The sequence below is a fragment of the Aotus nancymaae genome, unplaced genomic scaffold (assembly GCF_030222135.1).
Source record: "Aotus nancymaae isolate 86718 unplaced genomic scaffold, 86718_ANA_hifiasm-v0.15.2.pri h1tg000057l, whole genome shotgun sequence".
NCBI classification, from domain to species: domain Eukaryota; kingdom Metazoa; phylum Chordata; class Mammalia; order Primates; family Aotidae; genus Aotus; species Aotus nancymaae.
In genome coordinates this window covers 68604613-68892970 of record NW_026988471.1, presented here as the reverse complement: position 1 = coordinate 68892970, position 288358 = coordinate 68604613, and the positions used below count along the sequence as shown (strand labels likewise).

The 288358-nt window shown below is 42.4% G+C and overlaps 5 protein-coding genes, 2 non-coding genes and 1 pseudogene across 13 annotated transcripts; 1 reads left to right on the top strand and 7 right to left on the bottom strand.

The window, feature by feature from the left end:
- Nucleotides 1–65430: 65430 nt before the first annotated feature.
- ASPRV1 (aspartic peptidase retroviral like 1) lies at nt 65431–66967 on the top strand. Its single transcript, XM_012433922.3, has one exon. It carries the CDS (start codon nt 65677–65679, stop codon nt 66436–66438), a length of 762 nt encoding a protein of 253 aa, XP_012289345.2. The 5' UTR covers nt 65431–65676; the 3' UTR covers nt 66439–66967.
- Nucleotides 66968–71209: 4242 nt separating this feature from the next.
- Nucleotides 71210–71308, bottom strand: LOC135269845 (small nucleolar RNA U13). The gene has a single exon (XR_010338095.1). It is a non-coding gene; the product is annotated as a small nucleolar RNA U13 (small nucleolar RNA).
- A 14589-nt stretch (nt 71309–85897) lies between these two features.
- Nucleotides 85898–112128, bottom strand: MXD1 (MAX dimerization protein 1). Its single transcript, XM_012433949.2, has 6 exons — nt 111825–112128; nt 111005–111104; nt 105506–105535; nt 91100–91214; nt 89198–89357; nt 85898–88450 (listed from the first exon to the last, which is right to left on the bottom strand). The coding sequence occupies exons 1-6, from the start codon at nt 111895–111897 to the stop codon at nt 88263–88265; spliced, it is 666 nt and encodes a 221-aa protein (XP_012289372.1). The 5' UTR covers nt 111898–112128; the 3' UTR covers nt 85898–88262.
- Nucleotides 112129–113993: 1865 nt separating this feature from the next.
- Nucleotides 113994–114102, bottom strand: LOC135269852 (small nucleolar RNA U13). The gene has a single exon (XR_010338099.1). It is a non-coding gene; the product is annotated as a small nucleolar RNA U13 (small nucleolar RNA).
- A 9577-nt stretch (nt 114103–123679) lies between these two features.
- Nucleotides 123680–134460, bottom strand: SNRNP27 (small nuclear ribonucleoprotein U4/U6.U5 subunit 27). Of its 4 annotated transcripts, XR_001104492.2 has the most exons (7): nt 134393–134460; nt 133017–133137; nt 132083–132195; nt 130906–130985; nt 126028–126092; nt 124478–124649; nt 123680–124392 (listed from the first exon to the last, which is right to left on the bottom strand). XR_001104492.2 is itself a non-coding variant. In XM_012433951.2 (6 exons), exons 1-6 carry the CDS (start codon nt 134424–134426, stop codon nt 124595–124597), a joined length of 468 nt encoding a protein of 155 aa, XP_012289374.1. In that variant the 5' UTR covers nt 134427–134460; the 3' UTR covers nt 123680–124594. The 4 variants fall into 4 exon arrangements, 3 of the variants coding, with proteins under 3 accessions (XP_012289374.1, XP_012289373.1, XP_064220277.1); XM_012433951.2 differs by having other exon boundaries at nt 123680–124649; XM_012433950.1 differs by lacking the exon at nt 126028–126092.
- Nucleotides 134461–146061: 11601 nt separating this feature from the next.
- GMCL1 (germ cell-less 1, spermatogenesis associated) lies at nt 146062–197365 on the bottom strand. Of its 2 annotated transcripts, XM_012433961.3 has the most exons (14): nt 196861–197365; nt 189409–189532; nt 187915–188011; nt 186392–186489; nt 184174–184286; nt 183233–183298; nt 179475–179559; nt 176992–177082; nt 171035–171172; nt 164984–165053; nt 161685–161760; nt 157805–157950; nt 155291–155378; nt 146062–148543 (listed from the first exon to the last, which is right to left on the bottom strand). In XM_012433961.3, exons 1-14 carry the CDS (start codon nt 197118–197120, stop codon nt 148415–148417), a joined length of 1581 nt encoding a protein of 526 aa, XP_012289384.1. In that variant the 5' UTR covers nt 197121–197365; the 3' UTR covers nt 146062–148414. The 2 variants fall into 2 exon arrangements, with proteins under 2 accessions (XP_012289384.1, XP_012289385.1); XM_012433962.3 differs by lacking the exon at nt 183233–183298 and having other exon boundaries at nt 196861–197320.
- Nucleotides 197366–200919: 3554 nt separating this feature from the next.
- On the bottom strand, nt 200920–279914 carry ANXA4 (annexin A4). Of its 3 annotated transcripts, XM_064364206.1 has the most exons (14): nt 279591–279694; nt 243571–243688; nt 239919–239973; nt 233323–233410; nt 223201–223295; nt 221344–221457; nt 219863–219953; nt 216752–216831; nt 214499–214555; nt 211040–211133; nt 208227–208322; nt 207263–207321; nt 205799–205921; nt 200920–201250 (listed from the first exon to the last, which is right to left on the bottom strand). In XM_064364206.1, exons 3-14 carry the CDS (start codon nt 239925–239927, stop codon nt 201191–201193), a joined length of 966 nt encoding a protein of 321 aa, XP_064220276.1. In that variant the 5' UTR covers nt 239928–239973; nt 243571–243688; nt 279591–279694; the 3' UTR covers nt 200920–201190. The 3 variants fall into 3 exon arrangements, with proteins under 3 accessions (XP_064220276.1, XP_021526740.1, XP_012289375.1); XM_021671065.2 differs by lacking the exons at nt 243571–243688; nt 279591–279694 and adding an exon at nt 279891–279914; XM_012433952.3 differs by lacking the exon at nt 243571–243688.
- LOC105704612 (cyclin-K-like) lies at nt 241135–243514 on the bottom strand (annotated as a pseudogene).
- Nucleotides 279915–288358: the final 8444 nt, after the last annotated feature.

Below are 288358 nucleotides of genomic sequence, written 5' to 3'. Positions count from 1 at the left end.
TCTGACTCCATGGGGCAGTACCAGCCCCTCTCTGTTCTCTCAGCATCTTCTTTCCTTCCAAACCAGACTGACAGGCCCAGGCTCCAAAGACTCATCTCTTTTGTCACAGAAGACTGCAACTGATGAATGACTTACCAGTACTGACTACCTTGACGGGTTTGGACTTTATGAGGAGATCCTAGTATATAACTTCTGCTGCTACTATTAAGTATTGCCCAAACTATTACTTCTCTTCCAGTCAATTTTGGTAATTTTAATTTTTTTCTCAAAGTTTTAAAATTATTGAAATAAATTTTTCATAGTCTTACTCTATTTTAAAGCTTGATTTTATCTTCCATTTTTTTTATCCCAATATTACTTATTTAGTGCTTCAGCCTTATTTTTTTTTAAATAGAGACAGGGTTTTGCTATGTTGGCCAAGTTGGTGTTGAACTCTGGGTCTCAAGCAGTCCTCCTGTCTTCGCCTCCCAAAGTGCTAGGATTACAGCGTGAGTTACTGTGCCTGGCTCAGCCTTTTTTTTTTTTTTAATCATCTGTTTTATTAGTGGTCTGTCTTGTCTTTTAGAACTCACTTTGTCATCTCTATTGTTTGTCTTCTATTTTTTTTTTTTTTTCCCAGACAGAGTCTTGCTTCATTTCCAGGCTGGAGTGCAGTGGCACGATCCTGGCTCACTGCAACTTCCGTTTTCCGGTTTCAAGCAATTCTCCTGCCTCAGCCTCCCGAGTAGCTGGGACTACAGGCACACATCACCATGCCCGACTAATATTTTGTACTTTTAGTAGAGATGAGGTTTCACCATATTGGCCAGGATGGTCTCGATCTCTTGACCTCGTAATCTGCCCACCTCGGCCTTCCAAAGTGCTGGGATTACAGGTGTGAGCCACTGCTCCCGGCCTGTCTTCTACTTCATTAACTTTTTCTTTCTAATTATTAAAAAACCCATTTTGCAATTGAAAAGTAATACAGTGAGTCACTTTCTCTTACAAACTATTATAAAAAGACCAACAACCCAAAAGAATAGAAAAAAGGATTAAAAAAAAATTACTTTATTTATTAGCAAGTAAAACACTGCGTCTTTTTTTTTTTTTTTTTTTTTTGAGACAGAGTCTTGCTCTATTGCCCAGGCTCTGGAGTGCAGTGATGCATTCTTGGCTCACTGTATCCTCTGCCTCCTGGGTTCAAGTGATTCTTGTGTCTCAGCCTCCCAAGTAGCTGGGATTGCAGGTGTGCACCACTGTACCTGGCCAACAATGCATCTTTTAATGGTGTACTTCTGGGCTTGAGTGGAGAAGAGAGGCAGCTTAGAGAGGTGTCTACTGCACTGCAAGGGTGCCCAATGGAGGGAACCCTGGACTGCAGCCACGAGGTTGTCCTGCTCTCAGCCCTGTCTTTTATTTACTAGTATTAAGCAAGGCACAGACCTCTCTTCCCTCCCCTGCAAATCGTGACTAATAAAAAATATCCCCACCTGCTTTGCCTAATTGGCTGTTGTATCACATCAGATTCAGAATGTGAAGACAAGACACCTGAACTCCTACTCAGGCCCTTGCCCCCATCGTTCTTCTCCACAGGTGGCAGCAGGGAGGGGTTGTGGATGAAACCAGCCTATCCTGGTGGGACTACTTATCAGGCCCTGCCCTTAAAGGAAAATTATTTTGAAAATAAAGAGGGGATCTTATTTTCTCTCTAGCTTGGTGTGCTTGCTGTCTTATCTCTTTTTCAGTTAAGTTTTGATTTTGATTTTGTTTTTAGGATTTTATGATTTTGTATTCTGTGGAGAAGCATGGGAGGGGAAGGTGTGCTGGAAAATGGGCCTAAAAACCAGGAGGCAGAAATGGATATTCTGTATCAGCTGTTCTCAAGTGCTTTGATCTCAGGACCCTTTTACACCCTTTTTCCTTTTTTTTTTTTTAGCTAATTTATACACAAAAAATAGCACACATTTGATTTATATGTCTTGATGAGTATACATCTTGGCAAGTTTGGACATGTGCATATACTCATGAGACCATCTCCCCAACCAAGATGATAAACTTGTCCATTATCTCCAAAGACCATCTCCCCAACCAAGATGATAAACTTGTCCATTATCTCCAAAAATTTGCTTTTTTTTTTTTTTAATGGTCTTACTCTGTTACCCAGGCTGGAGTGCAGTGGTGTGATCTCAGCTCACTGCAGCCTTGACCTCCCAGGCTCAAATGATGCACCCACTTCAGCTTCCTGAGTAGCTGGGACTACAGGCATGTGCCACCATGCCCCGCTAATTCTTTTGTTTTGTTTTGTTTTGTTTTGTTTTGTTTTGTTTTGAGACAGAGTTTCACTCTTGTTGCCCAGGCTGGAGTACAACAGCAAAATCTCAGCTCACTGCAACTTCCACCTCCCTGGTTCAAGCGATTCTCCTGCCTCAGCCTCCCGAGTAGCTGAGATTATAGGCACCCGGCCTACACCCCGGTAATTCTTTTGTGTTTTTTGTAGAGTTGAGGTCTCACTATGCTGCTCAGGCTGGTCTTGATATCCTAGACTCAAGTGATCCTCCTACCTTGGGCTCCCAAAGTGCTGTGATTACAGGTGTGAGCCACTGCGCCTGGTCTGCTTGTATTCAATACACTTAAGATAACATGTATTGACTGGGCGCTGTGGTTCATGCTAGTAATCCCAGCACTTTGAGAGGCCAAGATGGGCAGATCACGAGGTCAAGAGATCGAGACCATCTTGGCCAACATGGTGAAACCCCGTCTCTATTAAAAATACAAAAAAATTAGCTGGGTGTGGTGACATGCACCTGTAATCCCAGCTACTTGGGAGGTGGAGGCAGGAGAATCGCTTGAAACCAGGAGGCACAGGTTACAATGAGCCGAGATCATGCCATTGCACTCCAGCCTGGTGACAGAGCAAGACTCTGTCTTAAAAAAAAAAAAAGATAACATGTACTCTCTTAACATATTTTAAAGTACACAATACCTTATTGTTAACTATAGGATATTGCACAGCAGATATCTGGAATTTATTCATCTTGCATACAGAAAAATGGATGAAGAAAATGGTATGTACACATGATAGAATACTATACAACTTTAAAAAAGAAGGAAATCCTGCCATCTGTGACAATATGGATACACCTAGGGAATACTGTGCCAAGTGAAACAAGTCAATTACAGGAAGAAAAACACCATGGGATTCCACCTATATGATGCATATTTCATATACATAAAATGGAGGCTGGGTGCAGTGGCTCGCATCTTTAATCCCAGCACTTTGGGAGGCCGAGGTGGGAGAATCATGAGGTCAGGAGATCAAGACCATCCTGGCCAACATGGTGAAACCCCATCTCTACTAAAAAAATACAAAAAATTAGCTGGGCATGGTGGAGTGTGCCTGTAGTCCCAGCTACTTGTGAGGCTGAGGCAGGGGAATAGCTTGAACCTGGGAGGCGGAGGTTGCAGTGAGCCGAGATCGTGCCACTACACTCCAGCCTGGCAATAGAGCAAGATTTTGTCTCAAAAAAAAAAGAATGGGGAACATTTTTCAATGATCATACAGTTTCCATTATATAATTAAAAATTTTAAAAAGCTGTGGTAAAATACACATAAAATTTATCATCTTAACCATTTTAAGTGTACAGTTCAGTTGTATTGAGTACATTTATATTGTGCAACTATCACTACTCTTCATCTCTAGAAGTCTTTTCATCTGGAAAATTGAAACTCTATCCCAATTAAATGAAGACTCCCTATTCTTCCCTCCCTCAGCCTCTGATCACCACCAGTACCCTCTGTTCTTCATGAATCTGACTACTGTAGGCATCCCAAGTAAGTGGTATCATATAGCACATCTCCCTGTGTGGCTTACATCACCCTGCACAATGTCTTTTTTTGTGTGCGTGTGAGACACAGTTTCACTTTTGTTGCCCAAGCTGGAGTGCAATGGTGCGATCTTGGCTCACTACCATCTCTGCCTCCCAGGTTCAAGCAATTCTCCTGCATTGACCTCCCAAAGTGCTGGGATCACAGGCACGAGCCACTGCGCCAGACCCACAATGTCTTAAATGTTTATACTGTAGCATGTTTCAGAACTTCCTTCTTATGGCTGAACAACATTCCATTGTGTGTATACAACACATTTTGTCCATCCATTCATCACTAGACATTTGGGTTGCTTGTACCTTGCTTGCTATTGTGATAATACTGCTACAAACATGAGTGAATAAATACCTCTTCAGGACTTTGCTTTCAATTCAATTGGGTGTATAACCAGAAATGGAATTGCTAGATCATGTGGTAATTCTATTTTTAATTATTTAAGGAACTGCCGTATTGTTTTCTCCAGCGGCTGCACCATTTTGCATTCTCAGTAATCCTACATGAGGGTTCTATTTCTCCGTATTGTTGCCAACACTTATTATTTTTTGATTTTTTTAAAAATGTGTTTTAATTGATAAGTAAAAATTGTATATATTTATGGTATACAACATGATGTTTTGATATATATATACACATTGTGGAATGGCTAAATTAACCTATTGAACATATGCATTGCCTCATATACCTCCCTTTTTTGTGATAAGACCACTTAATCTATTCTTTAAGCAGTTTTCAAATATACAATATATTGTTACTAACTGTAGTTAGTATGATGTACAATAGATCTCTTGAATTGTTTCTCCTATCTAATAAATTTTGTGTCCTTTGACCAACATCTTTCCAATCTCCTCACCCCCCAGCCTCTGGTAACCATCATTTTATTCTCTATTTCTATGAGTTCAACTATTTACTCCGTATATAAGTGAGATCATGTGGTATTTGTCTTTCTGTACCTGGCTTATTTCACTTGATGTAATATCCTCCAGGTTTGTTAATGTTGTCACAAATGACAGGATTCCCTTCTTTTTAAAGGATGAATGGTACTCCATTATGTATATGTACCATATTTTCTTTATCCATTCATCTGCTGATGGACACTTAACATTGATTTTATATATTGCCTATTGTGAATAATGCTATAATGAACATGGGAGTGTGAATATCTCTTCAACATACTGATTTCATTTCCCTTGGATATATACCCAGTAGTGGTATTGCTGGATCATATGGTAGTTCTACTTTTAAATTTTTGAGGAATCACCGTAATGTTTTCCATAGTGGCTGTACTAATTTACATTTCCATCAGTAATGTGCAAGTGTTTCCTTTTCACAACATCTTTTCCAATACTTGTCATCTTTCTTCTTTTTTGTAATAGCCATTCTAACAAGAGTGAGGTGATATCTCATTGTTTTGAATTGCATTTCTCTGGTGATTAGTGCAGTTGAGCACTTTTTCATATTCCTGTTGGCCATTTGTATGTCTTTTGGGAAATGTCTATTCAGGTCCTTTGATCATTTTGAAACTTTAATTATTTGTTTTTTTCCAACTGAGTTGTTTGAGTTTCTTATATACATTTGAGATTATAACCCCTTCTCAGATACATGGTTTGCAAATGTATTTTCTCACTCTGTAAGTTGTGTCTTCACTGTACTGATTGTTTCCTTTGTTGTGTAGAAGAGTTTCAGTTTGATGTAATCCTAATTTGTCAATTTTTGCTTTTGTCACCTGAGATTTTGGGGTCATATCCAAAAAATTTTTGCCCAGACCAATATCATGAAGCTTTTCCCCTATGCTTTCTTCTAGTAGTTTTACAGTTTCAGGTCTTATATTTATCTTTAATCCACTTCTATTTGATTTTTTTATGTGGTGTTAAATGAAGGTCTAATTTCATTCTTCTGTATGTGAATATCCAGTTTTTCCAGCACTATTTATTGAATAGGCTGTCCTTTCCCCAGTGTATGTTTTTAGGATCTTTGTTGAAAATTAGGGGACTCTAAATACATGGATTTGTTTCTGGGTTCTTTATTTTGTTTCGTTAGTCTGTGTGTCTGTTTTTTGGCAGTACCATGCTGTTTTGGCTAATACAGCCTTGTATTATATTTTGGAGACTGAGCATGGTACCTCTAGTCTTGTTCTTTTTGCTCCAGATTGCTTTGGCTATTTGGGGTCTTTTGTGGTTCCCTAGGAATTTCAGAGTTGTTTTTTCTTTTTTTGTGAAGAATGTCATTAGTGTTTTGATAGAGATTGCAGTGAATCTGTAGATCATTTTGGGTAGTATGGACATTTTAATATTCTTCCAATCCATGGACACAGTATATCTTTTCATGTTTTGTGTGTATCCTCTTCAGTTTCTTTCATCAATGTTTTATAGTTCTCAGTGTACAGATCTTTCATTTTCTTGATTATATTAATTCCTATTTTTTTTTTTTTAGATGGAGTCTCACTCTGTAGCCCAAGCTGGAGTGGCACGATCTTGGCTTACTGCAACCTCCACCTCCTGGGCTCAAGCGATTCTTGTGCCTCAGCCTCCCAAGTAGCTGGGACTACAGGTGCGCACCACCACACCTGGCTAATTTTTTGTATTTTAGTAGAGACAGGGTTTCGGGGCAGTCTCGAACTCCTGAGCTCAGGCAGTCCACCCACCTCAGCCTCCCAAAGTGCTGGGATTATAGGCATGAACCACCACACCCAGCCTATTCCTAAGTATTTTAAAATAGCTATTGTAAATGAGATGGTTTTCTTCGTTTTTTTGATAGTTTATTGTTAATGTATACAAACACTACTGATTTTTGCATGTTGATTTTTTTTTTTAAATACTAACAGACAAGCAAACGCATGTTGATTTTGTATCTGGCAACTCTACTGAATATGTTTATCAGTTCTAACAGTTTTTTGGTGAGTCTTTACTATAGTCTTTCTAAAGATCATGTTATCAACAAACAGACAATTTAACTTATTCCTTTCCGATTTGGACAACTTTTATTTCTTTCTCTTGCCTAATTGCTGTGGCTAGGACTTCCAATACTCTGTTGAATAGAAGCGTCCAGAATAAGCATCCTTGTCTTATTCCTTATCTTAGGAAAAAAGCTTTCAACTTTCAGTATTCAATATGATGTTAGCTGTGGACTTGTCTTATATGACCCTTACTGTGTTGAGTTCATTCCTTCTATGACTAGTTTATTGAGAGTTTTTAATCATGAAAGGATGTTGAATTTTAAAAAGTAAACAAACAAACAAAAAAGGATTTTGAATTTTGTTGAATACCTTTCTTCATCAATTGAGATGATCATATGGCTTTTGTCTTTCCTTCTGTTAATGTGGTGTATCACATTTATTGACTGGTGTATCACATTTATTGACTTGTGTATCTTGAACCATCCTTGCATCCCAGGGATAAATTCCACTTGATCATAATGGATGATCCTTTTTTTTTTTTCTTGGTGGAGACAGAGTTTTACTGTTTCCCTGTTGTCCCAGCTGGAGGGCAGTGGTGTGGTCTTAGCTCACTGCAACCTCTGCCTCCTACGTTCAAGCAATTCTCGTGCCTCAGCCTCTTGAGTAGCTGGGATTACAGGTGCGCACCACCATACCTGGCTAAGTTTTGTATTTTTAGTAAAGATGTGGTTTTGCTATGTTGGCCAGGCTGGTCTTGAACCCCTGACCTCCAGTGATCTGCCTGCCTCAGCCTTCAAAAGTGCTGGGATTGCAGGCATGAGCCACCACACCAGGCCTAAAGTCTCCTATTATTGTATTGTAATCTCTCTCTCTCTTCAGATGTGTTGATATTTGCCTTATATATCTAGGTGCTTTGATGTTGGGTGTATTTACGGTTGTCCTTTGGTGTGGGATTGCTTCCAGGACCTCTATGTATAACACTGTGTAAAAGCTGCACCATTCAAGTCCCACAGTTGCCCTGCACAACCTATGTATATGAAAAGTTGGCCCTTCATATACATGTATTTCCCATCCTGTGAATACTGTATTTTCAGTCCTCATGTGGTTAGAAAAAAATCTGCATATAAATAGACCCTTGCAGTTCAAACTCGTGTTGTTCAAGGGTCAACTGTGTATTTACAGTTGTTATATTGTCTTGATAAATTGATTCTCTATCATTATATAATGATGTTCTTTGTCTTGTTTTACAGTTTTTTACTTAGTCTGTTTTATCTAAGTATAGGTACCCTTGCTCTCTTTGGTTTCCATTTGCATGAAATATGTTCTTGTAGCCTTTCACTTTCATTCTATATGTGTCCTTAAATGTGAAGTTAGTCTTTAGACTAACAGACCCAACTATAGGCCATCTCTGGTTGGGTCTGTTTTTAAATTGTTGATAGTATCCAACCTAATGGGTGTGAGATGATAACTCTTTGTGGTTTTGATTTGCATTTCTCTAATGATTAGTGATGTTATGCATCTTTACATATGCTTGTTGGCCATTTGTATCTCTTCTTGGAAAAATGTCTATTCAACTCCTTTACTCATTTTAAAAATGAAGGTATTTGCTCTTTGCTGTTGAATTGTAGGAATTTAAAAAATATATTCTGGGTAGTAAGTCCTTTTCCTATTTTTTCCTATTCTGCAGGTTGCCTTTTCACTCTTTTTCTTTTTTTAGACAGAGTCTTGCTCTATTACCCCTGGAGTACAATGGCACAAACGTGGCTCACTGCAGCCTCAACCTCCCTGGCTCAAGGGATTCTCCCACCTTAGCCTCCCAAATAGCTGGAACCATAGACACATGCCACCACATCTGGCTAATTTTTATATTTTTCTGTAGAGATGAGGTTTCACCATGTTACCCAAGCTGGTCTTGAACTCCTAGGCGCAAGTGATCTGTCTGCCTTGGCCTCCCAAAGTGTTAGGATTACAGGTGTGAGCCACTGCATCTGGTTGCCTTTTCACTCGTAATTGTATCCTCTGTTGCACAGAAATTTTTAAGTTTGATGTAGTCCCATTTGTCTCCTTTTTTTTTTTTGGCCATGGTTTTCATGATTTTGAGCATCTTTTTGTGGGCTCATTGTGCTTGTATGTCTTCTTTGGAGAAATGTCTGTTCAAGTCCTTTGCCCTTTTTTGAATGGGGTTGTTAATTGTTTTGTTGTTGTTGTGAAATATTTAGGTTTCTCTATGAATCCTGAATGTTAAACCATACCAGATATGTGCTTTTCAAATATTTTCCCCCCATTCTGTGCATAAACTTTTTTACTCTGCCAAAAGTGTCATTTGATGCAAAAAATGTGTTTAATTTTCATGAGGTCCAATATATCTATTTTTTCTTTTGTTGCCTGTGGCTTGGGTGTTATATTGAAGAAATCATTGACAAATCCAATGATATGCTCCTTTATACTCTTAAAAATTATAGACAAACCCAAATAACTTTATTTAGTGGTTTTAACAATATTTACCATATCGAAAATATGATAAACATTAAAATTAGTATTTTGGAAAAATGCCATATTATAAACTGATGATTTAAAACTAACAACAATGAATCCATTACATGTGAACATACTATTTTTTTTGTTTTGAGACGGAGTTTCACTCTGTTGCCCAGGCTGAAGTGCAGTGGTGCAATTGCAGCTCACTGCAGCCTTAGCCTCCTGGGCTCAAGTGATTCTCATGCCTCGGCCTCCTGGGTAGCTGGGATTATAGGCACCTACCACCATACCTGGCTAGTTTTTGGATTTTTAGTAGAGACAGGGTTTTACCATGTTGGCCAGGCTGGTCTTGAATTCCAGACCTAAAGTGATCCACCCACCTCAGCCTCCCAAAGTGCTGAGATTACAGGCATGAGCCACTGCACCCGGCCAACATACATTTTATAAAAACAACTGTCTTCTCTAAAACAATAACAAAACAATGTAGTTAATAGTAGTATCATTTTATAACTTTGCAACTCTCTTTAATGTCTGGCTTAATAGAAGACAGCTGGATTCTCATCTGCTTCTGTATTCAGTCTGTTGTGTATGTTGTTTTGATTGAAGTAGATGAAGGAAATCCAGCTACATACAGATTTGTAGTTGGAAAAAATAGTATTTTAATAACCTTTTTAGATCATGGTGGATACTCTTCTTTGATATGTCATCAAAATTAGACAAATGGCAGTTTCTGAAAAATTAGTTGTAATGTATGTAAAAAATTAGTTGAGTCCATATCAATGAACTCATACTTTTCTGTATTAAACGTCATTGTTCTATCTTGCACTTTGAATGGGTCTTTCTTGCCTGATTTTGTAACATCATGCATTTGTCATTTTGAAAATGATGGTTCAGTGAGTTATGCACATTCTAGTCTATAATATAAAAAACTCATATTTGTCAGTGTTACCACTGATTTCATCAGAAAAGTCTTGAGGTATTGAGAAATCTTTAAGTATTTACCAGCGTGGATACACATTTTCCAAAATTTTAAATATTCACTTGACAGCTCAAATTTTACAGTTGGCAACAAATACTGTCAGTTGTTTTCTATGAGGTGACAGGTTCACTTCATTTATTTTTGAGAAAATGTTGCCAAATACCCAAGTCTGAATAATCATAGTTTGTTAGTCATTTTTTCCTAATAAAAATGATGTTCTATGAAAAAAGCAGGTAGGTCAGCTTGCAATCAAATCAGGTAAGTTCTTTCGGTCCTTCGGTATTCAGCAGAAGTGCTTTATGCATGGAATATTAACAGGACATGTATTCAAGGGACAAGTTTTAATAAAATTAATAATTATTAGTCTATCATGGACATTCTTACATGAAGTTTGCCTTTCTGTTGAACCGCAAGTACATAGGGATGAAGACTATGACTCCTGGTGCAGTTTGGTGCCACTTCATTGATTTAAGGCTCCAGAAGTTTCACCAAATACTGTTGCTTTTGCATCATCAGTGCAAATGTCCGCAAAGGGAATGCTACAAAGAACTCTCGGTATTATTATAAAAATGATGTTGACCTCTTGGATCCCCTGGGAAGGGTCTTGGGGACCCATGAGACCAGGGATCATAACTTGAGAGCCGTGGCCTATATGACCATGGGTACTAATGGCGCATGCCTCCAGCACCCTCGATCAGCCTCCCTTGCCCTCACTTTCCTCAGTTGTAAAGGGAGGCCTGGGTAGGCTCTGTTTCTCCACACTGTTGGACCCTGTTTGCTAGCTCCCAAAGCTGCTCCTCGTTTAGTGGTGATGCTGCTCTCAGCTCCTGCTTTTCCTCCCTCTCTCATGCCTCCCTTTCTCTCCGTGACTCCTCCTCAGCTCACTCCTTACAAGTTGGCATTCTTTTTGTTGTTTTGCCTCCTCCTCTCCCTGGGTGATCTTATTTCCTCCCTGGTCTTTAACCATCACCTGCAGGCTGATAGATCCCAAATCTGTATCTTCAATCCAGATGTCTGTCCCTGGCTCCAGTTTTGTGGTTTCACCTGAGACCTTTCCACCTGTATGCCCTACAGGCAAGTCAAAGTCAGCCTGTCTAAACTGGTTTCTTCCAACACATTGCATCCTCTTCCAGAATAGCCAGACTTGCTTGGTTAATCCATTATCTACTCAACTGCTTAAGCAAGAAACCCAGGAGTCTTCCTCCCCTTATCTGGCTCCCTCCCTTCCCTCATCTGCTCACCTGGCTTATCAGATCTGCTGCCTAAACATTTTCCCAATCTCTCCCTGCTCTCTAGCCCTACCACCACTGCCTCAGCTCAGGCTCTCATCCCTTCTTACCTAAACGATTGCAAGGGTCTTCTCCCTGGCCCCCTGCCATCTATTTTCAACCTGTACTCCACAGTTCTGGTTGGAAACCACTAGAGTTATCTTCTCATACTTTATTTTTACTTTTAATTTAGGTTCAGGGGTACATGTGCAAGTTTGTCATATAGTTTAACTCGTGTAACAGGGGTTTGTTGTACAGATTATGTCACCCAGGTACTAAGTCTAGTACCCAAGCGTAGTTTTTTCTGCTCCTCTCCCTATTCCCACCCCCCACCCTCCACCCTCAAGGAGGCCTCAGTGTGTGTTGTTCCGCTCTTTGTGTTCATGAGTTCTCATTGTTTAGCTCCCACTTGTAAGTGAGAACATGTGGTGTTTAGTTTTCTGTTCCTGTGTTGGTTTGCTAAGGATAATGTGTTTTTCATTAAATAAATACATATCGAGTACTTATGTCAGGCACTGTGCAGGGTGTGGGGATACAACATAGAACACAACAGATACTGTCCTGACCTCCAGCACTCACAGCGTGTGAAGGAAGAGAGAAAAGGACAGGGCACAGGTTATCAGGATGCAGTGCAATGGGGGAAAGATGGCAGAGGTGCTTGGGAACCCATAGACGTTTTGGCTGAGGGCTGAGTCCGAGGGTGTTCAGGGAATACTTCCTGGAGGAAGCAGCTCTCACGCTCAAACTGCAGCCTGGGTGGGAGTTAACTAAGAGAGATGGGAGTGTGGTGGTGAAAAACTTTACTGGAAAATTTGACCATCTAATTTCCCTGTTAAATACTTCTGAGCTTTGCCACCGCCTGCAGGATCAAGTCCAAATTCCTTATCATGAAACACAACCTTTGTGGCCTCGTTGTGTACCACTCCTGCGTATTCACTGTCATCAGCCCGAACTGCTTTCAGTTCCCCCAGACACTGCTTGCTCGCTCTCTCAGCTCCAGGCCTTTGCACATGCAGTTCCTTGTGCCCTCCACCCTCGCCACACAAATCCTTACTGCCTGTCTATCCGACTGTGAATCACCGACGTCAGCTGTTCAGGAGACCTTCCCAGCCCCTCCCCTAGACTTTGTGGCTCCCTCTCTTGTGCTTCCCACCTGTACACACACCTGGACTCTTGTGCCCTTATCACGTCTTTAAAGTTTGTTCACATGTGTGTCTCTCTTGTCTTTACGTGCCAATGTGGGAACTAGACCCCTGTCTAGTTCACACCCCCTCATCCCATGAGCATTTTGGGCATCCCCAGGGTGTGTGACTCTCCTGTACTAGTGGACAAGTTTAGATGATTACCATTACCTTCCCATCTTTTCCCTTCCTCCAGCTCTGTGACTTCCCTTTGCCCCGCCACACCCTATGTAGCTATCAGTTTTGCTGGGCATGGCCACACCCATCAGGCACCCCATGCCTACTGGGAGTCACGGACACTCCTATAGGAGCAGTGCTGTAGGGCTGCTGGTCCCTACATTGCCTTATAGAGCCATGGGGCTTGGCTCCACAGATACATCTAAATTAAAAATACCAGTTCAGTCCAGAATCAGTTCTTTCTGTTGAACAGAACTTTGTTTCTGTGTCAGCTCGTTGTACCTGTTTTCCTTCTTCCCTTAGAAAAAGTTATTTCCTTCAGAACCTTTCTACCCCTCATGAAAATAGGCTTCTCAGGTCTGCGCACCAGCTTACTAGAGAGATGCGGCCTGCATTGTCCCCCTGGAGGCAAAAGATGTGTGGGTATTTATTTAAATAAATAAATAAGTTTTGGGCACTTTGGGAGGCCTGAGGTGGTGGATCACCTGAGGTCAGGAGTTTGAGACCAGCCTGGCCAACATTGTAAACCCCACCTCCACTAAAAAATGCAAAAATTAGCCAGACGTGGTGGCGCATGCCTGTAATCCCAGCCACTTGGGAGCCTGAGGCAGGAGAATCGCTTGAACCCAGGAAGCAGAGGTTATGCAGTGAGCCAAGAGCATGCCACTGCACTCCAGCCTGGGCGACACAATACTCCATCTCAATCAATCAATCAATCAATCAATAAGTTACATAAACAGTGCTGAATACAGCTTCATCATTTAAAAATCCAAACAGTTCGGAAATATATCTACTAATATATAAATGCTCTCCTTGCATCCCTTCCCCCATCCTAAAGCCTATCATACAGGTAGGCACTGTTAATTATTTGGTGGAAATGTTCAGACTTTTTGTTTTGCATTTACCATCTGAGTGGCTGGGATAGTATCTGAGAAATTAATTTTTTTCTCCCCTGAATTTTCCCTTTTTCTGTCCTCACATTTATGGAGCTCATTACCTTCAGAGCAGCTTTTCAGGTTAGAAAACTGAATCAGTCACCAGGCATCTCTGGCTTTTACGTGCTGAAAGCTTAAGCATTTAGTGCAACTCCAGGATTTCCTGAGGAGCTCATCAAAAGATGAGGATTCTCTTGCATAGACTGAATGCGGTGACTGGAAATGAGGGAAGAAGGATTTCCTTGGGAGTAGAAAGGACCCCAACCCTTTTAGCCCTGTCCTCCCCAGTCTGGCTGGGGGCAGGAGTACAATCCCAGAGAGAGGGCTAGCCAGGGGTATGCAATCTTTTGGCTTCCCTGGGCCACATTGGAAGAATCAGCATTGTCTTGGGCCACACAACATAAAATACACTCACATGATAGCTGATGGGCAAAAAAAAAAATCACACAAATCTCACAATGTTTTAAGAAAGTTTACAGATTTGCATTGGGCCACATTCAAAGCTGTCCCGGGCTGCATGCAGTCCACAGGCTGTGGGTTGGACAAGTGGGCTAGGTTGTGAAGACACAGGCAACCTGATTCAAGGTTCCTGGCTGCCCCAAGAGGCACAGAGCAGCAGAGGCTGCCAGACCTGGCCTCTGCTGACCATGCCTGGCACTTCTCAGTGTTCTGGAGAATTCAGACATATGCTTACCATAATCATTGAGTTGAGTTATAGCCTAAAATTTTATTTCTTGCACACCTGGATTTGTGATTGTAGATTCATTTCTCTGGCTTGTATTATATTATTCATATTCTGCCACTTAATAAGAAATCTTACAAATTTTTCCACAGCAGTGGAAATGAATGAATGTTATCTCAGCCTTTTCAAAAAGATGACTATTATTATTTTTTTAGAAAATAGGCCAGGTGCAGTGGCTCACACTGTAATCCTGGCACTTTGGGAGGCTGAGATGGGCAGATCACTTGAGGTCAGGAGTTTGAGACCAGCTTGGCCAACATAGTGAAACCCCATCTCTACTAAAAATATGAAAGTCAGCCGGGTGTGATGACGTGTACTTGTAGTCCTAGCTACTCAGGAGGCTGAGGCACGAGAATTGCTTGAACCCAGGAGGCAGAGGTTGCAGTGAGCAAAGATTGCACCACTGCACTTCATCCTGGGTACAGAGTGAGACTGTCTCAAAACAATATAAAAATAAAAATAATTCTTCCCCATAAATTGACATAAAATAACAAGAAAAAAGTTAAAGAAAAATTTTTGAAGAAAATTTAAAAACAATAAATAAATAAAAATAAAAATACATGCTCATGGTAGGAGACTCAAACAGTACCAAAGAACAAAGCAGAAGTTCCCTGGTCTTCCATTTCCACTCCCTAGATATAATGAGCTTCTTGAGGGTTCTAGAAATTTTCTATGCAGGTAAAGTCACATAGCTATTTCTACATACCTCTTTTTAAATGCAAATAAGCTCAAATGATATATACTCTTCTGCATGTAATTTATCTATATCATAAAAATTAGTACAATTTTATTATATATGTTAGTATTTATTACTTACTGTTAAATAAGTTCTATTTATTAAAGTAGATATGTTCTACTTCATTTCTTTCAATGGCTACCCAGTATTTCACAGAATGGATATGTCACATGTATTTAACCAATGAGTGGCATTTAAATTACCAGTTTTTAAACTTGCATTTATTGACCACAGACATTCTTGTTGGAATATGGTAAGTTACATGATCTGTTTAACAGCCCAAGAGTTAGGTCCTTTTACTGCCTGTACTTCACGATGGAGGAACTATGTTGCAAAGAGGTCAATAACTTTCCTAAGATCACAATCTGATAGGTGGTAGATCTGGAACCTGAACCCAGGCAGCCAGGTCCCAAGGCTGCACTCTGGATTACTATACCACAGCCCCTCTGTAGACCCCAAGCACTTGTGCTGGTATATCCGTAAAATACACTCACAGTAGTGTATCTGCTAGGTCAAGTTATGTGCATTTTACACATTAATAGTGCTAAATGGTCAGGATGTTATTTTATATAAAGAGTAATGGGCTTCTTTTTATGACCAAGTACAGATCCCACTTGCTTCCTGAGAACAGAGGGGCTGCCAATGCTCTTGTACTCAGAGGCTTTACGAAGTAATGGTGTTCTCTCTGCTTTGGCCAGGGCTTCAGTTTTGAACCCTATCTCTCCCCTCTAGGCTGGACTGGGCTCCCACGAGTCTTGGTGTCCTCTCATGCCCTCTAACTGAGGCCAAGGCCACTGGGTGCTGGAGAAGTCTGCCCTGTACCCTCTTGGTCTCCTAAGCTTGAAGGTACCTCCCAGCTAGAAGCCACCTATGTCCCATTTTCTTATTCCATCTGCAAGAGGGAAAAATGGCAGCCATCTAGAGAAATAGAATTGGCCCCCTTCACCTCCTCATCTGCAGCTCCTACACCTAACTACAGGGGGCCCCACTGTGGGACCTCCAGGCTTCTGACTTCTCCATGGCTGTGGGTTTTATAGAACTATATCAGTGGTTCCCAAACAGTTTTACCCCCCAGCCCCAACACAGGACATCTGGCAATATCTGGAGATATTTTTAGTTGTGACAACTTGCAGTGTGTATGTGTGTGCACACATGAGCATGTGCACGTGCCCATATTCTACTGGCATCTAGTGGGTAGAAAGAGGCCAGGTATACTGCTAAACATCCTACAATGCACAGGACAGCCTGGCCACGAAGAGTTATCCAGCTCAAAGTGTCAGTAGTTCTGACATTGAGGAACTCTGGGCTATGGAAGGGCAGACAGTGCTCAGCACATGGCTCTTCCCCATGGCCCTTGAGTCTCTGTATAACAGGAGCTGAGGGGTGGGTGGTATCTGGGATGAAAGGAAGTGGCTTGAATCATACAAAAAGGTTTTTTTCTTTTTTTGAGACGGAATCTTGCTCTGTCACCCAGGCTGAAGTGTAGTGGTGCAGTCTCAGCTCACTGTAATCTCTCTCTCCCGGGTTCAAGTGATCCTCCTGCCTCAGCCTCTTGAGTAGCTGGGATTACAGACATGTGCCACCATGCCCAGCTAATTTTGTATTTTCAGTAGAGACGGGGTTTTACCATGTTGGCCAAGCTGGTCTTGAACTCTGACCTTGTGATCCGCCGGCCTCAGCCTCCCAAAGTGCTGGGATTACAGGCGTGAGCCACCACGCTTGGTCACAAAAAGCTTTCTATAAACAATGAGTAGATGCAACAAGATCATCTTGATAAAAGAAAATTTAAAAAATAAATAAATAAATAAACAATGAGTAGATATCACTTTCCATCTCAAAGAACAGGAGAATGGCTGGTGAAGTTGGGGCGGGTAGTTGGATAGATTGTCATTGTCTACATGCAGTCACAAGCTATGGTGAAATTAATGTTGTTGAAGATACTAAAAAATGTACTAAATATGACTTTAGCTATTCTCAAAGAAAATTACTTGGAATTAAATGCTTTATCATTAAACCAGATAGAGAGAATTTAACTCAGCAAGCTGGACACTCAAGAAGCAAGACAACAAAAAATGACCTGACAAGAAGGAACTGGAACAAATTAAGATACAAGCAGAAGTTAATTAATTAGAAAACAAGAAAATCTGTAACTTTAATAAATACATTTGGACAGGTTCGGTGGCTCACGCCTATAATCCCAACACTTTGGGTGACCAAGGCAGGTGGATCACCTGAGGTTGGGAGTTTGAGACCAGCCTGATCAGCATGAAGAAACCCCGTCTCTACTAAAAATACAAAATTAGCTGGTATGGTGGTGCATGCCTGTAATCCCAGCTACTCAGGAGGCTGAGGCAGAAAAATCACTTGAACCCAGGAGGTGGAGGTAGTGGTGAGCTGAGATCACGCCATTGCACTCCAGCCTGGTCAACAAGAGAGAAACTCTGTCTCAAAATAAATATATACATACATACATACATACATGCATATATTTAAGACAAATAAAATTAAAAATTTGGCATGCTTGTCAAGAAGACAACAAAATTAGATAAAAATGGATGTAGAAGTGGAACAAAAACCTTGATAAAAGAAACCACAGGCTGGGTGCACCTGGTGGCTCACGCCGGTAATCCCAGCACTTTGGGAAGATTGCTTGAGTCCAGGAGTTCAAGACCAGCTTGAGCAACATAGGGAAACCCCATCTCTACAAAAAGTTTAAAAATTAGCTGAGTATAGTGGTGCGTGCCTGTAGTCCCAGCTACTCGGGAGGCTAAGGTGGGAGGATTGCTTGAGCCTAGGAAGTCCAGGCTGCAATGGGCTGTGATTGAACTGCACTCCAACTTGGGAGACAGATTGAGACCCTGACTCAAAATAATAATAATAAAAAGAGACCATAGTGGAACCTCTCTGTGTGAGGGTGGCATGGGCTTGAGGGAGGGTGATGGACTCTGCAGCATCTTCATTCATTCATTTAACAACTATTTGCTGAGCACATACTGTGTGCCAGGCACTAAACACTGGGGGTGCAGCATTTAACAAATAGACAAAAAGCAGTGCTATTCTGAGCCCTGGTGAGAGATAACAACAGATGGGGACCAGTGACATCAATTCACCTAAGGCCCAAGGCTGGCTCAAGTGCCTGGAACCAAGATGTCTGTTGATTGAGCAAGAAAATGCTGAGGCTTAGGTGAGGAGGTGGAGCAGGAGACGGGAAGAGATTTAACTTCTTTTCAGAAAGTCTGGATTCAGAGGGAAGAACAGATTCTAGCATATAGAAAAACTAATATTTCTTAATGACTCATGTAGTCTATCTTCTTACCAAAAACTGATGTGTCTGAAGTGGTGTCCTTCCATGAGACCAACTGACCAGCCCTCGATTACCCCATCTCCTAAAAACAAGGACTCCATCTGGAGTTGGTCCCTGTTCCTCCTCTGCCTTTCTATCTCAGACTTTCAGGCTACAGAAAAGAAACCTTTCCTCCAAGAATTGCCAGCCCTCACCCTTAGAAGACTCCGTTTGTGGCAGATGGCCCTCCTTGTAGGCCAGTGTGGGATTCCTCTCAAACACCCTATGTTAGTCCATTTTGTGCTGCTATCACAGAATACCACAGACTGGGCAATCTATAATGAGCAGAGATTTACTTCCTACAGTACTGGAGACTAGGAAGTCCAAGATCGAGGGGCTTTGCTGCATCTTCCCATGGTGGAAGGTGGAAAGGCAAAGAGAGTGGAAAAGAGGCCAGGCTCAGTGGCTCACACCTGTAATCCCAGCACTTTGGGAGGCCAAGGTGGGCGGATCACCTGAGGTCAACATGGTGAAACCCCATCTCTCTAAAAAAAAAAAAAAAAAAGATAATGACATTCACGCATTCACTCTGCCCTGTGGCTTGATCACCTCTCAGGCCACACATCCCAGCACTTGCATTGGGAATTAAGTTTTCAACACATGCTTTCTGGGAGAAACATTCAAACCACAGCACACCCCTTGTTTTAGGCCTGTGGCAGCCATCATGCCTGGCTGGGCTCTCTCAACACCCAAGGCCCTTGGTGGGCTGCTTGGAGAAGAGTTTCCAAAGGAATGTTCTGTGGCCAGTAGCTGTCTTCCTACTTAGCTATGGCCACTTCTTTGGCTTCTAAAGCACCTGGGAAGAGAGCTTGCTCTCATGCCAAGCTATGTATGATCTTTCTTCACAGAGAGGAGCAAGAGAGTTCTCAGGGAATTCACAAGATGGCATTTTCAAAAAGCCCCCTCTGCTTTTGTTACCAGTGGCACATACTTGTGTCCTGTTCATCCTGGGCTGGGCACTGTTTTAAGTGCTTAACATCCATTAACAACCACTCTGTGAGGCAGGCGCACTATGATCATCCCATTTTACAGATGAGGAAGCTAAGCCACAGAGCTATGAAGTGCCTTGGCCAAAGTCCCCATGATAAAAGTCTGGGCTTGGCCTCCATATAGCCTCTCACATGTGCTCATGGCAAAGGCTTCAGGACTTCTCTCTTCCGTCCACTCCTTCAAGAACCTTTTGAGCGCCAGACATGTTCACACATACACAAGGAGAAAAAGAGGCAGGTGTCTGGCCTTCTCTTCCTGATTCTGACTCCCTCTCCAAAGGATTTAACTCATTTTTCTACAGAAGATTTAACTGAATTGAGTGCTGATTGCAGAGATTATGGACAACTATGAACATTTACTTGTTGAATTTGAATGAATGAACCTCTGTCACCCCTGCCGTGGTCTCTAGGGTTCTTTTGGCCTCTGGGCCTATAAACTGAGCTGCTTGGGTATAAACCTACTTGCTTGGACTTAAGAGCATACTCTATCACTCAGGAGGATGAGGGGGAGCTGGTGAAGCTGACTTGGCACACCAGGGACATAGGGCTCTTTTGACCAGGCCCCCAGTTTAGGAAAGGAAGTACTTTCTCAGAAGAGGTCTCACAACAGCCAAGATGTGAAGTTGTAGATGGAGGGGAAGCGCTGCCTTGGATCAAAGCCAACTTTGCACTAGAGGCAGGAGGAAATGCTATGGGCTCATTAATTACAGGATGCCACAGGATTGGCTTTGCCTCTGGGTGTGGGGACAATAATCTATGCTTTAAACAAGCAGCCCCATCACTCTACAGTAATTAGTAGCACAATAGGCATCTTCATAGAACTAGATCGACAGGTAGCCCACAATACACAGCCTCAAGCTGGCCTAAAACTGGGTTCAGATGCCACACCTGTGAGGCCAGCCAGCCCATGGGATCATGGGCATGGAAGTGACACATTCTTTCTTAGGCTATTTGCTGTGAACTTGCTATGTAGTAGGCAGTGAGAGGAACATAAAAGAAGTGTGAGACACAAACCTTACCCACAGTCTAGCAAATTGAGGAGGCAAGATTAAGCTTGAAAAGTTAAACAGCAGCACAAGAAATAGCATTTATGTCTGATACAAATGGTATGAATGCTCAGAGCCACAGGGGAGCTCTGGACAGGGACCCCCACCGGGTGGATAGAAAGGTGGGGGTGTGGTGGGGTCTGCATTACCTTCGGGGTTTATGCCAGTGCACACTGCCGTGTTTCTTACAAGATAAGTAGGAAACAGAAAATTAAAAATTATGCTAATATTTGTCAGAGATACTTATTGCTACGGTTTTGGTTCTATCCTTTAAGATATTTTTTCTGTGCATATGTATTTTATTACATAAATGGGTTCATACTGTACGTCTGTTCTATGACTTGCTTTTTATACTTAGCAGTACATTGTGAACACTGTTTTGTCAATGAAATTTTTATGGATCACTTATATTTCACTTTGAATTTACCATGATTTAATGAATCCCTTCTTATTGCCACTTTAGGTTATTAACAGTTGTGGCTATTACATATGATTCTGACTCTGTGCATATCTTTATTATTTTTATTATTATTTTTGAGACGGAGTTTTGCTCTTGTTGCTCAGGCTGGAGTGCAATGGGGAGATCTTATCTCACCACAACCTCGGCCTCCCAAGCTCAAGCAATTTTCCTGCCTCAGCCTCCCAAGTAGCTGGGGTTACAGGCATGCACCACCAGGCCTGCCTAATTTTTTTTTATGTTTAGTAGAGACAGGGTGTCACCATGTTGGTCATGCTGGTCTTGAACTCTTGACCTCAGGTGATCCACCCACCTTGGCCTCCCAAAGTACTAGGATTACAGGTATGAGCCACCACGCCCAGCCATATCCTTATTTTTGATCCCCTTAAGTAGAATTGTTGGATCAAGGAGTATGCACACTTTCAAAGATTTGGTATATAATTAGACTGGGATACTTTAACACAAACTTGTTAAAAAAAAAAAAAGATTTGGTACATATTGTCAAATTGCCTTCCAGGAAGGAGGTATCACTTAGGCTCTGGTTACCAATCCTATGAGATGCCTCCTTCACAACATCCTTCCCAACACTGGGGATTAGCATTTTGAAAATTTCGCAAATTTGTTAAGCAAAAACAATAGTATTTCATTGTTGCTTTAGTTTGCTTTCCTTTTTCTTTTTATTACTTGGATTCTTTTACAAGCCAGCCATTGGTAATTCTTTCTGATAAATTATCTGCTTATGTGCTTTATCTAGTTTTCTTTTTTTTCTTTTTGAGATGGAGTTTTGCTCTTTTTGCCCAGGCTGGATTGCAATGGCATGATCTCAGCTCACCGCAACCTCCGCCTCCCAGGTTCAAGCAATTCTCCTGCCTCAGCCTCCGGAGTAGCTGGGATTACAAGCACTACCACACCAGCTAATTTTGTATTTTTAGTAGAGATAGGGTTTTTCCATGTTGGTCAGGCTGGTCTTGAACTCCCAACCTCAGAGTTTTGGCCTGTTTTGGCTTCCCAAAGTTCTAAGATTACAAGCATGAGCCACTGCATCTGGCCACACACTTTTTTTTTTTTTTTTTTTTTTTTTTTGAGACGGAGTTTTGCTCTTGTCGCCCAGGCTGGAGTGCAATGGCGGGATCTCAGCTCACCACAACCTCCGCCTCCTGGGTTCAAGGGATTCTCCTGCCTCACCTTCCTGAGTAGCTGGGATTACAGGCACGCGCCATACACCCAGCTAATTTTGCAGTTTTAGTAGAGACAGGGTTTCTCCATGTTGGTCAGGCTGTCTTGAACTCTCGACCTCAGGTGATCCACCCACCTCAGCCTCCCGAAGTGCTGGGATTACAGGCGTGAGCCACCTCGCCCAACCTTAGTTTTGTTTTGATTTTTTTCTTTTCTTTTTTCTTTTTTGAGGCAGGGTCTTGCTCTGTTGGCCAGGCTAGAGTGCAGTGGTGGCGTGATCACAGCTCACTGCAGCCTTAACCTGCTGGGCTCAGGTGATCCCCCACCTCAGCCTCCTGAGTAACTGGGACTATAGGTGCACACCACCACACCCAGCTAGTTTTTGTTATTTTAAGTAGAGACAGGGTTTCACCATGTTGCCCAGGCTGGTCTCAAGTTCCTGAGCCCAAGAAATCTGCCCACCTCAGCCCCACAAGGTGTTGGGATTATAGGCATGAGCTACTGTACCGTCAGTTTTCTCTTTTTTATCGATATATTTCTCCATTTATACCACTTCATTTGTGCAGTTTATTATTATTATTTAGTGAGGTTTATTTTTTTTCTTATAGATGTATTCAGGCTACTACTTGTCAGTCATTTATTACATATGTGTGTATGTGTGGCTTTTTTTTTTGGAGATGAAGGTTTTGCTGTGTTGCCAAGGCTGATCTTAAACACCTGGCCTCAAGTTATGCTCCTGCCTTAGCCTCCCCAGCCGCTGGGATTACAGGTGTGAGCCACCTTGCCCAGTTCTCATATTACAAATACTTTATCCTAGATTGTCATTTGCATTTAGTCTTGTTCATTTTTAAAGCATTCATTAATCTAAAATGTCCATGTAATCAAGGTAGCCTATATAGACTTTCCAAACCATGGGGCTGGAGGTGACCATGACTGGAAGCAGGGAGGCCGGTAGGGAGGTGGCCCCCGCCAGAGTGCAGGTGTGGCAGGATGAGGCCGAAGGTGGGGCAGGGCTAGAGAGGAGGCGAGGCCAACTGGAGGCAGACAAGAGAGGTGACCAAGATGTGATGACCTTGGGTGGGGGAGGGAGGAAGGAGGAGGAACTCCAGGTGACTCACAGTTGCTGACCTGGAGGAGGGCAGGGTGTGAGCAGGTGGAGGATGAGCCAGGATTGGGAGTACAGGAAGGGGTGTGGTGGGGGTGGGGTGCCGAGATCTTGACAATTCCCTTTGGGATTGTTGCGTGGAGGCTCCTGGCCATATAAATCACTGGCATTTGGATCACTAGGACTGGGCTGGTTTCTGGTTTTTTTTTTTTTTTTGAGATGGAATCTTGCTCTGCCACCCACGCTGGAGTGCAATGGTGCGATTTCAGCTTACTGAAACCTCTGCCTCATGAGTTCAATCGATTCTCCTGCCTTAGCCTCCTGAATAGCTGAGATTATAGGCATACACCACCACACTGGCTCATTTTTGTATTTTTTAGTAGAGATGGCGTTTCATCATGTTGGCCAGGCTTGTCTCAAACTCCTGACCTCAAGTGATCCGCCCTCCTCGGCCTCCCAAAGTGCTGGGATTATAGGCATGGTTTCTGTCTTTTTGTCAGTTTCAGAAAGACTTCTTCTGCTACAGAATTTATATTAATATAGTCACACAAACTATCTCAAGTGTTTTTTTTTTTAATTTAAATCTTAATCTAGCTGGGCACAGTGATGTGCATCTGGAATCCCAGCTACCTGGGAGGTTGAGGCAGGAGGAACGCTTGAGCCTAGGAGCTGAAAGCTGTAACGCGCAGTGATTGCAACTCTGACTAGCCGCTGCACTCCAGCCTGAGCTACATAGTGAAACCCTGTTTCCAAAAAATAAAATAAAATAAAATAAATCTTAATCTCGATGGAATCTGTAGTATTTTTGTGAATTGTGAAAGTTAAGGAGTTAACTCACTGTTATTGACGTCCACCTGGGGCAGCCCCCAGCCCCGGGCCCAAAGACAGTCCTGTGGGCCCTCAGAGCTCCTGTGTCACTGCTTCTGTTGCTGCTGCAGCTCTGGGCCTGTGCGACTGACAGGAAGCCCACTGTGTTGGGGTTTCCTGTCAGTCGTACCCGGGGCCCTGCCTCCAGCCAGTGCCCTCTCCCAGGCTGGTTTCTTTCAAGCATTTCCTGTGGGTTAGCTCTGGGGGTCTTTTCCTAGCCTGTTCTGACCTGTGTTACTGCCAGAAAGAATTCTTCATAGTTTTTGGCCTTTCTCCCTTCCCCAGTTTCTTTCTTTTTTTCTGAAACAGTTTTTTTCTTGTTGCCCAGGCTGGAGAGCAATGGTAGATCTTGGCTCACTGCAACCTCTGCCTCCCGGGTTCAAGCAATTTTCCTGCCTCAGCCTCCTGAGTAGCTGGGATTACAGTTGCCACCACCACACCTGGCTAATTTTGTATTTTTAATAGAGACAGAGTTTCTTCATGTTGGTCAGGCTGGTCTTGAACTCCCAACCTCAGATGATCTGCCTGCCTCAGCCTCCCAAAGTGCTGGGATTACAGGTGTGAGCCACCGTGCCTGGCCGCCTTTCCCCAGTTTCTTTAGTGGATGTATATTTTTCCCTGTTTCAGATTTGCTATGTTCTCTTTTTTTTAAGGGACTTTTTAAAGGCTCTTTTCTTATTGGGCAATAACAAACATGAAGTCACAAATCCTGAGCATACATCTCAGTGAATTTTTATGTAGGTATTTATTATGTCCCCACTACCCTGATAAGAGACTTCTTTTAGCGTTAAGAAGCTATTGGTGGGAGGTTGGGTGGAGAGGGAAATCATAAATGTGCCCTCACACTGCTGTTTTTTTTTCTAGAACTATCAGGAAATGGTGTGAGGAGGGGGGCCACATGTGACATTCAGCTTTATAAAGGGGTATGGAGTGCACAACAGTTAGGAGTCATGTGAGTCATGAGCTGGTTCTGCCCCTCACTAGCCATGGGACTTTCTATGCCTCAGTTTCAACAACTGTAAAATGAGTGTAGAAGACAGCTCCTGCCTCATAGGGTTGTCATGAAGATTACATGAGGCAGTGCACGTAAGCGCACAAAAAAATGTCAATTGTTGTTTCTGTTGTTATTAATAATGATGAGCTTAGCTAGGAGTATGTGTCAGAATCACCTGGGGCACTTTTGCAAAATACACATGCTTGACCTGGCCAGATCAACTGAGTCAGTATCTGGATTTTAAACGCCTCCCCAGGTTATTCTGTTGCTCATCTGTGGTTCAGTGCCACCAGGCTGGAGGTAGCCATGACTGGAAGCAGGGAAGTCAGTGGGCGGCCTCTGCAAGAGAGCAGGTGTGGCAGGAGGAGGCTGCAGGTGGGGCAGGACTGGTGAGGAGGCAAGTGGGGCCGACTTGAGGCAGACAGGAGAGGTGGCCAAGACATGGTGACTTTGCACAGGGGTGGGAGGAAGGAGGAGGAGCCCGGGGTGACTCACAGGTGCTGACTTGGATGAGGGTGGTGGAGGATGAACCAGGGTAGGGACTACAGGAAGAGGAGTGGTGGGGGAAGGGCACAGAGACAGTGACAATTCCCTTTGGGCTCCTGGTGAGGATAAGTTAGTACTTAGATCTCTAGGCCTAGGTCAGTACTATGGTTTTGGGAGGTGTTGGTGTGGAGGAGATGGATAAAGCCATGGGCCTGGTCATTGAGTAAATGTAGAGGTCAGAGGAGGGCCAAGTTCACAAGCATCCTCCTCTGCAAAGGCCTGCGCCCACTTTTTTTTTTTTTTTTTGAGACTGGGTCTTGCTCTGTCACCCAGGCTAGAGTGCAGTGGTGCGATCATAGCTCACGTAGTTTCCAACTTCTGGGCTTAAGCGATCCTCCTGCCTTAACTTCCCAAAGTGTTGGAACTACAGGCGTGAGCCCAACACCCAGCCTCTTTGTGTGTCCACTTCTTATTCTGCTTTACCTAGAAATACAGAAGAGCTTGTTTCTTATGTAATAACCCCCTGCTGAGGACTGTTGGACAATAAACTGTCCCCTCATCTGAAGATGAAGAATAACTTTGGGTCATTTTCTTTCCTCACAGGTCACAAAGTTTTCCATACTCCTTGATGGAGGTGCTTAGACCTTATCCATCAGCATTCTCAGACAGCACCTCTGGTTAGGGACAGTGTCTGACCATCCGACATCCCTGCACCCCCCGTGCTGTCACACGGACTCAGCCTCAGGTGGATGGTTTCTTTAGATGCTGGCTTTCTTTGGACCCTTGACATCAACCAGTTACTCTTTGGTAAGAACTTAAGTCATTCTAGTACCTCTCTCAGAGACATTTGCATTTAAAATTTCAGATGTCATAGAAATAATGAACGATAGTGCATTCCTGAGGGAATGAATGAATTTTTCACTTGCTTGTTCTAGAACATCTCTGTCCACTAGAATTTTCCGTGATGACAGTAATGTTCTCTGTGCTGTTCTGTGCAGTAGCTACTGGCCACATGTGGCTATTGAACATTTGAGATGTGGCCAGTGTGACTTAGGAACTGGATTTTTTCATTTTAATGAATTAAAATAGAAAACTGTTTTTTGAGACAAGGTCTTATTCTGTCATCCATGCTGGAGTGCAGTAGTGTGATCATGGCTCATTGCGGCTTTGACTTCCTGGGCTCACGTAATCCTCTCACCTCAGCCTCCCGAGTAGCTGGGACCACTGGTACGTGCCACCACATGGGCTAATATTTTTTTTTTTTTGGAGAGACGGGGGTCTCCCTCTATTGCCCAGGCTGGTCTCAAACTCCTGGGCTCAAGTGATCCTCCCTTGGCGTCCCAAAGTGCTGAGATTACAGGGGTGAACCTCCATACCCCGCCTTGAATTGTAATTTAAACTGAAAAAAGGAAAGCAGGCACTATGAAGTTGTATCCTCTGGGTTGGTGAGAGCTAGGGACATTAGGCCTGGCACTCCACCTGACTGCTCCACTACCAAGTGCTCCCCAAAGGGGTTGGAAAAACGGAGGAGGCCTTGGCTCTTAACTAGGATGATTCCACACTATCTGGGAAAGCAAGCTTCAAGGAGAAAATTACTTGGCTGTTTCCATGTTGAAACCAAATGGGCTTTCTTTCTCCCTCTCCACCCTGGCCTCAGCCCACATTCTGCCTGCATGAGAAGGCAGTGTCCAGCACTGCCCCTCCCAGGCCTCTCCAGGCTTCCTTCTTCCCACTCTTCCCACCCTGGGAGCATTGCCCCTGCCCTCCCTTCTGCCCTGCATCCCTCTCCCTGCTCCTGCCACAGCAAGCCCCACCTCCTCCAAGAAGACTTCCCAGACTCCTCTGTCCCTTTCAGGTGAGGCTAGTTTTAGGGCCCTGAACTAAAACTTATTAGGGCCAAATTCCATTTGGCTTCCCAGCTGGGAGTGAGGTGGCAGGGATGGGTCTCAGAAAGATTAACTGCAGGACAGGTGTGTGTGCGACCACTGTATTTTCGACTTCTCTCACCACCACTCATGGTGAGAAAGGTGTCTCCTGCCCCAACCAGGACACACTTCAATGTATGGATACATAACACTGAAGCGAAAGTTCTGTCAAAATAATATTAACTCTGACTACATGTGATGCACTTGGATATTTTCTGTACTGTTCTGTTTATTTTTTAAAGAGAAAGGCTGGTTGTGACCCACTAAATTGATTTCACGACCCAGTAGCGGGTCACGACCCACTGGGTGAGCAGCACAGAGTGAGATCCTGGCTGCATCTTGGCCCAGCCGTGACAGCCAGCCCTGCCCAACTCGGAGCAGCCCCAAACACAGCCCGGGCTGCCTGACACCGCACCGCCCACACGCTGCACCCTGGATTCCTTGAAGAGCTCCCACATGATGGGCTTATCCAGGTTGTCCCCCTGGGGGGCTCTGCTCTTTCCACAGACTCTCACTGCTCCGTTGGTCATGCCGTAAAATGGCCACGGCCACAGATGCTGTCTCAGGAGATTGAAGTCTAGAGAACACACTAGACACCTAAGAGAAGGACGCCAGGTCAGGGTCAGGACACAGGCTGCACGTCTCACCCCTCTTGATCTCATCCCTCTTAATGAGACCTCTCAGGTCTAGGGGCCTCACCAGCTCTGCTCACCTGGCAGGGCCACACATAACAAATAGAAGCCGAGCAAGCCCTGGAGCTCCTGACGACAGAAACATCTTGCCAGTGAGAGGACCACAAGAAATAGATTCAAGGAGCATTCCACGTGCAAGTGAGTCTTGGCCCCATCTGCCTTTGGATTTTGGCTGTGAACTGGAAGGTACTGGAAACAAGACTCTTATAAATGACTAAATCAAAATCCCCGCATTTGAACCAAGTGCTTTATTTCTCTGTGGGCCTCGAACTCTGCTGACATCTGTGGAGCACACTGTCCTAACAGGAGTGGCTGTCTGATTTCCCAACACTCTGCAAAGGAAAAGAAACAGGCTGGAAGAGTGGCTGGTGGAAGGTGATTTTTAGAGAGAGACTCGTAGATAACAGGAAAGTGAAGCCTATAAGGAAGGCTGTAATTAAACAGCACATGGAAACACAGTCACATTATTTTCCCATTCCATGGGATAATGATGACCACTTCGGTGGAAAAAGGAGAGGTTTTAAGGCATTAGGGACTATGGGCCACCTTTTAGCAAGATTTCTCTTCAAAGTGGTTAAAACAGTGTTTTGGCAATTCAAGTTTCATTTTCAGAAAAGGTAATTCATGGGATCCTCAGTGACTTTGGATGAGTAAGATGCTGTTGAACGGCTCTGACTCGGGCCGGCCATGCTTCTCTAGGGACCTTGGAGACTGAGGCCACTGTGATCTCAGGTTCAGGGGGCAAGTCCTCTCCACACAGCCCTAGCTGGCCTCACAGCTGAACATGTCTCCCTTACTGTTGGATTCCTTTGTTCACCCATGTGAGTTTGTGAATAAATCCTTTCCAGTCTGAAAGCTTGCTGACACTTGGAAACAGGTATGGAGAGAGAACTCTGAGCTGAACACTCCCTGGGGTTGGCAGGCCTGGTGGGATGGCCTAAATCGCCAGAGGACAGGGCACAGCAACTCAGATTTGGGCTAGGAGTGCAGTTTGGGGAGCAGTAGTGGGCGGGTAGGTGGGTGTGGGCTTGAGGACAAATTCTGCCCTCTTCACTGCGTGGCCCGAGCCAGGGCAGCCCACTTGCTGAGGCAGGGCCGGCCCTCTGTTTCTTTATTAGCCTGACTCCTCCCTGCTCCCTAGTCCCCAGATCTGCTTCTGTGAATCACCCTGGGTGGCTACAGGGGTGCTTCAATCAGTAAGGCATCTCAAAGAAAAGCCAGGTATTTCTTAGACAAGGATTCTTAGACAAAGGTGACTTATTCCTCACCATCTGAGAAAGCAAGGGTCTAGTAGAAGGCAGTGGGGCCTGGGGCTCTGTCATTTCACCAGGAGGTCTCTGTCTTGACAATTGCTTACTACATTGTGCACGTGTAATGCACTGCACATCCTATTGTTGACATTTGCGAATGGAATTTAATTACAAATTGATGAAACCATTTCTCCCAAAGTGGGGAGGATAACTCGAAATCACAATAACAACCTAAAATCACAATATCAAAGTTCTAGGAAAAGATTTTAGACAAGCCACTCTGTGACATGTACCAAGGCCAGAATGGAGTGGGGCTTGATCACAGTGATGGTCTCAACAAGCTGCCTAAAGAAATTCTTATTTCAGTGGAATTAGAATAATGTGAGGGGTAAAGGAAGACCTACCGGGCATAAGCATTCCACCTAGTGGAAATTAGAGTCTGATGATGAAATCACAAATGATTTTAACAGGGAGGAAGAGGGCGGGCAGCAGCCAAGGAGGACAGATGAGTGTAGGTTTTCAGTGAACCTGCCGGGTTTTCACACTGCCTAATGCCTTGGCTGTGATGCACCACGAGTATGTCAGAATGCCCAGAAGCACCAAAGTCTAGAATTAGCAGCTATTGTAAAGGAGTCCTGGTCAGCACCAAAGTTGTTTGCCTGCTTCCTTATTGGTCTGTTTGGAGCAAGAGGATGGACAAGGCGGCAACCCCCTTGGCTAGGGGAAGACGCAGAGTGGAATGAAAAAGTGCCCAATTCCCATTTTGTTTCCAACTCTACCTCCCTTGAGAATAGTTTTCAAACTGGAAGGAAAAAAAAAGTGGAACAAAGATCATTGAGAGTAAAATGAAGCCTCCAACAATAGAGGAAATGTAAAATAGAGCTCCTTCAACTCCATCCTAGAAAATAACCCATTTGTCACAATCCCCACAGGTGGTCACGTTCCCCACAGCTGGTCACGTTCCCCACAGCTGGTCATCCAGGTTGGCCAGAGCCCCCAAAGCAGCGCTTCTGGGGAAAGGTGGCCTGACCAGAGACAAATCCATTTATTATTAGTCCTAGATTTCAACACAGAGAAGAGAAACTGAAGCCTACCTTGTTCAGCAATGTATTTGGTTTTTGTTGTTGTTGTTGTTGTTGTTTTTGAGACAGGGTCTCACTGCGTCGCCAGGCTGGAGTGCAGTGGCGCGATCTCGGCTCACTGCAACCTCCGCCTCCTGGGTTCAAGCAATTCTCCTGCCTCAGCCTCCTGAGTAGCTGGGACTACAGGCTTGCACCACCATGCCCAGCTAATTTATGTATTTTTAGTAGAGACAGGGTTTCACCATGTTGGCCAGGATGGTCTCGATCTCTTGACCTCATGATCCGCCCGCCTCGGCCTCCCAAAGTGCTGGGATTACAGGCATGAGCTACTGCGCCTGGCCTGTTTTTTAAATAAAGTACCTGAAAAGAGGATTCTCTGGGCTGCAGGTGACCCAGACCCTAAAGGGACAATAAATGACTTTGAGGTAACAAAGTCATGACTCAAAATAGTCTTGTCAGGGTAGAAAAAAGAAGACATTTTACAAGGGAAAATGTAACATTTTATGTTTGGATTTACTAAAATGATTCATTCAAATACATAGTGGAGGAGCCTGGGGACCCAAGGGGACTGGTTTCCCATGGGCTCCTTGTGAAACAAGAGTGTGAGGTTTGGGAGAGCCCCCCACACATGGGAGGCAAGGACCTAGCACAGGGAGGGGCCACAGCCCTTCTCCATTCCCGCTCCTCGGGCCACGTGCCCTTGTGTAGGGTGCAGTTCCTGGATCCCAACCAAGTAGGAACCGCCCAGGCAGGTCACCAGCACAGAGGGGGCCTGAGGGCAGAGCAGTGGTGATGAGACGGGCTGTCAGCCAGAGGAGAGGTGAATTTAGGTAGCCGAAGAGCCACCAAGGGTGAGAGTGGGACCATTCTTTACGTCCGGCGGGCCACGTTAGAGGAGGCTGGCTGGGGTCCTGTCAGATGGATGCCAGTGTGGTGGGGAGTTCCCCACCAATGGAAGGTCCGCACAGTCTCAGGACGGCCTCTCTGCCAGGGTACACCTCAGAAGGGATCTTTGAGGCTTCGTAGGAAGGTGGCCTGAGGAATTCTAAAGTCTCTTCCCAAGACGTTGATGGTTGCCATGGATGAGGAGTCAGTAGGAGAGGAAGTGCCCTTGTCCAGGCAGCTTGGAGGAGTGGTTAAAAGGGAGGCCAGGTGCAGTGGCTCACACTTGTAATCCCTGCACTTTGGAAGGCCAAGGTAGGGAGATGGCTTGAGTCCGGGAGTTTGAGACAAGCCTGGGCAACATAGTAAGACCTCATCTTTACAAAACATTTTTTTAAAAAATTAGCCAAGTGTGGCAAGAGGCTCAGGTGGGAGGATCAGATGAGCCCTGGAGGTAGAGGCTGCAGTGAGCTGATCTCGCACCACTGCACTCCAGCCTGGGCCACAGAGTGAGACCCTGTCTCTAAATAAATAAACAGGCCGGGTGTGGTGGCTCCACACTTTCAGAGGCTGAGGTGGGCGGGTCGTTTGAGGTCAGGCATTTGAGACCAGCCTGGCCAACATGGTAAAACCCTTTCTCTAATAAAAATATAAAAATTAGCCAGGCTAATTTTTTAAATAAGGTGGCGGGGGCCTGTAATCCCGGCTACTCGAGAGGGTGAGGCATGAGAATCTCTGGAACCCAGGAGGCAGAGGTTGCAGTGAGCAGCGATTGTGCCATTGCACTCCAGCCTGGGCAATAGAGCAAGCCTTTGTTTCAAAAAATAAAATAAAATAAAAATAAATAAAAATAAATAAACAAAAATAAAAAGGGCAAACCAAGGCACTGGGGTTCAAGTCCTGCCTCTGTCACTTCGTGTGACCTTTGGCAAGGTACTTAAGCTCTCTGTGCCTCAGTGCCTTAATTAAAAATGAGGATCATGGCAACTGGACACACCTGTGAGGATTTCCATGAGGGTTATCAGAGTTAAATGAAGGCTCTTAGCACTGTGGCCACACCCATGGCAAAGGCCACGTGCTGGATAGCTGCTGCAACAGTCATTGTCACCATCATCATCATCACCACTGATTCAACACGTAGTTACTGAACCTGTCTATGTGCCAGGGGAGTAGAGACCAGTAGGGTGGGTCACCGCCTTCAAGAAGTCACAGCCCAGTGTAGAAGGCACAGGATTATCACATGAAGAGATGGGTGAGGGGCAGCGCAGGGTGTGGTCACATCACCTGGGTGGGGCCCAGAAAGGCTCTTGGGGGTGGCGGGCCAGGGCTTCTGAAACCATGACGTGGCTCAGAAGCATTTCAGTGTCTTGTTGTCCCGTGCTCATCAGGCTGTTTATTCTGGGGGCGGCTGTGCATGCGGTGCCCCCTCCACGCCCCAAGTGAGCGTCAGGACTGGCAGGGCTGGCTAGGCAGGTCCAAAGGCTCAGGGACCCACCCCGGGGCCTCCTGGGCACAGCTGGGGCCCACAATCCTTCATTCCTGGGCCTTAGGGCCTGAACACTGAGGCCCTTCGTGTGCGTGTACTCCCTCTGTGCCCAGCACCATGCTGTGCTGCGCTGTGGTGTTGTGTCTGATCCTGGGAGATGGGAGGTGTCAGGGTCATTCTCATTTTACAGCTAAGAAAATAGGCTGGGACATTAAGTATCTTATAAAAGGCCCAGCCAGGACTTGGAACCAAAGTTTCTAATGCCAAAATCAGGTATACCCCACCCTGGGCAACACCAGAGGTGACTCAGCCAAGAACCCTGCCCTCTGGGAGGAGATGGAATCAGAATGTGATAACTGACCCTCCAGCCCAGAGGAAGGGTGGAGGGGCTGTGAGAGCCCTGCCCTCTGGGTCCTATCCCCTGCCCATGCAGCATCTTGCAAAGTGGCCCCTGCCTGTTCACTCTTCACGGAAGCATCTCCCAGTCCGTGGTCAGTTTAGAGACAGAAGGCAGTGGTTTAGAAAAAAAATGTTCTTTAGTAGTGGCAGCCTTTTTTTCAAATAAAATTTCATCAGAACACACTGAAAGTTCATAACAGGAGAGCCATTCTGGGTACAGAGAGTGCGGGGAACGTGTGTGGCCTCCTGCTTCCTGACCTTTCTCACCCTGCCTTAGACTCTTCTGCAGAACCCCATGTTGTCTGTGACCCCGGCTTTGAGGTGGCAGAGTTAACACCACTCTTCGTTAGTAAACTCTTGTCTGGGGCAACCCCAGAAGAACGTAAGTTCCACGGAGAAGGTTTTCGTTTGTTTGTTTCTAATAGTGGTAAAATATATATAACATAAAATTGACCATTTTTACTACTTTTGAGTGTACAATTCAGTGGTGTTAAGTACATTTACAATATCAACACCATTCATCTTCAGAACTTCTTCATCTTCAGAACCTCTTCATCTTCCCAAACTGAAACTCTATACCCACTAAGCACTAACTCCCACTACCCACTAAATGTTTCCATCCCTGCAGATCCTGCAGCCACCACACTACTTTCTGTCTCTATGAGCTTGGCTACTCTAGACACCTCATGTAAATAGAATCATAGAATATTTGTCCTCTTTTGTCTGGCTTCTTTCACTTAGCAGAATTTTTTCAAAATTATAGCATGTGTCAGAACTTCATTCCTTTTTTCAGCTGAATAGTATTCCATTGCGTGACTGTACCACATGTCCATCTGTTCAGCCGTGCGTGGGTGCCTGGGTTGTTTCTTCTTTTCAGCTATTGCAATGAATAATGCTGCTGTGAATACGGGTGTGCAAATATCTGTTTGAACCCCTGCTTTCAGTTCTTTTGGGTCTATACCTAAAGAAGTGGAATTCCTGCATCATGTGGTAATTCTGTTACACTTCTTGGGGAACCACCATACCATTTTCCACAGTGGCTGTACACCACTTTACATACCCACTGGCAGTGCACACAGCTTTCTCCACATTCTCCCCAGCATGGCAGTGGTTTTAAACCTCTTGGTCATGGTTGTATCCTCAGAGACTAGGGCAGTGCCTGGCACATTGTAGGTACTTGATACGTATTTGTTGGATGAATGAATGGGAGGCCTTGGTTTCAGAGCAGCTGTACCTGGGAATTCTCCTACCTGAATCTGGCACCCAGTCAGTAAGTGCCCTGCCCACAAAAGGTCCCAAGACCTTCCCATTCCAGTCCCTGTTCAGCTCTAAGACAACCATCCTTTATTTGTTTTTATTTTAGTTTATTATTTATTTATTTATAGAAATAGGATTTCGCTTTGATGCAGGCTGGAGTGTAATGGCAAGATCATAGCTCACTACAGCCTCAAACTCCTGGGCTCAAGTGATCCTCCCACCTCAGCCTTCCTAGTAGCTGGGACTATAGGTATGTGCTGCCCGGAAAAGTTTTCTTTTTTTTTGGTAGAGATGAGGTCTCGCTTTTTTGCTCACTCTGGTCTAGAGCTCCTGGCCTCAAGTGATCCTCCTGCCTTGGCCTCCCAAAGCCCTGGGATTACAGATGTGAGCCACCACTCCTGACCCAATTTTTTTTCTTTTTTGAGATGGAGTCTTGCTCTGTTGCCAAGCTGGAGTGCAATGGCATGATTTCGGCTTAATGCAACCTCTGCCTCCTGGGTTCAAGCGATTCTCCTGCTTCAGCCTCCTATGTAGCTGGGACTACAGGTGTGCACCACTGCTCCCAGCTAATTTTGTATTTTTGGTAGAGATGGGGTTTCACCATGTTGGCCAGGATGGTCTCGATCTCTTGTCCTTGTGATCCACCCGCCTCGGCCTCCCAAAGTGCTGAGATTACAGGCATAAGCCACCATGCCCAGCCTTTTTTTTCAGCACGAATGAAAAAGTCCATCCAGGGCAAAAATGAGAGTCAAGAGGCCCAGAGGAATGGGACTGAAGGGAGGGGACTGAAGTGTCAGGGGCCAAGGAAAGCCCACCATGGGTTTTCTGTGATCCTGGGGCTTGGCTATTTGGACCAGGGGTGAGAGATAGGAGAAGGGAGACAGTAGATGCCCAGAAGGACATATCCTTGGGGAACATTGCAGCTTCTGCACCTGGTGCTGCAGTGAAGTAACCGGGAGGGGCTGGCAATTGGCTTCGGGGTCTGCTATGTTTCAGAACTCCTCCTCCCAGTGCCTTCCCTTCACTCGGGCCAGACTTCTCACCCATTTCCACCCCTGCACCTTCGTTCCAGCTGTTCCCTGTTCCTTCTCCCGGAAGCAGCATTCCTACTTTTTCTCCTTTCTTCCTCACCCAAAGTGGCTCATCTCTGAAAGCCCAGAGGAAGGTACACATCCTCTGCAGGGCATTCTCCATGGTTCTAATCCCCCTCTCTGCCAGGCCCCAGACCCCACAAGGCAAGGGTGGGTTAGACAGTATTGCACAGTATGTGTTGTGCACTATGCGACAGGATGCCTTTTCAGCTCCAGCACAGCGGGTTGAGAGTCTGTCCACCAAGTGACCTCCAATTCTCTCCCACTCTTCTGGCTCACAGTGAGAGGTATGCACAGCTGGAACCCCAAATGGTGTCCCAGTGGGTGTGATTAAAGCAGACACAGCAAGGTGATGCATGGCCCAGCAGAGACCAGCAGTGAGAGCCCCCCAGAAAGGGGTCTCATGGTTCTCTTGTCCTCCACCATCTGGGTTAAAGGCTCCCCAGGTCCTGAGGAGGGGCTGAGACTGCTATTGGAACCCAGGGCAGCGCCTGTGGTGTGTGCATGGACGAGGGTCTGGGAAGTTGTCATCCCACTTCCAGTGTGGGCTCCCTCCTGCTCAGCACTGCTGGGCTGGGGACACAGACCTGAGTTATAGAGCTTTTCTAGGTGTCCCACTTGGATGTGCTGGTCTGGGAGGCTTTGACCTACCCGAGAGGGCAGCCCCTCATGAGCAGATTCCATGCTGGGCACACTTGTGTCTCTCTAGGCAAGGGTAGTGTTCACTGCTGCTTTCTCAGCTGCTAAGCAGTGGGGCTGCTGGGGAGGACCATTCCCCCGTTAGCTAAACTACCCACTGCCACGTGTCCTGGGCCTCATGTAGAGTTGCCCTTGCAGGAAGCAGGCTCAGCTATGAATCTGCCTGAAGGCAGAGCTTTCTGCCCTTGTGTCTTCTGATGGGGATTCATCTTAGATGCCTTGCTTGCTCCTGGGCAGGCATCTATGGATGGGGACATCTGTGTTCCACTCAATGGTCTGACATCCCACAGGTCAAGGATGACGGCTTCCTTCTCTGAGGTATTCCCTGTGTCCTCACAGTGAGTTTTTATTACTGCTTGCCACATAGTCTGTGTTTTAAGTCTGGCCATTCCAAACTTCCCCTCCAAATTCGATGAGCAATCTGCCCACTGAGATTGCACAATGCTGAGACGGGTGAGCGGAAGCAGTTGTGCTTACGTAGATGTGTGGTTCTTCGTGACTTCTGTGGCTAACGCTGTGATCTGCTCCACACTCTGCCACCTTCTCTATAGCAGTCTGTGACCCGAGGTAGTAATTGCTTAATTGTCTGCTAGGCTCATGGCTCTCAGAGGCCAATGACTCTTGTATTCATCTTTCTATCCCAGACTTGCACAGGAAGTCAGTTCCCCATATGCATTTGTTGAATGGAAGGAATTTTAAACTTCCTGAAGGTGGGGACTGGGCCTTTCCCTTTCTTACCAGTTCTATATCTCAGCCCAGCCTGGAGCTGAGCCCATAACGGGGCTGATGGGTTGGCCAATAGAGGGTACTGCTGAAAAGTTTCCCAAGTCAAACTGGATTTTGATCCCCAAGGAAACAAAGAAACTCAAAGGCTTGACTCAACTAAGTATCTGGAGTGCCTGTCGGTGAAAGGCCAGGCCCCATCACATGTGAGCCGTGATCATGGGGCCATGAGAAGGGATTTGGTGAGATGGGAAGAATGTGCGTCATAAAACAAGAGAAGGACTTTGCATGAGCCAATGGTGATCAGGTGCCAGGAAATGAGGAGTGGCTAACTCAGCAATCTGTCCTTGAGGTCTGATTCCAAAAGAAAGAGAAGAAATGGAAGGAAGGGAAGGAGAGGAGGAAGGAAGAGAAGGAAGAGCAAAGAAAAGAAGGAGAGAAAGCATAGGTTTGGAAGCGAGATAAAGCTGGACCTGACAGGAGTTTGAGACCAGCCTGGCCAATACGGTGAAACCCTGTCTCTACTAAAGATACGAAAAATTAGCTGGGCATGGTGGCATGCACCTGTAATCCCAGCTACTTGGGAGGCTGAGACAGGAGAATTGCTTGAACCCAGGAGGTGGAGGTTGGAGTGAGCCAAGATTGCGCCACTGCACTCCAGCCTGGGTGACAGGGCGAGACTGTCTAAAAAAGAAAAGAAAAGAAAAAAAAAGCTGGACCTGAATCCCCTTTCTATCTCTTCTAAGTGTGGATCTCTAGACACAGGCTCCATCTCTGTGTCCTAGTTTCTGCAACTGTAAAACGAGAATTAGAGTAATGTTTGTGATGTGTCCCACTCTGTTCTTGGCACATGGTAGAACTCAGTGTATTCACACAGTAAATAATGGGGATTATTATTACCATGGCTCAGGTTTTGCATGAGGTATCAGTTTGGATTTAATGAACTTAAGCCAAAAAGAGCATTTATTTTAAAACTTCTGGCCGAGTGCAGTGGCTCACACCTGTAATCCCAGCACTTTAGGAGGCTGAGGCGTGAGGATCACCTGAGGTCAGGAGTTTGAGACCAGCCTGGCCAACATTGTGAAACCTTGTCTCTACTAAAAATACAAAAATTAGCCAGGTGTGTTGGCATGCATCTGTAATTCCAGCTACTTAGGAGGCTGAGGCAGGAGGATCGCTTGAACCTGGGAGGCGGAGGTTGCAGTGAGCTGAGATCGCACCACTGTAGTCCAGCCTGGGCAACAGACTCCCTCTCAAAGAAAAAAATAAAATAAAACCTCTAACTCGGCCGGGCGCGGTGGCTCACGGCTGTAATCCCAGCACTTTGGGAGGCCGAGGCGGGTGGATCACGAGGTCAAGAGATCGAGACCATCCTGGTCAACAAGGTGAAACCCCGTCTCTACTAAAAAATACAAAAATTAGCTGGGCATGGTGGTGCATGCCTGTAGTCCCAGCTACTTGGGAGGCTGAGGCAGGAGAATTGCTTGAACCCAGGAGGCGGGGGTTGCGGTGAGCCGAGATCGCGCCATTGCACTCCAGCCTGGGTAACAAGAGTGAAACTCCATCTCGAAAAAATAAAAAAATAAAACAAAAACTAAAACAAAAACAAAAACAAAAAAAACCTCTAACTCATCAAACTGAAGAAAGAGTTGAACCCCAAGACTTCAGGAAGGCTGGGAAAGGAGGGCCTGGGGTTTCAGGAACAGGAAGACTGCCTTTGGGCAGAGGTAGTACCAGCCTCCTTGTGTGACTTCCAGGTTCAAATGTCAGACAGTCTTACTGGCTGGCTTGGATCCTGTGCTGACAGCCCCATGAGAAACATGATAGAACTGGGGGAGAAGGAGTTCCCCCTCAGAAAAGTGAGGTGCAGTCCAGAAGAAGGGAAGTAGAAGTTGCAGGACAAGCAGAACCGTTGACCACCGCACATGAGAATCCCCCACCCTCCCACCTCCACACCAGTGCCTGCTTAGGCCCTCCAGATCAGCCCTCGTGCACAGAACTGTGTAATTACTGCTCCCCCACCCTCCCCCCTTCTTCAAATTCCTTCACCAATTTTAATTTCAAAACACTATCTCCCTGCCCACCCCACCCAGCCCAGCCTAGCAGGGGCTGGGCAGGAGGTGGCAGCTTTGCTCAAAGGGCTGCCCTGCTCCAGGGTCTCCGCCTTCAGGTCCCTCCCTGAGAGTCCCAGACCAAATGCTCACCTGCTCTTCACAGAATTTCCTATACTCTAGGGAACAGAACTCAGGCCGGTGTTGAAATCCCTACTTGCTTCTTCCTGCTTCTACCTTTTCAAACCAGCTCTTCTTTTTACTTTGCTCTTGGCCAGATCCTACAGAAATGTGTTCACAGGGAGGCCAGTAGGAGACCTTGAGCCTCCAGTGCAACAAGAGGCTCCACTGAGAAGAACTGAAGACAGAAACACTCAGGGTTCCAGCCAGGTGCGGTGGCTCACGCCTGTAATCTCAGCACTTTGGGAGGCCAAGGCAGTCGGATCACGAGGTCAAGAGATCGAGACCATCCTGGCCAACATGGTGAAACCCCGTCCCTACCAAAAATACAAAAATTAGCTGGGCGTGGTGGCATGCACCTGTAGTCACAGCTACTTGGGAGTCTGAAGCAGGAGAATTGCTTGAACTTGGGAGGCAGAGGTTACAGTGAGCCGAGGTCGCGCCACTGCACTCTAGCCTGGCGAGACAGCAAGCCTCTGTCTCAAAAAAAAGAAGTAGGAGTAACTCTGGAGGGGGGGAGTGAAGAGAAGGAGGTGACAAAGGGCCAGTGGGGCCTGTTGGTGTCACCCTGAGTTGTATCATTCCAAGCTGTCTGACCTGTCCTCTAGGTCATAAGCCCCAGAAGTGGGTCCCTGCCCTTGGGACACTAAATTCAAACTCAGACATCCCCTATCCTGCCTGAACCTATAAAGGAAGCAGGCTGGGGCCCTATGGACTTCCTTTGCACAGCTGCAACTGGCCATGTTTCTGGCTATAGCCCTCTGCAGGGCTGGCGTGCTAGCAGAGTCTTGGGCCTTAAGGCCAGGCAGTAATCCCAGCACTCTGAGAAATGCTTGCTCCAACCCCCAGAGAAGCCTCTTCCCCAGGGGGCTCTGTGCTCTACCAACACTCTCTCCACCCCTCCAGGCCTCTGGGGGAGTCTCCTCGGGAGGATCATGAGGTCAAGAGATTGAGACCATCCTGGCCAACATGGTGAAACCCCCATCTTTACTAAAAATACAAAAATTAGTTGGTGTGGTGGCACACACCCATAGTCCCAGCTACTCAGGAGGCTGAAGCAGAATTGCTTGAACCCGGGAGATGGTCGCAGGAAGCTTGGGCAACAGGGCAAGACTCCATCTCAAAATAAAATAAAATAAAATAAAATAACAAAATAAAATAAAGAACTACTCAAGGTTCTGGAGGCCCTCACAGGGCGAGGGGAGGGGTCCACCTGCCAGCCTTGCCAGCCCTTTCTGCTCCAGGGTTCTGATGCAGCGATGCCATCTACTCAGGGCATCTTAAAGGGCCTCCAGGTCTGAGGGTCCACACTTCAGAGGCCTAAGGTTTCGTAGTGATCAGCTGCAGGCCTGAGAAGAGGGGAAGCAGCCTCCCAGAACTGCCCAGCCTGCATGACTCTGTCTTCCCTGCTCTGCTCGAAGACTCGTAGTGCCCAGTGTCCTCCTGTCCCCACCCAGATGCATCTGTTCCATGAGGCGCCGCTTGCTGCCAACCTTTCCCTTTGTTTTTTCCTTAGTAAAGCTGGTACCTCCTGTGCCTCCTCCTTTTTCAGCTATCCATATGGTTAGAAAGTTCTGATCAATTAATTCCCACATAGATGGTCAATTTAAAAATCTTAGAAAACTTATTTTTTGAGACAGGGTCTTGCTTTGTCACCCAGGCTGGAATGCAGTGGTGTGATCACAACTCACTACAGCCTTGAACTCCTGGGCCCAAGTGATCCTCCCACCTCAGCCTCCCAAGTAGCTGGGTCTACAGGTATGTGCCAAGAGGCCCGGCTAATTAAAAAAATTTTTTTTTAATTTTTAGTAGGGATGAGGTCTCTCTGTATTGCCTAGGCTGATCTCGAACTCCTAGGCTCAAAGGAGCCTCCTTTACAGGTGTGAGCCACCAGGCTCAGCCTTAATAAAAGAGATTTGATCACAGAGTGTCTACTTCAAAGGATAACTCTGAAGGGTAGATCCTTGTTGTAAGGCCTCCTGAGCATTGTAGCTCTTGTGCTTCAGGGATGGATGAATGGATGGGTGGATGGATGGCTGGATGGCTGGATGGATGAGAGGGAGGGAGGGAGGGAGGAAGCAACTCGTAGGGAGAGATTTGCAGTTATAATCACCTCCTCAGGGCTCCTTCCATCACGCAGATGGCCACCTGCTCTGCCTAAATAGACCTGGCTCTGGAGGTACAGGCAACTGGACTTTACCAGCCTGTGCATCATTTAAAAATAAAGAAAATAATCTTTTTATAAAGAAAATTATAGAAAACATTGAAATGTGGCTTTTGGGTAGTAAATTTTTTTCTTTGTTTTCCTCCCTCCCTTTTTCTTTCTCTTTTTTTCTCTCTCTGTCTTTCCGTCCTTCCTCCCTCCCTTTCCCTTCCCCTCCCTGTTTCTTTCTCACTCTGTCACCCAGGCTAGAGTGCAGTGGCGCCACCTCATCTCTGCCTCCTGGGTTCAAGAGATTCTCCTGCCTCAGCCTCTTGAGTAGCTGGGATTACAGCTATGTGCCACCACGCCTGGCTAATTTTTGTATTTTTAGTAGACACACGGTTTTACCATGTTGACCAGGCTGGTCTCGGACTCCGGACCTCAAGTGATCCACCCACCTTGGCCTCCCAAAGTGCTGGGATTTGAGCCACTGCACCTGGCCCCTTCCTTTCCTTTCCTTTATCTCTCTCTTTTTGATATAGTAATCAACAAACCACAAAATTCACCCCTCCTTTAAAATTTTTTTTTTTTTTTTTTTTTTTGAGACGGAGTTTCGCTCTTGTTACCCAGGCTGGAGCACAATGGCACAATCTCGGCTCACCGCAACCTCCGCCTCCTGGGTTCAGGCAATTCTCCTGCCTCAGCCTCCTGAGTAGCTGGGATTACAGGCACAAGCCACCGTGCCCAGCTAATTTTTTTGTATTTTTAGTAGAGACGGGGTTTCACCATGTTGACCAGGATGGTCTCGATCTCTTGACCTCGTGATCCACCCGCCTCGGCCTCCCAAAGTGCTGGGATTACAGGCTTGAGCCACCGTGCCCGGCCTAAAATTTTTTTTTATTTTAGAGATGGGCTCTTGCTCTGTTATTCAAGCTGGAGTGTAGTGGAGAAATCACAGCTTACTGCAGCCTCAACTTTCTGGGCTTAAGAGGTCCTCCTGTCTCAACCTCCTGAGTAGCTGAGACTGCAGGTGTGTACTACCACACCTGGATAATTTTTAAAAAATTTTATAGAGATTAGGTCTCCCTATGTTTGGCCAGGCTAGCCTCAAACTTTTGGGCTCAAGCCATCTTCCTGCCTCAGCCTCCTAAAATGCTGGGGTTACAGGCATGAGCCACTAAGCCTGGCCCAACTCACCCTTTAAGGCAAGAGTGCCCAATCTTTTGGCTTCCCTGGGCCACATTGGAAGAAGAATTGTCTTGGGCCACACATAAAATACATGAACACTAATGATAGCTGGTAAGCTTAAATATATATATATATATCCCCCCAAAAAATCTCATAATGTTTTGAGAAAGTTTATAAAATTGTGTTGGGCTGCATTCAAAGCCATCCTGGGCTACACGCAGCCTGTAGGTCATGGGTCGGACAAGCTTGTTGTAAAATGTACAATTCAGTGATTTTTTTTGGTATGTTCACAAGTTTGTGCAGCCATCTCTACTGTCTTATTCTGGAATATTTTCATCACCCCAAAAAGAAACCCCAGACCTACTGGCAGTCATTCCCCACCCCTCAGTTCCACCAACTCTGTCTGTGTGGATTTGCATGTTCGGACATTTCATATAAATAGAATCAGAAAATATGTGGCCCCTGTGTCTGGCTTCTTTCACTTAATATAAAATCTTCAAGGTTCATTCATATTGTAGCATGTATCAGTACTTTATTTTCTTTCTTTCTTTCTTTCTTTTTTGAGACAGAGTCTCACTCTGTTGCCCAGGCTGGAGTACAGTGGCACAATCTTGGCTCACTGCAACCTCTGCCTCCTGGGTTCAAGCGATTCTCCTGCCTCAGCCTCCTGAGTAGCTGGGACTATAGGTGCACGCCACGATGCCCATCTAATTTTTGTATTTTTAATAGAGACAGAGTTTTACCATATTGGCCAGGATGGTCTCTTGACCTTGTGATCTGCCCACCTCGGCCTCCCAAAGTGCTGGGATTACAGGCATGAGCCACCACGCACGGCCAGTACTTCATTTTTATAGCTGAATAATAATCCATTGTATGGATAGGCCACTTTTTTATTATCCTGATGGACATTTGGGTTGTTTTCACTTTTTGGCTACTATGAATAATATTGCTATGAACATTCACGTACAAGTTTTTTGTGGGCATACATTTTCAATTCTATTGGATATATACCTAGCATGCAATTGCTGGGTCATATGGCAATTCTTTTTTGTTTGTTTTTATAGAGACAGGGTCTTTCTTTGTTGCCCTAGCTGTAGTGCAGCTATTCACAGACACAGTCATGGTGCACTATAGCCTTGAACTTCTGGGCTGAAGCGATATTTCTGCCTTGCCTCTTGAGTAACTGGGACTACAAGTGTGTGCCACTGCACTTGACTCTCATGTGGTAATTCTATGTTTAACTTTTTGAGAAACTGCCATGAGTAGCAGATTTTTTTAAAAATTAATTTTAATTTTAAGTTCTGGGGTGCGTGTGCAGGATGTGCAGGTTTGTTACATAGGTAAACATGTGCCATGGTGGTTTGCTGCATCTATCAACGCATCGCCTAGGTATTAAGGCCAGCATGTATTCCCTATTTTTCCTAATACTAGGAGATTTTTAATCCCTTTTTTCGGCCAGGCACAGTAGCTCATGCCTGCAATCCCAGCATTTTCGATGTCCGAGGCTGGTGCATCACTTGAGGTGAGACTAGCCTGGCCAATATGGTGAAACCCTGCCTCTACTAAAAATACAAAAATTAGCTGGGCATGGTGGTGCGCCCCTATATTCCCAGCTACTAGGGAGGCTGAAGTGGGAGGATCACTTCAGTCCAGGAGGCAGAGGTTGCAGTGAGCTGAGATTGTGCCATTGCACTCCAGCCTAGGTGATAGAGTGAGACCCTGTCTCAACAAAAACAAAAACAACTTTTTTTCCTGATGATAAGCATAATTGTTCCTTGTAAAAATTTATGAATGCATTTAGAAGAAAATATGATTCACTCCAGTTGTATGCTCCATTTGTAACTACTCTTAGTATATAGTACATAGCTTAAACATTTTGACCTTAAACTATATCTAGTTTTGTGTCCTAATTATTTCACTTTACCTTCTATTGAAAGCATTTTTCACATCAATAAATATTATAATATAATACTTTCTGGCCACATTCTATTGGATGCAGCATAATTTATTTAACCTACCTGCTATTCTTAGACATGTAGATAATTTTCATACTTCTTGTGATTATCAGACGTGGTGCAATATCCTTTTAAGTAAAGGATGTCCATCTATGTCTTTGATAAGTTTTAGATAAAATCTTAGAAGTGAAATTCTGTGTAAAAGAATGTGAACTTTAAAAAAATACCTTTTATTTTAAAATAATTTTAGGCTAGGCACAGTGGCTCGCACCTGTAATCCCAGCACTCTGGTAGGCCAAGGTGGGCAGATCATCTGAGGTCAGGAGTTTGAGACCAGCCTGGCCAATGTAGAGAAACCCCGTCTCTAATAAAAATACAAAAATTAGCTGGGCCTGGTGGCAGGCGCCTGTAATCCCAGCTACTCGGAAGGCTGGAGAATTGCTTGAACCCAGGGCGGGGAGACTGCAGTGAGCCGAGTTCATGCCATTGCACTCCAGCCTGGGCGACAAGAGTGAAAATCCATCTCTACATAAATAAATAAAATAATTTTAGATTTATAGAAAGTTGCAAAGATAGTAGAGAGAGTTCCCATATGCCCTTTATCCAGCTTCCTCTAACGTTCGTATCTTACCTAACCAGGATACATTTGCCAAAACTAATAAACTAACATTGGTATGATACTGTTAAGTAAACTCTAGATTTTTTTTGGATTTCACTCGTTTTTTTCCATGAATGTCCTTTACTGTTCTGGGATACATTCCAAGATAGCATGTTGTATTCAGGATGTGAATATTTGTGAGACTTTTTAGATAAATATACACATATACACATGCTCACATACATATGTATGTATGTGTGTGCATGTATATGTGAAAATTATTTAAATGTATATTTCCACAAATAGCATTGCAGGGGACGAGAAAAAGACTTTGCCAACTTAAAAGACGAACAGCAACAATAACAATGTGTCTTTAGTGGGCATTTATTCGTTGCTAATGAGTATACAGACGTTTTTCATCTGTTTGATGGTCAGTTGCTTTCCTTTGTTATTGATTTCCCAATCACCTGCAAGAATTTTTGTCAGTGTTGAGATCTTTAGTTTCCACTCAAGGTGACACGCAGCCAGAGTCAGGTGAGCTTCTAGAAGCTGTGACTGGTGCTGCATCCTACTAAGTCACTGAAGGGGCCATAGGGGAGGGCAGGTTGCTCACATGCTCCCTGCAGACTTGGTTCCCCCCTCGGAGGCCTGCCCAGGGCGATGGAACCCGGCTACAGTGAGGCTCCCTGCTTGCTCAGGCAGGCCAGTGGCAGGGAGAAAATTCATTCTATTTTCTGAACTCTAATATTTTTATCCATTAAATGGGCATCCATTTAGGCCTGTTCAGGTACTGGGTGGATGATCATGAAGGCACCGTGTAAAGCATCCTACAAGTGGGTGATGGCATTGTAGGGAGCAGTGTGGTGAAGGGGACCAAGCAGTGCCTCATGTGGAGAGCATGAAGCTCAGTCCACCAACCCAGGTGGCAGGAAACACTCCTGAAATCAACTCAGCTCCAACTCTGAGCTCCCATGGTCCCTGAGGAGGAGAAACTCCATCTTGGTCATTATTACACCCCGTCCAGTAAGGGGTCACCCCAGAATCCAGGAAGTTGCCCAGAAATGTGGGCAGGCAAGGGGCCTGTCACTCTCAAGGGCCTCATGAGGCTGAGACTCTGTCCCCAGGCCATTTTGGGGGACTTCGTGCCTAGTTTGGGGGGTCCCATGTGCAGGGCTGGCCTCCCCACCTCTGTGCCCTGCCGCTCCCAGAGGGACAGAGTATAGACCTCTGCCCTCTTCCCACTTCCCGGTTCCTCCTCCCTTGTCCCTTCTCATTTTCTCCCAAGACTCTTCCCTCAGAGTCCTCAAGGAGCCCAGACACTGGAACAAAGAGGCAAAGGAGACAAGGGCCTGGGGTGGCATCTGCCTGGTCCTGAAACTCAAATGTCCCTAGCCGTAGGAACACTCAAAAGAGGACAGGTCCAAGACCTTCTTGGAATGGGAGGGGAGGAAAATGCAATCATTGAAGCACACATGAGTATCTGAGGAAATAATTTGGCCACACGGAGAAGAAATATGAAGAAGATGTGGCCTCTCGTCCACATGGCACAAACCTGCTGTGTGGCCTCCGGCAAGCCACGCATCGTCTGGGAGTTTCCTAGTTGTGCAATGAAGGGGAGGGTTCCATGAACCCTGAAGCAGCTGTGCTCTCCCGTCCGCGGTCCGCTACCACCTTGGAGGGCGCAAGGTTTGCTTCCTGTGTTTGGGGCCTTTCCCAGTCACTGCCTCACCTGGATACCCTCACCTTTGCCAGGCTGGGAAAGGGCTTTCTTAACCTTGTCATGCCTTGCTGTGGCCTGTCATTGGTGTAATCTGTGAGGGCTTTTGTAGCTCCAAGCAATTATCAGGGTGAATGGGAGCTAACTCTGGGTTTGGCCTAAGGCTCTGATGCCTTATCTCCTTTAATCTGCATAACTGCTTGATGGGCTGTCTGTCCTCTTCATTTTATGAAGGAGAATATGGGGCCCAGAGTTGTTTTCCCACGGTGGCCTGGTGGGTGAGGCGGCGCTGGTCCGATTCTCAGACTGAGCTTTCTGGCCCTCTGGGTTGTGTCCCCTCTGTGGGACAACTGTCCAGAGATGAGTGTGTGGCCACGCTCAGAACCAGCCTGGGAAAACTTTCCCCTGAGGATACACCCCCAGAGGCTGGACGGGTGGAGAGAGTGTTGGGAGAGCACAGAGCCCCCTGGGGAAGAGGCTTCTCTGGGGGTTGGAGCAAGCATTTCTCAAGAGTGCTGGGGTTACTGCCTGGCCTTAAGGCCCAAGATGGCCCTGCACAGGGCTGTAGCCAGAAACAGGCACCTGGCTGGTTGCATCTGTGCAAAGGAAGTCCATAGGGCCCCAGCCTGCTTCCTTTATGGGCTTGGGCAGGATAGGGGATGTCTGAGTTTGAATTTAGTGTCTGGGGGATCCATACCCACACCTGTCATTCACCACCCAAGGGCAGGGACCCACTTCTGGGGCTTATGACCTAGAAGACAAGCCAGATAGCTTGGAATGATACAATTCAGGGTGACACCAACAGGCCCACTGGCCCCTTGTCACTTCCTTCTCTTCACTCCCCTCTCCAGAGTTACTCCTACTTTTTTTTTTTTTTTGAGACAGAGTCTTGCTCTGTCACCCAAGCTAGAGTGCAGTGGCACGATCTCAACTCACTGCAACCTCTGCCTCCTGGGTTCAAGCAATTCTCCTGCCTCAGCCTCCCGAGTAGCTGGGATCACAGGTGCCCAACACCATGCCTGGCTAAGTTTTGTATTTTTAGTAGAGACGGGTTTTACCGTTTTAGCCAGGCTGGTCTTGAACTCCTGACCTCGTAATCTTCTGGCCTCGGACTCCCAAAGTGCTGTGATTTCAGGCGTGAGCCACCATGCCTGGCAAGTTACTCCTACTTCTAATTTCCACCTGTGATCCTCCAAAGATGCATTCCACCTAACTTTTCCATTGAACTAGTGGGGAAATGGTACCTTCTGTATCCAGATCTTAGCTGAAACCAGATTTGGGGTTATATTTACAAAAAAATTATTTGGGGCTACTTCTTTTCATTTGTATAGATTAGGCCCCTCCTAGGTGGTAATGGGCCAGGTACAGTGAGAGTATAATGGAAACCTAAGACACGAAATTGTACAGGAAGATCAACCTTCATTTTACAGATAGAGACACGATAGCACAGAGATGCAGAGGACCTCGCCCAAGGTCACATAGCTATTGGGCCCGTCTTGGGTTTGGAACATGAGGTTCCTGCCTTTCAGCCCTGTGCTCTTTCGACAGCTTGTTACACAACTTACAGAATGGTGGGGGAAGCAGGAATCACACCTGCAAAACAATGACAGAACCCTGAGGGGGCAGGGCTCCCCTTGCCGGTGACTTCCCGCCCACAGTGGCTGCCTTTATGTTGTTTACTTAAATGTGCTTGTCTCGGGGTTGTCATTTTCTTTTGAGACACTGGGAATTCCCATAATGAAAAAAAAAGTTCAGTAAAATTGAATTTCTACATTTTTGCCCAATTTGTATGTTTTTCCTTTTTTTTTTCTGAGATGGAGTTTTGCTCTTGTTGTCCAGGCTGGAGTGCAATGGAGCAATCTTGGCTCACTGCAACCTCTGCCTCCCAGGTTCAAGCGAGTCTTCTGCCTTGGCCTCCCAAGAAGCTGAGACTACAGGCATGCACTACCATGCCCAGCTAAATTTTGTATTTTTAATAGAGACGGGGTTTCACCATGTTGACCAGGCTGGTCTCAGACTCCTGACCTCGTGATCTGCCCGCCTCGACTTCCCAAAGTCCTGGGATTACAGGCGTGAGCCACAGTGCCCAGCTGTTTTTTGTTTTTGAGACAAAGTCTTGCTCTGTAGCCCAGGCTGGAGTGCAGTGTGGCATAATCTCTGCTTACTGCAACCTCCTCTTCCCAGGTTCAAGTGATTGTCCTTCCTCAGCCTCCAGAGTAGTCAGGACTACAGGCTCGCGCCACCACGCCTGGCTATGTTTTATATTTTTAGTAGAGATGGGCTTTCACCATGTTGGCCAGGCTTGTCTCAAACTCCTGACCTCGTGATCCAACTGCCTCGGCCTCCTAAAGTGCTGGGATTACAGGCGTGAGTCACCTTGCCCATCCCATTTTTGCCCAATTTGTGTCTCCTCAGTGTGTGTGTGTGTTTTGTGGTGGGCACTCTGTTCCTATAGGTTGGTCTGATTTGCGACTCTATGTGTGCTTTGATGAGGCACGGTGATGGGAGATGGTGGGAATAAGGCGTGGAGAGGCCGCATTGTGCCATCATACCTTACCAGGACACTCTGTGTCTGGAGGGGGAGGGGGCCGGCCATGCCAGGCTGGGAAAGGGCTTTCTTAACTCACGAGTATACAGACTTTGAAGGCTCATGACTTAGGGTCATTGTCATCGATTAATTCATTCACTCAAATAATTCTGAAAAGCATTCAAAAAATAATTTTAAAAAATCACCTCTGGGCAAAAGTCCAGTGTCGGGTTCAGAAAAGATTTGTTTTGTACCCAGGGCCTGGTCTGGGTTGTATTCTCCCCTATCCAGGAGTCCCAGCCTCAAGGGCTGCGGAGGTGATTCCTGGTAGGTGGCTTCAGCGCTGGCTCTGGGTCCTTGGGTTCTGGGTTGCAGTGAAGGCTGAGGTCCCCATTGTTGTCTGCCTGAGATTGAATTGGAGGGAACCAGGTGAGCGTGGGGAGGAGGTGCTGTGGGGCTGGGCCCGGCTTCCTGGAGAACCACAGGAAGACCAAAATCAGATTGGGATCTCATGGGTGGGCAGCACCGAGTCTGGAAGGCAAGCCCTTTGCTGAAAGAACACAGGAGTCAGAGGCCACCTGGCCTCTACACGGGCCACGTGGCTGGAGAGTCAGGCCTTCCAGGGCCATGCACCTGGGAGGGACAAAGCTGGGTGTGGTTGGGTCACATGCCTAACTTGTGTTCCTTTGGAGGCATGAGTTAGACAGATTTTATCTTGCCTGTTTTGACCCTCTGTGAGGTAACAGCTGGGGGTGGGGTGGGGAGGAGGAGGATGGAGAACAGTAAGCGTGCTGGTTCTTCTTTTGGTCTGTTTAGCAACTTCCCGTGACTTTTGAGCAAGGGACAGGTGTAACCCCTTGCACCCTGAGGTGTGCAGTCGCCTACTTATGCCTGTGGCCTCAAGGCCATGTAGAAATCATCCCTGATTTAGCAAAGCAAATTCAAAATCAAAAGCAAATTCGTTGACTGACGGGGAAAGAGTAGGGGACATTAAACAAGCAACTCTGCCCGGCCTTCCACTCACGTGGCCATGAGCCCATCCTTCAGCACATCATGTCCCCAACTGCACGCTGGGCACAGTGAGGGGCTTCTGCCTCCTGTCTCCTTCACGCTCCACTTCTTTCCCCGCTATAGCTCAGCAAGGCCCACCTTTTCCCAGTGAAGCCACAGAACCACAGGGAGAGGCCCACGGACTTGGCCTCTCTCTCAGTGAGTGAAGTTGGTGGCAAAGTCTCTCGGCATATTCAAATTGTACTTGCTACAAACAGTCTTTTCCTCAAGTAATTCTGGGTGCTTTCCAACTGTATCAGTTCCCTGAAGTACATGGGAGGAGGCAGGGAAGCTTCTCAAGGGGGGAGAGGCACAGGCAAAGGCCCTGCTGTTGGGCCGAGGGGCCTCAGTGCAGACGTCAGGTGGCACGAAAGTTGCAGGCTGGGCTCTTGCTCTCTGTGGGCTCCACTCAGAATCCCACACTTCACCTAGGATACTCTGGCCTCCGTGCAGGCATCACTGCCACGGAAAGCCCGAATATAGTCAAGTCGTCTGTGAAACACCTGCCTCCATGTCCTCTCCAAACCCTCCTCTGTCCTCAGAGGGAGCTCTGCCCTTCAAGGGAGGGGCTGGGGGCTTTGCAGCTTTCTGTGCCTCTGGCCAAGGCTGATCCTCCTTCCTCCTGCCTGAAGATCCAACCTTGGCCTGGAGCGATCCCAGGGGAGTATGGGGGTGGGAGGCTGTCAGGCATGTGACCCACGGCCTGCTCTGGGACCCCTACTGCAGGAGCTGGTGGAAGAGGGGCCGTCAGACACAGCTTGTCGCAGGGCAGCTAGCTGACAGAAGATGTAACAGGAGTGTGAACGTGCCGTCAGCCTGTGTCCCGACCTCCAAGAACAGCCTAGCCTTACAGTTCTGTACCCTCCTCGGCCCAGGGACTCTTCACCCACTCAACATTGTCATTACCCAGAATTATTCCACCTCTGCTCTAAACTGATCCTAGCCTTCTTTCTATCCAGAGTTCTCATCCACAGCTCCTGGGATCCCTGGGTGGATGGTGAAGCCCTCCACCAATATGGCAGCCCACAGAGGAGCAGACTGGAGAGACAGAAAATGAGTTCAGTTTCGCTGATCAGATCTGAAAAGTATACATTGGGCAGGGCCATTAGGTGTTTGGAGAGCCTTTTGAGGGCTCCGCTCAAGGCAGAGCTGGGGTTGGGATTCAGATTGGGTGTGCTCAGATCATACCAGCTTCTATGAACTGATTGCTAAATCTTCAGGAATTTCAGGAACCAGTGGTTAAACCCAGCTATTATGAAAAATTTAATTATGTAAAGGTACAATTAAATAAATTATATTAAGGCAAAAATAATAAATATTCAAAACCCATCACTTTCTAATAATTTTGTATTTTATTATTCTTTATTCTTTTAAGATTATGTCCATCAGCTGGGCGTGGTAGCTCTTGCCGGTAATCCCAGCACTTTGGGAGGCCAAGGCGGGTGGATCACGAGGTCAGGAGATTGAGACTATCCTGGCCAACATGGTGAAACCCCGTCTCTACTAAAAATACAAAAATTAGCTGGGCGTGGTGGCGTGTGCCTGTAGTCCCAGCTACTCAGGAGGCTGAGGCAGGAGAATTGCTTGAACCCGGGAGGTGGAGGTTGCAGTGAGCCGAGATTGTGCCACTGCACTCCAGCCTGGCGCCTGGTGACAGAGTGAGACTCTGTCTCAAAAACAGAAAAAAAGAAAAAAAGGTCATGCACATCTGTTACGTCTGTGGGAATACTATATAATGTGTTACCGTGCTTCTTTCCCCAAGTCTGCATGCAGTGACATCATATTGGTTGACTGAAATCAGCCATAGAGGGAATACTTACACCGCAGAAATGGGCAGCAGCCACCACAAATCAGGGCTTTATTCATTATTTGGTTGACTATCTAGACTTAAGAAAGTTATGGAGAAAATGCTAATAATGCATATTAAACTTAAATGTGTGTTTTGCCAGTGGCCACTGCCATGTGAATGCCACAGAAAAATGAAGCAAATATTCTCTCAGTATTCAAAAACCATTCTCTGCTTCAGTAAATACACTGCTCACACCATTGACAAACAAGTGAAGTTCTGGCCAGGTGCGGTGGCTCTTGCCTGTAATCCCAGCACTTTGGGAGGTCCAGGCTGTAGGATTGCTTGAGGCCAGGAGTCCAAGACTAGCCTGGGCCACATAGCTAAACCAGTTCTTTACAAAAAATAAAAAAGTTAGCTGGGTGTGATGTGCACTAGCTGAGTCAGGAAGATCTCTTGAGCCGAGGAGTTTGAGGTTACAGTGAGCTGTGATCACTTCACTGCACTCCAAGTTCTGGGCAACCCATTCTCTAAATTAGACAAAAACAAGTGAAGTTCCAACATCTTTTTGGTTTCACTTTTTTCTTGCTAGTTGGTACGAACAAAAATATCAGTTAACATTCACGTTGGAACTACATTAATTTATCAGTTACAACTGTAAGCTGGCTATGGATTCAGCAGATTGGCAAAAATCAATGAAAGCATTCTGTAAGACTCAACTGGCTATGTGCAATTTACAATAAAGAGTAGTATATATTTTTTATTATTTGTAAATTATTAGCCATCCTTTATGTCAATAAAATTTGTCATAAATATATGTATGTGTATATATGCATGCATTTCCCCCAGAGAGCACACTGTTAATTAAACATCTACCAGCATACCACTGGGCAGGTTGCCTTAGGCTTAGTGACCACACAAGATTTGACTCTTTGGAAAGATTCCAAAGAAAGAATCCACTTAGATTTGACTCTTTGGAAAGATTACCAGAAGAGCGAGGGAATCGCCCCATAGGAGCAAGCCATCTACTACAAGCAGGAAGTGGAGAAGTGAGGAAGGGTAAAGGTTTGGCCTGAGTTGTCAGTATGGGGCCAAGAAAAGGGACCTGGGAGGATGAGGAAGACTAAGGAGGACTGCAGAACACACACGAAAACCGAGAGGACGGCAGGCCAGGTGCGGTGGCTCACACCTGTAATCCCAGCACTTTGGGAGGCTGAGGCAGGCAGATCACGAGGTCAGGAGTTCAAGACCAGCCTGACCAACATGATGAAACCCCTGTCTCTACTAAAAATACAAAAAATTAGCCGGGCTTCTGTAATCTCAGCTACTCAGGAGGGGGAGGTTGCAGTGAGCTGAGATTGTGCCACTGCACTCCAGCCTGGGCAACACTGTGAGACTCCATCTCAAAAGAAAAGAAAGAAAACCCAGAAAACAGCAACCGAATCACAGCCATGAGAGCAAGAGGGTTGAATGTAACCAGGTGCAGCACTGGGCTAGGCCCCATGGTATGGATTGCTTGATTAATCTCCCAGGACAATCCTAGAAGGAAACCGAGGCTTGGAAGAATTAAGTCGTTTATCCACAGCTTGCAGCCAGTTAGTGGCTGAGTCAGGAGTTGAATTTAGGCAGCCTGACCCTCTTGACAAGGCAGAAGACTGCACAGGGTCACCTTTCTCCTCAGCAAAGCTCCCTCAGATGATATAAGTTCAATCTTCCAGGAGGGAGATTGGCAGGGCAGGTGTGGCCGCATGTCAAGGGCTGGTGGGCATCCTAAGGCTGGCAAAACTGCCTCACGTCTCTGGTCTCCCCACAAGTTTCTGCACCTGATGCTCTTAGCACCCTGCACTGTCTGTTGAAGCTAATTATAATGAATCTATGCTTGCATTTTAAAATACCTTTGTTATTTTACTTTCAGATAATTCATTCTTACTGTGTTTTTAATAGACAGATTGGAAATTTACAAAACAGATCTTGTGCCTTAGAACATTTGAGAGGCAGGGTTCTAATCACGTTGGTCCCCTGCTGGGAGCCTTTAGTGATCTCCACTGGCTACAGCAGTTTTCTAAATGGTGGGTGGGGATCAATTAGTGGGTTGGGAGATTAGTTTTCAGTGTCATTACCAGAGTTAAAAAAAGAAGTGGCCCCAAATAGAAAATATCAGAATATATTATACATAGTAAATACATTTTGCTTTAGCTACATATATTTTCATGCATATGTGTATTGGATTATGATGAAAAATGTCTTACTTAAAAGCAACTTTTTTTTTTTTTTTTTGAGACAGAGTCGTGCTCTGTCACCCAGGCTGGAGTCCAGTGTCATAATCTCAGCTCACTGCAACCTCCACCTTTCAGGTTCAAGCGATTCTCCTGCCTCAGCCTCTGGAGTAGCTGGGACTACAGGTGCCTGCCACCATGCTTGGCTAGTTTTTATATTTTTAGTAGAGACAGGGTTTCACTATGTTGGCCAGGCTGGTCTCGAACTCCTGACCTCAAGTAATCTGCTCGTCTCAGCCTCCCAAAGTGCTGGGATTATAGTGTGAGCCACTGCACCTGGCCAAAAAAAGCAACTTTGAATGCTGCTCGTCTGCAGGTAAAGACAATACTCTAGGCCTGACATCCAAAGCCATTGAGGCAGGAGGAATTGCTGAGGAAGATCAGGCAATGCTTCATGGGAAAGGGGTGAGGACAGGCTGGGCTGAGGATGTGCAGGTTATGAATGAGACCAAAGGCCCAGAAACACCATGACGTTGATACTTAGACAGTTCTAGTGCTGCAACTCAGAGAGGAGCTGGGCCTGGCAGTCCCTTGTGATAGCAGCTTAGAGGAGGGAGACCCTGAGTTTGCTGGGGAAAGCAAGGGGACTTCCTGGAGGTGGTAGTGCTTTAGCTGACTTCTCAGCGTTTGCCAGAACAGGTGTGTGGAGAGGGCTCATCTGGCTGAGTGGCTTGTGAAAAGGTACAAGAAAGCCCATCCTATTTTGGGAACTACACACCATTTAGTGTAGGTAGAGCATGGAACTAGGGAGGGGGCATTTGTGAGTCTTGTTGAGTGTCAAGATTTTATTTTGGGATGAGGAGCCACGGAGGAATTTTGAGCAGAAGAATGGCATGAGCAGACTTACTTGGAAGATGACTCCAGTGGCCCGAGGAGGGTGGATTAATTATGGAGAAGAGGCAGGAGGCAAGGAGACTTGTAGGATGACTACCAGCTGCACCAGGGTGGCCTGAGGCCGGGGTGTGAAGAGGAATGGAGGCGGGAGAGAGACTCAGGAGGAGGAGCCAGGGGCATTGGCGACCCAACAGTCCAGGTGGGGCTGTGAGAAACAGGCAGAGGTGAGGAAGCCCCCCGTGTCTATGACTCCCAGGACTGGCTTGATGGTAGTGCCATTGTCAGATCAAGAACACAGCAGGCCAGGTGTGGTGGCTAACACCTATGATCCCAGCGCTTTGGGAGGCAAACGTGGGAGGATCGCTTGAGCCCAGGAGTTCAAGACCAGCCTGGGCAACATAGGGAGACCCTGTCTCTACAAAAAAAAAAAAATTTTTTTAATTAGCTAGATGTGGTGATGTGTACCTGTGGTCTCCTCTAAGGTGGAGTTGGAGCTGCAGTGGGAGGATTTCTTCAGCACAGGAGGTCAAGGCTCCAGGGAGCCATGGCATTGCAGACTAGATGACAAAACAAACAAAAAATACAGGAGGCAGAGTGTGTCTGGCGAGAAGAGAGCACGTTCACTATTGAAAGTGGGCTTGCAGGCGGACATGTCAGGTGGGCAGCTGGGGCAGCGGGGGGAGGATGGGGGAACAATGCAGAGCAGGGTGTCCCTGGCCTGGAGAGTGTGTGGAATGAGGGCAAATGGGCTGTAAGAGAGCCTCAGGGAGCCACATCCGTGAGTATCCAGGGAGAGAGGAACCCACAAAGGATAGAGGGGAGTGGTCGTAGTGGCAGAAGATCCAGAAACTTGGGCCACAGAAACCAAAGGAGCAGAGCAGACCTAGGAGGAAAAGCAGCAATGTGAGTGCTTCGGAATCAGAGTCCTTGAAGGCTGAGAGGGGCCTGGTCTGCCACCTCAGGTAACCACTGATGTCCCTGGCAAGGGTGGTGGGGCTTTGGTGGGGCAGAGGGTGGTGGGTTTTTGTGGATGAATGGAGGTGACACCGTGAGGCAGAGTGTAAGCAGGCTGCCCCAGACCATGGCACGCCATGTGCAAATTAGAAAAGGGCACCCCTTCCTCCAGGCAGATTCAGCCCCTTGTTCTGGCACATAGGCTTGGCAAGTGGGATGCAGCCTCTGCCTCAGCCTCCACCTGCCCCACCACGGGGCATCCATGTACCTTGGCTCTGTGAGTGTGGACCACCCCTTCCAGAAACCACCTGGGAAGGAAGGAGACAAGCAGCCATTGACCAAGGAGATGGAGGATCATGTGAGGGTTTTCTTTTTTAAGATGTGAGAGTCTCGTGCGTGCTGATTTGGATAGGGGCGGGGAACCCATGGAGAGTGAGAATTTGGAGATTCAGGAAAAGAGGGTACAGGACACGAGGTGCAAGGCTGCAGCGGCTGCCCTGGCAGAGGCCTGTGCTGCAGGGGAGAGTCAGCTCAGCAGCAGCCACGCAGACCAGGGACACTGAGCCACAGTCGGGACTGCCTGTCCTCAGCTACCAGGGGTTCCAGTGCCCAGGACTCAGGCCCATGCAGACTGCCCAGGAGTGGGCCAAGAGCTGAGCAGACAGGCTGGGGAGGGTCTTGGCACAGAGCCTTTGCTTACTTATTATTTACTTTTTACTATGGAAAATTTTCAAACACACCCAAAAGTAGTGAGAAACTCAAAAAACCCTCTTAGATCCTACTACTGTCTAGTTTTAACAATGATTAATATTGCCAATCTTATTTTATGGACCAGTTTTTTTGTGTTTGTCTGTTTTCTAACACAGGGTCTCACTCTGTTGCCCAGGCTGGAGTGCAATGGTGAGATCTCAGCTCACCACAATCTCCACCTCCTGGGTTCAAGTGATTCTCCCACCTCAGCCTCCCGAGTAGCTGGGACTGTGGGCGCGCACCGCCATCCTCCTCTAATTTTTGTATTTTTAGTAGAGACAGGGTTTTGACATGTTGGCCTTCAACTCCTGGCCTCAAGTGATCTGTCTCGGCCTCCCGAAGTGCTGGGATTACAGGCATGAGTCACTGCGCCAAGTCGATGTACCAGTTTTTAAAGTACCTTTTTGAAAAATTAAAATTTTAATAGACTTTAGTTTTAGAGCAGTCTTAAGTTTCACAGCAAAGCTGAGTGAAAGTACAGAGGTTTCCTATTTATTCCCTATTAAAAAAAACTTTATTTGGAAATTATTTTTATTTTTATATTTTTGAGATGAAGTCTTGCTCTGTCACACCCAGGCTGGAGTGCAGTGGTGCGATCTCGGCTCACTGCAATCTCTGCCTCCCAGGTTCAGACAATTCTCCTGCCTCAACCTCCCAAGTAGCCGGGACTACAGGCATGTGCCACCATATCTGACTAATTTTTGCAATTTTTAGTAGAGATGGGGTTTCACCATGTTGGCCAGGCTGGTCTTGAACTCCCGACCTCAGGTGATCCACCCGCCTCGGCCTTCCAAAGTGCTGGGATTACAGGCATGAGTCACCATGCCCAGCCTCTTTGGAAATAATTTTAAGTGTACAGAAAATGGCAAGAACAAGTTTTCTTAATTTGCAATAACTTTTCCTTATTAGAGGATATATTTACAGAATGTCTGTAGGAGAAAGTTAAGATCATTTATGATTCTACTACCCCAAAACAACCACTGTCATTGTTCTGGTGTCTTTCTTTCTACTCTTTATTCTGTGTTCATAGACACAGTTTCCATTTTACCCAAAGACTATTCTAGTACCCCCGAGACTTCCTATCCGGGGCGTCCACATGCACTGACTCATTCCCGGGGCCTTCACTATCCACATCCCTCTCAGATGGTTTGCCTTGAGCAACAAAAATTAATCCAAGATTTTGGTTTGTGGGTGCTCTCCCTCGTTCCCTGGTTTCAGGGCTTTCGTGTTTGTTTTCCTCTGGTGGTACTGCCTGATGTCTGGTGGGGGCGTTGCCTGATGCTCCTTGGGCTGCCTTCTTGCCCAGAAGCCTCCAATGTGCCCTGCACCTCCCATGCTCATCCCTGAGTTCTGAGTAGCTGGGTTCGAGTCTGTCTCCCTCACTCATCTGTGAACTCTGTGAGGGCAGGGCCCAGGTCTGATTCATCTCTCAAAGTGAGGCAGAGTTGGCCTCAGTAAGCATGTATGGAATTGAATCAACCCACATATTCGGCATTGTCCATTCCTGTCTATGCTCTGGACTTTCTGAGTACCTGACACTAATTACAGCCACGAGCACGGTGTCTGGCACACAGTAGGTGCTGAATAAATGAGTGTGGATGGCTCGCCCAGCCACCTGGAGATTTCTATACATGTACGAGCTCTGCTATTGTTCCCTTTCTCCCTCTCCTGTCGCTCCTACATCTTCCGGATCACTCTGACACGCCAGAGGGAAGGTATCCCCTCTCTGCCGCCGCCCCCCTATCTCCTATATATTAGGAGTAAAGCTAGGTTGGCAATTGATTGAAAAGAAGCAACTCCCTGCGCTGAGGATTTTTGGTAGGTTTTCATCGCTCACAATAGTAGTTATCATTAGAGGCAATTTAAACTATTTCCAGATCAGTTCAAAGCTGCCTTTGAGGTATTCCCCCAGTGCAGCCCAAGTCATCTCGAAGCTGCCAGTGGCACCCGGTGGATCCTGAAAGAAGGAGGCTGCAAACACCTGAGCTGGACACAAAGAGGACCGCTATTTACACTTGGTCTGGGAACCTATACATGCAACAGTTAACAGCTAGGCTGTCCCCGGTTTGGATGGCTATGAAAATCTGAGCTCAAGCCAATAAGGACAGCTGTGAACATGAGGGCGTGGCCCAATGAGGATAGCTCTTGAGCCCTCCATAAGAGGACTGTAAATTCCTGGGCTGGCTCACATGAGAGTTAACAGATAGGCTGTCCCCGGTTTGGATGGCTATGAAAACCTGGGCTCAAGCCAAATCTGGGCTTCAGTTGGGCAGAAGCCCTCCCTGTGTCCCGTTCTAAGCCAAGATTCCTGGTGGCATTAGAAGCCCACTTGTAGTTGGACATTACCCAATCTGTATGTTTTGGTTGCCTGAATATTTCACTAATTACAGGGGTGTTTGTCAAAAGTGGCTTAATGTCTCCAAAACTATCTGAACCTGTGTTACAAGTCCTACTCCCAACCTCAGTTAAGTGGAGGGGAACTTGAAGAGGGGCCCTGGGCCTCCGTGGCAGGGATGGGGCAGGAAGGGATGAGGGCCTGGTCTAGGGTGGGGACACCAGCAATTGGGGAAAAGGCAGGAACCCAATTCGGAAGGCTGGGCTCTGAGGAGGTGACTGAGAAGGCTTTCAGGACGTCTTAGTAATCTTCATATTTGATTGAAAGATAAAAACAGGAGAGAGCTGGTTTTGGCAAACTGGACTTCTAGGAATTAGTCAGCAGCTTGCTCTGACCAACCCTTGGTTGGTCCTGGCCTTGGCCCCAGACCTGGAGGCTCACAATGGCATTGGGGCCAGGACCACTGCTCCCCAAACACCTCCAGGACCCCCTAGGGTTGGGACTTGCATTAAGCGTTTTGCTGCCTGCTGACATATTGGATTTGGCTGGTGGGCTGCACTGGGCCACTTCCAGTTGGAAGAGTTCTGAACTAGGGGCAAAGGAGGGTAGGAGGGAGACCCAAATGGGAAGAAGTAGTTCTGGAACAGTGGTGAGCTGGGGAGGGGCCCTGAAGGCAGGGGAGCTCTGTCCCTCAGTGGTGACACTAGCCTGTGGGGTGAGGAGTGTGGCAGGAATGCTCATGTTGAGGAAGTCTGGCAGGGACCAAGATGGTGGTCCAGTCAAGGTCAAGCTGTCCTGCCCATGTGCCCTTGGCCATGACTGTGAATGCTGGGTGGTGCCCGCATGGTAGGAGCAGGCATGCGTGGTCTGGGGGTTTAGGTTTGGGGCTGAGGAATCTGCAGGTGCCTTGGATTTCCGAATGTACCTTGCTTTGGTCAAAGTCCACCCAGCTTTGATCTGAATTCCTGACCAGATTTTTGTGCCAAATTCACCTCTTCATGTCTCTTTTCAGTTTGAAGACCTGGTGCCATAAGCCTACTGATGCAGAACGCTGGAAGCAGAATGCAGCCAGGGCGGTGCTCCGAGGAGCTGTGTCACCAACCCCACACACACTCACATCAACTCTGGGACAGGGGCCCCATATGGGCTGGGGGGCCCAGTAGTGCAGGAGAGGGGCGGGCGAATGGTGGGGGGGGGGCTTGGTCTTGGTGGCCATGCCCAGAGGTAGCAGGTAGGGAGAGTCAGGGAATGGAGGCTTCGGTCCCTGCCCTCACCAGGTAGCAGGGAGGAGGAGGCAGGCTGACCCACTTAGAGACCGGCTCCTTTCAAAGCAGCGTGGTTTGATGGGGGCTGCTTTAAGTGGGTCAGCCTGCATATATACATTGGTCTTAAACTCTTCAAAACTTGGCTGTTAAACATCTAGATCCTCTTTTCATTAGCTTGTAAGCAGTGGCCATGGGGACCTGCCTAGTCTTCTGAAGCAGCAAGTGTGCCCAGAGGCTAATAAACAGCAGGCGCCTCCAATAAATAGGATTTTAATGCTCCGTGTAAATGTGGGTGCAAATAAACATGTGAAATGAAAGGTGGGATCTGAATTCTATGTGCAGGTTGCACAATTGCTCAGCTGTTTTGCACTGAGCAATGTAGTGTGACTGTGTGACCGTGTGTTTTATAGGTGCAGGATGTGTGTACAGTGTGGAGGAGTGTGCTTTTGTGGACGCACAATGTGTACATGGTGTGAAGCAGGGAGTGTGTGTGTCTGTGTGTACGTGCATGTGTATGAAGAGAAGCCCCCACCACAAGATTGGGTGGGGACAGAGCCAGCTACTTAATTTTTGGGGTCCCCATGTAAAATAAAACCATGGGGTCCTCACTCAAAATTACCAGGAATTCCAAGACAGCAACAGCAGAGCATCAAACCAAGCTGGGGCCCTTCTGAGCGCAGGTGGGTCTCACGCCCACGGAGAAGTGCACCTCCTGGTCTCCCTCCAACCTTCCTACGCCACCTTGGAAGGTCCCTGGGTCCCCCCTTGCTCTCTCCCCACTGGCTTCCCAGACCTTGGCAGTGTGTGGAAGTGCCAAGGTGGGCTGGCAGAGCGGCTGAGGGCTGTGCTGGTCTCACCCTTTCCTGACCCTCCTCTTCCGGTCTGGGCCTCACTAGCGGCACCCCAGTCCGTAAGCTGTCTCTTGCCCTGGGCTCCTGGTTCAAAAAGTGACCTCCCTAGAAGGCGAGGTCTGCTCCCCACTCCACCCTGCGTGGTGGGCCCTGCCCTCCACCCTTAGGACTTGGAAGGCCTCGGGCTCCTCTGCGAGCTGCTACTGTGTTCTGGAAAGTCGTCAGGCTGCAGGAACAGTCTAAAACAAACGTGTCCAACCCACTTTGAATGCGGCCCAACACAAATTCATAAACTTTCTTAAAACATTATGAGGTTTGTTTTTTTTCTAGCTAACCAGCTATCATTAGTGTTAGTGTTTTTTATGTCTGGCACAAGACAATTCTTCTTCCGGTGTTGCCCAGGGAAGCCAATGGATTGGCGCCCTGGTCTAAAGTGTTTGGGGTGAACTCACTGCCACCAAGGGCTTCGGGTCTCAGGAGGCCTGATGGGCCCAGTCCTGGGCTTGTCCCAATTTGCCCAACTGGCCTGAGGGAGATAAAACTGGGCAAAAGATCCAGGTGAATATCAGAAGTTAAACAAAACACACACACACACACACACACACACACACAACAGAAAAGAAACGGCAAAGGGGAACCAGGGAGCTGAGAAGGAATTGGGCTGGTGGAGCTCACAGCCCAGAAATCTGAGTGAGGGGGCGTGGAGGGTGGGGAGGCCCACTCCTTCCTGTTTATTGTCCTGCTTCCCTCCTCCAAGGTTAAGTGCGATGTGCCTGCTTCAGGGTACACCCAGGAGACACTAATGGGTGATAATGAGGGTGTCCCGCCCCAATACCTATACTTGTCAATAATTAACCACGATTTCCTAGGTTCTGGGAGGAGGTGGTGGCACCTGGCCTGCCCTGGCTGGTTTAGCTCATGGGGCACCCCCAGCACAGCCATTCCAAGGTCTCTCTCTGCGTACTGCCAGGCTGTTCTAGGGATGGGTATCTCCCAAGACTTAAGGGAAATTGAGAACTGACCTCCACCCATGTTCCTGATCCTAGCCAGAGACAGACTCCCAGACTCAGCCAGAGGCTGATGCCGACCCCTTCCAGCCTTCATGGTAACCATGAGGCCAGTGCGTGCTTCTGTTGTGGAGGTCCCAGAGAGAACTGTGTGGAAGACACAGCCTGAAGGGCCATCTGCCTCAAGCCACAGCGGCACAGAAGTCTAAAGATTGTGGAGAAGGATGGGACAAAGGTGGGCTTGGGCTCCTTGGTGAGAGGCGATTTGGGCCCTAGTGGCTGAGCAGGGTGGAGATTACTATAAACTTGTTCATCACTGGCCACGGTGCTTTGCCTGCCCTAGAGAGAGTCAGCGCGACCAAGGCTCCCATGCAGGGAGTGTGACACAACTGGCATTCCTGAGGGGGAAAAGTCTTGATTTAGCATTTGCCAATTTTAGTGGTGAAAATACTTGCGTCAAGTCTGATTTCAAGTACCAATTGGTTTAACAATTGGCTCGCCAAATTCCTGAATATTTAACAAGCAGCTCTTTCTCCACTGCCCACAAGACCCCTGTCTCCAGCGCCTATGCTGTACCTCTCCCAGCCCAGCACCTCACCTCCCTGTCCTTGCAAAATGCCCTTCTCTGGCCACTGGAAAGCCTGGGACCTGAGGCCACTGAGGCTCCAGTGCTGCAGAGTCCTGGAGCAGAGCGGGTCTGCTTCTCAGCTTGTCATGCTGCTCATGGAGGTGATGTGTGTGAAATGACTTTGCCAAAGTGAACACCAAACCCACTCAAATAAAGTCCCAAGGGACCACCGATTTCTAGTCTAAGGGCAGTGGGGAGATTAGAATTCAGCATCTACCGCTATGGTTTGAAAAGCCAGTCTGGGTCGTCTGGCAGTCCCAGCGTGTCAGCTGACAAGCCACCCTGCCTCTCTCCTCCCTTGGTCACATGCTAGCCTCCTCATTCATTTCCACTTACAGGGGACCAGATGTGCGGAGGGAATGAATACCAGGGAATCAGGAAACCACTGGGTCAGTTATTTGAGCCACAGAACAACACTCATCCCAGCAGCTGGGAAGCCATCTGCAAAAGTCCACCTGTGGAAGGGGCTTCCTGGTCTTGCGTGTGGCTGGGCCATGTCTCTGGATGCAGGTTTTTCATGATGCAATCTTCTCAAAGAACCACCTGCTCTCAACACCTTCTCAGTGACTCCATTTCCCCCTCCTCTGGCCTCCTGGAATGCCACAATGGCCCCACCTTAGCCAGGCAGCTGCGATGAGAGGTGTTGACCCAACTGCCTCTCCGCTGGCTCATGGAATCAGGTGGAAGGGGCTGGTGACAGTACAGTCTTGCGGTGTGGTTGGGGACCTGGGCCATCCAGAGACAGGACTGTCCAAAGGCGGGGTACTGGTAGGATTCCACCAGGCACTGGGTAATGCATGGCATAGGGAGCTGGAAAGGGACAGGCTCTCGGCCAGGAAAAACAGCCCCAGAGCCACAGGTGTGCCATCGAGTCTTCCTCCTCTCCCATTCTTAATCCTCTTTGGTGACAGCATGAGGCCAGACCTGGAGCCCAGCAGAGAGCCCTTGGGTCCCAGAGGAAGTTGTTCTGGGGGCTGGAGATGATCACAAATGCCAGGTTTGTGAGCCCCAGACTCTGGTTCATAGCAGGAGGCAGACTCATGAACAAACCACCAGAGCACACTGTAAAACACGCTCAACCCAGAGTGGGTGCCCTTGCTAGGGACAGGCAGAAGGCTCCATGGAGTGACATTTCAATGGGGCCATAAAAGTGGATCCCTTCAATAGCCCCTGCATTGCCCCAAGTCAGGCCTCCAGCCGTGGGACTCACAGATCTCCTCTGCAGATGCCTGCAGGTCCTCCAGCACTACCCTTTACCCACAGTGGAGGGGCACACAGTCAGAGCCCTCCAGGCCCTCACTACCGGCACCACCAACATGGTGGACATTTTCCCTCTCAGAATGAAAAGGGAGTGAAATTCTGCCGTGATCTTTCCATAAATGACCAGGTTGGGGAATTTCCAAGGGAAGCGGCCCTTGGAAAGGTTCCTGGAAATGGAGAGGGGCTGGACAGGTTGGAGACAATGCTCGTGGAGCCCAGGATGGGCCTCCCTGGAGTTGGGCAGCTAGCCCCCTGCCTCTGAATCAGGGGTGATCAATGATGGAAAATTACTGCAGCAATTGAGTCCTTGTAAAATGATTGTGCATGTGTGTGTGTGCGTGTGCACACGAGCGTGTCCTCACTTAAAAAAGACCATTTCTGTGCATTCTTGATTCTAAGACCCTCCTCTGCCTCCCTCTCCAGGAAATCCCATAGGACCCCATACCTGATTTAGAACGTGTGAGAGACACATCCCAGTGCCTGGCACGTGGTGGGAGCTCAGCACATGTAAACTCCTTTCCTCTGACCACTCAAAGTGGCCACCTGTGGGGCAGGCCAACAGGGGTTTCCCCAGTCTCAGAGCTGATGGGCATCTGGTCCCTGCCTCCCCCTTCCTTCTCTGGCTGATGACAAATACCTGAATGTCATCACATCCTCTGTGTCCTCATCTGTTATTCTGGGACACAGGCAGGGGAGGGTACAGAGTAGTCCCCCTTCTATAGAGGCTGGCCTTTCTTGGGATGTGGGCTGGCTGGTGTTGGTCCGAGGATGGATGCTGAGGGTGAGGCACTCATCCTGCTAGTCAGGCTGGATGCTGGCAGGAGGGCGGGGCGAGGAGGGGTGGAGCTTCCAGAACAAAGGAGAAAAGGGAACCCAGGAGCCAGCCTCGGCATCAAAAAGGCTCTGCACTGCACGAGCAGCCCACAGCACTGCCTGCCTCTGCCCCAGCCGTCAGCCGGCCGAAGGCGCCTGCTCCCTCCTGTTTGCCCAAGGCCGGGCAAGTCAGCCCCACTCTGCTTCGAGAGGCCCTGTTTTCCAGCGTGATTGCGCCGACACTGCTCTGTGGCTTTCTCTTCTTGGCGTGGGTTGCTGCTGAAGTTCCAGAGGAGAGCAGCGGAATGGCCGGGAGTGGAGCCAGGAGTGAGGAAGGCCGCCGGCAGCATGCCTTCATCCCAGAACCTTTTGATGGAGCCAATATCGTCCCAAACCTCTGGCTGCGACGCTTTGAAGTCATCAACGACCTTAACCATTGGGACCATATCACCAAGCTAAGGTTCCTGAAAGAGTCCCTCAGAGGAAAGGCCCTGGATGTCTACAATGGGCTCGGTCCCCAGGACCAAGGAGACTACGAGATTGTGAAAGAGACCCTCTTGAAGGCCTTCGGGGTCCCTGGGGCCGCCCCCAGCCACCTGCCCAAAGAGATCGTCTTTGCCTACAGCATGGGTAAGGGCTACTATCTCAAGGGGAAGATTGGCAAAGTGCCCGTGAGGTTCCTGGTGGACTCTGGGGCCCAGGTCTCTGTGGTCCACCCGAGCTTGTGGGAGGAGGTCACCGATGGCGATCTGGACACCCTGCGGCCCTTTGAGAATGTGGTGAAGGTGGCCAACGGTGCCGAAATGAAGATCCTGGGTGTCTGGGATACAGCGGTGTCCCTAGGCAAGCTGAAACTGAAGGCACAGTTCCTGGTGGCCAACGCAAGTGCTGAGGAAGCCATCATCGGCACCGATGTGCTCCAGGACCACAACGCTGTCCTGGACTTTGAGCACCGCACCTGCACCCTGAAAGGGAAGAAGTTCCGCCTGTTGCCTGTGGGAGGGTCCCTGGAAGATGAGTTTGACCTGGAGCTCATAGAGGAGGAACCCTCCTCAGAAGGGCAGTAAGAGCTCTCCCACTGAGAAGCCCCCTTTTCTTTACCCTCTTAAATATTGGTGGGAAGACCCACTAGTGTGGGGGGGTGCGCATATCCTCGGGGGGGGTCACTGGGCTTGGCCAATCCACTGTATCAACACTTGCCCTTCCCCTCGCCTCCCTCTGCAGGGGCCTTAATCTGCCCCTGGTGGGGGAGGCTTCCACTGAACAGGCACAGGTGAGGGAGAGCAGGCTGGCTTAGAGGGACAGGGTCCCTATGATCATCAAGCTGCTACTGATGCAAAGACTCGACGGCTGGAAGAGCTCCCAAGGAAGCTAAAATGTTTGTGTTTGAAAGAACTGTGGGACCCCTCAGATCCCCTGAGGTATGGCTTGCTTACTCTCTGGTCCTCAAAGCCTGCTCAGCTGGGCTGGGTCCTGGCTGCGGGGTCTTGGTGAGGGTCACAGTTGCTCTGGGACACCTCCCTGAACAGCCTTTCCACCTGGACAATGGTATTTTCTTTCTGTCATTTGCTTTGAATTCCATTGTGCCTTGTGCCAGTAATTCAATTGCTGCAAACACCAATAAAGATTGATTCAGGAAAAAACCACGTAATATGTTGATTGAGGATGAGTGGGATGTGAGAGGGTGGGGAATGCAGGGAGTCAATGTCAGAGACAAGGGAGATTCAAGTGTCTACTGAGGGCCCGGCTGGAGGTATAAGAATATATCCACAGTGACGGCATGTCTTGGATTTTCTAAGACAGTCTCAGCATAAAATATTTGACTTATTCCCTACAGAATTACTCTCATCATTTTGAATCGACATAATTCCTCTAATTATTTCCATCTGTAGTATTTTAGCATACAAATTGCCCCTATACCCCACAGTGGCTCTGAAGTTATATGTGAGCTGTCTTGATTGGGGATTGGGAAATTATGGTTATGATCGACAGGAAAGTATCTGCTGGGCAAATAGGTTCTTGCAGCTGTCCGGGAGCAAGAAACTGGAGGCAGAAAGCAAGGCCAGGAGACAGGTGTTGACGTGCATGGGGCAGCGCAAGGGTGTGCTGGAGGACTGGGGAGGCGGTGAGAGGTCAGGCCCTTCCTGGAGGGACTTGGAACAGAGCCTGAAACTAGAGCAACCTGATGGAGGGGAGGACGTTCCCAGATCTGGAAATGGGGTGTGCCATCTCTTTTAGGGGTCCACCTCTTATTTGCTTCCAAATTCCTGTTTCTTTTTCTGGAATGCAGCAGGACTGGGAATCTGAAAGCCCCCAACTCAAAGAGAGAAGCTCAGTGGACAAAAGTCTCCACAGAGGAGCCAATTTGTTCCAAATCTCAGGCCTCCCCACCAAGCACATCAGGAGAGCCTATTCTCAGGGAAGGATGGCCTGCACCCTCCAAACTGTGGGCCCAGGAAGATTGGTGCAAGGTCAGAGACTCAGACATGCAGGGATCCGGGTCCTCTTGATGGGGGTGTGAAGGACCATTTTCCATCCTCCAGGGTGGAATGAGCCTCTCAAAGTTCCCATCTGGACAGCTCCTGAGGGAGAGACAGAAGGCAGGGGTGAAGCCCCTGGACTTTTTGAAGCTGATCTGAGCCAGGATCAGCTGCTCCTCCCTGGCCCTTCTTCCCTCCTATTCCATGCTCCTGGGAACCTGGCTCAGCCCCGAATCCCCAGGGCTTACCAAGGCCCCTTTCCTGGGCAGCCAAGCATCCTAACTGAAATTAGCTCCATCAGCCCCAGGGCACATGGAGGGAAGGACTTCTGGTGTGGGATCGGAGGAAATCTCTTTCCAGAAAAGTGAGGCCTAGAGAAGAGGGTGGGGGAACAGGAGAAGGCAATGGGAGAAGTGGAGAAGGAGTGGGCTCTGGATGCCTCCTGGGTCCTGCATTCCCCTTCTCAAATTAGACTTTCAGCCCCGCTCTCTGTGGCCTAATGCATGCTGCCGTCTCAGGGCTGAGCCCTGTCCTGAGGGAACAATCCAGGTGGCACCTCCCTGTGACCTATTTTCCTTCAGGTCCTTTGGATCCCAGGCACATGCTGGGTGGAAGGAGGGAGGGTGAAGAGTGGATAAGTGGGTGGGTGGAGAGCTGGGGAGGGGACCAGGTAGCCAAGCCAGAATTCCAGAGCAACACCCCAGCCTCCCTGCCCTTCCCCACACACCGCAGGGAGCAGAGCCCCCTCTTGTGTGGTTGTGAATGAGATTCTGTGTCCCAGCAGCAGACAGCCTCTTCCCCTGCTTTAAGTGAGGAGACCCTATCTGAGCCCCCAGGTCTCCAGCTCTCAGCCAGCTATCTCTCCTAGAGAACTGTGGGCACCCTGAGCAGGCCGAAACACGGCCCCCATGGAGGAAGGGACCACGTGGTGCTTCTTACCAGGAGACCCGAGTGGGCCTGAGACAGCTGCTCTTGGGTGTGAGAGTGATCACAGCTGCAGATGCATCAAGGTGGAACCTGGCTGCAGGACTGTGAGCAGCTGCTCTCTGGGAAGCAGGTATCAAACAACAGAGAAGCCTGGGAGAGAAGCCAGAAAACGTGGGTTGCGGCCACACCACAGAGGGCTTGCTGCCTGGGCGAGGAGTTCACACCTGCCTCCCACAGTGGGCGTTTGAACCATGGGGGAGCAGAAAGATTCATCTGGCTTCTGAGTATAGGATGGAGTAAAGCAGCAGCAGAGGCCCCGCTTGGACGCCATGGCAGTCCTTAGACTCAGGGTCTGCATTTGCGATGGTGGAAAGGAGGTAGCAGGATCAATGTGAAGCTTTCGTCTTTATGAAGACAGCACATGATCATCACCAGAGAAGACCAATGAACATCAGCTCCTCCGGTGGTCCCAAAGTGCAGCAGGCTTGGGAACCCATAGTCTAAATTCCAGTGGCATCTACCCCTGTGCTACCCAGAGGGTGATCCATGAACCAGCAGGAAGGCAGCATCAGCATTACCTGGAAGCCTGCTGGGAATTGAGACCCTCCATCCCTACCCAGACCCGTGCCAGAATCTGCAGTGAACAAGATCCCCGAGTGATTCCAGGGCATATGAGAGTTTGAAAATCCCTGGCCTAGAACATTCTAATACCTCTAGTTAGGGGCGCTTACAAGCTGCCTTCTTCTCTAATGACCACCACAAATTGAATGCATGCCCGTTCCCCAGACCATGCTAGATAATTCTTTACGCTTTTATCCAGCAAACCTTTAAGTCTTAATTTCAGACTAACAGAAAAGTTGCAAGAGAAGTACAAAGAATTTCCAAACGTTTCACCCAGTTTCCCCAAACATTAACATTTTACCAATTAACTTCATCATCGCTCTCACCCTCATTCTTTTTCTCTATATCTGTATGTATACGAACCTTTGAAAACTGCAAATAGGATGCACTTTTATCTCTAAATACTTCAGTGTGTATTTCCTAGGGGAAAAAAACAAGAACAATGAGGGCACTCTCTTATATAACTGTGATGCTGTTATCAAAATCAGGAAGTTCACTGACATAAAACCACTGTTATCTGATCTTCAGACCTTATTCCAATGTTTCCAGTTATCCCAACAAGAACATTTTTGGCCCCGAATTATTTTCTAGTCCAGGATCGAATCCAGCTACACGTTGCAGTTAGTTGGCATGTCTCTTTCATCTCCTTTAAACTGAATAATTCCTCTTTGTTTTCATGACCCTGACAGTTTTGAGGACACCTGGCCAGTTATTTTGTAGAATGTTCCTCAGTTTGGCTGAATCTGATGTTCAGTCGTGGTTAGATTTGAGCTGTGTGTTTTGGGCAGGAATACCTAGAAGTGTTGGGGTGTCCTCAGTACATTGTATCAGGAGGCACAAGTTGCCAACTTTTTCATCACTTGGTCGAAGTGCTATTTGCCAGATTTCTACTCTGTAACTATATTTTCCCCTCGTCATGAGTAAGTGTCTCGTGGGGAGACACTCTGAAGCCATATAAATATCCTGTTTCTCATCAGACTGTCACTACTAGACTCAGCACCCAATGATGATCCTTGCCTGAATTGTCACTGTGATAGTTACCGAACGATGGTGAGCCTCCTCCTCCCCCTCCCCCTACCCCTCTCCTCCTCTTCTTCTTCTTCCACCTTCTCTTCTTCTTTCTTCTTCTTTTTCTTCTTGACAAGGTCTTGCTTTTTTGCCATAGCTGGTCTCAAACTCATGGCCTCAAATGATCCTCCTGACTCAGCCTCCCAAGTAGCTGGGCTTCCAGGACGAATTCTATCCTTCTATACCTATTAGCTGGCACTCAGCTCTACAGAGGAGTTTTCCCTATTCATCTATTGGTTGATTTATACCATGTGGACTCAGAGATTCTTATTTTTCAATGATTTATACTCATTTACAATCATTATTTATTTTGATGCTCAAATTGTTTTAGATTTGGCCATGGGAGCAGCCTCAAACTGGCTTCTGTCTCCTTGGGAAATGTCCCCATCATCATCGGAGCCCTTCCTTATTTTCCGGCACAAGATGTTCCAGGCTCATCTTGTCCCTTCCCTGCACCAGCCCTGAGATCAGCCATTTCTCCAAGGAGCCCTGGTTCCTTTCAGCAGGATCTGATATTCAGAAACAAGGATCTGGATGTCAGGTGTGTGTGCTTCTTGCTACTGGCATGTCATCACTCCTAGGACCTCTCAGTGGTCAGAGCTAAGAAGAAAACCACAGAGTACACTTCTCTGCATTTCTATCTCTCCCTCTCTCTGTATATTAAAATGTGTGCTGATACCTCCAATTCCAGTCCCACGCTCTAGGGCCTAGTCTGACCTTTCCCTTTATTTATTATTTCTCATGTCACATGGCTAATGTGCCGATGTTGCAACAAGTGCGAGGGTGGCACATCACACATGCACAAACACCCAATCATCACGCTTACCAGCTGCAAAAGGATCGTAACCTTCCCCTCCATATTTGCAACTTCTTTCCTTACTAACGAGAAACCTAGCTCCAGGTTACTTATTTGCCCAGTTCTAAAATGCCCAGAAAGTAGTTTCCAAATTGCTAACCCATGCACCTATGGAAAAGAAGCCTGGAAGCAACCAGTTATTCAGATCACCCCCCACCCCCAGTGCCAGGCATGGGTGGCCCCTGGCAGCAAATAAGAGAGACAAATGAGGAAGCCGAGTGCAGCTGTCTGCAGGAGAGCAGAAGCCTCCCAGGTGTACAGGGCTTGCCTTGAGGACCAGTGTGAATGTGTGTCCTCATCTGAGGACACAATGTGTCCATCAAGTGGGCAGCTGGAGTCACAGACCGAAGGCCATGAGTCCTGTCCTTTGGCCATGTGAGGGAAGAGGTGACCTGGTCTGCCCACCTGGTCCTCCACCTCTGAGGAGCTGATGCCACCCCACATTCCAGGCCCATCAATCACTGCGGCTGTACTGAGTCCACCGTTGCCAAGCAACCTTGGGTAAGGAAGCCTCTTGGCTGGGTAGCAAGGAGGGCAGACACTGGTCAGGCCACTGTGACCTTCCACTCCACCTGGCTGTTATGCTTTTCACTGAGGGCTAGTCAATTGGCTCTCAAGTTTTGACTGCTCAGATATTGTGGGTCAGCAACCCCTAAGCCTGAGTTTTGCAACTCTGAGCTGGCCTGTGGTGACTTCTCCAAGGCACAGGTGGTGCTCTTCCCATCTCTTGGAGCTCCTAGCAGAGCCTCTCCCTGCACTGGGAAGAGTGTGAAGGGAGCTGGGTCCTCTAGGACAGTCTGGGATAGGGAGACAGGCAGGGCTTAGACTGACCCCGTGCTGTGCTCCTCCCAGTCCTGTGCTGAGTGGGATGTCAGGGAGTCAGGAACAGCTCCCTAGAGATCTTTGAGTCTTCAGAGATGAATGTGTGGATGTTTTCCAGGAATATGTGGGGTAGAGGGAGGACAGGGAAGAAAACGGGGAGGCAAGGACCAGCCTGCTGGTGTCAGCTAACGGGGACAGAGGAGAAGCCAGGGGCCAGCGTGGATGCTCTCATATGGCCTTTGAGGAAACTCCAGACCAGGAAGGTTGCATTTTTTTCAGTTCTAAAATGCACTCAATTCAAAAGTGTGTTTTAAGTTTATTAATATTTTTGGAGGAAAGAACAACCACCTCTGCAACTTAAATGTATATGCCAATGGTATATTCGGATCTAAGAAGCAGTAAAAGGGGGAAGTGGGGGTAAAACAGAGAAACTACCTGACTTCTCAAGGACCAGCTCATATCCATGCCGCTGCCTGGTGGGCAGTGCTGCAAAGGATTCTGGGACTGTGTTCAGACACAGCCAGTGAGATGCCGTGATTGATTAGTGATGTCTACCCTGGGAGCAGGAGTGGAGACTAAGCCCTTGCTTCCTCTGCAGTGGTCCATGAGAAGCCTTCATCCTTAGGTAATGGGGTGCCAGGGCAGAGTTGGAGGGAGGGAAGTGGCATAATGGCATCTGCATCATGAGATGCATCTGAGCCTCAATTTACAAACTCATAGACGTTGATGTGAGAGATGTCATTTAAGAAAGTTTTCCATAATTAAAGTGAATTTGGCTGGGCGAGGTGGCTCATGCCTGTAATCCTAGCACTTTGTCAGGCCGAGGTGGGCAGACCACCTGAGGTCAGGAGTTGGAGACCAGCCTGGCCAACATGGTGAAACCCTGTCTCTACTGAAAATACAAAAACATTAGCCAGGCCTGGTGGTGTGCGCCTGGAATACCAGCTACTCGGGAAGCTGAGGCAGGAGAATCGCTTTAACCTGGGAGGTGGAGGTTGCTGTGAGCCAAGATGGAACCACTGCACTCCAGCCTGGGCGACAGAGTGAGGCTTGCTCTCAAAAAAAAAAAAAAAAGCAAATTAAGTCCAACTCTGAGTCCCCAAATTCAGCCAGGCGTTTGAGAAATTCATTGTCAGTCACTTTGGCAGGCTCTTTTTGCCCTGGGTTGGGAGAAAGGTCCCAGAAACTTATGTAGCAATGAAGCATTGGAGAAAGGGGCCCCTGCAAATCGTGGCTGCCCAGTCGCAGTCGCACTGTGCCCATGGAAATGTCCAGCATCCCTGCACATGTGAGCCCTTCCTGCCACAAGTTTGTGCTGCTTTCTGTGCCATGCACAGGGCACAAGGAGGCCCCGACTCAGGTCTTGCCTCTCTAGGGACACCAGGCACCCACCCCTTATCATGTCCTGCTGCTAGCTTGGAGCAAGGCTATTAATAGGTGTATAGGTGCCAGTTGTCCCTGGGACTGACCACTGTTCACCCCCATCAAGCCAGATCTGCCCTCTGCAGAGTCTCTTACTCATCCTGAGACCGCCCACAGCTCCCTGTCCAGAGCGCTCCAACATACTTATCCATGGTTTAGGCAGGTACAGAAGACAGGGAAGAAAAGCATCTTGTGTCTTACATGCAACACTGGCTCTTGGCCCAGTACAGTGAAAGTCCTGGCTGCTTGCCTGAGCTGGGAGAAACAGGAGAAAATCAAAGAGCAAAAGCAGACTTTCATGTTTTCATGTTTCACCCACTCTGCACTCCCTGGAGGGAGGCAGGGCAGAAGGCCTGATGGAGTGAGGTTGTTCCTTGGGGATTCTGTGCTGCCCTGGTCTATGCCAGCTAGTAAGAAGGGGGAACCGATTCCAAAGGTAACATGAAGGAGGAACCAACAGGACTTGGGGGCATTTGTTATGGAGGTGAGAGAGGGACAGGTCCAAGGCAGTATTCGCAATGTCTGGAGACATTTTTGGTTGTCACATCTTCCAGCGGGTAGAGGGGGACCATTGGCATCTAGCGGGTAAAGGCCAGAGGCTGTGAAACATCCTACAATGCACCAAACAACCCCCACAACAAAGAATTATCCAGTCCCAGAAGAAGGCACTCTTCGCTTGCTGATGCGGCAATCTCTTTTCTCTTTTCTTCTTTTCTTTACTTTCTTCCCTTCCATTTCTCTTCTTTTCCTTCCTTTTTGTTTTTTTTTTCTTACACAATCTGTGTTATCCCAGGCTGGAGTGCAGTGGCACAATCACAGCTCATTGTGGCCTCCACCTCCCAGGCTCAAGCAGTCTTCTTCCGTCAGCCCCCTGGGTAGCTGGGACTACAGACATGCACCACCACGCCTAATTTTTGTATTTTTTGTAGAGACGGGGTTTTGCCAATTGCTCAAACTCCTGGGCTCAAGCAATCCTGCCACCCAAAGTGTTGGGATTACAGGTGAGAGCCGCTGCACCGAGCCAGGCAATTTCCTATAAAGTAGGTTTTATCCCCATTTAGTAGATCGGAAATTGAGATTGGGAAAGGTTAATTTGCCCAATGTTGTGCAATGGTAAGTGGCTGAACTGACATTGGAATTTAAGCTGGCTTGACTTTGGAGCACTCAATTTTGTCAGCTGAAACAGTTTGGACAAACAAAGATTTTATTAAAATGAATTTAGGTTGTTTTCATCCATTATAAACAGAGCAAGGCAAGACAAAGTGGGTGAAAATGAATTTGAAAAGCTAAAGTAACTAACGACTAGGTCTTGGTTAACTAAGCAGTATTTGCAAAACTCAGAAACTGTTAACTGTGGTTGGAAACATTCATTCTAAAAATCAATTTATAAAAATAAAAAATTCACCAAAGAAAATTGTCAGACATAATTGGCTGAAAATAAATGAGGAGAGAAAAAAACCCTGAAACTCCTAACCCTCTTTTTTGATTGTTTGTTTTTATTGCTTTATTTATTCTTTCATGGCTTAAATTCCTTTTAGTATTTTGTCTTTTAATTACAAAAACAATGAGTGAGCCTTGCAGGAAAAGCAGAAACTTCGGTCAATCTATATCTATCTATATCTATCTCTATAGCTACATATCACTTGTGTGTGTATGTGTAATATATACATACAGTTGTGTTTTTGTGGGTGCTTACTTTATAATAACTCATTAAACAGCACCTTTATGTTTTATGTACTTTTACATACACACACACACACACACACAAACACACACACATTTTATATAGATATAAAAACTTTGAACCACTCACCCTGCTTAGGATTTTTATAAAGTAAGCTGTTACTTTATATTTTGTATAAATATACTTTATACAAATATAAAATTACTTTATATTTTGTATGCTTTAGTATTTTTCCAGAACTTTCTCTATATTCACTCTTATGAATGCATTTTCTTTCGTTCTTTCTCTTTCATTTTCTAGTTCTTGCCTTTTCTTTCTCTCCTTTTAACAAAAATAGGATTACAGGGTAATTTCTGTTTTATAAACTTTCGTACTTTATTAAACCAATCTTCTGTTGGTTGGAGTGCAATGGCACCATCTTGGCTCACTGCAAACTCTACCTCCTGGGTTCAAGTGACTCTCCTGCCTCAGCCGCCTGAGTAGCTGGGATTACAGGTGCCAACCATCATGCCTAGCTAATTATTGTATGTTTAGTAGAGATGAGGGTTTCACCATGTTGTCCAGGCTGGTCTGGAACTCCTGACCTCAAGTGATCTGCCTGCCTTGGCCTCCCAAATTGCTGAGATTACAGGTGTGAGCCACTACATCTGGCCTCCCTTATTTTTTGACATTTAGATTGTTTTCAACATTTGGCTGTTACAAACCTCACAGTACAGTAATGAAAAGGAATGTACTGCAACCACACAACAAAAACAAATGTCAGTGTTGAGTGAAAGAAACCAGACACAAAACATATAAAATATGATTTTGTTTGTGTCATATTCTCAGACAGGCAAACCTAATGCCCAGGCTTAGAGATGCATTCTTAGGAGGCAAAAGGACAAAGGCAAAGAGGACGTGGTTACCCCAGCAGCAGGGTGGCTGTGTCCTTCAGTGCCAGCGAGGGTGTTGTCAGGGACACTCAAGGGTACCTGGGGGCCAGTGATGTCCTGGCTGTTCACCAGTTGTGTTTTTGTGGGTGCTTACTTTATAATAACTCATTAAACAGCACCTTTATGTTTTATGCACTTTTACATACACACACACACACACACACACACACAGAAACATACACATATTTTATATAGATATAAGAACAGTCGGGCGTGGTGGCTCACACCTGTAATTCCAGCACTTTGGAAGACTGAGATGGGCAGATTACATGAGGTCAGGAGTTTGAGATCAGTCTGGCCAACATGGCGAAACCCTGTCTCTACTAAAAATACAAAAATTAGCTGGGTGTGATGGCATGTGCCTCTAGTCCCAGCTACTTATGAGGCTGAGGCAGGGGAATCACTTGAACCAGGAGGTGGAGGTTGCAGTGAGCTAAGATCATGCTATTGCACTCTAGCCTGGGCAAAAGAGTGAGACTCTATCTCAAAAAAACAAAAAACAAAAACAAACAAAAAACCAAATACATATACATGTGCCAAATTATGATAAGAAAATGTTTAAAATGAACAGAATGAAAATAGATAACTAAAAAATTAACTAGAAATTTAAAGCACAGGATAAAACTAAATATCCTGAAATTTATAAGCAAAATACTTGAAAAGGCACAAACGGATGCAATTCACCTTCATGCTGCATTAAAATTGCAATTTTTGATAAATAATGTGGAGTATACTTGTAGAACAAATTGTCCTTTGGGCTGAAGTGTTTCCTCTGCAAACTTTTTCTCAACCAAATTGTTTTCTGTCACATTGCTTTTGTTTTTGAACTAGTCACCAGGATTCTTCCAAAGCCCAGGCATTTTCTGTTTTACAGAACACCGTTCTGTACACCATTCTGTACAACTCCGATGGTGATCAAGTCTTTAGTTTTTAGTTAAAACCTCACTGGCTGTGTTTCACCATCTCTGCTTGGGGCCATATGATACTGGACACTCTTGTTCTGCCTTAGCTCTGAGTCTGAAGTTAGCCTCTGTCTCTCTTAAAAAGCACTGATTCTTTCATTCATTCATTAATTCATCCATCCATTTGGGAATCCATCCACCAGTGCCATCGCTGAGCACCCACAGGCATGGTCCTGGGCACTGGGTCAAAGCCGCAGGGGGCCTGCAGTCTCTGCTTCAGCAGAGCTTCGTGTGAACATCAAACAGGTAAAATACAAGGTGTCAGGTGGTGGTAAGAGAAAATGAAATGCATCACTGCGGGGACAGCAGATAGAAAGTGACCAGGGAGCTGCGATTTTATACAGGTGGAGTGGTGTGGGGGCTCAGGAACACGGGGACGTGTGCACGGCGACCTGAGTGAAGCTCAGTCCGCCGCGAGGGTACGGGGGAGCGACCAAGCAGGCGCCCCAAGTGGGGGCCCCCAGGTGTCAGGGAAGAGTGAGTGAGGAGAGGGGTGGGAGATGGATGGGGAGTGGCCAGGGCCTGATTAGGCGGGAACCCGCCATGGGGGAGGCCTGGGTGCTGTCAGCAGGACCGCATTCACAGGAGGGCAGGGTTTACAGGGGACGCGGGGCGGGGGCGTGGACAGAGCGGGGAGACAGGGAGAGCAGCTCGGAGGCTTCGGTGGGTCTGGTGGCCCCGGGGGTAGGGCAGCCCTCTCCCTCGGGGCCTCTACGTGCGACCAAAGGGCTTCACTCTGTGTAGGAGCAGCCAGCCCCCTTTCCTCCAGGGCGCCCCGTAATCAGCACCACCCTCCGTGGATGCAGCCTTCCCAGCCAAGCCTGGAGCCTCCACTGATCCCTCCTAAAGGCATCTTGTCCAAGCTGCCCCCAGCTGGGAGCTGTCAAGCACTTTTGGATCCTGGTTCTGTCAGGCCCTCAGTGTCATCTGGCAAGCTCCGGGTCTTCCCTAGATGTAGAGAATGTGCCATCCATACCCAACTGCAAGTGGCTGTATTGACGTTGAGTGGAACAGGCTGTGGACAGTGTCCCCTCCATGCCCCTGGACAGCTTCCTGCAGGTGACATGTCTCCGCTAATCTAACCTTGGTGGGGCCAGGAGGAATGGGGCAATAAAATACTGAAATTTAAAAGTCATTTGCTTTTGATTGTTTGTTTGAGACAGGGTCTCACTCTGTGGCCTAGCTGGAGTGTGGTGGTGCAATCACAGCTCACTGCAGTCCTGACCTCCCTGGGCTCAAGCAATTCTCCTGCCTCAGCCTCCCAAGTAGCTGGGACCAGGTGCAGGCCACTACCTCAGCTAGTTTTTTTTTTTTTTTTTTGAGTGACAGGTCTCCCTCTGTCTCCCAGGCTTACTTTTAAAAAATCTGTAACAGAGTGGATTCAAAGCTAGTTCTATAGAATCATTATGCTCATTTACTTGCAATCCAATGAGCTTTCTCTAGTTGTGGAGAAAGGGTGGCAGTCCTTCCCGTTTCTGATAGGGACTCAGAGCCAGCTCAGCATCACCACTGCCTCTGGCCTCTGTGGAAAGCCCCAGAGGAGCCCCAATTCTTCTAGACAGGAGGGAGGATTTCCAGCCCCAGGCAGCTCCCTTCCAGTCCTTGGCTAGTATGTTTCTATAACTAAAAACAAAACAAAACAAAACAAACAACAACAACAAAAAACCCTCACACTCACCTCCCCTCTCCACACTCTTGACCCCAATAAGCTCACTCCTGCTTAGTCAACCTCACTTCCATCTGCTTGCAAAAGCATGTTTTATTTTACACAGTGACTCCGCAGGGCAGTATGCTCTTGTTCTCTACAAGGGTGGATCGGAAGTGACTTTCAAAATTACAAATAGGAAAATAGGAAAAATGTTGAGTAAAAGTCAAGGCCAGAGAAGAGACTAAGGGGAAGCTGGGTCCCAAACATGCAAATTACAGGTTCTCACAAAATTACTGAAGGTGAAGTGTGAATTTGGCTCTGAGCTTCCTGACAGCCAAAGGAAGAAGAGAAAGATGATCTATTGCATGATTCACTGTTTCCCTGAGGTAAACACACCCGTTTTTCAGGGGAAAGCAATGGGATTGCTGCAATCTTCCAAAAGGATACTTTTCCCTGACGTTAGAAAGTCCACACTTTTCTAACAAGAAAGTAGGGCCAGGTCCTATCCCGACTGTCTCTTTACATTTCCAGTGAGGCTTCTTCTGGGCCGCATGCTGTTCCATGCCCTGTGCTAGTCTGCATTGTCTGGTGGCTTCTTTGACCAAAGCTTTTAACTGCAAAGCAGTCAAGAATTGTCACAACCTCCGCAGTTGCTCAGAGGTCATGCTTGAAGTGTGGAGTTGCCCCTGTCTGGCTAGCGCTCTAGCTACTGTTGTTCTGAATTTGCTGTGCAAAAAGTACATGTGAATGCTGGAACCGAAGTCATCTTGCACTCTTCTGATGAGATACTTGCAATATGCAGGCATTTAGCAAGGGCTTCCCTCTGTCTCTCTCTGAGCCACCTCTGGACAGCCTGGTTTCTCTTCTGTGAGAGGAGCTGGCCTGCAGGGCTGGAGGGGTCTTAGGATTCACTGCGACTTTCTGAACAGCACCTAGGCGAGGTACCACCTGGAAAATGTCCACTACCCCACTGTCAATGCCCACATTCTGTCCCTGAGTCACCCTCTTCTCTGCTCCCCCTTTTGGTTTAACCACTTCCTGCCCACTGTTTTCTAAACAGCACAGTCAGAATGACATATTTGAACACTTCCCTACCCTCTAATGTAATTCTCCCTTCCAGGCTTATTTCTTCTCTGAGTGTTGGAATTTCGTATTCTGAAAATCCAATCACGTGCCAGACAGTGTTCGAACATTCTCTCGTTGGCTGGGAAAATGATCATAATTGCTCATATGTACTGAATGCTTTCTGCATGTCAGGCACCAGGAAAAGCTGTTTGCATACTTTACCTTACTTAATCCCCGCAATAGCCCTGAGAAGTACATACTGTTATTATCCTCATTCTGCATACTGGGTCCATAGAGCCCCAGATACTTGCCTGGGGTCACCCAAGGTGTAGGGGTGGAGCTGGCATTGGCCCTTAGCTCCATCTGACCAGAGTCTGTGCATGTGACCATCACCCGGGACCACTTTCCGGGATACCTAGGGGACATGGGCACTCCCCCTGAGATTCTGTTTCCACTTGGCCAGCCAATTTGTCTCTGTTGGTCATAATTGGCTCCAATGCTTCACAGCAGTGGTGTTTTCTACCTTCTAGGGGATGAGAGCGTCAGTGCGGGAAGGTGAGTGTGTTGGATGTTCTGCTTGTAACTAAACTCCCCAGCAGATGTTGGGTCTTCCGTGCCCACTGGCCACTGTGCATGGCTGGGGGCTGCCTCCAAGTATCACCCAGCCTGGCCATCTGGCTGCCCAATGGGGTTGGTTGGCCAGTGCCTTTCTCTGTTTCCTCTGTCCCTCGGGCCCTCCCAGGTGCCTTCTCTTCCAGGCTGGCCGCTTTCTTTGAAGGCAGATATATTTCTGACACAGAGCTCCCCGCATTGACTATCTTCCTCTCCTTTGCCCCCAGGCGAGGTCAAGAGCATCCTATAAAAGCCCCCCGCCCTTTTCTTCGGGGCCTGAGTGGGCCACTCTAGCTCCAATGCCCCCAGTCCACCTGCACTGACCTGGCCTCAGGTGCATGCCCTTGGCCTCCGTGCTGGCTCTTCCTGCGGTCATCCCTTTGCATGAGATGGCTGGCATGTCCCACTAAATCCTGAGCCTGTCTTCACCAGACACGCTGCCTTCACCCACAGCGGGGGAGGCACCCAGAAGCTTCAGCCAGTTAGAGCCTGCCCTGCCGTCTGCCTGAAAGGGGGTTAGTCACTCAGTCCCAACATAAAGCTTCCCTTTCCTCTGGGCAACATGTTCAACCAAGTCAGCAGGCACATCTATCTCATCTGGGTCCACGAGGACACTCGCAGAGGCAATGACTCCAGAATTCTGCGTGGAACAGAGTGGGCAGGGAGCTGATTGCCACCCAGACTGGGCTGAGCCCTGAACAATACTTCCTGCAGAGACCCTGCCTGTGGGACCCTTGGCCACTGGAAGCCAAATGTCCTTTACTTTTATATATTTTTTATTTTATTTTTTTATAATTTCAACTTTTATTTTAGGTTCAGGGGGTGGATATGCTGGTTACATGGGTTTATTTAGCTTTAGTTTTTTGAGACAGGGTCTCATTCTGTTGCCCAGGCTGGAGTGTGGTGGTACAATCAACTCACAGCACCCTCCAACTCCTGGGCTCCCATCCTCCCACCTCAGCCTCCAGAGTTGCTGGAACTACAGGCCCAAGTGTCCTTTATTGATGAGAAGGCCTACGTGGGCAATGGGCCTCCCATAGTCTCTTGGCGGAGAGCCTTGGTGTGTCCCTCCTCATCTAAGTCATAGTGACATCGAAGAGGTGGCCCAAAGCTGCACTGGGTAATGGGTACTCCAAGGCCTAAGTTGAAGTCGTGTATGGTAAATACTGGTTGAATAAGTGATGTCGCAGGGTTCACCACCAAGAAGACATGGGATAGGGAGAGTGTCTCCTCTGAGAGCACGCTGGTTTATTCCCACCAGATCCCCAGGAGGATCAGCAGTTGGTAGTCCTTCTTCACAATAGGCCCAGAGGGAAGTTAAGATTGAGAGGAGAGCCGTGACTTAGTAATCATATTGTGAATTCCCAGCTTTCTGCTCCACTGTCTGGAATCTAAGCCCCCCTCCATAGAAAATAGGTAGCCTCGTTCAAAGGCTTAAAAAGGAAAAGATGCTGTATGTGGAAGACTGATGACAATTTGGCACAGCTCTTGCAAAAATTGGGGCAAGGGAGTGTGGGGCTCAGTAGCCAGGCGCTGATGCTTCCAATCCCACCCATCGGTGTGGGCTTGGGGCAAAATGCCTGACTTCTCTCTCCCTCAGCTTCCTCACCTGCAAAGTGGGGATAATGCTGGTACTCCCCTCCCAGGCCAATGTGAAGGTTCACCGAGGTCCTGCAGTGGCACCCCAGCACTTAGTCAGCACTCAGTAAATGTAGGTTGACCATCGCTATGACACGGTCCCATACAGCATAACAAGTGATACTTTTTCATCCGGCTACAGTGAACAAACAAAGTCAGGAAACTTCGGAAATAAGATTTGTCATCTTGTGGGGGAGGCTATTTTATGTGAAAGCTGTTTTTCTAATTATCTACGGTTCAAAGCTTCCTCTCCGCAGCCACAGTAAACAAGGGATCCTGATGCTTCAGAGAACATAGCTTTTGCTGAGCACTATTAGGTGGGTTCCATCTGGAGCTTGCCCACAGTGATGGAGCCACACATCCTAAACAGGCCCAGCTGCTGCCCCTACTCTTTGGAGAAAGCAGACAAGGCAGGCCACTTTCCAAAACAGAAGTACCAGAAAGTTCCTTTTTCATCAGACTTGCAGGCTGAATGCCAATGCAGTTAACTTATAGGGCACCATAAAAACCTTTCAAAAATTTTAGGTGGTTTTTAGAATAAGAAGTCATTGGTCAACAAAGAGAAAGACACCTTTTTCCTTCCTCTTGACTCTAAAAAAGTGCTTTCCTGGTGTAACAAAAACAGGAAGATACTGTGCACTTGGCGAACTTACCAAGATGAGGACTCGAGCTGCAGTCAGACTCACGCTGGAAAGGCAGCAGCATGAGGCAGGGGAGCCTGACAGGTGCTCAAGCCGTATTTGTTCAGGGAATGAATAAATGTATACTAACCAAATGGGTTAGTATGTAAAACAATGGACATCTTCAGCCAATGCCTCTCTCCTTTTAGTGAGTTGTGCGATCCACGAGGTCTTTCCTTCCATGTGCTCCAGCCTCCAGGCCACACCGCAGCCACATGAAGCTGGGCCCTGCCTGAGCACCTGCCTCACTGCCCTGGATGTTCCCCTTCCCAGTAATGCTCCTTCCCCAGCAAACACTCACTCTTCCTCCAGGGCCCAGCTCGAATGCACCACCTCTGACTGCTCATGGCGCTTTCCCATACAACTTTATTCTACAACTAATTACATTGCATTAAATTGTGTGCATATCTTTCCCACCAGGCTACAGGCTGCTCGCAAGACGTGGAAGTCTTGGCAGTGCCTGCAGCCCCAGCGCACTGCCTGCATCATCAGAGGCACCCAAAACAAGGGGCAAGTCAACCAAGAGTGAGTGAACGAACAGGCGAAACCGGTAGGTGGGATGAGGGGGCAGTGGAGAGGGTGGGACTGTGGTTAATTCTGATCAACAAATGGGCTCAACTGGAGCCACGCAATCTCAATCCTCATCACAGGCTCCAAGGGCTGAAAACTTTTTGCTAGTGAAGCTTCCCTTAAATTAAAAGAAAAAAGAAATCTGATTAACACAGTTCTGCAAGGACAACCATGAAAGGGTAAACTGGGATACAAAACCTCAGGAGACCAACGTTTCTTTAATAATGAAATAATTTATTATTTGTTAACGGTTGAACAATACAGTTTACATATACACAGCAAAGAGTCTCTAAAACATGTAGTAGTTTCTAAAAATGCATGTGCTAACTGTAGTAAAAAGCACCATTCTCTATGGTCTTGACACAGGATTTACATTGGCGTCATATTTACATAAAGAAACATCTGGAAACAGAATAGCATACCCTTTCATCTGCTGCCCCCCTGTCAGGCTGTGTGTAGCATTAGGAAGATGGCTCCCCAAAAATGATGGTAACAGCAATAGTCCAAGAGCACCAATTCTAGGGATGGGGGTCAAGGCAAGTTTGGTTGTCACGTAAAAGCTAAAATGAAGAATGCTCCCTCAACTTGCCACCCCCCCAGAGAGAAGAAATCAAAATGTCAAAATCTGGATAAATCTTAATATTGGGTGCTTTATGAATTCCCACTTTATGAATTTCAGAGAAGATCAGATACTCCATCTCTTCAGCCATTCAACAGCTGAATCTAGCAGTGCCAGTCACTTATTTCTTCTTTCAGAAGAATTGGAAAAAATCATCCATGTAATATTGATAATGAAAAAAATCATAATCATGATAAATCACCTATTGCACATCCCACCCTCTGACCCAGTATCTTTGAAAGCAAAGTATCCTACGGTCTATAGAGACCAGTTGATGTAGAATGAGAAAACCACCTCATTGAAAAGGGTCTTTGGGTTGTCTTCTACCAGGAAGAGTTTTTAAATAGTAGTAGCCAGCTACTAAACACGCTGCATTGGAGTCAAACATAAAAAAAGAATAGACTGACATGCAGGAAATTGCGTTTAGCCTTTTACTACCTGGTGTTCAACACACAGGGAAGGCAAAGGGCAGACAAAGAAACTCGGGGAAAAAAGAAGAAACAGAAAAGACCAGGATTTTAGTCTCCTGTATGGTTCATGAAAAAATTTTTAAAAAAAGACCAAGATTTGGGGGAAGAAACAGATTGTAAAGGACAATGATAGTGGTACTCTTGCCAATACAGTATGCTATAAAAACCTAAATAATAATGTGTGTGTGTATGTATGCATATATATGTATATATATACACACACATACTTTTCAGAAATAAGCTCTCTCTTGAAAGGATGGGGAAGAGGCAAGAAGAAATAAGCCCACAAAATCCATTCTCAAGCTCCAGGATATTGCTAGACGGTTATTTTGAGCATCACAATCCTACCTAGTTCACACTTTTTTCTAACCCCCCAGGATTTGCTCTTGGCCACTTTAGGGATGTGGAAGAGAGGCCCATAGGAAATCCAGGTGAGGCCCCTTTGTTTATTTTGAAAAAGTAGAGATTAAAGGAAAATGCCCACCTTGAAAAATAAAAACAAAACCAGAGACACTCAAGTGGCCAACTGCAGGATGAGGGTCTACTTAATGCCCAGTTCTGAATCAACACTGAAATGATTTTAATCTTGGGTTGACAGGGAGAAGCTAGGTCCTGCTGAAAAATGTGATGCACTTTGAATCACTAAACTGGTATTAGGTGTGTGACTAGAGAAAGGAGCCAGCAGTTACTATCAGCACCTTGAACCATTCAAAATCTCTGCTTAGCAAAAAAAAAAGAAAAGAAAACAAATAAATAAATAAAGACACCCTGGGTGCTTGGCCCACCATTCAAAGCCAACAGAGGATGGAAAGCTTTGTTTTCAGGATGTTACAGAAGCACACATATATATTTTCTCACTGCATGAAATTAAATTAGACTACATACTCTTATTTTTCCCATTTGCATTATGATGGTATCAATAAGAGTGCAGTTTAGATTTTTTTACTTTTTTTAAAATCAACTTTCACATAAAAATATGCATGTGCCTATATATACACATCTGTATTTACGTACAATTGTCAAAGTCTTAAAGGCTGGGGTTTATATCTTTGCCCATCCCCTCCCCGACCCCACATCCCTAATAGAAAGGTTTTCATCTTGCTTAAAAAGACAAAACAACTGAAAAGACTATAGCTCTTAGCAGTCAGGCTGGTGGATCAGTGAATGAGAGCACAGATTGGCAAATCAGGGCTGCTGATCAGCCGCGGGGGGTGGAGGATCGGGTAGGGGGGATTAGCTGCCTTGGGCTGAGTTTGCTGGTCCTGAAGATTACAGTTTTGGTTAGAGAGAGAAGCCTGTCTAGCATGCTGACTCGGTCTACATCGAGCTTTGAAAGTAATGTCTAACCCTGGTGTCAGTTTATCACAAGTGCATTAAAAATATAGAGATCTATCAAGTTCCACATTTATATGCAATCAAATTGAAAAGGACCAGACAAACAGTGCAAAGGTCAAATAATTACTGTTTTATATTGGGACAGTACATTTCAGATTTCAACCAAAAGACAAAAATGCAGTTTAACTCAAAGGCACAACAATTGAAACACAGAAATAACGGCATCTCTCGGATGCCTTCTTTCTAAATTAAACAAAGAAGTACACAAATTTTGTTCCCTTCCCTTCCCCAATGCAAGCCCACAAGCTTTTTCCAAAGTCTTGAGTTTTCGATGCTATCCCGCATCGTGGACTTGTGAGGTGCTTGGATGTAGCAATGAAACAAAATGCTTGAGAGGTCTGGTGAATGGCATTCAAAAGGGACCTCAAAGTGCAGACATATCTTTTTCAAACATGTTACAGGCTGAGCTGGCTCTTTGAACACTATCACTCTGCTTAAATCCAGGAAGCAGGCTTTAAGAATGCAAAAGGCATACAAGTTGTATTTCAGTGCAAATCTTTAGCTGGTTATTGGAAAAGATTCCAAAAATAAAAAAAATTAAAAAAAAAAAAAATTTGTGTCACCTGTCCCTCCCCCAACCCAAAGCTGAAATGAAGAAAAAAACAGAACAAAACAAAAACAGAAGAATTACAGATGACTTTGGAATCATTTAGGAATCCACTACTTCCAATCAGAACATTTAAACAAATACATTAAAGAATCACACAAAAGTAATCTTGCTTTGTGAGATTGCTCTTCCGGTACAGAATGAGCTTCCCTGTGGAGTGCGTTTGAACTTTGACCTTAGCTGTGTGCGAGGTGCAGGCGCTAGGTGAGCTTCAGGCTATGGTGTGCGAGTGACCGCAGACCAGCAGGGGAGCGTGGGGTCGCTGCCCGCTGCCGAGTCAGCCGTTGAGCCCTTAAGTCGCAGTGAGTCCATGGATTTTAGGAATGTTCTCATCACTTTGTGACACACTCTGCTTCAGCATCACAGATTTTATAAATGGTTCAAATTCAGTGAAAAAGATTCGTCAGAGGCTGAAAACATCAAGACCTCAAAAATATGAATGCAAAAATATTCAGGGGAATGAACTAATTTTGTATATACCTACATACAAAGTTTCTAGAACATCTATAAAAGCACAAAGTCATAAGAATTTATTTTCCATTACATTAGTTTATATAAAATGAATAAATAGTATTTTTAGATTTAATGTGTCTTATGTACATATACATGTGCTCTGTTTTAGCTTAAATAAAAATGCTACAAAGTTGGAGACCACTTAAGGGAGAAATCATAACCAAAAAGAAAAATCAGCCTTTTAAACTATCAACCCAAAAGCCTCCATAAAGAAGTTTCTGGGTGTGTCCAAAAATAATCACTAAGGAGAGGAGTTCTAGTAACAGTGTACCATCCTCTCCTGTTCACCTGCAACAGAGAGTAGAAATGTGGACTTTTTCTTTCACTGATAATGGCCACTAGCTCTGCTAGTGCCACAGCTCAGTTATTGCTGAAAGTTCAATAGGAAAATACATTAGAATTGGACCAAATGTCACTTATTCGGGGGGAAACAAAAAGAAAGAGGATAATCACTTTGTGTTAAGTGGGAAATGGAGATCTCATTTATCTCTGAGGTAGGAAAAAAAAATGTTCCAGAGACAAGTAGCATTAACAAACTTGGAGGGGAGAATGTGCCTGGAGATAGCAGAACACAGCGAGGTCCCAAGAACGTCGCACAAAAATAGATTGTACCGTTTTGTTTGTGAGAACAAACAATTTGGAACTTTTATGAGCTGTGCAACCCCAAAGACACACTATCAAGGTGTCCATTTTAAAGTGAGAAATACTGCTCCCATCCACACACAGTACGTTGAGGGAATGAGCACGCGCTGTGTGTGAAGGGCGTATTTTCTAGAGGTATTCCTGACTTCCTCACTGGCGGTGAGGACCATGGTTAAGTGCTCTTAAATGCCGCTTTCAAAGCTTACTTTGGAGTTCTGAGATCAGGATCTCAATTTCAAAAGTTTGTTTCCTTCAGTTTCCTAAGCACAAGACACACTTGGACATTCCTCCTAGGCAAGTAACATAGTAAGCCAGAAAACTGGAAGAAAGGTCTGGGAGAGGACACGCAGAGAGTAAAGAGGGGACTGCTGAGATGTGGACATTGCTTATTCGGTCTAAGAATTCTTGGATGCTTCAAATTGATTGGAATGTACAGTCTCTCAGAGACAAATTTTTATGGCGAGAAAAAGAGAAGCTAGTGGATGCAATCAGAAACCCACAATCCTAAGCACTTCCTTGAAAACAGTTACAAAGCTGATTTTGGTCAAGGTGGGACACTGAAGTTTACGTGCAAGGGAGTTGTGGGCAGGTCCAATACGTTACCCAATCAGATCTGACAGGGAAAACCTTCAAGGAGGTGGCCGCAGAGCCTCCTCTCTTAGAGACCAAGACATGCCTTGTGACTGTCCTGAAGCTTTATTCTTTTGATGCTGGCGCTGGAATAGCCCTCATCACTGCCGAGGCTCTGCATGCTGCCCCGCTCGTCAGAGTCGCTCACGCTGCTGCTGCTCCAGTCCAGATCACCTGTGAGATAGTCCGTGCTCTCCACGTCAACGTCGATTTCTTCTGCAGGGCGGACAAGAGCGAAAGACATTGATGAAAGCGCTCTGCAGAAAACTCAGGCGCTGTGGCTCACGCCTGTAATCCCAGCATTTTGGGAGGCTGAGGCGGGTGGATCACTTGAGGTTAGGAGTTTGAGACTAGCCAGGCCAACATGGCGAAACCCCATCTCTATTAAAAATACAAAATTTTGGCCAGGTGTGGGTGGCTCATGCCTGCAATCCCAGCACTTTGGGAGGCCAAGGCGGATTACTTGAGGTCAGGAATTCGAGACCAGGCTGGCCAACATGGTGAACCCTCATCTCTACAAAAATACAAAAATTAGCCGGGTGTTGTGGTACATGCCTGTAATCCCAGCTGCTTGGGAGGCTGAGGCAGGAGAATCGCTTGAACCCAGGAGGTGGAGGTTGCAGTGAGCCAAGATCATACCACTGCACTCCAGCCTGGGTGGCAGTGCGAGACTGTCTCAAAAAAACAAAAAACAAAAACAGAAAATTCAGGCTGAAAACTGACCTCAATCAAACCCTTCTATAGACGTTGTCACCTAAGTGCTAGCAGGGGGAGGAACCTGTCATTGGGGGTCACACTGTTTGACTTCTCTACAACATACCCAATGTCTTAGTTCTTCTTACGCTCTGCCTCCTGTCAGTGGCACTGAACCCCCCACTCTGCCCTGCTCTGGAGGTGGGAGAGGACAAGGGAGACAGGGAGGAGGGAAGGAGGGTGGCAGAGGGTGCAGCAAGAGGGGCTCACCCCTGTCGGAGTCCGAGCGCTCAGAGGAGACAGTGGAGCCGATGCTGTCCATCCGGATCCTCTCAATGCCCAGCTTCTCCAGTTGCCTCTTCAGGTGTCGCTGCTCTCGTTGAAGCTGGTCTATTTGGTGAACAGCTTTTCTGTCACAATCTTCAAGTTTCTGCAAGTCAAAGGGGTAGTTGTTGGGCCCCACAGGGGACTTCTAAATGGGCAATACCCCGCGTCTTCCCTTCTAGCAGTGAAATGCGCCATGCTTCCTCAGAGCCTTTTGGTGCCACTCATCAAGCTTCTCTCTGGGACAGGAAGTCGACTGGCCAGTGACTCTTCAGCATCACCAGTGCTGTGGGTGCTTGTCCTGTCACAGGGATTCTGGGGGTGAGCTCTCACATGCTGGCACCCTGGGAGCCCTCAATTTTAGTATTGAAAAGACTGCACGCAGCAGCCCCTAACTTGGTCTCCCTTGTTTGCAGCAATCCCCTGAACACCTGATCTCTGAACTAGAAAACTGCACGTGATGGGAGCTTAAGAAACACGTTTCCATTTAAAACTATGTTTATTCAAGTACGTGTCCCAATTACATAAGCACTTTTTTGTGTCATGCCAAATCTCAATTAACTTGTTTGTTAACAGGAAATAATAGTCCCTTTTGATGTCCTGATTCTAATTTGTCAAACAGAAGAGTTTAGAAAACACATTTCCATAGAATACTTGTTTTTACAAATCTGCCCTCCTAGCTTCTCATATTCTTCAGATAATTAAGACGATTGCTTAATTGTAGCTGTTTTGCTTTAAATAGAGGTTTTCTCCCAGAATTGTCATGCATGCAGGCTACTAACCATAATTAAAGTAACATCTGTTCAACTATGATATGACTATCCAAACATGCTAAACAGGGATTTTGGCTGTGGCTCTCAAGACTTTGAATCCAACTCCCCTTATCTTTTGCTATTCAGGTAGCATGGAGAGTGTCAACTCTGTGCCCAACACCCTGCAAGGTGCTGGGACCGCGAAGTGAGCACAAAGACCCAGGTCCCGCCCTCATGGAGTCTACTGTCTAATGATTGAGACAACCCGATGGTCACACAAACTACTGTCAAATGTCAGCTGTGACAGTGCTAAGAGAGATAGCCAGTGACAGGACCACCTGTCACAGTAAGGAGGTCACTGAGTCGGGAAAGTCAGCAAAGGATTCTCTGAGCTAGAGAGGCTTGCACTGTGATCTGAAGAAGTCCCGTAGGTGAAGAAGACAGGGGAAAGTGTACCAAGCAGAGGGAACAGCACGGACAAAGGTCCTGAGTAAGACAACATGACAAGTTCCAGGGACTGGAAGAAGGGCTGGAGAAAGGGGACGTGGAGAACAAGATGGTGCTGCAGAGGCAGGTGAGGACCAGGCAAGGCAGAGCCTGGGGCTGGCCTGGTGACAGAGTTTGTCCTGAGTCACAGAAGAATTTTAAACAAAGTCACATGTTGATTTGTGCCTTGGAAGGACTGTTCTCAGGAAGCATGGAAAGCAGATGGGAGGGACCCAGAGGGATATAGGGAGACCTCTGAAGATTTTATTGCAGTAGACAGTGGGGGTGAAGATGGAAGCAGACCAGGTTGTAAAATACTTAGTCCTTGGAGATGGCCTAGATATATGGTTAAGGAGCAGGCGCTATCAAGGACTCCTGAGTTTCTGGCTTGTACAACTGGATGGAGAGCTGGATGGACCATTAAACCTCTGGTGCATGGGAGTGAGAAATACTCAGTTGGTGTTTGAACATGTTGCATTTGAGGTACCTGTGATTCATCCAGTAGCTAGACTGGAGGAGTTCAGGGGAGAGGACTGCCCTAGAGATGTATCAACAGACAAACCCTTACTAAACAAGTAAAGATAAAGCAGCATCCCAATGATACACTTACCTTTATGTGCAATTTGGCTTTTGTTAATAAACTCAATGTAGTGTGTCGACTCGATTCGGGTCCAAGTGGCACCAGCCCCTTCAACTTCTCCAGGCACAAGCGAAGATGAGCCCGTCTATGAAAACAAGACCACAGTAGCATTTGAGAGTTTCATAGTGGGCCAGAAGGCACCCCAGGAAGAATGAATTCTACAAGAGCGTGAAGTTGCCCAGGCCTTGTAATGGCAAATGCTACCAATGACCTCTTGCTGAATAAATGTATTTTGAACCAGACAATGCTGGTAAAAACGATGAAAAGCAAAATCCAAGGTTTTCTAAGCTAAGTCTATTGATAATATAAGTGATGGGTAGGGAATAATATCTGCTATTATATGGTCTTTCATGTGTGTATATACTATATACAGCCATGGGATGGTTCAACTTACAATTTTTTAAATTTATAATGGATATAGTTAAGTATTAAATGCATATTAGACTTGGGATATTTTTGATTTATGATGGGCTTATTGAGACATAACCCCATTGTAAGTCAAGGAGCGTATGTCTCTGTGGAGTTATTTGTTGAAGCTTCATTTGTAACAGCAAAGATTGAAACAACCCAAATGACCAACCAGGAGGGAACTGGTTAAATAAATTATGCTACATCTACACAGTGGAGTACTATGTAGCTATCAAAAAGAATGAGAATGTGCTTTATGTCCTATTAGGAAAGATCTCCCAGATATACTATTAAGTGAAGGAAAGCAAGATGCCAAACTGTGAGTATACCATGCTATCTTAAAAACAAAGGAAAACAAGAATCTAAATTCATGTTTTCTTGTATGTAGACAAACTCTGGAATGACACATAAGAAAGTGGCTGGGCAGGGAGAAGGCAAGGAGCAGTTAGACACAGATAAGGAAGGAAGCGAGGGGGATTTTTACTGAGTCATCTTTTATACTTTTTGTTCTTGGAGTATGTTAGACGGGTGCAATGATACAGAGTGGGAGAGGGAGAAGGCCTGGATGAGGAAGCAGCCACAGCAATCGACTGAAGAGAGAGCACCCAAGTCGCTACAATGTAGAAATTTATATTTCCTTGAAACTTGGTTTGTGCTTTATTCTAGAACCCGGAAGATTCCATGAATGTAAGAAACAGCTGAGATTTGGGGTTTTTGCTTAAGCTTACCACCTCCTTAAAGCCTTTCGAAGCCATCCTAGCCCACAGTGATTCCTCTATTTTCTGAGCACCACTTAATTGTTTATATGATTCACTGGGAAGTTCACTGTACTGCCTGAATTGTTTCGTATCTGTTACTTAACCGTTCACTGCAGTCTCCTTAGAAAATTAGGATTGCAGCTTAATCATTGCTGTGCTGCCACAGTGCCTCAAACACACACATGCTTAATAAGTGTTTGCTGAGTGGATTATGTCATCTATTCGACTAGACTTTGAGCTTCTAGAGGACAGAGTTCATCTCTACTGCTTCTTTGCACCTTCAGCAGTGCTCAGAGTCTTTGGGTTTTAGATAACATGCATTGCCCACACACAACGTACTTGGAGCAGAGCTCCCTGGAGTCTAGGAGGTTACACTCCGGCTGAATTGGGAAACAATGCAATGCCTTATACGTTTGCCCTTTTTCCTCTTAAGAACTGTATTGTAATAGCAAAAGTTGAAAATGTAGACCAAAGAAAGGAAATGGCTTTAGAAAGCTGTAGGACAGGTGTATATGCATGATATTAATGTAAGAAGTCAATTCACACTCTCCAGGGAGACTTCAGGATGTTCCCCCAAGGTGGGTCTAGGAAGTGATGCATTAGACTTCCTTCTGAGCCTCCTGCCTCTTCTAGATCATGAGGAAGATGTCTTAAACTCTCCGAGGGCACTCTAAGGCTTGGCAAGCTTGGGGAGTACAGCATTCATTTCTGAGCTAGGAAGAGGTAATGGGACAAGGGCTTTACTATTTTGTAAGACTTTCACTTGCTCTGAAAACCTGTCCATGTGGCAGAGCCATAGCAAAGACTCATGTTACAGGTTTGCTCCTTCCACTACTGCATGGTGTGGGGGCCGGGGAAGGGAAGAAAACTTGTGTGTAAAATACACTTGTTTGGCTGGGCCTGGTGGCTCACGCCTGTAATCACAGCACTTTGGGAGGCTGAGGCGGGTGGATCCTGAGGTCAGGAATTTGAGACCAGGCTAGCCAAAATGGTGAAATCCCATCTCTACTAAAAATACAAAAATTAGCTGGGTGTGGTGCCACATGCCTGTAGTCCCAGCTACTTGAAAGGCTAAGGCAGAAGAATCACTTGAACCCGGGAGGTGGAGGTTGCAGTGAGCCAAGACTGCACCACTGCACTCCAGCCTGGGCAACAGAGTGAGACTCCATCTCAAAAAAAAAAACCTGTTCATCTTGCATAATATTCTTCAAAAAGAGCCATGAAAATAGATCATGTTATTAGAAACAAAATGAGAAACTATAATTCATCATTTATACAATTGTCTAATTTATTTCTTGCCATAAAGCTTATAGACTAATTTTCTTTTTTTGTTTGAGATGAAGTCTCGTTTTTGTTGTCCAGGCTGGAGTGCAGTGGCGCAATCTTGGCTCACTGCAACCTCTGCCTCCTGGGTTCAATGGATTATCCTGCCTCAGCCTCTCAAGTAGCTAGGATAACAGGCATGCACCACCATGCCCGGCTAATTTTTGTATTTTTAGTAGAGACGGGGGTTTCACTATGTTGGCCAGGCTGCTCTCAAACTCCTGATCTCAAACGATCCACCTGCCTTAGTCTCCCAAAGTGCTGGGATTACAAGTGTGAGCTAATTTTCAAATCAGAAGAAAAAGTTTAAAAATTAAAATTATATTTAGATATTTTTCAGCCAGCTTGTTATTTGCAAAGACTGCATAATTCAGAACAGTGTCATATTAGTACGTCTATGATGTTGGTCTATATGCAGATATGAGTGTGTGAATTTTTTTTAGGAAGTTTGTCTACTGATAAAAATATAATAAAGTCATCTTTTGATGCATCGTCATTTCTTTTTACAGGAGTCTTGCCCAGAAAGTGCAATTTTCACTACCCAAATGTGGGTTTCTAAAGAACACTCCTAGTTGTGAAACTAGAAATAAGCCATTTGACTAATTCCAGCTGAGGCTAAATACTTGTTCACTCAGTGTTTTCTGGCCTAGTTCTATGAAAATAGGCCCAGAATTCTTTCTGGATTTTTGCAGAGATCCAAAGCCAACTCTGTCTGCCCCCTGGCCTTCTCTGGCGCCTCACTGCTGCAGCCTCATGGCTGGCTGCCCCCTGCCCACATGTCACCGCCTGCAGACATTCCCCATACTGGTGCACTGGCCAGCCACAGGAGAGCAAGGAAGTATACTAAGTAGACTCAGTTCCATCATAGAGTAGTGAAATCCAATCCCCGAACCAGATAAAAAAGCCAGCAGACCCCTCTGTTACATACAGCTCCTACCAAGGCTCTCCAACCCTGACACACACACAGACACACACAAACTCCTGGGATCTAGAATCCCTCTGCCAGCCCTGAGTACCCGTGGAGCTCCCAGATCCAAAAGAAGCAGAACAAACACCTATCTTAGCTGTCTCTTCTCAGTCCTGACTATTTCCCTGCCCTGCTGTCCCATTTTAAACCAGGTCGAACTCCCGTTTGGCGAACTAGCAGGGGTTTTGCCACATATCCTCAACAGGAAGCCACCCGACACCTCAATCTGACCCCTGCAGTTGGCTCTCCTCCCATGATATCTTCTTCAGACAGTCTTCCCTCTGTTGCCAAGAGCTACCTCCCAGCTTCCTGGCACCCGGCTACCTCTTCCTTTAGCACTGATCCACACTGCTTTGTACCTAGGTCATGAACTCTAACAAACTTCGCCTTCTAACTCTTCAGAAACGTAACTAATTATTCTGAATAGGCTGATATACCTTTGGTTTACAGCAGCATAAAGAAACCAATCTTTGAACTAGAATCAGTCATGCTCAGAATCAAGTATGGCTTATAACTAGTAATAACTAATTTAGATACAATTATAGATTATCTTCAGTAAGTTTTAAGTATCCCAAATTTTATTTTTATTTTTAATTTTTTTAAAAATTCTGAACCTTTCAGTCACTATGCAAACAAATATTCATGCAGTGATTAAGAGTCAATGTTTGGAGAAATGTGGTACATATACACAATGGGGTACTATTCAGCCATAAAAAGAATGGCATCCTGTCATTTGCAACAACATGGATGGAATTGGAAGTCATTAGGTTAAGTGAAATAAGCCAGGCACAGAAAGACAAGCAGTGCATATTCTCACTTATTTGCTGGATGTAAAAATCAAAACAATTGAAGTCCCAGACATAGAGAGTAGGAGGGTATCCAGAGGCCGAGAAAGGTAGTGGGGGTGGGGAGAAGCTTGAAAGAATGTATAACACCTAGTATCTGATAGCACAACAGGGTAACTATAGTTAAATTAATTTAATTGTATATTTTAAAATAACTAAAAGAGTTTAACTGGATGGTTTGTAACACAAAGGATAAATGCTTGAAGGGATGGACACTCCATTTTACATGATGTGATTATTATGCATTGCATGCCTGTATCAAATACATAATGTACCTCATAAATATACACACCTACTACATACCCACAAAAACTAAAAAATGAAGTTTATATTTAAAAAAAAAAGTAAATATTTGAGATCCCGGCTCTGCCACTAACTCCCTGTGTGACCTTGAGCAAATTACTTAACTCTGTGTAGCCTCAGTTTCCTCATCAGTAGAATGAGGGTGACAGTGCCTCCCTGGGAGGGTACTCATGGGTACTGACTGAGACAAGGTATGGAAGCCCCTGGGTCAGGGTCTGATGGGAGTACTCTGTATATGGTAGCAGTAATTCTTTCAATCCTAGCTTCCTCTGTAGAAGGAGAAGAATTGTGAGCAAACACAGATAATTATAGCACTATAATATTCCTTTTACAACCAATAGGGAACTCAAAAATGTCTCACTAGGCAGACAGAGGCTATCTGGCAAAATCCACTTCTCTGAACAATCTTGAAAAAAATGGACATCTTTCGTCATTAAAATAATTAATGGAAAATCTAATCCATTTTCTACAGAAACATGATAAGTGCTTATGATAAAAGTGCTATTTCTTTACATTAACAAAATTAGCAAGGGTTTTATAAAACCAACGAATGCAAATAAAATATTCCTTTATTTCCTGTTCACATCATGGAGAGGCAGGGGTAGAAAGCATTGCAAGGTTGGGAAGGAGGCATCTGCCTAACTTCTGCTTGCTGCAGGACAAGCATTCTGAAGAGCCTGGGCCTCCCTCCTTGATCTCTACTGCAAAGGCCAAAGGAAAATAAAAATAGAGGCAAATATGTATTGACTTGGGAAGTCTAAGCACAAACAGAGATCTTAAAATATCTCATGTGCAATAACAAGAAGTGTAACATATTGAGGAACAAACTTAAAACAGGTGGGGAAGGAACTATGGGAAGAAAACTATATACCTTTGTTGAAAGACACAAGAAAATCTGAGCACATGAAAAAAATAGCAGATTCCTGGGTATGAACCCTCCAAGCAAAAAATGTCAATGTTCCCCAAGTTTGTTTACAAATTTAACACAATTCCAAGAAAAAAACTCCCAACGGTGTTCTTTTTAATGCTGGTTGGGACTAAACTTCATCTAGAAGAATAGATGTGTGAGACACTGCCAAAACTTTTGAAAAAGAAGAATAATGAGGAGGAATGTGCTGTACCAGATATTAAATTGTATTATAAAGCTTCAATAATTAAAAACAGTGTACTACTAATACAGGAATAGACAGACAAATCAAGTGAACAGGATAAAAATCCCCAGAAACAGACCTAAGAATAGACATGAATTTAGCACATAAAGGAGATAACACTGTAAATCCTTGGGGAAAGAATGGATTATTCAGAAAATGGCAAGAGAGTGAGGAGGTTAACATCGAAATAAATTCCAAACAGATTAAAGATTTAAATATAAAAAATATTCAGATACCACATATTTCTGTTGTTAGTTTTCCTTAACTCTTGCCAGCCATGAATTATAGAAATTAAATATCCAAGTGAAGGAAATCATTAATGAACAAGGTGCCAAGCTGTTTGAGGCACCAGCTCCTACCAGAGCTTTGGCACTGACAGACAGCACCTGGGCTGAATTCTGAATGCAGTTCTTATTTCTGCCTCCAGACTCATTCTTCCTTGATTCTACCTATGGATCTCTCTCAGGCTAGTAGATCTGCAAATTGGGTAACAGATTCAACAAAGCAGGATTATTAGGTAGATGGTGCTATCTGTAGATAGTGCCTCCTGCATTTAATATGGATGTAGTCAAGACCAGAAGTAGTATCAAATGAGGGTGTGTGTTTGTGTGTGTGTGTGTGTGTGTGTGTGTGTGTGTGTGTTTCAGGGAAGCACTGTTATCTGTGATTACTTTTCTTTACTGAAAGTATAACAGGCTGGGCTGGGCATGGTGGCTCATGCCTGTAATCCCAACACTTTGGGAGGCCGAGGCTGGTGGATCACCTGAGGACAGTAGTTCGAGACCAGCCTGGCCAACATGGTGAAATCCTGTCTCTACTAAAAATTAGCTGGGTGTGATGGCGGGAACCTGTAGTCCCATCTACTCAAGAGGCTGAGGCAGGAGAATCACTTGAACCTGGGAGGTGGAGGTTGCAGGGAGCCGAGATCGCACCACTGTACTCCAGCCTGGGCGACAGCGAAAGACTCTGTCTTAAAAAAAAAAAAAAAGAGTAACAGGCCGGGTACAGTGGCTCACACCTGTAATCCTAGCACTTTGGGAGACTGAGGCAGGTGGATCACTTGAGGCCAGGAGTTCAAGACCAGCCTGGGCAACATAGAGAAACCCCATCTCTACTAACAATACAAAAACTAGCTAGGCGTGGTGGTGCACATCTGTAATCTCAACTACTCAGGAAGCTGAGGCACAAGAATTGCTTGAACCCAGGAGACAGAGGTTGCAGTGAACCAAGACTGTGCCACTGTACTCCAGCCTGGGTGACAGAGTAAGACTACATCTCAAAAAAAAAAAAAGAGAACTATTATGTTATGTTCTGCTGCTTTCTTAGGTCCTAGGCTATATTTTCTTTTTTCTTTTTTTCTGCATTGTCAACGAGGCTGGAGTGCAGCGGTGCCATCACAGCTCACTGTAGCCTCAACCTCACAGGCTCAAGCAATCCTCCCACCTCAGCCTCCTGAGTAGTGGTGACTACAGATACACACCAGCATGCCCAGCTAATTAAAAAAATTATTTTTTGTACAGACGGGTCTCACTGTATTGCCCAGGCTGGTCTTGAATTCCTTAGCTTAAGTGATCCTCCTACCTCGGCCTCCCAAAGTGCTGGGATTACAGGTGTGAGCCACCACACCCAGCTAGTCTTGGGATATAATATTGAGTAAGATCCAGTCCCTACCTTTGAGGTAATTAAAATTTAGTTGGAGTTCTCAAACATGTAGATGAATTGTTGCAGAATGATTTGTAGGAGCTACATTCAAAGCCTGACAAATATCAGCTCCTGCCTAAAGTTACAGAATGGGCTCCCTTTTGCCCTTACCAAACACAGATCTTTCTTTTCCCTCACCCTCAAACATCTCATCTGACTTAACTTCTTTCCAAGCTTTCATAGCTTATCATAACTTTCTTTTCCTTTCCAAATAGATCACCCTAAGCAGGGTAGCCTGTTTAACTCTGAGCCTTCACCATTTTATCACCTATCTTGGTATGGGCACAAACTTAGCCAATTAAATAGCATCATAAATCCTATAAGATAATTGAAGGTTGAACAAAAATAATTTTAGTTATGGGTATGTATGAACTGTACAGTAAGGAAAAGGGGTATGTGGTACAGAGTAAGAAGAAACAAGTCTTATTAATGGGACTTGTAAAATTCATCCCTTCAAGTGTCAAGGATCACAAAAGATTCTGCATTGAGAACAAAGACCTACTGCATTAAACAGAAAAAAAAAAATCCAGGTGAAGACTACAAGTCATGCTTTGAGGGGGGAAAATACTTTCCTCCTTTTTCCAAAATGGAAACAATAGGTGCTGGGACTACAGAGCCAGCAAAGGCTAAGCACTGCTGTGGAGAAGCGCAGATGAATATTACTCTGCAAGGGGGTTTGGCAGTCAGCACATGGCCTGTGTTTCTCTGCATTTTAACTAATTTTCTGGGTCTGAATCAGAAACAATTGCCTTTATAAACAATTGCCAAATGCATCATTATTCCCAACTTAATTGGAACCCTAAAAGGTTTTGAAGATTCCTCACAATTGTGCTGATAAATCTTTGTAGAAAATACAAAGATAGTAATATACTCAGTGAATAATACATAAATAGCAATTTATGGTGGCTACATTTTGGAGATATACATTAATGAGATATACTTATGTATTTAATATTTTAACAAAGAAGTGATCTTCATTAAAGTATGAAATACATTAAGTATATCTCATTAATACTTCCTTTTCAGAGCCTAATTTTCAAATACAACATATATATTATGATTAGTACTTGCTAGCTCTGTCCCACTGTTTGACTATTAATGCCTATTACAAAAAGTCAGGGAGTAGCCCCAGGCCTCCAGGTAGGAGACCAGAAATTGGTCAAATGACCAGCATGTATCTCTCCTCCAAGTCGTGCCAAAGGCAGGTGTCATCTACTCAAGGGGTATAGTACAAGAAAGATCAATTCTTATACAAATGTGAGTTCTCCTCCAGATCATCAATATAGACTGGATTTGTACATTGATCGCTGTGTCCCTCCTTCATAATAACCTTACTCCATGTTGCAACAAACGTGGACTTGTTACAACATCCTAGAGTGAAATCTGAATGTGGTCAAGAAAGTTCAGAAACCAGAGTGATGCAATGCATACCACAACTCAGGCCCAGTGCAAAAGTCAGGCCCCAGCCCTTCCAATATAAGAGGCTTGGTTATTTGAAAAATTGAAACTCAAAAGGAACAAACTATAGGGACCTGTAATCAATCAGAATATTCTTGCAGAAGAGACCTGACTAAATTGGTTTCTCATGCCAGACTAGATGCCACTGAAATACTGTTTGACCAAATGGAAATAACAGCTTAGACTGGGCTGCTAAGTCTTCCCCACAGAAATCTTCTGTCACAGGGTCAGAAGAGGTGGTATCTCTAGATCAGGCACCTAATTCCAGCAAGGCCTGCATATGCACTATTCCAGAAAAATGGATGTCTACTATTAAAGGAGATGCCAGAATCACCTTTGAAAAAAGAGTCCATTGGCTGTAGCTTACATGTATTTGCTCAGTCTCCCTTTGCGGAGGGGCTCATTGAAAGGCATTTAAAGTGGAGGTATTCTCAGTTAAGAGAAAGAAATAGCAGAACTATCATCAATAAACAGTATATAACAACAAAAGATTCAAATTTTTTTAATATTCCACAATAATTAACCAGTTAACTAAAACGGGAAACCAACAGCAATCTAAAAATATATAAATCGAGGCGTACCTTTCACAGGACCAGTGTGGAAAACTTTGCTACAAAACATTGCTTAGAGACAGAAGGGAGATCCAAATAAAGACACACACCAAATCCTGGATGAAAAGATCTAATATATAAGCATGAACTTTTTAAGGTTAGTTTATATTGGAATTATGTAATGTCAATTTTTAAACTTCTAAAAGAATTTAGAGATTGGGGAATTCATAGATTAAAAAATTTTTCAGGAAAAAAACTGGTGAAAATAGCTAAGAGCATGGAAAAATAAAAAAAGGAGAATGAAAGGATATATATTGGCATAGGAAGAAAAGATGGATCAATGGACTGGAAGAACAAGTCTAGAAAGAGACTTAGCCATAAACAAAAATTAAGTATATACCAAAGGTAGCAACTCGAATCAGTGAGGGAAGACTGATTCAGTAAAGTGAAATGATAAACTGGACAGTTCTGTGATAGAAAAAGGGTCAATATCTTTCATATATGTCCTTTATATTATGAAAACTTTTTACAATTAAAAAAAGATAAATTCTTCAGTAGAAAACTGGGCAAAGGTAATGGACAATTTACACAAGAGACATACAGAGTCAAAGACATAAAAATTGTTCAACTATGCTAGTAGTATAAGGAATACAAATTAAAACAAGTTGCCTATGTGGTTTTTTATTTTTTACTTATCAAACTCATAAAGGTTTTAAGTTATAACGTCAACTTGTGAAGTATAGGGAAAACACTGCCTGTAACCTGCCTGGTGGAAAATCCAGCAATCCTAAAAACATGTACACTATCAATTCCACAGCTAAAAATGTATCCTAAGGAAATAATTACAATGTTGGACAGAGATTTTCCTTCAGGTGGTTTAAGAAAGCATTCTTTATGTTCTGGGAAGACTCTAAACTAGGGGATTGATTATATGAGGTTTAACATATCCATATGATATAATACAGGGCATTAAGTAATGTTGGAAAGGAGATTTTATGACATTGGAAAACATTTATAACTGGAAAAGATGCTACAAATTATTAATATACAATCCCATCTTGGTTAAAAAAATTATACACAAAAGTCTAGATGGATATAGAACAAATATTAGCAGGTGTGACCTCTGAGAGGCCTATTACAGGTTATTTTTATATTCTTTGTGCTTTTCTGAATTTTCTAACTTTCTATGCAAAACTGTATTTTCAGTTATTTTCCAAAACAATTGGAAAGATACATTTCAAAGTTCCATTGGTTTTCTCGGAGTGCTAGAACTATGGACAATTTAAATTTTTAGCATTATTTTCTATATTTCTCAAAATTTTCTGCAAGATTAGTTTAAAAAGAGAAAACACACACACACACACACACACACACACACACACACACACCCAAGGGTATTTTCTTAGGAGATCAGACCCAGAAAATTAGTTAAAATGCAGAGAAACACAGGCCATGTGCTGACTGCCAAACCCCCTTGCAGAGTAATATTCATCTGCGCTTCTCCACAGCAGTGCTTAGCCTTTGCTGGCTCTGTAGTCCCAGCACCTATTATACGGCATCTTAGGTGCTCAACACCTGTTCTGTTCAGTAGAAAATACTACCACCACCATTCTAGGAAGTCCTTTATTGTCCCATCAATGCCACGATACTTCAAAGTGTTGGTGTTGGGTATAATATCCTTACTGTGATGTCCCAATAACATAGAGTAACACTAATTATTTAGCATCTTTAAAGTGCCATAGAAAAGGTTTTAATTCAAGAAAACTAACCCAAGTATAATCAACTCTGCAATATCAAGAAAAGGGAAAATCCCATTGCTAGAAGTTCTTCTCCTAATTTGCCTTTCTTCTTCTTCCTTATTTTATTTATTTATTTTTTTGAGAGCCATGGCAATCTTTTTACACTTGATTTTAGCCAAAAGGCCGAGAAGCAATGAAAGCCATGATAATCTTTTTATGCAATGTTATAAGGTAAAAAATGGCTAGCGTGTATTAGCATTCACCAGAGTGGTATTCTTTTATAGGACTCAGCTACTAAAACCAGGGAGAGGACAAAAGCAGCTGTTCAACTGACCTCAAAACTCTGACATTCTTAAGCATCCACACTAATAAGAGAGAAGAGCCCAACAACTTTAACCTCCCCTGAACTGTAGCAACCAATGCTTGCTTAAAGTAAGTAAACTGAGTCCTGATTTTCCTTCTCTTCTGTTCACATGCTCTAAACTAGAAAGATTATCAAGACCTTAAAAGATCAAATTCCAAAAAAGAAAAGAAGGAAAGTAAATAACTAAACTTTCAACAAGCAAAAATTTTCTGGTCATATGGAAGCAAGCTAAATTACAGGCAGCTTGTCTAGTGCTGACTTCACGTCCAGTTTTCTAGAATTTTTACCTCTGGCCTCTTGTGCACACCTCAATCTTAGCACTTAGTATATTAACTGAAACTTTCTCTGAATCTTTCCCAATGGACAAACTGCACATTTCTCTGTGATGAGGACCTTGCTGATTCAATACCCTAGTATGAAGGCATTTAATACCCAGTAACATGCACAAGTTCTGAGGCCACCATAGACAGAAAATAAACATCCCTGAGGAGCTAAAATAAATACTAAAAAAAAATAAAATAAATAAACATCCCTGAGGAGCTAAAATAAATAAATTGGCATTCTGTGGCATTCCTGCAGAGGCAAAAGTCACAACGTTTAATAAGTCTTTATGTGAAGGGATCAAATTTTAATAATAATAAAAATGAATACCAAAGTAAAATATTAGAGGTGTGAAGAACTAGGAGATTTTTCAGCAGAAATAGTCCTGGTTTACCCATGTCACTGCATAAGCAGGAAGAAGGGAGAGAATCTGAAGAGAAAATCTAAAGATGAGAAAGAGAAGCCACAGCTGACTACCTTTCCACCTTAGGAAGAGATACTTTTGAGTTTCTAGTTCATTATATGTAAATACCTAAAGCATAAAGGAAGCTTCAACTTAAAACATGGTTGGCCACAATCACAGAACACTTAAAAGGGAAGAAGGGATGAGCAGAAGCATATAAGCAGTGAGGCACACTCACCATCACACACACACACACACACACACACACACACACACACACACACACACACACAAAATTCCATAGTGGAGTAAAGCTAACTGCCCTCTTCCAAGATTCTACCTGCCTAGCAAAGGTTTGGTCTGCCCTTTCACTGATGAAACATAAATATTTAGATCCTGACTTTCAGAGTCAGGCTCCTTTTTCAAAGAAGTTTTGCAGGAAATAACCACATGTATTTACAGAGCCATCATTACACATCATTTTCTTGTTCACGCAGAGCACTGAGAAAGCACTCAATTTGGATGGGTAGCCCACATTTCAAATTGTTGGGAGCTCAGAGAATGAGGCTGGTTCAATGGTTCTCCGCCATGGCTGCACATGAGCATTACCTGGGGAGCTTTTGAAACATACTAGTGCAGAGCCTCAACCCAAACCAATTAAATCAGAATTGCTAAGGGTAAGATCCGGGCATTATTTTATTTGTTTGTTTGTTTATTTTAAAAACACCACAAAAAGTTGTCAATTTTTTTTCAATATTGTAAAAGCAAGTGGTTTTTTTGTTGTTGTCATTTTGGGTGGTTTTTTTTTTTTTTTTTGGTGTTTACTAGAAATACAAGAAAATTTGCTTTAAAATATTCTATCGGGAGAGGTAGTTTTGCTTATAGAAGATTGGCAAACTGTTGATAATTACTGAAGCTGGGTAATGGATACATAGGAGTTGATTGTAGATTTGAAATTTTCTTTTCTTTTCTTTTTCTTTTGAGATGGAGTCTCACTCTGTTGCCCAGACCAGTGCAGTGGTGGGATCTTGGCTCACTGCAACCTCCACCTCTCGGGCTCAAGCAATTCTCCTGCCTCAGCCTCCTAAGTAGCTGGGATTACGGGCGCATGCCACCATACCCTGCTACTTTTTGTATTTTTAGTTGAAACAGGGTTTCACCATGTTGGTCTTGAACTCCTGACCTCAGGTGATCCACCACCTCAGCCTCCCAAAGTGCTGGGATTACAGGTGTGGACCACCATGCCTGGCCAGATTTGAAATTTTCTATAATAAAAAGTTATTTTATAGAATCAGCAGAAATAAACCTTTGTTCTCTACCCCCACCAGAAAAATATACAAGCATGTGTATATAATGTGTTTAATATAATAATATGTTTAAAAATACACAAAAAGCTTTACAAGTGATTCTAATGTGCAACCAGATTTGAGGACCACTCAGCTGCCTCAATGAAGAAGGGGCAACTTGATTTGGAAAATTAAGCCCAAAAGGCAATCCAGGTGAGAGAGATTCCACTCAGGTTTGTGGCAAGATGGAGCCCAGTGAGGGTGGCAGGCCTCCTCTAGTAAGGCACCAACTCCACAATTTCTGCCATGCATACATTTGCCTGAATTTTGAGACTCTTCATTCACAAGTAAACTGCAAATATACATACATACACATGTTAAAACATATGTGTTAATACACACACATGTGTATTACATTTGTGGATATACATATATATCTGTGTATATGTGATTTAATATAACACAGTCAATTATATTCAGTAGTATGTAATTTTTTAAAACACTATTTGTGGAAACGTTACCTCTGACTTAAAATGCTTTGTTCTGTGGAACAGTCATTCAAAGGCCTTCCTCAGGAGTGGCCTGGTGGGGGTGAGGGTTAGGGGTGAGGTCTTTTAACTGGCAAGTTCCACATCTATCTAAGTGATTTATGAGCAATGCTGCTTCGAGGGCCCTCGGTAAATTCTGACATCAGGTGCTACTAGTGGGAAGCGTCAAAAAGAGCAACCAAGTCTGAACTTAATGAATAGAGAATGCAACAAAACTCCCTGCATTCCACCTCCCAAATTCCCAACTCACCTATTCTTCTCCATTTCATTGTGAGTTGATCTGAAAGAGGAAACAATAAGAGAAAAATAAGATATTCTTATCTTAAAGAACTGCTTCAACACTAACACAATTATTTTAACTTCTTTCTCTCCGAAGTTGGTAGGAGAGATGGAGAAAGGGGGAAAAATTCACTGGGCTCTACTAAAAAAAGTAGTCCATTTGAAGAGTTAGATAAATGTAAATACCTAAAATAGAGTTCAAGGTAAAGCGACAAACCAAGATGCCTGCATCCTCTAGTGGAAAAATCATCCATTTTAAGGCAAGAAATAAAAGGGGTCTATTTATACAAAAACAGCTGCCACAAAGCAATATGAATTTGTGTTATGTAATACCACAAAGCTTTCTTTAGGCTAAGGGTAGAACAGTGGAGGTAGCACCCCTACCCAATCCCTGCAGTTTTCCCTTGGGGTAGCAAACACCAAAATTTTGTGTAAAGTTGCTTGACTATACTGTTTTAAATAGTAAAAAAAAAAAAACAAAAAAACCCTTCCCAATCTTCTGACTCCCTGGAGTAACTATCATGTACAAGATGCTACTGTTAAATAGCTACCAGATGATTTTAGGAAGGGGTTTCCAAAGCTCAGCTCAACATAAAGATGATAGGTTGGTTAAAGCAGAAGTTAGGGAAATGTGAAGTCCAGCTGTGCCACTGACTGATACTGTGGAATAAATAAAATTCTTTATCATCCTGTCACTGGTTAACCTGCCTATAAAATGGGAATAAAAATAATTATGAATTATTTACTGAACAAGTATGGATCAATGAGGTAACAACTGTAAAACTGGTTATAGAGCCCTGGATAAAAGGTGTGATGGATATGAAACCATATTATTAGTGTATTTATGACTGACCTTAAAGAGAAGGTCTGGTCTAAGACTTTATGGACAAGTTTTCACAAAGTCATAAGAAGTCAATGTGGCCCCTTTAGTGTCCTCCTCACACAACCCCTTCCTAACTAGTTATAAACTTGGAAGAACCTACCAGCATTATAAAGGAGCTGAATCTTGACCTTTCTTATGAAAATTCTCTAGAATTTAACCAGCTCAGGAGTTTACTCCCTGGTTCACCTCATGAATTCTGTGGGGCCACACTCAGCACCTTACTGGGCCTAGGAGATAAATTCTCACAGCAATCATGGAGGAATACCACTTCAAGAGTGCTCAGCCACTCATGTACATCAGGAGCACCACCACCAAGTTCACTCATCAGAGAATGGGGATAAGGACAGTGAATGTTGGGGGGTGGCACAGGAAGTGAGGAGGTTGCCTTGAAATGAGAAATTTCCAACCCAGCATTAAAACTTCTCTTCCACAAGGACCTTGGGGATCAATTTTTATTCATGAAGAAAAAACAAATAGAAAATAATAACAGTATTTTTAAGTTTGGAGTATTTGTTTTCTAGGTAAACAATACATGGACCTCATGTATTCAAACCAATTCAAAACTGGTTAACTTAAAAGTTTTAGGCCAGGCATGGTGACTCATGCCTGTAATCCCAGCACTTTGGGAGGCCAAGGCGGGTGGATCACAAGGTCAGCAGATTGAGACCATCCTGGCCAACATGGTGAAACCCTGTCTCTACTAAAAATTAGCTGGGCATGGTGGTGCATGCCTGTAATCCCAGCTACTCAGGAGGCTGAGGCAGGAGAATTGCTTGAACCAGGAAGTCGGAGGTTGCAGTGAGCTGAGATCACTCCAGCCTGGGCGACAGAGCAAGACTCTGTCTCAAAAAAAAAAAAAAAAGTTTTAAATTGTCAGGCATGGTGGCTCAGACCTGTAATCCCAGCACTTTGGGAGTCTGAGGCAGGAGAATTTCTTGAACTCAGGAGTTGAACACCAGTGTGGGCAACACAACAAGATCCCATTTCAATTAAAAAGAAATAAAATTTTTACATTGATTCACTTGGTTATCCCTCAGCATTCTCCAGTCACATTGTGCTACAGTTAACAAGAATCTGGGCTGTACTGCAAACCTTGGGCTCTAAAGCACATGGCATTTTAGTTTTAACCGGGACTAATAAGTTCAAAGCCTGACAGATTTTTTTAAATGGATGAAAGTAGATGGGCACAGTAGCTCACGCCTATAATCCCAGCACTTTGGGAGGCTTAGGCAGGTGATCATAGAGATCAGGAGTTTGAGACCAGCCTGGCCAACATGGCAAAACCCTGTCTTTACTAAAAGTACAAAAATTAGCTGGGCGTGATCATGTGTGCCTGTAATCCCAGCTACTCAGGAGGCTGAGGCAGGAGAATCACTTGAACCCAGGAGGTAGACGTTGTAGTGAGTTGAGATGGTGCCACTGCACTCTAGCCTAGGAGACAGAGCAAGACTCTGTCTCGAAAAATAATTAAATAAATAAATAAAATGGATGAAAGTATATGCCAACTGCTGGTTGAGATTCTCCTGTTTACCTGTAGACAAAGACCATCCCTAGTAGGTAGAGGAAAGGAAAGTAATAGGTTGAGAAGACAGTAGAAAAAAAACAGCACACAGGAAATTCTTACCAAAATATTCCTGGATTCTTTGAAAAGATATAGATAAACTAATAGAGTTATGTAAACTTCTGAATCCCCAAAATAAATTTTTAAACAAATTCCATAGGAAGCACAACTCCTTACAAAATCAGAACAAAATTTTTAAAACTACAGATTTTATTTGATGAAGAGTGTTAAACACATGGTGCTTTTTAAAGGAGGACTTATACCTAATGACTTGAGTATTACTGAAGTGTATTTGGTTTACTGAAACTGAATTATTAATAAAAAGCAGCCCATTCAAAAATGATCAGTTCAGAGACTGCTGGTCACCTCCATTGATGGGTAAATATTTACAATTTTAATTAAAGCATTATAAGAACACATTGATACTTTGTGTCAAAACTATTTTCCATAGGATTATGGAAAAGAATGGATAACTCTGGAATCACTGATAAAGGTCAAATTTCACCATTTAAAAATACACTAAAAAGAAAAAAACTAAGCCAAATTATGACATATCTGAGATAAACAGGAATAATCCTTGGGTTCAAAAGGACTCCTCGTATCAGCTCACTCTAGCTACTGTCTTATAAAACAACTGGGTGGCAAGTCCTGAACTTCCTCTTTCACATGAGTGCCAAAGCTTGCTTTACTAATTTAACAAAACATACTTTAAAAAAGTTCTGGATTTCAATTTTAAATAATTAGTAATTGACTTCAAAAATTAGTAGGAAAGAAAATTCCATCTTCCCATATTCCAGTAGTTCTATGGATAATTTCAAAAACAATTGATATTCACAATTTCATTTTTGTTTTTGTTGTTTTAATAAGTAACTAGAGAAATGTGAATAAGATCTGTATTTTCAGTTCCTAAGGAGTTTCCTATGTGGCTAAATCTTATCTTTTATTGTCCAAGGAAAAGTACTCCCCCAGACTCTATGAGCAAAAAGCACAGCATTTGAACCTGTATGAACAAGAATAAACTGTTATTCAAGGGTTATGTAAACCAGCAGTAATCTCTCCCTATTCTTTACCTCAGTTCAAAATTCTGACCATACATGGCCGAGGATATAAAGCTCATTCAAACTACGGGGTCAAGCCGCTTTCTCTGTTAGGACTGCTTGTTCCTCAGAAAAGGAGCCATTCCAAATGGGTCATGAAGGAAATGATCACATTGAAAGAAAACTACCTGCTGTCGATTCACGTGTTTGTCTGGTGCTACCTCTAGGTTTCATCACCGTCTCTCAGAAATCCTTACACCACTAAATATATTACACTAACTCATTATCAGTCAAGTATATGGACAACTGTGATAACCCTCGTCTCTAACCATGGAAAGCAAACCAACCAATTAACAGAAGGATTTGTAGTCATTTTTTGGTGTTGTACTGATTATTAAAGAGAAGATACTAGAAAGAATCCATTTCTTGGCTTGAGATTCTTAACTATTATTACTTTTCTTTCCTAATTACCTTTTGGAACCAAGCCACTTCTCTTCAACATCTCATTTTCTTATCCCCACTACTGATTATCCCCTAGAACCTTCCTGTGAAACTCAGGAAAAAATAAAGTGTTAAGGTATTAAGCCTCAATAAGTAACATGGACAATTCCTCTCAAATCATTAGTGGACAATAAAAGCAAAAATAGACTATGCTTTTCTAGAAAAATTAACTGAAAGGCCTCAAAATTATTCCAAACAAAATAAAAAAAATACTTTAACAAAATGCAACACAGCTTGTTTTTATACCATCGCATATTACAAGTCAGTATTAATATCCTTCTTAAAGTGCCTCAGTATCCATGCACAAAACTACCGGCTACCACCTTCAGGTAACACTAAGATGGAAGGACAAGTAAAACCCACCAGGTAATTACCAGGTTCATCCTTCATGTGCCATTCTTATTCAAGGGCATGGCACAAGTAATGCCGCTCACATCCTGTGGTTCCACCAGTGATACTAATGAGGTGAACCAAGTACAGAAGAGGCAGCAAGAACAAGTGATTTTTAAGTTTCAGCGGGAAATTCCTGGCTTTTAGTGGTCTGTATTAAGTCACAGAAGCTATCCAAATAGTTACTTGCAAGGAGTTATTCATGAGGGTGAGGGAGGGATAAGGATTCTAAACCAGTGATGAAAATGTCAATGCTTTTAATTTACTGGCAGGAAAGGTATAGTTGAAGAAATCTAATAAAACAAATTTCCTAGCCAACAATATTTTAAGGGCAAAGAAGGAGGGAAAGGGGCAGTAACATTGACAGACTATTTATATGTACCAGAAACTATGCATAGGACTTTAATATGTGATTTAACTGACCATTAACCAAATATCCAGTGAGATTTACAGCTTTTAAGAACTACAGTATAAGACAATCTATAAGGCTAACATGAAAAGGTTGTAGCATATTAATATTTTGGTATTATATATTCCTCTATCACTAAAGAGGTAGGTTTTAACCTCAATCATTCCTCTTTGCCATTACAAATAGAGTTGACAAATTAGAGTATCAAACAAACCACTGTATTTAATTTAAATGTCAAATATGAGATCCTAGCACTTGTGCCAAGTCAGGCACTTTAATATGTTTATAAAATCATCACTATGAAGAGTAAAAGAAATGGATAATGTCCAGCATTTTGACTTATAGAAAACTTGCCCTGAATCTGCAACTTCTAAGGCAAAATATTGTCACCATTGCTAATCTCACTTGAAGCTTCCAGAGTGTTATGTTCCAAAAGGGAAGAAAAGTGAAATTAAATTTTGGATAAAGTTCATTAAGAAATGTAAAACATTTCTAATTTTCTTTTCAGTTCCCTCAACTCAAAAAGAAACAGCTTCCTGCAATGGCTTAAGCCCATGTGTACATTACTGAATCATGACTGCCACAGTGTAATTTTATAGGGTTATAATCACAACAGGCAACTTACATTCAGCAGTTTGTGTCACCTATAATACAATCTAAAAGAGAGAGGAAAATATTTACCAAATTACCTGCTACTGCTGTTATTCTTCTTGGATTTGTTCCTCCGTTTTAAGGCATCTCTGTCCTTGTTATTGTATGGTAACATGGAGGCATAACCATGTTCAGCTTCTAGAAAACCGGAGGATCCAGTTAATGAATGGGCCCAGAATATTTAATACTCTCCCCTCTACAGTATTTCCTTTTTCTTTTATTTATCTTTAAAAGAATATTGTGGAAATAATTAAATGGAGTAAGGTGGAATTCTGAGAACAATGATTTAAAAAAAAAACACACATTGTGTGAACACCCTCAGTTCGGAGCAGGTGTAAGGAGGATCCAGCTGCTCATTGTTGAGAGACACAGTAGTGGCTAAGCTCACGCAGCCTGGGTTTCCCACTGGCAACGTCCAGCAGGTTGGTGCGGGTTAAGTGGGACCAGCCTCAGGCGAAGGTGCGGGACAAGCACCGTGAGCCGGTGACGGGGAGGCACTGCTCCTGTGCCCGGGAGACTGGGGCGCCGGGCCCACCTGGGGGCCGGCTGGGACCAGCCCGGGTGAGGTAAAGGACCAGCCCGGCGGAGGGGGCCCCGGCCACCCATTCGTGAGGGGCTAGGGAAGAGGCGGCGTTCGGGACCCCGGCGGGCGGCAGCCCCTTCTCCACCTCATTCTTTGCTTTGGGGCAACGGCGGCCTCTCTTCGGACCGCGCGTGGGGAGAGCCTGAGGGGTTGGGAGCGCTCGCGGTCTCCGCGCCTCCAACCACCCCCGGAGCGGCTGGGCGCCCGGACCTGAGGCTGGTCCCCCAGGACCCTCGGCCCCGGTTCGGGTAGACCCCTTCCCCGTCCCCGTGCACCTCTCTCCCGCCGCTCCAGATAGTCGGCCGCCTCCAGCAGCATCTGGATGTTCATCCGAACCGCCGCCGCCATTCTGCACCGGGGCCGGAGCCACGGGACCAACCTCCACTGCCCACGGGTTCGCTGCCGCCGCCGGACCGCTGTGGACCCAGCTGTGGACCCCGCGGAGCAGGGCTGAGGGAGCCTCTCTGGCAACCACGCTTGACAAGAGAGGGAGGGGGCCAGTGAGCCGAGCACCGCCGACACTGTGACAGAACCCGGAGCAGAGCAGCAGCCGCCACCGCCGCGGAGTGTTTATCCCCGACTCACCATCCCCCCGCCCCCAGCCCCTTCTCTTGACAGGCCAGCTTCGGCCGCGTTCCTCATTGGGTCCCCCCAAAAATGCCCCACCCCTACACTTGTGCGATTGGGAGAGGGCTTCACGGCTCCACCCCCCCCAAAGTCCGCTCCTCTCGCTGGTTGGCCACACTTGACAAGGCCTGGGCTCCACCCCCTCTTTCCAATTGGTGACAGGATTCGCAACTCCGCCTCGTGCTCCATCCTTGTTTCCCATTGGTTCTATACCGACAACCCTTTGCTTTGTTAGTATTGGTCAAGAGCTGTAGAAGGCAAGCACCTCGCCTGTCTCCCATTGGTGAAGCTTTCGGAAACCTCCCAGCTACGATGATGTCACCTTTCTCCAGGCCAGGCAAGCCGTAAGTGGCTGATGGTCAGCGGCCTGGCTGCTCCTCACCAGGTCTGGCATTGGCTGGGAGGGCCGGCCAGGCGCTGGGCGGTGCTGATTCACCGGCCGCCGCGGAGCTCGGCTCCACCCGGCCCCGCCTCGGACCTGTTGCCAAGACCTCTCCCCGGGGAAAACTTCTGGGGACCTGCCAGGCGTCCCTCGAATGGAAGGCAGGCACCTCGTGTCCCAGGGCGCTCTGCCCCGCTGGGGTTCGGGGCCGGTGCCCTGGGTTTGGTGGCCGCGGCCCTGGAGGTTCCGGGCTTTGCAGAACTCCGGCTGGCAAGGGCCCAGCCGCGAATCCTCCCGAAGAGCGGTCCAGGCTAGTGGTCTGTGAGCCAGGAGCGCCGGCGGGCGCCACGTGGCTGCTGCGGGGTTTGTGAAGAAAAGCCTGGCCGATGTTAAATGCCCGCCGCCTGGCGTTTTTTCTGCCCTCAAGAAAGAGGTGGAATCGGGCTGCTGTACAGCGTTGAGCTTAGGCGCCTTTTCCGCCCCACCCCGGGAAGTGATGGAATAATTAATTACTTTCACGCCAGCGGGTTTTTAAAGCGCAGAGACTTCCTGAACCTACAGAATGGCACTGAACCCTAAGAGTCTTTGACTTAAATATCTTTAACGGTTTTCCCCTTCCTTTTAATTCTAGATGAAAGCATTCAAAAGAATACTCTAAGACGGCTGCAAATGGTGTGTTTCTGCGTGGGGGTGGTACCAATATAAATGCTTATAGAATGTTATGTATACAGAACTAAGAAGTTTAAAGATCGTTCCCTAAACCTATCAAAATTTTTGAGATGAAAGCTATCTGGCAAACCAAGCTACAATGCCAATGTACTGACAGACATCTCCAATTTTAAAAGTAGAAATAAAGCTCTTGGTAGGTTGAGTCCCCAAAATACAAATGAGTAAAGCATGGACATATTCTTTTTAAAAAAGTTTATTATTGTCGCCAATATATAATAGCTTACTATGTGTAGGTATCGTCCCTACATTATCTCTAATCTTCAGTATAACCCTATGAGGTAGGTTGTGTTAACTACATTTTGCACATGAGGAAACTGAGGCCCAGGGAGGCTAAATGATTTTCCTTGTCAAGCATTCAGCTGCAGACATGAAACTGAACTTAGGTCTGTCTCACCTGGAGCCCAAATTACCAATCCTCCTGTTAATAGTTGCATAAAGACAAGGTAGCTTAAACAGATTTCCAGACTGAGTCACAAAACACTTGACTCAAAACTCAAGTACTCAATGTAATTATGGTGGGAAATATTAAACATGTATTTTTTAATGGTTCACAAACCCACTAAAATTAAATCAACTCAGAGTAAATAGAATATTTATGGGCATATTCTGGTTTCAGTGGCTAATTGGATCTAAAAACTGATTATTTACAAAAATACTAATGAAATACACATACTGAAAGGTTTTCAAAGCACAATACAAAGTTGGAAATGAAGGTAGAAATGTAACAGTTTTTTTTTTCACAAGCTGTTTGGGAGGCACATCCCACACATACAATGTGAACACCTAATTACCACGTTTACGCACTACAAAAGGATCTAACAGTTTTTAAAGAGTATTTTTAACTTGCATGTTATTTGTAAAACACACGTGAAAATCATAAACAACTGCAATTCTACTAAAGTACCCAAACTGATAATACTAAAAATACTTTGATTTCATTATCCTAACATTTTGGATTTTGTATATATTTTCTCTTTGATTTTATTACGAATATTTAGCATACCTCTTTATTCTCTTACTCTCACCTCTTTATTTTAACCAAGTTCAACTTCAATATCATGACCCTTCCTCTACAATCACCCTGATCAAAATTCACACTTATTTTTGTCTTAAAAAGGGGGGGAAAAGGTTGAATTCTGAGCCAGAAACAGCAAGTAATTTAAACGTCAGCAAGTCTAGCTTACACTACAAACAAAAATTAGAGAATCAGACTAAAGACTGCACAATGTTCGTTCCTTGGTAGTGGATGAAATTACCAACTAGCCAGCAACACCAACTAGGAATTAGTATAATGAAGAACTTCAAAGGGTATTTGGTGCCATCTACTGGAAATGAAGTAGTAAGTCTAAAACAAAGGTTTTCAGATTTGGAGTGTTCCTAGAAATTATTTTACACAAATGTATGGGATGACCAGTTAATTAGGAAAACCTGAAAGTATAAATTTTGAAGAAAGAATTGAAAATCCTAAGATAATGAAGAAGTGGTGACTCTCAATACCTACTGCCTCAAAGGCATGAAATAAGCATTGACTAAGAGGCACAGCTACAAAAATAGAAGTAGGGAATTCTAGAATGTTTTAACCTGAGTTTTATGACCAGGACTTTAAATAAAAAGCTATATGTAATAGCATACACATGGATGACAATGGTTTATATATTTGAGCATATATCAAGATAAACTAATTGAGATATGAAAATGGGAAATTACAAAGACATAAAATATTAGACTTGTCAGATAATCCTTACTGCCAAGTAAACCTCTGCCCAGTCTCCTCTGGGGAGCTTATACTCCAGATGGCCAAAGGACAGGGGAAAAAAATATATATATATACATATATATACGTATATATATATGTGTATATATATACGTATATACATATATATACGTATATATATATTTTGAGACAGACTTTCACTCTGTCACCCAGGCTGGAGTTCAGTGGTGCAATCTCACTCACTGCAACCTTGGCCTCCCAGGTTCAAGTGATTCTCCTGCCTCAGCCTCCTAAGTAGCTGAGACTATAGGCACGTGCCACCATACCTGGCTATTTTTTTTCTATTTTTAGGTAGAGACGAGGTTTCACTGTGTTAGCCAGGCTGGTCTTGATCTGCTGCCCTTGTGATTCGCCCACCTTGGCCTCCCAAAGTGCTGGGATTACAGGTGTGAGCCACCACACCCAGCCAATAGGACAGTATATTAAGGGGTAAATGCCAATGCTGAGCAAGCAGCAAGCTCATCACACACTATGGAGTTCTGCCAGAGATGTCACTTTCGAGAGCACCTCAGAGTGGCATAGAAGACAACTGTTGCCTTATTATAATCCTTAAGTGCCTAAAAGGTTCTATCACTATGGGAATTAAAACCCCCCATTTATAACTGAGTTTGATACCTCCTAACTACTATATTAAAATAAATTTTGTCTTATAAGGTTTTGAGGAATTTTGTTCCTCGAAGTATATAAATCAGTATTTCAAGTTTCTGCCTCAACAGTATCATCTCTTTATTTGTGGCTACTTTAGACACACTAATATGATATCTAACATCATATTAAATTTTAAAAAGCTTTAAAAATGCTGCTTTGCAAAAATTAGTCATTCTACAAATCTCTGGTTTAGAAAATGAGGCAATGGCCTGGGTTGTGGCTCATGCCTGTAATCTCAGCACTTTGGGAGGCTGAGATGGGAGGGCTGCTTGAGCTCAGGAGTTTGAGACCAGACTGGGCAACATAGTGAGATCTCATCTCTACTCAAAAAATAAATTAGCTGAGTGTTGTGGTGTGGCCTATAGTCCCAGCTACTTGGGAGGCTGAGGCAGGAGAACTGTTTGAGTCCAGGAAGTTGAGGCTTCAGTGAGCCGTGATCATTCCACTGCACTCCAGCCACAGAATAGAGTGGTTAAAAAAAAAAAAAGAAGCAAAAAAAGGCAATGGCTAAACTGTCATATGTACATCACACAAAACACTATACAGCAGGGTTTATTTTGTTTTGTTTTGTTTTTTTAAGATGGAGTTTCGCTCTTGTTGCCCAGGCTGGAGTGCAATGGTGCAATCTTGGCTCGCCGCAACATCCATCTCCCGGGTTCAAGCAATTCTCCTGCCTCAGCCTCCCAAGTAGCTGGGATTACAGGCGCTCACCACCACATCCAGCTAAATTTTCTATTTTTTTTTGGTAGAGACGGGGTTTCACCACGTTGGCTAGGCTGCTCTTTAACTCCTGACCTCAGGTGATTCACCTACCTTGGCCTCCCAAAGTGCTGGGTTACAGGCATAAGCCACTGTGCCTGGCCACTGCAGTAGTTTTTAAAAAGGTAGATTTACATATACAGGCAAGAAAAGATCCCCAAGGCACAGCATTGAGTAAATAAGTTGCAAAATGATCCTTACAGCATTTTCTTTTTAAAGGCTCAAACTATGTATTTTCCCCATTTCCTACTCTGTTACATACATACAGGCATGGACAAAAAATACAAAGCAAAGGATTAGCAGTAAGAAGGGCAATAACATTCTAAGTACTGTTCAAAAGGTGCTTAGCTTTGTAATAATGTTTTAAGATTTTTACAAGAAAGACGCCTGCCACAAATGATATTTCCTAAAAGAAAAAAACATAATACTTAACCTTTCTTCTGTTGAAGCAAGGTAAGTGAACTGCATACATCATAAATAAGATTTTCTTACTTTACAAGAAGGAAGAACTGAGATTCTGTGTTTTGAATGCAAGTTAAATACAAGGTACATACCTGGGTAACTAAAGGTAATCAGATGTAAAATGAAAATCAAGGGACTCAGTTAGTGAAAAAAGGTTACAGAACTCTATTCACAAATTCAAGACATTTATTGAGCATTGTACTCTGTGCCAGCCACTGTGTGGTGCTGGGGCTAAAGCAGCTAACCAGACAGATGCCCCACTTCTCTGAGCTCACTGTCTAATGGAAGAATCAGACAATAATAAATGAATAGAGTATGTCAGGCAGTGAAAAATGTGGTGAAGACAAGTAAAGGAGGGTTTGGAGAGCCACAAGGAGAAACTGGAACTCTCACATATTGTGGACGGGACTGTAAAAGTGCAGCTGCTTTCAAAGACAGTTTGACAGTGCTTTAAGTTAAACATAGTTTCCATATGACCTAGGAATTCCACTCATAAGCATACTCCCAGGAGAACTGAAAACATGTTCATACAAAACTTGTATACAAATGTTCTGGCACTATTACTTCTTTTTTATTTTGAGATGGAGTCTCACTCTGTCGCCCAGGCTGGAGTGCAGTGGCATGATCTCTGCTCACTGCAACCTCTGCCACCTGAGTTCAAGTGATTCTCCTGCCTCAGCCTCCCAACTAGCTGGGATTATAGGCGCACGCCACCATGTCCAGCTAATTTTTGTATTTTTAGTTAGAGACGAGGTTTCACCATGTTGGCCAGGCTGGTCTTGAACTCCTGACCTCAAGTGATCCACCCACCTCTGCCTCCCAAAGTGCTAGGATTATAGGCGTGAGCCACCACGCCTGGCTGTGGCACCATTATTTCTAACAGTAAAGAAGTGAAAACAACTCAAATGGTCATCAACTGATGAATTATAAACAGAAATGTGGTGTAACTATAGAATGGAATATTTGGAGACAAAAAAGAATGATGGATGTACTGACAGATGCTACAACACAGAAGAACTTTGAAAACATTATGCTAAATGAAAGAAGCCAGACACAAAAGGCTACATATTGTATGATTCCATTTATATGAAATGTTTAGAATAGGTATATCTATAGAGACAGGAAGTACATTAGTGGTTTGTAGGGGTGGGGTGATTGAAGAGTGATTATTAATGGAAATGGGGTTTCTTTCTGGGGTTATGAAAACATTCTGGAATTAGGAATGATGGATGCACAACTCTGAATATACTAAAAACCACTGAATTTTAAACTTTAGAAGGGTAAATTTCATGGTATATAAATTTTATCTCAACTAAAAAAAAATTTTTTTTTTAAAGAGTAAACGGATAGACAAGGAAGAAAGTTTGCTATTTTGGATAGGGTGGTCAGGAATGACCTTAGTTTGGGCAGAGAGCTGAACAATGTAAAGAAGCTACTCGTGCAAATCAGGGAAGTGGGGGAACATTCCAGAAGGAAGAAAGATCAAGTAAGAAGACTCTGGGAGTAGACACATGCTGTTTTGAAAGAACAGCAAGGAGGCCAGCCAGTGTAGCTCAGTGCAATGAGCAAGGGAGTGAGGCTGTAGAACGCCAGGGTCTAGGTCATGTGGAGGCCCTGTAGACCATACTGAAGATTGAACTTTATTCTAAATGATTAAAAAAAAAAAAATCACTGAAGCCAGGAGCAGTATGATTAGATACACATTTAATTAATTAATTAAGAGACAAAAATCTCACTCTGCTGCCCCGCCTGGAATGCAGTGGTGAGATCTAGGCTCACTGCAGCCTCTGCCTCCTGAGTTCAAGCAATTCTCCTGCCTCAGCCTCTTGAGTAGCTGGGATTACAGGTGCATGCCACCACGCCAAACTAATTTTTGAATTTTTAGTAGAGACCGGGTTTTACCACATTGGCCAGACTGGTCTCAAACTCCTGACCTCGAGTGATCCGCTGCCCTCAGCCTCACAAAGAGCTGGGATAACAGGCATGAGCCACTACATCCAGCCTTGATGCACATTTTAAAAGGTTTATTTCTGATACTTGTGGAGAATAAACAGCAGCAAGAGTGAAAGGAGACACACTTGTTAGGAGGCTACTGCAGTAGTCCAGACAAGAGAGATGGCTTAGGTTAGCACAGGTGGTGAAAAGTGGTCAAATTCAAAATGTACTCTGAGGTTAAAGCCAAAAGAATTTGCTAATGAATCAGATGTAAGGCATAAAATAAAAAGTCAAAGATGACCTCAAGGACCATGGTCTGAGCAAAGGAGTGAATGAAAGGGCCATTTACTGTGACGGGAAAGCCTCAAAGAAGACTGAGCAGAGTTCAGTTCAGTTAATCTTAAATTTGAGGTGCCTAATAATCTGGTTGCATATACATGACTGTAATTCAGTAAAATGGTCCGACTAGAAGTATAAATTTGAGAGTCATGGCAGAAGGTGTTTGAAGCCACACAAATGGACAATTCACCAAAGCAGAGATTGGAGAGTTCAAGGACTGAGCCCTGGAGCACTTAAAATTTAGACACTTAGAAAACTTGGCACAATTTACATCCCCTATGAGGGTGAGCCTGTTAGAGGAAGAATACAAGGATGCTGCACTTTGGTTATTCTTCCAGAATTAGATGATCTAATGAATAAAAGTTCCTTCAAACCAAGATTTTTGGGATCAAAGGTATCTTTTCTCTATTTTCAAAGATTTCCTCTTCTATTTCTTTAGTTTGCTCACAGACAGCAGACCTGTTGACCTACCAGATTCTCTCAGATTATTTATCTGCAATATATGTTGCTTTAAGGATTTCAAGTCAAATCTCTAGCAACACAACACCAATAAAATGATAACGTAATAATCTGGTTTGGGGTATGTTATTTTAGCCTAGAAGATTCAGTTTTACTATTAAAATAACAATTAGGTCTGCTTTTCTTAGGTATACACAAAAACAGAAACAGTCCTTATCATGGATTATTTGCAGATATACAGTGTTTTGGTGGGTAGAGGCATGGAAAACTCTTTAGCTTAGTTGGCAAAAAGTCCAAGCAAAATAATCCAAATGCTTGCGGTGGTGACAACTGTGCAATGGGTACTTCAAAGTTGTACAACATAATTCATTATTTAAACACTGAAGGCAGTGGGTAGTATAAACATCAAGAGTTTCTGCCTTTACGCTACATAGCATTAGCTTTCTCATCTGGGAAATGGGAGACAATAGTACCTGCTCTACTTATCTCATTAGGATTAAGTGAATCAAGGTGCTCTGCACCCTGTAGCATGCAATGCTGTCATTATCATTATTTTCTTTACAGGGACTAATTTGCCAGGAAAGCTTTTAAAGAACTACAATAGATGCTCAAACTTTAGATGATAAGGATTTTAAAACCTAGCTAAAGATTTGTAAAATCATGTACATCCAAGGATAACCGTTACAGAATTGTTTAAAGTAGCAAAAGATTAGAAATAACTTAGAAATTACCTCAATGTCCATCAACAGGGGATTAAATTATGGTCCATCCTACAATGGACTATAAAGCAGCCCTTAAAAAAATCTAGCAATAAGGCCAGGTGTGGTGGCTCATGCCTGTAATCCCAGCACTTTGGGAGGCTGAGGCGGGTGGATCACATGAGGTCAGGAGTTTGAGACCAGCCTGGCCAACATGGTGAAACCCCGTCTGTACCAAAAATACAAAAATTAGCCAGGCATGGTGGTGTCTGCCTGTAATTCCAGCTACTCAGGAGGCTGAGGCAAGAGAATTGCTTGAGCCCAGGAGAGGGAGGTTGCAGTAAGCTGAGATTGTGCCACTGCCCTCAGCCTGGGTGATAGAGACTCTGTGTCAAAAAGAAAAAGAAAAAAAGAAATTAAAAAACTAGAGATAATTTCACAGGCACCGGTAAGAAACCATCATAAGATGTTTAAGATGTATGTGAACAAAGACTAGGTGCAGAACAGTATGTAGAGTTTGCTTCTATCTTTAAAGATATATATATGATTGTGTATATGTGGAATATCTCTGAAAGGATATACAATTAATGCATCACTAGATACCCTTTGTATCATCTCAACTGTGTTCCTCGTTTGTAGTACTTAGAAAAATAAAAGTTAAATCTAGCCACAAAGCCTCAACTACCAGCAAGGTCTGCAACAGAATGGCTGGTTATTATCTTCAATATAAAAAGTGTTCTTCAGGAGAGAGAGAGATCCAAGATGGCTGATCACTAGCAGCTCGGGCTCATAGTTCCCAGTGAAAGCGCAGAGAACGAGAGGACGCCACACTTTCAGACGATATTTGTTGCTCACGGACCAGGAGATTCCCAGCAGAGGAGCCCCACGTGTCGCCAGCGCGACTCTTGTGGCCGGCACAGCAGTTTTGCTGGTGCCTTAGCACACCAGTTCTTGGTGCAGAGTCCGGAGATTCCCGGGCAGAAAAGCACCATCAATCTTAACACCGCTATTTTGGCCGGCGCAGTGGATTGCTCAGATTTCGGTGCAGGGAATCAACAAGTTGGACGTCTGCTCAGAGACCTAGTTAGAAAGTCGGTAATTACAAAGACAACAGACAGATAAATATATAATGAAGGGAAGAAATCAGCGTAAAAAGGCAGAGAATACTCAAAATCAGAATGCCTCTCCCTCTACAGGGGATCGCAATTCCTCATCAGTAACGGAACAAGGCTTAATAGATTACGAGTGTGTTCCAATAACAGAAGCAGGTTTCAAAACGTGGGTGATAAGAAACTTCTGTGAATTAAAAGAACTTGTTCTAACCCAATGCAAAGAAACTAAGAACCTTGAAAAAAGATTTGACGAAATGTTAATGAGAATGGACAATTTAGAGAGGAATATAAGTGAATTGATGGAGCTGAAAAACACAACACGAGAACTTCAGAAAGCGTGCACAAGTTTAAACAGTCAAATTGATCAAGTAGAAGAAAGGATATCAGAAGTCGAGAACCAGCTCAGTGAAATGAAACGAGAAGACAAGATTGGAGAAAAAAGGATGAAAAGGAATGAGCAAAGTCTCCAGGAAATATGGGACTATGTGAAAAGACCTAATTTACGTTTGATAGGTGTACCTGAATGTGATGAAGAGAATGAATCCAAGTTGGAAAATACTCTTCAGGATATCATTCAGGAAAACTTTCCCAACCTGGCAAGGCAGGGTAATAGTCAACTCCAGGTAATACAGAGAACACCACAAAGATATTCTTCAAGAAGACCAACCCCAAGGCACATAATTGCCAGATTTATTAGGGTTGAAATGAAGGAGAAAATACTAAGGGCAGCCAGAGAGAAAGGTCAGGTTACCCATAAAGGGAAACCTATCAGACTTACAGCAGATCTCTCAGCAGAAACCCTACAAGCCAGAAAAGAGTGGGGACCAATATTTAACATCCTTAAAGAAAAGAACTTTCAACCCAGAATTTCCTATCCAGCCAAACTAAGCTTTATAATCGAAGGAAAACTTAAATCCTTTGCGAACAAACAAGTACTTAGAGAGTTCACCACCACCAGGCCTGCTTTACAAGAGCTTCTGAAAGAAGCACTATACATATAAAGGAACAACCAATATCAGCCTTTCCAAAAATATATCAAAAAGAAAAGAACATTAACACAACAAAAAATTTACACTAACTAATGGGCAAAACAGCCAGCTAGCATCAAATGCCAGCATTAAAGTTATATATATGTTCTAATCGGATAAAAAGCCAAAACCCATTGGTATGCTGCATCCAGACCCATCTCACGTGCAATGATACACAAAGACTCAAAACAAAGAGAAGGAGGAAGATTTATCAACCAATCAGAGAATAAAAATAAACAAATTAATAAAAAGCAGGAGATGCAATTCTCGCCTCTGATAAAGTAGACTTTAAAGCAACAAAGAGCAAAAGAGGCAAAGAAGGACATTACATAATGGCAAAAGGATCAATGTAACAAGAAGAGCTAACGATTTTATAGATCAACGAGACAGAAAATTAACAAGGACATCCAGGACTTGAACTCAGACCCGGAACAAGTAAACTTAATAAACATTTATAGAACTCTCCACTTCAAATACATAAAACATACATTACCACCTCACATCTATTCCATAAGTGACTACATAATTGGAAGTAAATCACTCCCCAGTAATCGCATAGCATTTCATAGGTTTAAATGAAATATTGGTTGGCTGCTCGTTTGTTATTTTCTTCCCTTATTCCTTCCTGTTTACATCAAGTATAATTATTGGTATAAAAGAGGTTTTCAATACCCATTACTAAACTGCATTCTAGCCTGGGCAAGAAAGCAATACTCCCATTCTCTCTCTCTCTCTCTTCTTTTTTCCTCCTCTTCTTTATTCTTTTTCTTTCTTTCTTTCCTCCTTTCAAAAAAAAAAAAGTGTTCTTCAAATGAAAAAAAGAAAAACTTGCCAAAAGACAAATATTAATAGATCCAGATTAAGAATTGGCATGTCACAAAAGAAATATGTCTAGTACATTTAAAAAATATTCATCCTCCCTAGAAATAAAACAAAAAAACCAAATAGTACCAGTACTTTACCCATCTGGTAGGAAACTTTAAAACAAATTTTACAACTAATATTTGTGCATGTATCTGAAACAGGTATGCTCATACTTTACTGGATAGAGTTGGCTGTTACTTTCTAGCCAGAGGTATCAAACGTCTTAAAACTTGTATACACAGCCCTTTTAATCTCACTCAGCAATGCCACGTCTAAGTACGGAGCCTGAGGAAATAATGAAACATACAAAAATATGTATGTAATGGAAATATAGTCACAGTTTTAATTATAATGGCAAGTCATGGGAGGCAAGCCAATATTTACCAGTAAAACATTAGTTAATAATTTATCATATAACCAAGTAGCTACTAAAAGCTAAGTTTCCAAAGAGTATTTAAAAGTATTTTTTAAATGTCCACAGTACATGGGAGAAAAAAGGGTTAAAGAAACAACTGCATACATATTCTGATCTCATAGGTGGGGGTGAGAAATATATACCCAAAGAAGCCTGGAAAGACATATACTGAAATGTTAAAATTGATTATTTCTGGGAGTAGATAACAGGTGATTTTTGGCTTTTCTTTTACTTTTTGGTTTCTCTCAGATCTTTTTTTGCATGTATTGCTTTTGTACTTGGGGGGAGAACAATAAACGGTATTTTTGGGAGGGGGAACCACAGAAGATAGAAAAATCTATTATGCTTTTTCATTCTTCCCATTTTTAAACTACTAAGAATCAAGATATTTAATGTGTAAAAAAACAAAATGTCTAGGGAGATTCTTTAGTAATAAAACTATTTATCATATTTAAAAGGGTAGAAATACTGCTTTATTGGATAAACTTACTTCCAAATTACTTTCATGTTTTTAAAGAAGTCCTAATGAGCATTCAAGAAGAAAACATATACTGCTTCCACAGGAATAAGGACAAATAAAATGGGGTTGACGTTTGCCACAAATGATATTTCCTAAAAGAAAAAAATGTAATATTTAACCTTCTTTTGTTGAGGCAAGGTAAGTGAACTACATACATCATAAATAAGATTTTCTTACTTTACAAGAAGGAAGAACTGAGATCCTGTTTTTTGAATGCAAGTTAAATACAAAATACAAAATCCACTCTCTGACCAAGATGAGGGGGAGAAAAATCATTCTTCAACATTTCAATTCTCATGCAATGAAATCCAAAGGTCTGTTGAATCCACCTTTCCGATTCATGTACTGCCTGTGATGAGAAGAAAAAATTCATTGTTTATTGTTTTTAAATCCTATACTCCTCTTAGAAAAAAAGTAACATACTTCAGAGATTAAACCTATAAACCATCTTTAAAATAGCAAATTCTAAGGTAGATACTATTCAAGATAATTTAATGTATATTTAGAGATTATTTTACTTTCAAAATAAGCCAAAGATTTTCAGATTTCTTTAAACTCCAAATAGCAGTATGGAAGTTTAATTCTGAAATTTTTGAGAAGATTCTACAGACTTAAAACAAAAAATCAATTGAAAATCTTTATTTATTTTAGATAACATGAAACATGTAATTTAGAAATAGAGAAGAGTTCCAAAACAGGCACCCATTGAGCAAATTCAATTGCACACTGTAATGATTCTCCCCATAAGACCTTATTTGAAGGTAATTTTACAAAAGACTGTCCAAGATGATTCTCATACTTTAGCTTACAGCATTCTCAATCACGTGATTCATAATCTAAATTAACTGGACTATTAATCTTTTATCAATGATAAAATTAGGGAGAAAGGCAATGTTTGAAAATATCTTGACTTTTTCATTCATTAAGAATTCAGGACCGGGCTCGGTGGCTCATGCCTGTAACCCCAGCACTTTGGGAGGCTGAGGCGAGCCAATCACGTGAGGTTAGGAGTTCAAGACCAGCCTGACCAATGTGGAGAAACCCCGTCTCTACTAAAAATACAAAATTAGCTGGGCGTGGTGGTGTGCACCTATAATTCCAGCAACTCAGGAGGCTGAGGCAGGAGAATCACTTGAACCCGGGAGGCAGAGGTTGCAGTGAGCCGAGATCACTCCCCTGGGCAACAAGAGTGAAAATCGTCTTAAAAAAAAAAAAAATGGCTAAAGCCCTTTTCGGCCTTAGCCCACCTGCACCCAGGTGAAAAATAAAAAATAAAATAAAAAATAAAAAATTCAGTGAGATTTCATGTATGGATTGGTTTGTTCCAAAACTGTGGTACAAATAAAATATGCCTACACTTAACAGAAGAATGTATTTACAGTTGAAATCCTTACATAATCAATCTAGTGCAGGACGGATCTATTTTATACCTATAATTATAATGAAATCAAAGCCCATAGACTTGAAATTATGCTTTTCTGAAGAAACTGTTATCTATAGTCCTAAAATATTTAAGCAAACTACCCTCTCTCTAACAGCTATTAGTTCATATGTAAATGGGAAAATAATTTTACCATAGCAGAATATTAGCAATGACGGTAATATTTCATTAAAACAAACAGTATGGAAAACTGCTACACTTCCTAGAAACATGATTATCCCATAATGAAGTTCTAAGTACAACACTGATTTATCAGGTCAAATATAATAATGGGGGCTATGCATACCTGTACTTCCTCTTCTGAGAGACATTTATGGCATAGGCATTTACAGAGCCATCCACTTTCTTACCCTGAAGAAAAACAATCAACAAAAAAACCCCAGGAAGGATACATTAAATCAGGATTACTTTAAAGCAGGTGTGGTGGCAGCGGCATGTACCTGTAGTCCCAGCTACTTGGGGACTACTTGGCTTGAGCCCAGGAGTTTGAGGCTATAATGAGCTATGATCACATCACTGCACTCCAGCCTGGGCAACTGAGCATGATCCAGTCTCAAAAAAAAAAAAAAAAAAGAAGAAAGAAGGAGAAAGGAAGGAGGAGGAAGAAAGAGGGAAGTGGAGGAGAACGGGGGTGGAGGAGAAGAAGTGGCAGCAGCAGTGGAAGTGGCAGCAGCAGCAGAAGAAGCAGAAGAAGCTGCAGCAGAAGAAACAGAAGCAGAAGCAGAAGAGAAGGAGAAGAAGCAGGAACAGAAGCAGCTGCAGCATAAGCAGCAGCAGCAGCAGCAGAATAAGAAGCAGCAAGAGCAGCAGCAGAAGAGGGGAGGAGGGGGAGGGGAGGGGAGTCCAATGAGGGAGAAGTTCCAGATCCTATGAACTCCCAAGTGGGACAACTCTCTGCTCAATTGTACATAAGCAATTAATATTCAAGCCAACAAACATTTACAGTGTATATACTATGTGCAAGCCATGCTGAGAAAGTAGGGTAGCAGATTCTAATCTTTTCTGGTCAAAGAATATTTTGAAACCAGGTAAAAGGTATAGATATAATCTCAGAAAAATTCACATTCACACAAAATTTAACTTACAACCTCAGCTAATAATATTCTCAATTCATGGCTGGAATGGTTGCCATTCATCTAAATCTCATTTCTTATACGAGCCTTGCAATTTTTTGCTCATTTAAAAAATTATTATTTTTTAGAAACAGGGTCTCGCTGTCGCCAGGCTGGAGCACAGTGGCGTGATCATAACTCACTGCAGCCTCGAACTCCTGAACTCCAGTGATCCTCCTGACTCAGCCTCCCGAGTAGCTGTGATTACAGGTAGATGCCACCAGACTGGGCTAATTTTTAATTTTTTTCTGTAGAGATGTGATCTCACTATGTTGTCCAGGCTGGTCTTGAACTCCTGGCCTCAAGCAACTCTCCTGCATTGGCCTACCAAAGTGCTGGAATCTCATGTATGAGACCTTGTGCCCAGCCCAATTTTGAACTTTAAATAAGAATCAGAACAGAATAACAGACACAAATGCTAGGCTGTTATGTGTCACTCTGTCTTGACCTTTCTAAATGTAGCACCTGTCCTCTTTTTCACTAATTCTTGTTCAGGTCTTCTGATCCAACCAAGTCAACTCAACATATCTACTTTCCCCCACGTTGTTCCTCATGCCTGAACTGCCTTCCCTGCCTCCAACTTCAACTATCCAGTTATCCATTGTTCAAGGCCCAATTCAGACATTCCAGTTGCCACAAAGTACCCTCTTCTCTAACTCCTGAAAAATGTTAACTGTGCTTTCCTCAGAGTACTCTCTGTTTTACACCCTGTATAATCATGATATACATCACAAAGTTACTTTCCCTATGAGACTGCAAGCTTCTTGATGGAGGAATATCTCTAAGAGTCACCTTTGCATTCTCATATCCTAGGCCACTGCACTCCCAGGTATTCAGAAAATGACTTAGAATCTGAGTATCATCAGCTAATGTCATAACACACACAAGTGACCCCCACCCTCCTCCCTCTCCCATTACTACTTATGCAAGAGTAGCCTATCTGTGTAGTGTACTTAATTAGATATTGGTATCAGGGCAAAAATCGATTCTGACCCACAGAAGGCATACACACAAGAATCATATATTTGAAGTGGAGCTAAAATAAATCTATTTGGTCTTACTTTTCTACTATTTTTATGTATTTTGTCGGGGGCGGGGGGTGAGTTCTGAACAAATTACTCAAGGTATATGATTTTGAACTCCCAATAACAGGAAGTAAGCATGACTTAGAAAGACTGGCCTTGTGGACAAAAAAGCAAATGATGCTAACCTTTTTACAAAGTTCGATTCCTAAAGGCTTACTGATTTCTGGAAACTATTTGCTGAGTTGCATATTATTAGCCCTATCCTCATTTATTTACATGCTGGCATAAAAAATTATCCATTAATAAACATAACAAAACTTTGAAACTTCCTAGAAGAATGTTATTGAAGTAATTGCAGTTTTAGCCATCATTTTCAATGGCAAAAACCGCAATTACTTTTGCACCAACCTAACAGACTGAAAGGGAAAAGCCAAGCACACTGCTGTGAGGCTGTAGTCCCAGCTACTTCGAAGGCTGAGGCAAGAGGATTCATTGAGCCAAGAAGTTTGAGTCCAGCCTGAGCAACACAAGAAGACTCTGTCTCTTCAAAACTAAAAAATAAAATAGACTGAGGCAGGAGGATCTCTTGAGGTCATGAGTTCAAGACCAGCCTAGGCAGCACAGGAAGACCCTATCTCTGCAAAAAATAAAAAAAATTATCTGGGTGTGGCAGCATATGCCTATAGTCTCAGCTACTCCGAAGGCTAAGGTGGGGAGATTGCCTCAGTCCAGGAGGTCAGGCTGCAGTGAGCCATGATTACACCACTGTATTCCAGCATGGGTGACAAAACAAGACCCTGTCTCTAAAATAATTAAAAGTAAGGCAAGGCACAGTGGCTCATGCCTGTAATCCTAGCAATTTGGAAGGCCAAAGTGGATGGATTACTTGAGGCCAGGAGTTCGAGATCAGCATGGGCAACATGGAGAAACCCCATCTCTACTGAAAATACAAAAATTAGCTGGGCCTGGTGGCAGGCACCTTTAATCCCAGCAACTTGGGAGGCTAAGGCAGGAGAATCGCTTGAGCCCGGAAGGTGGAGGTAGCAGTGAACCAAGATCGCACTGCTGCACTCCAGCCTGGATGACAGAGTGAGACTTCATCTAAAAAAATAAATAAAATAAAAAATAATTAAAAAATGAAAATAAAACCAAATAGAAAGGAAAATAGGTGACTATCCTGGCATTTATGACTTCTCACCTAATTTTTCCTTTATAAGCAAACATATTCATCACTGACTACATTTAAGTGACGGGTGGCACCATCCTTACATCTGACGTTTAGGAACTTCAAACTTAATATCAAGCAACAGGAAAACCAGAAAATGAAGAAAATAATTCCATTTTCTTTGAGGAAAAAGTTCCCTCCCCATTCTTTAAAAACAATAGAACTGTAGTTGCTTTACTTTTGATGTATTTTTATTCATCCAACATATATATTATGGGAAATATATATATATATATATAAATATATATATATATATATAAATAAATAAATATATATATATATATATTATATATATATATATATATTATATATAAATATATATATATATATCTATATATATATATATATATATATAGATATATATATCTGGCAGGTGGATTCATTTATAAAATACTATTTGGAAAAATAAATAAGGATTTAGGATATTCAAGGGAAAAAAAAAAAGCTGACAAATAAACTTCATTAAATTCCAAAACAGGGTTCACATAACCATTTCAAGAACAAGAGCTTGTTCTTAATTTCTCACCTCAAAACAGTCACGCCTCAGTACTCCTAAGTTATACACTGTCATTTTAAAACATGTGAGCCCTACACAGTCACATTAGTTAGAAATTCTTAAGCATCGGTGATTACCTCACTCCATTAACAATTCAATGGAATACAAGACTTGGAAAAGTGGATTATTTGGACAATTTTTTCTCAAACATCTCTATTTCTATTTGCAAAACTAAATGGAAAGACTTAAAATTCTAGAAAAGAGATTTTTAAAAATATATTGTCTTTCTTTCCATACACCTCCCTCTCTTCATCCCTCTCTTCCTTTCATTTCCTCTCTCTATATCCATTTCTCTCTTCCCCCATCTCTCCCTATGCTCTCCCTCCTCTATATAATCCCTCCCTCTTTTTCCTCTTCACTCATCTCTCTGCTGTTATGAAGGCTAGACAGCATTCACTCCCCTATTCACCCCACTTCTGAGCTGTGAGACATGTATGCAGCTGCCCAATATCATCTCTATCTGGCAGGTGGATTTTGTTCTTCCATTTCCCAGCAGTTCCCCTTCCAGAAACTATTCTGGGTTAACCATATCACTCAGGCTCCCAGCCTGACACCAAAGAGGCATCACTAACTACTCACTCTCACTCCCCTCAGCTCCTGAATGGTTCTCAACTCAGTTCAGGCCTTCATCATCTTTCACTTGCACAAATCAGCAGTGCTCCCTGCCTCCAATCTAACCCACCTTCCATCTGTCCTCCATGCTGCCCCCAGAGTCATTGTTCTAAAACACACATATAACCATATCACTCCCTAGTTTAAAAATCACTACTTCCTCTCCTCAACACCTAAGGTATCAACTCTGAATTCCTTAGCATGGCTAAGGGGATCAAACGCCCTCTGTGATTTGCCTACTACTGCTATTTCTAGCCTAAGTCACAAGCCCATCAGCATCCCTTTATCCATGGCTGAATTTGAAATTCCCAGAATACACTATGCTCCTTTACACCTACATGGCATTTTCATGAGCTCTTCTCTCTACCTGAAATAATCTTCCTCCTCTTTCTTTGTCTAATCACTTCTACTTGCCCTTTAAGATCTAACTCAAACATTGTCCCTGGCAACCCCTCCCTGAATTCCAATGGCAGTTCATTGTTTCCTCCTCTGTATTCTCAAAGCCCTTCACACAGATAATTATTGTCTAATAACCAAATAAATTTGTATAAATGGAAAAGAACATGGAAAGACAGGATAGTCATAACAGATTAATTCAAATGAGAATGTGTAATTGGTTGCACGTTTTACTTACTTTTGTGGAGTCAAAGGAGGCAAACCCCATTAACTTCATCATTTCTATTTCTTCCTCTGTTTTGCCCTCTAAGTCTTCCTCTGCAAAAATAAATAATTTTATGACCTCTTTATCATTTCATATATATACATACATAAAAAGAGAGGTAGTAACATTGTCATCCCACCTCACTAGCAGAGAACACAGAAAACAATTAGCTGAAGATGAGTCTAATGAAAATTCCTCTTAAATTTGGATGCAATGTAACTTATAGCACAAAAAAAAAGTCTTCTTGAAGCCTTTTGACAGGGTTACCTTTAAAAAAAAAAATCTGGGTTTCATATTAAGGACTACCTTTTTTTTTGGAGACAGAGTCTTGCTCTTGTCACCCAGGAGTGCAGTAGCGTGATCTCGGCCCACTGCAACCTCCGCCTCCTGTGTTCAAGTAATTCTCCTGCCTCAGCCTCCCCGGTAGCTGGGATTATAGGCACACACCACCACCCTGGCTACTTTTTGCATTTTTAGTGGAGATGGGGTTTCACCATGTTGTCAGGCTGGTCTCAAACTCCTGACCTCATCATCTGCCTGCCTCAGCCTTCATTACAGGCATGAGTCACCTCACCCAGCCAGGCCTACCTTTAATATCAGGCATGACATTATCTAGTTGTGAAGCTACTTCCAAAATAGAATAGTCTCACGTTTTTAACTACCTTCTATATCAGAAGCACCACAGACAACCAGCAACTTGCTAGGGTGCAATCAAAACAAAATCTCAGGCTGGGCGTGGTGGCTCATGCCTATAATCCCAGCACTTTGGGAGGCTGAGGCAGGCCTGAGGTCACCTGAGGCCAGGAGTTGGAGACCAGCCTGGCCACCATTGTGAGAACCTGTCTCTACTAAAAATACAAAAATTAGCCAGGCGTGGTGATGAGCACCTGTAATCCCAGCTACTTGGGAGGCTGAGGCACAAGAATTGCTTGAATCTGGGAAGTGGAGGTTGTAGTGAGCCAAGATCTCGCCATTGCACTCCAGTAGGGATGACAAGAATGAAACTCTATCTCAAAAAAGAAAACCAAAACCTCAAAATTATAGGCGATGAACACTATAAAAGGCTTAACATTTAAATGTTCAAAGATTAAACTTTTATAATTTTATCATCACTGTACTTTTCCTATAGTTATATATCTAGTAACATTACCAGTAATCTGCCGTTCTTTGCTCTTTGTTTCTTTTGTTTCTTTCTTTTCCTCATCTCTTCTTTCTTTCAGTCGAGAAGGGGACGGAGATGTGGATCTATGTCGTCTTGGAGATCTAATATAAGCAAAGATAGTTAGAAACAGACAGACACACATTTCAACTTTGTATCTATCAGCACAGATATACATGAGCCAAGCTCCACAGAACCAAGAGTCATTCCCTATAGCAAAGTGAAGAAAAAGGTTCTGCTAAGGCCTTGACTGTTAACAAAAAAAATTTTAAATACAGTTTACTGCTTACTCATCAGTTGCTTTCAGTACAACTAAGGCTAGAAAGCTTTCTGTAAGGCAGAAAAATGTAAATTAAAAGTTTCTAACAACCACACACAAACACACAAAAAAGCTAACTTAAACAGCAATTGATGCTTATTAAGACTCAGAGCTGGGTGGGGCTTGGTGGCTCACACTTGTAATCCTAGCACTTTGAAAAGCTGAGGATCGCTTGAGTCCAAGAGTTCAAAACCAGCCTGAGCAACACAGCAAGACCCTCTCTCAAAACAAAACACTCTGAGCCCATTTCCAACTTCTTCCAAGATCACCCATTCTTGATTACACACTTGAATAAATCATTATCGCCGAAAAGTTAATTAAAAAGAAACAAAAATATAAAATCCTTATTTCTTCTTGCCAAGCACCATGCTCTGGTGTTTGCATGCATTATTTCTTATTTACTCCTCAAGACAACTCTGATGTAGAGTACTATTAACACTATTTAAGCAAGGTGAATGTTAGCTTTAGAATAAGGTGGGATTAAGTTTCCTCCATTTCATGAAACTGTAAATCCCCTTGTAAGCGATCAAAACAAAGTTAAGAGTAGCGACCAGTTTCTTAGGGACTTATGATAAATAAAGCTCCTGGCTTATTTTCTGCCCTTACCGGGAGCGTCTTCGGTGCGGGGATCGCGAGCGGCTCCTTCTCCGATCTCTTTCCCGAGACCTGGACCTTTCCCGGCGCCTGCGTTCTCTCTCCCGGGATGTGGACCGGGACCGCCTACGTTCTAATACAAGAGCACACAAATTGCAGAACTGAAAATTACCTCAAATAGCTAGAGCTGCACCGTCCAGTAGAAACATAATGCAAACCATTACGAGTAGTCACATTAAAAAGGTCAAAAGAAACAGGTGGGATTAATTTAATATGTTTTTAAACTCAGTATAGCCAAACTATTATGATTTCAACATGTAAACAACATAAGTTATTAATAAAATATTTTACATTCTTTTCCAGGGAAATCCAGTGTGTTCTAGAGTTACAGCACTAGAACACACTGGATTATTGGAAAATCGAGGCTTCATTAGTTCAAAGTGATAAAAACTAATCAGGGGCCCGGCGCGGAGGCTCATGCCTCTAATCCCAGCACTTTGGGAGGCCGAGAAGGGTGGATCATCTGAGGTCACGAGTTCGAGACCAGCCTGGCCAATGTGGCGAGACCTTGACTCTACTAAAAATTCAAAAATTAGCCAGGCGTGGTGGCGCGGGAGGGTAATTCCAGCTTCACGGGAGGCTGAAGCAGGAGAATCGCTTGAACCCAGAAGGTGGAGGTTTCAGAGAGCTGAGATCGCGCCACCGCACTCCAGCTTGGGAGACGGAGCGAGACTGTTTCATTAAAAGAAATAAAAACTAATCAGGGGCAGAACCGAGGGTCTAAGTTAGATCTACTGACGGAAGTCCAGGGTTCTTTATGGGGCTGGGAGCCAGAAAATATTATGAAGTGAGCTTCCAGGACTCAAAATTCTTAATACCGATTTCCCTGTAATGACCTGGGCAGGAATCTAACATTTATTAAGTATTTAAGAGCAAGACAAAATCACATACTGTGTGTTATGGGATGTGACATTAATTCTTACATCAGTTTTTAAAAAGTTGGCAATACTACTCTTAATGACTAATTCTGGGAATTCGATTCAGAAAGGCTGAGTGACTTGCCCACCGTCACCCAGAAATTCAGCAAAGGAACCGAGGTCTAATTCTAAACCCACCGGCCACAGTGTAATAAAAGTTATTGTATGAAGGTGACAAAGAGTTACTGAAACTAATTCAGAGGGGAAAACAAAAGACAAAAAATTGCCTTCAAACCGGAGAGGGCGAGCTGAAGGGGGCAGGACCAGGTCTACGTTCCTTCATCCACCCCTCGCTCTCCTCCTGGGTAAAAGGGCATGCCTCTCTGCGGCCCGGCTACCGAAAACAAAATAAAACAAAAGGGACAGGTCTCCGACAGAGCCCCACGTCCTCCGAAATGCTACAAGACTCACCCCTCCGTGGAGAGCGGCTGCGACTGCGACCCATTTGGAGTTCCGCTCCGCGGAAACGACTTGCAGCAACTTCCGGGAGGGCCGGAAACCGAGCTTTTACCGCCGACCAGAAAATTTCGAAAAGAGTTGCTAGGGTTCCGGTCTTCTTTGTTCAAAGTGGCATTGAAACATAAGGTTTGATGCTATTATAGAAATGCCTGGAAAATTCAGCCGTATGCTCATCATCCTAACAGCTTTTATTTTTTCCCTCATTTTTGACCAAAAAAACCAGCAAACCAATTGTAAACATAGCATAGACAAACAGCTTATGTTTTTCCACTTTTCCACATAACATTCTCTCATAAGGAGTGAATATACCAAAGTTCACCGTCCATCTGTTTAATACTTTCTCATGCCTGCATTGAGAACACCCAAAACCTTCTATGGGCTCTTGAAAAGAAAACTAAAGGCCCCAAATTCCATCCTACCCCACAAAGTAAATCCCCGAAGTTGCCTCTTTCCTCAGGGAAAACACCAACAAAAACTTCAGAATGTTCAAAACTACAAAAATGAGGAGAAAGACTGTCTTGCCCAAAAGTTGGACCCTCTGTGGTAGAGCATAAATATGCTTACCAGGAAAGACTTGAACCTCTGTTTCTTTTTAATTTTATTTTATTAAGTTCCAGGGTACATTTGGAGATTGTGCAGTTTTGTTACATAGGTAAACGTGTGCCATGGTGGTTTGCTGCACCTGTCAACCCATCACCTAGATATTAAGTCCTGCATCTATTAAGCTATTCTTCCCAATGCTCTCCTTCCCCTTAACTCCTTCCCTGCAGGCCCTAGTATGTGTTGTTCCCCTCCCTGTGCCCAGAAGTTCTCATTGTTCAGCTCTCACTTACAAGTTTGAACATGCAGTATTTCACTTTCTGTTTCTGTGTTAGTTTGCTGAGATAATGGCTTCCAGCTCCATCCATGTCCCTGCAAAGGATATTATCTCATTCCTTTTTATGGCTTCATAGTATTCCATGGTGTATATGTACCACATTTTTTTTTTCCAGTCTATCATTGATGGGCATTTGGGTTGATTCCATGTCTTTGCTATTGTGAATAGTACTGCAATGAACATACCCATGCATGTATCTTTGTAATAGAATGATTTATACTCCTTTGGGTATATAACCAGTAATGGAATTGCTGGGTCAAACAGTATTTCTGGTTCTAGGTCTTTGAGGAATCACCACATTGTCTTCCACAATGGTTGAACCAATTTACATTCCCACCAACAGTGTAAAAGTGTTCAACCTCTATTTCTAATCAAACCAACTCTTTTCAGCCAGCTGTCTCCAGAATTACCAAGTCTAGTGACCTGGCTTTTAAAATACAAAGAGCTGGGAGCTGGAAAGGGACTCCATTAGGATGGAAAAAATGTCCACCAGTCACATAAATTTTTAATTAGATTTATACATTCAGAGTGGCCTCTTTAATACCTGTTCCAACCCAAACTTCCAGGAAAGATCCAGCCATAACATCTAGGATTTCTACCACCAGCCCTGACCCCCAGACTCCTTTGGAACTACCCAGGCAAAGCATGCACTAGGTGTAGAATGGGGAAGTTCAAGGTGGGTGCAGGCCCCAGGGAAGAAGATTTAGCGACATCATTGAAGAAACACACCACTAATGATAGCCAGGCATGGTATTGCACACCTGTAATCCCAGCTACTTGGGAGGCTGAGGCAGGAGAATCGCTTGAACCTGGGAGGTGGAGGTTACAGTGAGTTGAGATTCTGCCACTGTACTCCAGCCTGGGCAACAGAGTAGGACTCTGTCTCAAAAAAAAAAAAAGAAAGAAAAAGAAAAGAAAAGAAAGAGAGAGAGAGAAAAAGAGAAAAAAATGGAAACACACCACTAATGATTGAAGAAACTGTCCACAGGGAAGATAGAAATTATGGGAAGCCTAAGGGGGTATGTACTAGATGTGTAAGAGAGGAAGAACATGGTGGCCTCAGGTGGTGGCTGAAAACAGTTCTTTTTCTCTTTCTCCTCCTCCCCCCAGGGCTGGGGTCTCATCTGATGAAAACGCTTTTTAAGAAACCCTTCTGGGACTAAAAATGACTGGAAGGTATGCTGGGGATCAGTTGAATGCATATGATGCCCAAGACACTATACCACTGTGGCACTAGGATGAAAAGATGAGTAAGACATGGTCCCTGCCCTGAAGGAGTTTGCACTCTAGCTGTGGAGATGGACAGAGTAAAAAAACTCTTCACTATAATGTGGTAAGATAAAATATATGCAGTGTGTGCTATGGAGACATGAAAGAAGGCTATTCAGCCTAATTTGTCCAAGAGGGTTTCCTGGAATAATAATAATAGCTGATACATACTGTGCTAACTATATGCCAGGCACTGTTATAAAAATGTTTATGTACACACACACACACACACACACACACACACAAACACACACAATTAGTTGAGCTGTGAGACTCAAAAGAAAAAATTGTCCAGGTAAAGTGTAGGAGTAGCAGCAATAGCAAAGGTGCAGAGATGTGTCACACTATGACATATATAAGCACTAAAAGAAGTTTGATACTCATCATTTTGAGTTCACCATGGTGGACCTTACTGAGTACCTGGGTTATGGTTATGAGAGGCCACTGGAGCATTTCAGGCTGGGGAGTAACCTGACCAGATTTGCATTTTAGATGATTCATCTTGCTGCCAGATCTAAAGACCTGAGCCAAAAAGAACAGATGGAAGGAACGAGGGCTTGTACTAAAGCAATGATGGAAGAGAATGAGAAAGAACAGAATCAGGAGACATTTGAGGAATAGCATGGCAGGTCTTGGAGGCTGGTTAGATCCAGCCAGTGGGAAGAAAGAGAAGAAATGACTCCCAGGCAGGGCCAGCTTCACAGGCGTGTGACCTGTGTAGTCACACAGGGTCCTGGGCTTAGAAGGGCTTAGTATTCGGCTGTTTCTTCTCTTGAAATTCCTACTAATCTTTGAACAAGAGGCTCTGCATTTCCATTTGTCACTGGGTTTAATAAAAAGTATGCATCTCATAGTGATGCCTACCAAAGTGAGAACGTCACAGTTTGTCAATTCACTACACAACTGAGACACGATGGTGAGTCCATGTGGGAGACAGTGGAGAAGGCAGTGAAAGGGTGATCCCTTTTTTATGTGAGCCCCTCTGTCAGTGATTAGTTTGGACCCTTCCCTACCCCTAGATCCCTGCTCCCCATATCCATTCAGGGGAACTCTCTTTGTACACATGTTCGCTCCACAGCATGAGAACCTAGTTACGCTTATGCTTTTGGTGAGAGGGAGAACATGAATTTCATTTTGGAAGATTATTCAGTGTGAGAGACTTGATGAACATCCAGATAGATGTATTTTTGGCAGGCATCTGACCATCTGCAGACTGAGTCTGATAATTAGGGGAGCAATCAGGGCTAAAGATAGAGATGGGGGAGTGATGAATCACAGGAGTCCATGAAATTGTCCCAGTGAGAAAAGTGTGCTCAGTGAGCCAAGGGTTGCCCCCATGTGCGATTAAACAGACAAAGAAAGGCCCACAAAGGAAGCAAGATGCAATTGTCAGGTAGAAAAACAGGAGTACAGAACAATGTGCCAGAAGTCAGAGGGGTGGAATTTCAGGAAAGAATGAGAATGGTCAGTGTAGCAAGCTGAATAATGGCCACCCAAAGATACCTGGTCCTTTCCTCTGGAACCTGTGAATATTACCTTTATGGGAAAATGTTTACAGATGTGATTAAGAATATTGAGATAGGGAGATTATCCTGGATTATTCAGGTAGACACTAAACACCATCACTAATGTCCTTATAAGGGACAGGCAGAGGGATATTTAATACATACATCAGGAGGAGGCAATGTAACCACAGAAGCAAAGATTGAGTGGTGCAGCCACAAGCCAAAAATGCTGGCAGATTCTTCTCTAGAAACTACAAAGGGAGCACAACCCTACTACACCTTGGTTTTGGCCCAGTAAAACTGGTTTTGGACGTTGGGCCTCCAGAATGGTAAGAGAATAAACTTCTGTTGTTTGAAGCTGTGGTAATTTGTTGCAGTAACCTCAGGAAACTAATACTATCAGCTATGTCAAATGCAGGAGAGAATCCTTTAAAACAAGGGTCCCCAATTCCCAGGTCATGGACCATAGGTCTGTGGCCTGTTAGGAATGGGGCCACATGGCAGGAGGTAAGCAGCTGGCGAATCAGCATTATTGCCTGAGCAGATCAACGTGATTCTCATAGGAGCATAAACCCTACTGCAGACTGAACATGTAAGGGATCTAGGTTTCGTGCTCCTTATGATAATCTCATACCTGATGATCTGAGGTGGACAGTTTAATCCCAAAACCATCCCCTGACTCTGTCCCGTATAAAAATTGTCTCCTATGAAACTGGTCCCTGGTGCCAAAAAGGCTGGGGACTGCTGCTTTAAAACAAGAACTGATGGCCCGGCATGGTGGCTCAGGCCTGTAATCCCAGCACTTTGGGAGGCTGAGGCGGGCAGATCACGAGGTCAGTAGATTGAGATCATCCTGGCCAACAAGGTGAAACCCCGTCTCTACTAAAAATACAAAAATTAGCTGAGCGTGGTGGCGTGCACCTGTAATCCCAGCTACTCGGGAGGCTGAGGCAGGAGAATCACCTAAACCAGGGAGTCGGAGCTTGCGGTGAACTGAGATTGTGCCATTGCACTCCAGCCTGGCGACAGAGCGAGACTCTGTCTCCAAATAAATAAATAAATAATAAATAGATAGAACTAGGCTGGGCACAGTGGCTCACACCTGTAATCCCAGCACTTTGGGAGGCCAAGGCGGGCAGATCATGAGGTCAGGAGATTAAGACCATCGTGGTTAACACGTGAAACCCCATCTCCACTAAAAATACAAAAAATTAGCCAGGTGTGGTGGCATGTGCCTATAATCCCAGCTACTTGAGAGGCTGAGGGAGGAGAATTGCTTAAACTGGGGAGGCAGAGGTTGCAGAGCCGAGATTCTGCGACTTCACTCCATCCTGGGCAACATCTGTCTCAAAAAAAAAAAAAAAAGAAAGAAAGAAAGAAAGAACTGAAAACTGTCCACTGGATTTAGCTTCATAGAGGAAGCCATTGGTGAACTTGCTGAAAATTGTTTTGGGGGAGAGTAGGTTAAGACAAATTTCAAAGAATTACATTCATCTTTCCTACTCCCAAAATCCACACCAGCATGGGAAATTAGGGATGATGCTATCAGCAGACCAGAAGCTGAGGAATTTCTCAACCAGAAAAATCATACCTAAGACAATGGTAATTCAACACAGTGAAAGAAGTGATGACTGGAAAGATGAACAGCTCTCTCTTTGCAGTCACATTCATCCACCTCTCTTTCACGACCCCAGGCTTGTGGCAACCACTAACCTTTTTTCCACCGCTGTAACTTTCCATTTTGAGAATGTTATATAAATGGAATCATGTGATACATGACTTTTTTTTTGAGAGAGAGTCCTGCTCTGTGGCCCAGGTTAAGCGATTCTCCTGCCTCAGCCTCCCAAATAGCTGGGATCACAGGCATGTGCCACCATGCATGGCTAATTTTTATAATTTTAGTAGAGACAAGGTTTTGCCATGTTGGCCAGGCTGGTCTTAAACTCCTGGCCTCCAGTGATCTGCCTGCCTTGGCCTCCCAAAATGCTGGGATTGAAGGCATGAGCCACCGTGCCTGGCTGATACATTACCTTTTAAAATGGACTTTTTTTCGTTACAATGCCCTTGAGATCATCCAAGTTGTATCAATAAACTATTCCTTTTTGTGGTAGAGTAGGATTCCATAGTATGAATGTACCACAGTTTAATCATTCACTGATTGTAGGAGATTTTGCTTGTTTCTGGCTTTTAGCTATTACAGATAAAGCTATTATGACTATTTGTGTACAAGGCTTTCTACAGATAAACATCTAGGAGTGTGATTGCTGGGCTTTATGGTAAGTGCTTGTAGTTTTTTTTTTTAAGAAACTGCCAATCTATTTTCCAAAATAGTTATGCCATTTTATGTGCCTACCAGCAATGTATGAGAAATCCGGTTTCTGCACATCCTCACTAGCATTTGGTATTTTTTTTTCAGGTATTCTAATAGGTATATAGTGATATCTTATCACAGTTTTAACTTGCATTTTCCTAATGGCTATCTCAATCCATATTCTTATTTACCATCCATATATCCTTTTTGGTGAAATGTTTCTTCATGTCTTCTGTCCATTTTCTGTTTGGATTATTGAGTTTTAACTGTTGAGTTTTGTTTTGGGTTTTTTGTTTTTGTTTTTTTGATACAGGATCACCCAGGTGGTGTGAACACAGCTTACTGCAGCCTCAGCCTACTGGGCTCAAGTGCTCTTCCTACCTAAGCCTCCCAAGTAGCTGGACTACAGGTGCATGCCACCACACCCGGCTAATTAATTTTTTTTTGTAAGGATGGAGTCTCCCTATGTTGCCTCAGCATCCCAAAGTGCTGGGATTGCAGGTGTGAGCCACCATGCCTGGCCAACTGTTGAGTTTTGAGAGTTCTTTATATATTCTAGATATGAATACTTTGTCAGATATATGATTTGAAAATATTTTCTCCCAATTTGTAGTTTATCTTTTTACACACTCAACAGGATCTTTTACAGAGTGAAAGTTTTTTTGTTTTTTTTTTTGAGACGGAGTTTCGCTCTTGTCGCCCAGGCTAGAGTGCAATGAGCCCAGTCTCAGCTCACTGCAACCTCCGCCTCACAGTTTCAAGTGATCCTCCTGCCTCAGCCTCCCAAGTAGCTGGGATTACAGGTGCCCGCCACCATGCCCAGCTAATTTTTGTATTTTTAGTGGAGACAGGGTTTCACCATGTTGATCAGGCTGGTCTCAAACTCCTGACATCAGGTGGTCCACCCACCTCAGCCTCCCAAGGTGCTGGGATTACAGGCATGAGCCACCTCACCAGGCTGTGAAAGTTTTAAATTTTGATTAAGCTCACTTATTTTCTCTTTTATAGATTGTGCTCTTGGTGTCATGCCTAAGAACTCTCACCAAGTCCCAGAATCCTGCTGTGGGTTGAATACTTGTTTCCTCCAAAATTCATATGTTGAAACCTAATCTCTGATGTGATAGTGTTAGGAGGAGGGGCCTTTGAGAGTTGAATAGGTCTTGAGGGTGAGGTCCTCAGGAATGAGATTAGTGCCCTTATATTATAAGAGAGACCTCAGAGAGATTCCCTTCCCCTTCCACCATGTAAGGACACAGCAAGAAGGCACTATTCTGTTCTATGAACCAGGAAGTAGGCCCTCACCAGATGAAGAACGTGCTGATGCCTTGATCTTGAACTTCCCAGCCTTCAGAACTGTGAGAAATACAATTCTGTTGTTTATAAAGTCACCCAGTCTATGGGATTCTGTTCTAGCAGACTGAATGGACTAAGACTATCCAAAGACTTTCTCCTATGTAATCTTCTAAAGGTTTTATAATTTTTCTGGTGTTATATTTTGTCAAATGCTTTTTCTTTATCTATTAATATGATCATGCAATTTTTCTTTACTTTGTTAAAATGATAAATTACATGAATCAAGCGATTCCCCTGCCTCAGTCTCCCAAGTAGCTGGGACTACAGGCATGCACCACCTACGCCTGGCTGATTTTTTGTGTTTTATTAGAGACAGGATTTCACCATGTTGGCCAGGATGGTCTTGATCTCCTGACCTTGTGATTCACCTGCCTCAGCCTCCCAAAGTGCTGGGATTATAGGCATGAGCCACTGAAAGCAGCTCTGAGGTTTGAGTTTAGTTTCAGCTCCACTGTTCCACCGCTTTACCACCTTGGACCATGTTCTTAAGCTTTAAGCTTTCAGTTTTTTCTTCTCTAAAATGAGAATAATAAAGTTTAACAATACTTTAGACTGTTGTGAGGAATAATAGCACATAGCACTTAGTAAATGTGTTTCAAAGATCTGAAATGTTTTAATCAGATATGGTGTCTTAGTCTCTTTCTACTGCTATATCAGAATACCACAGACTGGACAATTTACAAAGAACAGAAGTTTATTTGGGTCATGATCCTGAAGACTGGGAAGTCTAAGAGCATGCTGCCAGCATCTGGTAAGGGTTATCCCATGGTGGAAAGCATTGTATGGTGAGGAAGCATGTGCGACAGAGAGCAAGAGAGGGAGGAGGCAAACTCATCCTTTTCATCAGAAACCCCCACCTGAAGTAATGGCACTAATTCATTCATGAGTGTGGAGCCCTCATGACCTGATCAGGTGATCAACATTCAGGTCATGAGGGCTCCACACTCATGAACGTCTTCAACGTTCTGCCTCTCCACATTGTTAAAATGGGATTTCAATTTCCATTTTATGAACTTTTAAGGGATACACTCAAACCACAGCATATGGTAAGACACACAGACACAGAAATGAATTTTGTCACGAAGGAAGATGTTTTTAACTGAGTTAAACACTACAGTTGGCTTCCTAGAAGCGAGAGGCACGGCATCCCACACAGGGAAGTACCAGGGTTGACCAGGAGGTAGAGGGAAGGAGGAGAAAGCATGGGTGAGACTTTACTATGGTTGTCATGGGAAAGAATGAGTGAGACAGGGTAAGCAGCTCTAAGACTGGCTAGTTGGAATAATTTCAGCAGGCTCTTAGGTGAGAGGCTGGCCTAGGGGTGATTAGGGGATGGGAATATTGGTTTGGCTTGTGAGAGTTTGTTAAAGGAGGTAGCTGGGGATATATTTGGATTGGCTGGTGTGTATATGTAAGGCATGCTCCAAAGGGAATCTTTTGCTATCTCTAGGAATTAGTCCTAGGAAGAGAAGTCTTAGCAAGAAACCAGATGTCAAAACGTCGGAAAATAAAAAGGCATGATTACTACAGTTTGTCATTATTCACACATTTATTGCACACCACATGTATTAGAGGATTAAACAACGAAAAAGACACAAGTCGTGAGTAGCTTGCAGTCCGGTGGGGGATACAAACAAGTAAACAGTGTGAAAGTACATTAATGGGGGAAGAACAGAGTATTAGAAGGGCACATACCATGGGAAGGGTTGTCAAGAAAAGTTTCTGGGAGTAAATAATGTCCAAACAAGACCTAAAGTATGAACAGAAACTAGCCAGGTGAAACAGGGTGACATCTGTGCTGGGGAAAGGGGGAAGAGATTGTCCAGGCTGAGGAGACTTCATGTGCAAGGGCAAGAAGCGAGGAGGGACAGGATGGGCTCTTTAGAGAGCTAAGGAAAAGTATGACAGCCACCTTAGGGGCAGAGTGTGGAGATGTGAAGACAAGGCTGAAACAGACTTGTTACCTATAGTAAAGAGTTATCCTGAGGGCAAATGGGGAACCTTCAAAGAATTTCAAGATTTTAAGGATAGGAGAATAGAGATTTGAATTATGCAGATAACTCTTTGGGCAATATGGAGACTCAGTTAGAGGGGAAAACACAGGAGATTGGTGCAATAATCCAGGTTGGAAATTATCGTGGTCTGTACTAAAACGGTGGCAGCGGGCAAGGTAAGAAATGGCTGCATTTGAGATAGAGTTGGTAAAACCAGAAGAACGTTGTGATTTCTGGATGCAGAGCATGAGGGAGTTGGAAGATTTGAGAATGACATCTAGGTTTCTGGCTTGCACAACTGAGTAGCGTCATTTGCTGACATGAGGCATACAAGACAAATTCCCGGGAAAGTAGATGCATGCAGATCTGGACAAGCTAACTTGAGATGCTATTTTGAACACTCAAGAAGAGATGTCAACTAGATGTGTAACTGGAACTTGGAAGACAGATATAGGTTGGAACTACAGAAAAAGGAATTATCAAAATACAGATGGTCATTTGAAGCCATGAGAGTACATGAAATCACCTGGTGCAGGCTCCGGAGAGAAAAGAGCCTGGAAATAGCCAGAGGAAGAAAACAAAATGAGATCAAGGAGTGGTCAGAGAATTAGAAATAGTGTGATGTCAGAGAAGTTTAAGAGAAGACTCCTTTTTAAGGAGAACCAAGTGACCAATTTTAAATATTAAAGGAAATGCACATCTAACCTATGGGATTGAACCAAAAGTCTTTGTTGACCCAGGAAATTTTATGTTAACCTAGAAAGTTTTATTTTTTTTTTTTTTACCTCTGCCAGTCCTAGTTCATGTAAAATTACCAGCCATAATTTATTTTTAAGAGACAAGGTCTTACTCTGTTGCCCATGCTGGAGTATATCAGAGCTCATTGCAGCCTTGAACTGTTGGCTCAAGCAATCCTCCTGCCTCAGTCTACTGAGTAGCTAGGACTACACCCAGCACATTTTTACTGATTGATTGATTCATTGGAGATGGAGTCTCACTGTCACCCAAGCTGGAGTGCAGTGGCGTGATCTTGGCTCACTGAAACCTCTGCCTCCTGGGTTCAAGCGATTCTCCTGCCTCAGCCTCCTGAGAAGCTGGGACCACAGGCATGTTCCACTATGCCTGGTTAATTTTTGTATTTTTAGTATAGACAGGGTTTCACCATGTTGGCCAGGCTGGTCTTGAACTCCTGACCTCAGGTGATCCACACTCCTTGGCCTCCCAAAGTGCTGGGATTACAGGCGTTCATGAGTCATCCTGTCTGGCTTCAGCCATTAAAAAAAAAAATACTTTTTGTAGAGATGGGGTCTTGCTATGCTGCCCAGCCTGGTCTCAAACTCCTGGCCTGAAGAGATCCTCTTGCCTTGGCCTCCCAAAGTGCTGAGATTACGGGCGTGAGCCACCATGCCCAGCCTTTACTTTACATTTTGTATGAATGCACGCTGTTGAGTAATTCTGCTCCATAATTAGATATAGTCTGACCACTAGTTAACAATGACTGATGCCCTTTGAGGATTGTTGCTGTTTGTACCTCTGTACCTTAGACCTTGGGAAGAATTTAAAATTCTCTGGTTGAGGAGAGAGTTGTGCCGTGCCTTTTTTTTTTTTAATCCAGTCACATGACTGGGTCCATATTGCTTGAACATTTCAGGTGATTGACAAGTCATCTATGCTTATCATTTGTACCCCTGGCTCTAATATTTTCTATTCTTTACACAGGTTCATCTTAAACAGTTTAACCATTACTAGTCCAATATTCTATATCAGCTATCAGAACTTTCTGCAATGGGAATATTCTATATTTGTACTGTCCAATATGGTAGCCACCAGCTACATGAGTTACTGAGCACTTACAGTGTGGTTAGTGTGACTGAGAGAGTTGATTTTAATTTTTTAAAAATTTTAATTAACTTACACTTAAGTGGCCACAGTGATCTTCAGTAACCCTATTTTTGCATTTGACATTGAAAGTTGTCCACATATGACAGTAATCCTATTCAAAGACTTAAAATGAGATAAAATGTTAGCTGTGAAACACTTGGTTAAAAAAAAACAACAGTGACTACCACTGTTCTCCACATGATTTTGCCTATCTTGGTAAGTTTCATGCCAAGCCACTTTTTTTTTTTTTTAAAGGAAAGGTATTCATATCCCTTAATAACTTAGTGTGAAACTCAAGGACATATTTTCTTAAAGACTTCTTCCTTACTGATAGGTAGACACAAATAATGCTTAAAATGTAAATATTGTTTTCTAGCCCTAGAATAAAAAACAGTAGAGGCTGTAAGACAAAAGTTAACAAAACACAAAGCTTTCATAAACCATAGTTTATACAATACTTTAGCTTACACTATTAACACTGTAATGAAAAGATTTCTATTGAAAAGAACAAACTATACAAACACATCAAAGTATTTGGTAAGAAAATAAAAGGACATCTTTACTACCAATGTGAATTACTAGCTGACAATTATCAACTTCTCAAATAAGAACATTAACCTACTTGTGATTGAAGAAAGAATTATCCTGTCTATGGATGACATAAGCAACTTGGCCACAACAGAACCATTGGATGAAACCACATATAACTCCAATTTGGCCAGTTAACTTATATAAGTGAAATGAAACAGTTAATTTTATTCATTAATATACTCAAACATTATCTTTACTTCCAAGATTTGCAAAAAATTATCCAAATAATTTAAGCTTCGCATTTACATATTTTTCAACACATAAAGAAAGGGTAAGGAACCTCTTATATAGTAATGAGACAGAAAGAAAACAATAGCTTCCAGTGAAAGAGACCTAATATAGCCAAATATTAAAATAAGGAATGTAACCTCTTCTTTTTTTTTGAGATGGAGTCTCGCTCTGTTGCCCAGGTTGGAGTGCAATGGTATGATCTCCACTCACTGCAACCTCTGCCTCCCTCCCAGGTTCAAGTGATTCTCCTGCCTCAACCTCCTGAGTAGCTGAGATTACAGGCTTGTGCCACTATGCCTGGCTAATTTTTATTTTGTATTTTTTGTAGAGATGGGGCTTCACGAGGTTTGCCATGGGTGGTCTTAAACTCCTGACCTCAAATGATCCTCCTTCCTCGGCCTCCCAAAGTGCTGGGCTTACAGGTGTGAGCCACTACACCCAGCTGATGCCCAGCTAAAATGTAACCTCTTGATAATGGCCAAATCACTGTATTAGATACATTTAAATTCCAGCTCTGGGGGTCAAGGGTGAGGCATTTAGAAGGTTCCTTTAAGTTAAACCAAGTGGATGAATTTTAAAAGAAAAGCAATTTATGAACCTATGGACATATCATTAAGAAAGAAAAAAATTCTTAATAGATTCCAAAAGTTAAAAGGAGTTGGAAAAAAATCTAACTAGAAAGAAAAAAAATTTTGGTTTCAATTAAGGGGGGGTTTGGTCCATTTTATATAAGAGATTATTTATTCTTTTTCCAAATGGGCATTTATTATTTGCACAGACACATAAACTTGATTCCTACATTAAAAACCATAATAAAACTATACATTAACCACAGAAGTACTTACTCTAACTGGAAAGAAAATGAACATGGCTATTTTCAAAGCAGCAATTAACACAAAAGGTCAAAATATATAAATCATGACAAGTGTACATCTCATTTTTGACAAAAATAAGTTCCATTTTTATATTAATGCTTCATCGAACTTCTATAGTAGAATCTCTGACCTTATTTACATTTACTATGAAATTTCTATTAGCATGTGTAACTCAAAGGCACTGAATTCAGAGGGTATAAAGTCCTGAGCTTAAGCAGGAAACGAAGTTCCCAACTAAAATTTGGACAGAAGTAATTCTAAAGATTAGAGAATATTAAAATGTTTAAAACTATAATATCTGGTACATAAATAATTCAAAACCTAATAATAAAGGTGTACAGACTATCAAAGAAAAGACCATGTAAGGCAAGAAATATCCTTGGAAACAAATGGATTTTTCCCTCATTCAAGGTCATTTGAAGGTATGAAGCTAACTTTCATTGTTCTTAAAATCCTAGGAAAGCCAAATTTAAAAAAAATAGCATGACAATGCTTAAGTTTAAACAAAGTTTCTCAGCTTAGTTTCCAAAACCAGGAAGAAAGTATTTAATGATTAAAAACAAGTATGGACTGGAAAGATATTAGACTAAAAGGAGGAATCATAATGAGCAGATGAAAACATTAAAGGAAAGCTTTAAATGCACCAACTGAAAAGAGCATTTCTAATTGGCCATCCAAATTATTCTTTTAGATTATTTTAGCCAAATAAAAATAAATTTACAGATGGATAACTGAGGTCCACTAACATAGGGTAGAAACAAAGTTTAAGCTAAAAATTAAATTTATATGTTGTTGCAGATAAACGTGAGATTTACCTACAGCAATCTTCTACTGATGCTAAATTAAAAGCACGAGTTGACATCTTTCTAACAGAAATGGTTTGACAGATATTTTCTTGGTTTTAAAATATTTTTTCATATATGCATAGAAACACACTGAGGATAAGAATAATCTTCTGTATTGTCCGTACAGTTTGTAAGGCCTTTGTCATTGTTAGTCACCTTAGATGTGAATATCAGTAGGGCCATTAAATTAAAGCTGGCCTAAAAAGTTTTCAAAGTGCTAATGTTTCCAACTGATGAGACCTTCAGTTTTCTGCATTTTCTGGTTGATGATTATTTTCAATTCTTTTTTCTGGTGATATATACAAGAAGTTACAGCAGATATATAAAGGGAAGATCAGAAGCCTGCTGTCCAAGTTCATCACTATTTGTTCCTATAAGACAAGATTTGTAGATTAATGACAATTAGATAGCAATATCTTAAAAATAAAAACAAAAAACCAAACTGTTGAACTGAATAAACCAAAGGAGATAGTGTCCTGAGTCTGAGATCCACATCTCCACTCTCCAAATTCCCACTCACTAGCTGTGTGACCTTGTTAAATACAGTTTCCTCACTCTAAGATGGGAACAATATGAGTATCTGACTTACAGGAGGATTACATGAGACAATGCACAGAGGGTTTCACAAAGCCAGTTATATATTAAGTACTGAATAATGGTAATTATTTTCATTATTGTAAAAATTTCTGTCAAGTACTTACATATTTTGTGAAAAGATACAATGCCTAGAAATACATAAACTTCTCACTTGGCTTCAATTTTTTAAACATTCTATTTCCTTTAAAAAAATTAATTACTTTTTTTTAAAAATGAGACAGGGTCTTTCTATATTGCCCAAGCTGGCCTTGAACTCCTGGGCTCAAGTGATCTTCCTGCCTCATCCTCCCGCCTCAGCCTCCTGAATTGGTTTCAATTTCTGATGCCCCTTGGGTACAGCAAATCACTGGGATGAAGGTTGGGAGTCATTATCACCAAAAAGCAGGGTTCCTACTACTGTTTAAGATTTCCCACTGTCCCTACGACAAGCATGTAATTTGTCTCCTGAAACATAAAAATACATTATCAAGGAAAAGCAATTTCAGGTTCAGTTACGTCAACAAACACAAGAATGCTCAGAACTCCCAGAGACAGGAGCTGAAGCTACACAAATGTAACATCCCTGATGCTATACAGCTCTGTTTGGAACCTCACATATCCTTTAATAGAAGCATTTAGTAAACAGAATCAATCCTCAGAGTAAAAGAGGAAACACTAAAATGAGAATTCCTATGTTTTAAATGCCTGGGATATATTCTCTGAAATAGTATGCATTAGTTATACTTTACTTTATTTATTTTGGATAATATACTATTACACACTGTTAATAGCCAAAGTTTTAATTTTTTACTGAGGCATGTATTCCTGAATGAAGATGGACTAAAACTAGAATATTTGAGTGACTGAAGCAGACTCACTGGACACAGCTTCTGTGTTGACGAAACAAGAAGATAAATTTGAATAAAGAAGGTAGAGAGTACAAATGTCACACACACACACACACACACACACACACACACACACACACAATCTCTCTCTCTCTCTCTCTGTAAGAGGAAAAGTGGTATTTAAAAAAGACATCCGTGAATAAAATCAGGTGAGGCCATCACCTAGACTTTTTGGCATCACCAGAAAGGAATGATGCCAAAGCATGGTTGGTCTTTAGAAGCTTAAGACATCCTGAGCTAGTCAACATTTATATCAATAATCTGGGTGAAGGCACATTTACTAAATTTGTTGAGGACAAATGCTTTGATGATATGTATATCTGATGATAAAAATCAAGATAAAAGGCTCGGAGGAAGATTAGCCTTCTAAGGCTAATTTGAATATAGTTAAGATTGAGACAGGGAAGAGTAAGTCAAAGGGTCAACTCTGGAGAAAGAAGGAAGCCATGTGGGTATCACTTGGCTGATACCAATTCTTCAATATTAAATTGTATTAATCTCCACTCTCCATTTCTAAACAGGATAGATCAAATCCTAGCTTCATCAAATCTGTTGCTTCACCTAAAGGTTCAGTCTGCATCTCCATTTGCATTGAAGTACATTTATAGCAAAGTTCCATTTTCCTTATTCCACTATGATGGAAGCTGTGGAGCCCACCTATTGCAGCAGCAGAGCAGCAGCATCTTCCTAGGTCTCCATTTCTACTTCCAGAAAATTAGTTGTTCATCTCTATGTATAATAGATCCTTGTTTGAGGTTTTTGCAACTTATTCTATACTATTCCTCTATTACTCCCCCACATTCTATCTTAAATGTCTAAATTCCAAGATCCATAAATACAACTCACTATTGGAAATCTTCACTTAATTATAAAGTAACTGAAATTCAAACCCTCAACCACTGGCTACTATCTAACCCTTCCTTTCTTTCTGGGCCACCTCCACTTTCATTCTTACAATTTGGCTTAAAAAAATAAATTTCTGGGTATTGTTGTTGGCAGTGTTTTTTGTTGATCTGTTTTTGATTTGGGAGAGGGTCTCATTCTGTCACCCAGGCTGGAGTGTAGTGGTACGATCATGGCTCATTGCAGTCTCAGCCTCCCAGGCTCAAGCGATCTTCCTCCCTCAGCTTCCGAGTAGCTGGGACTACAGGCACCTGCCACCATGCCTGGCTAATTTTTTAATTTTTTTGCATAGATAGGGTTTTGCTATGTTTCAAGGGCTGGTCTTAAACTCCTGGTCTTAAGCAATCCTCTTGTCTTGGCCTCTCAAAGTGCTGGGATTACAGGCATGAGCTACCATGCCAAGCCTGCAATTTGGCTTTGATTCCCCATCCCAGCTTTCGAATGTCTCACCAGGTTACCTTTTTTGCCCATCTCTTAAATACCATTGGTCCTTAGAGTTCTATCCTGTCATATTCCCTACACATTTCCTGTAAGTTATCTCATCCAATTATTATTTCTAGTTCAGGCATTACTTGCAAACTCCAAATCCATTTATTCACTAGCCTATCAAATTTTCACCTTGATGCTCTCAAATTAAATATGCCCTAAACGGAATTTATCATCTCTTCACCATCACCAACACTGCGTCATGTTCATTTTCCTTCCTATAATTCAAATCTCAGGTAAAACCACTACTATAAATCAAATTGCCCAAACCAGAAAACCAAAAACCATCTGACATTTCCTCATGCACACACACGATTAAGAATCAAATTTTCAATTGCACTACTTGATTTCCAGAACCCATCAATATTTTCATCTTCACTGCTACATTCTTTAAGGTTCTCATCACTTTTTATCTGAGTTATAGCTATATAATCAATAAATTGTTTTCTTGCCATTATCATACCTTTAATCCTTCCTACATATTGCTGTCTGAGGGAACCTTCTATGGTGCAAATCCATTTAGCATGGTCTTGTAAGATGGATAGTTACAAAATAAATATATGAAAATCACTAACTTTTACATCATCAAAAACTATTAGAACAAATGATTCATTTCACATTAGCAATTGAAATGTAAAATACAAAGCATTATACTTCCAGGAAATATACAGGAACAATATGGGAAAAACTACAAATTTTAGAAAGAGACAGAAGAGAAGACCTAAATAAATATAGAAAATATCATATTCCAGAAAGGAAGATATCAATTTTCCACAAACTACTCTATATATTTAATCATATAAATTAAAATCCCCATAGGAATTTTTGAAAGGAAACTTGACAAGCTGATTCTACATCCCATACAGGAGAATAATCATGCACAAAGAACTGAGAGATTTTTGAAAAAATCATTGTTGAATAATGAAGGTGGTTTTGCATTACTAAATATTAAAATGCATCTTAAAGTTAGCCTGATTAAAACAATGCCTTGTCCTCATAACAAAGAAATCAATAAAACAGAAGTCCAGAAATGAAAGCAAGTTTATAAGTATTTTGTGTCTGATAAGGCATTTTAAATGCATTGATATATCTGGTACATTTCAGATATATCATCAAATACTCCAAAGTAAAAAACTAAGCCATAAAAAGAACAGAAAAATATATAGGTGACTATTTATATAATCCTAGTAAGAATAAGGGGGCCTAAGGATCACACCAAAAAAAAAAAAAAAAAGGATCATAAAAGAAAAAGATAGATTGTTTTGAAGGTTGAAAAGACAAATGACAAAAATGTAAAACCTGTCCAGGCATGGTGGCTCATGCCTGTAATCCCAGCACTTTGGGAGGCTGAGGTAGGTGGATTGCTTGAGGCCAGGAATTCCAGACCAGCCTGGGCAACGTGGCAAAACCTAGTCTCTATATAAAAAATACAAAAAAGTTAGCGGGGTGTGGTGGTGTGAGCCTATAGTCTCAGCTACTTGTGAGGCTGAGGTGGGTGGAAAGCTTGGGCCCAGGAGGTGGAGGCTGCAGTGAGCCAAGATTGCATCACTGCACTCCAGCCTGAGTGACAGAGTGGCAACCTGTCTTTAAAAAAAAAAGTACAAGAAAAAACTTAAAAATTAGTAAGAAAAAAATGACTATTTTAATAAAAAATTAAACAAACAATATAAACTGTCAGTTTACATGAGACATCATGTTCAATAAGCATAAAAAACCCCAACAATACCAGTAACCAAAGAAATGAAAATTAAGGGCTGGGTGCAGTGGCTCACACCTGTAATCCTAGCACTTTGGGAGGCCAAGGCAGGTGGATCACTTGAGGCCAGGAGTTCAAGACCAGCCTGGCTAACATGGTGAAACCCTGTCTCTACTAAAAATACAAACATTAGTGCACTCCAGTCTCGGTGACAGAACAAGACTCTATCTCAATTCTTCTTCTTAGAATTTATGCTTTAAAAATATCAGAAAAATGAACAAAGATATGTGTATTTCTTATAGTAATGAGAAAAATGGCCACTTTATCCAATAAAGAGGAATTATCTAAATTATGGTATAGCTAAAACAACTAATATATTGCAGTTCATAAAAATGATGCTATGAATATATATTTATTGACAAGAAAAGCTATGTACTACAAAGCGAAAAAAAAAAAAAAGCAGGTTACAATTGCTACCTCACTGTTTGATGTGTCTAGGCTCTCCCAGCCTTGGGCGCTGAAAGAGGGCCAACCCTTCCTTCTCCTGGGCCCAGGCCAGGTGACCGTATTTTGCCTCTCCCCCAGGCCTGACCACTGGGCGACCAACAAGTTCTCCCTGCCCACTGAGTTGGCCATGAAGAAGACAGAGGACAACAACACACTTGTGTTCATTGTGGCTGTTGAGGCCAAAAAGCATAAGATCAAATAGGCTGTGGAGGAGCTCTGTGACACTGATGTGGCCAAGATCAACACCGTGATCAGACCTGATGGAGAGAAAAAAGCCTATGTTCAACTGGCTCCTGAGCATGCTCCTTTTAGATGTTGCCAAAAAATTGGGATCATTTAAGTTGAATCCTGCTGGCAAATTCTAAATACATATATACTTTTTTCATCATTAAAAAAAAAGCAGGTTACAAAATAGCTAACCTAGTACGATCCAATTTTTCAAAAAAGATACAGGTGAAGGAAAAACTCAGTAATGTATCTGAGTGGTACATATATGATTGTTGTTTCAGCTGTTATATTTTCTATTTTTTCTACATCTATAACCTATATAAAACAAATACACAACTCCCAAAGTAAATCTTCTAAACTCCATCCACAGTCCTCATGCCCTGGCTCTAGTTATACTGAACTCTTCCAACTATCTTTCAATTTCTTGAATGACCCGTGTATTCCCTTGCTTGCATCCTACTCATCATTTGAGGCTTGGTTCAGGTATGCATTCACTTTAACACTTTTCCAGGAGAGGATGTTTTCCCTGAGCTGTCTTTCTTTCTCTTCCTCTAATAACCACCCCCTACTCCCGCAACTGCTCAGTTACAGGTTAGCGTCTTCTCCCTCAAAGTTGCACTCTGAGCTCATTCTATCATGCTTCTTACACTAGGCTATATTAACAAAAGCCTGTCTTTATTTCTTCTACTCCTAGCTGAGAACCAAGCACACGGTGAGGATACAAATGTTTGCTGAAGGAACATTTGGAATACAACTATTATCTTGGCTTGGTGCTTTTATAAGTCTCTGGCTGGGTTTGAGCCATGACAGTATTTTTCATGAAGTTTCAGGTAGAACATAAAGATAGTCATTGTCTATTCAGCTGCAGAGGGTACAAGAAGGACCAACAGAGAACTCTGATGGAGATTTGACTTTCTCATTATATATCTGCCTTGAAATGGACATTCCTACATACTACCTTTCATGTAAGACGGTCAGCTATAGTTTCAACAAACGGGTGGATGACCCTCTGTAAGAATGCTGTTGAAGAAGTTCTCATATAGAGCATGTGAAGTTACAATGATCACTTCCAGGGTTACCTGCAATACTAAGGATGTTCTATGACAGTCTCTTCAGTCTGAGGAAAACTACTAACTTCCCATAATTTACGTAACTATAACAGGCTCTGAATCCTTTAATAAAACATTATACCCTTTGGAATGATGATTAGTTTTAATAAACTTCCTCAATATTTTAACAGCTCTCAATTTTACTTTTAAAAATGAGCTACCTTCTCATCATGACACTTTGAAACTTCTCTGTGTGTGATGTATGAATGAATAAATGGCTTTGGAGATAATCTGGGGAACATTACAGGGTTTGCTATCTTACAAACCTAATGGGCTAGAGAATAATGCTCCTATGATATTCAGGAGCTATGGAGACATACAGTATTGTCTTCAAGATGCCTGCTGTGAATGTATAAATAAATGCACTATATACACAATGGATAAGGCACTTAAGATTCCTAAAATTATAGGAATGAATTTTAGTGCTAAAGATGCTATTCAGGCTAAACGATTATTTCCTTATAATCAGCTTTTCCCTGCCCCTCAAATCATGTTTTCTTTCTTTGTCCCAATTATGCTTCCATTGAGATGGGGTCAATTATGCACAAGTGAATGTGGTACTTTCATCTTTACCTTCAAAAGACTTTCAAACCAACTTTTAGGTCAAAATGCCATCACTTTAATGTTAATTCTACTTAAGAATTTTGAAAAGCAGATTCAAAAGACAAATATTATAATGTTACACCAGAAGATAATCGAACATACCTGATCTTTTTCAAGGGTAAGTATTTGATAGCCAGTTGTTCTACTACATGTTAGTTTTCCACTACTATCAAAAGAAGCCAAACGTAATCTAGGATTAAATAAATAAATAATAAATAAACACAAGATTATTAAACCACAGATTAAACAAGCCCTCCCTCACTTTCATACTTACTTTTTCCTCTATGTTTTTTCTTTGATAAAATACTTTTAGAAAGTCTTTTCAAACTGTAATCTGACTGCATTCAGTGACAAGCCTGTGCTATTATACATATCTGGTCAAGAGAAATAATTTATAGGCTGGGTGCGGTGGTTCATGTCTATAATCCCAGCACTTTGGGAGGCCGAGGTGGGTAGATCACAAGGTTGGAAATTCAAGACCAGCCTGGCCAAGATGGCGAAACCCCATCTCTACTAAAAATATAAAAATTAGCTGTCGTGGTGGCAGGTGCCTGCAATCCCACTATTTGGGAGGCTGAGGCAGAGAGCTGCTCGAATCCGGGAGGCGGAGTGAGCTGAGACTGCTCCACTGTACTCTAGACTGGACAACAGAGTGAGACTCTGTCTCAGAGAAACAATTTACAATGTTTTTATTGTGGTAAAATATACAGAACATTTATCATTTTGACCATTTTAAAGTATATAGTTCTGTGGCATTAAATACATTTCCACATTGTTCTCCATCCATCTCTAGAACATTTTAATTTTCCCTTGCTGAAGCTCCTTACCCATTAAACACTAACAGCCCATTTTCCCTTCCCTCAGGCCCTGGCAACCACCAGTGTACTCTCTGTACCTATGAATTTGTCTACTCTACGTAACTGATACCAATGGAATTTTATAGTATTTGTGCTTTTGTGTGTGGCTTATTTTACTTGGTATGTCTTCCAGGTTCATCCATGTTTAGCTTGTATCAGAATTTCCTTCCTTCTCAAGGCTAAATAATGTTCTATTTTATATATATACCACATTTTGTTTATCTAACATCTGTCAGTGAACATGTGGGTTGCTTCCATCTTTTGGCTATTTTGAATAATGCTGTTATGATCAGAAGTTTATAAAAATATCTGTTTAAGTCCCTATTTTCAATTCTTCTGGATCCACACTCGGAAGAGAAATTTCTGGATCATATGGTAACTCTGTTTAATTTTTTTGAGGAAGCATCATGCCATCTTCCATAGTGGCTGTGCAATTTTACATGGCCATGAGCAGCACACAAGGGTTCTAAGCAATGCACATCCTTGCCGACACCTGTTACACTTTTTTTTTCTATTTTGTTTTTACTAATAGCCATCCTAATAGATGTGAAGCGATAGCTCACTGTGGTTTCGTTGTATTTTCCTAATTAGTAATGTTGGATATCTTTTCATGTGTTTATTAGATATTTGTATATCTTCTCTGGAGAAATGTTTATGCAAGTATTTGGCCCATTTTTGAGTTGAGTTTTCTTTTTAAATTATAGTGTTGTAGGAGCTTTCTATATATTCTGGATATTAATGTTTTGTCAAATGTATGGTTACAAATATCTTCTCTCATTCCCTGGGTTGCCTTTTCACTGTCTTGACACTGCCCTCTGATGCACCAGTTTGTGATTCTGATGAAGTCCAATTTTATCTGTTGCTTCTTTTGTTGCCTGCGCTTGGGTGTCTTACGGAAGAAATCACCGCGAAATCAATTGTTATGAAGTTTTCCCCCAATGTTTTCTTCTAAGAGTCTCATAGTTTTAGTTCTTATGCTTAGCTCCCTGATCCATTTTAATTTTTGTATTTGGTGTTAAGTATAAATACATTACTTTTAAACCATACGTTCATTAAGCTATTGTCCAATTTGTCAGCTTCTCTCAGAAAAAGATTGCCAACAGCTATTGGGCAAAGTTTGACATATTAAATCCTTTAAAAAGTTAAGGATAATACATGTTTTCCTGGAAACATACCTTGCTACATATTTCTACAGTTTGGACCTTTTATTTGCTAGGAATAGCAACAAGGCGACAGCTTTAACGCTGATATTCCCTACTGGTATATATTCCAATCTATTCATTCTCCCTGACATACTAGATCTTATGATTCTGATTACTAATAATACATTTCATAGGAATGGAGCCTCTTCATTTCCTACCACTCCCACATATACTGTATCCAAAGTTCTACTAATGTTGCTGTTTTTGTTGTTTGAGACGGAGTTTCACTCTTGTTGCCCAGGCTGGAGAACAACGGTGCAATCTTGGCTCACCGCAACCTCCACCTCCCAGGTTCAAGGCATTCTCCTGCCTCAGCCTCCTGAGTGGCTGGGATTACAGACGTGCACCACCACGCCTAGCTAATTTTGTATTTTTGGTAGAGACAGGGTTTCTCCACGTTGGTCAGACTGGTCTTGAACTCCTGACCTCAGGTGATCTGCCCACCTCGGCTTCCCAAAGTGCTGGAGTTACAGGGTCAGCCGCTGCAGCCAGCAAGGTTTTATTTCTTATATTTCCTCTGGAGTGAGAAGGGGTGGGCTGGGGAAATCTCAGCCTACCTAAATGCTATGCTCCTTCGAGGCTGTAAACTGACAGATCCGCTACATGGCTGATTCAGCGTATTGCGTTTGAAAATGACATATCGATTGGTGTAAGTTACAAGTAGGTCGAAGCCGAAGTTAAAACCTGTCCAACGCCAGCAGTACTAAAAAACACAAAAGAAGAGTTTTTATTTCAGTTAAATAAAAAAAACTTATTTCAGTTAAATAAAAAAATAGACACATTTCACTTTATCATATTAGCAAGTCAAAAATAAAAAATTCAAAATGTCTTTTTGTCTCTAACCCATTCCAAGTATTTCCCTCATGGGTGGTCGACTTTTTGTCAGTGCCTTTTTCTTAAGGCTTACCACCCAGAACTATATATCTAAGCCAGAAAAGCTGCCCTTATGATCATAATTCTCTAAGTTAATTTTTTCTTCATGATCAGTTTCCTTATATCTCCACAATGCAATTCTACCATAAATAATAAGGCTTTTCACTGTAACTCTAAGCGGGTATATAGCTTAGAGAACTTAAGAGTCTAGATGGGGGTAATTAAGAACCCATTAAGATCCACCTTGCTTTAAAAATACTCAAAATACCTTAAGTAATTATCCAACAGACACACAATTGGGTTATTTTAAATATCATCATGAGTTCACAAGTTTGTTTATTCTATCAGCTAATAGTTAATGTGAGCATATCAGATAAGGTGGTGTGATACAGAGAAGTAGTTAGGGCTTCAAGTGTTTAGCTGACACCTGAATTGCAATTCAGTATTTAACTGATATTTATGGAGCAAATATTATATGCCAGTCATTCCTCTAAGCAACAGAATCACAGTGGTAAATAAAATACAGTTTCTGCCCTAGTAGAGGTGGCAACTGTAGGAGCAAAGCTTTTTTTTTTTTAAGAGACAGGGTCTTCCTATATATATAGCCCAGGCTGAACTCAAAACTCCTGGGTTCAAGCAATCTTTCCACCTAAACCTCCCAAGTAGCTGGAACTGCAGGTGCAAACCACTGTGCCTGGTTGAAGCAAAGCTTTTGAATAGGTGAGCATGGATAGAGTCCAGTACAAAGAAAGGGAATGGACTAAGATAGAAGTAGGCAGTTCATTATTCTAATAAGAGGAAAACCATAGCGCACAGCTATAGATGTAGGTAGATTGGCAGAATTACTAGTAACAGGATGTACAGATTCTCTTTTCATTATAGTAGGCAGCAAGGCCATCAGATAAGAATAAGGGTGGGAGCATTACCCTTTTGAGGAGAGAAAGTATGAGTTACCTCAGCTAGTGGGAGGATCAATTCACTAGGGAAATGTAGACAGATTACGATGCTAACCTACTTGAAGTTTATGGTTACCACATTCAAGTAGAACTCAATGGGGTATGGTGTTTGTCTTTAGTCACATTCATCTGTCTGGATGCAAGCATGGAGTGCAAGTTTAACAAGAGCTGAAGTTTAGCCAGCTGAGTTTAACATGTCAAAGAGAAAAAAGAAAAGTTAAGAGTATAAGCAAGGGACCAATTTTAAGATGGAACATAAAATATAAATCAGGAAAAGAATTAGAAATGTGAGAAAGGCGATAGGAAAAGGTTGTAAAAACAATGTATTGTATATCCAAATGGGGTTAAAAAATAGTTGGGAGTCCAGGTGTTAGAGAGAATGAGCTAGAAAGACAAGGTGGGGTCTGAAAACAGGATGCCTGAAATGGAGATTTTGAAAGTGATGTAGTAATTAGTAATGCAAAAATTGAGGGTATGTTCATGGGAATGGATGCCTGAGGTAGGGTGGAGCACAAGAACATGGGGGAAGGAAGGTCAGGGAATAGAGATATTGAAATCATCAAGACTGATAATAACAGTAGTGGTAAAGAAGGGAAGTGAGGGGTGGGCGTGGTGGCTCACACCTGTAATCTCAACAATTTGGGAGGGCAAGTTAGGAGGACCACTTGAACCCAGGAGTTCAGCCCAGGAGTTAGATACCAGCCTGGACAACAGAGTAAGACCCTGTCTCCACAAAAAATTTTAAAAAATTAGTCAGGTGTGATGGTGCGTGCTTGTAGTCCCAGCTACTTTGGAGGCTCAGGTCGGGGGATCACTTGAGCCCAGGAAGTTAAGGTTGCAATGAGTCATGATCGTGCCACCGCACTCCAGCCTGGGCGACAGAGTGACAGACCCTCAGCCTGGGCAACAGAGTGAGAGACCCTGTCTCAAAAAAAAAAAAAAAAAGAAAGAAAGGCAAGGCAAGGCAGTGAGCTCAGTGAATTATGGCCACAATAAGGGTAATAGGTAGTATAGTAGGAGCATTTGCTTCAAAGTAACAAGAAGATCTGGAAGCAGCAACAAGGAAGAATGTGGACTGAAGAAAACTATTCTTTTATACCCTGAACATTTATCATAATATAAAGGCAAACATAGGCTGGGTGTGGTGGCTCATGCCTATAATCCCAGCACTTTGGGAGGCTAAGGCAGGAGGATCTCTTAAGCCCAGGAATTCGAGACCAGCCTGGGCAACATAGGGAGACCCCCATCTCTACAAAAAGCAAAAAATAAAATTAGCTAGGTGTGGTGGCACATGCCTGTAGTCTCAGCTACTCCGGAGACTGAGGTAGGAGGATTGCTTTAGTCCAGAGTTTTGAGGCTACAGTGAGCGATGATTGTGCCTCCGCACTCCAGCCTGGGCAACACAGTGAGACACTGTCAGTCAGTCAGTCAATGCAAATATAAAACAATCAACTTTTAAAAATTAAAAATAAAGTCAAAATGAGGAAAAGTTTGGGAGAAAAATAATCAAATGGGTATCTATATAAGGCTGATTTTTTAAAAATAAAAATTATGATTACTTGGGGGGAGTGTTTAAAAATGTAGTTCATGTCCCATTAGTGGATTGTAAAATCAATTTAACAGGATGCAATCAGATTAAAAAAAAAATATTAAACAGATGGCTAGGCATGGTGGCTCATGCCTGTAATCCCAGCTATTTGGGAGGCTGGGATGGGAGGAGCACTTGAGCCTAGGAGGTCAAGGCTGCCATGAGCTGTGGTCATGCCCCTGCACTCCAGGTTGGGTGACAGAGGGAGAGCCTATCTCTAAAAATAAATAAATAAATAAAAGTATTAAATAGAAAAAAGAATCTTTGGATGCACTGGGGTAAGTATTGTTTTTAAATACTTTTCTTTCACTTATATACATTGGGTGGTAATAAAAAAAAGGTAACTTTTGTTTTTGAGATGGAGTCTTACTTTGTCGCCCAGGCTGGAGTGCAGCGGCATGATCTTGGCTCACTGCAACCTCCACCTCCTGAGTTCAGAGGATTCTCATGCCTCAGCGCCCCTGGTAGCTGGGCTTACAGGTGTGCACCACCATGCCTGGGTAACTTTTGTATTTTTTGTAGAGACAGGGTTTCACCATGTTGGCCATGCTGGTCTTGAGCTCCTGGCCTCAAATGATCCACCTCAGCCTTCCAAAGTGCTGAGATTATAGATGTGAGCCATTCCACCTGGCGGAGGAAAGGTAACTCCTAATGTGGGTAACAATCAACGAATTTGAATGTCTTTGATTTAGGATAACTGTAACACAGAATCACTTTTAAGACTATGGAACAGATCCCTCATAATTTCTTCTTTATCTTAATTTCTGGATTGCTAAGGGACCCTCTTCTTGCATCTTTAATCTGAACTCAAAATTTAAGTTCAGCAGTCTCATACAAGTCTAAGTAATCAAACACTAGTGCGTGTGGTGGCTATAACTCCTTGCTCAGATCATGCTACAGAAAGTGTATCAAACAAGCTCTTGTGAGATGTGACAAGTGTCATGATTGTTACTTACAAGTGCAGGATGTGCTGATAATACAATTTGTATGAGAATATTAACAGTCACAACCCATACTTACTTCACCATCTTTGGCAAGCTTCCTACCACACCTCATGCTATTTCCCTCTAGTTCTTCTTTATTGATTTCTTGAGGCCTAAAAATATATATAAAACGTGAATATATTTAAAACATATTTTAAATCATAGAAAATATGCAACTAATAAAAAAAAACCATGAGTTAAAAACAGAAAATGTTGCTACCAGATTTAAAAATAAATTTTTGTGGTACAGATAAAATGTGTTGATTAAATTTAGTCCATTACTGTCGCTAGATTAAAAAAAAAAATTAGTATCTTCTATGTTTCACTTATTGCCCTGACTTCTGGATTACTTTTATTAGGGCTCAGACAAACCAGTGAAGAGGAAAAAAAAAAAAAAAAAATGCAAAATTCTATTTGCCAAAAAAAAAAAAAAAAAAAAAACCCAAAATGTAAAAGTCTAACTACTAAGGAAAATAAGTTAAAATCTATTATTTTTGTAAATAATATATGACTTAATATCACCTACCACTTAGTATTACTTGTTTCACATGCAAACCATTTTTCATACAGTGTAACTATGTAAAATCAACATTTAATAGAAAATGGCTGTAGAATTTTATCAGTTAAGTCTTTATTTGGTTCCTTAGTTTAAAAACCTTAATCAACTAAGAGAAACACTGTTATCTCAAGTTGTAATAAATATGTTATTATTAGTTTCCTAATTCTAAATAATAGCAATACAATACATTTATTCATGTATTCACTTACAACATGAAGTGCCTAGAAATTGGGGACAATAATAATATATATAATACATAATAAAATAATGAAACAAATATAATAAATAAATGTAAATAAGACTAATAAAACACATCCTTGATATCCAAGACCTGAGTTTAGTAGGGAACTAGACATAAATAAAAATTATAATACAGTTAATTATGATAATATTAATAATTTGTAGTTTGTGATATTAAGAGCATGAAGAAGGTACAGATTTATTGCCCAAGGTTAGAGGGGGATCATTAGAGAGTAAATATTATTTGTGCCTGAGTAGAAGCTTGTTGGGTGGGGTGGAGGTTGGGGGGTGCATTCTATGGAGGAGTAAGAGTATTCCAGGCAGAAGAAACAGTGGATAAAAACGAACTGGAGCATAACAGAAAAACAAATGTAAAGGAATTTAATGCAGCTGCAGCATATGAACATAAGAATTTAGTGCACATTTAGCGCAGATGACCATGAAAGGAGATGAAGCTAAAGGCATCTGGGATAGAATGCAGCAGTCCCCACAGGCCATGCTAGTAAGTTTCAACTGCTCCTGTAGGTAACAGGTTCCCAAGCATTTATTCTGTAACTTTTAAACTTTTTATTATGAAAAACTGAAAACAGAGAAAATACTATAATGAGCCAAATTTTCTTACCATCTAGCTTCAATAATCTTGAATAGCAATACTATAATCCCTTAACTATCATCAAACATCCCTGGACATATTTAAGTAGAGAAGTGACACAGTTATATTTCTCTTTTAGAAAGATAACCCTCTTGGCAATGTAGGCGAGAGCTTGTATGAGGAGAACCCCAGAGGGAGACTTTACACCAGATTATAACCTAGCATCCAGGGAATATAGTGTCTTCTTCATTTTAGCAGTCCTGCAGCAGTGAGTAGATGCTCAGTATTTGCTGAACAGAACATTTCCTAAGGGGGAATCTTATCATACACAGTTGACCCTTGAACAACAGGTTCAAACAGCTTGGGTCCATTTACACATGGATTTTTCTCAACCAAAATCAGATTAAAAAATGTAGTAACTGTGGGATGTGAAATCTGTGTATATGGAGAGCCAACATTCTGTATAGTGGGTTTCACAGGGCCAACTGCGGGACTTGAGTATGTATGGATTTTGGTATATGCAGGGGTCCTGAAACCAGTCCCCCTGAGATGACTGTACTTCTTAAGGCAAAAAACTAAACACTTATTGTAGTGTAGCATCTTAGATGAGGCTCTATATTACCCTCAATAAGGATATGGATGAGGAAAATCTTGAAAAACAAAGAACATCCAAAATTAAAAAACTGAATATAAAGAAGTAGGATGATTTATAAGTTGCTTCATACACTACAAAATGTTTCAGTTCTCAACTCTTTTAAATAGCTAATTGTTACTTCATACGCTACAAAATGCTTTAGTTCTCAATTCCATTAAATAGCTTATTTTTTTGTTTCAATTTATTATCTATATTTCAACAATCTTACTATATTTATGCTGGGTAAATATGCTGGGAATATATTTAAAAATATATATAATTATAATCAAAGTAGAAACTAGGATCCTGGATAACAAAAATCTCATAATCATCACAATTTTATGTAATACTTTCATATACTTACTGTTTGGATGAAAACTTATAATCAGGTCATTATTTTAAAAAATTCTTTGGTATATAAAAATGAGTTCAAAGAGATCGGGGCAAAACATTAAACTTCAAAGGTCTTTCTGTATACTCAGTCTCTTCCTAATATCTATATTAAGAAGCTAGCAGAAGGATCAAATCATAAATATAAAAGTTCTGTGAACTACAAAGCACTATATATCTTTCCCTCAAGATGAAGAAAAAATATTAATGTTTTGTGAGAAGGTATCTGTAACCAGATGGTTTTTTTTTTTTTTTTTTTTTTGAGACAGAGTCTCACTGTATCGCCTAGGCTTGGAAGTGTAGTGGAGAGATCTCGGCTCACTGCAACCTCTGCTTCCGTGGTTTAGCAGAGATGGGGGTTTCACCATGCTGGCCAGGCTGGTCTCAAACTCTTGACCCCAAGTGATCCTCCTGCCTCAGCCTCCCAAAGTGTTGGGATTACAGGTATGAGCCACCATGCCCAGCCTGGATGGTTTTTAAATTCATTTTAGACTTAAAGATCTTCAAAACCTATTTATTACATTAATCAGAATTTGACAATACTATCATAAATAAGAAAAACAGATTTATCTAGACATAAATATAAAAATTACGATTTATGAAAGCATTATCTCAAGTAATAGTTCAGTATGTTGAAAGAAAATCATGATATTAAGTGAAACAACGTATATATGGATTACATGTTCAATTCTACTAATAAAGCACATTACATTTCAATAATTGCATTATACAATCTAATCGACCAGAAAGATATTTATAAGACTGATAATGTTGCAAAAACATAATGAAAAGTGATTATATGATCTTTACTTCAACAGTTTGAATTTTTAAAACTGTTAATGATTTTTCAAGATAATGAATGCATTAAAAACTTCATAGCAAATTTTTAAAATGAAAAATGATATGGTATAATATACTTACCCCACCTCACTGTCTTGTTCTGCCCGAAGCATTGCAAACCACTGCTGTTTATATACAGAAGATAGCCATTCTGAAATGTAAGAATAAATTCATAAATTCATTAAAAAAATTCATAATGACTGAAGAACATAAAGGATTTATACATTCCTAATTGATAAAATTGTTACCATGTCTAAATACAAGTTTAAAATAGCAATTTAAAGAGTAGGTAGCTTATGCCAGGCACAGTGGCTCACTTCTGTAATCCCAGTACTTTGGGAGGCCAAGGCAGGTGGATCAGCCTGACTAACATGGCAAAATCCCATCTCTACTAAAATACAAATATTAGCCGGGTGTGTTGGCGAGTGCCTGTAATCAGCTACTTGGGAGGCTGAGGCAGGAGAATTGCTTGAACCCAGGAGGCAGAGGTTAGAGGGAGCCGAAGTTGCCACTGCACTCCAGGCTGGGCAACAGAATGAGACTCCATCTCAAACAAACAAACAAACAAACAAATGAAACCAGTAGGTAGCTTATATTTTACAAAAATACTATAATGGCTTAATGATCTTTAAAGTGGTAAAGATTATATAGCTCTGTCTCAGGCTAGACTGTACTTAAATTGTATACATTTAAATTGGGATGTAAATCCCTAGTTAAAAGCATATTCTTGCATTTAATGGTTTCCTTTTCATAGTTCATATTAATTTTTCAACTGTAAAAATCATACCTGAAACTATATTTTTAGTTTTTACAGAAGTTCTGACAGAAAATTGAATAAACTCTTTCATTATTAACATCTAAAAATAATAATGAATTTGTTTTTTGGGAAATAAGCCATCCCTAAATTAGCAGATGAAACATGCACACTCAATAAATAATTCTAGAATATTAGATTTAGATAATATAAAAATTAAAATATTTTATATTCTAAATAGAATAAAAATTTAATTATAGATATTCCTTTAATAATAAATACAATTTTTTTCCACAAAAGAAGCCTGTGTAAGTGGAAATGTTAATTATTTTAGATAAAAACAGATTAAAAATAAAAGTAGGCCAGGTGAAATAGCTCATGCCTGTAATCCCAAGCACTTTGGGAGGATGAAGTAGGAGGATCACTTGAGCAAAGGAGTTATCGACCAGCCTGGGCAACATCGTGAGACCTGGTCTCTTCAAAATTACAAAAATCAGCTGGACACAGTGACATGTGCCTGTAGTTCCAGCTACTCAGGAGGCTGAGGCAGGAAGCTCTCTTGAGGCTGGGAGGTCAAGGCTATAGTGATCCCTGGTTATGCCAATGCACTCAAAACCTGGGCAACAGAACAAGACCCTGCCTCAAAAAAAAAAAATAAATAAATAAAAGTAGAATCGCTTAGCACTATTTATCTCTCTGCTTTGGTTTATTCCCAATTAAAATGGGTAGTTTTTCTATTTTCTTAAGTTCTTAAATTATTTCTCAATCTCTATCTAAAAAAGGCAGAAAAATTATAGTGCAATTAAAACCTGATTGTCACTTCCTAGGTCTCTACTTAATAAATGTAATCAGGTGACTTCCAATGATTTACTGGTGTCTTTCCTTAAAACATCCTATAAATACCACCCCCCACCTTTTTTTTTTTAAAGAGACAGGGTCTTGGTCTGTGGCCCAGGCTGGAGTGCAGTGGCCCTATCTTGGCAAACTGCAGACTTGAACTGCTGGGCTCAAGCAATTCTCCTCTCAGCCTCCAGAGTAGCTGGGACTATAGATGTCTGCCACCATGCCTAGCTAATTTTTCCATTTCTTATGGAGAAGAGGTCTCCTGCCTAAGCCACCTAAAGTGTTGGGATTATAGGAATGAGTCACCACATCTGGCCTAAATACACTTTTGAATTTTTTCTTTCAGGGTCCTCCAAAATTATATTCTTGCTATTATAAGGAATAACAAAGTTAAGTGTCTAGGATACAGACAATTTGTCTTCATAGGTAAATACTAGCAGCAACTATTGCATGACTCAGTACACATACACACATATTTTTTTAAATTCTAAAATATATATAATATATATATTTTAAAGTTGATATCTACCTATTAAAATGCCTGGAGTTTGAAACTCATTGATCTAGAGATAGAATATGGCATTTCATGATTCATTTGTAAAACTGGAAAGAAAGAGTTACACACACGTGTATATTCTCAAATATCATGTAAGATGTAGCCCATAAAAATGTTTCAAAATTTAAATTCCAACAATTTTTGTATAACCTCCTTTAAAACCAAAAGCATTTTAACAAGTTAAAACCATGAGTACATATTTTTATTCCTCTTGTCATGCCTTAATCCAAAAGAGTAAAAAGTCAAACTTGAAATCTTTCTGGTCATTGGTAGCCTAAGGATTCTAGGTCCCATGTCTCAAAAGTAGCATTCCAAAAATAAGTCAATGTAACACAAGTTCAAATGCAATGTTAATAGCATTGCAAAAGGAAAAAAAAAGAATCCCTGGTAAAACATGGGATGAAAATAAGTGAAGTGAGTTCCTTTACACAGAGTTTTCAATATGTTTGTATGCAGTCATCTCCAAAAAGGAAGAAATACTAGGCAGAGTTTGCCAGATCCTTTTTGGCAGAGAGCTACTGTCAGCTGGAAAGACACTGAAAAAGTGCCTTCAAGAAACTTTGACTAAGTAGACTAAACTTTGATTAAATAGTAGAAAGTTTCAGAACTTAAACTTTATCAGACCAAGGTCCAAAACAAAAACTCAAAATAGGGGCTGGGTAGGGTGACTCATGCCTGTAATTCCAGCATTTTGGGAGACTGAGGTAGAAGGATTGCTTAAGGCTAGAAGTTTGAGAACAGCCTGGGTAACATAGCAAGACTCTGTTTCTACCCACCTGCCCCTCCCCAGGCCACAGGCGGGGAATAAAGAAGAGCACGTAAAGGTGGTATTTGACAGTGTCATGGATACGATCTGCAGCTGAGATCTAGCCTATAGCAGTTTTGAATGTAAACACAGTATTTTCCCAATGGAATAAGTAAGCTAAGTTAGATTGAATTTATTTAGATTATATCCCTAGTTTCACACAAAGAATATGGGGAAGGGAAGCTCTAAAACCATATTATTTGAAAATCTCATGTCTTACATTTACAAACTTTAAAAACCAAAAAAAAAGATACTTCCTAATTTGCCCAGTATTTTTTGTTTAAGTGAAGGGAAAAGTGTATCTTCAGGTATAAATACACACGCTTAAATCCACTTAAAACTAATATGACTTATAGCAAAAAACTAAGCCTACAAGTTGAACTACTTTATGAAACACATAAATCAGATATAGATGATGAAGATGAGTGACCAAAAGTTTACATAAAAAAAAATTCCTACATGGACAAATAAGATCATCTAGGTATAAAATACTAACACAAAATTACGGAGAAGCCTGGCTCAAAAATGCTTACGTATAATATAAAAATCTAATCTGAAGCTATTTTCTGAATTTATTATATGGATTTATATACCTTTTCATTTTCAGTAACTTATTTTCACAAAACTGACAGTGAGGTAATTGGGTAGAAAGTTTGAACAGAGTGGCAGAAATTGATACAATTGCTGAAGGAAATGAAAAAGAGGAATGATGAACTAAAAGTAGTATAAGAAGGCCCAAGGTTCAAGCTTAGTGTTGAAATGTGAATTTCAACCAATACGAAGGCTGTAGAATGCTCTGCAGCAGTACTCAGCACAAAGTGGAGGGTATAGGAACAAAGAAGGTTTAATTTAGTTTTATGATTTTGCCAAGTGAAGGACACAGAGTTGAAGAGTGACCTAACATGATCTATCATGAAATCCAAGCCTGAGAGGGAAGAAAAGGCAGGAGAGGTTTGAAAGACTGGCAGAAAATGGAGGACTTAAAGTGGATTGGATGTTAAAGAGCAGTGTAAAAGGGAATGAGGCTATGAATATGCTACGAGTAAGCTGAAAACTACCAGGTTTCTGATGCTGAGAAATTCTGAGTTCACAAGGTTCATGACATATCCAGGTTTTAGGTAGAAAGTGCTTAATGTTTGGCAAAGAGGTCAAATAACTAGGAGACTGGGAGCTGAGGTCAAATAACTACTAAGAAGCTGGGATATTAAATGGATTTGTTCATATGGACATACCATGTGACCACATGGCGGGGAGAAATAGACAGTAAATCAAGTGTCCAAGTCTTAAATGAATGCAGAGAAATGACTAGGGGTCAGGAGAGAAAACAGGCTCAGATAGCAGGCAATAATAGTTTGGAAAGTGCACACTGAGGGGGCTAGGACCGTGGTCTCCTGACCCTATATTAGCAGGGCGTGAGAGCCAGAAAGTCTTCTACCGAGGGAAAACAGCTTCTTCTGGAAGTTTAAAAAAAAAAAAAAAAAAGGAGGAAAGAGATGGAAGATTTTGAGATTTTGTTGTCTCTGGTTCCAGGGTACATGGTAGAAAGGTCTGGGAGGAATGGTCACAAGATAGGTCAGAGGTACCAAAGTGGAGGAAAGCATGCCAACAGTATGGAATAAGACAGTTAATGAACCTAATGACCTAAGATAAACCTTGAAATTTATACATAATTCCATGAAATAATGGAGTTCGACTGTACTTGACACAGCTGAATCCTAAAATAAAGCACTTCTATTCAAAGTCCTGATTCAACTTTTAATTAAACATGTTTCTAAATTTTTCACCTAAACATGGTTAAACCTATGTACCCAAATTCCCCATATTGCCAAATGACTAACTGTGATTAATGTTAACATGTTTGGCACTATTTCTGAAAAATGATCAATGAGCTTTTAGGTTGATTAATCAAAATAATTTCAACTTATTTCAAATCTAAGATATATTCCTACTGAGAGTATACACCAATCTACCTCAATATGTGAACTAAGTGGCTTCCTTCTGTCCCTTACAATGTGATAAATAATCATCTGTAAGATATAGTAACAATGACTGAAATCTGGCAAAAAAAATACAGATCTAAATTCTTTCTGATTTTATACTGGATAAAATATTTTAGACTAGAAATACTTATACCCATCTTGCAATCCAAAAATATAAAGCTTATCCACTTGCATCACAGGCACATTTAAATTAAACTACTTTAGAACAAACTTTCCCCCAATCTCTTTCAAAATTCATTTGCAAAAAGCCTTAAAAGGAAGTACAATTAGTGTGGCATATGTAATTGGCTTTGGCATCTAACATTACATCATTGTTAGGGCCTGGTATTTAACAGATACTAAAACTATTATAGAACTAATATACTATAAGGAATGTAAAATTCAGAGAATTTGTGACTTAAACTGTATCTATAAACTTGCTAAAGTGATTTTATAAAAATGCATTACTTCCAAATATACCAGAAGAGTTAATTCTAAGTTTTCCTTCCCTTAAATTCCTTTCCAAATAAGTATAAAGATTTCAGGAATAATTTAAATCTACAAACATACAGCTATGTCACAATTAAGGTGTTAAAAATAATCACAACTTTTTAAACAAATATATAACTAATTATTACTACAAACATTACATGTAAATCTTCAAACAAATTCTATTTTCCATTTCTTATGTGTGTATAGTACTAAATGGAATCTTTCACAAGCACTAGAGATTTAACTCAGAAAGGTAAATCGGTATTTATTTCAAAAAATTTGAACTATAATTAGCAAAGATACATTTGCTTCAACATGAAGTTTAAGACTTTAGAATAAAACCAAAATAAACAAATTTAAGGAGCACTAGTAGAAAAAGTAGTTATGATCTTTAAATACTTCAAAAGTCATTTTTAAAAGTCTGATCCAAAATCATGGTTTATTAAAGAACATCCATGTTACAGAATACTAGATAATGATTTAAATATTCTAGAGAGTATTTAATGAAATATGATATGAGAAAATACTCATGTAAGCACAGAAAATTACCTCTATAGTATGATTCTACTTTGGCATAAAAATGTATACCTTTTTGGGAATAATAATAATTTCTATTTCCTTCATTGCTCTTTTCTATGATCTATATTACTGTTATAATCAGAAATATATTACTTAAAATTACACAGTCATTATGTTCTCTTACCTGAAGGTACTATAGTATCTTGTTCAATAATTCTTGCAGAAGCCAGGTCACTGATAATATATTGTAATCTTAAATGTCTGAATACTGACACAAATGGTTTTCCTTGTTCAGTTTCAAGAAAGGACATACCTTCAAAATCTATAAAAAAACCATGTAAATTAAGCAGCCATTCTTTTCAAACCTATTATTCTTAAATGTTTTTATGGATGGGGGATACTCATGTACACTCATGTCTATGAGAATACAAAATAAGCTAGTTTTAAAGTTTTCAAGAATTTTATAAATCTTAGGTTTACAAATGAAAACATAGGGAGATTTAAAAATCCCAGGAAATTAACTTTGGCCCTAATGAGACCCTTGGGCTAGGAATTTAGCTGTTTCTGGGGATTTGGCATTTACAGTGCAGCAAGTTGGTAAAGGAAGGCTTGAGAAAGGTACTTAGGGTTACATTCTCTTGCCAGAATCCCCCTCCCAGGAAATGAATAGGCAGTGAAACTCTAGAGCCCAAAAGCCTTACTCAAGGGTAAGGTACACAGGATAAAGAATATTTCTTAATTTCTTTTAACTTAAATTTCAGCTACATGTAATGAACACTAGTTAATATATTAATTCTCCATTGAAATATAAAATAAGAAAGACATTGTACGGCTAGCTGTGGTGGCTCACGCCTCTAATCCCAGCATTCTAGGAGACTGAGGCTGGCAGATCGTTCACGCCCAGGAGTTCCAGACCAGACTAAGCAACATGGTGATATGCCATCTCTATTTAAAATAAAATAAAATAAAATAGACAGACATTGTAGCCATAGATTTGCAATCGTTGGGTAGTATTCAGTTATTATTAAGATAATTCAAGGCTAGGGCATGATGGCTCACACCTGTAATCCCAGCACTTTGGAAGGCTTAGGTGGGAGGATCACTTGAGTCCAGGAGGTCTAAGACCAGCCTGGCCAACACTGTGAGACCCTCAACTCTACAAACAATAAAAAATAAAAAACATTAGCCAGATGTGGTGGCATGCGTCTGTAGACCCAGGTACTCGGGAGGCTGAGGTGGGAAGACTGCTTGAGCCCAGGAGTTTCAGTTTGCAGTGGGCTGTGATTGTGCCACTGCTCTCCAGCCTGCATGACAGAGCAAGACCCTGTCTCTAAAATAAATGATAATAATAATAATGAAAATAGAATAATTCAAGTATATGAAATACATGAATAATTTTTTTCTTTCTTTTTTTTTTTTAGAGACAAGGTCTCGCTATGTTGCCCAGGCTGGAATGCAGTGGTTATTCACAGGCGCAATCCCACTACTGATCGGCACGGGAGTTCTGACCTGCTGCATTTCCGACCTGAGCCAGTTCACTCCTCCTTAGGCAACTCGGTGGTCCCTCGCTCCCGGGAGGTCACCATACTGATGCCGAACTTACTGAGGACACCCGATTGGCATAGCACACTACAGCCCAGAACTCCTGGGCTCAAGTGATCCTCCCACCTCAGCCTCTCGAGTAGCTGGGACTACAGGCACGCGCCACCGCACCTGGCGAATAATTTTTTCTTTTAGAGAGAATCTAAGGTTATTCCTAAAAATTACCATCAGTTACATGCCAGTGTGCTTTCATGAGTCAGAAGGAAAGGTTTAGAGTTACTGCTATCAAACAGGTATTTGTGCATGAGCCCTAGCCTATGTTTTCTGTTAAACGACATACACCCAGGAGAGTATGTATACTCAGTCCTGTTTCTATTAAGTATAAGAAAAAAAAATGACAGTTGCCATTATAGACTATTACATCTCAAACCATGCTTCACATGGAACACAGGTTTTCTGTGGACCAGAAGGGCATTCCCCACTAAAATATTTTTTTCTGCAAATTGTAAAAAGACAGCCAAGTTAATGAAAAGAATTTCCACATTATCTCATATATATATGAGGTATATATGAGATTTTTTTTGCATTCCCTTGGCACCTGCCTAGAGTAAGTAAAGCAAACAAGAAAGCGGTAAATTCATTTAAAAATAGTCAGCTTTGCTTATTTATACAACAGGTGTGTGACAGCAGATTTGTATCTCTTGCTTTTTAAAATAACAACATTGGTGCTAGTTCATATGTTGAATTAAATGTGCCAATTTCATGGCGTGGGCTGAGAATACCATTTTGTTTTTACAGGTGTGCTGTCACATGAACAAGATATAAAAATTAATTCTGGATTGTCTCATGAAATCTGGTGATTATCTCTCATGAAGCCTTTTCGTCAAGGCTGTAGAAGAGACTGGCTCATTTACTTCTGTAAGAATTTATAGAACAAAAAAAATGTTTTAAAGTTTCTTGCTGGCCAACATGTGGCCATACTTATTCCATCAGCCAAATTTAATAGCAATCCTTAAGTATAACTGTGTAGAAAACTTTCTAAATTTCTATCGTTTCTTATAGTCCTGATTCATATAGATCTGAAAAGTCAAATAATTAAGAAAACTTAAAAGAAATATACCAAAACATATGCCAGGCGCAGTGGTTCATGCCTGGAATCCCAGCACACTGGAAGGCCAAGGAAGGTAGATCACTTGAGGCCAGAAGTTCAAGCCCAGCCTGGCCAACATGGCAAACCCTGTCCCTACTAAAAATACAAAAAATTAGCTGGATGTGGTGGCACGCACCTGTAGTCCCAGCTACTCAGGAGGCTGAGGCAAGAGAATCCCTTGAACCCAGGAGGTGGAGGTTGCAGTGAGCCAAGATTGCACCACTGCACTTCCAGCCTGGGTGACAGAGCAAGACTCAGTCTCAAAAAAAAAAAAAAAACCACATACACATACACACACAGACACACACACACACACACCCCAAAATATAATGGGTGAGGGATCACAAGCATTTTTTCTATCCTATTTCCTAAGTATGTGTCATATCTATAATTTTAAAAATGTTGAAAATGACTCGAGTCATTTTCAACAGTTTTAAATTTAGAAAAACAAGACCATTAGACATACATTTTGGTTTGTGCAATCAATGTCTCCCTGAAAAGTTATCTTGGACTGTATTCTTTCACACCTCAGGGGCTGGGAGGGAGAGCCTCGAGTGGGGAACCAGAAGTGGACCACAGCTTCCTTCTCTGGTTTCTGCCACTTAGGCTACAGGGCAATTTCTCTTTTGATAGATTGCTGTGGTGGATCCAACTGGAGTGCAAATGATCATAAGGTTCTGTCAACATTTACCTAACATCTGCTGTTTCTACTGAGTCCCTTTGTCTTTTTAGCTTCTTTACCCTCCTTATCTCTTTCAGCTATTCCCTCTCTTCTGTTTAAATTATTTCCCCTACTTTTCTCCTCTATAATTTCTCTACTCCTTCTTTAACTGCCAAAATGTAACACAAAAGTAGAACTTAAGATATAAGTTTAGTATTTTTGTTCTTCAAGGGAATCAAGTTAGATCTCATGGTTCTTACAAGTTATTACTTCAAGAGCTTGATAGAAAAATAATTTATCTGGCTCTGACATAGGAAATCTGACTACATAAACTAATTCTATAAAATGTATTTAAATAAGATATAAAGAGCACCAAAATTTAAAATTCAGAACATCTATTCATCAAAAGACATTTTTTTTTTTTTTCCTTTTCTTGAGACAGGGTCTCACTCTGTTGTCCATGCTGGAGTGCAGTGGTATGTGGTCACAGCTCACTGCAGCCCCAACCTCTCCAGGCTCAGGTGATCCTCCCTCCCACTTCAGCCTCCCCAGTAGCTGGAAATAAAGGTGCACGCCACCATGCCCTGCTAATTCTTTTTTTTTTTTTTTTTTTTTTTTGAGACAAAGTTTCATTCTCGTTGCCCAGGCTGGAGTGCAGCGGCGCGATCTTGGCTCACTGCAACCTCCACTCCCTGGATTCAAGCAATTCTCTTGCCTCAGCTTCCCAAGTAGCTGGGATTACAGACGCCTGCCACCATGCCCAGCTAATTTTTGTATTTTTAGTAGAGACAGTGTTTTACCATGTTGGCCAGGCTGGTCTCGAACTCCTGACCTCATGATCCGCCCACCTTAGCCTCCCAGAGTGCTGGGATTACAGGCGTGAGCCATCTACTCCTGGTTGCCGTGCTAATTCTTAATTTTTTGTAGGGACAGGGTTTCGATATGTTGCCCAGGCTGTCCTGGAACTCCTAGGCTCAAGTGAGCTTCCTGCCTTGGTCTCCCAAAGTGCTGGGATTATAGGCGTGAGCCACGGTACCCAGCCAAGAAGACATCTTTAATAAAGTAAAAAAATAACCTACAAACTGGAAATGCAGAACATATTTATCACAAAGGATTAGTTATTGAAAATATATAAAGAATGCCTATAAATCACTAAGAAAAGACAAATTTGACATTAAAATAGGAAACACACCTGAACAGACATCTCACAGAAGAAGAAACATATGACTAATAACCATATAAAGAGTTGTTCAATCTCTTTAGTTATAAAGGAAATTAAAATTAAGGCCACAATGTAACATAGTTCCATAACAACCAAAGCAAAATGATATATTATCCAGTGATGTGTTGCCACCTGCTCATACAAGCTGACTGTGGGCATCTCTTTTCTCATTCAGTGATGTCATGTTGGTAGCTTGCAGTCAATTAGCCACGATGGGAAAATTTTTACCATGGGAATTAAAAAGTGTTACTAATCAGGGATTATTTTTTCAGTCAGCTTATTAGCAAAGTATTATGTAATATATGTTAAGACATATATACATGGTGTAATTATATATATTTTTTCTTCTCATATACTTGTAAAGCAAAAGAATAATAAACACTAAATTCAAGACAGTGGTTGGGAAAAGTCAGAGGTACACAATAGAAAAGAAGCACATGAGTAGACTGAAGTTACTGATGTTCTAGTACTCAAAGATTAGGTCACAAAGGCTCAGTGTATTAAAAATAAACCAAAAAGGTGGCCATAAACTAAGAAAATCATGAACTAAGAATGTTTTAGGCCGGGCGCAGTGGCTCAAGCCTGTAATCCCAGCACTTTGGGAGGCCGAGGCGGGCGGATCACGAGGTCAAGAGATGGAGACCATCCTGGTCAACATGGTGAAACCCCGTCTTTACTAAAAATACAAAAAATTAGCTGGGCATAGTGGCGCGTGCCTGTAATCCTAGCTACTCAGGAGGCTGAGGCAGGAGAATTGCCTGAACCCAGGAGGCGGAGGTTGCGGTGAGCCGAGATCGCGCCATTGCACTCCAGCCTGGGTAACAAGAGCGAAACTCCGTCTCAAAAAAAAAGAATGTTTTAACCAGTTCTTTGCACCTGACAGTCATAAAAATACTTTTTCTAGATATGTTTTAGCAAAGTAAAAAATAACATACATATACTTTTAACATATATATACATACATTTTTTATATTGCATGCCCTCCTCTGTGCAGATAAGACCTTATAGCAGTTGATCTTAACCAATTTTAGATGAGTCTCCACTGAGAAACTGATGGAAGGGTATGGAAACTCTCCTCCCCCAAAGGCATGCAGCGCGCGCGCGCACACACACACACACACACACACACACACTAAATTCTGTATCCACTTTGGGGGTCAGTGACACATGAAAGCCTATCTATGGCCTCCTGTTAAGAATGGTTGCCTGACAGGGTATAGTTAGAGAAAACTCGGTGTGGGCAAGACAAATGCACATCAACAAGATCTGTTGGTGATAAAATGGGAAATACAATAGTTTTTGGGGATCAAGAGTATGGTGACAGTTCAAGAGGTAACAATTCAGATAATGATAGGTAAGGCATTTTTCTTATCTAGCCTTGATTTTCTCACTGTAAATGAGGGGCTGAAGTAGATAACTGCTAAGGTCTTCTCCAAGTTCTAAAATTAAGTCTATAAACAAGTCAGGGCCTGATATTTTTTTTTATTTCTTTATTTTCTGTTCTCACGGGGCCTGATTTTAATAAATTTCCTTTAAAAAGACAAATTCTCAAAAACTTCAGCCTACCTTTTCTCTGTTTAGAAAACCAGACATCTGTTTCTGTTAAAAGCTGTTTTAAAGATCCATTCCAGGAAGGCACAATTTGAAGGAACATCCACTAGATTTAAAAAAATAAGAAAAAAATTATAAAATTTCATCATTTTATGATTTTACATTTTCAAATTGCTTTCACCTTAAAATATAATAGCCAAAAAATGTAACTTCTACTTTACCACCAATTGCAAGAAAGAAAGTACAACTATTAGATCACATGCTTATAAACTCTCAATTTATCATGGCATTATCATAGTCCAATGGCTGGGCACTGTGGTTCACACCTATAATCCCAGCACTTGGGAGGCTAAGGTGGGTGGATCGCTTGAGTGAGGTTTATACCAGCCTGGGAAACATGGTGAAACCCCATCTCTACAAAAATACAAATACAAATACAAATAATAGTAATTAGCTGGGCATGGTGGCATGCATCTGTAGTCCTAGCTACTCAGGAGGCTGAGGTGGGAGAATGTTTTGAGTCCTGGAGGTCAAGGCTTCAGTGAACCATGATCACACCACTGTGTTCTAGTCTAAGTTGACAGAGCAAGACCTTGCCTCAAGGAAAAAAGAAAAAAAAAAATCACAGTCCCGTGATAAAAATTGGGTGTGTGGGCTGGGCACGGTGGCTCACGCCTGTAATCCCAGCACTTTGGGAGGCAAAGGCAGGTGGATCATGAGGTCAGGAGTTCAAGACCAGACTGGCCAAGATGGTGAAACCCTGTCTCTACGAAAAATATAAAAAAAATTAGCTGGGCGTGGTGGTGGGCACCTGTAATTGCAGCTACTTGGAAGGCTGAGACAGAGAATTGCTTGAATCCAGGAGGCAGAGGTTGCAGCGAGTTGAGAGCGTGCCACTGCACTACACTCCAGCCTAGGTGACAGAGCAAGACTCCATCTCAAAAAAAAAAAAAAAAAAAAAATTGGGTGTGTGTGCTAAGGAGTAAGCCAATCCTTGAGAAGTAGTTATGGTCACAAATATACTGGCAATTACAGTATTAAAAAGGTAAAGGTTTAATATATATGTGTATTACATTAGTAATTTTATACTAATTTATTCTACTCACTAATTAACAACTCAATTTCACTAAATTCTAAATGAGATTATAAAAGCAAGAAATTAACACAGGAAAAAGGAGCTTCTTTGTCTTATTGCTGCTGAGATAACATGCAGAGTAAGTAAGAGCAAAGACTTTTAAATCCTGGACCTGGCACTTAAGAGCTGGGCAAATTACCTAATATCTCTGGGCCTTAATTTATTCATTTGCAAAATGAGCGTGATAATATGTTTACCTCATAGGACATTAAAATATTTAATATATATAAATACTTAGAATAGTGCATGGCACGGAGTAAACACCCTGTAAGTATTAACACTTATCATTACTGGCACAAAGCAGTTGTAACAACAGAAATGAATGCCACTGTGACAACTCACTGCAGGCTCCACCTCCTAGGCTCAGGTGATCCTCCCACCTTAGCCTCCTGAGTAGCTGGGACTACAGGCATGAACCACCATACCCAGCTAATCTTTTGTACTTTTTGCAGAGAGGGGTTTTCGCCATGTTATCCAAGATGATCTTGAACTCCTGGCCTCAAGTGATCTGCCAGCCTGGGCCTCCCAAACTGCTGGGATTATAGGCGAGAGCCACGTTGCCTGGCCTCTTTTCCAATTTTTTAAAAGACTGTATAGCCCAGATAGTAAAGTTCCTTGAAGAAAAAATAGTAACAAAATTTCATCCCTACCATAAAAACAAATAAACACACAGAGTCCCTATGAGATAAGCTAGAAAGCGTCTTGGTTTGAAGCTTCACAACTGTGTTAAATACTCACAACGCTCTTCTGGGGACGAAAGGGTAAATAAAGGCAGGATTATGGAGTAGGAAGAGGGCAATGGACTGGGACTCTCAAGACCCAGTCTCTCAGACCCAGTCTGCTCTGAGTCTCACTATCTACATGAAAGAGTAATGGCTGATTTGTGTCTTGAAAGAATTGTGAAAATAAAATTAGATTTAAAAATGCTGAAACTTTTCAAAAGGATGAAGTAAAATATACGCCAGACACACAAATAGGCCTTTAAAAGAATTTCAACATTTCTTAGAAAGAGTATGTGCAAAAATTCCATCATTAACTGAAGCTCAATTTTGAAAACATTCCTAAAAACAATATAAAACATTTCCGATTATATAAATAAATAACAACATATTTTTTGTTAAAGAAAAGTCTGGGATAAAACAGAAAAGTATTCCTAAAACAGAAAAGCACAAAAAATAAAGTTAAAATCACTAATAATACCAAATTCCTAAATATAAAGACTTTTTAATGTTTTGGCCTATTTCCTTTTCCTATATTTTTATAACCATTCCTTTATTACTTGACACTGTTTCCAGTTTTTCACCATTATACGTAGTGCTGAGGTGACATCTTTGCACAATATGATATCATATTATGTCAGTACCTTTTTTAGAGCAGTGTATACATCCATCTCCACTTGCATCACAAATAAGTTAGAGGAACCAATGAGCTGTTTCATGACATTTATACTGAAAAGGATAAATAGAGGAAGTGAGCTTATCTTCAGGCACAGGCTAAAGGACCCTGGTGGAACTAAAAGCTTTAAGTCTTTCTTGTAAAAAAAGAAATGTGGAATTAAAAATGACAGCAGTCTTTCTGCCTGAGACAAAGAATCTTAGAAAACAATCTATCTGGATACAGCGATACTTTCAATTCACATAGTGTGCTGTGAAAGGTCCTTTTCACATTGATAGGGAAACAAAACTCTGATCTGCTGATTAATCAAGTTAAAGCAAGATTCCAATAAGACAACTTTCAGTATCAGTATGCTCTGATAAAATGACAGCCTTCCTTTTCTGCCTTCCGACACTCCACTTCTATGTTGCTGTTGTTGTTGGTTTTTGTTTTTTTTTTTTAAAAAAAGGCATGGTGGCCCACATCTGTAATCCCAGCACTTTGGGAGGCAGGAGAATCATTTGAGGCTAGATGTTTGACATCAGCCTGGACAACATGTTGAGACCTTTTGCTACCAAAAAAAAAAAAAAAAAAAAAAAAAAAAAAGCCAGTCACGTTGGTGTGTGGCTGTAGTCCCAGCAAGCTACCTGGGAGGCTGAGCAGGTAGGAAGGATCACTTGAGCCTAGGAGGTGGAGGCTGCAGTGAGCCGAAACTGCGCCACTGCTCTCCACCCTGGGCAACAATAGAGCAAGACACTGTCTCCAGAAAAAAGAAAATACACTAAAACGGCTATATCTTCAAAGTAATCTTTAACCTGTTTAGTTATAAACTATGGTTTTACTACTATTCAAGAAAATAAGATAAGAAAGATGTGCTAGTTATTTAGAGTGAATATGATACCACCAATTTGTTTTGTTTTGCTTTTCCTTCATTCTTTCTTTCCTTTGAGCCATAAAAAGCCAAGAGAGCATCTGGGTTTTTAAGAGGATTCTGCTCCTTCTTCTAAAAGCTCAATGAGAAATTACAGTCATCCCTTTGTACCTTGGGTGATAGGTTTCAGAACTCCCTACAAATACTAAAATCCTCTATGCTCAAGTCCCTTATATAAAATGGCATAGCATTTGCTTGTAACCTATGCACATCCTCCCATATACTTTAAATCATCTCCAGATGTTTTTAATAGTACCTAATACATGTAAATGTTATGTAAATAGTTGTTATATGATATTAGGCTTTTTAAAAATAGTTTTTCCCCCAAATATTTTCAATTGGCAGTTGGTTGAATCCACAAATGGAGAACTCACAGATATGGAGGGTTGACTGTATTAAAGTGTTTCTAATGGTTTTCAAATCAAACATTCTGCAGTGATTTATTTATGCCTTGACATCACCAGGTGATGAATGTCTCTCCCACTTCTCTACCAAATTATCTCATAAAGGCAAAAGAAAGGAAAGAACCCTTCATCTAGGAGGTGGTCTACCCATAAAAAGCAACATTTCTATAAATTGTATTTTATTTTGAGAGTTCAAGGAAATTTGAACTCTTTCTATTCCATAATGTATTTAAACATAAAAACGTTGGCTGGGCGTGGTGGCTCATGCTTGTTATCCGAGCACTTTGGAAGGCTGAGGTGGGTGGATTGCCTGAGCTCAGGAGTTTGTGACCAGCCTGGGCAACACAGTGAAATTCTCCATTTGTGGATTCAACCAAGTGCCAATTGAAAATATTGGGGGGGAAAAATTATATAAAAAAAAAAACAAAAAAACTTATAACAACTATATAACATTTACATTGTATTAGGTACTATAAGAACATCTGGAGATTAAAGTCTCTACTAAAATAGAAAAAATTAGCCGGGTGTGGCAGCGTGCACCTGTAGTCCCAGCTACTTGGGAGACTGAGGCAGGAGAATTAGTTGAACCCGGGAGGCGGAGGTTGCAGTAAGCTGAGATTGCGCCACTGCACTCCAGCCTGGACAATAGAGTCAGACTCTGTCTAAAAAAAAAAAAAAAAGTTTACCTCTTTCCCACCTCCTTCTCACCAAAAAACAAAAACAAAAAATCAGTAAAATTCACATCCCAGGGAGCTATGCAATGTTTGTCTTTGGTTTTGCATATTTCCATCAGAATGTCACATACGCCTGGGCACATCTGTATCCTTGTCTCAGAAGCACCACTGTCAAGGAAATGCAAGCCAGAAAATGACTGTAATGCCAACCACTCTTCAAGTTCACTGCTAGCCAGATTTTCTCAGACCCATCACAAATACCTTAGTCCCATTACTATAAATAAGCTCCTTGATAGCAACATACTATGACAAAATCATCTCTTCATAACCCCTAACAGGGTATCTTTACACATAATGAACAGTCAGGAAGTACTTGTTGCAGGAAGGAATAAATGGATAATGTGTACTTAACTCAAAACGCCAAACTAAGCTAAGTCCAGTGGTATGTGTGTATAGTCCATGCTACTTGGGAGGCTGAGGTGGGAGGACTGCTTGAGCCCAGGAGTTTGAGTCTACCCTGGGCAACATAGCAAGGCAGTCCTCATTGTCACCGCCATATTTCTTGTAGGTTTTTAGGACCCTGGAATCCATTTCTCAGGGATGACTATGGTCCTGACTATTCCAGCTTGGACTACATATTCCATAGGCAATGGAGAAATCTTGGACCTCTGGCTCTCTGCTGTGCTATGTGTGACTGGGTCCCACTTGAGGAAGAAGGCAGTGTAGGTCACTGTGGGAGCCTCTGCAGCCCCAGCCCGAAGCCTGCATGGGACTCTGTGTGGCGCTAACATTTTAAAGGAAGATCGATATTTTCTCAAAGAGAGGGGATGTCACTATGTTTCCCAGGATAATCTCAAACTCCTAGATTCAAGCAATCCTCCCACCTTGGCCTCCCAAAGTGCTGGCATTACAGGTCTAGGTTTTCTCAACTCTGCTTTTCAAGAGAAATCCTGAGGACTGATTGGCTCTTTTTGTCTAAAACCACGGCCTGTGAATTTGTAACATTCAGGGACATGGCCATAGACTTCTCTCATCAGGAGTGGGAATACCTTGACCTGGTTCAGAAGACCTTGTACCAGGAAGTGATGGTGAAGAACTATGGTAACTTGATCTCACTGGGGTCTCACTCTATCACTGAGGCTGGAGTGCAGTGTCGCAATCACAGCTCACTGCAACCCTGACCTCCATGGCTCAAGCAATCGTCCTGCTTCAGCCTCCCAAGTAGCTGGGACTACGGATTTGGATTCAAGGCGTGAAATAATCAGAGACGGAAAAATGTACATGTATAGGAAATGCACATCTGTTACTCCACATTAGAGAATTCATTCTAGTGAGAAAACTGACCAAAATGAAGAGTTTTGGAAGGTTAAAAAAATAAAAAGGCCAAAACAGTTTCTTCAAACTTATTTCTCAATAATAAAGATAGTTTTTAATATGTAACTTTTAAATTCTCCAAGAGCCTGGCAAAACCCAAAACTTTTCTATAGTCTTATAACAGTAATGAATTTTTCTATTAAAATTGGTTAAAACAGTAGACATAATATCCATTACATCATTCACAACAAAGAACTAGTTTGTGCAGCATTTCTTCAGCTTACGGATGTAGTCAAGCCCTTTCATTAAATTGTTTGCTTTTTCATAATATATTTTTGTGTTCTACAAAAACATTGCATACTTTAATAAATGGTAAATAATATTTTAGGATGACTAATTATAAAGTTACTTGAAATTCAAATACCTGAGTTCTTTTAAAAGTTCAACATTCTGTTGAGTCATCAAATTGTTTAGAAGCCATTCAAGGCACCTGAAATTAAAATATATAATTATTATATTATATGCCATGTATTTACAATTTATTAAGTAGGACTTACAGTTAAAATAAAATCAGAATATTAATCTTGCCAGAACATGCTCAAAACTTTTAGCTTAACAATAGGAAATTTAGTATTATTTTTGTCAGTGGATATTATTAGAGAGTATTTTCTTTATATTAACAAGAGCATTTCTAATTTTAACAGCTTCATTTTGAGTTTGTGTTAAATAGTTTAAGGGATCCATATAATACTATAACCTTCTTTAAAATCTCAAAACAGGTATTGCAACTTTCAAGAGTTAGAAGGAATGTCAGTCGTTGCAATGATATAATGTCTATCAGGCCTACTTCTTAAACAATTTTAATAGAAAATATACTATAAAGTGCAGTGGCACCATCACAGCTCATTGCAGCCTTGAACCTCCTGGGCTCAAAGAATCCTCTGACCTCAGCCTCCAGAATAGCTAGGACCACAGGTGCATGCCACCATAACTGGCTAATTTTTAAATTTTTTGTAGAGATGGGATCTCCCTGTGTGGCTCAGGCTGGTCTTAACCTCCTGGGCTCAAGTGATCCTTCTGCTTTGGCCTCCAGGATTATAGGTATTAGCCACCACACCTGAACAAGAGTGATATAGTTTTTATAAGCATGTAGATAACCCACCTATGGTCACTTACAAAGACAACACTTTTGAGGAATTTACTAATTAGTCCAAAAGTTAAAAGGGGCTTTTTATTTAACAAAATTCCTTCCCCTATCCTATTTTTCCTTAATTCTTTCTTACAGCTATACATTCTCTTAAGAAACTAACGCAACCAAATTTCTAAAAGTGGGATATGAAGCAAAACAAGAAAGAAGTAACTCACTTTTTCTTTACAGAATCTAATCCATAGGTCCCTGCTGATGTGTAATAGCCACATACGGTTTTCACATTAATTGTTTCCTTCATTGTCTCACCACACTGCTGTATTAAACCATCCTGTAAATATAAATAAGCACTGGAAAGGCCCATTTCACGTGGGAAAAATTTGCTCTGATATGTGCTTTTACATATTAAAAAGTAAAAAAAAAAAAAAAAGAGGAAGGAAGAAAGAAAAGAAAGAAAACTCATTAAGTGCAGCAAGCCTAAGTTGTTTTTTTTTTTTTAAAAAGTCCAATAAAAATAGTGAAAAAAATTCAGCAAGTATTCAACTAAATACTTGGAATTTGAAAATGGAAGGTGGGGGAGCAGTAAGGTGGAGATGAATAATGTTATTCTTTTTCTTTTCTATTCTTCACCTCTCTGAGACCTTTGCAAATTTCTTTAGCAGCATTTTGTCTGGTTTGCCACTTCTTTTGAACTCTATATAGTCAGCTAACCATGTGATGGGCCTAAACAAACAGTATGAATTAGCAGAAAGTGATTACTAAAGTTAAAAATACCTACAATATCTAAGAGATACACCTAAAACAAGTATATTATTATTTTAAATGATTAATATTAAAAGTTTTAACCTAAAATGTTTATATAAGTTTTAAGTGAACCAACTTTAATGTATGGAAAGAATATTACTTTTCATTCAAATTTCTGAAATATCTTCATCATGCAGGTATATTAATAAGTTAGAGTGAGTAAATCATAAAAATAATGTAGAAAGTGAATTCAGAACAAACTCAAAAGGACCAGAGTTAGAAAATAAAGTATACTTATTGGAAATAAGTATTGAAAGGTTCAAAATGTTTTGAAAATCAAATGATCTCAACCAAGGATATTTAGCAAACTGTTAACTAATACTTCAAATAAATCAGTACAAAAATACCACATAAAAGTAAACTTTAAGATTAAAATAAAACATTGACTCCATTAGGATTTTAAACTTACCTGGAAATCATTCTAGACTCCTCCCCTTTTCTCTTAACATTTAGTCTGTCACCAAGTCCAGTGGATTATCCCTGCTTAATCTCTCTGGTATCCACTTTTTCCTCTCCAAACTTATTGCCTACTACCCTACTTTCCTTCCTTGGATGACTAGAGTAAGTTTTTGTCTCTAAGGCTGTACTCATCTTTCCTTCAATTCATCCTTCACATTGTTACTGAAGCATTCTTTCTAAAACACAACTTTGTCTTTCCCCTGATAAAATATTCCAAAGGGACTTATGTGTAGGCTAAACTTCTTAGCAAAGTATACAGGTATTTTCATGATCTGGCTTCTGCCTCCCTCTTGTCCAATCCTTCTTATGTTTATGTGGGAGCCATGTTCCTGTTAGTCTTGAATCCTCCACTGTTTCACATCATTATGTCTTAGTTTACTCTGTTCTCTGTCTGAAATGCTCTTCCTTCCTCTCCTCACTTTGGAATACAAACAAACTTTCACCTTTCAAGACTCAATGTGAAAATATAACTTTCCTCTGTGATACAACCAGGATGAACTGACTACTCCCTTCTTTATGCATTCACTAAACCCTACAGAATCTTTATTATCATGTCTACAATATTGAACAGCTCTTACTTTACCTTTGGGTTTGTATAACAACCCTCCCTCCCCTCTCTACACACACATACTATATTGTGAACTTTTTGAAGGTAAGGATTATACCTTAAGTTACCATTGGATTTCTGTGTCTAGTTTGACACATTGCTCAATACACTTCTGTTAGATGAACAAATCTGTCATTCTAACAGTAGATTAAAATACATATATGTGATTTAACACAATTCTTTCGAAATTAAGAGAAAGTTTAAATACTAGGCATGCCATGCTTATCTGAACCCATGGAATTAATTAGCAATCATCTGCTTGGCATTAATGAGTAGAAATCTGTAAATGACCTTAGACAAGTAAGTTTTTTCCACATTATAGTCATACTAAGATATCTACACAAAAATGGCCTGCATTCATTTTATACAGACATCATGACTCCCTCAGTTGTAATAAATTGCTTTTGGTTAAGCATTTTAAATGATTTATAAAAAATAGCCTATTTATATGTTTCATTTTGATTTAAAAACTCTAAAAAGCTAAGCTTTATTTTTGTTTTTGGAGTGCAGACTTTGAGACAAAGATTATTATTTTGAACCTTTCTTAGAATAATGTACATACTTACCAACTGTAGCATACAAGCTGCTGCCAAAATGGCAACAACTCGACTGGGCTTTATTAAGACATCATCTCGATACAGTGAACCAAATGCAACCTGCAGTGCTGAAAGCAAGGTACACATGTAGAATGAAATAATATTTATATCTATTAAAAGTATTATATAAATAATAGCAATGACTGTCTTTACACACAAAGACATTTGTCTAAATGTGGCATGTACACAAAAGGAAAACAAAAATATCTTTAATTAAAATGCTAGTGATGGTTACTGGCTGACACTGTTAATTTAATAACAAGGTTATAAATCTGTTTATTCTACCAGATCTAGCTGCATTCTTCTAACATCTAATCTTGACATCAGTCTTTATAACCGAGATGCCTTGGAAGAAGTTTTACTTCTGAGCAGGCCGATCGTTAAGTAAAAGTATGCAGATGTAAAGATAATCTTAACCCTACTTGCTTTCAGTGCTTCACCACTGGGAAATGTGGTACAGCTCTTCAGTCCTGTCCATGCCACACTCGTGCCCAGCCCCCACAGTGATCTATGCCTGCCCATCCTTCCTCCACTGCCACTGTTATGAATGTCCCACGTGGTTTGCTTTGTAAATATTCTTAACTAATGTCTTTCTTTGCCTTTGTATTGAGCACCAGGTACTTCCATGTGGACCACCAATGAGGGGAGCAGCAAGAGCACTGGAATAGGAATGAGGAGAGCTGTAGTCTGATATCAGCTCACTAAACTACTCTGAGGTCCAAAATAAGTCCCTTAACTCCTCTGGGCCTCAGCTTCTTCAACTAAGGATTTTTTTTTTTTTTTTTTTGAGACGGAGTTTCGCTCTTGTTACCCAGGCTGGAGTGCAATGGCGCGATCTTGGCTCACCGCAACCTCCGCCTCCTGGGTTCAGGCAATTCTCCTGCCTCAGCCTCCTGAGTAGCTGGGATTACAGGCACATGCCACCGTGCCCAGCTAATTTTTTGTATTTTTAGTAGAGACGGGGTTTCACCATGTTGACCAGGATGGTCTCGATCTCTTGACCTCGTGATCCACCCGCCTCGGCCTCCCAAAGTGCTGGGATTACAGGCGTGAGTCACCGCGCCTGGCCCCTCAACTAAGGATTCTTTTAGCTCTAAAACAACATTAAATGATTTATACCTTTATTGTTCCCAGAAAACATCTTCATACACAGGGAATAATCAGTAAGTATTATTTACCAGATTTTCTATGTAATTTTAAAAAATGGTCATACTTTTCCTTCCTTCATCCTACATCTTCCATATCCCAGGTGGGCATATTTACAAAGATAAGTAAACAGACTGCTAAGGCCCAGTCTAATCTGTTGTCAAAACAGATTAGTGATAGGACAGACAGAACTGATAAATTATGGAGTAAATCAACATAAAATTATCATCTTGAGGTGATAAAAGTTTTCTAGACTACAAGGCTAGAAGGAATTATTTATTTTCCACCAAAAGAATAAGCTTATGTTTTTATGATTGTTGCATAATAGTAATTATTTTGGTGGTTACCTTCTACATCAATGTTCTGGTCAGGAATCTCTAGTTCAATAATATTCATGCTGGATTCTTTCCAAGAACCACTGAACATACTAGAAAAGTAGCCAGACTTAAAAAAAAAAAAAAAAAGTCAATGATTATCAAGTACTTTCTATGTCTTCCAAATTATTTTCCCATTTCTAATTCCAAGCAAACTATTCTACCCATTAATTAAACTCATCCATTCTATTACTTCAACAGAAAAAGAACTGCCAAATATGTCTATAGGAGAAAAGAAATTAAGATAAGGACACGATTAGGTATATCAAAATATACTTTCAAAATAGTTTAGTACTATTTTAACAAAAACTAAAATTCTTATATTACTATCTAAATTGAATTCTTGTATTTCTGTTTGAACCTGGTTAGCTTTTTACTCAAACTTACTGTACACTTGAGTAGCTATAAGAGACCAGACCAGTTCCAAGTCAGCAAAAACAGGATGCTCCCCAAAGAAATTAGGGAAAATCCAAAATTTAGTTTAATCTAATGAGAAATTTCCAGAATGGACCTGAATTCTTGGAACCGGTCTGGTCTCTTATAGCTACTCAAGTGTACAGTAAGTTTGAGTAAAAAGTTATCTGAAAAATTTTATATTATATTGTCTTACCAGTAATTATTCTCAAATGGTAAAGAGGAAAAATATAAGTTCCAAAGGATAAAAACTGTTATTTTATTCCTAGTGCCTAGAATAATACCCAGTTTATAGATTTGATGAAAGAATAAGTGAATAAAATATTTGAGCCATTAGAGCAACATCACATTCTATTTTGAAAGCTCTGATTTTTTCTTTTTTTGAGACAGAGTCTCACTCTGTCACCCAGGCTGGAGTGCCGTGGTGCGATCTCGGTTCACTGCAACCTCCACCTCCCAGGTTCATGTGATTTTCCTGCCTCAGTCTTCTGAGGAGTTGGGATTACAGGTGCCCACCACCACTCCTGGCTATGAAAGTTCTGCATTTTTAAGGTGAGGTGGGGGACAGTAATATTTTTAGAACAGAAATCTACTTAGTCTATATACTTTTTGGTCTTGTCTTTACCTGGATATTCCAGGAGAGAACTTTCCATTGACACTCAATGTGAAATACAAAGCAACATTTCAGATGAGTTTATCCAATTTAAATAACCTTAGGCAAAATAAACACATTCAATCTTCACTTTAATGTTAAACATTTTCTTCCTGACTTTTCCCCTTTTATCAACAGAAGGCACAAAAATAAGCACCTTATGAAGTAATGACAAATATATAGTATTAAGCTAGTATGATACGGAAACCTCAAAATCTCTTTCTAGACCAAACTAAGTTTTCACTAACAATTTTTGTCATTTTTCTTACAAACGTTTTATCAAATGAGAGGATTTAACCACTACGGTATCCACACAAAAGATTACTGTGAAGTGCAATGAGAAAGAACATGACTTAAGAGTTTAAGTGACTACCCTGTTACTCAAATAGGAATATACTTACTTGACATAAATATATTTTGTGTAAGCTCCATTCTTCTCCTAGAGCACAAATCTTAATGTCACTGTTTTCACCATTCAAAAATAATGTTTGATAAATATATTTGGATGTACTCTTTAATTTTTTCCTGTTAAAAGAAACGAAAAGTCACATATTTATATAAAAGTTAATGTTTTACTGATTTTGCATATATTTCTAAATACTTTTTTTATTTAATTTCTATAAAATAGAGTCAACTTATCTATTGTGTAAAAGGATTGGGGATAGCATATATTCAAATTTTCTTGTGTCTGGAAGAGTATATAAGAAACTAATAATAGTGGTTATCTCTGGGGTCCTCTATTCACGAGAGAGATAGTGGAGAAATGGGGGCAGCGTGGGAGGGAAATTTTTCACTACACATGTTTTACCAATTTTGGACTAATTTAATTACCTATTTAATAGATTAAGAAGTCAACATGTTGATTTTTTGCTTATTTCCTTATTTAGAAACCAGCACTATGAAGGATCTCAAATACTGCAATAATCTGCAACTAGAAAATGAAGAACAAGAGTAAACATTTCACCTACCCAAGTAACTTTAAAATAATTTACATTTAACCTTATTTTGGTACCAAACTATTGTTAAACTACTTAAAATGTTTTCCTCCCATTGACAAATGGTTTGCAATCTTAGATCAAATGTTTTCTTTTCTATTATTTATTTATTTTAGATGAAAGGTTTTAAAAATTGCTCAAAGAAGAAGTCTTAGGGGCCACCAAGGAGAGCTGAGGAGTGAACTGTGAGCATCCTACCTAACTTCAACCAGAGCAGCATCACCTATTATATCTATAAACATGCTGGATTTCTGCATAGATTTAATTTAAAGGAAGACTTGACTAAAAAAATAAAGTTTGAAAATCATTGCTCAAAATAATCTAGTAACTAAGAAAAGGCCCTAAGCAGCGGCTGATCAGTATCTTAAATTCCTAACCAATTCTGACAGCTTTCCTAGTACATAAAACCTTAAATCTCTTTTTAAAAATGAAGTAATTGTTTCAGATGACATCCTGAACTGGTGAATTTAACACCTGGGTACTTAACACTTCTTCCTAGCCAACAATAAAAACAGCACAAGCCTTAGTGGTAACAAACTTGGGTTTGAGTCCTAGCTGTGCCTCTGCTCAGTTGCCACAGCTATAAAAAGAGGACACTAACAGTATCCACTTCATTGGTTATGATGAGAAATCAAGAGACAATGTAGTTTCCAGTTTTGGATAGCAGAATGTGCACATGTTGGCTTCCCATCCCTCCCCAAATTACATTAAAGATTAAGAGTACAAAAAGGAGTAAGTCCACACCAGTAGAAAAGTGAGGGTAGGCTTATCATTTGACGAGAGACTTCTACAGATCTGAAAGTTAGAAAATAAATTGAAATGAAAAAGAACAGTGAAAGCCACAGCCAAAAATACATTATGGAGGGCTAGGATGGAGGCTAAGCGTATCTGCCCATTAGAACCCTTGGGAGATGGGCCAGGCATGGTGGCTCACATCTGTAATCCCAGCACTTTGGGAGGCATAGGTGGGCGGATCACAAGGTCAGGCATTTGAGACCAGCCTGGCCAACATGGCGAAACCCTGTCTCTACCAAAAATACAAAAATCAGCCAGGCGTGGTGGCGGGTGCCTGTGGCCCCAGCTACTCAGGAGGCTGAGGCAGGAGAATCAGTTGAATCTAGGAGGCGGAGGTTGTAGTGAGCTAGCGTACCAATGCACTCCAGCCTGGGCAACACAGCAAGACTCCATCTCAAAAAAAAAAAAAAAACCCTTGGGAGAAAAGAAGGATAAGGTCTCAGGGAAACAAAGGCCGAGGTAAGAAGAGGGGCAGAAAATGGGGAAACTTACTCCCCTAATGGCTTCCCCCATTCTATGAACACAGAGTATAGATATGGAGAGTACAGATACAAGGCAAAAAGATTCCAAGGCTTTTCTAGAAAGAAACAGCACAAAGCTAACGGAAGACCTAAGGCTGTAGTACAGCTGCTGGAGCCCAGACAAAGCAATCCTCATTCTGAAATTTAAAGAATCTGTGTGGGCTGTTCACTCCCAATCCATTCACTCGAAGTCATGGTTCCCAAACTGTATGTGAAATTCACCAGTTCAGGATACCATCTGAACTTAGAGTACCACAACCAACTCAGAGAGGCATGTGGAATATTTTAAATATGAAAGAAGCACAGTAACATCTTTCAGATACCATGCAATCTGCTATCATTAGGTTGTTTGGCCCTATGAGGTATTTCTTTTGGACCATGGGTGAAAATTACCAAAACATGAAAAGTGCTGTGATCCAAGAAAGCTTGGAAACCTCTGCTATACAACAAAGCATGCCCCACCTATAACCAACTTAGTAGTCTTCTTACTCAAAGAAGAGGTACAGTGGAAATAGATCTATTTATTCGATTAAAACACAATACACCAGCACCAGTTACTCATTCTTAAATATAAGTGGACAAGCAAGAAAGGATTATCTAACATGAGGAAGAATAAGAGTATGAGAGAGAGAGAGAGAGACAGACAGAGAGACAGAGACACTCCCTCCACCCCCAGAACACATAATTCAGGGAAAAAAGAGAGGGGAAAAAAAAGAAAACCCTCTCACCAGTATACCTAAAGATCTGAGATTATTATATTTACCTCATAGGATGCTATGATAAAGGATTACTCAGAACAAGAAAGAGCTTTTAGACAATAAAGACATGGTTGCTGAAATTTAAACAAACAAACCAAAGAATGGCTGATGAAAAAGTTAAAGAAAATTTCCCAGAACATAAAGCAAAAAGACAAAGAAAAGAAAAAAGAGACAGAGGTATAATCCAAGAAATCCAAAATTCAGTTAAGAGGCATCCCAGAAAGAGAAAATAAAGGTAACAAGTAAAAGGAAATTATGGAAAAAATTAATAAAAAAAATGTTCCCAAAACTAAGGTAGTATATGAGTCTCCAAATTATAAGGAGCCAACAAGTACCAAGGCCATTAAAAAACCCACACTTAACCACATTCCAGTTAAATCCCAAAATACCAAAGAAAAAGTTCCACAAGTTCCAGAGAGCAAAAATGGTCACCTGAAAGGAGAATTAGACCAGGATCAAATTTTTCATCAAGACTGTAGGCCTGAAGATAATGAAGCAGTGTCATCAAAGCTATGAAGACAGTTACATTAGATTTCCATACCCAGTCAGAGGATGAATAAAGTAAAAGACACTAAATTTATACCTAGATATGCACAAATTACCCCCTTCTGTAACCTTCCTTGGAAAAATACTTGTGGATGTATTAAATAGTTCTTAAAATGAGTAAGAAAGAAATACAGGCTACACAAAATAATGGATTCAATCCTAGAGATGGAGTGAAAGTTAAGTCCCAGGATAAGAACAGACAAATCCAGACTGGAACAGGAGGATGGAGGAGGTCTAAGGTTTTGAGAAGGATTCCATGAAAATGTGTTTCAAAATACTTTTCTGTGATTTTTCAGAAAAACCTGAAACCATGATAAAAGAATATCGTTTTTCTGTCAATAAAAAAGTAATACAAAAAAAGGCACTGTCCAAATAACATACAAATAAAAGCAGGGCCTAACTTTAAGCATTTAATGGAATGTAAGAAAAGATTCCATGTAACTGTGAGGTTAGAAAATTTCTCTCTTTGAACAGACAAGGGGTTGTGACATTGGACCCATCAAGTATGATTTATAATCATAACACACTACTTAACTCTTCAGAAACCATATATACATAGTTATAACTATGGAATGTTGTTTCAATATTTTACAGACAAGCTATGGACAAAACACTCAAGATCTGGCTGTAGAACAGTGTGAGTTTTAACAGTCCTGTAAATATAAAGGTAAAACATGCAGTAGGTATGAGGTGGAAGTTGGACCTAAAAGCTAAAACTTCATGAGGCAGTCTGTTGAGACGGGAGAGCACACCAGACAACCTCAGGAAGTATATACCAGGGCCAACACACAAAATTCAACATCTTAATATTTTCTTTTTTAAACTTTTATTTAGTTTTTGAGACAGGGTCTCACTCTGTCGCCCAAGCTGGAGTGCAGTGGTGCAATCTTGGCTCACTGCATCCTCCCCCTCATAGGTTCAAGTGATTCTCCTGCCTCAGTCTCCTGAGTAGCTGGGACTACAGGTGTGTACCACCACAGCTAATTTTTGTATATTTTGGTAGAGACAAGATTTCACTGTGTTGGCCAGGCTAGTCCGAAACTCCTGGCCTAAAGTGATCCACTAGCCTCGGCTTCCCAAAGTGCTGGGAATACAGGCGTGAGCCACTGCGCCTAGCCCATCTTAATATTTTCTTACACCCTACATCCATACTAGGCTAAATAATCCAAGCACCTTCCAGTAATATACACACACTAAATTCTGATATGCATTTTTTGATAAAGGTTTGCTTTAAAAACTTTCCATTCCAGTCCACTCATGTAGTTCAGGAGTTGGTACTCTTTTTTTGTAAAGGTCTAGACAGTAAATATCTTTAGTCTTCTGGGCCAGAAAGCCTCCAAACAATTTTCCTGGCATCCTAGTGGGCAGTTTCCTGCTTGCCAGCCTCAGCCTACCACACCTGAGCAAACTTTTCCACCATCCAGTGAGCTATAGCCACGCCTCCTCCAACATCATCTGAATCTTAGACTGGGAAAGAGCTGGGGGCACCTATTCCAAATTTGTTCCTTCTGTGGCTATTCTGCCTCAGCCTTGGAAGAAGTGACTACTCCATGTATTTTCTAGGGATCTCTTTACTTTAGTGTTTTGTCCTCAGTAGTTAATTCTCTGTGTCTTGTTAATAATGTTTATATTAAATTTTTCCTATTCAAATTGCTGTGTGATTTTTCTCCTTCAAACGCACTGTGACCTATATTTCAATAATTACATTAAATATAAGTTGTCTAACTACTAACTGAAGGTTAGATTATCCTGTTGGATAAAAAAGGCAGGACTCAACTATATGCTGTTTCCATGATATCTATTTTAAATATACACAGGTAAAAAGTGAAAGGAGGGAAAATGAGATATCATTCAGACATTTAACAAAAGAAAGTGGGTGATGGGTGATGGACACAATACAATCCCAGACTTCATCACTACTCATTATATGCATGTAAGAAACCTGAACTTGTACCCCCTAAAAATAAATAAATAAATAAATAAATGTGGTAGTGGCTAAATTACTAGGGATAAAAAAGGATGAACATTTTGTTATGTTAAAGGGTCCAATTCACCAAGGAGACATATTTACTGTGTGCGTACATGCTAGACATTGTGCATTTGTTTGTTCTCATATTTGTCAAACCCTAAAAGGCAGGTATTTGTAGGTCCAATTTGTGTATGAGGAAAATAAGGCTATTAAGTGCAGAATACAGACAAGAAGTCAGAATTTTTTTTTTTTTTTTTTTTTTTAATAGTCTTGCTTTGTCACTCAGACTGGAGTGCAGTGTGATGTCGGCTCACTGCAACCTTGCCTCTCAGGTTCAAGCCATTCTCTTGCCTCAGACTTTGGAGTAGCTGGAATTACAGGTGCCCACCACCATGTCCAATTAATTTTTGTATTGGACAGGGTTTGGCCAGGGTGGTTTTGAACTCCTGACCTCTGGTGATCTGTCTGCCTCAGCCTCCCAAAGTGCTGGGATTATAGGCATGAGCCACTGCGCTCAGCCAATAACTCAGAATTTGAACTCTTAAAACTATGCTACAGGCTGGACATGGTGGCTCGCGCCTGTAATCTCAACACTTTGGGAGGTCAAGGCAGGAGGACCACTTGAGCCCAGGAGTTTTAGGCCAGCTGGGGCAACATAGTGAGATCTTGTTTCTACAAATAAAAAAAATTAGGCTGGGTGTGGTAGTGCATGCCTGTGGTCTCAGCTACACAGGAGGCTGACGTGGGAGAATGGCCAAAGCCTGAAAGGTCGAAGTGCAGTGAGCCATGATTCTGCCACTGCATTCCAGCCTGGGTGACAAAGTGAGACCCTGTCTCAAACAAGGAAAAAATTTTTCAAAAGAAAAAAAAAACTATGCTACATTGACTCTTCAAAAATGTTACTGGGCCAGGCACAGTGGCTCACGCCTGTAATCTCAGCACTTTGGAAGGGTGACATGGGAGGATCACTTCCGCCCAGGGGTCTGAGACCAGCCTGGGCAATATAAATAGTATTCACAATAGGGGTCCATTTTTGTAAGTAATTACAAACATTCAGACAAAAAAACGGTACAAAAGGTTTTATAAACCCAACTATTAAGTTTTTAATCTATGATTCCTTTTTTACAATATGTAACACTTGTGTAGCAAAAATTTTTTGAATGTGCTTTTAAAGTTTAATTTTAGGCCAGGTGCGCAGTGGCTCAAGGCTGTAATTCCAGCACTTTGGGAGGCTGATGCTGGAGAATCACCTGAGGTTGGGAGTTCGAGACCAGCTTGGCAAACATGGTGAAACCTGACTCTACTAAAAATACAAAAGTTAGCCAGGCGTGGTGGCGTGCACCTGTAGTCCCAGCTACTCAGGAGGCTGAGGCTCAAGAATCTCTTGAACCAGGAGGTGGAGGCTGCAATGAGCTGAGATCACACCACTGCACTCCGGCCTGGGTGGCAGAGCAAGACTGTCTCAAAAACAAAAAAAGAAAAATCATTTTAAAAATTTCATCTGTGACCCTACCAAATGACCTTTGAAAACAAAAGCAGAACCAGAAAGCCGGCCTCGGGCTGGCTTTCACATTGTTTGTGTGAGTATATATTCTACTTATAAACTACATTCCAGGTCACAAGTCAATATTCTATCTTTCAACTCATCCCCACTTCCCCCACCCCACCCCACCCCCTCAAAAAAAGGTTAAGCAAGCTGCTGCAGCATCCACGATCAACGACTTCAACTACTTAGAAACTTGCACAGACTTTGTTCCTAGTTAGGAACAAATGTACACTATTGACAAACTTCACCTTTACAATTAAGGAGAACTCCTGGGTGCAATTATTTCCCCTCTACCGAGTGGGCGACAATAAGGGTGCCCATTTCAGAGATTACGTTTAGTGTCTGTACTAAGGCAACCGGATGCAAAACAACTTACTCTGCGGCTACCCACTTGAGAGAGCAAAGGTGGACTGGGAAGGCCAGCCAGCTGGGCGTCTCCAAGGTTTAACGAGACGCGAGCTCGGGCTTGGCGTTTCTCATCCTCATCTTGGGGCTGCAACAACACCCTAGAAGCGTCTGTGGTTGAAAATGCAGAACACCAGGCGTCTCCCAAGGCGCTCCCCCGTCCGCCCGGCTTCGGACCGGCTTTCACATTCACCCTGTCAAGGGCACAACCCCTCTCCACAGACTGGGGAGCGCTGCACCCCGCAAGCGCACGGGGCGCCGGCTCGGCCCCAGACCCAACAGGTGCCGGTGCGGGTGCGGGTCTGCGCCCCCACGTACCTTCGAGGGGTGTTGAGGAGCCGCTGCTGCTCATCCTCCTCCTCCTCTTCCTCGTCCGTCTCCGAGTCTGGGTGACAGTGGCAGAAGGCCCCGCTGCTCCGCTTGCGCTTGTGGCTGCCCGGGCAGTAACAGAAGCCGTGGCCCGCCGCATCGTCTCCAGTGTCCGGCCTCCGGGCCGAGCCCCCCACTCTGGCACCCTGCTCCTGCTCGGCAAGGGTTCGCCTCGGCTGGCGCAGCACCCGGCTGCTCAACGATCCCATGGGTCACGGCTCCCCGGGACTTCAGGGAGCCCAGAGAAGGGGGTCTCTCGCCATGGCCCGGCCGCCGCCGCTGCTGCCTCCGCCAGCCTTCCCACAACGCAGGTGCCTATACCGCCACGTTCTCACGCGCAGCCCCAACCGTTGCAGCGGACGCTACCGCTTCCATCCTCCGCCCCGCCCGCAATGTCTAGCCGCGCTGCACGCCCGCACCGCGGGACCTCGCCCCCTCACTTTCGTAACAAAGCGCGGGCCGGAGAGCGCATGCGCGCGGCGAGCCCCCGGAAGGGGCGGAGCAAAGCGGGCCTGCGTGGCAGGTGGAGCCTGCGCACAACCGGGCGTGCCTGTAAGGACTGGTTCTTCACACCTGCAGTGGGTCTGGCCTCCTACTAACCCGAGCTTCGGCGTAGACGTAATGTTAAGCCGTAGTTCACATACCCCTTTGTGTTGGCAAGACTTGGGACTCCAGTCACTCATTCTTTCTGCAAAGGTGCCTTGAGCTCCAGGTGCTTATGGGCCTGTGCTAAGGAAGTGGCGAAACCCCCAAGCTATTTGGTTTCCTGCGGGAGCTCAGCACTTGCTGGGGCCACGCTCTGCTTGGTTGGGCGTGGCCCCCTGTGGGAGGGGCCGTAGGATGAGACGCTATGCTGGATGCTTGCGCTTCCTTAACGTGAGCCCTCCCCTGGAGTAGACGTGAAAGGAACACGTTAAATTATGAGAACGTTCCCGGCACTCCTTTCCTCTCTAGCACCGGTGGGATGTCCGAATAGAGTCTGGCCCCGTGACTGTCGAACTAAGAGTGCCTTCAGGAGGCCCTAGCAAAATTTACAGGTGTCTGCCTGAAGTAGCAGCTCTTGTGATGGACTCTGGACAGCCAGCATTCCCTCCTTGACTCTCTTCTGTTACTTTTTAAGTAAAATAATAAAAATATTTAAAATAGAGTAATACAAACTCCTGTGGAAAAACCTAGGTGGAAAAAGAAGACAACTAGCTTGAAATTTTATCAGACTTGATTTTATTCTTTTTTTTCTCTCAGCTTTATTGAGGTGTAATCAATGATTCATTCTATTTAAATAGAACAATACAGGTAGGCAGAAGCCCCTGCATACCTCCTCCATCTCATTCAGTCTCCCTCCCCAGTGGTAATCACTGTGCTGAGAATGTTGTATACTGAGACTGTTGTGTATCAATATGTCCATACATGTCCTTATATGCATACCCATGAATAATATTTTCTTTGGCATGTTTACACATATAATTGGATGCAATCATACTGTACCTCTCATTGTGCACCTTTATCCTCTCTCAAACTTATACTCTCAAGATTTATCCATTTGGTCAATCTCTAGATAATTTTCACTGTTCATTGTAGGACTGACCCATAATATGTTTTCACATTCCTTTGTGAGAGAGGTTATTTCTACTCTAACGATCTTACAGAGCAGCAGTGTACATCATGTGCAATGGATTCACCAAGTAGATCCTCAGAAGTGAATTTGCTGGGAAATTTGCAACTTTTTAGCTATTACCAGATTGCTCTCTGGGTTGATTGCATCAGTGTACCAATTTAGACACCCATTGGCAGCATACGTAGTTTGAGGGCCCCAGTGGACTAATGTCTGATTCATGTATGAGAAATCTGAACTGAGAGAGGCTAGCTGAGGCAGCTTGGGGTGGAGGTGGGAGGCGGAGAATGATGGCTGCAAAGTGATCAGCTTGCATATGCAGAATTTGCCAGCAAGAACGTGCAGGTGTTTCCCATGAAGTAGATATGGACCACCATGAGATAGCTGGGATGGGATCATCTTAGGTCCTGCCCAACAGGCCTGGAAGGAAGGCAATGAACTTCAGCACTGAGAACCTCAAAGAGTCACCAAATTCCTAGAGGCTGAAAAAAGAGAAATATATTTGCCTTTCCAAAGGAACTGCAGGTGAGTAGCATGATGAGGTTGAGAAAGGAACCCACAAGGATGCCTACAAAAATCAACTTTAGTCTGTCAGGGTCGCACAGGGCTGATCCTCTACCACCACAGCAATGACAGTCAGGTAACAACCTTCCTGCTCCCCTTAACTCTTCTCTTCTACAACCCAGACATGGTAGGTTGGGGCAGGGGCAGATTATGGAAGGAAACCTAGGTGGAAAAAGAAGAGAAGCCCACAGTCTTCCTTTCCCCAGAAACCAGCTTCCTACTGGCAGTAGGCCAGACTTGAACGAGGGAAGAAGCCTCAACTGTAAATCAAGATTGGAATTTTGACTGGATTTATTACTTACTAAAATGACACTGTTTTATGACCTTAATTGACTACATAGTAGGACTTGTAAAACCTAAGAGTATACAGAAAAGTCATGACTCTATTCTCTATCTGAATTTACATCTAAAGATGGGAAGAACTAGGCCCACTGAATAAATGTCAGTGGACAGTGGGAGGGGAAACAAAGTTACTTCATAATTATATCTCAAAGTCATGCTGGTTCAATATGACAAACATTCCTCCAGGATGACTTTATTCTACCTTCTAGAAATCTTCTGGTGAATAAATGCTATTTGTTTTAAAGTGTTGGCTAAGCTACATACCATTTAAAGATAAAACTTCTACCAAAAAATTCGCCATGCTTCCAAAGACAAAATAAAACTGATTTGGAGATTCTGTGGTCTTCTGGGAAGACACTGAAGTGACAGTATGATTTCCTGTAACTAGAGTGACTAAATATTCACATAAGTGGCTTCTACCAGTACCTGTAGCTTTTATAATAGACAACTAACACTAAACTAAAAAATAAATTATTATTTCACCCACTAAAATACAATGGATGTTATAAAATGAACAAAGAAGGCAAGTAGTCTTACTATAAGAATATAAATGTCTTTATATGTTTATGACATTTGATATAAATGGTCTACTTAAAGTAGAGAGCATCACTCATTTCCAGAGAATAAGTTCATACATTATTTTATGTAATTGAATAGTGTTTGGCATATGTGAACATTAGCTGGTAGGCACACTTCAGACTAAATATGTGATTTTTTTCTCGTGTTATAATTCCTGTAGAAACTGAGTAACACAAGTCCTTCAAAATTAGCTCCTTTCAGGGGCCAGGATGAAAAACCTCAGAAGGGGAAATGGATCAGAGAAACACTATACTTCGTTTTAAAGACACATTTTTTTTTTTGAGATGGAGTCTCACTCTGTCACCCAGGCTGGAGTGCAGTGGCGTGATCTTGGCTCACTGCAGCCTCTGCCTCCCAGGTTCAAGTGATTCTTTTGCCTCAGCCTCCCAGGTAGCTGAGACTACAGGCGTGTGCCACCATGCCCAGCTAATTTTTATATTTTTAGTAGAGATGGGATTTCACCATGTTGGTCAGGATGGTCTCGATCTCCTGACCTCATGATCCACCCGCCTAGGCTTCCCAAAGTGCTGGGATTACAGGCGTGAACCACTGCGCCTGGCCGGTTTTGGTATACTTTGACTACAGAAAGTGATTTCAATATAAGATGTGATGAAGGAAGTCTCCCATAAAAAAACAGAGTAAAGATCAACTAATACTATGGGCAAAACCTAAAAAAAGAGATTTGTAGATGCTTTCAAGTCTTTGACTATGAAATACAGAAAACTGGATGGGCATTCTTACTAACTGGATGCTCACAATTTCAGATGAAGAAATTACTAGCCACTCTAAAAATTGGATTAGAGAAAAAGGTGATTTTAGAACAGTCTTCCATTTAAAAAATTTTTCACTGAAAAGAAAATACGGAATAATTTAATATATTCAATGTCTGTGAAACACAAAGTAGAAAGTAATCTTTTAAAAACATGGAATACATTTTTATTTCTAATTTTAAATCTCCTTTTATGTCTTACAAATTGAGCTTTGAAATGCAAGTACAGCTTTAAAGCATCATAATGACTAATTATAGGTGAATAATAATACAGAGTCTATATCCTAGGAGGCAGCTGTAGGCGTTTTAATTGGAAATAAGCATTCTGAGATAATGATAATAGCAGTGTAGAAAAATGAAGTTAAAAAAATTCAGAGTGTTGAGGATCCTCCTATCCTTCTGGGATTTTTATTTTAATCATCTCCTCCACACAGAACAAGCAGTACTTTCCTGTAGTCTCCGGATGTGTCACCCTATTGGATAGGGAAGCAAAGTTAGTCAGATAAATATATTTTAAAATGAAACACACAGTTCAAAATCATCTAAGTCAACTTTTTCAAGCTTGGCTGGATTTTTCTTAGCTTTAATTTTTTTTGGTTATTTTTTATTACAAAGGTAATACTTGTTCAGTGTAGAAAATAAAGACAAAAAGTACATAGAAATCAACCATTATTCCATCATCTAGAGACTATTATTACTATCATTTTCATGTGTGACTGTCCTAGTCTTTTTTCTATGTATATAGATATCCAATGTGATAGAACAGTAGTATTCTGTGTTCTGGTTTTTCACTTAACAATATAGCCTATTTCTCTATTTTGTTAAATATTATTCTACATTATTTAATGGTTATAGAATATTCCATAATTTATTGATCACATCCTTCCTCTCTCTGTTGTTGGATATTTATGTTGTTTCCATTTTTCACTATTATAAACGCTGCTTCAATAAGCATATTGTAGTTAAATTTTTGTGTTTTTTCTTAATGATTTATTCTGGATAAATTTTTATAAAATTGGAATTGCTGGATTAAATGCAGTTTCTTAGACTTTTTTTTTTTTTGAGACAAGAGTCTTGCTCTGTGGCCAGGCTGGAGTGCAGTGGTGCAGTCTTGGCTCACTGTAACCTCTGCCTCCTGGGTTCAAGTGATTCTCCTGCCTCAGCTGCCTGTGTAGCCGGCACTACAGGTGCATACCACCACGCCTGGCCAGTTTTTATATTTTTAATAGAGATGGGGTTTCACCATGTTGGCCAGGCTGGTCTCTAAGTCCTGACCTCAAGTGATCCACCCGCCCCAGCTTCCCAAAGTGCTGGGATTACAGGTGTGTGCCACCGCACCTGGCCTGTTTTCTTAAACTTTTGATATGGGTTATAAAATAGTCCTCCAAAAAGGTTCTATAATTTCTACATAGCAATTTTTGTGGTCTAATAATTGATTAATTTTTTTAATTTTGAATTTTATTTATTTATTTTATTTTTAGAGATAGAGTTTTGCTTTGTCACCCAGGCTGGAGTACAGTGGTGCAGTCATAACTCACTGCAGCCTCAAACTCCTGGGCTCAAGCCATTCTTCCACCTCAGCTTTCCAAAATGCTGGGATTATAGGTGTGGGCCACTACACCTGGCCTAGATTAATTTTTATTAGTAATTTGTGGGCTCTAGAAAAGATGGAATCGGTTAAACTCAATCTTAATATATCCTTGTTGGTATTTTGCCTCATTGATCTGCCAAAGCATGGGATGTATTAAAGTCTCTCACTAGCATAGTATTTCCATTATATGTTTTCTTCTGGAGACTCAAGTTTCTTATTTACACATTTGAATGCTATATGATTTGGTATTTAAAGTTTCATAATAGTTTAATCTTTGCAGTGAATTGTTGCCTTTGTCAGTATAAAGCGGTCTACTTTCTCCTATTTAATACTTTTTCTCCTTAAATTTTTCTTTTTACTAATAGCATAGTCTCCACTTTCTTTATTGTATGTGTGAAATACTATTTCCCTGGTGTTTTTCTTAAGCTTTTTACGTATTACTGTATTTTAGGTGTTTTTCTTGTAAAGAGCATGAAGTTGGATATTATATTTTTACCTAACCAGAGAGTTTTTTAAAATAACTTTTATTTTTATCTTTTGTCATTTTTTCCCTATTATTTACATATTTTATGCTTCTATTCTGCTTCTTTTGTTTTTGACAGCTATTATTGAATGAACAATGTATTCTTTATTTTTAATCTTTTCTAGTGGTGTGTGTTTATACACACATATATTTACATATTTATATGTACAGAAATATATACACTAGATTATAGTGTTTTCTTCCCAAGCCAATCAATATATTTGTACCCAGTCATTTTAGTGTTGGTATACTATTATATTGTATGAATTTTCCATAATTGATTTAAGTTATTCCCTACTGATTAACAGGAATAGTAATATATAATAAATTATATACTGTAAATATTATTGATATAAATACAAATAGCATGAAACAATGTAAATAATATAAATAATGCTATGATGGAAGTATTATAATACTTAGTTTACTCTTTTCACATTTTATTAAACAATTTCATTCAAATTCCTTCAGAGATCTTTTTATTGTGGTAAAAAAAATATATATATATATGTATAATTTGTCATTTTAACCATTTTCAAGTGGCACTAGTTACTTTTACAATGTTAGGTAGCAATCATCCCTGTCTATTTCCCTTTTATCACACCCAAACAGAAATGCTACACCCACTAAACAATAACTCCCATTCTTTCCTCTCCCTCCAAATTCCTGGTAACCTCTAATCTCCTTTCTGCCCCTATGAATCTACCTATTCTACATATTTCATATAAGCAGAATCATACAATATTTGTCTTTTTGTGTCTGTTTTATTTCACTTAGTATATTTTCAAGGTTCATTCATATATCAGAAATGTCATTCTTTTTTTTTTTCATGACACCCTACCATCAAACATTATTGCTTTTTTTGTTTTTTGAGATGAAGTCTTGCTCTGTCACCAGACTGGAGTTCAGTGGAGTGATCTTAGCTCACTGCAACCTCTGCCTCTTGGGTTCAGGTGATTCCCCTGCCTCAGCCTCCGAGTAGCTGGGACTACAGGCATGTACCACCACGCCTGGCTAGTTTTTTGTATTTTAGTAGAGACGGGGTTTCACCATGTTGGCCAGGCTGGTCTCAAACTCCTGACCTTGTGATCCACCTGCCTTGGCCTCCCAAAGTTCTGGGATTATAGGTGGGAGCCACTGTTCCTGGCCACATCATTGCTTTTTATGTATGTATATACATTTTGTTTATCCAATCATCTGTTGATGGATATTTAGGTTGTTTTGACCTCATGCCTATTGTTAATAATGTTTATGTTGATGTACAAACTAGCTGTTTGAGTTCCTGTTTTCATTTAAGTATATAACTGAGAGTGGAATTGCTGGGTCCTATGGTCATTCTATGTTAAATTTTTTTATTTTTCTTTTTTGGGAAGGGTCTTTACTCAGGCTGGAGTCTTGAAGTGGTACAATCATGTCTCACTGCAGCCTCGACCTCCCCAGCCTTAGTGATCCTCCCACCTCAGCCTTCCGAATAGCTGGGACTACAAGTGTGCACCACCACACCCAGCTAATTTTTGTATTTTTTGTAGAGACAGAGTCTCACAATGTTGCCTAGGCTAGTCTCAAACTCCTGGGCTCAAGTGATCCACCCATCTCGGCCTCCCAAAGTGCTGGGATTCCAGGCATAAGCCACCATGCCTGGCCTATATTAAACTTTCTGAAGAAGTTTGGTGCTTAAAGTTTCATAACAGACTGTTTTTCATAGTGGCTGCACCACTTTACATTCCTACCAACAGTGCAGAAGAGTTCTCTGTATCTTCACCATTATTTGTCATTTTCTGGGATTTTTGTTTTACTTTGTTTTTTTCTTGGCTGCACTATATTTTCCCATAGCTTCACTTACAGTCATCCTTGAATGTTAAACTAGTTTTATAGTTCAGCTCTGCAAAATGAAGTTACCTCATAGCCTAGTAGAAATAGAAACAAGTTCCTGCACCCCTTGTAGGCATAGTAACAAAATCTGCAGCTTGGCTGGGCATGGTGGCTCACACCTGTAATAGCAGCACTTTGGGAGGCCGAGACAGGTGGATCATTTGAGGTCAGGAGTTCGAGGCCAGCCTGGCCAACATGGTGAAACCCTGTTTCTACAAAAAATACAAAGCTCATGCCTGTAGTCCCCGCTACTCAGGAGGCTGAGGCAGGAGGATCACTTGAACCCAGGAGGTGGAGGTTGCAGTGAGTGGAGATCGCACCACTGTACCCCTGTCTGGGCAACAGAGTGAGACTCCATCTCAAAAAAAAAAAAAAATCTGCAGCTTAAATCACATAATTGTCACACCTCTCCAAGCTCTGAGTAGGGTTCAGAATATTTAATTCACAGATCAAATGCTGATTTGAATATTGCAGTGCAGGCAACCCCAGCTTCCAGGGAAATTTGTCTCACTTTCATGTCCATGAGACTCTTCTGGCATCCTCAAGAAACAAAATCCCAGGAATGCCTGACTTCAAGGGAGGAGAATCATTTCTCACCACTACCATGCCCTCTTAGGACTCCTAGAAGTCTGGTGCCTTGTAAAGAATAGTAATTCAGGATAACTAAAATGCTTTCCCATATTCCCAGTACACCAAGCTGGCCTTGCATAGGACTCTGGATTCAGTTGTTTATCTTCTATCATAATTAGGTAGACGAGGAAATCGTGTGCTTAAAAGTATTCATTAAAATGTAATCTCGCTCTGTCTGGGATCAACATAAAATAATTACTGTATTTAGAGGGCAAATATTTCCAGCTTCTATCCTGCCAAAGGTTTAAATATCTGTGTGAAAGAAGAGAGACTGGAAATGTTGGGAATATCATCTTCAAAGGGGATGATATATGCCAAGAAGAGAGGACAACAAGTGCTAAATATCAAGGTCAGAGGGGTCCTTTTTTGGATCCTTTCCTCTAGACTTAGGCTGCTGTGACCTACCTTGATGAATGAGTACAGAGACTTTCCATAGAGTCTCTTGAAGTGTGCCCGGATATCCAGCATGTCAATTTCTGCCCGAGAAACCATCACTCTGATGAGGGTGTTATCATCAGTGCCCAAGCCCTAAGGAAGAAAACAAAATCCAAACATATACAAAAACCTAGCTGTTTTTCAGTGTCTTCTTCAGTCTATCAAAGCAAAACTGGAGATGACTGTGCTGATGATGTCCTTTGATCCACTACGTGGCAGGCCTGAGGAATATCCTCACTCCTTATCATGGTATTCACGGCTCTCCACAACTTACTTTTCCAGCGCTCTCTGTTCTGACCAGAAGACGCTGTTCCCTGACTTTCTAGAGCCATAACCTGTGCTGTCCAGACACACCCTGCCACCTGCCTCACCTACAATGATTCCTTCTCATGGAGTATTATCCTTCCCGCCCCAGCCTTATCACCCTTTCCCCTTACCGTGTGAAATCCTCTGATGTAAAACTTTTACATTTGGAAGGTCCTGCTCAAATATACCAACTTCTTTATATATTCTTTGCGGATTCTTTGCCTCAAAATACAAATACTGGGGGGAAAAAAAACCCTTTCCTCTGTGTTTCTACAATGTTTTGATCCTCAACTACTGTCTTACATTTTATCTTGTTATAATTGATGGTTTGCATGTACTTGCCTAGGCTAGACATTCTTTGAGAGCAAGGACTACATTTGTTTTGTTTTGTTTTGTTTTGAGACAGAGTCTTACTCTGTTGACCAGGTTGGAGTGCAGCGGTGCAATCTTGGCTTACTACAATCTATGCCTCCCAGGTTCCAGTGATTCTCCTGCCTCAGCCTCCAGTGCAGCTGGGATTACAGGTGTGAACCACCATGCCTGGCTAATTTTTGTATTTTTGTAGAGACGGGGGTTTCGCCATGTTGGCCAGGCTGGTCTCAAACTCCTGAACTCAAGTAATCCGCCCACCTTGGCCTCCCAAAGTGGTGGGATTACAGGCGTGAGCCACCGCACCCAGCCAAAGACTACATTTTGACCTTTCCTGTACCTCTCGTGATTCTCAGCATGGTGCCTGCAGATTACGATGGTGGGTTAGGAATATGGGCTCTGGAGCTAGGCTGCCGGGTGTTTGCATCCTTGCTCTATTAATTTCTCACTGAGAACCTTGGGCAAACTGCATATCCTTGCTATGCCTCAGTTTTCTCATCTGTAAATTGGGGGTTAATAGTACCAGCCTCATAGAGCTGTTGTGAGGATATAATTAATCTATTGAGAACAGTGATCCACACATCCTAAGTACTCAGTAAATATCACCTAGTAGTATTATTAGCAGGCACTCACTGAAGTATTTGATGAATTGAATTGAATCTTTCAGGGTGAAGTTTGGATAGGGGATATAAGTAAGCTTAAGAAGGTGGACACAAGATAACTCAAATTCATTTAGATGCTAAAAGTAAGGCCATTTACCTTCATCGATTTATAAAGCTTTTCAGCAAAATATGCAGATTTGTTCCTCATGCACTTTACTGTCAAAGAAAAAAAAGAAGAAATGAAAAGATTACAGAAGATTCATGAAAAAAGAAAAGTGACAGTTGCTTCCTCTGTTTCTACAAGGTATCAATATTTGCTTTGCCAGGGAAATTTTAGCCAAACAATGTTTCATGAACATAGGCTATGCTGTATGTATTTTCACAGATAGAAAGTACCCTCGATTTATCATCAAGTTTCTGGAGAAGTAATTGATAAAGTCTCTCAAAGCAAAGGGTGGTATTTAGTTTCAAAATAAGGATTACTGTCTCTGCCATATGAGACAGTGACCAGTTCTAACCATTCACAGACTTGCAAGCTACAGCTTGTATATCTGTATATTATTACCTTTCACATAGGACATATAAAAGCACAGAAGATACAAAATATATAAACCATGTGGCACAACAGCAATCAGGTTGTATGTAATATTTCTTGTTTAAAAGTCTGGAATGCAGGCTGGGTGTGGTGGCTCACCCCTGTAATCCCAGCACTTTGGGAGGCTGAGGCGGGAGGATCACGAGGTCAAGAGATCGAGACCATCCTGGCCAACATGGTGAAACCCTGTCTCTACTAAAAAATACAAAAATTAGCTGGGCGTGGTGGTGCACACCTGTAGTCCTAGTTACTCGAGAGGCTGAGGCAGGAGAATTGCTTGAATCCAGGAGGTGGAGATTGCAGTGAGCCGAGATTGTGCCACTGCACTCCAGCCTGGCACCTGGCGACAGAGCAAGACTCTGTCTAAAAAAAAAAAAAAAAAAAAAAAAAATCTGGAATGCACCATGAGTGATTCCAACAAGTTTTGTCTCTGAAAATAATTATATAACCCCATGTGGCAAACTGATAATGAGAATGAAAATCTACAGACTTTTTTTTCTCTACTCCCTACCTGCTACCAGCTTACCTATAGCCAGCAGAGCATCTTCAAAGCTACCAGATGTTTCGGATTTAATACTTTGTTCAATATCTTTCTGTGATATCCTTTTGTATTCATCAAACACTGCAAACAACAATAAAATGGTATTATCAGGAATAAAAAATAGAGGAAACCAAAATTTATGGAGAGAATGAGCATTTTTAACTAGCCTACACTATTTATTCTTTGGCATATTTCAGGAGGAAACTAATTAGTAAAATGGGCAAGCACCCAGGAGGGATGTGCAGAGTAGAACAGGTCCCAGACAAGGAGGAAGAAATGCCATGATGTGTGCAGGACATCAGTCAAGTCCTTTTCCTTCTCTAGGACCCTCGCACATAAAATGGAGACAGCCTCCGGAGACATTTGCTTTCCTTTCTCATTGTTTCCTTAATAAGCAGAATGTGTCTTTTTGTGATTTGGGCCTTGGCAGTCACCTCCCCTTCATCTCCCTTTTGGCTCATCAAAACTAGAGCAATTCAACCTCTTCAAAACTGAGTCACAGTTAATAACAGCTGGTTGCATCTTTTAAAATACTTAAACATAATTACATTTGTTGGCTTTTTTTTGCCAAGTATTTTTTAATGTGGTATGTTCCCCTCTCTTGCTGTCTCCTTCTGGAAGCTTCTTAGAACAGGTATCTATTTTATCTTCTCACCATCGCCTTCTTTGGGGTGCTGCCTCACTTCCATCAGTGTGATTTTCACAGGGCTGTCATTCAAGGGACACCATACCCAACAACATACAACCTCTGCCAAACACATGAGCAGTTCACCCAGTCAGGACCCATTAGACTCTCTCCTAGGAACTTTTTAATTGGGCAGCTCAGCTCACAGGGATGGCCAAAAGCACTGCATCATCTTTACCCTCAGAAAAACCTGTTAAACTCGCCGAGTGTCATGCTCAGAGATTCTAATTCAGCCAGTATCAAGCAGGCGGTTAAGAATTAGCATTTTTAGTAGAGAACGAACTTCAGAAACTCTGCTTTAGAAATAAAATCCATGCCGGGCGCTGTGGCTCACGCCTGTAATCCCAGCACTTTGGGAGGCCGAGGCGGGCTGATCACCTGAGGTCAAGAGTTCAAGATCAGCCTGACCAACATGGAGAAACCCCATCTCCACTAAAAAATACAAAATTAGCCGGACGTGGTGGCGGATGTCTGTAATCCCAGCTATGCTGGGGGCTGAGGCAGGAGGATTGCTTGAACCCGGGAGGCAGAGGTTACAGTGAGCTGAGATGGTGCCATTGCACTTCAGCCTGGGCAACAAGAGTGAAACTCCATCTCCAAAAAAAAAGAGTTAAAAAAAAAAGTACAAAAAGAAATAAAATCCATGATTCCCTTCTACTGAGACCACTAGAACTGCCTTGATTTCTGTTCTTCCTGAAGGTGTTCAGCTCTCTGTTCATATTTGTGAGCTACCAGTATTTTCCATTTTCCCTCTGTGTCATTCTATATTATTTCATCTTTTCTTACTTAAATTGAAGTCAGTGTGTATAGCTTGGAATCAAAGAACTTAATTGACACATTTTCTAAGCCTCAGTTTTCTCCACTGTAAAATAGAGAAACTAATTACTGCTCCATTGAGTGTTGCAAGAAACAATGCTTATAATATGCTTAACACTGCACCTAGAAAATAGAACATTATTAACAAAACCTTAGTGATTGTGAAACCTCACCGTTATTGTTGGTCGGTAAGAAAATTATGTTTTCCTTATCCAAACAGTGTTTAAAATATTTTCTTCCAGTGGCTTACAAACAGATATTTTATAATTGCCCAACTATTGACTTGTACCCAGAAGTGAAAATTACAAATGCATTTATGCACTAAATCGTCTTCCGAGGACCTGCAGTTCTTGAAAACTACCACCAGGGGGAGATTTGTGTTATTTGTAACCAGGCAAGGGAAATGAAGTAAGGAAGCTGAGTCGGAAGTTTGTGTATCTGATAGTAACCTGGGATATTGATTAACAGGAGTAATCACCTATTTTTTGTCACTGTGAAAAATCTGAAATAATTACAACTTCAGAATGTGTTTAACTTCTCAATTCTTTATGTTTTCAATTTAGCAAACTCATTCTCAAATTTCCTACAAGCTTTGCAAATCAGTATGTGTGATTAAAAAGGTACGGTGGGTGGGTTTATAAAATTATAAAGTGATTAAAGACCTAAAGAGCTCATATAAAAGATGAAATATCTTATTAAACCATTACTGCTGTTTAAAAGAATATAAACCTGACAAGAAATATTCTAAAATTGTGTAGTATCTTTCCCCCAAATAAGTTATAAGCACATTACAAAGTTTAGATTTATCAAAAACAAATTAGAAACATTTCAAATTGGAAATTATCCAGTATTCATCTTATGCAACATAACCCCTAAAGAAATCCCTTGTATTAGCTTTACAGCTTGGATGTAACACAGGAATAAATATCAGCCAACATTGCTATTTTATTGCTACCTGATCTACTATAGATTATTTTCATATGTAACTAAATTAAAATGAAAATACTGGGGCTACTTTAGAAAAAGGGCTGACTATGAAGGTCAGTTTCCTAGAAACAAGAATGCCAAACTTCTATGACTACTGCATTTTTATTAATTATTCATAATTAGTATTTCAGAAATTAGCTTTCATACACATCATTGGACTAATACATTTCCAGGGTGACAATCTAAGACACTTGGGCACAATCAGTTCTCTGTATCAACTGAGAAAGAAAAGGTTATCAATCACTTATGGGCAATGTAGTTTTCGCTCTCTTTCATATCCTTTCTTTGGGAAATGAAGTAAGTGCCTTACCATGCAACAGGTGATTTCGGTTCCGGGAACAGAGAACAGTTAGAAATTTCACCTCATCTGTCCCCCATTTCTTCTCTCCAGCCTCATACAGGTCCTGAAGCCAAACAAAGTGCAAGTCTAAAACTCCACAAAGGATGTGCCAGGACACAGGTAAATATCTCCAGAACTTGAAAGAGCTGAGCTGGCTTAGTTTTATTTTGTTGGTGATGGGGGTTGAAATGGTGGTAGTGAGTGGAAATGTCTCAGGATCCTTCCTCAGGCATAAGGCTGTTGGACCCTATCATACCTCCCTGGGAGTCAAGGTAAACACTGGCAGTTCCCTAGCTGGAGACTACATAGTTCTATCTTAAGAGCTAAAAGGAATGCCCTAGATTTGGGCTGTCCCCGACAGTTGCCACTCACCACATGTGGCTGTTTAAATTTTAATTAAAATTAAGTACAATTTAAAATTCAGCTCTTTAGTCTCACTAGCCTCATTTCAAGTACTCAGCGGCTACAGGTGGCCAGTCACTCATCCAGGACAGTGCAGATGTGGAATGTTCTCATCATTTCCAGAAGTTCTATTGGATAGCCCTGCTCTAGAATGATCTGTGATATTCCTGAGGCTACGGTCTCACAGTAGAACCAGGGACCCATTGCCAATTGCTTACATTCCAAACAGGTAGGAATACAAGAAACTGATTCTGCTCAATTTAACTATATTATCGCTAAATCAGAATTACTGTTCATTTATAATAAGTATCTGGCCTGTTGCATTTCTCAAAAAGATCTTAACTAACACATATTGCTGCTCACTGGGCTCACCTCCATATACTCCCCCATTTTTTCACTTCTTTCTCTGATTCTCTCACTGCTTTAGAGTCAATTCACATAATCGTAAAAATCTAAAGCTGAAAGTTTCATCTAATTCATCTAATTCAAAAAAATTCATCTTATTTAGCACTTCTTAAACTTGAATCTCAATAGGCTGTGACAATTTATTTTATGTCAACTTGACTGGACCAAGGGTTATCCAGATTTTTGGTCAAACATTATTCTCGGTGCTTCTGTGAGGGTTTTTGGATGATCCAATATGGAGGAAGGGCCCTCATACAATCAGTAGAAAGCTTTTCTTTTCAAGAACAAAAGGGCTGACCTTCCCAAAAGTATGAGGGAGTCCTCCTGCCCGAGTGCCCTGAGCTAAAGCATCAGGTTTTTTTCCTGCCTTTGGACTTGAACTGAAACATCAGCTCTTCATGGGTTTCCAGCCTGCTGGCCTTCAGATGGAAACTGCTCCTGGTTCTCAGGCCTTCGGACTCAGACTGGAACAAAACCATGGGCCGTCCTGCATCTCTAGCTTGCTGACTCCCTCTGAAGATCCTGGTACTTGCCCACCTCCATCCCCTCTCTCTCTGTTTCTCTCTGTTTCTCTCTCTTGCTCTCTCTCTCACACACACACACATGCACACACACTATCTCTCTCTCTATATTGGTTCTGTTCCTCTGAAGAATCCTGACTAATACATTGCTTTTATTAATAAAGCATAGTAGTTGGCTGGGCACAGTGGCTCATGTCTGTAATCACAGCACTTTGGGAGGCCAAGACAGGTAGACTGCTTGAGCCCGGGAGTTTGTGACCAGCCTGGGCAATATGACAAAACCCCATCTCTACCAAAAATTATTTAAGAGTTAGCCAGTCATGCTGGCATGTGCCTGTAGTGCCAGCTACTCAGGAGGATGAGGTGGAAGGATTGCTTGAGCCTGGGAGGTAACGGTGGCAGTAGGCTGAGATCATGCAACAGCATACCAGCCTAGGAGACAGAGCAAGACCCTGTCTCAAAAAAAAAAAAAAAAAAAATTGGAATAAAATTCAGTATAGTGGAAGTGACACTGTGATTTCTGAGTCTGGAGTATAAAAAATCATGCAATTGCCACTATTTCTATTAAAATGCTTGCTTTCTGGGTGCTCCTTCTTGAAACCCAGCTGCCACACTGCAAGAAGCCCAAGCCACATGCATACCTCTATCCATTCTAATGAAAGCAACAGGTTCTCTTTTGCATAAAACAAAGTTATTCATACCTCACACACTGAATGGAACTAGTCCCTCACTATGGTTATGTACTGGTTAAGAATAGTGGGTCTAAGGCCAGGCGCTGTGGCTCATGCCTGTAATCTCAGCACTTTGGGAGGCCAAGGCAGGTGAAACATTTGAGGTCAGGAGTTCAAGACCAGCCTGGCCAACATGTTGAAACCCCATCACTACTAAAAATACAAAAACCAGCTGGGTGATGGTGGCGTGCCCTGTAATCCTAGCTACTTGGAAGGCTGAGGTAGGAGAATTGCTTGAGCCTGGGAGGTGGAGGTTGCTGTGAGGCAAGATCGCACCACTGCACTCCAGTCTGGGTGATAGAGTGAGATGCTGTCTCAAAAAAATAAAAAAATAAAAAAAATATTGGGTCTAGATGCCAATTAGTTCAAATCCTGGGTCTACCATATATTATCTGTCTGAACTTGAGCAAAGCACTTGCTCTGAGCCTCAGTTTTTCTGTTTGTAAAATGGGGATAGCAATACTTAACTTATGGAGTTATTGCAAAGATTCAATGACATACTTAATGTAGAATTTAGAACAGTGGACTGGGCACGATGGCTCACACCTGTAATCCCAGCACTTTGGGAGGCTGAGGCAGGTGGATCACCTGAGGTCCAGACATCAAGACCAGTGTGGCCAACATGGTGAAACTCTGTCTCTACTAAAAATACAAAAAATTAGCCAGGCGTGGTGGCAGGCACCTGTAATTTCAGCTATTCAGGAGGCTAAGGCAGGAGAATCACTTGAACCCAGGAGGCAGAGGTTGCAGTGAGCTGAGATTGCACCATTGCACTCAAGCCTGGGCAACAAGAGCAAAACTCTTGTCTCAAAAAAAAAAAAAAAAAAGAATTTATAACAGTGTTTGATACCTGGTAATAAGGCACTTTTTATTAGCTATTATTGTTAGTGTTATCTGGCCACAGCTGATTAGACCATGGGTTGGTTCCAGGGCAACCATCAGTGGGTTGAGTACCAGAGAGGCAACTGCCTCTTGGGGTTTGCTATTAATTTTACCCAACAGGGTATACACTGTGCCAAGTTATTTTATATAGCTTTTCAAATGTCCTCTTTGAAGTAAAAATGCATAGTGAACAGTCTCTTTCACCTCCAAGGGATTCAGAAGACACACTCAGTGGTTCTCTGGGATTGCCACATAATGGTCCTAATGTTGAGAAACTTGGAACCCAGCAGTGTTTACATAATGATGTCCAGCCCCAGGTACCTCTGCAAGAAACCTGTTATTAAAGGTCATCTGGGGAACTCTTTTTAAAGAACGTATCCCAACCTGGCTAACATACACTGTAATATAAGGTGTTGTCCATCCGTCAAGGCCTATCTTATTGGCAAAAGAGAAGAAAACTGGAAGAAAGAAGCGACGGTTCTACCAACCTGAGCATCCTGTCTCACGAGAGCATCGTCCAGGTAATTTCCTTCATCCCTCCCACCCTGAGGATGAGAAAAACAAACAAAAAAGAATTTGAGAGTATACATAAAGATCTGGGGCACCATTAAGATAGCAGGTCTAGAGGAATGAGACAAAATGCCACGAAGAGTGGGACTTCAGACCCAGGGAGGGAGGACAGATGTCTTCTAAATGTGCTCACATTATTACCATGGCTCTGATGTGTCCCTAGAGGGGTGAGCCTCAGTGTGGCCCCTAACATTCTGTGGGTGCCTCTGCCAATAGAAGAAGAAGGAAAATAAATGTTTCCCGTGGACTGCTCCCTCCACTATCTCCTGGCCTTCCCCACCACCCCACTCTCATGTGTCTTCCCAGCTGACTCATGCCTTCCTAACTGGCAAATCTACATTGATCAACCTCTGCCAAAAGGGGGTCGGGTGTGCTTGTAGCTCCAGCTACTCAAGAGGCTGAGGTGGGACGATGGCTTGAGGCCAGGAGTTTGAGGCAGTGAGCTACGATGGCACCTGTAAAGAGCTGGCCTGGGAAACATAGCAAGACCCTGTATGTTTAAAAGAGAAAAAAAGGTGGAGAGGTTGGGAACAGAGGAGAGTCAAGAGAATATGGGACCCGTGGTAGGACTTGAGGAGCCCATAAAAATGTCCCCTTACCCCTCACCAACACCAGCTCACAAGAAGGCAGGGTGGAAGCCTCTGAAGAATGCTAACAAGTGACAAAACAGGCTACTTTTCTCTAGTTTGTAGGCGATTTTTACGACTATACTGTCTCAATGGTCTATGGTCTAGACATGGCTCATCAGAATGGTAAATATGGGAGGAAAAGAAAGAGTGGGAAAGAGATATGAGACACAGGCAGGTGACTAAGTAAATATCGGAGACGAGAGCAATGTGGAGAGGGATTTCCAGTTTATTTGGGAGCAGTAGATGACGTGATGGAGAATTACTAGAATTTCAAAGGCAGAGACGTGGGTAGGTGTATTCCAGACAGGAAGAACAGCAAGAACAAGGCAAGGAGGCAGGGAACATGGGGTTCAGAGCGAATGTCATCTTCAAGGCTCTATCCGTGTAAACTGGAGATGATTTCCAGGGTTCTGCTTCTTTAGGTGTAGGAGGAATAGCAGCAGTATTAACAGAAACAGGCAAGTCAGGAAGAAGAGCTGGTTTGAAGGGAAAATGAGTTCCGGTTTAGTTCAGGAGGACTGGTTTAAGGGGCTAGTAGGATATCCATAAGGAAACATCTAAAAAAGCAGTGTGAAGTAAGAGTCTCATGCTCAGGAGGGAGGCCGGGGATAAAGATGCAGTTGGGAAGGGATGTGAAATGTCTGGAGTCTCCAGCTTCTCTTTTCAGGCACCCCTGCCCCACCTAGCTCAGTCCTGCTTTATTTTCCAGCTGGAATTTTCTAGGTAGCTTACTACCCGGTCTTCCAGCCTCCAGTTCCTGGCCACTGTCCATCCTACACATCACTATTACATTACACTTCTGAAAGTGCAACTCCAGTCACATCATTCTCATCATTGTTGCCGTTACCACGTCATCTACTGCTCCCAAATGAACTGGAAATCCATCTCCGCGTTGCTAGACTCTTCCCAACAGAGAACTCCAGTTTATCCTCCCACCCTGTTTCCAGAATCACCAGCCCGACTGTTCAGCCAGTTGCTCCCTGAACCCCATGTTCCCTGCCTCCTTGCCTTGTTCTTGCTGTTCTTCCTGTCTGGAATACACCCACCCACGTCTCTGCCTCTTGAAATTCTAGTAATCTTCCAACTCCTCTCTGAACAAGCATCTCATCATGAAGGCTTTTTCTTTGTTTCTACAACCAAAATTTCTCCTTGATTCTTCCTTTTCCTATGTGCCTCTCCTTTGGCATGTAATCTTTTCATGCCTTCTAGCGACTTGTGTACCTGATGTATTCCCTTATGACAATATATACTCTTACAGCCCAGGAACTGGCTCTTAATCATCTTCATAACTCTCAATGCACTGAGTGACGGGGGACCTGGCAGGTTTTCGTACTTGTAAATATCAAATTAAAGTAGAACAAATAGGCATGCAGAACTAGCCAGAGTCTCTGAAGGAGGAATAAGACAAAGGAACAGAGGGCTTTGAGAACAACACCTGGGGAATATCCACATTTCAGGGGCTGAATGGATGGGAAAGGCCGGCAAAGGGGATAGAGTGGACATTTCAATCAAACCCACCCCCCATCGGAAGCAGTCACTTACAGCTGACAGAGACACCAGCACTCGCTGGAACATGAACGATGTGTCAGAACGAATGTCATCTTCAAGGCTCCGTCCGTATTCTAGCAAGAGAGTGAAATTAGCTATATCAGAATAAAGAGTCTTGCCCAATGCCCTGTCACACTCCAGAGCAATCTGTCCCCTCAAGACCAGCCTGCTTATGGGAGCAGCTTACCATGAGGTTTTTCACTCCCAACACAGGTTTTCCAAAATTAAACTCTGGTAAAATGGTCAAGATAAGCTTACCCTGCCATCATAGTGAAACAAGATATTTCTGTTTTTGGTTTTGTTTCTTTTGAGATGGAGCCTTACTCTGTTGCCCAGGCTGGAGTCTGGAGTGCATTGGCACCATTTCAGCTCACTGCAACACCTGCCTCCTGGGTTCATGCAATTCTCCTGCCTCAGCCTCCTGAGTAGCTGGGATTACAGGGTATGTACCACCATGCCTGGCTAATTTTCATATTTTTAGTAGAGACAGGGTTTCACCATGTTGGCCAGGCTGGTCTTGAACTCCTGACCTCAGATGATCCACCTGCCTTGGCCTCCCAAAGTTCTGGGATTACAGGTGTAAGACATCATGCTCAGCCAAGATATTCCTGTTTCTTAAAATGTGGGTTTGAAAAAGCTGGGGCTGAAATCCTCCCTCTGTGCTTCCTGCCATCCAGGGCTCCAATCTGAACGTGGTTCTCAATGATGCAGAGAGAGAGTTGCAGCTGTGGAGGGGCCACTGCTGCTTCACTGATGGAAGACAACCAGATTGGAGCTTCTGAACCCGGTTTTGGGGTGGGGCTGGGGTTGGGGAGCTGTCAAATGTAAATCCTAGGATATGCCTTTCTGTCACGTCTCTCCCTTGGGAAGTTCTGACAGATTATCCATGAGAAGCTCCATGGCCCAGTGCAGTAGCTCACGCCTGTAATCCCAACACTTTGGGAGGCTGAGGAGTACAGATTGCTTGAGCCCAGGAGTTCAAGACCCGCCTGGGCAACATGGTGAATGCCCATCTCTACAAAAAATATAAAAATTAGCTGGGCATGTTGGTGCATGCTTGTAGTCCCAGTTGCAGGGGAGGCTGAGGTGGGAGGATCACCTCAGCCTGGGGAGGTCAAGGCTGCAGTGAGCCATGATCATGCCACTTGCACTCCAGCCTGGGCCACAGTGCAAGACTCTGTCTCAAAAAAAATGGCAGGGGGAGCTTCAGCAAGAAATTAAAAACTTCTCCACGATTAATTTTTAAGAAGCAAAAACAAAAAGAGAAGCTCCAGCCCTTCACAGCCCTCAGTGAAGAAAACCCTCATCGGGCAGATGTGGGGATCGGATTGCTAAATCCAAACTCCTAAGGTTTAGAATCTCCTCTTCTGAACACTTCCCACAAAGCTCTTAGTGTGGTTGTTTTCTTTCTATAAAGGTAACACACGTTGACCACAGAAGACTTAGGAAAAAACAAATAAGTAAAATGAAGGGGCAAGGCAAGGAACGCCACTGCAATCTAATCACCCCGAAATAATAATCGTGGCTAACATTTCTGTGAATATCCTTCTGCATTTTCCCCCAAATACACACATTATTTTTGTTTATTTAAAGAATAATGTCTTATTAACTGTGCACGTTAATTTTTAAAAAATAGGATCATAGCACACTATTTTATGACTTATCTTTTTAACATTATACATATATATATATATATATATATATATATATATATATATATATATGTACACACACACACACACCACATCATTTAATAAATATTTTAATAATATTCTTGGCCAGGTGCTGTGGCTCACACCTGTAATCCCAGCACCTTGGGAGGCCGAGGTGAGCAGATTGCTTGGGCCCAGGAGTTTGATACCAGCCTGGGCGGCATGGTGAAACCCCATCTCTACAAAAAATACAAAAATTAGCTGAAGCCCAGGAGATTGAGGGTGCAGTGAGCTGAGATTGTGCCACTGCACTCCAGCCTGGGCAACAGAGTGAGACCTTGTCTCAAAACAACAATAACAGCAACAACAAAACAAAAAACACCAGTTAAATAAAAGGAAAAAAAATTAATTTTTTTTTTTGGGGACAGAGTCTCACTCTGTCACCCAGGCTGGAGTGCAGTGGCACAACCTCAGCTCACTGCAATCTCTGCCTGCTGGGTTTAAGCAATTCTCTTGCCTCAGCTTCCTGAGTAGCTGGGACTACAGGCACACACCACCACGCCAGCTAATTTTTTGTATTTTTTAGACGGGGTTTCACCGTGTTGCCTAGGCTGGTCGCGAACTCCTGAGCTCAGGCAATCTGCCTGCTTCAGCCTCCCAAAGTGCTGGTATTACAGGCGTGAGCCACCATGCCTAGCCAATATTCTTAATATAAATTTTAATGACTATATAACAGTTAATTGTGTAAGCGTATCATATTTTTTTTTAGCCAATCTGCTACTGTTGAACATTTTTAGCTAACATAGACAATACTGAATAAACACTGTGAGATCTAAATCTTTGTGCATTTTTAGTTATATTCTTAGGGCAAAAAGTCAGAATTCTTGTTTTTATTTATTTTAAGAGGAAGTTTTGCTCTCGTTGTCCAGGCTGGAGTGCAATGGCGCAATCTCGGCTCACCGCAACCTCCAAAAGTCAGGGATTTTTAACAGGCACTTCATATGTATCACCCTTGGACGTTTCCAAGGGGGAGTGAATGGCTGTCATTCTAATTTGGCTGGAGGACATATAGTCTGGTCTGGAGGGAAGAATTTGGGCCAGACAGCCCCTCCAGACCATTCCTTGGAATGCTGAGATCTGCTGGTGCCACCACTTTTGAACAAGTCCCTTAGATTCTTTGTCTGATGATAAGGAACAACTTTCCAACTTTTAGGGTAATAAAATACCGCACTGGGTAGGTGAAAAGAGTGTCATCTTCACCTGAGAAACCTTAAGAAGCCAACAGACCGCCATTTGCCTAAACAGGGATCTCCCTTGAAGCAGAGCTTGGCACTGAGGATCCCTCATGCTCAGTGTTCTGTGAAAAGTCTAAACAGCGGACAACCACCCGCTGCTACCCTTCTTCTCTAATCACAGCGAAACCTCAGCCAGGGCCACTGTGGATGTCACGTACGCTGCTGGTAGGTTTGGCTTATGCGCTGGATCTCCTCAGGGGTCCGAGAGGCCAGGATCTCAATTAGGCAGCCCTCATCAGTGCCGGCTCCCTAAACAAGAAACCAGAAGAGAGAACTCTATGAGCCAGTTTACAAAGCCGAGGCCCAGACACAGAAGAAATACAGCCATGAATCTGCAGAGAATAAAAGCAATCCACTGTGTTCTAGCAACAGGATTTGTTCACTTTTAATTGTCCCGCCCCAAACCCAACATGTTTGTCATAGTAATTCTGAGTAATTACAAACATTTCTAGGCTGTTTACTATGTGTTGGTTACTATGCCACGTTAGGTACAGTTTCTGCCCTCTGGGGGCTGAATTTTTCCTTGACCTTTTCTGCTCTCTTCGTCTGAAGACAGAATTTTCTGGCAAAGACTTTGTTACGTCTTTGCTTTCCCAGAGCCTGGCCCAGAACCTTCCAAAAGGCTATTTGTTGACATGGTTGAGGAGGGTAATTGTGCTTCTTGACTTATGATGAGGTTACATCTCAATACACTGAAAAATTTTAAGCAGAACCACCCTAAGTTGGGGACCATTTGTATTTGCATCACATACTTGGTCATTAAAATTCGGCAGACCCATGCTGGAGCACAGCGGGTAGGTCATCTAGGGAACCCAAGAACACTTTTGCCAGTTCTAAGCCTGTAGTAGACCTGGGGGCCCCTGAGGTGTCAGTCATAAAGTTACATACCTCAAAAGTAGTTAACATGACAAGGAAGTCTCTAGAGGTGTACTCAAGTGACAACTATAATCACTCCCCATCAAGCCACAGGAAGGAGCAAATGACCCCCTGACTCTTGGGAAAACAATTTTTAAATTATAATTGGTATAATGTAATGTAATGTTTTCAAGTTGTCATAAATGAAAGAAAATCTCCTATACTTTATCTGCCACTCTCAGAAGGCCTTGGTCACAGTTTTTGTCTTTTTTTCTTAAATTTAACTTTTAAGTTCAGGGTACATGTGCAAATTTGTTATATAGATAAACTTGTGTCATTGGGGTTTGTTATACAGTTTATTTCATTACCCAGTATTAAGCCTAGTCCCCATTAGTTATTTTTCCTGCTCCTCTCCCTCCTCCGACCTCCCACCCTCCAACAGGCCCCAGTGTGTGTTATTCCCCTCTATGTGTCCATGTGTTTCCATCATTTAGCTCTCACTTGTAAGTGCGAACATTTGGTATTTGCTTTTGTGTTCCTGAGTTGGTTTGCTAAGGATAACGGCCTCCAGCTCCATCTGTGTTCCTCCAAAGAACATGATCTTGTTCCTTTTTACAGCTACATAGTTTTCCATGGTGTATATGTACCACATTTTCTTTATCCAGTCTACCATTGATGGGCATTTAGGTTGCTTCCATGTCTTTGTTATTGGGTGATAGTTTCTTAAGAAGCACATCAGCGTTTGCACTGACAGTACCAACAGCATGAGAGGAAGAGCACAAACCTTCATGGCCCTTCGCAGCTCTTGCACGTCATACAGCACCGTGGGCGTCATCATCCCCACAATCACCTGCTCGAAGTTGCCACTCAGTTCTGACTTCAGGTCATCTATCAAGTCCTGCAACGCAAGAAAGTAGCTCCGCTTAACTGCTATGGCAAATTAAACCAGCCACTCTCCAGGTGTGGTCCAAGGATGTCTGGGGTCTCCAAGACTCTCTCAAGGAGACTGCAAATCAAATCTATCCTCAGAATAACACTAAGATGTTATCTGCCTTTTCACTGTCATTCTTTCACAAGCATACAGTGGAGTTTTTCTAAGGCTATTGGACATTATCTGTACATCAACAACTATCTGTTAAAATGCTCCCTCCATTTTCAAGTACAAATCTGTACAAGACCAGATTTTCTTCATATATCATATCATAACAAATTGAATGTAGAAACAGATATGAGAAACCATCTGTCTTCCATTAAGCCAGACATTAAAGAAGTTTCCAAAATGTAAAACAGTGGCAATCTTCTCACTGAACTTTTTTTGTTTTGGAATATATAGCTGTTTTTCATTAAAATGTTATTTATAGTAACATATAATTGTTATTATATGGCTTATTGTTATTTTTACTAAGTTAACAAATATCTTTTTTTAAATGCCCTCAGTTTTAATTTCTAATAGGGTAAATATCAAAAGATACAACTCTAAAAACCAAAGTCTTAAAAAATTTAAGACGTAAAGGAGCCTTGAGGTTAATATGTTTGTAGACACCAATGTATATGTATTTGCCTACTTAACAATATGTCTTGAATATATTTCCAAGTCAATATTCACCGATGATCTTTTTAACAGCTGTGGAGATTTCTATACATAGGTACAATATGATTTTTTTTTTCTTTTGAAATGGAGTCTTGCTCTGTTGCCCAGGCTGGAGTGCAGTTGCACAATCTTAACTCACTGCAGCCTTCACCTCCTGAGTTCAAGCGATTTTCCTGCCTCAGCATCTCAAGTAGCTGGGATTACAGGCACCCGCCAACACGCCTGGCTAATTTTTTCGTATTTTTAGTAGAGACAGGGTTTCACCATGTTGGTCAGCTGGTCTCGAACTCCTGACCTCGGGTAATCCACCCACCTCAGCCTCCCAAATTGCTGGGATTACAGGTGTAAGCCACCGTGCCAGGCCTAATATCTTTAACTAGTCACCTGTTTCTATTTTTCTACTGTTACATACATAAGGCATTTAGTTGTATCTTTGTGATCATTCATGATTATTTCTTAAGTCTCAATTCCTAAGACACAATTTCCAAATATAATTTGGAAAATGAACCAAATTCTAAAGATGTTCGTTCACATTTGCTCCTGGAATGGGTGGGAGAGTTTAAGAACCTGTTTAAGATCAATTGACTAAGAAGGAGCTGAGTTGCTATTCCATTTTTGTCGTTGTTGTTTTTCAGGTGGAGTCTAGCTCTGTTGCCCAGGCTGGAGTGCAGTGGTGTGGTCTCGGCTCACTGCAACTTTCACCTCCTGGGTTCAAGCAATTCTTCTGCCTCAGCCTCCGAAGTAGTTGGGATTACAGGTGCCCACCACCATGCCCGGCTAATTTTTGTATTTTTAAGTAGAGATGGGGTTTCACCATGTTGGCCAGGCTGGTTTCAAACTCCTGGCCTCAAGTGAGCCTCCTGCCTCAGCCTCACAAAGTGCTGGGATGACAGGTTTAACCACCACACCTCACCTCAAGAACATCTTTAAACAAGACAAAGGAGCAATCTTTTAAAACACAGGGCCACTTCAGGAACCTAGATCAGGAAGAGGCCCTGCTTCCTGTTGCTGCGAAGTCAGCCACGCAGAGCAGGAGAGACTGAGGCCTACCCTGCCAATGGTGCTCTTGTAGGCGGTCCTGATCTCCTGGCGCTGGGCAGTGTTGCGGTAGGCAAGGACACTAATGATGGCGTCTTCATCAGTGCCTGGGGGCAGAACAGAGACAGCAGGTGAGTGTGATTTGAGAGAGGAATGAGAAAGCGGGTTCCTCTGAGGACATTGGAATTAACCACACGCAGAGGGCTTCCTAAGATGTCCTTATTCAGAGGATTTGTCTACTTTTTGGGAAACAGATGCTAGATTCAGGACATAGCCTCTCCTTTAATTAGCTGTTTACCACTGAACAAAATGGTTAACTTTTCTAAACATTAGTTTCCTTATCTGCAAATGTGAATGATGACAGTGCTTTCCCTCGATAGGCTGCTGCGAGGGTTAAACAATATATTTAAGTGCCTAGCACTTACTAAACATTTAATAAACGTTGGCTGGAGTAATTCTTCTTCCTCTCCTCTAGAATTTTTTTTTTTTTTTTTCTTGAGAGGAAATCTCGCTCTGTCACCCAGGCTGGAGTGCAATGGCACAATCTCGGCTGACTGCAATCTCTGCCTCCTGGGTTCAAGTAATTCTCCTGCCTCAGCCTCCTGAGTAGCTGGGATTATAGGGAATATGCCACCACACCCAGCTGATTTTTGTATTTTAGTAGAGACAGGGTTTCACCATGTTGGCAAGGCTGGTCTTGAACTCATGATCTCAAATGATCTGCCTGCTTTGGCTTCCCAAAGTGCTAGGTTTACAGGTGTGAGCCAGCATGCCTGGCCATCTTCTCTAACATTTTTTTCATGTCTTTTGGATCTCCTATATCTCTCTTTCATATTCTTGCCTTTTCTTTGTTTTTATCTCTTTATCATCTCCTCTGAGTTTTGAAACAATTCAGACTTGTCTTTTAATTCACCAATTTGGCATTTTGCAGAGTTTAAATTGGTTGTTGCTACATTCACTGTGTTTTAAAATCTGGAACTATGTTTTTCACTTCTAAGCTATCTTTCCTGAACTCAAATGGTTCCCTTTTAGAACTGCTGACAAATTACCATGATACAACATCTTACCAAAACTTTAAGCTATAAATTACAAAAAATGTCCTAAGTTTTGCTTGCCTGTTTCTTGCAGCAGCTTTTACAAGGAGACTTTATTTTGATTTTTCAAATTGGTCCCTTGTCTTTATAACAGCTGGATGTTCATAAATGTTTAGTGAATTTTCTGTTTCCTTGTTGTTTATGCTGTATAGGGGGCTGACATGGGTTTCAGAAATGATTCTATTGAAAATATTTCAGGGAGAAATGAAAAAATACAGCCTCATCTTAGTCATCCTTGGCAAGATTAGAGATGCAGAAAGATGTGAGGTGTGGAGAGGAAGCTATAGAACTTTAAGTTTACATACCTTGAGGACCTACTTTTTTTTGTTTTTTTGAGATGGAGTTTTGCTCTGTTGCCCAGGCTGGAGTGCAGTGGCAAGATCTCGGCTCACTGTAACCTCCACCTCCCAGGTTCAAGCAATTCTCCTGCCTCAGCCTCCCTAGTAGCTGGGACTACAGACACCCACCACCATGCCTGGCTAATTTTTTTTTTTTTTTTGTATTTTTTAGTGGAGACAGGGTTTCACCATGTTGGCCATGCTGGTTTCAAACTCCTGACCTCAGGTGATCCACCTGCCTTAGCCTCCAAAAATGCTGAGATTACAGGCATGAGCCACCATGTCCAGCCATGTTCCTATTTTTAAAAAGGAGAGGACAATCCATGTAACAATCCATTTTTCCCTTGGCACTCTCAGCTGGGGGAATATGGTGGGGGGGGACACAGAGGGTTCATTACCTTTTGTCTACCCCGTTTCTGTGAAATGGATCACTCTTCCTGTTTCTGTGAAAGGGATCACTCTTCCCCCCAGTCAAGCCAAGCTGAAATTCTCAAAATAGCTTTAATTTTTTTTTTTTTTTTTGAGACGGAGTCTGGGTCTGTGGCCAGGCTGGAGTGCAGTGGCACCATCTTGGCTCACTGCTGGAGTGCAGTAGCACTGAGTAGCTGGGATTACAGGCACCCGCCACCACACCCAGCTAATTTTTGAATTTTTGTAGAGATGGGTTTCACCATGTTGGCCAGGATGGTCTTGATATCTTGACCTTGTGATCTGCCCACCGCGGCCTCCCAAACTGCTGGGATTAAGAGAAAACACAAGAGAAAAACTAAGGCTCTAGTGGCTGCTTTTCAGGCTTGCAGAGTTCAGGATCCTTGTGAAGCATCCGCTAATTGCTCCTGGTGTGGCAAGCCAGGGCACTTTAAGAAAAATGGCCCAGGCAACAAGAAAAAGTCACCTTGACCCTGTCCAGTCTGTGGTGGAGACCACTGGATATTAAATTGCCCCTAGAGATGGAGGTCGCTGGGTCAAGAACTGGTCTCACAGATGGTCCAGGAGGACTGACAGGTCCCGGGGCTCAAACCCCTGGCTCCAGTGGCTCAGACTGCCATCACTGCTCAGGAGCCCTGAGTGATTCTGAAAATTGAAGGGAGAGGTTGAACTTTCTCCTGGATGCTGAAGCCAGTCTCTCTGTTCTCTCCAATCCAGGCCTCCCCTCTTCCCATAGCACAACTGTGGTGGGTGTCTCAGGGAAGACTCTAACCCAGTATTTCTCTTAACCCCTTAGCTGTAGTTGGGGGGACTTATTATTTACACATTCCTTCTTAATTAGAGCCTAAAAGTCCCACTCCTTTATTAGGTAGAGATATTTTAGCCTGCATAGGGGCAGCATCCTCATGGCCCCAGGACAGACTCTTTCTCTTCCTTTAGTGAAAGCCATTATTAATCCAGAAGTGTGGGCAACTCGAGGAAGAATAGGTCAAGCTAAAACTGCTAGACCAGTTCAGATCCACCTTAAAAATCCCACTTCTTTTCCTAATCAGAGACAATATCCTCTAAAGCCAGAGGCCAGAAAAGGGCTAGAAGCTATTATTAATAATCTAAAAACACAGGGCCTCCTCAGATGCTGTAACAGTCCTTGCAATCCCGATACTAGGAGTGTGAAAACCCATTGGAGAATGGAGATCAGTTCAGGACCTCCGCCTCATTAACGGGCCGTAGTTCCTGATTCATCCAGTGGTCCCTAATGCCTACACCTTGCTGACTCATACCTGAGGGAACTAAATGGTTTACAGTCCTAGAGTTAAAGGATGCCTTTTTCTGCAAGGTTACATCCTAACTGACAATACCTGTTTGCCTGTAAGGGTCCCTCTGGCCAGACCATGCAGTTAACATGGTTGGTGCTGCCTCAGGGATTTCCAAACAGCTCTCACTAGTTTGGACAAGCACTGCCAAAGGACCTCTCTAAGTCCTCCCATCCTCAGGTCAGGGTCTTGCAGTGTGTAAATGACACTTTCCTCTGTGCCCTGATCAAGGAAGCTCAGGAAGGTGCTAAGACTGTCCTCAATTTCAGCTAAGGCTGAAAGAGAGTATAGAGTCTCAAAATCTAAAGCTCAGCTCTGTCAGACTTCAGTACAGTACCTAGTTCTGGTCTTAACAGAAGGGACCAGAGCACCAGGTGAGGAAAGGATTAAGTGCATTTCCTTTAATAGTTAGGAAAATTGTTGGGCATTACTGGATTTTGTAAACTGTGAGTATCTGGATGCAGGGAAATGGCTCACCCTTTACACCACCTCATAAAAGAAACTCAAGCAGTTAAAACTCACCCCCCTTTTTTGGGAACCTAAGGCTCAAAAAGCCTCTAACCAGCTAAAACAAGCCTTGCTTAAAATACCAGCCCTCAGTCTTCCCATGGGGAAAGAACTTAGTTTTGATGGATCAAAAAGGAAGGAAATGGCCCTGTAAGTTTTAACTAAGGCTTGAGGTCCAGCTTAACAGCCAGTGAGTTACTTAAGCAAGGAACTTAATTTGGTGGCCAAGGGATGGTCAGCCTGCCTCCAAGCAGTTACAGTGGAGGCTTTGCTGGTGCCAGAGGCCACTGGGTTAACCATGGGAAAGAACTTAACTGTTTTACCCTATACAATGTAACAGGACTGTTGTCCTCTAAGTAAAGTCTCTTGCTAACGATTGCCTCCTCAAATACCAAGCTTTGCTACGAAAGGGATCTGCTGCCCGTTGAAAACCTGCCCTTGCCTGAGCCCAGCCACTTTCTCCGAAAGAAAACTGGAGAACCTGAACATGACTGTGAACAGGTAAGTGGAGCAAACTGGTAAAAGAAATAATAAGAATCACTGTTTGCATTCTCTGTAAAGTTTTAATTAATGAAAAAGGATTTTCTTAAAGAGTGTTCAGCTTAATTAAAAGTGGATATCCAAACTATGAGTATATTTAAAAGGTCCTTATGTTTTTCTCTTCATAAATCTTCTTTTCCTGGAAAAGCTTTTTTTCTCGGTTGACTGAATTGCTTCTTTTACTGTGTCTTGCCACTCTTGGTGCCTGCATGAAAGACTCTAAATGACTTCTGGTGGCCTGCAACTCCTTGGGAAAACAGAAAAGGCACCACAAATCCCATTTTAGGAAAAATCTCTGTTTTCCTCATGGGATCCCCAGAATTAAAGGTGAATAAGTCCCTGTCAAAATCTGTCTTTGTCTTCCGACTATGCTTGCTTATTAGGCCCTGGAAACTGTATTCCTAGCTATATTTCTTAAAGGGCCTTACTTGGAGGCCAATAATTCAATTAGGACATTGGCAAATGCAAAATTTTATAGCTACTGGATCTTCTTCTGTTTATCTGTGTGGTTATATATGTGTTTTATATATGTAATGTCTGTTTTAAAAAAAAAGGAGCTCTAATCAATTGGCTTAAGAAAAATAAGCACTTAAATATTTTTACGGGAAAAGTAATAGCTGTGGTAACTTTCAGTTCACATTACTTTAATCTTTAAAAATAAAAAGAATCTTAGGAATTATTGGTAAAATACAAACGTCTTCAAGGTGTAAAAATGTGGTCTAAATTATACAGGTCAAATACTAGGTTTGCTAAATGCTTTACGGTTGTAAACTGCTTCCTTAGCCTTTACAAACTGTCAGCTTGCCTGCTTCACAATTGGTAGGGCCTGGGAACATATGAAGGTAAACATGCCCTTAACTATGCTGAAAGGAGTCAAACTTTATCTGCATCTAGCACATAATTAAAACAACCTAATACTTTTACATTCAAGTTAAAAATTACTAAAAGTTACCATTATAACATTATAACATGTGATTGAAACTAATGACCATGGAATTGCATGCAAAGTGTGTAAAAACAGTAAAATGTGTTCTTATTTAAAGATTATAAGAAGGCATGGAAATGTATATTTTGCTTAGGAATAAATAATTGTTTTAAATAAAGTAGAAGGTTTAAGCACATTGTAAAAAAAATTGTAAAAATTAATCTTGCGAAGAAAACTGTGTGAACATATTAACTAAATTCAAAAGGGTATATTTTTTTCTGTAAATTAATCACTGAAATAAAAGCACAGCAAGGTTTTCTTAAAATGCTAATCTACTCTTTAGCAAAACTTGTCAAGGGTTATCACAGGCATGTGAAAATCTCACTTCATGGTCAAACTGGTTAAAATTAAATAGGATTGTCTATAAAGTTTCATTAAAAAATAAGGTTAACATTAATAGCAAACTAATGCAAGGGTAAAATTTAACTTCCCTCTTAAATTTTCATGTAATAGAAAAGGCTAATGAGTGGCTTTTGCTTTTTCAAATTTTAATTTCAATTTTCTGGCTCATCCTTTTGGCAAAAACAAAACACTTATGGTAATCTAAAATTCTATTTCATAATATCAAGTGTTTTAAATTTTAAATATACTTAACAGGCTTCGCAAAGTCGAACTTGTCTCAAGTTTGTCTTTCCTAACCCCTGGCTTTTGGGTGCTGCAAAGCGTCCCTGAAACATCCAGAACAGAGGTAAACAGAATGATTTAACATGTCGAGGTACATAAAATTACCAAAATTATGTCTAATACTCTTCAGCTTATATTTTAGCAAAGAATGGTAATGCTTGAAAACTGTATGGGATGCCCGCAGTTCTAGTGTCTGAATATGTGCTATTAATCACAATTAAGGTTGTTACGTTGGGTTTTTGAAAACCACAAAAATAACCAAGTTTCTTTGTCAATTGTGTTTCTGACTGTATCCAAACTGGGCATTTTGTCATTTAGAGATAATTGTTGTTTTGTTTTAATTCTCTTTGAAAGATGGTTTATAATCAAGCCGTGGGACTTTAACGAGTTCTCTCCAAGGCAGGTTTGTCACGACCAAAAAATAACTCATAAAAGTCTAAAATGTTTATGAATGTCAAACAAAACAAAAGTTAACGGAATGAACTGAACTAATAGAAAACTAAAACAATATTCTTCATTTATGCTTAGAACACTGCTAATCCTTATTTTATTTTTCAGAGTCAAAAAAACTTGTCTTAAGCTAGCTACAACCTTTGACAACTAAGCAAACTGTACTCCTATAGGCAAAGTTTGAGCATGTTTATTTCTCTCTGCCTAATTCCTCTGGAATTTGGAAACTAATTATAAGTATTCTTAAATTATAACAATATAGTTGTTTGCATCAGTGCAGCAATAATCCATTTTCTTTTCTTTCTCTTTTTTTTTTTTGAGATGGAGTCTCACTCTGTTTCCCAGGCTAGAGTGCAGTGGTGCAATCTTGACTCAATGCAACCTCTGTCTCCCGGGTTCAAGTGATTCTCTTGCCTCAGCCTCCCAAGTAGCTAAGACTACAGGCGCACACTACCATGCTCAGCTAATTTTTGTATTTTTAGTAGAGATAGGGTTTCACCATTTTGGCCAGGATGGTCTTGCTCTCTTGACCTGATGATCCACCTGCCTTGGCCACCCAAAGTGCTGGGATTACAGGCCTGAGCCACCATACCCGGCCAAGAATCCATTTTCTTTTGCAACAAAACGCAATTGGAAAAACTGGTTGTTTTACCAAGGCTTTGACTGGAAGGCTATGTTTCCTTTTAAGGAATCAAGCTTAACTTGCTGAGCTAATAAAAGCCCCTGGGGAAAACTGGCCTTACACAGTTTCCATACAGGGTTCCTGAACTGTGGTGAGTAAAGAATGTCACTTTCTAACAGGCCTAGGAACCTCATGCTTCTGGAACCTCAAGAAGGAAAGAAATTTACCCAACTCATGGGAATTTAAAGGTACAAACAAATGGCTGGGCTTAGCTTTAAAAAGTCCTATCTAAAATTCCTCACGGAACAAGGTTCCATCAAAGCCAATCTAAAGGGCTTATGTAAGGATGATTATTCTTGCTGTACTTTATGCAAATAATTAGACCAAGTATAGGACTGAAGTCTGCTTTGCAAACAGCTCAGCCTATCACAGATTGTTTTTAACAAAAATGAGGACTGGGGAAAGAGAAATTAAGTTTTAAAACTTTGCCATACATCCGTTATTAACTTCGAGTCTCATTAGTTGTTTTAAAGTTCTTGCCTACCTTTTAAACTAACCCTGCTTATTCCTGTCAACCAACCAGCCATCTGTGGCTGCAGCTCAGGGAAAACAGAGAGGCATGGGTGATATAAAAATCTGGGAACATGTTCTAGTTCTGGGCAATTATCCTTCAAATCCTGCCAGGTAACCTATAGCCCCAAGGTTTCCTTTTTTTGGGGAGAAAGTAAGAAGAAGGAAGCTAAACAAAGCCAAGCCCATATACCCACTTACAATAGCACAACCCATCTACATGGCTCACAGGTATCAAACAAACTTTGTTGTCATGGTTACAGCCTATAGTGCTCCCACTAATAATAGTAGTCTTAATATTCATATTTGGGCCCTATATTCTAAACCATATGTTCTCCTTGGAAAGTTTATCTCTTCTCGCCTAAAAACCATCAAGCTTCAGATGGTGCTGCAAATGGAGCCGAAAATGAAACCACCCTCCTACCAGGGACTCTTAAATTAACCCCAGGAGGAGCCCTGGCTGCTGTTCCCACAAAGTGCCACTCTCCAGCAGGAAGTAGCCAGATGAAATCGTCACAGTTTCCCCTAACAGAAGTTAGGGGTTCTATTCCTGAGGGGGGAAATATGTTACAGGAGGCAGAAAGAAATTATTTAGGTAGACAGGGTAAATTGGCTACCTAAGTTTAAAGTCCTTGGCAGAAAACTTTCCTTTTAACAAAAAGCAGCTCAAAACTAGCTCCCTTTCTAACCTCATGCAGTTCAAAAAATCACTTCACTTCTAACAACAAGCAGCCTAAAAGTTCAGGCTGTAAAACACAGAGAAGACAGCTTGAGCCCAGAAGGAGAGGGCAAAGTCTCCTGGGTAATCACCAAGCTTCACACTTATACAATGGCCCCAGCAAAACAGTGGGTCTTAATAAGCACATTCCTGCTGGGCGCGGTGGCTCACGCCTGTAATCCCAGCACTTTGGGAGGCCGAGGCGGGTGGATCACGAAGTCAAGAGATCGAGACCATCCTGGTCAACATGGTGAAACCCCGTCTCTACTAAAAATACAAAAAATTAGCTGGGCATGGTGGCACTTGCCTGTAATCCCGGCTACTCAGGAGGCTGAGGCAGGAGAATTGCCTGAACCCAGGAGGCGGAGGTTGCGGTGAGCCGAGATCGCGCCATTGCACTCCAGCCTGGGTAACAAGAGCGAAACTCCGTCTCAAAAATAAAAAAAAATAAGCACATTCCTTTTCCTCTAGGTGCACTAAGATAGAGAAGCTAAAAGCAGACTTGGGGGGATGTCTGCAGCTGCCAGAAGATGTACGGGAACAGACACAGAAACTCTCCCTCCCAGATAAGCAAGACAAAGAAACACAGACTAAGAGTCAGCCTCTGTGGTCAGGGAATGGGATAAGAGCTAGTAAAAAAAACCTCCGCTCTATACAGATAGCACACCCGGTCCCAACTAAACTATCGGGCTCTAGGAAGATAAGAATCCCCTCCTCATGAGCTCCCTCCTCAGTAGCCCATTTATGAAAACCCTAACATTTTTACTACCACTTGGCATCTGGCTGGGACCCCTCTCTGTGATGGAGAGCTGTTCTTTTCTTTTGTCTATTAAACTCCTGCTCCAAACTCACTCTGTGTGTGTGCATGTGTGTGTCTGCGACTGTAATCTCCTTGTCCGTGACACCAAAAACCTTGGTATTTACCCCAGACAACAAGGCTGCTTCACCAGCCTTCTCACATTAAATTCCACACATTGCATGTCAGTGCTGTCACAGCTGTGTCTATCACCACGGCAACAAGCAGAGGGACTCCAGGCAAGAATGTGGACTTAGCACGGATTGGCCTAAGCTTGAGATGGGGATCTGCCAAGTGTGAGCCATGGCTCAGTTCCACTCACTATGCGATTTGGTAAGAGTTACTTGGCCTTTTTGGGTCTCAGTTTCACATCTGTAAAATGGGCTGAAATAACAACAGGAATAGCTCCTTTCACTAAACCACAGGTTGCTGCATATATCTAACGAGGTAATGTTTGTGAAAGTGCTTTGTAAATCTTATGGCACCATATACATACCAGCACTAACTGGAAAACAAATACATTTCTAAAATTTAATATGCAGATTCATGATTTTGTAATTCAAAGCAGGTTTAAACAATTGGGGAAATCCATGAGTATATTAAATTTATCATTATTAAAGTGAAGAACTAATGCCCATCCCCCTCCAATTTGTCCCAACTTATCTCAACTTGTCCCATGTGTTTTCTTTCCCTCCCTCCGTCTCTTCCTTCTTTCCTTTCTTCTTCCCTTCTTTCCTTCTTTCTTTCTTTGAGATGGAATCTCGCTCTGTCACCCAGGCTGGAGCGCCATGGCAATATCTCAGCTCACTGCAACCTTCACCTCCCGGGTTTAAGTGATTCTCCTGTCTCAGCCTCCCAAGTAGCTGGGATTACAGGTATGTGCCACCATGCTCGGCTAATTTCTTTATTTTCAGTTCAGATGGGGTCTTACTATGTTGGCCAAGCTTGCCTCAACTCTTGGCCTCAAGTGATCCACCTGCCTCAGCCTCCCGAAGTGCTGAGATTATAGTCATGAGCCACGGTGACTGGACTCCCTTGTGTTTTATTAAAGGAAGACCCACGTGATGGCCAGGAGACATGGCACCCTCTTGTGTGACCCTGTGTTGTGCAGTGCATGCAGGAGGATTCACTTCCCGCAGGACACTTACCGAGCCCTTTCATGGCCTTCCTCAGGGTCTGGGCATCTTCCATGGCATTGAATCCTGAAGCAGCTTTGACAGTACCTCCTTTGGTTGCCTGAGCACACAGAGAGTAATGTTACTGAGAGGCAGCCTCTTACCAACACAGAGGCATATCATTCCGCAAACATTTGCTGAGTACTGACCATAGCCTAGACAGTATTCCAGGTGCTGGGGATACAGCAGTGACCACAAAAAATGAAGCTCTTGTTCCCTGGGAGCTGATACTCTAGCTCATGGGAGGCAGACAGTAAACAAGCCTACAATTCACATTCCATAAAGTGCCTGGGGGTGAGTAGTGCTGTGAAGCAGATAGAGAGGTCCTGGAGGGCCCGTTCTGAGGAGTGACACTGAGGCTAAGAGCTGAATCAGAGGAAGCAGCTACCCATGCAAAGATGGAAGCAAGGGTTAGGGCAGAGGAAATGGCTTCTGCAAAGGCCCTGAGGCTGGAACTAGCTTTTAGGGAGAGCAGGATGGAGGCCAGTGTGCCTCAAGTTGGTGGGCAAGGAGGGGAGGGGGAAATGAACGACATCTCTGTGGAATCCTGTTCCCCACAAAAGGGAAAAATATCAAACCTGAATCTAATCAAGCTTCTAGAGCCAAAAACAAATTTACAGTAAACAGAGGAGAAAGGAGAATGTGAAACCACACCAAAGGATTGCAGTCAGCAAAATCCAGACTGAGACGCAGCACTTAGCCAACGATCTAGTTTCTTCCACAAAGAAATTGCAAAGGGAATTTAAAGAGAGAGATAGAAAGGAACTACTGTTTAAAAGATGTTGGAAAGGAACATCAATGATCATAATGTGAACCTGTAGTGTCATAATTTGGATCACAAATCAAACAGTTTAAAAAAAAAAAATTTATGAGACAATGGAAATTTGAACACTGACTTGATATTTGATGACACTAAGGACTTGGTTTTAACATTTTTAGGTATAAATTGGCATTATGGTGGTATTTCATTTTGAAAAGAATTTAATCTATTGAAATAGTTTACAGATGAAATGTAAGATATCTTGGGTTTGCTTCAAAATCATACAAGTGGAAAAAAAGGGGAGGTAAGTAGAAATAAAGAAGAAACAGGCCAGATGCGGTGACTTACCCCGGTAATCCCAGCCCTTTGAGAGGCTGAGGCAGGCAGATCTCTTGAGCCAGGAGTCTGAGAACAGCCTGGGAAAACATGGTGAAACCTCATCTCTACAAAAACATACAAAAAAATTAGCCATACATGGTGGCATAGGCCTGTAGTCTCAGCTGCTCAGGAAGCTGAGGTGGGAGGATCTCTTGAGCCCAGGAGGTGGAGGTTGCAGTGAGCCGAGATCGCACCACTGTGCTCCAATCTGGGCGACAGAGTGAGACCCTGTCTCAAAAAAAACAAATACAAAAAACAAGAGTGACCATGAGTTAATAATTATTGATAGGTACACAAAGGGGTTCCTTATAGTATTCTGTTTACTTTTGTGCATGTTTAAAGTTTTCTATAATATAAAAATTTAAATAAATGAATTAAAAATAAATATAAGGAAATCAGAGAGGTGGGCTGGGGCCAGCACAAGGCAGCCCTTCTAAGCCAGATAAGAAGTTTGCATTTCATTCTAAGTACAGTAGAAAGCCACTGACAGGTTTTAAGCAAGTGGATGGGGACATGTGATCTGACTTATCTGTTTAAAAGATCCCCAGGCTGCTGTAGAGAGATGCAGAGACCATTTGAGAGCCTGGGCCAAGATCTGGGGGTGGGATATGAGCTAGACGAGGGTGAAATAGTTAAGACAGAAATAAACAGAAGAACAGACAGCTCAGCACATGTTTTGGAGCAAAGGCGACAGAACTTGCTGATGGACTGACGTGGGAGGTGAGGAAAGAAAAGAATCAAGTAAAACTCTAAATCTTTTTCCCTGAGCAGCTGGGTATCATTTATCCAGATGGGGAAAACTGGAGGAAGACTACCAGATTTAGGGGGCAGTGTGGGGTGGGGTTTAGAAGTTCTATGTTGGAAATATTAAGTTTGGGATGTCCATTGAATATCCAAGTGGAATTGTCAAAAGGACAATTGGTTACACAATATAAGTCTAGAGGTCATGCCCGGCATAATAGTTAGGATGCGTCAGCATTTAGGTGGTACTTGATGAGATGACCTGGAAAGAAAGTGAAAATAGGAAACAGGGACTTGGGATAAGCCTGGATCTTTCCAACAGTACAGGTCCAAGAGAGGAGAGCCCAGAAAGGATGGCTGAGAAGGGACAATCCTTGAGCTTATAGGAAATCCAGGATCGTCCACTGTCCAGAGGCTGAGGAAGAGGGATTAGCTGGCGCCTGGTCTACTGAGAAGCTTAGAGGGAAGGAGCATAGGCACTGGAGTCGGGTAGACCTGGGGTTGATTCTTGTCTTTACTTCTTTCTAGCTGTGTGGCCTGGGGATGTTTCATTTTTCTCACTTGTATATTGGGAATAATGACAACTCACAGAAACAGGATAATATAGGAAAGCACTTAGTACAAAACCCAGAAAAAGTAAACACTAAAACAAAAACTCAGACTTGATGCTATCATCATCATCATCATCATCATCATAATCAAAGAGGACTTCAGCTGTACCTCCATAGTTATTTATATTATTTTATTAAAATAAAATGATGAGATTATTTTGCCTATTTCTTGTATTATCCCTCCACATAAGCCTATGGGGTAATGCCAAAGCAGAATTTAGGATGGAGCATTTGTACAAGGTGGCAAAAACGGTGTAGAATAGAGCTAAAGTTTTCCGATAATTTAACTGGATCCAAGAATGTGATATGGGCCATCTAAAGGAATAGAGGATTTTTAAACCCTTAGCGCAGTTCTCTAGCAAGGCAGATTTGAGCTTCCTGCACTAGACCACCCTGGCCTAGACCTCTCAGGTCCATAGTGGCCCACATCAAGCCCACTCAAGTCCTCAAATACCCAGGGTATGGACCTTCTCTGCCAGAAGACCAGGCTTTCATGTCCTGGATATGGTAAGCATTGGCACTTGGTCATCATCCTCTATACATCTGACAGAGGAAGGTAGAAATTTATGACATCAACTTTTTTGGGCACCATTATTGGTTGAATTGTATCTCTCCCCCAAAAAAGACACATTGAAGTCTTAACCTCCAGCATCTCAGAATGTGACCTTATTTGGAAATAGGGCCACTGCTGATGTCATCAGTTAAGATGAGGTGATACTAGAGTAGGGTAGGCCCCTCATCCAATATGACTGGTGTCCTTATAAGATGATGTGGATATGTGAAGCACCATAAGACAAAGGCAGATGGAAGTTATGCAGCAGCAAGCCGAGGAATCGCTAGGATTGCCAGCAAACCCCAGAAGCTAGGAAGAGGTCCAGAAGGCTTCTGCACAGGTGTCAAAGGGAGCACAGCCCGGCTGACATCTTGCTTTGCTTTGGATTTCTGGCCTCCAGAACTGTGAGGCAATAAATTTCTATTATTCTAAGCCACCCAATTTGTGGTATTAGGTTGGTGCAATTACTTTTGCACCAACCTAATATTTTGTTTTGGCAGCCTTAAGAAACTAATAGAGGCACTTTACTTCTTTTCTTCTATCATATGTCAGTAGTAGTATGCAATTTGGTGATTTGCTGTCAGAATTCCAACATGGCCTTTGGCCTCAGCATGAGACAGCTTTCTGAGTTGAATGTTTCACAAGGTTCTTTTGGAACTCCCATATTGAAAAATTTTTGGATGGCACTCAAACACTGCATTCAACTCTTAAGCAAACTGCATTGCTGAGGGACACTACTATGGGATTAGAATTAATATATAACAAGGTGAATCGATAGAGGGATTGGCAAGGCTAGTTCTGTTATCAGTTAGCATTCTTAGTGACTCTTTCTCCAGGAAAAAGATCAAGAAGTGTGTTCCCTGTTTGCACGATAAGTATCCAAATTGATTAAATTTCAGGGTATAATACACCATTATCCATTCTGGGAAGACAGGGAATTCTGTTCCAAGAGCACCCATTATGGTAACAGGCAAAGGAAACAGAGAGGATATAGGAAGGAATGACAAAAATGAATAGATAGATGCCATATCACAATTGATTAAATATCATTATTACATTATTAATGAAGAAGATAGATGCCAAAAAGATTGGAATACAATACAATGGAATACTAATGAGCAGTACAGAGGAATGGAGGAACAAACTGTTGATGCAGCAACATGGATGAATTGCAAAAAAATATGATGCCCAGAGAAAGAGTCAGACACAATAGAGTACCTACTCTATGCACTCTATGATTCCGTTTATAGGATATTCTAGAACAGACAAAACTAACCTATAACACTCAGAACAGCAGTTGCATTTCTTGTGTGGAGTGGAGGGCTGGGGGGTTGATCTGGAAGGGGCATGGAGGAGCTTCTGGGAGTGATAAAATGTCCTGTCTCTATAGGGGAGTAGGCTATGTGGGGATATACATTTGTCAAAACTTATCTACCAGGAATCTTAAAGGATGTGCATTTCACTATGTGCAAATTATACCTCAACAAGACATGTTTTAAAATCTTGAATACAATGATTTAAAAACATATTGTAGAGAATTTGGAAATTATTTTAAAAATTAAGAAGAAAATTAAAATAACCACTATTTAGAGTAAATAATTTTAATGATATGAAATGTAATATAAATATTATCTTATCTCATTTGCATAGAGAAGAGATAAAGCATAAGATCAGAGTGAATACATAACTTGTTTCCTATATTCCTATACGAAGTGGGGGAAAAGGAAGACTACAAAGTTATTATTTATGCTCTTATTACTGTTCTTTAAAAATCATTATACCGGGCCGGGCGCGGTGGCTCACGCCTATAATCCCAGCACTTTGGGAGGCCGAGGCTGGTGGATCACGAGGCCAAGAGATCGAGACCATCCTGGTCAACAAGGTGAAACCCTGTCTCTACTAAAAATAAAAAAATTAGCCGGGCATGGTGGCGCGTGCCTGTAGTCCCAGCTACTCGGGGGGCTGAGGCAGGAGAACTGCTTGAACCCAGGAAGCGGAGGTTGCGGTGAGCCGAGATCGCCCCATTGCACTCCAGACTGGGTAAGAAGAGCGAAACTCCGTCTCAAAAAAAAAAAAAAAAAAAAAATCATTATACCCATGAGTAAGGTCTAAAATAAAATAACGGCAAATAGTTGGTATTTCCCATCTTGCGACTGTGTAGTGTGATTTTCTTTTTAAAATGTCCTTTATCTGTTTAATAAATAATAGTCATGATAGAAAAACAGGTTTAAGGAGGAAAGAGAGAGCAACGGAGGTAATTTTTCTAGAGCGGAAAGCACATAAAGGGCCACGTGATTACAGTCTTCATTTGTAGGAAAGCTGTGAGCCTGCTGAAGACACGAAGAGCATCTCATTAATTCTGAGTCCTAGTGCTACATGTGGCACAAAGTAGGGACACCATGAGCATTTCTGAATAAATATTCTCCACGTTGGCTAGGCACAGTGGCTCATGCCTATGATCCCAGCACTTTGGGAGGCCAAAGTAGAAGGATTGCTTGAGGCCAGGAGTTCGAGACCAGCTTGGGCAACATAGCGAGACCCTCATCTCTATAAAAAATAAAAATAAATAAATAAATAAATAAGTATTTTTAAAAAATTATCCATGGCCAGGGAGAATCAGTCAGCAAGAAATTGATTTTAAACTAAAGCATGAGAGATTTGGGGCACACATGAATATGCCTTTGACTGTCAGAGATCATGAAGAAATTCTGGAATACCTAATGCAAAAAAAATTTAAGAGTATATTACTATTTGTTCAGGATACTTTATATATCCTTCTTCCTAAAGGAAGGCATCTCAAGCTGGCAGACTCTCCATTTCCTATCTAGGTATAAGATTTCTACTTCTATTATTGCTTCTTTCAGAAGACCACAGATCAGAATTACTTAGAATTACTTGTCTATTCAGAAACCGTATTTGGGTGAGAGAGAGGAGAGCAGATGGCCAGCCTTAGACAGAGCCATGTTTTCAGCGAAGAGGCTCAGCTTCCACCTCAGAGCTGAACTTTACAGAACTCTCAAAGGGATTCAATTCCATGATTGTTCCAAACATCAGATAAACAAGGCCCAAGGAGTCCGATTACTGTCTAAAGCAGGGGGCAGTTGACACACCATATTGTTAAGAAGCACCCTTCTTGATGAGCCTGAAATGATGTGGCTACTTCAGAATGTTGATAGCAGTCCTGTTCTGGTGGTAGAACCTGCAGAAATTTTAGTTTTTCCTTTTTAATTGTTCTAAAATAAACATGTAGTGCTTGTGCAGACAGAAAACTACAACTCGTTTCTATATTCTCAGGATGTTAAAAGGATTCAAAGAATTCTCTCTTTGAATCAATTTTCAAGGTCAAGTTGCTTACCACCCCTTAAAGAAATTTAAATGATGTTTAGAAATAGACCTGCCTTTTCATGTCCTCTTCCTTCCCCTCTGTTGAATAAACAAGGCTTTGTTTAAACTAACAGTTGCTGAGTCCACATTCTGTACCTGTTGGCAGCTAGTACCAGATAGGGTGAGGCATTTCACAACTTACCATGGCCATGACTCTAGGTCAAGATCAGAGTTCAGTCACCCAAGCAGAAGTTCTTCTGTGATAAAAGCAGAGGGAAAATTATTGTGATGAAGGAAATGGCATTAAAATCATTAATCAGGATAACTTGCAGTATGCATGAAGCTAAGCCATGAGGAAATGGCACCCAACTTTATCAAAAGGCTAGGTACTGATTAGCCAAAGATATAAGGGGTGGGTTAGTAATTAGAGAAACTGTTAAAAAAAAGTCAACTGTATCATACTAGTAAAATATTTTCCTACCTGCTCTTCTGTTTGGAGATACACATGACAGATATGAATCCTATTGTTTTGTTAGGGTAAAGTACCATTACTTGTACTCAAGCTGGACACAGATTCTGAACTGAATGTAACAGCAGATCAGAAGAAGCTCCCCCTTTGAGAAAAGAGATAATCCAGCCTACAGCATACCAGCCTCCTCTCTGTGTGTGCATATGTGTGAGTATGTTTGTATGCGTGTACGTGTATGTGTAATGACAGGCCAGCAGCCCAACCAGCATTAGAATCTTTTCATTTCCCAGTGGTGATTTTCAGTGCCACTATTCTAGGATTAAAGATGTTTCTTCCCTTTAAGCTGCAGACTTATACATTCAACTTTGTCCTGAGTTTTCAGCACCCCCTCTTTCATCAAGAAGACTTGAATCATCACACTTTTTTTTAACCCCTTCAAAACAATTTTAATACAAAGGATGCAAACATCTATAAATGAAACGTGTTTCTTCTGACCCTTCTGGGTGTCATGGGAGAGAATGTCATTGAATGAAAATGACAACAGCTTGGCTTCAGATGGAATTGGACTATTTAAAATTGAATTTCCTGGAAAAGTAGGCACTGATTTCTAGAAGGAAATTAACTCCTTATCAAAGTTATTTATTGAGCCAATATGGCTGGTTAACGTCTTCACTAGTATAAAGTAACCCAGTGCAGGACTCTCAGACATGAGCTGAACGGAGTGTACACAGTCAGACTGCAAGGGCACTGATGAAGCTACTCTGAAAGCTGGCTGTCCCCGTCCTCCAGATGAGGACTACCCCGATTTTATCCCAGGGGCCTGGTCCATTCCTCCCATACTCCAATGGTCACACATTATACAAGGTACCCTGCTGCTTCCCCACTTCAACTACTCTGCAAGCCAATTAGAAAAGCCTGTGAAGAAAAAAAAAGGGAAAAAAGCCTCATGTTATCTCATCCAGGCTGCCTGCCCCAGCCCCCCAACTGGAGGCACGCCAGGTGAGGGAATGGGTGGGGGCACAGGGGGCTGTACTCCAGGGGGCACAGCAGGGGGTGGGTAGCTGGCTGGTGACAGGCCCAAGCCTGGAGGAGGGTGAGGGGGGTACTGCGTGGGTAGGGGGCAGGTGTGGGGCAGGGGTGGGAAGTTGGGGTTATAGGTGGGTGGGGTGGGGGGTAACCAGGAGTAGGGGGTGGGGTGGCAGGTGAGGGGAAGGAGGCCAGGGGAGAAGGCACAGGCGGCAGGGGTGGGTTGGGTGGGTAGACGTCAGGGTGGTAGGGCAGGTGTGCAGGTGAGCCATAGGAGGGCCCCTCAGCCTTCACCATGAACTGCAGGCTCTGGTAGCCCTCTCCAGACATGTAGGAGCTGGTGGTGGACATCCCGGTCATGTAGCTGGAGCGGGGAGGGGCCGGGGGCCGGTGTGGCAGTGGTGGTGGCTGGTGCACAGGAGCCGGGTGGGCCAGAGGAGGAATCTGGACTTTGGGGAGGTCAGTGGTATCCACAGGGCCCGGTGGCTCAGCCTCACCTAAGGCAGCAGCGAGGGGAGGCTTTCGGTCTGGAGGTGGGTGGGCTGGAGGCAACGGTGGGTGAGTGGTCTCAATCTTGGGAATTTTAGGTGGTGGTGGTTCTGCTTTGTTCTCTTCTTTGGGAGAAACAACCATGGCTCGCTTAACCTGTCGGGGAGAACTGGGCTGTAGAGAGGGTTTCTTGGGCTGCTGGGTTGGCTGCTGCTACTGGGCTGGTTGCTGGGGGTCCTTCTGCTGGGGCTGGGATGGTTCAGAGCCTTGAGAGGGTTGTGACTGTTGTACTTGGGGCACTTGTGGTGTAGGCTGAAGAGATGGGGGCTGTTGCAGCTGATGGGGTGTGTGATGAGGCATCTGTTGTTTTCCTTGTGAGTAAAGACCCAGGATTTGGTGGCATATGTCTTCCAAAACGTCCACTGGGACATCTTGAACAAACTGCTCCCACCATCTCCTATACATGGGTTTGGAGGTCCATTCTTGTATTTCGAATTTGCACAAACGTCCTGCGAGACACATCACTGCTACCGCTATGATCTCTGGTTCCCACTGCAGTGACAAGGTGGTGCAGAGACTGTCATTTACAAATGTCCATGCCATTTGAACCAACTTTTGAATTTTGTTTTTATCACCTTTGAGTTGCTTTGCATATTTGAGTAGGAACTGGTATGGATGTTCCACCTGTAAATCAAACTTGATGGTCTACAGTAAGATTCTCTCCAGATCCATTACTTCCTCCTTTGGGTCATCTCCAAACTAGCCAAACTGTACATCATTTAATAAACTACGAGCTGTTTTGATGATATCTTTACATTTTTTTTTTTGGTGTTTCTTCTACTTTCCCAGCCAGAAAGAGGCAACAGGCTCCTGTCACATATCTTGGGAATTGCTTGAAGAAATGAAACATATAGAAGTGATGAAAATAAATTATTCCAGTTGCCAAGGTATTATAGTGTAGCCCCAAACATGTGCCCACATCAAAGATGAACTGAGGGCCCTCTCGGCGGTACTGGGCCTCAGTGTCTGGATCAAGTCCTTCAAGTTGTGAGGGTATATGAGCCAAGTCTTTCTTATTCCAGTACCAACATGGTTTTGTGTGGTCCAGGTTTGCTGAAGTTACTGAAGGGCTTGAATTTTCTTTATTCTCCTTCATTTATTGAAGTAGACTTGTTCTTTCCAAAAGGTTCTCTGAAAATGTTAGAATCCCCTCATTTCAGGCAAGCCCCTTAGCAACGTCTCTCCTTGCTGACTGCGGCCATCTTGCACGTGGAATCCATAACACATTTTTTTCAGTTGTTCAGAATGCAAGAAATGTCTTCATTGTACTCTAGGACTCTTGTGGAGTTCTCATGATGTATAAATAGCCCTCTAACGGCAGCCTACCAACTCCTGTTCCCATATCTAAGTCATATGGACAAGCCTCCTTTTCTTTTCTATTCTTTTTTTTTTTTTTTTTTTTTTTGAGTCAGGGTCTCCCTCCATTGTCCAGGCTGGAGTGTAGTGGTGCAGTCACAGCCCACTACAGCCTTGAACTCCTGGGCTCAAGCGATCTTCCTGCCTCAGCCTCTCAAGTTGCTGAGACTACAAGCATGAACCACCTGGTTAAGGCTCCTTTTCTCAGAATGTAGTTAGATCCTTGATACTCAAGGAGTTATCCTAGAACCAGGAGTACAGTCATTCCTGGGAGCTTGTTAAAAATGCAGAATCTGGCTGGGCACGGTGGCTCATGCCTGGTAATCCCAGCACTTTGGGAGGCTGAGGCAGGTGGATCATTTGAGGTCAGAAGTTCAAGACCAGCCTGGCCCACATAGTGAAACCTCATATCTATTAAAAATACAAAAATTAACTGGGCAGTAGTGGTACATACCTGTAATTCCAGCTACTCAGGAAGCTGAGGCAGGAGAATCACTTGAGCCTGGGAGGTGGAGGTTGCAGTGAGCCAAGATCACCCCACTGCACTCCAATCTGGGCGACACAGTGAGACCCTGTCTCAGAAAAAAAAAAAAACCAGAATCTCAGGCCCCTCCCTACTCCAGACCTACTCCCAGAATCTGCATTTGTACAAGATTCCCCATATATGTGCCTGCAAAGTAGTTTGAAAAGCACTGGTCTAGATAATTTGACCAAGCAGCGTGCTTTTCAATGATAACTAAGTCCTTCTTAACCCACTTGATGACCACTTAGGCCTTCTTTGGTCACATTTGCTTTTCACCTTCCAGTTTCCTTCTTCCTTGTTTCCCATCATTCATTGCTGACTTGCCTCCTATTACCTGGAGGTTCAACTAAGGGAAGAATCAACTAGTCCTGGGGCACAGCCTGAGCAAACATGCAGAGGTGGGAATGAGCTACAGGTTCAGGGATAATGAGGAAATTTGGGTGTGGCAGCAGAGGGCTTATTCCAGGGAAGGCTCAGAAACAGGGTTGGAAAAGCCAAAGCAAACTGAATGGTAAGGGCCTTGCATGGCCGACTGAGGAGTCTGGCTTTATAGTATACCATAGGTCATGGGAATACAGTGGAAAGGTTTTTGTTATTTGCAGAGAAATGCTATAATAAAAGAAAAGCTTTAGCAAGGTACTGTACTTTACTATAGGGAATGAGAGAGATGGGAATGAGGGAGAAGGAGTCAAGAAGGTTTGAGAGATGACTACAAGAACAGATGGGAAGAGGCAAAGGCCTGGGCAGGGTGTGGCATTGGAATATGACATACGTGGGATGTTTGGAAGGGAGACTTTATCGGATGCAGTGACTCATGGGCTGTATAGATTTACTCATTTAATCACCAAATATTCCCAAATCACCTCTAACAGCACCTCTCCAGGTGCTTGTTCTGTTAATAGAGATAATGCAGAGGATAAGACAATGAACCTGCTGTCAAGGCATTTATAGTCTACCAGGAGAGATAGACAACACATTTATTTTATTTTATATATAACTAGACATCTTAATCTTTTGACAAATATCTTTAACAAACATAATTTTGAAGCTCTTTCTACAAAAGAAATCATTACTTAACCCCACTTATTTCACTTAAAAAAAAAAAAGGATTCATTCTGACTTCTCTTTCCTTTTTTTTTTTTTTTTTAAAGCAGAATCTTGCTCTGTTGTCCAGGCTGGAGTCCAGTGACGTGATCTCAGCTCACTGCAACCTCTGCCTCCCAGGTTCAAGCAATTCTCCTGTCTCAGCCTCCCTAGTACTAGGATTACAGGTGTGCACCACCACGCCCAGCTAAATTTTGTATTTATAGCAGAGACTAGGTTTCACTATGTTGACCAGGCTGGTCTTGAACTCCTGACCTCAAATGATCTGCCCACCTCAGCCTCCCAAAGTGCTGGGATTACAGCTGTGAGCCACCACACCCAGCCCTCTGACTTCTCTTTCTAAATGCCAGATATACATCAACCAGGCTGTCTGTGACCCCAGAGACAGTGGACTTGGTGACAGTGGTGATATCTACTGTAGGGATACATCATAATTTGGCTAACTCTAATTAATTCTGATATAAACAGGCCCAGCATCAGCTGCTAAAACACTTTGATAATTTTAAAATATATTTTTAACTCTTACTTCTAACTTCTAATATTTACTGTTTGGCCCTTCATGGAAAACATTTGCTGACTCCCAACATGGAGGATGACAGGATCAGGTTATCAGGAAGGAGCTGGCCTGGGCAGGGCAATCTGGGAGGCATCTCTGAGGAGTTGACATCTGAACTAAGACCTGAATGAAGGGAAGGAGCTAGCCATTCAAAGTTCTGGAGAACTCTTTCAGGCAGCTAGAGCAGTTAGTGCAAATGCACTGCGGCAGAAATGAGCTTACTGTGTTTGAGGGATGGACAAAAGCATTGTGAACAAGGGCAAGAGTGGCATGAGAAGAAGATGCAGTCAGGGCATATAATATTGTGACTTATGATAAGGAATATACACCTGTTGTTCCTCCTATGCCTGGTACAGAACTCCTAAATCCCTTGGAATTTTCTAAGCGATAAGAACAATAATGGTGAAAGGAGCATCTTTCGTTATTCATAACAAGCCCCATAACCGGACCTGAGTTTATGTTAATGAGGGGATGTCTGGAAAGACCCCAGATAACTATAGGATGGGGGGCTGGTTGCCCCAGTAAACAAACTCTATGATTAGAGAGTTGGAATTTTCATTCCAACCTCTCACCTCAGGGGAGGGGAGAAAGGCTGGAGATTGATTTCATCACCAATTACCAATGATTTGATCAATCACACCTGTGTAACAAAGACTCTGTAACAACTCAAAGGAAGTGAGAAATAGGGAGTGGAGGGTTTGAAGAACTTTCAGGTTAGTGAACACAGGGAGGTCCTGGGAAGACGGCGTACCTGGAGAGGCCTTGGAAGCTGTGAGCCCCGCCCCACCTGCCCCTCCCTATGCGTTCTTCCATCTGGCTATTCCAGAACTATATCCCTTTATCATAAACTGATAATCCAGTAAATAAACTGTTTTCCTGACTTCCATGAGCCATTCTAGCAAATGATGGAAGAAAACAGGGGTCATGAGAACCTCTGATTTCTAGCCATTCCATTAGAAGCACAGGTGACAAGCTGAACTTTCCACTGGCATCTGAAGTAGGGGAGGCTTGTCGACTGATCCCTTAACCCAAGCTTGTCCAACCTGTGGCCTGTGAGCCACAGGTGGCCCAGGACAGCTTTGAATGTGGCTCAATACAAATTTGTAAACTTTCTTAAAACATTATGAGTTTTTTTGCATTTTTTTTTTTTTTTTTTTTAGCTCATGAGCTATTGTTAGTGTTAGTGTATTTTATGTGTGGCCCAAGACAATTCTTCTTCTTCCAATGTGGCTCAGAGAAGACAAAAGATTGGACACCCCTGCCTTTACCAGAGGGGTCTGAGCTAACTTGATAGTGCTGGAATTGAGTTAAATTGTGGCACGCTCAGTTGATGTCCAAAGAGAACTGAAGAACTGCTTGATGTGGGAACCCTTCCCCGCCCCCTCACCCACCCACATCTGGTGCTAGAAGTGAAAAAGTGTTAAAGTATAAGGAAGAATACTTTGTTTTCCTATACAATTGGTGTCAGAAATGGGATTTGCTAGAATGGCCCTGGCTTGCAGAAACATGGTTTGGGAAGAGAAAGAATGAAAGGGTTGAGGATGAGGAACTTTGATTCCTGGGTGGCCACACGGTCATGAGACAGGCAGGCATCTGAATTGGGTGCGTTTTCCCATTTTTAAATGGCCTGGGACGGGTGTGGTGGCTCATACGTATAATCCCAGCACTTTGGGAGGCTGAGGTAGGTAGATCACCTGAGGTCAGAAGTTTGCAATCAGCCTGGCCAACATGGCAAAACCCTGTCTCTAATAAAAATATAAAAATTTAGCCAGACATGGTGGTGGGTGCCTGTAATCCCAGCTACTGAGGAGCCTGAGGCAGGAGAATCATATGAACTCCAGGAAGTAGAGGTTGCAGTCAGCCAAGATTGAGTCACTGTACTTCAGCCTGGGCAACAGAACGAGACTCTGTCTCAAAAGACAAATAAATAAAATAAAAATAAATTTTAAAAATTGCCTGGAAGAAAATAACAGAAGCCCTTCACTCAAGATCTAGCTTATCTAACTCTCAGCCAATCAGTAACAAAGGATCCAAGAAGCTTATTAACCACAAGCACCTATTTCAGGGGGGCTAGAGACTTCCCCGGAGCCCGGCATGCCCAGCTAGACTTAAAGTCCAACCTACAGTTAACCTTCCTCATTTTAAGGTTAAAATTCATGTGCGAGGTGGAGATTTAAAATGCTAATGTTACATATGATGTATGAAGAAGCGTGCTAAGCTACTGCATGATTGCTAGAAAAGCCTCTCCTATACATGCTCTGATGTAACCCTTTTCCATGGAAAGACCCTATATACTACCCTCTGACAGCAGCCTGTTTCTTTTCCTTTCTCAGCACTGGGTCCCTTGTGCACAAGATAAAACAAATTTTCTCTTAGCTGCTGTGTACGGTGATTGCTCTCGATTTCTATCCTGGGTGATTACAAGAACCCAGGGCATTGGTAACAGCCACCCATGGTATGGAGTAGCACACCATGCTGAGATCTATTACAAAAGGTAAAAGCTACCCCAAAGGTTGGCTCACTGGATGAATAAGGAAAGGGAAACTAGTAAGAAAAGGTGATATATTCAGTCCCTTGGTTACTATTATCTGTAATAGCTTAAATAAAATTGAAAGAGAGTGCTGGGTCAGTCCTTAATGCTAGACCAAGCTCAGATTTCAGTAAGTCTATGCTCCAGCCACTAACTGCAAAGCCACCCACCAATGGCAAAATTATGCTGAGATTACAGATGGTATCACTAAGAACTCTGGTAACCAAGAAGCTAGTTCATGTGGGGTGGAAGGCAAACCATGAAACTATTGAAACTACAGGATATAGTGTGAAAAAATTATTTCATTTTGTAGCTCAGTGTCATAAACTTCCTGAAGAACTTTTATTTAAATGGATTGTGAGAGTAACTAAGTGAGTGACAGTGTCTTAGGTTTTGAACACTGCAGAGTATTCAAAACGCTAGCATTCATGTTTGGCAGGACCCACAGCTCTCTATGGAACAGTCACAGATGTTTCAGGTGATCCAGACACACAAGAGGTTATTCCTGAGAGAACATCCAGTCTGGGGGACTGGACAAAAGCCACACTAAGGTCTGTTTACCCTGAGAAGGGAAACTGTCCCTCTCCCCTTATAAATGCCAAGTAGAACATCCCTGATGAAGCAGCTGATATGCTTCATATGCAAGCCACATAGGACTGGCTTGATGATCATCGGGGTATTCATCTGCTGAATACACCTGTTACCAAGGTCATGGTAAATGCTGTGGTTAAGGGGACTCCTTTTACATAAACCCCTTACCAAGAGACTCTTAATTGAATTTTCTCTCTCAGCTTCCCCTTAGGGGTCTTACAGATGCTAATAAAAACATGAGGTTAGTTAAGAGAAGAATGGGGAAAGGCACAGAGTGTCAGAGACTGGTCTTAGCAGCGTGGAAATTTTTAAACGGTTATTAACAAATAGGGCCGGGCGAGATGGCTCACGCCTGTAATTCCAGCGCTTTGGGAGGCCAAGGCAGGTAGATCACCTGAGGTCAGGAGTTCGAGACCAGCCTGGCCAACATGGTGAAACCCTGTCTCTACTAAAAATACAAAAATTAGCCAGGCATGGTAGTGCAAGCCCGTAATCCCAGCTACTCAGGAGACTGAGGCACAAGAATTGTTTGAACCTGGGAGGTGGAGGTTGCAGTGAGCCAAGATTGCACCATGCACTCCAGACTGGGTGGCAGACCAAGACTCCGAAAAAAGAAAGAAAGAGAGAAAGAGAGAGAAAGAAATAGAAAAAGAAAGAGAGAAAGAAAAAGAGAGAATAAAACAAATATTGATAAACAGAAAAAAGTTGTGGGCAGAGCTTCAGACCTTCATAGATCTTAGGCAGTCGTTGGTCTGGAGGCCCTGTTTCATGTCATGTGAATGACTCACATGTACCCATATCCCTTGGTAAGGATGATTCATATGCTGATTGGTGGACAACCCTGGAAGACACAGCTTTTCAGAGCAAGGGCCTTCCCTTTGCTCCATATAGTTTTGGAATAAATGACAAGTGAGGAGGCAGGGAAGGGGGACACATCTCCAAAAAAGGCAATCTTTAATATGAACATTCTACTCCTTTTTACCACATCAAGAAGTGGAAAGACTCTTTGAGCAAAGCCTTCTGGAAATACTGAGAGTCATTATGCAAAAAGCTAGAAATATTTCACTTAAGGAAAAAGAAGGTATCATACTTGAACACTGGGCACTGTTAGTCAACTTATTTTGAAACTTGGACAGCACACAGTGTATGTCCATTTATATACAGACAGCTATTGTTTATTTATTAAGTTTTACTAGTTCCGAACAAATTTCTAAATAGAGTATAGAAACAAATGCAGAAAATGGTACTCCTCAATTTATTATTAGATCAGATAGTATGTGTAAAGTCAGTCCACACAAGTGCTTATTAGCATAGTGCCCAGCACCTGGTAAGGTCTCAGTAACTCTTGGCATAAGGATGGGGGAGCAGAAAGAGAGGAAAGAAATGCACCCCCCAAAACACAATTGCTGTAGGCCTCTCTTAGCTGCACAGAATGATAGCTCCCAGGGGATGAAAAGCCTTTCTTCTTGAAGCTCCACCTATAACCTTCCCACCTCATTTTCCACCTGCCTTGCAGTGCCATGCTCTTCACAGAGCCTCTGCCCGACATTCTTTGCTACCTCAGCTTCCTTGATTCCTTTGTTCTTTCTCTCTGAAGGCCTTCCTACAATCCATAAGCTGCACATTGTGACCAAGTCCACAATGATTCAGACTGTGTTGGGGGTTTAAAAGCTCCTTTGCTGCTCACAGATGGGGCAAAGTAATTAGCAACTATGCCTCAGTTTTTACATCTGTAAAATGCAAACATGCTCCCAATTTGGGGATGATTCAAATAACTCTAAAAGCATCAGGACAGTTCCAGATGGAAGGATGAAGGCTGAAGATGACACACTTTTTAGTGATGTCTTTAAAAACCTAGGGTCATAAAGAATCTGGGTGGGCAACTACAACTTCTTAGCAGTATCTGAACTCTACAACTAGGGCTTGGGATAGGGATCTGAAGTTTTTAAGACATAGTTTTAAAGCAACTGAAAGATAGTTGGGAATTAAACATATGAGACCTATCTCAATAGCAGTTACAAAAGGGGAAAATAAGTTGTAAATAAGTTCAACTTATTTCAACTAAGATTACAAAAACTCATGGAAATAACTGACAATGAATTCATAAAGAAAAATTAGGTATGTTGAGAATACATCTGTCCTGGTTTCCAGCATGTCCAGAAGGATGATAATACACTATAACGCAAATTGGCCGATTTTATCTGCCAGAAATTGGCAAGCCAGGTGATGACTTAAGTAGAAAATTTCTTATGTCCTTATGGCAGACTGCAGGGATGTGGAACAAGGACTTCTGATTTCAACTCCTAGTTACTAGGCTATACGTGGAGGCAACAATGTGGTGCATTCTCCTCTCTCACTCAGAATTTGGAAAGGAGGCAAAGTAGATAGTTCCCTAAGCATTAGACTAGTAAAATCAGCAAACACCCATCAAAACAAAGATATGCAAACTCATCTTAATGGGAAATAATAGCTCCTGGGTGGAAGCAGGCTTGCTGAAAGTTATTAGCATGTTTAAAGAAAACTTGTGTCCATCAGCAAAGCAGACTTCATGCAAAACTGGCACAGATGCTTACTTTGAAATATTCATCTAAGCCCTGTCCTACAGAAGGGGTGAAGCCAGCAGTAAGGGGTCAGATATTTCCCCATTATCTGACCATTATGAAGACGAATTCTGTCCATCTAATACCCCTTGTTCCAGGGTTGCCAAGCACCTTTTAGACTAGTGTTTGGTTTCCCAAATCAAACTGTCTACAATTATTGGAGCATGAGGATTTTTGCCTAAATAATATTTTTCTTTTTTCTTTTTCTTTCTTTTTTTTTGAGACAGAGTCTTGCTCTGTGTCAAGCTGGAGTGCAGTGGTGCAGTCATAGTTCACTGCAGCCTCGAACTCCTTGGCTCGAGAGATCCTGCCACCTCAGCCTCCCGAGTAGCTGGAACCAGAGGCACGTGCCACCACACCCAGCTATTTTTTTTTTTTAATTTTCTAGAGACAAGGCCTCTCTGCATTGCCCAGGCTAGGCTTGAACTCCCAGGCTCAAGCAATCCACTCTCCTCGCCCTCCCAAAGTGCTGGGATTACAGATGTGAACCACCATGCCTGGCCCCATATTTCTTAATGTAGATAAATAAATTAGCAACATGTGTGTGTCTGCGTGTGTGTGTGTGTGTTTGCACATGTATGTGTGTATGTGTACAGGTGTAATGAGCCTGGTGAATAGGAACCCTCCCTTTCTTGCCGTGCTGAGGGATAGTTTCTCTAGGCCTGCTGAATGTTGCATTGTGGTGAATTCACCCCAGTAACTGATGCTCTCCTTCAGACCCCAACTAACTTGGCAGCCTCCATTTAGGTTCCTAACATTGACCCATATCCTAGAACAGGCCACCTGAGCCTACATTATGAAGGGACCTATGGCCTCATGGCACATTCCTACTGAATCCTTCCCTTCACTGGAAGATCACATGTGAGTGAGTCATTCACTATTTTTCTTTGGTACGTGGTTTCATTTTACAGCCCACAAGGATGACAAATTTAAACCACTGGTCTGCGAATTGCAAAGGGTGTGACTGGGCCCCACCTAAACACTAAAGGCTTTCAAAACTGTCTATGAAATAGGAAAAGGAAAATAATTCTCTTCTTTTCTGTCTTTTTTTCCTTGGAACTTAGATCCTTCTAAAAGTAAATGAAGTTTTATTGCAGTAAGGGGGTTTGAGTCTGGAGAAATAACATTTTAAACACGTATTCAAAGGCAAGATGTGTAAGCTAAAGGAATGCAAACAAATTTGGAGGCCTGCCTGCTAGGTCATCTTAAATAAGAATTGATTCCAGTCTAGCACCCGGCTATTAACTTACAGATGGTCTTTTGTCCAAATTTTAGCTAGTTATTCACAGCATTGTTGAGGGCAATAATAATCCTTTCAATCCACAAGTAATTAAAAAATATGTATTTTAGGTCTGGTGTGGTGGCTCATACCTGTAATCCCAGCACTTTGGGAGGCTGAGGTGGGCAGATTACCTGAGGTCAGGAGTTTGAGACCAGCCTGGCCAACATGAGGAAACCCTGTCTCTACTAAAAATATAAAAATTAACCCAGTGTGGTGGCGCATGCCTGTGATCCCAGCTACCTGGGAGGCTGAGTCAGGAGAATCCCTGGAACCTGGGAGGCAGAGGCTGCAGTGAGCCAAGATCATGCCACTGTACTCCAGCCTGGGTAACAAGAGCGAAACTCCGTCTCAAAAAAAAATAAAAATAAAAATAATTTAAAACATCCCATGCCTTCTCTGCCCTTCCCACATCATACCAAAGCCAGTTTTTACTCTAAAGATTCCTTTGTGTAACAGGCAGGGGAAAGAGGGAAGGAACATTTATTAAATACTCCTCTATGTTATCTTAATTAATCTGCTCAGTAACCTCTGGGACAATGACTATTATTTCCACTTAACAGCAAGGTTAAAAACTGAGACTTAGAAAAGTTGTGTAATTTGCTTGAAGGTCACACAGTTAAGCATGCAGCCAGACTGGGATAAAACACCTAGTTTGCCTGATTTGAAAGTGACTGGATACTACAGTAGTAAAAACTGGTTATGGTGAGTTCTAGCTTGCCTTAAGAGGTAGGGCTAAGTATCTACATTTTATAACAATAAGGAGAGTCACAGTGGTCTCAATGATTGCTGGGAAAGCTGGTTGGGTCCCACAGGCTGATAGTTTAATCCTTGCTTTGTTGAATGGCCTTAGTTCCCAGGCTCAAGCTTCGAGTAGTGCATAAATCAAAGCCTATTCTAATAATCTTTATAAATGTGCAGCTTCCATACCTTGTTTCTCTGGGCACCATATTCAACTTGCTTCAGATAAAATGAAGCCCCAAACACAGTGCTTTAGATTTTCCTAAGTAATTTTTTTTTAAATTTTCTGAGTGACCCCTAGTGCCACCTGTGGTCTAGAGACCTTTGGAATTTTGGTTGGCTGTTTTTTGGTTGGTGGCGGGTTTTTTTGTTTTTTAACTTTTCTTTTGAGAAGAGGTCTCACTATGTTCCTCAGGCTGGTCTTGAACTATTGGGCTCAAGTGGTCTGCCTGCCTCTGCCTGCCAAAGTGCCGGGATTACAGGTATGAGCCACTGCACCTGGCCTTCTGCCCTTTAATTGCAGACAAACTGTTTGGATTTCCCTCCTCTCAGGCCAGTGACCTTAGAAACAAGAAACTGATGTGGTGGTAATGCTGATTATGATTATCATGGGACTGACAGGATCGTTTTACTGACATTTCATGTTCCTTCATTTACTCATTCAACACACATTATCTGAATGCCTGCCCCATGCCAGGAACCATTTGAGGTACTAAACGGCACACTTTCATTCTGTCTGTATACCTTTCATGACAGTATATGATCCCCTATGCCTTGTATGTTTAAGAGTAACCTGCCATTTAAAGAAATCCTGGAGGCTGCAGAAATGACTTGGTTGAATTTCCTGTTGTAAGGACTCTACAGCCTTTCTCAATGGTCCTCTCCCAGCTTCCAGTCATCCTCTCTCTGGCCATGGGCTCACTCCTCCACAGGCAGGCTTTGCCACTAAGCAGCTGTAACCATCAGATAGCTGGCCTTATATTCCTTGTTCTGCCTGCTAGAACTAGAGGGACTTTATTATAAAGTATTTATTGAGCATTTAGTTGTACTGAATGCTTATGTATTTTATCACTATTATATCATTTTGCCCTATCATTGTCCAGTAAACTGGACATGATAATTTAAGTTTTAGAGAAATTAAGCATAGTACTCCAAGTCACTCAGTAATAGGTGATATGAGCTATGTTTTCATAGGTCTGCCTGTATTTACAGACCTTTATATTATACCATGCTGAATACACGCTATAATATATACTTGCATATATTATATAAAGTATGTGTATACTTGTGTATAATTATGTAAATATTATTTATACATATATACACATACTTTTAATATGTGTATATACGTATATATTTATATAATATGCATAATATATGCAAAGTGTATATATATAAAGTGTGTGTGTATATGTGTATAATTAGGTGAAAAAGCAGATGACAATTCTAGAAGCTTTTAGGATAATGATAGAATAAAAACTTTAAATTGTTAACATTTCTTGCTGAGCTAAAACTTCCTTGTTCTTCATATCTTTTAACAAGCTGGATGCAAAAAACAAAACAACAACAAAAACCTTCCTCTTCCAGACTTATCTGACGGAAACTGGACCACATTTTGATGGGAAGACAGATGGCTAGTAGCCATTTCAAGAAAGCAGCACATTTCTAATTCCCACATGTCCTGCTCTGATTCACTCATACAGCCTTTTTGGTGGGAGAACAATGTGGCATGGCTCTGTAATACGTCTCTTTGGGCAGACACATAGTCAGAGTTGTGCCATCGCCAGCTAAAATGGACATAAAGATTCCACCCAAGCACATTCTGTGGCCCCCCCTTAAAACGGGGCCCAGCATCCTGTGTTTAGTGATTAGTGCAGGTAGGGAGGTCATGGCTGATCCAACCACAATAGCAAAGTTCCCAAAGTACAGCCTACTTCAGAGAATACTGATGCATCATCATGCCTTTGGGGTATCTGAATCCAGTGTTAAAACAGGTTAGATATAATGACTGCATCTGGTTATGTTTATTTTAGCACCAGCAATATTAAGACTATCCAGTATATACCTGTAGGGGGAGAAAGGAATGCCAAAAATAGCTCTTCTAGCTTTTGCTATGAACTGAAAACATTATAGGCATTCATTCAAAGCCTCAGATGTGGTTGGCACAGCTGCAACATGTTTTTTTCAGCCCTTGATGGCAGTTGCTTGTGCTTTTAGAGGCAGCACCTGCCAGGCTTAAAGGCACAACTCTTCTTCTGATCAGAGTTGATTTTCTCTATTTCAGCTCAAAATATGAAGTAAACATACATGAGAGAGTAATTCTAAGGCTAAAACGTAAGTATGCAAAGAAAATGGGAGTAGAAACACAGGAAAACTTCTTGCCGCCACCAGAAAGAGTGCATTTCAGCCAGATTGGATTGTTGGGGTAGAAAAGACTTTAGAGAGCATCCGACCCACCCCTCTACTTTATAGCTAGGAAACAGGCCAATCTGCAGGTGAGTGACGGTTTTGCTTCTGGGCAGTGTGTGTGGTAATAACATCACCCAAGGTCTGGAAGGTGCTGGCACTGTGGGCAACACAAGTTCACCCCAGGATGGGCGATCTATGCCATCCTTCTGATGAGAAAATAAGGAAAGGTCCAGATCTAACTATGGTGCAGCCAACTTCCTGGCCTAGTTGCTTATGTTGCATCATGGGCCATTCAGATAAACAGAAACTTCTCCTTCAATGACCACCCCTTCCTTCCTCCATAACAAAGTGGTTGGAGCCCTGGAGCACAACCACTTGGATTTATAATCCTCCTAAATATACCTTCTAACTGGGTGATTTGGGTCAAGGTACAGTCTCTTGTGCCTCAGTTTCCTCATTGGTAACATGGAGTTAATAACAATAGTTCCTTTATAGTACCACTGTAAAAGTTAATCAAGTTATTACATCATGTAAGTACTTAGAATGGTGTAGTCATTGTGTACTCAACAAATGTTAGCTATTCTTCTATTACCATTCTCTCCAAGTAATCTTTATCACATCTACAGTATACTAGCATTACCTGTATAGTGAGCTGTTTAAGGTTACCAAACCTACCCACATGAAAAACATCTGTGGTGTACAGAGTTCAGGCTTTCACACTTACCAACAAGTCAAACTAGATTCCTTTGCGGTTCTTTTGGTCACCAAGTCAGTAAGGTCTCTCTGTATGTCTGTCCTCTGACAAAAGCATTATCCAGTTGTATGAATTCTAAGGCAGCATCTTCCCTCCCCAGATTCTCATCCTGGGCCCCCACTTTACTGTTTCTAATTCTTAGCAGCGCCTTGTACATAGCAGGCCTGCAAGAAACGCTTGCTGATTAATTGAACTGGCTGCCCCTGAAACCGTAGGACTGACATTAATTGCCATGACTTGTTGGGCTTCCTGAAGTCCTCATTGTTAGAAGGGCCCTCTCCTGGCTTCCTCAGCCCTCCCCAGGATCTCCTCCTCTCTCTTTGTTTCTGAGCCCCATGGTACTCTCTGGCCAGCCATTAGCACAGTATTGAACTCCAGTCACACTGGGGTTTATTTTCCCTCCACATTTGATTTTAGACTAGGGTTTTGGATAAGCCTCAAAAGCATTATTCTGGGTAAATGAAGCCAAACAAAGTATTTATATGAAACTCTAGAACAAACAAAGCTAATATATAGTGCTGGAAAGTGCAAAGGTGGTTGTCTGGGGCCAGTGGTTAGGGCACTGGTGAGGCAGAAGGGATGCTAACTGTAGAGGAGTGTGAGGGAACATCAAGGAGCAAAGACAAGGTTCTTTACTTTGACTGGGGTAGTGTACCCAGATATACACATCTGCCAAAACTCACTGAACTCCACTCATACCCATTAGAATGGCTATTACTCAAAACAGAACAACAGAAAATAACAAATGTTGGTGAAGATGTGGAGCGACTTGAACCCTTGTACACTGTTGGTAAGAAGGTAAAATGGTGCAGCCACCATGAAAAATAGTACGCAGGTTCCTCAACAGATTAAAAATAGAATCACCATATGGCCCAACAATTCCACTTCTAGGTATACATATGCCCAAAAGAACAGGAAGCAGGAACTCAAAGAAATGTTTGCACATTCATGTTCACAGCAGCATTACTCACAATAGCCAAAAGTGGAAGCAACACAAGCGTCCCTCAACAGACAAATGGATAAACAAAATGTGGTGTCTCTGTGTGTGTGTGTATACACATACACACATTGGAATATATACAGTGGAATATTATTCAGCCTTACAGAGCAAGGAAATTCTGACACGTGCTCTAACACCAATAACCTAAGGACATTACACTAAGTGAAATAAGCCAGTTACAAAAGGATGAATACTACATGAATCCACTTATATGAGGTTGAGGTGGTCAAATTCATAGAGACAGAAAGCAGAATGCTCATGCTGGGAGAAGGGGAAGGGGGAGTTATAGTTTAATAGTACAGAGTTTCAGTTTTACAAGATGAAAAGAGTTCTGTGGATGAATATGGTGATGGTTGGGGAACAATGTGAATATGCTTAATGCCATTGAACTGTTACGTTTAAGAATGGTTAAGATGGTAAAATTTCATGTGTATTTCACCACAATTTTTAAAAGCTGATTTTAAATGTGAACGCCTTAAAAGAAATGACTCATCAAACTAACCACTTAAGATTGGTGCATTTTATGGTGGTATAAAACCTAAGTAAGAGGTCAAGTTCTCAACCTAAGTAAGAGGCTCACAGTAGCCTCTTGGGGAAGCACTCTGCTGTTATCCATCACTTAGCAAACTCCAAACCAGTGAAATCCAAAAATCCCTATGGTTTTTGCACAGCATCAGGAGTAAAATCATCTTCCTCAAGTATAACTGTTATTTAAAGCGAAAATGTGTCAAGCTTGGTTAGGGTTATATCACGTTTCCTGATCTGTTCTCAGAGTTATTTAAGAATCAAAATCCCTTAAGGAAACATGAAAGGTCACTTAGTTTCATGTTCATCTTTCAGAAACACCATTGGTAAACTATTACAGGTGAGTGTGAAACTAATACAGAAATCCTAACTGGTTGATCACACAGGAACCCCAAGACATTCATCACAAACTACTGGCATTGATCTCCAGTTCTTGTCTGTTCTGTCACCAGGGATTCTCATCTGTCCCATCTGCACTTAAGCTCCATCAGTTTCTCCTTATGGGTCACAAACTACAGGCCTCCATTTCCCAAGACCCAAATTCCAAGGTTGGCCAGTAATGTTGATATCTTTTGTTGTCTTAGCAATCCTAAGTCTTAAGATAAAAGAAGAAGACCTTGTCAGAAAAAGGCTAAGGCCAGGTACAGTGGCTCACGTCTGTAATCCCAGCACTTCGAGAGGCAGAAGCAGGCAGATCACCTGAGGTCAGGAGTTTGAGACCAGCCTGACCAACATGGTGAAACTCTGTCTCTACTAAAAATACAAAATTAGTTGGGGATGGTGGCACATGCCTATGATCCCAGCTACTCAGGAGGTTGAGGCAGGAGAATCGCGTGAGCCTGGGAGGCGGAGGTTCACTGAACCAAGATCGCACCTTGCATGCACTCCAGCCACTCCAGCCTGGACAACAAGAGCAAAACTCCATCTCAAAACAACAACAACAACAATAACAAAACAAAACAAAAACCAACATGAAGAACTCTGAACATAGCAGATGGTCTTTCCTTGAGAAATTAAAATCCACTCCATCTTTCTTTACCAACTCCTTTGATGCAAGAAGGGAACAGAACAGACTAGATCTAAAAGACAAAGTATGGGAGAAAAGCAAACACTTGTACACCATTGGTAGGAATAGAAATCAGTACAGCCATCATGGAAAACAGCATGGAGGTTCCTCAAAGAACTAAAAATAGAATTACCATATGAACTCACAATCTCACTTCTGGGTATTTCCCCAAAAGATTTGAAATTAGTATGCAGAAGACATATCCACACCCCCTTGTTCATTGCAGCACTATTCACAATAGCCAAGGCATGGAATCAACCTAAGTGTTCATCAACAGATGGAGGGATAAAGAACATGAGGTATATAGACATGGAGTGCTAGTCAGCCTTTGAAAAGGAAGAAGTTCTGTCATTTCCAACAACTTGGATGGACATGGAGAACATTATGCTAAGCGAAATAAGCCAGGCATGGAAAGACAAATGCTGCATGTTCCCACTTACATGTGGACTCTAAAACAAACAGACTCTGAGAAGCAGAGAGGAAAACGATGGTTACAGAGGCTGGAAGGTGGGGGAAATGGGGAGATGATAGTCAAAGGGTACAAAACCTCAATTAGAGAAGAGGAAAAGCTTTTTTTCTTTGAGATAATATAAACTGCACGGTGTAGCGAATATAGTAAATAATACACTGTATATTTCAAAACTTCTAAGAGTAAATTTCAAAGGTTCTCATCACAAAAAAAATAATTGAGGTAACAGATATGTTAATTAGTTTGATTTCATTATTCCACATTGTATTCATAAACCATAGCACTGCTCTGTAGCCCATAAATATATACAACTATAATTTGTCAATTTATAATTTAAAAATAAAATTTAAAAAAGTATGTCCTGTAGTCACTTAAGTATTTAAAAATTAAAAATAATATGTTTGTCATTTTAAAAAAGAAAATGAATAAAGCATAGGAGAGAAGGGATTTGCAGTGAGTCAGTGATAAAGCCAGACCGTCGTGCTGTTGGGCTCTATTTGCCTGAAATACAGGCATTATGCAGCCCAGAACTTTCTTTCTGGCTCTAAAAGCACAGCATCACCACCTCTATCTGCCCATGTGGGGAATAAACAAAAACCCTCTCTTTCCAGATGAATCGGAAAAGCAGCGTCGTTTTCCTGCACAGGTTTCCACTGGCTCCACCTCGGAGATCTGGAAGTGAGCAGAGTTAGCACTGCTGTCTCCAAAGGCTGACTGTTCTGGGGCCTCCCGTGCCCGCCCGCAGTCATCAAGTTCCAGCTCTGCGGGCAGCTCCTCCTCCCCTCGGATCAGCCACTCCCTCTCTGGGCAGGGGCAGGGTTCTGTCCCCAAATCTTTCCGAAATTCAAGCTGACTCTGGCAGAAGAGCACAAAAACAGAACTGTAAAATTCTTCCACAGGGGCTTTCTGATTCATGTGGGGAACTTGCTACTTCTGATGCAGAAGCCGCTCCCAGTTTCTCGTTCAGGATTTTCGTGAAGGCACAGGAAGAGAAGGGAGAAACTCATGACAAAACTGAACAGGCTAGGACGGCCATGGGATCATGTCAGAAGTTGGCAGGAACTGACCCGGACTTAAGGCAGATGGAGCTGGATGAAGAGTATGTGAGTGTGAGTGTGTGTAAGTGTGTGTGTGTTTATGAGACTGTAGGGAGATGGGTTCTCCCTCTCTACCAGCTCTGTCTGATGTAAGGATCTATCCAGAACACCCTATCCCAAGGTGGGGAGCTGTGAGGCAGGCCCATAACCGGCCCTCCTCACCCCAAACAGGCCAAGAGGTGTAGTGGCGGGAACCATGGTGGCAGAATAGATTCAAGGAGACACGATCTGTGAGAAGCACCCTGGCAGAAATCCATGCTAGGAGCTGTATTTTTAATATACATAGATACATATTTATTTATTTAGTTTTGCTCAGAGAACCAGACATTGGTAGAAAAAGAAGCAGAGAACAAAGGGAAAACCAGCTAGAAACTGGGAATCAGACCAGGCCCAGTACAATCCCACCTCTGCTATAAAGCAGATGCTAACACAAGAAGGTACACAGGGTGAGACAAAGGTGTTCAGTTCACCATGTCTTTTTTTTTTTTTTTTTTTCCTGGATGTGGTCTCACTCTGTTACCCAGGCTGGAGTGCAGTGGCACGATCATAGCTCAGTGCAGTCTCTAACTCTTTGGCTCCAGCGATTCACCACCTCAGCCTCCCAAGTAGCTGTTGCTACAGGCACGAGCCACCTGGCCTGGCTCCTCACCTTGTCTTTTGACAGACTTGTCTCTATACCCCAATATGGCAGCCACCAGCTACATGTTACTGAGCGACTGAAATGCAGCTAGAGAGACTGAGAAACTAAATTTTAAATTTTGTTTCATCTTAATTATATTTGAAATTTGTGTATAAAATATTTCCCCCTTACACACAGATTTATCGCTCTGGTAGGGCTACATTTTTTAGCCATTGCATGTGTAGGGCCTATGTCACGCACATGGCATCTTTTCTAGTGTTACACATAATCACTAATCTAGTTGGTGCCAACAGATTTATTCACTTTGATATTTTTCTAGGCACTGATCCAATATTTCAATGTGTTTATTTGAAGAAGTTTTACAAACAGCACAAGTTCTAGTGATTTTAATTGTAACATAATTAAATTATGTTCTAGTTAAAAAGTAGCTATGGACACATTTTAAAGGTTTTTTTTTTTATTTGAGACAGGGTCTTGCTCTGTCACAGATGGGGTCTCACCATGTTGCCCAGGCGGGTCTCGAACTCCTGGGCTCAAGGGATCCTCCCACCTCAGACTCCCAAAGTGCTGGGATTACAGGCGTGAGCCACTGCACCCAGCTACGTTTTAAGATTTAAAACAAAGGATGTTACTGATGTACAATTGAGTGGAGTAGCAGAAGCATCACGGCTGGCACAATAAAGAAAAAGAGATGGAATTGACAAGAGAGTTCATGAATTTACTTAACTTGGACAGATGCCATTTTAAAAGTGAGAGACTTTTCACTTCAAAGTCAAATTCTAAAAAAGATGAATCAGTTTTTTCAATGTGGATGTAAATATTAAAGGAAAATTATTTTAGGGTACTTGATTTAGTTATTGAAAAAATTTTGAAGTACGTTTGAAATAATTTGAGCATGTAAATTGATGTGAAAACTGAACATTTCATGAAATCTAAATACAGATCAAATATTTCTGATGAAAACTTTGCATTCAAATTTGGATGTGCTGTCATTTTAAAATACACACCAGACAGCTTTCTTTTCATACAACACAGTATGAAAAGAAGCCTGTAAAATATCTCATTAATAATTTTTATATTGATTACGTGTTGAAATAATACTTTGGATATATTGAGTAAAAAAATCTATATTATTAAAGTTATTTTTGCCTGTCTCTTTACTTTTTTGAATGTAATTACTAGATAATTCAGACTTACATTTGTGGCTTACTTTATATTTATTTATTTTTAAATTAATTAATTAATTAATTTAATAGACATGAGGTACCACTATGTTGCCCAGGCTGGCCTTGAACTCCTGAACTCAAGCTATCCTCCCACCTCGGCCTCCCAAAGTGGCTCACCAGTGTGAGTGACAACACCCAGCCTCATTTTGCATTTCTATTGCATAGCACTACTCTACACATACTTCATCTTATTTGATAATAAATGTTATAGCTAATGTTGATTGAACCCTTATTATGGTCAGATACTGTTCTGAACACTTTACACAAATGGTCAGACTATCTCTTTAAATCACACACACAAAACTTGTTTATTTATCTTCTCAGTGCCTTCATTTCCCCATTTGTTAAAAAAGAAAAAGAAAAACATAATTTCACCTATGTCAAAATGCTAGAGAAAAAGGGGAAAAAAACAAAATCCCAGAATATTTCAAGGAAGAGTCTCTCTCTGAAAATAATCCACTTAATTATTCAAAAGAAACACTTAGGAAACTATTAGGCATCCTCAATGTTTGCTAGCATAACATAGCATTCTAAACAGGGAAGAAGATTGGCTGGCACTAAAATATCAGTAAGTCTTTTGAGACTAAAGATTTTGGCTTAAATATTCCATATTCATCATATCAAGGCCAAGATTAATTTTCCATGACCATCCTTCTCCTTCCTCTCTCTATTTAATCAAGTGACAAGAGAGTTTAGATTTTTGAACCACATGTGTATTCAAAAATGACTTATCAATTCATATCTAAATATCACCATTTTCACTACCATTCGGTTTCAATAAAATTGCTTTTTCATAAAAACGGAAGCCTTCCTAAAAGAAATGAAAACTAACTGCAGAGGTCATAGAAAATGTAATACTAAGACCTCAAAAAAAAATCACAAAAAAGATAAAACAAAATACTAATTGTCTTTTTAATATTAATCTTTACTTAATTATGACTTTTAAAGATAATATATGTACACAGCAAAAAATTTATTGTTTTTTTTCTTTAGCCTTATGGTGGTAACAATGAAGTATGCATCCTGGACAGTCAGTGCTGGTTTTATTTGTCACTGTTAACCTCTCCTTCCCTTTAGCTGTTATTATTATTGTTTTTATTAAAGTTACCTGTGTGATCTGATAAACTTGTTTTCCAAACCCTGCAGAATCTAGATAGAGGTAGAATTTTTCACTGCAATGCTGAAAATAATGAATCTTCCCACACTTACAAATATAAATGATTAACTTTCATAGAATTTTAGAGACTGGAAAGCCTTTAGCAATAATCTATTTCCTCCTTTCATTTTCTTTTGTGGATTATTAAATCAACTTTAAACATTGTAAAGGACATTTTTTAAAGTAATGTAAACTTACCATTTACTTTGTTTGTTCCAGTCTTTCAGCACAGTTGTAATTACAGTATGTATATAATTTTGTGTTCTATTCTTCTACTTAATTTTCTATATTCTATACAATCACCATATTTATTATTTTACTATTTTACTATAGTCTTCCATTGAACTGATATAATATACTCAATGCCCCTACTATTGGATGTTCGATTTTTTATCTCAGAATTATAATCTTTTTTCTTTTCCTTTTTGAGACAGAGGTTGGAGTGCAGTGGTGCAGTCTCGGCTCACTGCAACATCCGCCTCCCAGGTTCAAGTGATTCTCCTGCCTCAGCCTCCCAAGTAGCTGGGATTACAGGTGCACGTCACCACATTCGGCTAATTTTTAGAATACTTTTAGTAGAGATGGGGTTTCACCATCTTGGCCAGACTGGTCTTGAACTCCTGTCTACACGTGATCTGCCTGCCTCAGCCTCCCAAAGTGCTGGGATTACAAACATGAGTCACCGTGCCTGGCCTATAATCTTTACAATTAGCTTTGTAGATATTTTCTTCTGTTGGCTTATTCCTTGTGATATCTGATAATTATGAACATTTCTAGTTGTCCTCCAAATTTATAAGGATATCCAAAGCACAGCCAGCCATAAACTAGCTTGCTTGATCAATTTATTTATTTTTAATTTAATATTTAGGTATAAAATTGAACCTTATTATTAACTTGCCTTTTATTTTTAATTTTTTTAAGAAACAGGGTCTTGCTCTGTCACTCAAGCTGGAGTACAGCAGCACAATCATAGCTCACTGCAGCCTGGAACTTCGGGGCACAAACAATCCTCCCATCTCAGCCTCTTGAGTAGCTGGGACTACAGGCATGCACCACCACTTCCAGCTAATTTTTAAATTTTTTTGCAGAGATAGAATCTCCCTATGTTGCCCAGCAGGCTGGTCTCAAGCTTCTGGCCTCAACCGATCCTCCTGCCTCAGACTCCCAAAGTGCTAGGCTTATAGGTGTGAGTCTCTGTGCTTGGTCTCTTTTTAAACTTAGTAACAGGGGTCAGGTACAGTAGCTCACACCTGTAATCCCAGCACTTTGGGAGGCCAAGACAGGCAGATCACTTGAGGCCAGGAGTTCAAGACCAGCCTGGCCAACATGGTGAAACCCCATCTCAACAAAAAAACACAAAAATTAGCCAGGCGTGGTGGTCCACACCTGTAATCCCAGCTATGCCAGAGGCTGAGGCACAAGAATCGCTTGAACCCAGGAAGCAGAGGTTGCAAATATTTGTTTTCACACTTTTACACTGGGATAGAGATAAAAAAGAATAATAAGACACCATATTGGGTAAGCTCTCCTGTATACTCAATCTCCCCTCTACAGCTGGGGAGGACAAATTGGACAGTACTTTCGGAGGGCAATTTGGGAATTAGAAAATTGTATGCACCATACAACAAGAATTCTACTTCTTGGGATTTATCTTTTAAAAAAATCAGAAAAATGGCTGAGCACAGTGGCTCACATTTGTAATCCCAGCACTTTGGGAGGCTGAGGCAGATGGATCACCTGAGGTCAGGGAGTTTAAGACTAGCCTGGCTAACATGGTGAAACCCTGTCTCTACTGAAAATACAAAAAAATTAGCCAGGCATGATGGTGCATACCTGTAGTCCCAGCTACTCAGGATGCTGAGGCAGGAAAATTGCTTGAACTTAGGAAGTGGAGGTTGCAGTGAGCCGAGATGGTCCACTGCATTCCAGCCTGGACAACAGAGCAAGACTCCATCTAAAAAAAAAATTAATTAATTAATTTAGTTAAGTAGTAGAAACACTGAATCTTTCTTTTTTTAAAAAACTTGTATTCTTCTTTGTAAGTTATTGGTGTGTATTTTTTGCCCATTTTTAGGATCTTGGCGTTTTACTGACAAACAAATTATGCCTATATTATAAATTTTAATATTTTGTATCAAAAGTTAATTCTAAGTATGTTTCCAATATTCTTCTTTTAGTTTTGAATAGTCAAAATTTGGGAGAAAAAATTTAAATTGTACCTGTTCATCTTTTCCTTTGTATTTCTCCTTATTATTATACTTTAATAGTTAGAAAAGTCTCTTTTTCAGTGAAATGTTGGTAACTGTTGAGGTGGATGATGAATAGTCACATAGTTGTTCATTTTACTATTCTCTGACTTGGGTGTATATTGGAAAATGTTCATAATAAAAAATTAGCGTTTTTTTTAACGCTAATCAAGGGAAACAGTGGAAGTGGAGAAGGAACAAATGAATCTCTGTAACTGGCTGTGATCAGTAATAAAAACTTTTTTAAAAAAGTATCTCTTCCTCATTGCTAGAATAATCATCTTATTTTATTTCTACTAGTTTTTCTCCCACCCCTTTCATTTTACAATCGAGGAAAGGCATGCATGAGGTTAAAAGTAACTAGCTAAGTGACTCATCTTCCCTCCCTACTTAAACTTAGCCACCACCCCTTCTTTTTTAGGCACAGCAAAAACATCCCAAGGCAGAGCTATTTGGAAAGGGCTACGATTCAGTTAAAGAAAGCTTGGCTGGCAGCTTCCACATGACTGGTGTTTTATTCCTACAAACTTACACCAATCCTAACCCATAAGGCTAGGGTTTCGCTCTGTTGCTCAAGCTGCTCTCCAAGGAAAGGACACCCGGATGTGTAGCCACTTCTTTGGTGTAAATCTTTGCACCCTGACCAATTTCTATTTACTAATGTGATGTCACTGAACTTGGGAGTAGATGGGCAGTAGCATACCGTTACATATTAATACTATTTTCACCACACAGACATAATAGACATAAATACCCTCGAGAGCATAGATAATGGCAAAAGGTAGCAAAAGAATTAGGAAATTATGAATTGTTTTAAATACAAATTACTTATAAATATTCATATTTCAATATAACTTATTTACTCATTAGTTCATATAATTTAATTTTAAATCATGGCTGGCTATATTGAACAATCAGCTTGCAAAACCTCTGAAAATTTAACAATCAGCTCTCAGGGGCTGATACAAGGACAATTTAGCACATCACTGGGAGATAGAAGAATAACAACAGCAAGATTTTTTTCAATCAAAATTTACCATTTTAACCATTAAAAACATATTTTTTTTGAGATAGGGTTTCACCATGTTGCCCAGGCTGGAATGCAGTGGTGTGATCTCAGCTCACTGCAGCCTTGACCTCCCTGGCTCAAATGATCCTCCTATTTCAGCCTTCCGAGTAGCTGAGACTAAAGGCACAGGCCGCCATGCCTGGCTAATTTTTGTAGAGACAGCGTCTCACCATGTTGTCTAGGCTGGTCTCCAACTCCTGAGCTCAAGTGATCTGCCAGCCTCGGCCTCCCAAAGTGCTGGGATTACAGGCATGAGCCATTGTGCCTGGCCTATTTTAACCATTTTAAAGTGTACAATTCAGTGGCATTGATACATTCACAATGAATTGCAACGATCACCACCATCCATTCCTAGAACTCTTCCATCATTCCCAGCAGAAACTCTGAACACGTGAAACGGTAACTCCCATTTCCCCCTCACCTCAGCCCCTGCTAACCTCTATTTCACTACGTGTCTCTATGAGTTTGACTATTCTAGGTACCTCATGTAAATGGAATCACATAACATTTATCTTTCTGTGTCTGGATTATTTCACTTAGCATAATGTTTTCAAGGTTTGTCCATGTTGTACCATGTATCAGAATTTCATTCCTTTTAAAATGAAAGCAGAATTTCAACATTTAGAGCCACCTGCAGTGTACAGACAATTAACCAGGCCTGGAGGGAAAATACATAGACCTCACTCCACCTTCTCACTTCCAAAGAACAAGCCCAGCCTAGAGTCACCAAAATACAGAAAGCTAGGTGAATCCCTTCTACACAAAATGCAGCCAGAAGGGAAGGCCCCAGGTCAGCCTTAGGAGAGAGCACAAAAGAACCTGGAAAGGATAGGATGTGTGTGGTACACATGGTTAAAATCCTATTATATCATCTTTTCAATACACCCAGATCAGTATCATTTGTTCTAAAAGTGTGATTTCCAGACCAACAGATCACCATCACCTGGGACCTTGTTCAAAATGCAATTCTTAGGCCCAACCTTGGATCTACAGAATCCTAAACTCTGGAAATGGGGTCCAGCAGTTTGGGCTTTAAGAAGCCTACAGGCCATGCATCGTAGCTCACACCTATAATCTCAGCTACTGGGAGGCTAAGGTGGGAGGACCCCTGAGCCCAGGAGTTTGAGGCTAGCCTGAGTAACATACCAAGACCCCCATCTCTAAAAAATAAAAATAAATAAATAAATCTGTAAAGTGCAAGAATCCCGCCAGGTGATTTGATACATTCTGAGGTTTGAGAACCCTGGTTCTATAGTAATAATTCCAGTCTCAAACTATTGATGTCTAAAAGGGTCCCCAAACCACCTCATGGGCATTTCATAAGTATAGATTGCCGATCATGACCTTGCATCAAGTATGAGGAAATGGGAAGGGGGATAAATTATGTCAATGGGGGAAGTTATAACACTTTAAAAATACTTGCATAAACATGACAGGAAATACTGTGTTTGCCAAAGATTATTTAAACAGTAGAGTTCTCAAAACCATCCACTGCAAACATGCATTACTCCTGGCAGGCCAGATCTGGTATTCTACGATGTCTGTGAAACTCCAAATTAAATTCCCTCCCCACAGATAGGTCCTAGCATAGGCTGTCATTCTAAGCCTGAAGATCATTCAGGCTTAGAATCCAGAACAAGAACCAAGTTCCAGTCCCTATTCTGCCCTCCAGATTTAACCCCACCTACAAGAGCTGGTTTATTCTGGCATCAAATTGGGATAGTACCAGGCATTGCAATACACAGACTGTTTTGCAAGAATCAGAAATAATGTCAACCTCCATTACACTCTCCTTCTTCCTTAGGAAAACCTTCTTTCTGTTTAGAGATTGGGTTTAGTAAACCAGGAAGGTGGGGCTACCCCAGGAGGAAATAATAAATGGTCCAAGGCAACCCTATTTGAACAGCCATGAATGGGTTAGGAGTGGCCATGTGACCCACTTCTGACCAATAAGAAATAAGGACAAACCTGCTAAGAGGCTTTGAGGTTCCTTCCTCCAGGCTAAGAAGACAGAGTCAGCCAGCCAAATTTCCCCTTTCTCCTGGCCCTGGATGTTGTCAGGACACGATGTTTGGAGCTATGGCTTCAAAAGGATTCTACTGAATATCAACCATATAGCATCTATATAGCTTTGTATCTGAGGAAAGTTCTCAATTCAAAAGTACACAAAAGCCACATGGGGAGCAATTAAAACATAGATTTTCAGTGAGGACCCTTGACTCTGGAGATCTTGGGTGGGTGCCAGAGACTTCATTTAATCAAGTTTAAATAAGCGACCCTGGCATTCTCCTCATAAGAATCAGTCCAGGCCCTGATTCTTATGCAAGTGGTTTTCAGACCTCAGTTCCAAAACTGCCACTCGCTGTGTGTGCAGGAATTCATAGTCCTTACTTAAAATTTATTTTGCTCCTATCATGTACTAGGCAGGGCAGGAGAAAGATGGAGGAGACATGATCTTGCTCTCAAGGAGCACGTAACCTCCTAAGAGAAACAGAACAGGTATATAACTAAGGACAAAGCAGCATGTGAGAACTATTACAAATTGCAGGGTAGAGGAAGATGGACAATGTCCCCCTAAGAAATTCAAAGAGCTCTCATGTGACTTAGGCTTTGAACAATAATGGGATTTCAATAGGGAAAGAATTTTCCAGGCAGAGAAAACAGTAAAAACAAAACTCCCGCTATGATTATGAACAGTAAGACCTATTTGGAAAAGAGTACTTAGTTTTGAGTTGAGTGGGAGTTTAAGGACACCATGAAGGGAGCAAGAGCTACAAAAGTAATTTTCAAAACTGGATCATTGTTGTGGCAGGCCAGACCTAGAGGGTGGACTCAATTTTTCGGGCCATGGGAAATTGTCCATTCATTCTGCACACTTCTAGCGAGGGCCGACTATGTGCTCAGCAGCACTGTGCTAGCCAGAGGGGGCTGCATGGTCCCTGCCCTCAGTGGAGCTCAAAGCTGAAGCAAGGAGGGAGGCAGGCATGTGATCAGACATAATAAGGTGCGAACATTCCCATGCTGGGGAAATCACAGAAAGAGTCAGGAGTGTGTGGGAGAGGCCCCTGACCCAGATTTGTCAATCAGGGAAGGAGACCATGTCTAAGATGAACATTGGAGGTTTGGACAGGGTAAGCAGGGAAGCAAGGAGTCATGTTTCTCCAAGGCTGAATCACTGCCTTGATTTCCTTCCTGGTACCTAGCATTTTCATTTTATCTGAAAATATTTATCGCATAACTTTGCTAGGCACTGGAGCAGATGCAAAGGGAGGGAGGGAGATTTATATTACAGGTCAGCAGTTCCTTATATGGGATCCTTAGACCCTCTAGGACCTGTCCCACAATACTTATCTGCCCTGTCTCCCATATACCCACAGAATGGCCTTCGTTTCTAAGGGATCTCCATCTCCACCTCTGGGACTTGCCTGCTGTAACAGACATGCCATTCCTTCAGTGTGCTTTGGTCTGGCTTTCTCATCTCCATGACTGTGCATAAACCCTTCTTCTCCAACCCTGGCTCAATATAAAGCTTCTCCTCCAGGAAGCCTTCTCTGACCACTAATGATAGAGTCAGGTGCACCTCTTCTGTTAGTCCATGGCAGTCTGCACATATGTATCAAGTTATTATACTAATCACACAGTCCTATGATTTTTGAATTATTGATTTACTTATCTCCCTAAGACTGGATCTGTGTGTTTCATCCTTGAATCTCTAGTGCCTGTCACATTATATATGTAATAAATAAATACACCTTTGCCCATTTGGCAGAGGCCATAGACCTCCTGTCTAGCTCTAGAAGACCCTACCCCAAGATTCTGAGCTGCCTCCCCTGCCTTTAGATGCTGCCCTAAGTCTTGCTCCCACAGGGATGGGCCACAAGAGTCATGATGCAGCACATCATCCTGGTTCAGCCTCTGCTCTCCACTCCTCACCTGGATCCCCTGGATACTCAGAATGACCTAGATCAATACCAAGTTCATCTTGGACAAGTGATTTGGACTTGTCACTGCTTAATCTCCCAGCCCTGTCTTTTTCAGCTGATTCCCCTACTTTGTTTTTGTTGTTGTCGTTTGTTTGTTTTGAGACAGGGTCTCACTCTGTCACCCAGGTTGGAGTTCAGTGGCATGATCTTGGCTCAGTGCAACTTCTGCCTCCTGGGCCCAAGTGATTCTCCCACCTCAGCCTCCCCAGTAGCTGAGACTACAGGAGTGTGCCACCATGCCTGGCCTATTTTTTTATATTTTTGGTAGAGAAAGGATTTCGCCCAGGCTGGTCTCAAACCCCTGAGCTCAGGCAATCTACCTGTCTTAGCCTGGGATTACAGGCATAAGCCACTGCGCCTGGCCTGATTCCCTCACTTTTAACCTATTATGTAGAGTGGTAAAGCATAGGATTTACAGTCATACTGACAAGTTCAAATCCTGGCTGTACCACTCGTCAGCATGCAACTTTGAGCAAATTACTCAACTCCTTTGTGCCTTAGTTTCCTCATGTTACATTGGCAATGATAATACTAGTACTCACCTAATATGGGTGAAAATTTAATAAAATATCATACCAGGTGTCTGGCACAGGATCAGGCTCATAGAAGACACTTGGTGAACATTAGCTATCAATGTCTCCAGCATAGAGGCAGATCCCTCACAGACTAAGACATCGTCTGGCTGAAGATAGGTGTTTAGGCTCCAAAACCAAGGTCAGGCCCCTCAGTTCCCATGACCACTGATATCACTGGAAGAACTTTATCTGACAAAGGGCCCTGTCCCAGCAGGTCTACCTAGTCTACAGGCCCTGACTTATCCCATCGACCTCCTCTCTCTGCTTCTGTAGCTAAACTCACACAGGAACCAATCAGACCATTTAAAAACAGAGCCAGGCCAGGTGCCGTGGCTCATGCTTGTCATCCCAGCACTTTGGGAGCCTGAAGCAGACAGATGGCTTGACTCCAGGAGTTTGAAACCAGCCTGGGAAATGTGGTGAAACTCTGTCTCTACAAAAAAATTAGCTGGGCATGGCAATGTGTGTGCCTGTAGTTCCAGCCACCTGGGAGGCTAAGGTGGAAGGGTCACCTGCACCCAGGAGTTTGAGGCTGCAGTGAGCCATGGTTTTGCCACTGCACTCCAGCCAGGGTGACAGAGTGAGACCCTGCCTTAGAAAAACAAAAAGAAAACAAAACCAAAAACAGAGCTTTCTCCACCATCCAACTAGAGGCATTTTCCATTCTCTTTGGAACCAGCTACCCGAGTGAAACATATGGCAAGAATGAGCGGCGGCTGCTTCATCTCACTGGAAACTGATGCATAATTGCATGTTAGTTCTTTGTACACATATGATCAAATATATGATCAAATTTTAATTTTGAGGTTGGAAAATTTGATAATTATACATTCCTCATTTCTATTTAATTCTCCCTTTTCACAAACAATGTTAAATGGGCAGGCGATATCTGTAACTCTCTATTTAAAAAAATTAACAGGTAATACATAAACATAATAAAAACTTTAAGTAGCATGAAAAAGTACATAACAATAAGTCTGTAAGACTTTCTGTCCCCGTCTTTCCAGGCAACCACTCTTACAATTTTCCTGTGTATCCTCCTAGAAGTATTCAGTGCACTAATAAGCATATAAGAATATAGAAAGTGTCCATCATTTTTATATACCAAAATGATAGCATACCACACAAAGCTGTACTTTACTTCTTAAAAAATATCTTCGCTATCATTCTATATCAGTTCCCATCAACCTGCACCACTTTTTAACAGCTGCATAGTATTACATTACATAGATGTTCCACAATTTAACCAGATCTTTACTGATATTTAGGTTTTTCCCAATATTCTGCTACTACAAACAAGGCTGCAACATATATGTCTGCTGGGGCTCAGAAACCAATATCCCAAAATCTGGTGCTTTGACATGCTGAACCAAAGACATCCCCTCTCCTGCTTCCTGTCTCTCAATCCTCTGTCTCTCCTAACGTTGTTCTCTGAAGCTCCCTTATCTGCCTAAAGTCTGGACCTGCCAAAAAAGGAAAGAATTATCCCTGGTTCCTTCCCTGAGTTTTCATTAACTGAATTCATATTGTAGTAGGAAAGACAAAAGTCTGTCAACACACCTGGAGAGACTTTCATCACACACCATTGTCTGTTCTGCCCGCCCAAGAGGCTCTGTCCCAGGCCATTGTATGTTCTTCAAGCCAATTGAATTCCCCCAAACATCAGCTGCTACCTCCCTAAAATCATCCACACTTCCCAACTCCCTTTCCTCTAAGAAGTAGCGTGTAGGCCAGGCACAGTGGTGCACATGTGTAATCCCAGCACTTGGGGAGGCTGAGGCAGGTAGATCGCTTGAGTCCAGGAGTTGGAAACCAGCCTGGGCAACATGGCAAAACCTCATCTCTACAAAAAATACAGAAAATTAGCCAGGTGTGGTGGCATGCACCTATAGTCCCAGCTATCCAGGAGGGTGGGGTGGGAGGATCCCCTGAGTTCAGGAGGTTGAGGCTGCAGTGAGCCATGACAATGCCACTGTATTTCCCCCATGTATAATATGGGGGAGAATGAATATTCCCCCATAATATGTGTATTAATATAAATTTAATGTAAAATTAATAACATAAATTAATATAATTTATGTAATATAATGTAAAATTAACATAATCTATATTGTTATAATCTTTATAATTAATACATTAATATAATGTAAAATTAATATTCCCCCATAATATATATATCTTCCCCCATATATGCCTTTTTTCTAATTTCCTCCTTTTGTGAGTTGATTTTTTGGCAAACCTTCAGAGGGCAAAGGGGATCCTATCCCTTGTCCCCTACAGTAATTTTGTACAATATGTTTAAATTATTTTGGGCCAGTGGTTCGTGCCTGCAATCCCAGCACTTTGGGAGACCAAGGCAGGAAGATCACCCAGGTGTCTGAGACCAGCCTGGCAACATAGCGAGACCCTATCTGTATAAACATTTAAAAAATAACAATAATAAGCTAGGCATGCTTGTAGTCCCAGCTACTCAAGAGGCCGAGGTGGAAGGATTGCTTAAACCTAGGATTTTGTGGGTACGGTGAGCCATGATTACACCAGTGCACTCCAGCGTGGACAACAAAGCAAGACCCCCTTTCTAAAAATTAAAAAAGCAATAATTTTGTTCATGAAACGAAGTTTTGACAGCAACTTATGACACGAGATCAGGTGTGAAATTTCCACTTGCAGTGTCATGTTGGCACTCAAAGAGTTTCTGATTTTGGATTTTCAGACTGTGGATACTCAACCTGTATCCATGACTGAGTTTAGAAGTTTGTCTATAAACTCCTTGAAATTGTATGAAAAATGTTAAGTATGTATTTATTTTTCTCAAGAAAGGATCCATGGCTTTAGTCAGATTCTTCTAGGGGTTTGTGACTCTAAGGAGGATGAGAACCACTGAGTCAACGGGTGCTTGCACAGCATCAAAAAGTAGCAACAGCAGAAGCTGAAGTTGGGTAAGACTCAGAAAATGTTTTACTGAGTCCCCTGTAGAGGAGGAGTAAGGGAGAAGATGCTAGGGGCTGATTATGGCACCGGCTTATAGCTCTAAAGGACCTTCTCCAGGGAAGATGGTTCAATCACATGTAAATCAGAACTTGTTCCCAGTAATCATAGGGCCCCCTATATTAGGTTCTGTTAATGATTTAACATGCTACCTCTCTAAGGGGGTGAGTGACTAAACCCACAGGAATGAATCCTCAGTGACTGGGTAGGGAGGTCTCTTGATGACTTGACAAAATTGGGGTGGAGGTGGGTGTGGAGGGCTTCCAGCTCTGTTACATGTCGAGCTGCTTGTACTGTGTGTTGCTTCTAGGCCTAAAGGGTTAATTATTTTGTGGGGAGGAGGAGGAAAATGAAAGGTTTTTTTTTTTGTTTTTTCAGATAGCGTCTTGCTGTCACTCAGGCTGGAGTGTAGTAGTGCAATCTTGGCTCACTGCAACCTTTGCCTCCTGGGGTCCAGTGATCCTTCCACTTCAGCCTCCCATATAACTGGGACTATAGGAGTGCACCACCATCCCTGGCTAATTTTTATAGCTTTTTTCTTTGTTTGTTTTTGGTAGAGACAGAATTCACCATGTTGCCAAGGCCGTGAAAGGTCTATTCCATAGTAATTTAAAGTCTGACACTGAGCAGCAATTTATTTCTGGTGTTGATTGTGGATATAACATTCACTATGCTTTTTTATGTCAAGCAGTGGTGGACCAAGAAGCAGTAAGGTAATTTACCGACCTCAAACAACTCGAAACTTTAAAAAGAATTCTCCAAAGGTGGTGGTTCAGGTTTCCATAGTAAAAACTCTTAGTCCAGTTCAAACAAAACCAAACATTAATAAATTACTCCCAATAAAACCAACAACAGGCCTTAGATAGAAATCCTAAATTCCTCAGGGAACTAATGTAGTAATCCATCTCAGTTCAATTAAGTTAAACAACAAACAAAAAAACTATTAGTTGGAGCTCCATATTGGTCCAGAGGTGTTAGCACTGTAAGACTATGTGGTAAGTTTGGAGGGGGGGAAACCTGTTAATCAAATCACAAGGGAGATGTTATTGGTATAATAAAGAACTATCCTTGGCTGGGATATCCTTGGCTCAATCCTGTAATCCCAGCACTTTGGGAGGCCGAGGCAGGCAGATCACAAGGTCAGGAGTTCGAGACCAGTCTGGCAAACATGGTGAAACCCCGTCTCCACTAAAAATACAAAAATTAGCTGGGCATGGTGGTGTGTACCTGTAATCCCAGCTACTAAGGAGGCTGAGGCAGGAGAATCACCAGGAGGCGGAGGTTGCAGTAAGCCAAGATCACACCACTGCACTCCAGCCTGGATGACAGAGCAAGATTCTATCTCAAAAAATAAGAACTATCCTTGAGAAGGGAAGGTTTTGGCCAGGCATGGTGGCTCACGCCTGTAATCCCAGCACTTTGGGAGGCCGAGGTGAGTGGATCACTTGAGGCCAGGAGTTCGAGACCAGCTTGGCCAACATGGTGAAACCCCGTCTCTTTAAAAAAATAAATAAATAAAAATAAAAAGAGAAGTTTTTAGCATTTACCACATTATCAAGAGTTTGTACATAATGACCAAAACCTAAGTTTCCTTTAGAAGGCGATATGTTTTTATTAATGTTTTATTCCGTTTACAAAGTATGCACATATTCATATAAGTGTTTCTAAAGCATAGTTTCTCAGCCAGCCATGGTGGCTCACAGTTGTAATCCCAGAACTTTGGGAGGCTGAAGTGAGCAGATAGCCTGAGGTCAGGAGATCGAGACCAGTCTGGCCAACATAGTGAAACCCCATCTCTACAAAAAACAGAAAAATTAGCTGGGTGTGGTGGCACGTGTCTGTAGTCCCAGGTACTCAAGAGGCTGAGGCAGGAGAATCACTTGAACCCAGGAGGCAGAGTTTGCAATGAGCTCAGATTGTACCACTGTACTCTAGTCTGGGTGACAGAGAGAGACTTTGTCTCAAAAATAAATAAATAAATAAATAAATAAAAATAAAGCATAGTTTCTTAAAGTGAGACCCAAATCACAATCATCCAGAGAGCTGCTTTAATAAGCAGAATCTGCATGTTGTACAAGCTTCCTGGGTGATTTTGATGCACTCTGAAGTTTGGTAACTATAGCTTTAGAAGTTATCTGAGATTAACCTGCTAACCCTTCCCAGCTCCATCAGAAAAGGTCTGTGAACCTCTGCCTAGACACCTCTGGTTTGAGAGCTCTCGCCAACATCAAGGCCTGCCCAGCCTATGGGTTTTAAAAGCCATTTCCTCAAATTCGACCAGAGCCCACCACCCAGCTCTGCCAAACACCTCAAAGAGTGAGTTTATTACCCTGTCCACATGTCAAACACCTCTAGCACTTGGGGCTGCTGGCTAGCATGCACCCCCACACTCACCACAAACTTCTTTTATTCTCTTTTTATTTAGGGATAGGATCTCACTTTATCACCCAGGCTGCAGTGCAGTGGTACAACCAGAGCTCACTGCAGTCTCAAACTACTGGGCTCAAGGGATCCTCCCGCCTCAGCCGCCCAAGTAGCTGGGAGGACAGGTGTGGTTCCTTTCCAGTTGAAACAGTTCTAGTTCATTCAACCTCATTTCACATCAGCTTGACAAAAAGAAAGTAAGAAAAGGAAACATTTGTTCAAGATTTAGTTAACAATCTACAAAGCTACAATTCCAAATCACTACGAACCAAGCACTGATGAGTCATGGTAGGGCGGAGAACAGGCTTTGGTATCCTGGCAGCTGGATTTAAGCTTCAGTTCACAAGTGGTCTGAACTTGACCAAAGACCATGACATGGAACCTTGGGATCCTCAGCTGTAAACCAATGTTAATAACCCCATTGCAGGTTGAAGTGAAGATTAGATAAGACAGCCTAGGATGAGTGTTATTCAAAGTTGCTCCAGGGAGGACATTGCAGTGTCTATCAAACTGTCTCCGTAAGTAGCCCTAATTGCAGTGAAAACAAACCCCCAAGGGCTAGGTTTGAACCAAACTGCAGCCCAAATCCCAAGCAAAACATTTTCGAGGTTTCTTGTTTTACATTTAAAAGGTATATAATTTTTGGATTCTACTTCAAAATATATCTGTGATTGTTTTAGTATAAAAAGTGTTTTTGATCTCAAATATTTGGGTAAAATTGACACCCAATGAAAATCTCCTCCTCTTGTTGTTTGTCTGCTTGTTTGTTTGTTTGTTTTTGAGACAGGGTCTCTCACTCTGTCACCGAGGCTGGAGTGCAGTGGTGTGATCATAACTCACTGCAGTCTTGAACTCCTGGGCTCAAGGCTTGATCCTCCCTCCCCAGCGTCCCAAGTAGCTGAGACTACAGGTGGGCGTCACCATGCCCAGCTAATTTTTAAACTTTTTGTAGAGACGGGGTCTTGCGATGTTGCCCAGGCTTCCCCCGCTCCCTTGTTTATTCTGGAGCTTCAAGTACTCCCTGGCACACTGCCCACCATCCCCAGTGCCTGCCACTCATCTTGATCTCCCTTGGAGAAAAGTGGGCTTAGTCTCCAAGCAGATAATAAGTGAGCTCAGGAAAACAAATGAGTGGCTGGATATAAACAAAGAAATGTGCCACTGGACATGAGCCTGAGGATGACAAGGAGGCTTACCCTTTAAACACTGAGGGCTGGAGTGGTACATGGCTTGGCTGTGTGGGTTGCTCTCTAAATTGCTTGCAGAGAAAAATTATCCCTAACCAAATGGAAGAACATCTAGGAAGAAAATTCACAGAAGCCCTTGATCCAGTAGTTGTGTGTCTGTGCCTGTCTATGTGTGGGTGGGGGTGGGGGTGTACTTGTGTGTATATCCCCAATCAACAGAAATCTGACCTGAGCAGAATGAGGATGGCCTTGGCCTGATAGGGCTTTGGGGAGTCAGCAGCTCTTGAGTGGCTGGGGTTATTCATTTTCTTATTCCTGTCCACTTCTTTTCCTATTTGCTCTTCCACCTGTGTCTGAGAATCCCCTGGCAACTAAAAAGCTAGGGTTTGGCCACTGGGCACGGTGGCTCATGCCTATAGTTCCAGCATTTTGGGAGGCAGAGGTGGGTGGATCACCTGAGGCCAGGAGTTCAAGACCAGCCTGACCCCTTCTCTAATAAAAATATAAAAATTAGCCAGACATGGTGGTGCCCACACCCATAGTCTCAGCTACTTGGGAGGCTGAGGCAGGAGAATCTCTTGAACCCAGAAGGCAGATGTTGCAGTGAGCAGAGATCACACCACTACACTCCAGCCTGGGCTACAGAGCAAGACTCTATCTCAGGAAAAAAAAAAAAAAAAAAAAAGCTAGAGTTTGGTTATCAATAGAGTCACCAGTTATCTCCTGAATAGATAAGACTATAAGTAGGAGGTCAGCCTGTAGTCCCAGCTACTCAGGAGGTTGAGGTGGGTGAAACACCTGAGCCTGGGAGGCAGAGGTTGCAGTGATCTGTGATCGAGCCACTGCACTCCATCCAGCCTGGGCTACAGGAGTGAGACCTTGTCTCAAAACAAAACAAAACAAACAATTAAAGGGCAAACAGTAGCGAATGGAAGGGAGTTGTGGGGTGTCCTGGGCTGGTGGGCAGGGGAATGGATAACTTGGAGGACACCCTATCCATCCTTCCCACTGTCAGCGGGAGGGAGCAGATGCCCAATTCCATGAAAAGCACGAGTTATGCAGGGCCCACTATGCTCTATCAGCTCAGAAGACTGGCATCGACCCGGCGGGGCAGGGGGCACTTCAGCTGGCAAATCGTTGAGAAGCAATCCTCTTTGTACCCAAAGTCTCAAGCTGGTATTGTGAGACTGTGCCATTGGCCAACTCAAGTCATGGGCCTGATAATAATCAGACTCTGATGTGCCGGGCACTGTGCTGAGGGCATTAGACACATGATAAGGTTAGAAAGTGGTAAGGATCTAGGAGAAAGGAGTAAGTTTCTTAAACGGAGGAAAGAAAGAATTAAAAAGTAAACTATAAGAGGTGTTAGATAGAGTTAGCTACAAGCAAGATGATCTCGGTCCTTTCTTTTTCATGCCCAGGCGCAGCACTTGTACTGAATAAATAACTGCTGTGGTCTCTGAACCGCGTCCTGAGCTGTGTAAGCGGCCCTGGATGTCCTGGATGGTGCCGGTGGTTAAGCGCCGCGCTCGCCTCCCTCTCGCCCACCCAGAGCGAGTCCCGGGCCCGCTGGCTCCCTCCTCCCTGTGGCGGCCTGGGCTGGCCCGCAAACCGGCGACAGGCACCCCGTCTCGGGCGCGGCGCGGAGCCGGGCATCCCCGCGAGATGCTCCCGGGCCGCCCATCCCCTTCCCCGAGCCCAGGAGCCCCGGCCCAGAGCCCCTTTATCCCTCGTACCGAGACCAGGCTGCGCTCCTCCAATGCGGCTGCGGAGGTCACACCCTGCTCAGGGTAGACAGCTGGTCTTATCCTGGACGGATCCGCCCCACTTTGGGGTGGAGACTGAGCTCGAGTTCCTGGTTGTTCCTCTGCCCACGAGACCGGAAAATCCCTCTCTAGGTGAAGCGTACCTGGGGCCCCGGGCAGGGACAGCCGCGCCTGGAGCCCTGCGAGGGGCGGGCCTCGACCCCCAGCGGGTCCGCCCTCCGCTTGTGCCCGCGCCCCAGGCCCGCCCAGTCCCCGGCCTCGACCCCCTACCGGAATCGGACGGTTCCCTCTGTCCCGCCAGCGCCGCTCCTGACGCCTCAGGGTGGGAGCAGTTGGGCTCTCTGGGTCCCGGTTTCCCGGGCGCCCCATACCCTCGGGGGGCCGAGCCCGGGGCACCTCGCCAGCTCCTCCTTGCGCCGGCCACGCCCAGCGCCGCGCCGAGCCCGAGTCCCGCCGCGAATCCGCGCTTCCCCCCACCTCGGGAAACCGCTTCTCTCTCAGCGGCACGCTGCGTCCCAGCCCGTGGCCAGAAAAGTAGAAAGTGAAATCTGAAGGGCACATTAATTTCCCTCTTTCACATGAAAACACACATTCCCGAAAGTTTCCAGCAGTTCCACACTTTCACCTCCTCTGTGCGCCCAGCAGGCCAGGAAATCTTTGGAGTAGGAGTTAGGAGCAGCCCCGGATCTTTCTCTCTACTCCCGTGAGTGATTGAGGTTTAGACACTGTTCGTAGCTCCTGGTTCGGCTTGGCGCGGCGCTCACCCCTTGTAATAGTTTTGTGTGTCCATATCTGCTTCCCCTGCTGGACATGGCCTCTTGAAACCACCAGCTAGGGCTAGGTCGTCTTGCACCCATGCCCAGCACCGATACCCGCACGTAGTGAATGCTTGCAGAATGAATCCGTTGAGTCTACAGGCAAATTCAATTAAAAACAAAAACAAAAACGAGAGTAGCCCGTTTGGGGAGTGTTTTCTATCCAACACATCAAAATCTAAGTGGTTACTGGCACCCTTAAAGCTGGAGAGGTGACATTAAATTATTTCATTAAGATGTAATTTTAAAAGGTGGTTTAATATGGTTTAGAGCACGGGTTTTAGGATCAGACTGATTTGGATTCTAAAACTGGTTCTTCCTCTATCTGCATATGATAATTTAAAAATTAAGGCTGGGCACGATGGCTCACACCTGTAATCCCAGCACTTTGGGAGGCCAGGGCAGGTGAATCGCTTGGGCCCTGGAGTTCGAGACCAGCTTGGTCAACGTGGTGAAACCCCGTCTCAAAACAACAACAACAACAACAAATTAGCCGGGTGTGGTGGCGTCAGCCTGTAGTCCCAGCTATTCAGTAGGTTGAGGTGGGAAAAACACCCAAGCCCAGGAGGTGGAGAGGCCGCAGTGAGCCAAGATTGTGCCACTGCACTTCATCCTGGGTGACAGAGCAAGACACTGTCTCAAAAAAGAAAAAAGAAAGAAAGGAAAGAAAGAAAGAAAGAAGAAAGAAAAGAAAACATAAGTAAAATAATTAGCCGGTCACTGTAGTGGCGCCTGTAGTCCCAGCTACTCTACTCGGGAGGCTGAGGCAGGAGGGTGGCTCTAAGCCCAGGAATTCAATGTTGCAGTGAGTTATGACTGCACCACTGCACTCCAGCCTGGGCCACAGAGTGAGACCTTGTCTGAAAACAAAAACAAAAACAAAACAAAACAAAAAATTAAAGGGCAAACAGTAGGAAAAAATGAAATGCAGATAATTCATTTCCTCAGAAAGATGAGAGTGACAATGCATCTCTCAGAAGCAACGATTAGGCCAGGTGCGGTGGCTCACGCCTGTAATCCCAACACTTTGGGAGGCCCAGGTGGTTGCTTGAGGCCAGGAGTTCGGGAGCCCAGCCTGTGCTACATGGTGAAACCCTGTCTCTAAAAGAAAAAATTAGGCTACACGAAAAAAATAAAGGTTAGGAATGAAACAGATGCTGTTGGCACCCACTTGAATAACCTTTACTAAGTGGGTGCATCCAGCCCAGCTCACTGCCCCCTCACTGCTCTCTTTTGCCGACATCTGCACTCACACGAGGCTGGGGAAGCCACAGCCAGAGCCTAACTTTTATGGAGTACAAAAGGCCAGGAATAAATCTGTGGCACCCCTCGTATGCCCAGCTCTCATGGGATTAGACTGAGGCTAAATTTCATCAGAAACCATGTCTTTGCTCTGCTTCTCCCTCTGGTCTATCCTATTTCCCTCACTTACTCAGAGGCTTCCCTCAAGAATACCCTCCCTACAGCACTTGCATAAGAATCCCAGGCTCAGGCTCTGTTTTCAGGAAACCTGATCTAAGAGTATTTTAAAAATTAATGTAATTGTCAAAATTCAACTCCAAGGAGCCTTTAAATTAAAGATAGGGCTGGGTGCTGTGGTTCACGCCTGTAATACCAGCACATTGGGAGGCCACGGTGGGAGGATGGCTCGAAGTCAGGAGTTCAAGACCAGCCCGGGCAACATGATGAGACTCTCTCCCCCATCCACAATGTCTCTTTAAAAAAAAAAGTAGTCAAGCCTGGTGACACACGCCTTTAGTCCCAGCCACTAGGGAGGCTGAGGCAGGAAAATCACATGAGCCCAGGGGTTTGAGGCTGCAGTGAGCTGTGCCTCTGCACTCCAGCCTGGGTGACAGAGTGAGACCCTGTCTCCAAAAACAAACAAAAAAAACCCCCACTTTTTTAAATAAAAAAATTAAAAATCTCACAAGGACAAGGGAACAAGAGAGGGAAAAATAATAAAAGTTTGAAACCTGGAAAGCACGTGGACAGGTGACAACTGACTTAGCAGGCCTGAAAAAGCCAACTTCCAAACCAGGAGTAGGGAAATCCAAGAAGCAACATGACAGTAGGATTTCTTGGGATAAGAGAGTTTGCCGCACTGGGTGTGTCTAAAAGTGGGTGTGTAGGTGAGACTAAACCCAGGATGATTTCTTGTGAGTCTATACAAGCAGTCAGCATCCCCAACACTGCATAGCGGCCACTGCTCCTCTTCCATGAGGGTGGATGATTGGAAGCATGTTCTCTGAAGAATCATGCGGAGGCTCTCTGGAATGTGGACACTAGATGTAGTCAAGGTGTTCTGGTTACCTAAGGCTGCCTAAAAAAAAACCCCAAAACTTGAAGGTGACTTAAAACAATGACCATTCTATCTCATGATTTTATGGGTCTGAATTTGAACTGAGCAGTTCTTCTGTTCCATGTGACATCAACAAAGGTCACTTGGTGTTATCCAGCTGGCAGATGGGCCAGTCTGCAGAACTCACATATTAGGTATCATGATAAGGAGAGCTGGAAGGTTGGTCTCAATTGGCACTGTCAACCAGAGCATCTACACATGCCCTCTTCACATGGCAGTCTCAGGGTAGTCAGATTTCCTTCATGGAGTCTCGGGGTTTCCAGAAAGGATACTCCAAGACATCCAGGCAGAAGTTACAAGACTACCTATTACGCAGGCTTGGAAGCTGTCGAACATTATTTCTGTTGCATTCTGTAGGTCCTGCCAGTCACCGAAGCCAGCCTAGATTCAAGAGAAGGGTATTAGGCTCCATCCCTGAGTAGGGAGGGGTGGGAGGATGCAAAGAATTTGCAGACATCTTTCATCAAGGCCATGAGATTAACACAAGACTAGGGCTACTGTACTGAAATTGAAGAGCCATATGAAACCTAAGATGATGTCTACTGAGCTGCTTGGTATTCTTCCCACTTGGCTCCTAGAACTCTGGCAGCCAGGATCAAACTCACTAGGATGGGGAGTTTGGAATACTCTTCTCTGGGGAATCTAAGAGGCAAGACCAGAAAAAATGTAATTATTTATGCAATGAAACTGGAGCAACCTGTGGGGAAACTCACCCTTATCAAGCCCCACCCACTTACACATGCACTCAGGGCTTCCAGGCAGCTTTGTAGATCTCACTCTTAGGGTTGCCAGATAAAATACAGGACACTTAGTTAAATCTGATTTTCAGTTAAACAACAAGTAACGTTTTACTGAAATAGAAAATAGTCATGAACTATAAGTATGTCCAAAATATTGCATGAGACATACGTATACTAAAAATTATTCATTGTTTATCTAAAATTCAAATTTAACCAGATGTCTTGTCTTTTTTATTCTTTTTGTGGCTAAATCTGGCACACTTAAATAAGAGCAGGCAGCCGAAGGTCATCACAATATAAGGGAAGGATCTGACGTTAAAGATATAACCCAAAACATGCTAACAGGAAAAAAGCGACAAGGAAGAAAAAGAGTATATGGGGAGAAGAAAACTTTGAGAAATCTATCATTGATCTTCTCTCGGAAAGATCAAATAAAATAGTAAAGCTGGGAGCGATGACATGAGCCTGTAGTCCCTCCTACTTCATAGACTGAGGCTGGAGGATCACTTGAGCCCAGGAGTTTGAGGGTGTAGTGTGCTATGATCACACCTGTGAATAGCCATTGCAGTATAGCCTGGGTGACATAGTGAGACACTGTCTCAATAAGTAAATAAATAAATAATCTAAAAAAAGGAACACTCATAGAACCAAACACAGCTCTTTTAAATTAAAAATATGATAGCAAAAATGAAAACTCAGTAGAATGTTAAGAAGATAAAGTTGGAAAATATCCTTGAGTGCATAGACAAAAGATAAAGAGAAGGGAAAGAAATAAGGAAGGTTAAGAAGATTAGAAAGCCAGCCCTGGACATCTGGGAAACGGGGGCGGAAATGAATTAAATAATTCAATTATATATTTTGTGAACTAAAGAGCATGAGGTTCCACACTGAAAGTGCTCACTGAACAGAGTGCAATGGACAAAACCAGAACCACACCAAGGCACATGGTGACAAAACTTCAGAGACTGAGGACATAAGGAAGATCTTTCAAGTGCCCAGGAGGAAATGAGGTTTCACATAAAGGATCCAGAATCAGAATGGCATCTGATTTCTCAGTAGCAATGCATGAAACTGAAAGACAATGGAATAATGTCTTTAAAATACTGAGAGTAGGCCGGGTGCAGTGGCTTACACCTGTAATCCCAGCACTCTGGGAGGCCAAGGTGAGTGGATCACCTGAGGACAGGAGGTCAAGACCAGCCTGGCCAACAAGGTAAAACACCATCTCTAATCTAAAAAATACAAAAATTAGTCAGGTGTGATGATAGGCACCTGTAATCCCAGCTACTCAGGAGACTCAGGCATGAGAATCACTTGAACCTGGAAAGCGAAGGTTTCAGAGAGACAAGATGGCACCACTGCACTCAAGCCTGAGTGATAGAGTGAGACTGTGTATCTAAAGAAATTAAACAAGTAAATAAAATGCTGAGAGAAAATTATTTCTAACATAGATTCTTATACCCATACAAATTAGCAGTGAAATGTGGGGGTAAATATATTTCAGACACATACAATTTCAAAATATTTAACTCCCATATACCTTTTTGTAAGAAGCTTTTAGACAGTGAAAGCACTTAAACAAGGACATAAGCCAATAAAGTTTTTTCTTAAAAAAGCAATAGCAGAATTAACAACTGAGAATTGAATGATGGGGAAGGGTAATTAATTAATATTATAGTTACTACTTCTATTTTTTCTTAACTATAGAGTACAGCTAACATTTATTTACTATGTGCACTTACTATGTGCCAGTTAGTGTTCTAGGTGCTTTACATATACAGTGTGAATCAGTTAACCCTCATACGGTTCTATGAGTTAGATACTTGCATAGAGTATGTGTCAATAAGTATTACTATTGATGGTACACAATCATTTTTAATTCAACAAATTGCATTAAACTTCCTGCTGGAGATTGCGTTTTTCAGAATTTCAGCAACAACATGATCAACTCACGAGCTCTTCCAAAAACCCTGCCCCACCTCAGTCAAGACGTGGCATCTAAGTTCTTTCCCCTTGAACCCATGTAGGTTTCTCATATGGGTTTCTGTGACTGCACAACCAAAGTAATGCTATGTGACTTTCAGAACTGAGTCTTAAAAGGTGACCTGGCCACCTAGCTCTGGGTATCATTTAGCTCTCTTGCTCAGAACATGTGCCTTTGGAGTATATAAGTGCAGCAGCCCTGAAACCACCATGTTGCAGAGATCATGTAAATAGACCCCATGAAAATAAAGAAAGAGTCGAGGAGCTTTGGCTGTTTCATCCCCCAGCAGTCTGAATTTTCCCAGTCCCAGTGCCAGACATATGAATAAGGAAGCCTTCAAGACCACTCCAGTACAATCTCTGTCTCATGGTAGCCAAGTGACACACTCGAAGTGGGAACCACCTAGCTGAGCCCAGTCAATCACCAGAATCCTGAGGGATAATAATAAATGATTGTGGTTGTTTCACACCACTGAATTTTGAGTGTTATTTTTTGGAGTGATAGACAAGCAGAACATTTGCAGGTAAAATTGGGTTTTAGCCTAGACTTCTGAATCTCCCCTCTAAATACTCGCTGAAAGGGCCCAAGGCATGTAAACAGGGGAATTTTTTCCCAGAGTGGCAAGTCTCTCTGATACTGCAGCTGAGTCTAAAGCTCATACTGCTTACTGCACAACAGTCAATAAATTGAGAGACAAGGTGTTGGGGCAAGGAGGATGACTTGTTTCAGAAATTTGGCTATTTTTGTAGCATATAACAATTCAACATAAAAATCATAATTATTACTGATAACACATGCTAAGACATGTAAGAATTTTAGGAATTGCATACAATTTTGGAACACATGTTAATAATTCATTTATACATCAATAAATATAACCCAAAGAAAGTTAAATACCATTTCATATTTGACAATGCTTCCTATATAATTTTAATATACTAATTAAGCCTAATAGGTCTCTCTTGGGCCTCCAGGGGACTTAATAGCTAAAAAATTAGTTGAGGGTTAAAAGGCTGAGTTGAGAATTTGAAATTTAATTTTGGAAAATTTAATAAATATCGAAGCTTTAAAACACTTGAGATCAGCCTGGGCAACATGGCAAGACCCCATCTCTACAAAAAAAAATAAAAAATTAGCTGGGCATGAGTATACAGCTACTCGGTTGAGGTAAAAGGATTGCTTGAGCCCAGGAGATAAAGACTGCAGTGAGCCATGTTCATGTCACTGGACTCCAGCCTGGGTAACAGAGTGAGATGCTGTCTAAAAGAATAAATTAATAAAATAAAATACTTGAGATCACAGGTCACTGTGAAATAATTGTCACTCATTTAGCCAAAGTGATAATTTAAAGATTTTGAAAAGCAAAGGCCTTTACTCTTTGACAGAGATGAGACTCAGTTCCCAATCATAAGACCTAATAAAGTTCCCAATCATAAGACCTAATAAAGATAGCATGAGGCCAACTAAATCTGTCTCTCTCTCTGTCTTCCCTCTTTTTCCTGTGGTTTACTCACATGGTAAACAAAAATCTTTTATTATCTTATTAATATTACACAAAATTTTTGCTCAAAGGAGAAGACCAAATTTTACCTTCGTATAGTGCATTATTAATGTTAAAGATACTTTTAATAAACCTTATAAACAAATCTATCTAATTTCAATCAGTTTGACCATAAGGTAAGATCTCCATAAACCTTTTATAACCTTTTACAATTTTTTGTTAAAGAGCAGATCAGTGTCCTACAGAAACCTTGTTATTCCAACACAGTGCTCAGACAGTGGCCTTGCATCAGCGTGCTTTTGATATTAATGTTTAATTTATAGAGAAACTCTGAACTAATCTTATCCCTCAAAATCAGCCCCTATAATCTCATACACTCACCTCTTCCATGATAGTGCCTGGGCCTAGAGGGATTAAATAGTTTTAATTTTTGGCCCCGTGTCTCAGAAAAGCAATTCATTTTGATTGTCACCCTCTCCCCAGTCTGAAGACAAGGCTTTGACTGGTGTCAATGTTCAAGATTTAGCAGGAGTCAGTGACTTTTCAGACCCAGTAGTCAAAGCCCTATAACTTAACACCACAAGGACTTTAAAAGCAATACAGAAAGTTACATGGATGTAAAAACCTTAATTCTTTTAAGTCTCAGTTTTCCTAAGGAATCAAAAACTTAGTAAGAAAAACAGGAATTATCTCAATAAACCATAAAATATGTTTTATAGGTCAATTACAAAGAGGCAAGGAAAGACCATCTGCAGTGTGATTGCTTCTCCTTATGGGAAACCCATTTAGACAACCTGGAAGTCAAACCTGATGAAAAGGGTGCTTGTCTTAATCAGACACAGGTAGACAAACAGTGAGTTTTATCTCAACACCAGTAGGTTAATAACAACCAATTCAAAGCAGGCAGAAAAGGAAAAAAACAGAGAGCTTTAGAAGTCCCTACTTAACTCTGTCGTTGCAGGTTAACCATTTGAGCTTTGACTTTTTCTTACTGTAATTTGCCAATTAGTCTTTAAATGTGCACAAAAATGGTCATAATATATAACCAGCTGAAGTCCCAGAAAAACTGGTAAAGCTTTGGAGCTTTCCCATGTTTTAAAATATATAAGCCAGGGGCCCACAAAGACAACTGACAGACAAATACAAATGAACTGATTATCAAATTGGGTAAAAGTCCAACAATTATTCCCCTCTCCAAAAGGGTACCCAGGCAAATACAAAAACAAAGTGGCCTATTGCAAGGGAAAAGCCCAAACAGAGGGGAAAGGAGTTCCTGGCTGTATACACTAGAGTGACTTACTCTTCCACATCGAGTTCATCAACTTGCATAGCTTTGCCA

Coding starts and splice junctions, on each gene's coding strand:
- ASPRV1 (XM_012433922.3), top strand. CDS start 65,677: ATGGCCGGGAGTGGAGCCAGGAGTGAGGAAGGCCGCCGGCAGCATGCC.
- MXD1 (XM_012433949.2), bottom strand. CDS start 111,897: ATGGCGGCGGCGGTTCGGATGAACATCCAGATGCTGCTGGAGGCGGCC. Junction 111,105..111,824: donor TCTGGAGCGGCGGGAGAGAG/GTGCACGGGGAC, acceptor CCGGTTTTCTAG/AAGCTGAACATGGTTATGCC. Junction 89,358..91,099: donor AAGCCAAATTGCACATAAAG/GTAAGTGTATCA, acceptor TTTGACTTGCAG/AAACTTGAAGATTGTGACAG.
- SNRNP27 (XM_064364207.1), bottom strand. CDS start 134,426: ATGGGTCGCAGTCGCAGCCGCTCTCCACGGAGGG. Junction 133,138..134,392: donor CAGCCGCTCTCCACGGAGGG/GTGAGTCTTGTA, acceptor CTCTTGTATTAG/AACGTAGGCGGTCCCGGTCC. Junction 132,196..133,016: donor CCGCACCGAAGACGCTCCCG/GTAAGGGCAGAA, acceptor TGCTTATATTAG/ATCTCCAAGACGACATAGAT.
- GMCL1 (XM_012433961.3), bottom strand. CDS start 197,120: ATGGGATCGTTGAGCAGCCGGGTGCTGCGCCAGCCGAGGCGAACCCTT. Junction 183,299..184,173: donor TTAGATTCTGTAAAGAAAAA/GTGAGTTACTTC, acceptor TTTTAATTTCAG/GTGCCTTGAATGGCTTCTAA. Junction 155,379..157,804: donor CGAAGGAGCATAGCATTTAG/GTAGGCTGAGAT, acceptor ATTTAATCCTAG/ATTACGTTTGGCTTCTTTTG.
- ANXA4 (XM_021671065.2), bottom strand. Junction 221,458..223,200: donor ACAAGAGCACCATTGGCAGG/GTAGGCCTCAGT, acceptor CTTGCGTTGCAG/GACTTGATAGATGACCTGAA. Junction 207,322..208,226: donor AGATGCTCTGCTGGCTATAG/GTAAGCTGGTAG, acceptor TTTCTTTGACAG/TAAAGTGCATGAGGAACAAA.